The 288,358-nt window shown below is 46.0% G+C and overlaps 1 protein-coding gene and 1 pseudogene across 3 annotated transcripts; one reads left to right on the top strand and one right to left on the bottom strand.

The window, feature by feature from the left end:
* Positions 1-8,359: 8,359 nt before the first annotated feature.
* LOC147706310 (ammonium transporter Rh type C pseudogene) lies at positions 8,360-14,870 on the top strand (annotated as a pseudogene). The gene has a single exon (XR_015297630.1). The product of XR_015297630.1 is annotated as an ammonium transporter Rh type C pseudogene (transcript).
* A 147,152-nt stretch (positions 14,871-162,022) lies between these two features.
* Positions 162,023-279,912, bottom strand: C7H20orf204 (chromosome 7 C20orf204 homolog). 2 transcript variants are annotated; one of them, XM_086929061.1, is made up of 5 exons: positions 279,785-279,912; positions 229,096-229,236; positions 209,082-209,159; positions 182,964-183,116; positions 162,023-163,298 (listed from the first exon to the last, which is right to left on the bottom strand). In XM_086929061.1, exons 1-5 carry the CDS (start codon positions 279,785-279,787, stop codon positions 163,101-163,103), a joined length of 573 nt encoding a protein of 190 aa, XP_086785187.1. In that variant the 5' UTR covers positions 279,788-279,912; the 3' UTR covers positions 162,023-163,100. The 2 variants fall into 2 exon arrangements, with proteins under 2 accessions (XP_086785187.1, XP_086785188.1); XM_086929062.1 differs by lacking the exon at positions 279,785-279,912 and adding an exon at positions 235,252-235,354.
* Positions 279,913-288,358: the final 8,446 nt, after the last annotated feature.

Genomic DNA, 288,358 nt, shown 5'->3' with positions numbered 1-288,358 from the left:
GAGCTGCCCAATATCTGAGTACCTTTGACCTCACTTCAGGGTACTGGCAGATCTCCTTGACAGATGGAGCAAGGGAAAGGTCAGCCTTCTCCACGCCTGAGGGACACTTCCAGTTCTGTGTGATGCCCTTTGGGCTCAAGAACGCCCCTGCCACATTTCAGCGGTTGGTGAACCAGGTCCTTTCTGGAATCGAGAGTTTCTCTGCTGCTTACCTGGATGACATTGCTGTCTTCAGTAGCAGTTGGGAGGACCATCTGCAGCATTTGCAAGCAGTTCTCCAGGCCCTGAGACAAGCTGGATTGACAATCAAGGCCAGCAAATGCCAGATTGGGCAGAGGTCGGTTGTGTACCTTGGACACTTGGTGGGTAGGGGGACTGTGCAGCCCCTGCAGGCGAAGATTGAGGCAATCATGGCCTGGGAACCCCCCAAGACACAGACTGAGGTCCGAGCTTTCCTGGGCCTCACAGGCTACTACCGTCGCTTTGTGAAGGGGTATGGCACTATTGTAGCGCCCCTCACAGAGCTCACCTCCAAGAAACAACCTCGACGGGTAGTTTGGACGGGAGCTTGTCAGCAAGCTTTTGAGAAATTGAAGCAGGCGATGTGTGCGGCACCGGTCCTGAAGGCCCCGGACTTCTCCAAGGAGTTCATTGTCCAAACAGATGCATCAGAACATGGCATTGGGGCAGTGTTATCGCAACTAAACGAAGAGGGCCTGGATCAACCTGTAGTCTTCTTATCCAGGAGACTGCTTCCCCGGGAACAGAAGTGGAGTGCCATTGAGAGGGAAGCTTTTGCGGTGGTGTGGGCTCTGAAGAAGCTGCGGCCATACCTCTTTGGCTCGCACTTCCTGGTTCAGACTGACCACCGACCCCTTCGTTGGCTGATGCAAATGAAGGGGGAAAATCCCAAGCTGTTGAGGTGGTCCATCTCCCTACAGGGAATGGACTTCCGGGTGGAACATCGACCTGGAGTGGACCACGCCAATGCAGACGGTCTCTCCAGGTATTTCCGCCTTAGTGATGAGGACTCCCAAGGGGTTGGGTAGTTCTCCCCACTTTCAGCTGGGGGGGACGCGTGTTAGACCTGTCTGGCTTTTTGGCGTAGTCCCTCCTATTTTTTTATTTATTTTGTCCCCTTTTTGCCCCTCATACCCTTGATAATTTTTGTCCACTGACTTTTTATAGGTGTTGGCCAGTGGGATAGGTGTTCTTTTGTCCCTCATGATTTTTCACCTAGGCCCAGAGGCCTGTTCTGACAGGAAAAGTTGGAACCACACAAAATGGTGGCCACCAACTGCCCTAACTGTCACACTCAGAACTTGGCCATAGCCTAGCATAGGGCGTTCTAGAACCTTCTGGTCCATTCTGGACCACTGAGGGTCAGCCTATATAAGGTGTAATGCGGGGCAGCCATTTTGTCTACCTGAGAGAGTCAGCTGGAGGACAGGCTGTAGCTAAGGGTGGGAAGAGGTTAGACTTAGGGTTGACTTCCTGGATAGGGAAGCTGCCTTAGTGAATCACCTCATTATCCCCTTTTGGGTTACTTGTCCTGACCCCGCTGTTAAGGGTTACTGGAGACCCTGGGCGCCTAGCTTGCCCCTTGTCTAAACCATACAGGGGAAGTCTTGAGGAGAAGGAGACTGCAGCGCTGCGGAGTGCAGTCCGCTGCCCAGTGAAAGGAATTCTGGAGTGTTTCCCTCTAGTAGAGGAGGGTTAAGTCCTGTGGCCCTCACCCCTTGTATGTAGCCTTCTACACCATCCTGCCCTGGTTCTAGAGACTGACCCCTAGCCAATTACCCCACAGAGTCATCACTCACCGGCTGTGGAGTAAAGTCGGCGCCTGGTGAGCTGTCCTAGCTCAGTGGTTGAGCGCTATCTGGGAGGGGCAGTAGGCGCCGAAGTAGCAGGGGCCAGGAGAGATCGGCGCCGGATTGCGACTGAGGAGGCGCCTGGGAAGTGAAGGGTGCCGGTTTTATTGGAGCGGCGCTGTTCTCGCCGTCTGTAGGACCCCGGGGGCACCGGCCGCGTCATTGTGAACAACCCCAAGGTTTTGAGTAAGGGAGCGCTACCGCGCATGCCTCAGGCGTTTCCACTTCTTTGGACAGGAGGGGCCTAAGATCGAGCAGGTCCGGAGGAAGCGGCGTCTTGACTGCGGAGCCTGCGCAGAGAAAGGTGGGAGCGGAGGCGGGCTGAGAGGCAGAGTATCCGAGGAGCTTCGCGCATGCCCAGGTGATCAGCGCGACCCTCGGCCTCAGCGCGGAGAATCTGTGGAGAAGCGCCGGGAGTTCCCCTGGCAGCGGAGGCAAGCGGGAATACCTCTCCCCGGCTCGAGCGCCCCACTGTGAGGCTGGCGCGAGCGGGAGGGGGTACGGAGGAGCCCGGCAGCCGGTCGTCATCTGAGATCTCTCTTCCCCGCTTGAGCGCTACCAGTGAAGCCGGCGCGAGCGGGAGAGAAGAGAAAGGTGCACCGGGAGGCTGGTGAGCTTTGTCGGCACTGAGTCCTCCCCTGTCCCTGTTAAGCGGATTCTCTCACTGACACCACAAAAAAACCTGTCTACAAGTAAGGAGTGTTACACGAGGGGAGGGGAGCAAGACTACACGAAGAAGGGAATAAAGAGTCCCTTCCAGAGGGTGGAGCTACCTTGGTTAATTCCTGAGAAGTAACAGTTATAAAATAACATTGAAGGTGGAGGGAACTTACAGATGTAAACTGTTAAATCTAATTCAGATCATTCTAATGGTAGTCTTAGTAGATAATTCAACTGCCAGGAATTAGAAGTGAGGGAGGTCGGTGCTGTGGGAGACCAGTATTGTGCACCGTATAGTAACCATTTAAAGCTGATTCTGGAGTCTGATGAAATGCACAATTAATGTTGGTCATTGAGTTTAGATAGCAAGTGTTATTATTAATTTATTGACAAGTGTACTGTATTATTGAAACAGGTTAACATCTCTGGAAGTGGAATTTCTGATTTGAAGACAACTAAATGTAATGTACTGAAGAAGCTAATTGAAATTGCTTAGTAGTTTAAAAGGTATAATTGCTGATTCTAAAGTATCTTGAAATGGCCTAAGCTGTATATTTTGAAAACAAAGAGAATATTATTTTTATAAAGCAGTACTTATTTTTCCACATTTTGATGTAGCGTTTTATTTTTGTGTGCTATTGCGTGGCTTTACTGTTGGGTGGTCTGCAACCTTTACACCGTGCCTCTGAAATGTATGTCTTGCCCTAGGCCAGGCTACCCCAGGTTCTAACACTTCAGAATCCATGGGTGTAGTGTGGGAAAACCCACTGCAACACTCATGGAACAGTGTTTTGCGTGAAAGGGCACATATTTACAAGGACATGAAAAGACCATGAAAAGCCATGCAAAGTGGCTTTGCCTGGCCTTGTAAATATGCTACTGCATATTGAGCCTCGGGAGCATCAAAAAAGTGAAACTTCGGCGGCGCAAAAGTGCAGCTAGGACCTCGTAAAATGAGGCCTATACTCTTTAATGTGCAATGCTTGTTCTGTTCACGGTGACTGTCTGACCATGCCTTGGTTTGTCATTTCTGAATGAAGCAGCCTCACAAAAGGCTACGACACATACATTAAGTGGCATGTGAGCTCTATAAAGAACAGTGGACCAAACAAACTGAGTGCTTCAAGCCCCACCTTCCTACGTTTTTTAACTCCTAGCTGCAGATTAATTAAAAGATAGTGCAACTGAGATCAGGAACCAAAGCTGCTGCATTGTGTTGCACTAGGCGGAGACAGCAGCGCAGAGCCATATCTAGAAAGATATGACACTGCTGCTGCTGCCTTCCCATGCAAGGGCACTGAAACAGACGGCCTAGTGCCACATACATGCAATAGTGGAAGGGTATGCAAGATGTCAATCACAGGCTTTGTACTGGAAAGCTATCCGTCGAGTACAAAATACATACTAACTTTAACTTTTTTCGCACACTGAATAAGGGTTGTTCAGTACAGCGCATGTGTGATTTGTGAAAAGTTAGGAGAAATGAAACCATTACTCGTTGTTAACGCCTGCCTCAAGGGGATCTTATCTTTGGTACAAAGCCGTATCTACGAAATGTAGGGCCTCATCTACAAGAAAAAGACGCAGTGTGGCGCTGCGAGACATTTAGCTGCACCGTGCTGCTTCATTTTCAAAGCATAGGGATGCGTTGTATCAACAACAATACGACGCATGCCTGTGCTTTCTCCTGCGATGGGTCACAATTGGCTACCATGCGCTAGCACAGGAACCCTTGTGGCATTTTGCAAGGGTGCCTGTGCTGCGGGGTTGATTGTTTTTGTGCAAGAAGGGACATCTTCCTGCACAAAAACAATCATTAATGGCACTTTTCACCTTGTTGCTCCTCCTTCCACCTACCATTGGGAAGCATTGGAAGCTGACGCATTCCCAGTTTCACAAAATGATGTAAATCTAGGATAGCGTCAAGTTCCATGGATGTTGTGTGGGAACACCCATAGCAATACCGATGGAATTTCCCTTTCACGCAGAATAATACGTGAAAGGGGCCCATATTTACAAGGTCAGGACAAGTCATGCAGGCTGGCTGTACGTGGCCTGGTAAATATGGGCAGGCACACTGCGCCGCTGGTGTCACGAACCGTGACGCACCGGCAGCACATTGGACTTGTAAATAAGCCCCTCATTAGATAAAGCTTTGCGTCAAAAACTATGACTGGTAGGGTGGGAACAACCATGTGCCACTTACGAGACCCCCTGATGCAAAGTAACATTAGGAAGAGGAAAGCAGTATTTTGTATTACTTGTTAAGCAAAGGATTTGTGCTGAAAAGTAAATACTTTATCAAGATTTTGCACCATTGGCATCACCTTGTGTGACTTTGCACCTGCTCAAAGGCCTAATAAATCTGCCCCCTGGTTTTACTGGGATATTTGATGTTTCTGATCAATTGACGCTCCTAATGAAGTGTTGAGGGTAAAACACACGCTTTACACGAGCACGCCCAAACGTGAAATGTGTGAACAAGCCCAGAGCTTCACGGAGATCGTTGCAGGCACCTGCTTCACAGCACAAACACAGATGGGCACAGCAGTGTACTTGCCAGCAACACACGCCCTAAAAAAGGCCTTCTTTCTACAGTAAAGAGAGCACCTGAACGTCAAAATTACAATTTGCCTTGGTCTCACAAAATCCTTCCACCTGAGTTGTGTTTGTGTCATGCGGCTAGTTCAACAACACCGTTTGAATACGTGAAGATTTGACATTGCTATTGTGCACAGTGTAGGGTGACCAGAATTTTGAAGCAAAAACACGGGAAATTTCACAAAAATAGAAGGACTATAATTTTACGTCAAGCGAGCGCACAGAATGACAGTGCTCCTCCGCAGAGAATTACAGAACAGGCAGTTAGAACATACATAAGATGCAATTTTTAAACCCAGTATCTTCCCTGTGAATTAAATTGCTTTCTTGGAACAACTGCTAACAATCCCTGCTCTGTAAATCATTAAAAAAAAACTCCCCCTCTCCAAAAACCGGGACATGAGCTAAATTTCTCCAAATCTGCCCGGACAGCTGGTGAAAAACAGGGACCGTCCCAGCACATCCGGGACGCCTTGTCACCCTAACGCAGTGGCCTTGTGGTGAATCAACAAGACCCTTTCTGAGGCTCAGACAAGGAACAGATTGTGGCAAAACAGAGGACCAAAGCGTCCTCTTGACTGACGGGCCAATCGCAGGTAGGATCAGGGGGCAGAGTCCTGCCCATTGCTCTGACGTCATTTCATGGAAACCCTGACATCGCAGATGGGGCCTATTGGTTGCTCGGCAGGGTAAAGAGTGGTGGCAGGCCGGCAGTACGAGTATCAGGATTGGAAAGGGAAAAGAGGTTTTAAGATTTAAGGACCTTTCAGCAGTATTATACCTGTCTTCAAAATGCAGAAATAATATTTTCTTAAACTAAACTTGCTGAGGTGTGACACATTCTCTTTTGCAAATCTCATATCACTCAGCCAAAGAGGGTATCACGCATTTCAGTTCTAACAGACCCAGCTAGGCCCAGATTGACGCCGCTGTTAGCTGGAGTCATAGCAACGCTAATCGACGCAGAAAAGCATCAACCTCAGCATGCAAATGGACTTTTGTGCTGAAGGTTGACATAAGCGCAGAGCTGAATGGCACTATATCATGTAGCGCTTAGATAACGCAGACAAAGTGGGCAAGAGCAATGCTGGCACGCACCCGTACGACCCTACACAAGTCAGATCAAATAGAGGCATGGAAATGAAAACAGACACAAGCATTGCGCAAAGGGTAATCATGTGATATTTCCAAGTGTAACGTGTAATTGTGTGAAAATGACACATACTACTCAATTAACGCATGGGTGGTCACCTGCATAAAGAAAATTGTACTGAAGGCTATGCCATGATGAGCACAGATCTCATTTGCTGTGGCCCAATACTAAATAATGTTTAGCCTCATACAAACATGTAATCATTGGGGTTTTTGTGGCCGAAGACAACATTGGTACACAGTGTGGTGTGAATATGATGCAGCCAATTTTTTTGCCTTTGGTGCAAAGCAACACTTCAAATTCTACCACAACCCACAAATAACGTGGTAGTTAGGTGCAATGGCTAACATGTTCCATATTGGACTTACCATGACATCTAATTCCATCCTATGTCAAAACAACCATTTTAAGTAACCCTTGCCAGGATGGTGTCCAAACGTGTGGATGGAGTCCACAATGCAGAAAAATGGTGCAGCACAGAACACATTACCACGGGGGATTGCTAATTCTAAATTTATGATTTTGGACTTCCCATCTTCTTCAGTGGTTGAGTTTACTATCCACAGAAGTCAAAAAGCCAGAAAACTATAAATTGATTCCTTGGATTACCTGCAGAGTTGGGCTGGTCAGTATGGAAACTGGAAGAATTGGCAACAGGCTGATGCATTTGAAAGACCAGGGAAGCTAGGGCTGTGTCATTTCTGTGACCTCATAGTAAAAAGACCTAGTTGAATTTAAAAGGAACCTCAGCACTGCTTGAAACAGCTATATCAGGTCTCACATATTTTCTAGAAGGGAATCAACATCGAGAATCAGTTAATAAATCATTCTCCTGATGAAGATCCTTAAACCTTTTCCACTTGAGCGAAACATGCAACATTTTCTAAAGTGATAATATTTTTATAGGAAACAGGTGGTGCTCTAATATTACAATTTTGGGATTATTGACAATCTTTGTGTTTCTTCCACACTTTTGAGCCCTAATTATCATAATTTTTATATTTGTCTCCCACAGAGGGTCAGCTGCACAAAGCCGATTGCAGTCACAACCGCATAATGAGTTAAAGAACCTTCCATGTTGGCAATGCAAATACAAGGAAAGCGGTCAGCTGTGGCTTGCAGGTCTCTCCGTCCCTGTTTGGTAGCCAATAACATGGGGTTAATACAGTGATGTAAATAATTAATATTCACTAAGCATGTTGTTCTGCGGAATTTCGCGACTGGAGATTTTGTGACGCAGACTACTGGTGCATAGGTAATATCACAAAGTCAAGGTGCAAAAAGTGAGCGCCCAAATTGTGACCACTTTTTGCGACTGAACGCTTTTTAAATCCGGTCCTTACTTTGGACTGATGGGTACATTTTATATTGCGATCTGGCGTGCACGAGAAGTGAAATTACTAACTCATTCTTTAGTGTATAAATCAGACAGGTTGCCTGAGATGTGACTGGCACTGCCCCAGCCCAGCATTATTTTCACAGGTACAGGGTGGCAGCTCTGGGCCTCAGTTAAACACAGGTGCGCAATCCAGGCTTTTTCCACAGCCTTCCCCCAGTTTTTTGGTGTAGTTTTATATAGCGCGAACTCGACCAGAAGGTATTGGAGTGCTTTACACGAGCACCGGTTATATTACACAAGGACACTTTCATTTTTGGTAGGCAGTGATTTGCCGAAAATCACAGGCTGTTAAGCCGACGCCGAGATTGGAACCTGGTGTTCCAGCGCCAAAGTCTGCAGCTCTGGCCGTTACGCCACATCCTCTCGCTTGAGAGTTCTTCCACGACCCCTAGATTTTAGATCACCTCTGCCCCCGCCTAACAGCGCCTCAGGCCCCTCATTTGCATATTTATTGAGGCAAGGCAGGGAAGTTGTAGCTTTCCAGCGCTCTGACGGAAGGAGGAGTGCCTCGGCTCACCAGTCCATTACATTGCCCGGGTCGGAGCATGTTTCCTCTCTAACGAGGGCAATAAAAGGTAATATGTAACCCTTCCTCGCAAGTGTCTGCGGTCAGAGTTCACGCTCATTGATGAGGCCTGATAATTGCAGCAATTACACGGCTGGCCTGCTCCAGCCAATGGCGGGGCGGCCCCCGGCTTGGAACTCGGTATAAGTTGCTGCGCCGGACGGGGTCTCGCGCTCTTGCGTCCCAGTCTCGCGCCGCGGAGCGTCTTCCGCTTCCGTCAGGATGTCCAAGGTGTTCTCCACCAACCTGCGGTGCCGCCTGCCCGCCCTGCTTCTGCTGCTGCAGGGGGCGCTGCTGGCAATGTTCATTGTGTTTGTGGTCTACGATGAACACGCCGATGCCACTGCCCGGACCAACGCCACCAGACCGATGGACAACAGCCTGTACGCCGTCTTCCCGCTCTTCAAGGACATCCACGCCATGCTGTTCGTGGGCCTGGGCCTCCTGCTGGCCTTCATGAAACTTTACGGCTTCAGCGCCATGGCCTTCAACTTTCTGGTGGGCAACTTCGGCATCCAGTGGGCGCTGCTGGTCCAAGGGTTTTTCCACCACTACTGGGACGGGAAGATCCACCTGGGAATGGAGAACGTCCTCAATGCTGAGTTTGCTTCAGTCGTGGTCTTGATCTCCGCTGGGGCGGTGCTGGGCAAGACCAGCCCTGTCCAGCTGCTTCTGATGGCTATCCTTGAGATCCCACTGTTTGTGGTCAACGAGTGGCTCCTTACCACGTATCTCAAGGTGGTGGACGTGAGCGGGACCATCGCCATCCATGTCTTTGCTTGTTACTTTGGACTTGGCGTCACTCAGATCCTCTACAGGCCGCGCCTCAAGAGTGGTCACCCCAAGGAGGCCACCACTTCCTTGTCTGATCTCCTCTCACTCTTGGGAACCTTCTTTCTCTGGATTTACTGGCCAAGCTTCAATGCGGTGCTCGCGCGCCCTGGAGATGCTCAGCACCGGGCAGTCCTCAACACCTTTATCGCCCTGAGCTCCTGCACCCTGACCACATTTGCCCTGTCAAGCTTGATGGACAAGAAGGGGAAGCTTGACTTGGTACATGTGCAGAACGCCACTCTGGCTGGAGGGGTGGCTGTGGGTGCCGCGGCAGACCTGATGATTACGCCAGCGGGGGCCTTTGGACTGGGTTGCCTGGGGGCCATGGTCTGTGTCTTTGGTTTTCGCTACCTGACTCCCTTTCTGTCCCAGAAGCTCCACTTGCAGGATCAGTGCGGAATTCACAACCTACATGGCCTACCGGGCATCGTGGGCACTGTGGGGAGCATTGTGGCCATACTATGCTCTTCGGAGGCAAGTTACGGACCTAGCCTCTACGAGATCTTCCCAGACAGGGCAGCAGAGCACGCTATACCGGCAATGACCTCAACCGAGGTAGCAGAGACTGGACGCAGTCCCACCGACCAGGCCCTCTACCAAGCCGCTGGATTTGGGGTAACGTTTGCAGTCTCCCTTGTTGGGGGCTACATCACTGGGCTACTGCTGAAGATGCCCTTCCTCGGCCAGCCACCCGATGAGTTCTGCTTTGACGACAAACCCTACTTCAAGGTTCCAGAGTCCAAGGAGGTTATGTGGTACCCAGGAGTCGAAGAGAAGGGGGAGGCCGGCCTACCACTGAAGGATATATGAATGTGCTCAAGTGACACAATGGCCACTGGTGGAACTTCCTGTCAATCTTAAACCACAGCGCGTCAAGGGAGCCAGTCGACTTGTGCTTGACTCTAGAACTTTGCACTGTATAGGAAGTGAGTGGTGCATGCAACCTAGTTGACCTGCAACATATGTCTGCAACATTCTCTCTCCATCCTGGGAGTTTTGCATGCATTGATGTTCTGACACAGGACTAATGTTCATGGGGATAAGAGCTGTGCTTTAAGTGGGCAGGTACTGAGTATCTGCAGCGCCCTGATTTTAAAGGGAGCGTGTCTGCACTTTTCAGCAGAGGTCTAATGGAAGAGTACCAGCACTTCTCAGCAGCAAACAATCATCCTGGGATAGTCAGTGCTTCTATAAGAGATAGGAGCGGTCTGTCCAGCTACCAGCTTGTTTCAGACGCACTGTATGAGGGGAAGCCTCAGCTTCTAAGTTCTAAACTGGCAGTGCCTTAAAGACTATCTCGGTTGGCATTAGGAGCTATGTGAATGCAGTCACTGGTTCGGTGCTACTTTTAAACAGTGACATTTTGCTGATTACTGGTTCACAGAACTATAAACAGCCAATCACAGGTTGTTTCACACACTCTCCGGAGCGGTAACCTGGTCCTAGGATGTTTCAGGAATAAATGGTGTGTATTGCTATTATATTTTCCCTACAGCGCCCTGGCAATCTGTCAGCACTTGTTTGCAAAAAGACGTGTATAAAATACAGAATAAATATCTAAATACAAGCCTTGCACTGAAAACTTTGACGTGCCTTACACATTTGAATGTTAAAGCGGTGTGTGGGCAAATAACATTTTCCTAAAAAGAAGTGACCCCTAATCTGTGACATATTGTCTCCAAATACTCCACTTTGGAAAGCAGCCGAGGTAGTCACATGATTAATTCTTCAAGCCCTTCCTCGCGAGCCCCCTCGCCACCCCATGTCTTTCTCTCAAAGTACATTTCCCCTTAGGGTGCCTACAAGAACCAATGGAAAGAAAGCTCAGTGGGCTTGCGTGCCTACAGCAAGGTCTTTTGTGCAATAGGCGGGTTAAAGTTCAGAGGTCCGGATACTCCGTTTTTCATTTTGCGAAGTTGATAAAAACAGCACGACTAAATAGGGTTATAATACCATCTGTTACTGGCCCTTTATAGTGCAGATAGTGAGTTTTATACAGCTCTTAAATCTTAATCTACGTTTTGAAGCACTGTAAATGATATGTTGAACTATTGACTAAATTTACCGACCTTGGAAGGATTAAATGCTGGATCTTCAATGCCGTGTTGTAAGCGTACCTAGAAGTCTTGAATCACCTTATAAAGGCCCCCCATAAAAAAATTTGACAAGCAATTCTGTAGTCAGAGCTCTTTAGGGCCAAGAAAATGACGTCACTTGTCACCTGGATTGTATTATAACAGATGACGAGTAACATGGCGATGAGTGACGTCATAAAAGCAGATAGGCACAGTCTGCCGTCTCTCAGTAGAGTTCAATGAAAAGTGTCGCTCCCATGGCTACCACCCCCCAGAGACTGCAAGTAAGAGAGAGGCAATCTTGACCCTCTCATCCGAAGTCACACTGTCTCAAGCGGGGCCACACAGCAGCCAGCTAGTGTTTGACAGTTTTGGACTCTCAGCCCTTGTTCTACAACAGGCCGAGAGGTGGCGCTGCTGGTGAGAGAGGTCGCTGTTTGTCCTCTGCACCGTGGGCAGGGTCTGACTGCAAATGCCATTGAACCCAGGGCCTCATTTACAATATTTTGACACATGGCAGTGCAGCAAGCCTTTCTGCTGCGCCGCCGTGCGTCAAAATAAAAGGGCGGGAAGGTGCGTATCTACAAGGTACGGCGCATTCCTGTCCGTCCTCACCTGCGCCGGCGCACAAACTGCAGCTGTGCGCCAGCGCAGGCACCCTTGCGCCATTTTGCAGCGGTGCCTGTGCTGAAGGGATGATTGTTTTTGTGCAGGAAAGGACACTTTCCTGCACAAAAACAATAGTTAAAGGCATTTTACTCTTTCTGTGTGTGCATAGAAATAGGAAAAAAACGAGAAGAAATAAAAGTGTTTCTCCTCATTGCGCCTCCTTGCGCTGGGGTAGGCGTAGGATTCTGATGAATTCCCAGGTTTACAAAATGTTGCAAATCTGGAAATGCGCCAAGTTCCATGGATGTTAAGTGGGAACACGCACAGCAACACCCATGGAACGCCCCTTTCACGCACAGTTATGGGTGAAATGGAAACATATTCACAGCGCCATGAAATGTCATGCAGGGTGACTTTACATGGCCTTGTAAATATAGGAATGTCCATTGCTTTGCAGGTGCGTCAATAAAAGTGACCACAGCGGCTGCGCAATGGGCTTCTAAATTAGCTTGAGTGTGTCCAATGGCCACAATACATGAAACAAAGGTCTTGTTATGTCTAAAAAAGAAAAAGCACACATTTAGAAAGATTCAGTTAACTTTACTGGTAAATGCTTACATTTAATAGTCATTCTATCATAGAAGCCAACATTTCGAAACAGTAAAGAGTAGTATCAGTAAAAAATGGGGGGAATTTATTTTCCCCATTGACTTACATTGAAACAGAGGCAATTTTAGGCAGTAGTGTCCAGTCTGAATTGAGTCTGTTTGTATTTGTATTTGTATTTGTAGGTATACTTGTAGAGCGCGATCCTGTCACCCAGAGGGCATCCTGGCGCTTGAAGTTCGGTCAACAACACTTATCGCTGCTCAGACATTTCTAGGAAAGAGATACGTTTTTAGGGCTTTCCTGAACGGATAGTAGTCCCTATGGCTTCTCAAAGAGAGTGGCAGGGAGTTCCAAAGTTTGGCCGCTGCAACACTGAACGAGCGGCCACCCATCCTAACTCTCTGGAACCTTGGGACCACAAGCAGTTGTGCCGAGGAAGAGCGGAGAAGCCGCGGGGCAGAGTACCAGGCAAACATATTCTGCAGTGGCACTGGGCCCTGTCGGTGTACTGCCTTAAACACCAGGCACGCCGCTTTATACAGTACACGCAGGTGCACCGGCAGCCAGTGTAGGTGCCTTAACGCTAGGGTGGAAGAGCTGAAGTTAGGGCGAGAAAGAGCCAACTTGGCGGCCATATTCTGCACCCGTTGTAACTTCCCCAGCAGGTTTTTTGGGGCCTCCAGAAGCAGCGCGTTGCAATAGTCTAAACGACTCAGTATGGTCCCACGAACTACTTCCGGCCTGGCCTGGGCGGGGAGGAGGGGCAGGACTTTACGCAGCCTGCGTAGGAGCATCATGCACGAAGAGATGGTCTTGTTGGCATGCATGTGTTATAAGCAGGACCACTGGAATTATATGGGAGGAAAGGACCAAATTATGTGGCAGGGTTGACTTAATTATGCAGCAATTAAAGGCAAATTATGCCGAGTAGTAGGGCCCATTCCGTGATAATATTACTTCATTATTTTTGCACATGGTAGCACATTCTGACACTGTCTGGGCAAATATTTTACATTATTGGTACCAGTTTAACACCCAAATACATCAATAAGCAATTGAAAGATGACCAGTCAACCAGAGGAGGTAAACGCAGTGGGGTGGGGCAGGAGTCAACAGACAAAGGAATAGGTATAATTAAATAAATAAATTATACCTATTCCGTTGTCTGTCCGCTTCCCCCTGCCACGCTTCACGGCGCCTACCTGTGCCTGCCGCCGCTAAAGTCCACTTTTCAAATGGCCTTCCACTGCGCAGGAAAATGTGTAACACATTTTTACACATTTTTGATCTGAAAACAACATTATTTGTTAAAATCCACAGACTTTGCAGCAGAGGAAAGATCATTAGATGATTCATAATTATGCATAAAACGCCAAGTCCTTAGAATCTCATAATTTCGGTGACTTTGGTTATAAGCACAGCAGAACAACAACAACAACAACACCAACACACACACATGTGCAATGAACACAGGGAAACAACTCTCCTATAATCAGGAGGGCTCTTCGATGTGATTTTACCTTATTGCAAAAATGTAACCCCTTACTTTCATGTTTTGGTAAAATAACTTTTGTTGGAAAAAACACACACAAAAGAATGCCATGGCATAAACCATATATGTAGATACGCTAAATATTATCATTGTAGAGGGAGGAAGGGGCATCATAAGCCACTCAAGGCTTGGCCTCTCATGAGCCTGGTCTCTCCCGACACTCAACAATGGTTACAAATAGCAAGTTACACTGTATGAGTCTGTGTGTGTGTGTATATATATATATATATATATCTAGAGAGAGAGAGAGCGAGAGAGAGAGGATATATAATGGGTATCCATGTAACATGGTCTACTGTGAACCTGTGCTGTGCATTTCTGATGACATCATAAACCACGGTGCCAAAGACAAAGTCATTTGTAAATTTCACCAGACCCCTGAGTTAGCATAATAAGACCATATAACACAATACTTTTTATGTATTTTAAATTACATGTTTATTACGGGGTACTTAAATTGAAAAAGCAATTTTTTTCAAACTGAATTGAACAATGGGTAATATTTGGAATTAGAAAGTTTAGCTTCATCTATGAATAAATTGTTGCTAAAACAATGGACAATTATGAGGGTCATTGGATTTATGAGATTCTGAAGCAGCACTGTTTACCTCATAAGTATGGATCTACCACATTTGCCAAATTTTTTGCATGATTTTCAAATTTCACAAAATTTAGTTTCTAGCCCAAATGGATGAAAATAATACTGCCAGAGAATCTTCTGCATAATTTGGCCATTTTGCCACACAATTTAAATAACCTTGCTGTATCATCCCAGTGACCCTGACAGTGATAAAGCTTTACAGAGTGGTTAGGAAGCTGTTATAATGATGAAGCCAGTAGTTCACTGATAACCATATAATAGTTCCCACCTTTCATGTTTTCCTTTTCAAATATGGGTTTATATCGCTGCATCTTGATCAATAAAAGCACCAAGACATGTAATATATGTGGATGTGTGTATGCTGTTCTTTGTCAGCACTGTGTTCACAGGCTTCAAAATGAGCAAACGTGCATTTGTGTTCAGACTGAATGTAATATATGTGCACATTGAGCGCTTTGATATTTTGATTGTGCTAAATGTTTTGTTGTTACCTGCATGCATGGTATATGAAGGAATTGTGTATTACACGGGTCGAATGAGCCACAAACGTAAATAATAAGCATATTGCAAGTCCTAGTCATCGTGAGGTTCAATTACTTCGTAAAAGTCATTTGGCCTTTGACTTCATCCATCTCTACTGTCTCTGAAAACCCTGGTGACTTCCAATATTCTAATTACAAGTAGCAGGGGATATTTTATCCCATATATTGCATGGACTACTGACATATGCTTTGAATTGTTATACAATAATGTTGTTACATTAGCCTACTTGTGACATGAGAAGTAAATATTAAACTGTGGTACAGGCCAGGTCTGAGTCAAAAGTATCCTATAAAAGTTTATAAATCTGAAATCTGAGTTATGAAGGCACAATGTGTGCAGTCAGTAGCAGACAGTCTTAAAAAATTTACCAAGAACAGCTGCAACTTCCAAGTAAACATTTAATGATGACGGCTCTAATTTCAGATTACTTGTATGAGGTATTTTTTCCAGGCAGTTTACAGTCAATAGCTGATAAGGAAGTCTCCATTGACCTTTGCTCACTGCTAGAGCTCAGGCGAACAGAAATACGCACGTTCCCATGCACTTAAAAACAGACAGCAGACTTTGAAAGTGCTTTGAAGTAGCTACTGTAAATATTGGCTTGCCACAAGTCACAGGCTGCACATTGATTTGATTCCTGCCCCATGGCTTTTACATATGCTTTCTCTGTCTACACCCAGGCTATATTTTGACTCCAAAGAAGCCTGACAAGAAGTCTTGAAGTGGAGGGAAAAAAGTGAGAAGACACTACAAGGAACAAAGTGCATTTAACTGTACTGAAAAAAAGATGTTGCAAGTCACCCCAGAGTTCAGTGACCTTAAACTTGAGGTCTTTCTTCGAAGTTGTTGCTCTGTTTATGTCCACAATGGGCAAGAAGTGCTATATTAAATCCATAAAGGAATACAATGCAATAAGGCATATGGTTAATAATACACTGGGACACTGGAATAATGCAGATCATAGGCTGTAGTGTTTGCTGTATAATTAAAGATTTTTGTCATGTGATCCACACGTGCCCAGTGGTATGGTGCTCTGTTGTCACGCTATTCCAACCAGTATTGTGTGTCAGATTCTGTTCCTGTTAGGTGAAGTTCCCAGGCATCATCACTGCAGGTTAGCTTAGGCGCTTTTAAATCGAGCCTACCGGACCGAGCAAGCTGTCTGGTTGTGATAGACATATTATAGCCTTACCAAGAATATACAGGAATTTGCAGCCTGATCATCGCTTACCATTGGTTGGTTTTGCTATCTTATTTGCTTGCTTTCTATTCAATAGCTTCACTTGTTTCCGCAAGTCTGCCTGTACTTGCAGCCTCTTTACCATCGCTCTGATTGGCTGGAGTAGGCCTCTATCCTTCCACTGCTCACTGTTAAGGAACTACTTTTTTCTTTTTAAGCACTCCAGAGAGTACGTGTTTTACAGCTCTCTCCTCTCCTCCATGTGCTCCCCACAAATGCTACCCCACCAACATTCTGTATTTTCTCTCGAATACTTCTCCCTCTGTAAACCCATGGCTCACGGTGTTGTTAACTGGTCTTGCCCCAAATTTCCCCCCACCTCCGATTGTAAAAAAAACACACACATTTACTGACTGATGCAGAACAATATCTGATGTCCACCAGTGTGAAAATAAAACTCCAGAACACCTTTGAGCAGCACACAATTTTAAAAGATACATTACTTTTTCCTTCAAAATGCTCAAGGGCATATTTATGACATTTTCCCGCAAGCAACACAGCAAGCCACCTTGCTCTGCTGCGTGAAAGGGAGAGGGCAGGAACGCGCCTTATTTAACCCCGCCCCTGCTGATGACGGAACCGCTCCGTCATCAGCTGCGGTGGCGCTGTGCTGATGACGGAGCGGTACCATCATGGCCCTGCCGCCGCGCCTGCGCGGCGCGTTCTATTGAGCGGGCGGGGCCGTGACGGAACCGCTCCGTCATGAGCACGGTACAAAAGGGGGTGGTGATGGACGGAGCATCTGAATAAATCAAATACTCACACCCAGTCAAAAGATCTGGGTTTAATCCATCACCATTCTTTAGCCCACTCTGCCACCCCAGTTCAGACATGGCCATATGCAAATCAGTCTGACCCTGTGCCTCATGGGAACAGTCCAGCCCGAACTGCCAAGCCATGTCTTCCCTGGACCGGAAACAAGCTTCCGAGGACGGGTTTCTGGCATTCCAGCCGCCTTCAGCCCGGCTTGCTTGAATCCAGTGGCAAAGTGAGCAAGGGACTCACGTCTGAGCATACCCTGCCACAGTTGTGGCGGCCAAAAGCGGTACAAAAGGGGGTGGCGATGGACGGTCATGAGCACAGCGCAACCGACGCTGGTGACGGAGCGGTTCCGTCACCAGCATGCGCCCGCCGCTCTGCCGCCCTCAGCACTGCGGCGGAATAGCCGCCGCAGTGAAGGGGTTAACATTATATTGTGCGTTCCTGCTCTGTGCCTGCGCTGGTGTGCAATGTTCTGCCTAGCACCATCGCAGGCATCCCACCCACCTTAGTGCAAGGGTACCTGCTATGTAGATAGGATTGTGTGGATACCTTCCTGCACAAAAACAATCCTCAGAGGCATTTTACTCTTTCTATGTGTGCTATATTCTGCAGCACACATCCAAAGGGGAAACAATGAGGTGAAATAAAGACATTTCTCCCCATTATGCCTCCTCCAAGGAAGAATAGCATTTTGACACATTCCCAGGTATACCACTAATGGTAGATCCAGGAGCATGTAAAAATAAATGGGTGGATACATGGGAACACCCACGCACTGCCCATTTAACCCCTCCCTAGGGCAGAGTAACGCCTGGCAGCGACTTGCGTTGCTTGATAAAGCGCATTCAAGGTTTTGCGTCGCCCTTGCGCTCCCTTGTGTGGCACAAGGGCGCTGCAAACCCATGGTAAATATGAGCCTCAAAGACTTATCACAGACACTGCATTTCAATGCTCCACTGGTATGTACATCTTGGTGAAATTCTGCTTTTTCACCACTTTCTTTATAAGCTGCAAGTTTCTGTGACCCTGATGCTCTTGCAGAAAACGACCAAAGGGCATAAGAGCACCACTACAGCTTCTTGCAAGATTCCTTTTGATGTGTAAACAGCTGATAAGCAATGTTTCCCTGTCTTTTTGTCTCATAAACCAGCTGAAGACAAAGCTGTAAATCACTGCAGTTAATATGTAATGAAATTGGCCTCACAGCAAGAACTCCTCAAAATTTAAATGGATTCAATTACATCCTCGATGTTCAGTCCTAAACTATATACTGCCCACATCAGTGCATGCATCTTATGACAGGACTTCACTTCTCTTTACATAGGCATTTTCACCCTTTGATATCATTATCAACCTCTCAAATGCTGAAGCTCCATGTGATCCTGGGTAGAGGGATAGACCAATGCTCGCTGATATATTTTCCATTTTTAATTCCCATCTGATATCCTTTCTATATTTAACTCTGTGCCACAGCAGCGCACTGCAATTATTGCCTCTGAGCTGTCAGATGAAGAATTGTTGGGGTTCACAACTTTTCCAAGAATGCTCACTGCTCATAATTGGAAACAGAAGACTCTTTCAATGTTAAAGTGAATTAATGTGTGCTTCAGTAACAACTGCATCCACGCCGCGAACCTCTTTCAGCCTAAAATCAGCTGCTGTGAAGCAAACAAGAAACTGTGTTCTTAGGTCTGGCTTAGAGACAGCTTTATTTTTTGCCAGCCTAATGTTTAAAAAAAATCAAATAAAAATACATACAGTTTCATACAGGAGCTTTCATTCAGCTCTTTTAGTTCACTGGTCTACTTAAGTGGCACTGGCTTTTACAGTTTGCTTCTGCCCAAACAATATACAGGATGTCCAGTATTTGTAAAGCGCAAACAATTACCCGAAGGTGTCAAGGCGCTGGGGGCCGTTGGGAAGATTAAGTTAGCTATTGCCCAGAGTCACATTGTGCTGGGCAGACCCCTGCCGCCAGAGCTGGGGATTGAACCGTGATCCCCAGCGTCCAGTGTCAGTAGCCCTGGCAGCTACGCCACACCTCAGCAATTGGCTGTCTTCCCTGTGTGACATAATTTTGGTTGAGCACATATGGACATCCATCTTAACAATTAGCCTTTGATTTTTTATTGTGATGGGTCATTTTTTTACTTTTTTTGCAACATATACTCACCACCTTTAGACCATGGCACTATCTTACTTTTAATGTCTACTGCATATTTCTTTTACAACATATCCTCCTTTCACACCCAGCTCAAACTCTATTTTATCATTTCCTCCATGAGTTCCCACAGTGCCCCCCCCCCACAACCCCTTACTGACTTCTCTCTCTTTTTTAGAAGGCCCAGCAACTGCCATTTGTTGATCGGTTGCTCCTTATTACAAAAAGAAAATCATTTTAGAGCTTGTTAGATTTGGGGGTCTCTAGTTGGCACAGGTAGGTATTTGTGACAAGTAGGGACCCTCTCCTCTAGTCAGGATAAGGGGAATACGCTCCTAAAATAACCCCTGCTCACCCTCTAGGTAGCGTGGCGCGAGCAGTCAAGGCTTATTTCAGAGGCGTTGTAAGTTAAGCAGTTGTGACCACATACAGTAACCCAGTGAAAACACTACAAATGGACACCACACAGGTTTTATATAAAAAATAAGTAGAGTTTATATAGAGTTACCATAAGACCATAAACAATAAAAATACACACTATGATTACTTTAAGATGGTAGATTTAAGCTTAGTTCAGTTCAGTTCTTAGATGCGTCAATGTACCTTAGGTTGCGTTGCGCTTCCACGACAAGCAATGTCGCAGCGATGGGAAATGCGTCAAAGTTCAGGTGCAAAGAAATAAAGAAGTAAAGATCTTCCAGATGCGGCACGCTTCTCGGGGATGCGAGAAGTTCTCAGTTTGATGCGTGGACTACAGCGGCGACATCTAAGATGCGACGGCAGCAGCTCCAGCGGCGACGCTCTTCTCCCACGGTGGGTGAAGCTTCTGCTCAATGCGACAACTACAGTGGCGACATACAAGATGCGACGGCAGCAGCTCCGACGGCGCAAGCTTCTCGGGGATGCGAGGTGCTCTTGGTCGATGTGGTGCAATGCCACAGTTCCAGCTGCGACACCCTCCTTCTTCGGAGTTGCGATGGCAGGCACAGCGACGGTGACACGCTCCAACCTCGTTGCGATATTCTTCTCCTGATGCGGTGCAGTGCGACAGCTACAGAGGCGACACCCTCCTTCTTCGGAGTTGCGACGGCAGGCACAGCGACGGCGACACGCTTCTTCTGGTTGAGTAGCGCTTCCAGCTCCTTGCGACACGCAGTTCCTCAGAAGGCCCAAAACAGCAGCAGGCACTTTCACAAGAACTCTGGGGAGCTGGGGGGTGAAGTCTGTTGTCCCTGAGACTTCAGCAGGAGGCAAGCTCTTTTCCAAGCCCTTGGAGATCCTTCACAAGTTGAAAGCAAAGTACAGAAAGTTCATTTCTCCTTCCTTTGCCAGTAAGGCAACAACTGCAGGCCAATCCCCCAAGCAGCACTTCAGCTTGGGAATAGTCTCTCCTCAGTTTCTTCAGGTTCCTCTCCTCAGTTTCTTCTTGTAGTCCAAAGTGATCTAACTTCATGGGATCAGGGTCCCAATATTTATACCCCAAAATCCTTTGTTCTCTGAGGGGAGAGGGGCCTTTGCCCAGTCCAAACCAGTTCTGAAGCACTCTGTTTACCAGACTTCTTTCCTTTCACAGTGCAGGGCAGAAACATCAGACACCCCACAGGAGGTGGAGCCAGCATTGTGGAAGGCAAGTACAGTCCTGGAGCACTTTGTTTACAGGACTACTTCTCTTCTTTCAGTGTGCAAGGCAGAGACATCAGCTGCTCCCTAGGGGATGGAGCCAGCATTATGGAAGGCAGGCACAGCCCTATTCAAGGTTCAGGTGCAACTCCTCCCTCCCATCTAGATGCAGATCTCTCTATTCACCACTGGTTGACTCAGCCTTTCTCTTGGAATCTCCCAGCCCTGTCACTCACAAACCAGACAAAGGAATACACAATCTAGCAAAGGCAGGTTTGAATGGTACGACAAGCAAATACCCACTTTCTAAAAGTGGTATTTGCAAACACGGAATATTAAAATAAACTTCACTAAAAGATGTATTTTATTATTCCGAGTCCAGGCATACTAAACTCGAATTTCTACCATGTTCTCTGAGTCTGTTAGGATTATAAAATGGAATAACTCTAACAGCCCATTCGGGCCTATGGAGAACAGGTAGGCTTGCAATAGTGAAAAACGAAAATGGCTGTAATTCACTATTAGGACATGCCACACACATCAGGGCTTGTCCTACCTTATACTTACAATGCACCCTGCCCTTGGGTCTACCATAGGGGTGACTGATATGAAGAAAGGGGAAGGTTTAGGGACAGGCAAGTGGGTGCACTTGCCCAGTCAGCATGACAGTACCAGATTGCATGCAGGCTCTGCAATGGCAGACCTTAGACAAATTTTACAAGGCTGCTTCTGTGGGTGGCACAACCAGTGCTGCAGGCCCACCAGCAGCATTTGGATTACACGCCCTGGCACACGTAGTGCACTAGATTAGGTTCTGACAAGAAAACCAAAATAGCCAAACATGGAATCACTAATCCATACATCAATTTACAACAGGGAGCACTTGCACTGTGGCACTGGATAGCAGTGGCACAGTGCCCAAAGCATCTAACACCAGCAAAAATACATGAGGCAACAGCAAAAAATGGAAGGGAGACCCACGCCAATGGTGCCAGGTCTAACAGAGCTAAAAATATATATATTTTTTCCCCAATTCAAGTGGTGTCCGCCATCTTGGATCTGTAAATAAAAAGCAAAGAAAATATGCCTGAGTCATGAAGCATTCATGGGCAAATATCATTACGCATTTGCAGGCATGTGGAATGACAGTGGCTGGGTCATTGGTGTTATTTCATTTTTGTTCCCTGAGGCCAAACAGCATCAACAGAAGGCATTTTGCTTTTTACTGATGATGCACAGCATTTGTAAAAAACAGCTACAAAGCTAATACGTCCAAATTACAAGACCTATTGGCTTTGCCAGTGCTTGTTCATTGTATGGAGAACATCTCAGCCTGAATGAAGAACAACTGCCTGAATCTCAACACGGGTAATACTGATGTACTGATCTGCGGCAAACACACCTCCCTATGGAACGACTGCTGGAGACCATTGGAACTCGTACTCACCCCCAAGGCGAAAGACCACGCACACAACCTTTGCTTCATACTGGACAGCAAACTCTCCATGAAACTTCAGGTCAATGCTGTCTCCTCATCCTTCTTCCAAACTCTCTGCATGCTCCACACAGTCTTCAGGTGGCTCTCCATCAACTCCAGGAGGACAGTGACACAGGCCCTATATGGTGCTGTTCTGTTGTCTCCCTCACACACCGCAGTGCCAACTTTGATTGCCAAGGTTTCTGTCATTGCTCAGAGGATTGTCAGATGCCGTTAACAATGACTTTTTAACTGCTCGGGAGGTGACAGAATACTAAGAGCTTCTGTGGCTTCATTTGTGTGAAAGCTGGATAGAGCATAATAAGGGGTGTAGCTTCGGGGGTTGTTTGCGGTATGCCACTCCCAAATAAATGCATTCTTGGCCTGGTGGTTGGTCAGGGGGCCCTGAGTCAGTTTGGCTTTGTCTGTGTCAGATTGTTGGCCTAGAATAAAAGACAAAACAGTGACAGTGACCTTTGATGTAAAACGGGAGAGAGACATCTGGTGGCTGAATTTCAAAATGTGAAACCAGATAACCTGGAATCATTATGGGCTGCCCTGCTTGTTCAAATCGTGTGATTCTAGGCAAACATGTTATTTCACAGAGGCTCCCTTTCCTGTATTATCAAATGTGAGAGCACTAGAACTACAAAGTTGCTCCATCTACAGTAACAATCACTGCAACATTTAGGGTTTACAGGTCTACTGACTTGCCTCTTTACTGATTACATTGTCGGGGGAAGAGAGCCATTAATGTTTCTTAAAGTTCATGTTTGGAAACCATCACTTTTAATAAATGTCTGTCTATGCAGTGATATAATCTGATAAACTAAGGTGAAATGCTTTTGCATGTTAAATGAAAACACTTTTTTGAATTTTGATGAGGCTGTATCATATTTTTACATTATGTTTGTTGCACAATATACATGTCAAACTTTTTCATGGCTTGACTCAGGCAAGTACTCTTCGAGCCAAGCCAGACCCATGGCACTGCGCTTGCTCGGCTCACCTCTTTTTTTTAATCCTCATGAGTCTCTAAAACACCATTCTTTTTGCACCCGTAAATGGAGGTACCATGCCCATCTGTGCATATGTTCTGGGAGCAAAGGAAGGGAGAGAGAGGAGACATCGGCTTCAAGACCATTCCACCCTAGTTTACATGAAGCAACAACCACCAACCTCCACCACCTCGCTATCACTCCATTGCATTCCCCCATGAGCCACAGCCCAGATTGGGAAGCACAAAAGGAGAAAAACCAGGATAGCTAGACGAGGCATAGCAGGCATAATCATTAGATATCAAGATTTGTTTGTCGCTCACACCACTCCAAAACGGGAGACCAAAAATGATGGTTCTTAAAAGCCTTCATATCCAGACTAGCCACATATTTAATAGAGGACAACCAATCAAAAAACCTAGGAGGGGATGCAGATATCCACTGCTTGCAGTTTTCTTTGCGTGCCAACAGCATAGAATAAAAAACAGCTTTGCTTTGTTCCCTGTACTCCCTTCAGGGGAGTTGATGTTGATGCCCAGAATCTTGGACAATACGTGCGCTCTATAAAATACACAAATAAATAAATATTAATACTCACATCATTCCAAAATGACTGGATCTCAGGACAATCCAAAAACATGTGCACGTCATCTTCTTTAGGACTGCCGCACTTGGGGCAAACCACATCTCCCCTTCCTCGAAACTTAGATAACTTCTGGGGCGCCCAATAGGCTCTGTGGATGGAGAAGAGGTGATTTCTTCTTAGGTGCGCAGATTTAACTGTTGTAAAAACCATAGACATTGATACTTGCCACTTATTTTCCAACGAAGACGCTGGCAAGCATCTTCTCCATAACTCTGTTGGCAAGGTAAAGGCTCCATCCTCCAACTCGATCATCAGCCAGTAGATCGTCACAAGCTCTTTTTTGATGGGTGTCGCTACCATAAGTCTGTCTTCCAGATCATTCGATCTTCCTTTCACCGTGATCGGATCCTGGAGCCAGCTTTGCATTTGGATATACTTAAATGTGGATATTTGTTGATTCGACAACTGATAACAGATTTCCCAGCTTAATAATTGGTCATCCAGTGAAATGTGGTTCCATTTAATGAGGCCGGCCTCTCTCAATGGTCTAGCTAATACATCTTTTGTCCAACCCGGAGAACCTAGTGAATCCTAGATAGGAGCCATAGAGCAATAGTATGGAATCTTTAGAGCCTTTCTGACCCTATACCAAGTCTCTGCCAGGCCTCTCAGAACCTTCAACCTGACTTTCTTAAAATATTTGGGGTCTCCGTATTTAAACATAAAACCCTGACTTCCTCCATGCTCCTGTCTTGACATGACATATAGTAATTGCCCAGTTTACGAAGATGTGAGAGTATTAAACAACATTTTTCCATTTTTTAATAAGAATGCCCATGAATAAAATAACAGGTCCGGCAGGGCTAAGCCCCCTTTCTCCACCCTCCGTCTTAATTTCTTTCAGGCTATCCTTGGACCTCTGCTAGCCCAAATAAAACTGCTTATTTTTCCTTGTAGTTTCTTAAAAGCTATGCTTTCAAAAGGAAGGGGGATGGTATCAAACAGAAAGGTTAGCTTCGGAAGAATCATCATTTTTATCAGGTTCACTCGACCTAGGAGAGTAAGTTGGAGGTGTGCCCAGATTTTAAGGAGCCCGGTAATCTCTTTCTTTACTTTCTCAATATTTATTTTTGTTAATTTAGAAATGTCTTGCGAAATCTGAATTCCCAAATATCTCATTACTTCCTTTTTAACACCTGCCTCAGCGTCTAGATTCCAAGACATGATTTCGGTCTTACTTCTGTTTATATCATATCCCGACACTTTCTCAAAATCCGTTATTAGTACATTAATACGACCTAAGGTATTATGCAGATTAGTTGTATAGATGAGGATATAATCTGCATAAAGGCCCTATTTCTTGTTCCAACCCTGGAACTGAAAAGGTACGATCTCACAGTCTTCCCTAATCCTTCTAGCCAAAGGTTCTATGTACAAAGTGGCGACAAAGGAGTCGGACAACCCTGCCTCGTCCCTCTACTGATAAGAACGGGGTCCGTCAGAGAGCCATTAATAAGTAGTCTAGCTTTTGGCGACCTGTATATGGCCTCCAATGTTCTGCAAAAGTTACAACCAAGATTTACAGATCTTGTCACTGACTGTAGGAAGTCCCGAAGGCTTTAGTGGCATCTTGAGCTATTACCGCCAAGGGAAGCTTATAGGTAGATGCCAAATCTATCAAGCCTATCAGTGAGTAAGTTAACTCCTTTAGGTGCCTTCCACGGATAAAACCATTTTGATCAGTATGGATCAATTCTGTCATAGGTCCATTCAGTCTATCGGCCAATATCTTTGCGAAGATCTTATAATCGCAGTTTAATAAAGATATTGGTCAATATGAGTCACAGTTTGTTGGACTTTTACTTGGCATCAAAATGAGTGAGATGTTTGCCTCATTCCACGAGGCTGGTATTTCGGATCCATTCATAAAGAGATCATTAAAAATTTCTAAAAGAATGGGTATTAGTGTATTTGCCAAAGCTTTATAAACCTCGGGGGGGAGACCGTCAGGGCCTTGGGCTTTAGCCTTCTTTCCTTGTCTCTTGCTTGGCTCACCTTATCAATTTGCTGGAACACCCACCTCTATTTGCAATTCAGACTTAGTACATGAGGCTGTCAGAAACTTGATAAATGTTTCTGTGAAAAGCGAGGACTGGAAACATAGCAAACATGAGCAAAAATGGGGAATAAATCAGCCTTTTATCATCTAGGTTCCAAGCGGTTGGGTATTTCTCAGTTTTACATTGTGTTATATGCTCTCCACAAGGGCATTTCCCTAATTAGGAATAGATTCGTAACCTAAACAATAGTGCTAGAATTGGGGTTAACCCTTGTTATATGAACAACTCGGTAAAGCGGGCCATGATCAATGAGGAGGGAAGCTGTACTTGCTCTTTAGGGTCCAAATGTGATATGCTGCATATCTTATTTGATTGTCTGAAGTTTTTGGACTTGCGTATCAAATTTTTAAAACCAATTCTTATGAAATATGAGATTAAAACTAAGACCCAGGCTGTGACACTGAAGACAGAAATGTCCCACTTAGATATTGCTGTGGCAATGGGGAAATATATGCAAAAAGTGAAGGCAGTTTTATATCTTTTAAACGAGTTTTAATAATTAGTATTTTTAAAATATGTTTTTAGGGTGTCTGTGTGTAATGAAATGTTTTATTTAACTTTTTGGATGAACTTTTTATCGATATGTATTGTTTGTGGACCTACGGTCCAAATAAACGTGAAATAAACTTGACTACTGAATAGTGCAGTAAATATATAATATCTAGAACTTAACCCATAATCTCCTAGCTAATTAAATCAATGTTATTTTTTGTATTGCTCTACGGTAGCACATTTCTTAGAATGGTGCTTAATAGATAATACATACCCCTGCTTGATTTACAGCTAATGATAGACAGATCTTCCTCATCACTGGAATAAGAATGAATAAGGGTATTTAAAGAAGTCAAAGTTTGTAATAGCCAATTTTTGGAAATCCCATGTGTGAATATACCCGTTTTATATCAAACTATCACTGACTTATTCAGATTTAAAGAGGTCATATCCATTAATAATCTTTTGTGCGATTAGCCCAGACTCTCCCTTCCTACTCACTAATAAAAGGTTACCTCTAATGCCTATAGTGCCTTGCTACTTCTTCATTACCCCCCTCCATTCCATCTCTGTTCCCTTTAATAGTTATCATATACTATTCCATTACCATCTACCATTGGTTTGGAGTAGGGAGTTTTCCACTTTGGTTTTAAATATCCTTATGCTTAGTTACTTTACAACTGCTCAAATATATATATATATTAGTTCTGTACTTTGTTTGGCAATTATTATATTGCCACAGCAAATAGGGAAGGTGTTTCACTTAGGAATCTGTTTGCCATTAGTTTGATAATTTTTACTGTATTTTCTGATAAATGTTCTGAAAGGGTTATGTTATAGACACAAGAAATGTTTGATATGGTGCCTTAGATGACGACGAATTTTTTATGAAATTGATTATGTTTTCATTTTTTATTTTCAATGTATACTTTGCAGACAGAATTTGTGGCTCCTGAAGAAGGCGTCCTTGTAACGCCGAAACGCGCATCGGAAAGCATTGATTGCCACTTTATGGTCCTTTTAATACATTATTAATTTTTGTAAATATTGTATAATTTGTGTGCTTATGCTATTTGTTGGATTTTATGTAATATTATTATTGATGTATGTTTGTTTTTAATATGAATATTGATTAAATGAATAAGTGTCCTTTTTTACAATTAAGTATTTTTGTGGTTCCTTTTTGCATTTGTTCCTTCCCTTCTGCTTGTTATTATGCTATGATACACACACAGTTTATTTCCCTGTCTTAAGGAATCATCAATTCCGAACAGGGGGTCCTTGCTGTTTACATTATACTACGCAAATTCCGCCCACCCCTACTGCAAAGTTACTACTTTTTGGAATTCACAAACCTTGGCAGCAGTAGACTTGGAAAGCTGTGCCAGTCTTTTCAAGGCATACTATTGGCAATGAAACACCCAAAAGGTGATGGGATGAATGTTTGCTAATAGTCTAACCAGAGGCAATTGCTCTGGGTAGCAATCCAATCCATTGTTTTCCACCCACTGTGCCACTCTAGACAGAGGCTCACCTAATACAAATTTGTATTGACCCTGTTCCACTTATCTTATCTTATCTTATCTTAAGAGGGACTTGTATAGCGCTCTGTCACCATAGGTTTCCTGGTGCTGGGTGGTACTGAGAGATGTAGAGAGGGGGAGCTAGCCAGACTGTAAAAAGATTGGTTTTAAGAAGTTTTCTGAATTCCAGCAGAGACATGGAGGATTTGAAAGATAACGGCAACTGGTTCCAGAGTTTGGGAGCCAGATGAGCAAATCTGCAACCACCATATTTTTTGAGTTTGATTGGGACTGCGGTCAGAAGTTGATGGTGGGAGGACCGAAGGTTGCGTGCCGGACGGTAAGGAGTCACTAGGGACTTCAGAAAGACGGGGGACGTACCAGTCACAGCTTTGTAGGTCAGGCAACCGATCTTAAATGCAGCTCTCTGTTCGACCGGCAACCAGTGGAGTTTACAGAGTAGTGGTTTTGCAGACTGCCACTTCGGGGTCTTAAAGGCTAGTCGGGCCGCCTGATTCTACACGACTTGCAGCCTATGTAGCAGGTATTTCGGTAGGCCATGATACAAGGAGTTGGAAAAATCCAGGCGGGAGAGCACAAGGGCGATTAAAACTTGTATCAGGGCTTCAGGCGAGAGTAGGTGGGAAACTTTCCTGATTCTCCGAAGCTGAAACATACACAAGGATACGACTGCACCAACCTGAGGCTTGAGGGAGAGCTCTGAGTCTATGATAACCCCCAGGCTCTTTGCCGATTTAGCCGGGATGGGCGGGGAGCCCAGCTCTGTAGGCCAAAACTGTGGGCCCCAGTGAGTGGAGCTACTGCCAGGGAGAATTAGCTCAGTCTTCCCTGGGTTCAGCTTGAGCTGATTAAGGTTCATCCATTGCTGGATATGTAACATGACCGCCTGACAGTCGAGAGCTGCGTTAGGGGTGTTAAGAGGGAAGATGATTTGCAGGTCATCTGCATAATTGAAGACGGTAATGTCCCAGCTCTTCAGGGAATGGATGAGCGGGCGAAGATAAAGATTAACACCTTGGCTGCTAGGTGTTTTCCCTTCCTGTGCTGGAAACTGCACTTTGGCTTTATTCATGACGAGCTCAGCTCGTCATCAGCACAGCTCAACTGTGCATCATGACGAGCTGAGCTCGTCATGAGCATCGAAAGGGTTAAAAAGCAGGGGAGACAGAGAGGAACCCTGAGGCACTCCACAGATGAATGGTTCCTTAGTAGCCGTGAAAGGACCCAGGTGAACAGCTGGGTTCTGCCTGTCAAGAAGGATTTAATCCAGACCAGAGCCGAGCCCCAGATACCGGCTTGCTCGACACGGTGGAGAAGGATGTTATGGTCCACCGTGTCGAACGCTGCCGACAAGTCCAGAAGGATCAGGGCCTGAGGAGACCCTTTGTCGGCGTTGCTCCTGAGAGAGTCCATAACCGCTAAGATCACAGCCTCAGTAGAGTGGGCAGGTCTGAAGCCAGCTTGGTTAGGCTCAAGGTAGCCGGAGGACTCGATGAACTGAGAGAGGCAGCAGCTGACATGTGCCTCCAAGATCTTAGAAAAATAAGGCAGGAGAGAAATAGGCCGATAGTTGGCAAGGTCCTCTAGGTCGGCTCCGGGTTTTTTCAGCAATGGTACCAAGGCAGCTTCCTTGAAGGAGTTGGGTACGATGCCGGCCTCAAGAGAGGTGTTTAGTAGAGGCAAGATGCAGTTGGGCAGAGCCAAGCAGATGTCCCTGAAGACAGAGGGAGGGCAGCAATCATTGGGGGAGCCAGATTTGACTCGGGAGGCAAGTTTGGCGAGGGAAGGAGAGTCGAGGAGGGGAAAGTGTGACAGTGAACATGGGTTACCAAGGGAGGGGACAAGTGGAGCAGCAGGGGGGGGCGGGGGGATAGTGTTCTTGATCTTAATGATCTTTTCAGTGAAAAAGCTATTTAGAGCATCACAGGATTGTTGGGTGGGGACCTGGGAGGGGAGAGTTCTGGCATCAGACGTCAACTCGCCCATAATTCTGAATATTTCCTTGGACTTATTGGGGGCGACAGAGATTCTTTCGGAGAAGTATGAAGATTTCGCAGCTATAATTGCACTTTTGTATATTTTTCGTGCCTCAACGTAAGCCTCTCTGTCGAGTGGTAAGTAGAAACGCCTCCACCTGCGTTCCATCTGACGCAGTTTGAGCTGCTGGGATTTCAGGGAGGTATTGAACCACCTGTGTGAATTGCTGTGGCGAGAACGGGGAAATTTAGAGAGGGGGGCAAAAAGATCACTTAGATACAGTCCATATATCCCAAACCATGGTCATCTCACTCCTACACCCTGCAGCCCACTGCTTTTTAGTTAGGAAATTTGACATTCCGACCCCATGAATCTCACTGATTAAGTTACACTCCTGAGCATACCGACTAACATGTTTTATCAATGGAAAATGATGTATGTGTGTGTGAATGCACGCCAAAGTCAAAAGCTGGCTGAAGCGATAGGTGTACCCAGTAACCAGCCAAGGCCACCTGAAAGCTATCAACTAGCAACTCGCTCACTACCTCAACACACACCAACTCCTAGATACCACGCAATCAGGTTTCCGGCCCACCCACAGCACTGAGGCAGCAATCATTGCAGCAAAAGATGACATCAGGGTGATCCTTGACAGTGGAGAAATAGCAGGCTTCATACTACCTGATCTCTCAGCTGTCATTTGACACAGTCTCCCACTCCACCCTAATCATTAGACTACATGAAACAGGCATCCAAATATCCGCTCTCCAGCAGATCTGCTATTTCCTCAAAAGAAGAACACAAATAGTCAGCCTGCCAGCTCACACATCGGAAGCCAAGAACCTCATCTGTGGAGTCCCCCAAGGATCTTCTCTCAGTACAACATCATTCATGTGCAATCAGAGTATTGTAGTTATGTACTATTCTGTGCACACGTCATAGCCAGTGATCATGTGCTGCAGGTCAGTAGTGAAGTGTGTAGGAGAGTAGGATCTGCAATCCTATGGTCACCCCAGATTTTTGCTTTTTGCTTCACTGGTTTACGACTTTCCCTGGCTGTGGGCCTGCTAATCAGACCCACAGCCTAGCTGTTCTCTCTCTAAATTGACATCCATGTACTTTAGGTGCATTTACCAATTGGTATTGGGTCACTCTTGTAAGTTCTTGTACAGTGTACCATAGGTACCCAGGGCATAAGTACACCCAAGGCCTACCAGGGGCTGCAACATGTATTGTGCCACCCCTGGCTGGCCATCTAAATAGACACAACTGGCTGGTAACACAGCTGGGGCAAGGTGGTGTTTGCTTTAGATATAGTATACCTATATCTAAACCTAAAATGGACACATATACTCCTATAAGTCACTCCTATGGCAGGCCTTAACCATCCTGGAGGCAGAGTGCTTGGAATTATGTGAGATAGTGCTCTAGCATGAGCTGAGCCTGTCTGCAGCTTTCGGAACCAAGTCCTTTAGCTGTTTCCATGATAACGCTATACCATCTACTCCTAAGTGCATTATAATCCTCGCGGTTATTGCTAGCTTTGGCATAGCATTATCAAAACATGTCGAGTAAGGTGTCATACGAATTGGAATACTACCCCCTCCCCAATTCTGGCAACGGGGGTAGCATTCCACCCTTTTAGAGGGACACAACATGTATGTAACTGTGAACCCCGGTTAAAGCTAACTCGAGTCTCAGCATCACAAAATGGATGCTGCCACCACTGACACAAGTCTGACCTCCTACTGCTGGGAGTTCTTCCAGCAAGAGAGGCTTGGACAAAGGGTTTCCTGCCTTGGGAGGTGCTAGCACCACCCCAGACAGGATTTTGTGTATTGAGGTAGGACAGACTGAAAGGAATGAGACATGCCTGGGGCACACAAGGTGTCCCTGTGAATACCCCGGTTCAAACCAGTTGCTGGGGCACTCCAGCCCCAGCTCTGGCACGAAAACCGGACAAAGGATAGGCGGTGTAACCACCCCCCTTCCTGGTCCTACCCATAGGAGGGACCTAGTCAAAGTACAGCCCCCTGTAGGAGAATAAAGGTAGGAGCTGGTTTCATTCCAAATTAGATTAATCCTGATTTGAAACTACAAAGAAGAAACTCTGGACTTCGACGTTCTGCTCCACAGATGACTGAAGAAATCTCCCTTGTGGCCAAGGAGTGACCACCCTGCACAAGCAGGCACCATCAAGCGTCCTAGTGGTTCACTTTGTCGTCCTTCCTGCCAGAACCAGACTTCGGAGCCCGACGAGATCCAGACTTCCAGACCTCTCCGACCTCTACCTACATCTGCAGCACAGCTGAGATCCGTGGGTGCGTCGAGACACGTGGGACCGGCCATCTTGAAGAAACTGCACTTCGCTTCCAGCACGACTTCAGAGGCATCCTCGAGGAAGTGCTTTGGGGATTGAGAAGCCACAGCCACGAGCAGCTCCTGCACAGAAGATCAGCCCTCCAGCATCCACGAGATCTGTGTGGGGCCCTTTTGCTTGATTGCTGCTCGACGCGTTGTCTGGTCATTTGCCGGCTGGCTAGTGGCCTCCTAGACGATGATCCTTGAAATCTACACTGCTGGTCTGGTTGCTCCAGACTAGCCCTTGCTTCCCTGCAAAGGAGAAGCACCCCGGACCCTCCTGGTCCGTACCAGACGCATTTTCCACTCACCACGTGGGTTGCCTTTGCCAAGCCCTGTTGACGCTGAATCCGGAACCAACACCGCCGACAGCGAGAGCCTGCGTGGGACAGCTCGTGCCTCCATCCTGGTCGTCAAAGACACCACCTGGTCCACGTGGCTGCAGAGTCAAGCGTCCACTCTTCATCTGATCGCGACAACAGCATCTGGTTCCTTCCTGGTTCCACTCCGGTCACTGGCTAGTGACTGTGAACATTGTCCCCTCTGCTTTCAGGTCTTCATCTTCCTCGGTCCACCCTTGGATCGCTCCGGACATCTTCCTTCTGGTCGCCTGCAGCATCTTTTCTTCAAGGCTCCATAGACTTCAACGCAGAAACCCGACACACTTTCACACCTATGCACCTGCAGCCCATGGGTGAGGTAACGAGAGCATATCGGTGCTCAAGGGTAGATTGACTCTCCTAGTGTCCTGTTATCCTGTTGTTTTAGTCCTAACTTGACGGAACTGTCTATTACTTACCTTTTCGTAATTTGTACTGTCCATTGACGTTGTCCGGCATCTCGCGTGTGAGTTCACACTCTGCACACGCGTCCCGTGGGCCTCCTGCTCCTTACCTAAGGTTAGGGTAGTGTAGTCCCAGCGATCCTACAGCCTCTGGACAGCTCCATTCCTTCTATCGATTTCCTTATACCATTTACTTAGTATATGGTTTGTCGTCCCCCTAGGGCACCATTGTAATTTGTGCAACGTATCGTATTTTTCTTAAGAGTCTTGTCATGTGCTTAGCCCTGTGATCTCATAAAGAGTTCAGAGGTGTTTGTTAGTAATACATATATTGGTTTTTTTCATAACAACCTGTGTGGTGTCCTTTCATCTAGTATTCAAGGGGTTATATGTGGTAAAACAGCTGGCTTCACATGCAAAAAGAGTTTAGCCTAAGACTGCTTTGTCCATGCTACCATTAGGATAGCTGGTCTATAAGGTTGACTTACAACCAATCACCATAAGGGTTGTTTGGACTGATACAAGGTGATCACTAGAACTAGTGAGCATCATATATCAGGCCAACTACTCACATTGGTGTGCAGCGGTTGGGATTTGAGCCTGCTGTTGTTTTTACCAAATATAATCTTGAGATATCATTTGAAAGATCACATAGGTACCATAGGTACATATAACAAAGCTTAGAAATACTCTGAGTTCTACTGAACCAGCTGTTGTAGTAGAAAGGGAGTAGAACACCCTGACTACAACACTTAGCAAGGGATCAGTAGGAAAACCCAAAGTGTAGGTAAGTGCACCACTTACACCTCACTAGAAAACATGTCTACCACAGGAGAGAACGCAGTGGCTCCCCCTGTGATTAATGACCCTCCACAGGCCGTTTCCAGATATGCAGCCCTCAGCTTCCAGGAGATTAGACAATTGTGTACCTCCAGGAAACTGAAACAGGGTTCTAACCCTACCCTTCCTTTTCTGTTAGGTCTCTTAGAGACATATGATGCTAGAAGGGCTTCTAACCCAGGCCCCTCTGATCCTACAGATGGAAGCATACCCCCTTAGAAGATGACTCTAACCTCCCTGAAACAGAAGATGTAGATGGTAGGGAAGATGGGTACTCCTCTGAGGGAGAGGTAGAAACTGGTCCAGTTATAGTCAGTAGACTTACCAGGGCCAACTTAAGCCTACATGGGGATGGAGCTGGGGGAGCCCCAGACCTATCCACAAGCAGGCCTAACCTTGGGAATAGACGAGTTAGGTCTCACTCCAGAGGCTCTAACAGATCTATTCACTCCCATGTCTCTCAGGCATCTTCTCAGAGAGGGGTGCCTTCCCCTCAGAGAAGAGAACATGAAGCGAAGTGAAGGAAGTTAATCTGAGGATCCAAAGGGAAGAACTTGCCCTTGCCAAAGAGAAACTTGCCTTTGCCAGAGAGCAGAAATTGAGTGGGTTAGAACCCACTGGTGGCAGCATTATCCCTAGAGATAAAGACAGGAGTTTTGATAATAGACACCTTAGTAAAATAGTGCCCCCTATAAGGTAGGGGATGACATCCACAAATGGATGACTGCTCTGGAGAGGGCCTGCACAGTACAGCAGGTACCCCAGAGTCAGTGGGCAGCTATCTTGTGGCTCTCCTTTGAAGGTAAAGGTAGAGATAAGCTCCTCACTGTTAGAGCTGAGGATGCTAATGATTACCAAGTCCTGAAAATGCACTGATTGATGGGTTTGGCTTAACAACTGAACAGTACAGGTTGATGTTCAGAGACACCCAGAAAACTCAGTCTCAGGATTGGACTGACTTTGTTGATTGTGCCACTAAGGCTTTGGAAGGCTGGTTACTGGGAAGTAAAGTTACTGATTACACAGGATTGTATAATCTAATTATGAGAGAGCAAATCTTAAATAATTGTCAGAACCAGTTGTTGCATCAGCACGTAATTGACTCAGATCTGACCTCTCCCCAAGAATTGGGAAAGAAGGCAGACAGATGGGTCAGGACAAGGATCAAGCAGCAGAACCAGAACCAGGGTGGTGGTCAGAAGAAAGCAGACCAAAAGGGTAATCAGAATCAGCAAAATGAACAGAAGTCTTCAACAGGGCCCCAACAATCTAAGGAGGGTGGGTCCCAGAATTCCCAAAAGAAGAAGACTGATGTTCCAAGAATACCATGGTGCCAATACTGTAAAAGTAAGACTCACTGGTTTAGTGAGTGCACCAAGAAAGGCACAGTTCCTACCACTACTGCCCCTAAAGCACCTGCACCCCCTAGTACAGTTAGTAGTGGTAGTGCACCCCCCCCAAGGCTATAGTTGGGTTAACCCTGAGAAATGAGGTGGGTTATGACTTAGTCAGAATACCTACTCAGGCTGTTCTTGTTTGTAGTGGGGACATGGATATGACCCCTACTGTAAACCCCAGTACTCGGGGCAAATACAGGCAAACGCCTTTAATCAATGGAAAAATGGCTCAGGCCTACAGGGACACATGTGCCAGTGTCACTATGGTGACACCAAACTTTGTGGACCCTGATCAGGTAATACTAGGTTCAGAATACCTAGTGACCAATGCTAGCAATGTCTCTACCAATCACAGTATGGCAGTTGTTAACTTCTCCTGGGGAGGGGTAACTGGCCTCAAAAGGGTTGTAGTTAGTTCAGACCTCCCAGTGGACTGTCTTTTGGGCAATGATTTGGAATCCTCCCTATGGTCAGAAGTGGAGTATAGGACTCATGTGGAAATGTTAGGTTTGTCAACACATGTCCTTGCTGTGACCAGGTCACAGGCCAAGAAATGCCCAGCTGAGCAAGTGCTGGATCCTGGAACAATGGACCAGACACTACCCAAGAGAAAGCGCAGTAGTTCGCCCCTGCCTCAAGGTGAGGATCAGCCCACTCAGGAGGCTGACCCAAAGACCCCAGAAAGAACTGTCCTAAAAGAGCTTGAACCTGAACAGGTTGAGTTTCTTGGGACAGGGGGACCTTCCAGGGCAGACTTGAGGCAGGCACGTTTAGACTGTTCCTCTCTTGAACCCCTCAGACAGCAGGCTGCTGCTGAGGCTGCAGGGAATGCTACAGGTACCCACAAGGTGTACTGGGATGATGGACTCCTATACTCTGAGGCAAGAGACCCCAAGCCTGGTGCTACCAGGAGGCTGCTCATCCCCTTATCTCTGAGAGGTTTCCTTCTTACCTTAGCCCATGTGATTCCCCTTGCAGGTCACCTAGGCCAGAACAAGACTTGGGACAGGCTTGTCCCTCACGTTCACTGGCCTCATATGTCTGAAGACACCAAAGAGTTTTGTCGCTCATGTGTCACCTGCCAAGCCAGTGGCAAATCAGGTGGCACAACAAAGGCCCCCTTATACCACTACCTGTGGTGGGGGTACCCTTTGAAAGAGTGGGGATAGACATTGTTGGACCAATGGACCCCCCAACAGCATCTGGGCACAGATTTATACTGGTGGCAGTGGATCATGCCACCAGGTATCCAGAAGCTATTCCCCTTAGGACCACTACAGCTCCTGTTGTGGCCAGGGCCCTACTTAGAGTTTTCTCCAGAGTGGGGTTTCCTAAGGAGATTGTCTCTGACAGAGGTGCAAGCTTCATGTCAGGATACTTGACTGCAATGTGGAAGGAGTATGGTGTAAATTACAAATTCACCACCCCCTATCATCCACAGTGCAATGGGCTTGTGGAGAGATTCAACAAGACCCTAAAAGGGATGATAAAAGGGTTACCTGAAAAGCTTAGGCGAAGATGGGACATCCTTTTACCCTGGCTTCAGTTTGCTTACAGAGAGGTCCCACAGAAGGGGGTTGGTTACAGCCCTTTTGAGCTTCGATTTGGGCATCCTGTAAGAGGACCCCTTATGTCTGGTGAAGGAAGGATGGGAGTTACCTCTCAAAAAGCCTAAGCTTGACATAGTGGACTATGTACTTGGTCTCCGCTCAAGGATGGCAGAGTACATGGAGAAGGCATCCAAAAACCTTGAGGCCAGCCAAGAACTTCAAAAAGCTTGGCATGACCAAAAGCTGTCCTAACTGTTTACCAGCCAGGACAGAAGGTGTGGGTGTTGGAGCCAGTGGCCCCAGCAGCTCTCTAAGACAAATGGTCTAGACCCCATACCATCATTAAACAGAAGGGAGAGGTCACCTACCTGGTGTACCTTGGAACTCCCAGGAGCCCTCACAGAGTACTTCATGTGAACAGGCTCAAGGCATTTGTTGACAGGGAGCAAATGGGCTTGCTCATGGCCACAGATGAAGGACAGGAGGAAGAGAGTGACCCTCTCCCAGACCTACTCACTCAGAACCCTGATGATGGGTCAGTAGGTGGTGTGGTCTTTTCTGACAGCCTCTCTGAACATCAGCAAAATGATTGCAAACAAGTTCTTCAATCCTTTAGACAAATGTTCTCTCTGACCCCCAGTCAGACAAACTGGTGCACCCATGAGGTGGACACTGGTGACAGTCTGCCTATATAGAGTAAAATCTACAGGCAACCTGACCACGTCAGAGACTGCATAAAGAAAGAAGTACAAAAGATGTTGGAATTGTGAGTCATTAAACCCTCAGAAAGCCCTTGGGCTAGTCCTGTAGTTCTAGTGCCAAAACCTCACACCCAGGATGGTAAGAGAGAGATGAGGTTTTGTGTAAACTACAGGGGTCTCAATGCTGTCACTAAGACAGATGCCCATCCAATACATAAGGGCAGATGAACTCATAGATAAATTGGCTTCTGCCAAATTCTTGAGTACATCTGACCTGACGGCTGGTTATTGGCAAATCAGGTTAGCTGAGGATGCCAAGGCCAAAACAGCATTTTCTACCCCAGGAAGTCATTACCAATTTGTGGTGATGCCCTTTGGTTTGAAAAATGCACCTGCCACTTTTCAAAGGTTGGTAAACCAAGTTCTCACTAGGTTGGATGACTTTTGTGCAACATATCTAGATGATATTGCTGTCTTCAGCTCCACCTGGGAGGATCACCTGATCCTCCTGAGGAAAGTTTTAGAGGCCCTGCAAAAGGCAGGACTCACTATCAAGGCCACCAAGTGCCAGATAGGGCAGAGTCAGGTTGTGTACCTGGGCCACCCTGTAGGTGGAGGCCAGGTTCAACCATTGGAGAGCAAGATACAGGCCGTAAAGGACTGAGCTCCTCCAACCACCCAGACACAGGTCAGAGCTTTCTTGGTGCTATCTGGTTACTATAGGAAATTTTTCAGAAATTATGGGACCATTGTGACCCCACTTAATGACCTGACGAGCAAGAAAATGACAAAGAAAGTTCAGTGGACAGTTAGCTGTCAAAAGGCATTCAATGACCTGAAGCAGGCCATGTGTACTGTACCTATTCTCAAGAGTCCAGACTACTCCAAAACTTTCATTGTCTAAACAGATGCTTCTGAGTTGGGTGTGGGAGCTGTTCTATCTCAACTAAAAAATGATGGTCATGACCAGGCCATTGCTTTTATAGGCAGAAGGCTGACCCCTAGAGAGAAACGTTGGTCAGATATTGAGAGGGAGGCCTTTGCTGTGGTTTGGGCCCTGAAGAAGTTGAGACCATACTTGTTTGGAACTCACTTCAAGATTCAAACAGACCATAAGCCCCTATTGTGGCTAAATCAAATGAAGGGTGAAAACCCCAAACTGGTCCATTTCCCTACAGGGGATGGACTTTACAGTGGAGCACAGACCAGGGACTGACCATGGCAATGCAGATGGTCTCTCCAGGTATTTCCACTTAGAACAAGAAGACTCACCTGGTCAAGGTTAGTTTAATGTCCCTAAGTTTTGGGGGGGGGGGGTTATGTAGGAGAGTAGGATCTGCAATCCTATGGTCACCCCAGATTTGTGCTTTTTGCTTCACTGGTTTACGACTTTACCTGGCTGTGGGCCAGCTAATCTGACCCACAGCCTAGCTGTTCTCTCTCTAAATTGACATCCATGTATTTTAGGTGCATTTACCAATTGGTATTGGGTCAATCTGGTAAGGCCTTGTACAGTGTACCATAGGTACCCAGGGCATAAGTGCACCCAAGGCCTACTAGGGGCTGCAGCATGTATTGTGCCACCCCTGGCTGGACAACTAAACACACACAACTGGCTGGTAACACAGCTGGGGCAAGGAGGTGTAATCACCCTTTACTTTAGATATAGTATACCTATATCTAAACCTAAAATGGACACATATACTCCTATAAGTCACTCCTATGGCAGGCCTTAAGAATCCTGGAGGCAGAGTGCTTGGACTTATGTGAGATGGTGCTCTAGCATGAGCTGAGCCTGTCTGCAGCTTTCGGAACCAAGTCCTTTAGCTGTTTCCATGATAACGCTATACCATATACTCTTAAGTGCATTATAATCCTCGCGGTTATTGCTAGCTTTGGCATAGCATTATCAAAACATGTTGAGTAAGGTGTCATACGAATTGGAATACTACCCCCTCACCAATTCTGGCGACGGGGGTAGCATTCCACCCTTTTAGAGGGACATGACATGTATGAAACTGTGAACCCCGGTTAAAGTTAACTCGAGTCTCAGCATCACAAAATAGATGCTGCCACCACAGACACAAGTCTGACCTCCTGCTGCTGGGAGTCCTTCCAGCGAGGGAGGCTTGGACAAAGGGTTTCCTGCCTTGGGAGGTGCTAGCACCACCCCAGACAGGATTTTGTGTATTGAGGTAGGACAGACTGAAAGGAATGAGGCATGCCTGGGGCACACAAGGTGTCCCTGTGCATACCCCGGTTCAAACCAGTTGCTGGGGCACTCCAGCCCCAGCTCTGGCGCTAAAACCGGACAAAGGATAGAGGGTGTAACCACCCCCCTTCCTGGTCCCACCCATAGGAGGGACCTAATCATAGTACTGCCCCCTTTAGGAGAATAAAGGTAGGAGCTGGTCCCATTCCAAATTAGATTAATCCTGATTTGAAACTACAAAGAAGAAACTCTGGACTTCGACGTTCTGCTCCACAGAAGCCTGAAGGATTCTCCCTTGTGGCCAAGGAGTGACCACCCTGCACAAGCAGGCACCATCAAGCGTCCTTGCAGTTTCAATTTGTCGTCCTTCCTGCCGGAACCAGACTTCAGAGCCCGACGAGATCCAGACTTCCAAACCTCTCCGACCTCTACCTACATCTGCAGCACAGCTGAGATCCGTGGGTGCGACGAGACACGTGGGACCGGCCATCTTGAAGAAACTGCACTTCGCTTCCAGCACGACTTCAGAGGCATCTTCGAGAAAGTGCTTTGGGTATTGAGAAGCCCCAGCCCCGAGCAGCTCCTGCACAGAAGATCAGCCCTCCAGCATCCACGAGATCTGCGTGGGGCCATTTTGCTTGATTGCTGCTTGACGCGTTGTCTGGTCACTTGCCGGCTGGCTAGTGGCCCCCTAGACGACGATCCTTGAAATCTACACTGCTGGTCTGGTTGCTATAGACTGGCCCTTGCTTCCCTGCAAAGGAGAAGCACCCCTGACCCTCCTGGTCCGCACCAGACACCTTTCCCACTCACCGTGTGGGTTGCCTTTGCCAAGGCCTGTTGACGCCGAATCCGGAACCAACACCGCCGACAGCGAGAGCCTGCGTGGGACAGCTCGTGCCTCCATCCTGGTCGTCGAAGACACCACCTGGTCCACGTGGCTGCAGAGTCAAGCGTCCACTCTTCACCTGATCGCGACGACAGCATCTGGTTCCTTCCTGGTTCCACTCCAGTCACTGGCTAGTGACTGTGAACATTGTCCCCTCTGCTTTCAGGTCTTCATCTTCCTCGATCCACCCTTGGATCGCTCCGGACATCTTCCTTCTGGTCGCCTGCAGCATCTTTTCTTCAAGGCTCCATAGACTTCAACGCGGAAACCCGACACACTTTCACACCTATGCACCCGCAGCCCGTGGGTGAGGTACGAGAGCATATCGGTGCTCAAGGGTAGATTGACTCTCCTAGTGTCCAGTTATCCTGTCGTTTTAGTCCTAACTAGTCGGAACTGTCTATTACTTACCTTTTTGTAATTTGTACTGTCCATTGACGTTTTCCCGCATCTCGTGTGTGAGTTCACACACTGCACACGCGTCCCGTGGGCCTCCTGCTCCTTACCTAAGGTTAGGGTAGTGTAGTCCCAGCGATCCTACAGCCTCTGGACAGCTCCATTCCTTCTATCGATTTCCTTATACCATTTACTTAGTATATGGTTTGTCGTCCCCCTAGGGCACCATTGTAATTTGTGCAACGTATCGTATTTTTCTTAAGAGTCTTGTCATGTGCTTAGCCCTGTGATCTCATAAAGAGTTCAGAGGTGTTTGTTAGTAATAAATATATTGTTTATTTTCATAACAACCTGTGTGGTGTCCTTTCATCTGGTATTCAAGGGGTTATATGCGGTAAAACAGCTGGCTTCACATGCCAAAAGAGTTTAGCCTAAGACTGCTTTGTCCATGCTACCATTAGGATAGCTGGTCTATAAGGTTGACTTACAACCAATCACCATAAGGGTTGTTTGGACATGGCTTGGTAGTTCGGACTGGACTGTTCCCATGAGGCACAGGGTCAGAGCTGATTTGCATATAGCCAGTGTCTAACCCAGGGTGGTGTGGAGTGCAAAAAAACTATGGATTTAGGCCCAGATCCTTGTACTGGGGTGAATGTATGACATTGTTCTACATTCTGTCCATCAACTGTGTTTTTTGCAATATGTGGTAAAACAGCTGGCTTCACATGCCAAAAGAGTTTAGCCTAAGACTGCTTTGTCCATGCTACCATTAGGATAGCTGGTCTATGGGTTGACTTACAACCAATCACCATAAGGGTTGTTTGGACTGATACAAGGTGATCACTAGAACTAGTGAGCATCATATATCAGGCCAACTTCTCACAAAGTGGACATGGTGAACTTTTTTGTGGAACTCGTTGTTGCCAAGCTACTCCAGGGCATGTGTGACAAATTCAGCCAGTACTCACTTGTTCGACAATTAAAATTGTGCAGTAACATTACATTGTGTTAGACATTTTGCATGCATAGTTGCACACTCTAACTTGATTCTAGCATTTTCTTTATGACGCATATATTGGTGCCTCCAATTACATAATAATGAATAAAGACTGTCTCAATCCTGCCATGGGTACATATAAAAGTCATACCAACAGGCCTACATGCGTAGTGTATTGTACACATCAATACATATGTCCACTAAAAATGCCCATTAATAATAATTCTAACTCCACAAAAAGCACAAATACCAAAATAAATTAAAAATGCATTTTCAAGCTTTCAATGTAGTTACAATAAAAGCAACATTACCTAGAAATACAAGAAAAGATTTACCATTTACCAGGAAAGCTAACCCTATAAAGTATACCAATTTTTACTGGAAGAGCTAAAAATATCAATATATGAATTCCAGGTTGGCCAATTTTAGGCTAATCAAGTGTGAAAATATAACTACATTTATACCATCGGACGTACCATAGACCATCTATGGTATAACCATCTGACGTGCTGTGGTACGACCGGGCTTAGTGGCAATCGGCACAGATTTTGGTGCTTATATTGGGGTTGATGGACCTCACTGTCTATTAATTTGTAATAATTTGGAACTGCTTAGAGCGAACAAGCTCATCACTTCTGTTTCACCTTTTGTCCGCATATGCAGCATTACAAGCCCAGTTGACTGGTTTCTGTGTATATACGACCCACATGATGTGTCAGGACAATAGATTGATTTGTCTTTTGGAAAAGTGAACCGAAAGGACCTCAGCATATATATTGTTGGGAGTTTTGCCCTGAAGAAGTCCAATGTTTTGGATGAAATGTGTTGGCTGTTTTTATGATGTACATACTTGTTATATACAATCAATAACAGAATAAAAGAAGATTTATACACACTTTTTGAGAAATCATTCTGGACTGTTTGGTTATTTTTAAGGAAATGACTGAATAATCATATGGTGCACCCTTGTATTAGAATTTAATTTGTATAGTCCTGTACTTGGACTGAACCTTGGCAACAGGTGACCCATTGAGAGCACATATCCTATACATGAGTTTATTGTAACAAATTGGGATGATAAGTCAGGTGCGGCATCCATTAGAGGTCCTGCTGTTGTGCCTTTTGTTCAATCTCATATTTTGTCATCTTTTTCCAGAGAAACCCTACTCGGGTAAACCGTCATTTTAGCCTCCAATAATTAGTCTACCTTACTGTACCTTAAATCCTAAAATGGGTCTCTTTAGCGGGCCCATTTTGGACTATACATCCTTGTCAACGCTAGAGTTCGGTTTGCAATCGATTTGTAATATCTAGAAATCTCCGCTCCTGCCACACTCCCAGAAAGGTCATTGTCTGGAACATCACCCTTGGGGCGCCGAATGTTTTCTGTAGTTGTTTCTTTGCCACCCTCCAGAAATACTGTATTTTGGGGCAAAATATATGATATAATGTACTTTCCTGTCCATAACTCAGCAAATATTCCAATGTAGCACTATACCCAAATGCATTTGCAGATTTTTTTTAATATTATTTTTTTTTAGATTATCAACACAATATAGCTGACTCATTTTGTCTGTTCCATATGTCATATACACTCCCTAGTGCAATCATCCTCATATGTTATAATATTATAGACATTGTAATGGCATGGCAACCCCCATTAGCTACAAGATGAAACATTTAGTGGTCCATTAGGATGGCGGCGGATTCCGCCCGCCATCCTTCCCTGTATACCCCCCCCGCCAAATTAGTATGGCGGGGGGACCACGGCGGAAGAAAACACTGCCGCCACTTTTCCGCCCCGGTCGCCTTGCGTCCGGGGCGGAAAATGTTTAATATGGTGGCGGTGTCTATCACACCGCCAGCCATATTACGATGGCAAGAGTGCAATGCCTTTCCGTGGCGGCAATGCCGCCATGGAAAGGCAGTCGGTCTTCACTCTCGGGGCCCCCTGCGGGCCCCAGAGTGAAGGTGAGTAGAGGGGTGCACACGGAGGGGTACCTGTGGTACCCCCCTTCATCATCATTTCCAAAGCGGCAGGCACCGCGCAGTGCCTGCCAATTTGCAAATTAAAATGCTGTGATGTATTGTCAGCATTGTGGCGGGCGGTGAGGAGAGCACCGCCCGCCACAATGCTGAGAATACAGGATATGCCCGCCACTGTGACAGGCACATCCAAATGGCACCCCCGAGACCCTTTCCGATAGGGTGGCCTAATGAGGCCCTAAGACCGCACAAACAGACACAGTGCATCCATCGCCATTGTACATAAAGAATCAATCACCTCCCATCATAACAACCCTTACTCCGCCTAGCCCAAAACCAACAATCGCAGAATCAACCACTCCAGGGAAAGGCGCAAGGCGCTTTAAAGCAACGCGTGTCAACGCAAGGTCGCTGATAAAAAACGCACTGGCCTTCTCTGAATTTATATAATCTCAGGAGTTGAACCTGGTTTTTGTCACATAAACCTGGGCAGACACCAGGTCTGACTCAGACCTCATCATGGCCACACCCCCTGGCTTTGTCATCTCTAGATTATACCGTCCTCTAAAAAGGGTGGAGGGCTAGCAATTATCTCCCAGGAACATCTGGAAGTCTCTTTCGAGCCCCTACAAGCTGTCCATAACTGTGAAGCACTGGTGTTAGACCTGACACCCTTGGCGCAGTTTTCCCCTATCTTTTTGCCTCTGCCTCCTGTATTTTTGATGCTGTGCTGGATTTCGTTTTTGCTGGTTTAGATGCTTTGGACACTCTGCCACTGCTGATCAGTGCCAGGGTGTAAGTGCTCCCTATGGAAATTATCATTGAATGGATGTACCTGATTGGCATATTTGTATCACCACGAAGTCCCTAGTAAAGTGCACTGGATGTGCTAGGGCTGGTGATGACAGATGCTACTAGTGGGCCTGCAGCACTGACTGTGCCACCCACATGAGTAGCCCTAAAATGGTGTCGCAGGCCTACCACCGCAATGCCTGTGTGCAGTCAGTGAACTGCCATGTCCTCCTGGCCAGTGTCCCCACTGGCTGGGCCTAACCCTTCCTTTTATGTACACATTGGTCACCCCTATGGAAGGCTCAAGGTACCCCCCTGGGCAGGGTGCAGTGTATAGGAAAGGTAGAGCATGTACTTGTGCAGGTAACATGCTCTGGTAGTTAACAGCAGCCATTTTGTGTGCTCACTGCTGCAAGGTTATCTTGCTCCATAGACTAACATGGGGGAGGCTGGTCCCAATGGATACCAGCCTATCTTCCCACAGGAACAAGATGGGACATAAGTGATTGATAACCCTGAACTCAGAATTTAATAACACATCTTTTAGGAAAGGTTGTTTTTAAATTCTGTGTTTGAGAACAGTACTTTTAGAAAGTGGCTGTTCTCTTGTCTAACCTTTCTGTGTGCCTGGGCCTGCTTGTGGATTGACTGTCTGGTTTGAGGGTGACAGGGGCTGGGGAGCCCCAGGAGGTTGTCTGAGTCAGCCCGTGGTTGAATGACTGCATCTGCAACTAGAGTGGTGGGAGGAGATAGCACCTGGGGGTGAATAGGGCTGTGCCTGCCTGCCACAATGCTGGCTCCACCTCCTGCTGGGCAGCTGTCGCCTCTGCCCCTCACACTGAAAGGAAGGAAGAAGCCAGGAAGCCCAAGTGCTCCAGCAACACCCAGAACTGGTTTAGACCGAGCTCAGGGCCCACTTGCACAAAGACTTCAAAGACTTTTAGGGGTATAAGAGAAGGATCCCTGACAACAGATTTTCAGATTCTACAATCAAGAGGAACCTCTGCCAGAAGAAGAACCGCTGGAGAAATTAAGGAAGACTGCCCTTGCTGTGTGCTCTGGGGGCTGACCTGTTTTGCTGTTCACCTGAAGGAGAGAAGAAGGGGACTTTGCTGTGTGCTGTGACCCCTGCCTGCTTGACCTACAAGACTTTGCTGTGTGCTGTATCTTCAAAAGAATCTCCAAGGGCCTGAGAAGAGCTGGCCTCCAGTTTTGCAACTCAGGGACAGAAAAGTTGCCAAAGACTGCGAGAAACTGCTTTGCCTCCTGAAGCTGCGGTATACTACTGAGATCGTGGGCTGCTTGTGTGCCCCTAGGACAGAGCCTCTGCTGTTTGACCCGTGTGGAGCGCTGGCTGCTCTCTAACCAGACCGAGAGTGCCGCGTTCATAATTGCCGCCAGCCCGGGGAACCTGACGAGGGCCGAGATCTCTCTCACTGGCCACCGACTCTAAGATTCAGCCTGCAACCACCCCTCTCAGCCGTACCTCGAGCTGCACGCCCGAGGCCGGGATCCCAGAAGCGTACGGCCGGCCAGACCTCTTCACCGGCATCACCGCCGCGGCTCAAGGGCTCCGCTTCAGCATCGAAGGAGCTGCGCCCGGATTGGCCGACGGAGACGAGCCACCTCAGCATCACCGAGGCTGGGCCCGTCAGAGCCGCGCTGAGATTGGTCCGCAGGCCGGCGCGTCATCGGCCATCTGGCACGCTGATTGGAGCCCGCAGCGCCGCGTCATAGTTAGCTCGCGCCCTGATAGGCTGCTGGGCTGAATTGTGCCCCGATTGGCTGGTGCAGAGTGAGCCCCCACGAAGGATCGTCGGAGCGGGACAGCGGAAGGAGACCAACCCCTGACTGACCGGAGGCCGGATTGCGGAGACCTACTCTAGAAAATACCTGCGAGCTGCTGCCCCGAGTATCTCAAGGTAAAAGCGCGCGCTCAAGCCACGGGGGTGATACCAGCTTGGCAGTGAGATAGCCGATAGCTTCTGTGACCGGCGAGGGAGTTAGGGACTGCCCCTGCATTTTGCTTCGCAGTCTCCATGGTGCTCACTCCTCGCTCGCGCTCTCAAGGGAAATAGGCAGCTAAGACCCTGTGGGAAGCAGAAACCTAGTGACTGTTGTACAAAGAGAGACTTGTTGCCATAAAGAGCGGATCCCAAGCTAAAGAGACCCTTCCAGACTTCGTGTTGATTTGGCATCTGGAGAACCCCCCCTTTTACCTGTGGATTTATCCCTCTTGTTCTGCTGTATGTGGGCTTTACCGTTTTGATTGCTAAACTACCTAAACTAGATAAAGTTATATTTTTATATATACTTACCTGTGTGGTCTCAGTTTGTGGTGTACTTTGGGGTCATTGTGGATGTTGAATGCAAATACTACACACATCGCCTTGGGGATAAGCCTGCCTGCTCGTGCCAAGCTACCTAGGGGGTGAGCAGGGGTTATCTACAGTGTGCGTCCCTTTACCCTGACTAGAAGCAAGGGTCCCTATTTGGACAAAGGTACTTACCTCTGCCAACTAGAGACCCCCAGATCTAACAACTGGTCTTTAAAATTACCTTGCCCAGCCGGTATTCCTTTAATAGATTACTACTTTTCAAACTGCCAGGCCCTAGTGCAACCTTTCTATACAACAGCAGTCAACTGCTGGACATTAAAGTCCTTTTTACTGATTTTACCATCTTAGGAAACTTTAACCTTCAACTCGAAAATAAGCATCTAAAGACGCTGTTTCGTTCACCGACCGTATGGGAAGTATGGGCCTTCTACAACTAGTGAATAGCCCTACCCATAAGGCTGGCCATGCTTTCGATGGCATTTTTTAAGACAACCCATGTCTTAACTTCTCTATCATCCCTTTAACATGGTCTGACCACTCAGCCGTGATGTTCAGCATTTGCCCAGAAGCGGCAGCTGAGCTGGTAACCGTTCCCCTGTCCAAACCGCTGAAACGTCCTTGGCACAAAAACACCCTAGAAATTTTCAAGACCCACCTGCACCACTCCAAATCGGGTCTCCCAATGGACCTGTGAGGCCACTAATACCTACCATAACTGGGTTACCGGTAATCTAGACACCATAGCACCTTTAAAAGCTACAACCAATAAAGGGACCTCTCCCTCCGAGCCATGTATTGACGATAGCCTGAGACAACAGAAGCAAGACTGTTGAAGGCTGGAAAGGAAATGGTGCATGCATTATGATCCAGACGACAACATCGGTTATAAAAAAGCCATTGTAGAATATAAAACAAAATTTTTAACCAAAATATCACTATTATTCCTATAAAATTGGCGCCTCCCTTAATTCCACCAAGAACTCTTTTCCTGAGTAAACTCCCTGTACAGAAAAATAAAGTTGTAGATCAAGAATTTTATATCTGCTAGCAGACTCCTTCCTGGCAAAAGTTAAAGCAGTCTTGGACTCTTTTTTCTCCACCCATCGGGTGGTGGGAGGGTGACCTAAGGGACCCTCCCCCACTACAACAGCGATCTCAAGCTGTGCAAGCATCCCAGCAGTTATCATCCCTAGCTTTAACAAGTTTAAACCCATCTCAGATGCATGTGACATGATGATGCTTAGTCAGACAAGATCAGGATCATCCTGGGATCCCTGCCCCCCCCCCAAAAAAATTCTCCACTTGGCCCCTGCTGTTACAGCCAACTACCTTAAAGATATCTTCAATTGTATGTTCTCCAATGGATATTTTCTAATACCTTGGAAGAGGGCATCTATTCTCCTGCTGCTGAAAAAAACTAACTTGGATAATAAAGATCTGAACAGCTACAGGCTTATCTCTTGACTACCTTTCCCAGCCAAGATCGTAGAGAAGCTTTGTTGCAGGCACAGCCAGATTGTGGAACTCTCACCACTGGCACTTAAGGCAGAAAACAATCTTTTGGTGTTTCGTAAACTTAAAAAAACCCAGCTTATTAACAACTAGCCCGATCACACCAATCTAACACCCCATGCTGGTTAGTCGATTCTGTAGAGCTGATGCGCCTGGACACCCCCGTGTATCAGCGTAAATAACAAATTTAAAATTCATTTCATTTCATTTCACCTGCACAATCACCAATGACGACATCATGCCAATTAAGGAAAACATCAAAGGAACCCTCTGATACAGACCGCCAGGTCCATGAACTTGCAAACAAAACAGGTGATGGACCGAATGTGGATCAATGTCACACATTCACCCCAGTCCAAAGATCTGGGCCCAAATCCATCGTTTTTTTGCACTCCACACCACCCTGGGTTAGACAATGGCGATAAGCAAATCAGCTCTGACCCTGTGCCCCATGGGAACAGTCCAGTCCGAACTACAAAAGCCATGTCCTTCCCAGAACGGAATCAAGCATCCGAGGACCGGACCGGTTTCGAGGTAACACCTCTCATCAGCCCGGCTAGCTTGACTCCAGTGGTGTGGAGTGCCTGGGACCCACGTCTGAGCATCCCCAGCGCACTTATGGCGGAATTTGCAAACAAAACAGGTGATGGACCGAATGTGGATCAATGTCACACATTCACCCCAGTCCAAAGATCTGGGCCCAAATCCATCGTTTTTATGCACTCCACACCACCCTGGGTTAGACAATGGCGATATGCAAATCAGCTCTGACCCTGTGCCCCATGGGAACAGTCCAGTCCGAACTACAAAAGCCATGTCCTTCCCAGAACGGAATCAAGCATCCGAGGACCGGACCGGTTTCAAGGTAACACCTCTCATCAGCCCGGCTAGCTTGACTCCAGTGGTGTGGAGTGCCTGGGACCCACGTCTGAGCATCCCCAGCGCACTTATGGCGGAATTTGCAAACAAAACAGGTGATGGACCGAATGTGGATCAATGTCACACATTCACCCCAGTCCAAAGATCTGGGCCCAAATCCATCGTTTTTTTGCACTCCACACCACCCTGGGTTAGACAATGGTGATATGCAAATCAGCTCTGACCCTGTGCCCCATGGGAACAGTCCAGTCCGAACTACAAAAGCCATGTCCTTCCCAGAACGGAATCAAGCATCCGAGGACCGGACCGGATTCGAGGTAACACCTCTCCTCAGCCCGGCTAGCTTGATTCCAGTGGTGTGGAGTGCCTGGGACCCACGTCTGAGCATCCCCAGCGCACTTATGGCGGAATTTGCAAACAAAACAGGTATGGACCGAATGTGGATCAATGTCAAACATTCACCCCAGTCTAAAGATCTGGGCCCAAATCCATCGTTTTTTTGCACTCCACACCACCCTGGGTTAGACAATGGCGATATGCAAATCAGCTCTGACCCTGTGCCCCATGGGAACAGTCCAGTCCGAACTACAAAAGCCATGTCCTTCCCATAGCCGGGCTGATGAGAGGTGTTACCTCGAAACCGGGCCGGTCCTCGGATGCTTGATTCCGTTCTGGGAAGGACATGGCTTTTGTAGTTCGGACTGGACTGTTCCCATGGGGCACAGGGTCAGAGCTGATTTGCATTTCGCCATTGTCTAACCCAGGGTGGTGTGGAGTGCAAAAAAACGATGGATTTGGGCCCAGATCTTTGGACTGGGGTGAATGTGTGACATTGATCCACATTCGGTCCATCACCTGTTTTGTTTGCAAATTCCGCCATAAGTGCGCTGGGGATGCTCAGACGTGGGTCCCAGGCACTCCACACCACTGGAGTCAAGCTAGCCGGGCTGATGAGAGGTGTTACCTCGAAACCGGTCCGGTCCTCGGATGCTTGATTCCGTTCTGGGAAGGACATGGCTTTTGTAGTTCGGACTGGACTGTTCCCATGGGGCACAGGGTCAGAGCTGATTTGCATATCGCCATTGTCTAACCCAGGGTGGTGTGGAGTGCAAAAAAACAATGGATTTGGGCCCAGATCTTTGGACTGGGGTGAATGTGTGACATTGATCCACATTCGGTCCATCACCTGTTTTGTTTGCAAATTCCGCCATAAGTGCGCTGGGGATGCTCAGACGTGGGTCCCAGGCACTCCACACCACTGGAGTCAAGCTAGCCGGGCTGATGAGAGGTGTTACCTCGAAACCGGTCCGGTCCTCGGATGCTTGATTCCGTTCTGGGAAGGACATGGCTTTTGTAGTTCGGACTGGACTGTTCCCATGGGGCACAGGGTCAGAGCTGATTTGCATATCGCCATTGTCTAACCCAGGGTGGTGTGGAGTGCAAAAAAACGATGGATTTGGGCCCAGATCTTTAGACTGGGGTGAATGTTTGACATTGATCCACATTCGGTCCATCACCTGTTTTGTTTGCAAATTCCGCCATAAGTGCGCTGGGGATGCTCAGACGTGGGTCCCAGGCACTCCACACCACTGGAGTCAAGCTAGCCGGGCTGATGAGAGGTGTTACCTCGAAACCGGTCCGGTCCTCGGATGCTTGATTCCGTTCTGGGAAGGACATGGCTTTTGTAGTTCGGACTGGACTGTTCCCATGGGGCACAGGGTCAGAGCTGATTTGCATATCGCCATTGTCTAACCCAGGGTGGTGTGGAGTGCAAAAAAACGATGGATTTGGGCCCAGATCTTTGGACTGGGGTGAATGTGTGACATTGATCCACATTCGGTCCATCACCTGTTTTGTTTGCAAATTCCGCCATAAGTGCGCTGGGGATGCTCAGACGTGGGTCCCAGGCACTCCACACCACTGGAGTCAAGCTAGCCGGGCTGATGACAGGTGTTACCTCGAAACCGGTCCGGTCCTCGGATGCTTGATTCCGTTCTGGGAAGGACATGGCTTTTGTAGTTCGGACTGGACTGTTCCCATGGGGCACAGGGTCAGAGCTGATTTGCATATCGCCATTGTCTAACCCAGGGTGGTGTGGAGTGCAAAAAAACAATGGATTTGGGCCCAGATCTTTGGACTGGGGTGAATGTGTGACATTGATCCACATTCGGTCCATCACCTGTTTTGTTTGCAAATTCCGCCATAAGTGCGCTGGGGATGCTCAGACGTGGGTCCCAGGCACTCCACACCACTGGAGTCATGCTAGCCGGGCTGATGAGAGGTGTTACCTCGAAACCGGTCCGGTCCTCGGATGCTTGATTCCGTTCTGGGAAGGACATGGCTTTTGTAGTTCGGACTGGACTGTTCCCATGGGGCACAGGGTCAGAGCTGATTTGCATATCGCCATTGTCTAACCCAGGGTGGTGTGGAGTGCAAAAAAACGATGGATTTGGGCCCAGATCTTTGGACTGGGGTGAATGTGTGACATTGATCCACATTCGGTCCATCACCTGTTTTGTTTGCAAATTCCGCCATAAGTGCGCTGGGGATGCTCAGACGTGGGTCCCAGGCACTCCACACCACTGGAGTCAAGCTAGCCGGGCTGATGAGAGGTGTTACCTCGAAACCGGTCCGGTCCTCGGATGCTTGATTCCGTTCTGGGAAGGACATGGCTTTTGTAGTTCGGACTGGACTGTTCCCATGGGGCACAGGGTCAGAGCTGATTTGCATATCGCCATTGTCTAACCCAGGGTGGTGTGGAGTGCAAAAAAACGATGGATTTGGGCCCAGATCTTTGGATTGGGGTGAATGTGTGACACTGATCCACATTCGGTCCATCACCTGTTTTGTTTGCAAGGACCATGAACTGGCATCGGCTACGCCATCGCCGAATTGATCACCCCCCTCGCTGTCTAATCCAATCACTACATCTTCCTGGGAGACCAACTTTCACCGACCCCAGCACTACCGACCTCCTTGAAAGACTAGACCACATCGGTCTCATGCAGACTGTCACCGACCGCACACACAGGGCAGGACACACTCTGGACTCCATCTTCAAGTCCAGCAACAGAATCAGATACAGCCACACATCGGAGCTCACCTGCACCTACCACTCCATCATACACTTCACCCTCACTGGTCAGCCAAGCACCACCCCCAACCGACACAGCGCTTCGCCTACCACTGCTGGACCAAGGTAACTCAATAGCAATGGATCAACGTCCTCAACACAGCATAGCACGACATCACCACCAACTTCAAAAAGACTGACAAACCAAACCCAACTGCCTGAAATCTCTTTCTACCCTAAAGCGACAAAGTCTTGATAAAAAGTGGAGGGGAATGCGTCACCTCCTCACTCACAGGCATACACAGAGTGCAGAGGAAGGGCAATAGTATATGACTACGAGATAAGTATTGTTTCATTTTATTTAGAATATATATCCTAAATTTACAGTGCTAAATATAAACCGCACTCATACAATCACTCATTCAAACACATAGAGAGGACGGGAACAAGAGACAAGACTTGTTCCCGTCCTGTCTATGTGTTTGAATGAGGGATTTTTTGAGAGCGGTTCACATTTTATCATATGACTGGGGATTTTTATGTACAACATTTATGGTCTGCCTGTCTGGGAGGGTGATTTTTGTTAGTATTTGTCTATATATATTTGTCTTTGTATCTGTTTTATGAACTATTTATGACCAATTTATGCATGTTGTCATATTATCTATTTACACTGTAAATTTAGTATATATGATCCAAATAAAATGAAACACTGTGCATGCGCCGAAGTGAGGAGGTGATGCATTTCCCTTCACTTTTTATCAAGGCGTTGTCGCTTTAGGTTAGAAAGAGATTTCAGGCAGTTGGGTTTGGTTTGTCGATCTGTTTTTGGTTTCCCCTGTACCCCTGCCTAGATATCAGTTCAGGGGCCACCTTCAGTGTGACTTTTTATAGTATCACCACCAACCTGAACCAGACGGTAGAGAATTTCAACCCCTGGATCACTAGCGCTGCCAACCAAGTCACCCCAACAACCTGCCAAAATGCACAGTCCAACCAAACAAACCAGCTGGTACATGCCAGAACTCACAGCATCAAAACGTGGGTGCAAACAACTGGAACAAAGTTAGCAAACCAGTAGGAACGACACCGACCGAGCGGCCTACAAAACAGCCCTCAACAACTACAACCAGCAGATCAAAGCCACAAAAAAGGAAGCCCTGACACACCCATACCGTGTGAGAAGTTGGCCTGGTATATGCTGTCTACTAATCGAAATTTGCATAGCTAGTGGGACGGTAAGTTTCAATTCTATTAAGGACACGGAGGCGAGGATTATGCTTTTCTTTCTCCGCTATTTATTAAAACACAAAACGCATAGCAGCCCAGAAAAGCTCTTATTGTATTGGAATATCATCATCGGTTACAATAAAGGAAGAAAAACATAAAAATAAGCAACATAGTGCAAATGTCTCAGACTTTCACTTCAAGTCCCAGCACTCCAACTTGGAAGATCCGAGGTTAGTCCTTTCACAGTGTCCATTATCCTTATATAAGCAAACCCCTCATTCCATTCTTCCTCTTTCTTCGCGAATTACGCAACATCTTCACTGGTCCTGTTTGGCACCATCATTACCTAGTGACAAAACACAACCACGTGAGAGTTGTACAACCAGACGCATGTCAGCAAAACCAGATAGACAGCAACAGTCATGAAATAACAGCGTCGACTGGAAACCTACGTACTTACTGGCATACGGGTGGGACGTCACGCGGACGATCTGGGCGGGATAATCCTCGCCTCCGTGTCCTTAATAGAATTGAAACTTACCGTCACACTAGCTAGGCAAATTTCGATTCTATGGCAGGACCGGAGGCTCAGATTATGCTAGTTTAAAGCTTACTCACCACCAAACTGGCAATGTCCACCACTGGTTTGAAGTAAAACTTCTTGAACGTGGACTCTGAAGACCAGTCCGCAGCACGCATCAAGTCTTCCAAGCGTGCACCTACTGCAAACGCCTTAGAGGCCATGGCCCCTCTGGCAGAATGAGCCCCAAAACGTTTAGTATCGATACCTGCCTCTTGCATGACCCAGCGCACCCACCTGGCAATAGTGGGGGAAGAGACTGCATGGTGTGGCTTACGCAAGGCAATCAACAACTGACGTTCGCCCGGAGGGTGAAGATCCCAAGTCATATCCTCATATGCTTTCAAACAGTTCACAACACATAACTTAGGAACATCCACAAACGCAGGATACGTAATGGATCTAGAGCCAGACTTGGTACGGCGGCCAACCGTAAAGGTGACGCCATCAGGCGAAAACATCCGAGCGGATACATCAAGAGCGCGAACATCAGACACTCTGCGACAAGACACCAAGCATAACAGCATGGCCAATTTGGCCGAAATCTCCTTCAGAGACAAATACCTATTAGCCTGCCAAGAGAGGAACAGATTCAAAACCACATTCACGTCCCAAAGGACGGAGTACCGAGGCTCCGGCGGCAAAGCCAACCGGACACCACGTAAGAGCCTGCACACAAAAGGATGTTCCCCCACTGGGGACCCGTTCACCGGCAGGTGCGCAGCAGAAATCGCTGACCGCATGGCATTGATAGTGCGATACGCCAAACCCGCCGTAGCCAATTCCGTCAGGAAGTTTAAGATGGGAACCACTCCCGCGACCAAGGGATCCAGGTCATGTCGAAGACACCAACGTACCCATTTAGTCCAAGCGGACTTGTAGCGTTTCGACGTACTGGGAGCCCAGGCCTTGGACAAGAGTCCTTCAGCCGGTCGCGAAAGGCCTGGGAGCGACCAGCGTCCCCTGAAAGCCTCCATACCATGAGGCGGAGAGAACCCTGCATGAGGAGGTGATGAGGCTCCTGATCCGGGTTGAGAAGCAGGTGAGGAAACTGGGGGAGTAGGATTGGAAAATCCCAGGAAAGTTCCAGAAGAACTGGAAACCACACTTGCGACCTCCAGAACGGAGTTACCAGGACCAGCTCCCCCGACTGTCGGCGCAGCTGAGCCCCTGTTCTCGTTATCATGGAGAAGGGAGGAAACGCATATGACGACTCCCGACTCCAGTCCTGAAGAAACGCGTCCGTGGCTTCCGCCACTGGATCCGGCCTCCAGCTGAAGAACCTCGGAAGTTGATGATCCAACCGCGAGGCAAAGAGGTCGATCGAAAAAGGACCCCAGAGGCCGTTCAGCCATCGAAAAACCGACACATCCAGTTTCCATTGACTGAAGTCCCGTAGATACCTGGAATGCCAATCCGCTACTTGATTGGACTGACCCGGCAGGTATTCCGCCTGCACCGACACTTGATTGTCCAGGCAATAGGCCCAAAACTCCTTCGCCAGATTCGCTAGCGCACGGGACCGCGAACCACCGAGATGGTTCACATACCGAACGGCTGAGACGTTGTCCATCTTCAATAGGACACACGACTGCACTTTGTCCTTGGTCCAGCACCGAACCGCAAAGGACCCCGCCAGGAGTTCCAGACAGTTGATATGCAACCTCTGCTCCTCCGGCGACCAGGCACCGCGTGTGGAAAATTCTCCGCAGCGAGCGCCCCAGCCTGCCCTGCTGGCATCGGACTCAATCACTAAATCCGGGGCCGACCCAAAGATCGCTCGCCCATTCCAGGCTTCCATGTGAGAAAGCCACCACGTCATCTCCTCCTGCACCTCCTCCGAGAGAGGAACCAACTGATCGTACGATAAACCCCTGCGCAAATGAAATGCTTTGAGGCGCTGAAGGGCCCTGTAATGCAGTGGCCCCGAGAAAATTGCTTGGATGGAGGAAGACAAAAGGCCCACTATCCTGGCAATCTGCCTCAGTGAGGTGTGGGACCTCCCCACCGTCTGCCGCAGCATATGACGGATCTTCGACAACTTGCGTGCCGGAAGACTGAGGACGGACTCGACACAGTCTATGACAAAACCCAGGAACTCTATTCGCTGAGAGGGAACCAGAACCGACTTGGACTTGTTTATGACAAACCCCAAGCTTTGCAAAAGCGACACCGCCATCTGCAGGTGTTCGCACAGCTTCCGAGGACACTGGTCCAGCAGCAAAATGTCGTCCAAGTAGACGATAAGCCTGACGCCCTGACCGTGCAAAAATTCTATCACCGGGTGCAGGACCTTGGTGAAGCACCACGGAGCGGAAGACAGACTGAAAGGAAGGGCTGTGAACTCGTAGACCTGGCCCTTCCAGAGGAACTGCAGGAAACGGCGGTGCGGTTGATGAATTGGAACCACCAAATAGGCGTCCTTCAGATCCAGCCGCACCAGCCAGTCCCGCGATAGGAGAATGTCGCGCAACAGATGGATGCCTTCCATCTTGAAATGGCGATACACCAACCACCCATTGAACTCCTTGAGGTTGATAACAGGGCGACGCCCGCCGCCGGGCTTGTCCACAAGAAAAAGGTTGCTGATGAACCCTGAGGGATGCCGAGTTGAACGACGAACGGCCCTTTTGCGGAGCAGGTCCGTGACCTCCTTGTCGATCAACAGCGCATCGGCCTCTGAGAACACCATCGGAGAAGGGACACTCACCTGAATGGGTTGGTCATAAAACTCTATGTGGAAACCGCGGACGGTTTGTAAAACCCATGCGTCCGCGGTGAGGCGTGCCCATTCTCCCCAAAAGGCCGCTAACCGGCCGCCAACACATACTTGATCTGCAGGAAGTACACTCACCGGAATTGGAGTTGTTTCCTGCTCCTTTCTTGAATCCGCGACCACCAAAGCGTTGACCCCTGGTGGGGTAGAAGTTGGTGTAGTTGGCCGAGGTGTTGTACTGCCCTCGACCGGAGCCTTGCCCTCTGTTACCGGCATTTTGACCAGCACGGCCGGTCGCACGGCCCCTGTTGCGACCATGCCCGGCGGAAAAACGTTGGTGGAAGACACGCTTGATGCTGGACTGGGCCCTGTCCAGCGAAGTAAAGGTGGAGACAAACTTCCCCAACTCCTTGATGAAAGGCTCGCCGAAGAGGCCCCCCTGGGCCACGGCCCCCGCCTCCGAAGAGGCCAGATCTCCCAGTTTCGTGTCCAACTTAATCAGAAAGGACCGGCGGCGCTCTGTTGAAAGGGCGCAGTTGGCGTTGCCCAGGAAAATGATCACCCGTTGTGCCCAGTTAGACAGCACCTCAGGGTCGATGGCTGTTACGGAGACCTTCGCTTCCTCCGCCATGTCTAAAATCTTCGTGATCGGACCCACCGCGTCCAACAGTTTATCCTGGCAGGACCGCCAGGAACGGTCGATGCCCTTGCGGGGGTCCTTCATAAACTTGGCCAGGAACATCGCCATCTTGCCATCCAGGTCCGGAGTCATGGCAACCTTGCCCTCCAAAGAAGGTCTGGGGCATTCCCCTCTCAGACACCCTCTGGCCTCCTTCTCCAGAGGTTTGCGCAGCCTGCTAGCCACGAACTTGGCCACCTTGTCGCCCGGGGCCCAAGCCGCAGACCGCGGGTGAATAATTTCATCCGGGTCCAACATGCCGGAGCTGTCCCGAGGCAACTCCGTCGCCGAGCTCGAAGGCCGCCAGGACCGCTCCGACTCGTCGTCGTCGTCAGTATTTGGGGAATCCCTATCTGGGGAAGAAGGTGCAACCTCCGAAGGCGCCACCGGGACCGGGGCGGCGGGCTGCTCCGTGGGGGGCGCGGTCGCCTTGGCTAAGAAAGCGTCCCGAAGACGCTCAAAGGCGCCCTTGTCCACCCCATGGGCGTGCTCCGACGGCCCTCCCCTGCAAGGCTTCTTCGATGCTGGAGGACCCTCCCCCGAAGGGCCTGGAGGATCAGCATGCGCCAACTTGGCGCACTCCTCGACGATACGAGCTGAAAGGCGGTCCTCCATAGGACCGACTACCTCCGTCACGCACCTATAGATGGAACTATCCACCGCCTGATAGAACTCCTCGTCGTTCAAGTAGGAATGGGGCTCCTCATAGTACTCATCCTCCATGATGGGAGCAACCAGACAGGCGACCACGCCAAACTCAGACCCTCAACGGTCACCACAAGTCAGCCCCAGTTCAGGGGGTACAAGGAATTCCAACAGCCCGGAGGACCGTACAGTTTTTGGGCGGCAGGAACTGACCGCAGTCGGGGCGCACTCAGACCCAATACAGCGCGCCGACCCACCACAAGGGACCAGGCCTGCCCCCCCACAGCGCGCTATCACACCAGGGGCTAAAGAGTGCACAAACCGGTAACACCGGCAGCAACGCGGTAATCCGCAATACAGACCCTCAACAGGGCGTAAAGTGACGGAGTCACTGAAATGGGGCTACAGACCCGGCAACACCGAGCGTCACTAAGGGGGCACGAGGGCAAGGCTCCGCGTCCGTCGGGATCCTCAGCGCGGCTCCTCCGAAGAGAAAACCGCGCGAAGACCAACGAGACGTAGCAGTGCCCTCTAGCGGCTGATACACGCCGCGGAACCACAACGGGACAAGGGCGCGTAAGGGGCGGAAAACCCGCCCCCGTGACCCGATCGGGACTCTGTGGAGAAATAGCACAATGCTTACACAGAACCCGAAACACAATCAAGAAAACCCCAAAGTGAGGTAACCACAATAACCAAGAGCAAAAGGAAAACACTTAACTGGGTGCGGGAGCAGCGAAGAAAGAGGAAGAATGGAATGAGGGGTTTGCTTATATAAGGATAATGGACACTGTGAAAGGACTAACCTCGGATCTTCCAAGTTGGAGTGCTGGGACTTGAAGTGAAAGTCTGAGACATTTGCACTATGTTGCTTGTTTTGATGTTTTTCTTCCTTTATTGTAACCGATGATGATGTTCCAATACAATAAGAGCTTTTCTGGGCTGCTATGCGTTTTGTGTTTTAATAAATAGCGGAGAAAGAAAAGCATAATCTGAGCCTCCGGTCCTGCCATAGAATTGAAGTGGGCACCTTGCACCAGTCCAAACAATCCTTATGGTGATTTAAGAGGTCAAAGATAACCTTAGAAAGCTATCCAGGTGGTAGCTGTGGAGAGCAGCCTTCAGGCTTAGTCTTGAAGGAATGTTAAGCAGCTTGTTTTACCAGAAGACAACCTTAATGTATTGGTTAAATGACGGGTGAACCACACAGTAGTTATAAAAATATATATTTATTGTTATAACACACCATAAATACCTCACAGTACCTGCTACACACAAATAAACACACAGCACACAATACTGTAGCACAGAAACAAACGTAAGTATCACTAATACACTGTGGGCTCCAAAACCATATACTAAAATAGTGGTATAAGAACCACGACTCGAGTCAAGACAGTGTCTAGAGGGTATAGAATTGCTGGGACCCCAAGGAACAACCCAAGGTGAGTAAGTAGGGACCCAACGGAGGAATGGCGCAAAGTGAGAACACGACCGCGTACTATGTAAATTCAGTTTCAGTTTTAGTATTTAAGGACCCTTTCCAGTGGATTACGAGGAAACCCTTTGGAACATAAAAGGTTAGGGAGAGCCATCCCACCCGTGGATATCGAAGTACCAAAATTACCTATGCCAGGTAAGCCGGGTGCATAGGGTCGAAGTGGCTTCGGAAACCGTTGTTCTCAATGGGAGACTTCAAAGAAATGTTACTGCTGGAAAGAAGAAAAGTGTCAGGTGGAACCCACATGTGGATTCTTGAAGGAAGAAACCTGAAGGTAGAGGGGACAGAATCTAGGTCACTCAGGAGTGACCAGGGGCTCGGTAAACGAATGCCCACCGATTTCGGCTGCTTTAGGTGCGAAGGAGAAGATCTTGACTCTGCAGCCACAGGGACCAGGAGACGTCAAGACGACCAGGAGCCGGATTTGAGCAGTCCCACTAAGGATGTCGACTGCTGAGGGGTCGGTATTCAGCGGGAGCACCAACAAGCCTTGGCAGCGGCAACCCACAAAGAAGGTCGAGAAAGGTCAGGGTCTGGCCCAGCAAGGACCAGGAGACTCACCACAGCAAGGAGAGTCAGGGGAGGCCTGGAACAACCAGGGGAGCCCAAGAAAATCAGTGTTGTCCCTAAAATGGACCCACAGGTCGAAGGGACCTCTAGCAGTTTCACAAAGTAACTGCTTGCAGGGCACAGAGTGCTAGGAGGCAGAGGTCCTTTGTAAGAAATGTGCGCAGAGGTTGGGGCTATCAATAGCCCAATGCACTTAGTTGGGGAACGCCAATAAGCAAAACCAGTTGCAAAAGTACATGGTGCACAGGGGTTCGTTCGGGTTATGCAGTCCCCACAAGGGATACTGGCCTCAAACTCTGTAAGAGGGCAGTTCGACCTCAAGGAACATATGAACCCACCTCCTGTGTTGCTGGAGCCTCCAGAGTTGCAGGAGCTCAGGATCAGCAGATCGGGCAGTTGCGTTAAAGTGCCTGCGAATGCAGGGGAGTGACTCCTTCATCCCAAGGAAGATACTTCAGATGTCCTTGATGCTCCACAGGTCCTACACAGAGCCTGTATGGTGCACAGGCACAGACAATGCTTTGGACAGAGAGGGAGACTATGTCGGGCCCAGTCGAAGTCCAGAGTGTCCGGACAGTCAAAGTTCAGTGGTTTCTTGATCAGCATCTTGTCCACATCTAATCTAGGGCCCTACAACCAGGTAAGCCCTTTTTTACCCAAAGGAGAGGGTTGGACAGATTCAGGGGACCCTCAGGGGAGGGTCAGGACAGTGGGGAGGTTAACCCTATGTCCTTTGTCCAGTTTCACGCGAGAGCGGGAGCCATCGGCTCCCAGGACTGGTTTGAACTGGACTATGCACAGGGACACCAAGCGTGCCCCAGATACAGACTTTCAGGAAGTGCACCCACCCAGCCCCAATACACTAAATTCTGTCTTGGAGCTGGACACACCTCCCTGTGACAGGATGCTTATTGTCCTGCATTACCCTGCTCGAGCTTAGCTCAGCAGCAGGAGGTCAGAAATGTGTCTCTGGTCCCAGCAACCATCTTGTGCTGCCCGGGTCAAGAAGGCTGGTACTTAAAAAGATCAGTGACCACCACGAAGCTCGCTTCAGAAGGGTAGAATCATACCTCCCACACCGGTTACCGGTGTGGAGGTATAATTCCAAGGTGTTTGATACCAAACACAACATGTTTTGTTGCAGTCGTTTTTGGGATAGCATTTTACGCAAGCATATAATGCACCTCTAACTATGTCTGGCTGCGTCACCGACAACCCGGGACAATAGTCTCCGAAGGCTGCAGAGGGGCTCTGCTCATGCAGGGGCACCCTCTCATGTAAAACCAAGCACCCTGCCTTCAGGATTGTCAAGGGCTGCTATGGGGTGACTTATAGGTTTTAAGTGTAGTGACCTATAGATATAGTAGGGAGAGAACGCTGTAGTTCCAGTTGCACCAACCCACATTGGCAACCCAACCAGCTCAACTTCCAACTCGAATATGGGCAAAAGGCAAAAAGGTACCCTTCAAAATGTATCCACTCAGAGCAAGGACTCTAATTCCACCCTGGGAAGAAAAGGGGGACAAAGCTGTAATCTACCTGCACTAGTACAAAAGCCTATCCCAGTTGCAAATGGAGACACCAACCTTCCCCATATTAACTTACCGCCTGAATGCCTGCCCTATGTAGTTGTGCTCACCGGGGTCCCTCAGCGGAAGGCTGGCAAACAAGAACCGTACGACGAGCTTAAAAACAAAACCATGTTTTGGTTAAACGAGAATAGACCTCTCCCAAGCCATCTTGACGGTCAGCTTCTTCACGTTAGAAGGGTCAGTTAGGTGGGTAATAGGACTAAGGGCACTACGGAAGATTGTATTCTGGTTAATTTCAGGGACGCCAGGGTAGCAAGGTATATCTGCAACCAATATTATGGCCATAGTAGTACAGGAATTGGCACATACGATCTAAGTCACTTCCACCTACAACCAGCATACTCCCTGAACGTCTGTCACCAGCCCTGGGGTGGGAGGGTAAGAGGATCACATCCTAACGACTATTATACCCACTTGGCCCCTGTTCCAAACGCAGGCCTAGACGTCTATGGGATGGGTCGTGGCTGTTGACATGGTGCTCACACCCTTGTTAAAAGTTTAACATTTGCAGCGGCCACGTCTGGGAGTAGAGAGTTGAGCAAGCTTAGTGTACCACCGGGGCCCCCACACATTCCTGACAGTTTTTTCCCTCCTATTACTCTTAGACTCCCAACTATGCCAGCTCCTGATATTTTTCCAACAGAGTCCAGCCATATGCTTACTGAGCTGGAGGGCACGCCAATGGAGTCCGTAAGTAGGCCCAGCAGGCTTGATATACAGCCCCCCTTGAGCCAGCTGTAGCGGACACCGGAATTAGGATTCTCAGCTGGAATACAGCGGGCATTTCTAGAAAGTTAGATCTCCCAGAATGGAATACTCTTATTGAGTCTTTTGCGATTTGTGTTTTCCAAGAGACCTGGAGTATAGAGCCCCGTAACAAGGTTGGCTATGCAACCTATTTTGTACCAGCAATTCCCCCTCCTACAGGGAGAGGTCGCCCCTCAGGAGGCCTTCTCATATGGGTTAGTATCTTCCTGGGCTGTCATATCAGGCAAATAGAAACCAATTCCCCAGACATATTAAGAATCACAGTTAGGGGGCCCCAGAGAGGGCGTACTTTGGAGATATTTAATATCTACGCTAGGGGTACTAAAGGTGGTTCCGCATCCCCAATCATTTCCATGGTTGAGGATGAACTTAGACAGTGTAGAGATAGCAAGTATGTCCTGGTCGCAGGGAACTTCAATTGTACATTCGAGCCCCTTGCGGCAGAGGACATCCTGGACATTTCCGAGGAGGACGCCAGGAGGGGTATCCCATCATTAACAATTCTGCCTATAAAGAGATGGTCCCAACGGGCCATTCAGCTTAACACCTTGACAATGGAATTTGGTTTAAGGGCAGCAAATGGCAGGACAACATCAGACCCTTTGGGAGCCCATACGTTTAATAGGGTAGTCCATTCCTCAAGGATAGACTATATCCTCCTGGATCTCAAGCTCTGGAGATTCATGAATGATTGGAAGTCTTACCAACAGTGGACAGCGACCACAATCCGCTCTCCTTGATCTTGCACTCTTTGTGGGCGTATAAAAACGACTCGCTGGTACCACCTAAATCACTGTCAACCTCTGAAGTCTGCCCATCAAACTGTGGGAGGCGTCTCAAATGGTGCAAGGTTGTCATGGATGAGGGGAAAGTCCAGACCATAGGGGCACTTATGGCAACGGCTCAGACCAAGCTGGACACTATTACCTTGGATCCCTCAGAAGTATCTGTACTTTTTTGTGATACTGTTGATGCTTTGGGCAACTTATTTATAACACATAGTAGGGGTCCTCCGGCTAGGGAGTGTCAGAGATCTAGGGGTAAACCGGGTTGGTATTCCCAAAAATCCCGGCAGATGAAATCTGCACTCATAAAAGCAGTCAAACTGAAGGTCCCTGAGTTGATCCGGCTGGGCCGGAATGACTATAAGCTGTCCATTAAGGAAGCTAGGAAAGATTGGGAGGATCAGTTTTGGCATGACTTAAAGGAAGCCAGGGCAGTGAGGGATTCTAGTGGTTTTTGGAATTTAGTAAGGGCTAGGAATAGGCCAGACAACACACTTTTTACGTGTAACATCACTGGCCAAATGTGGTTTGATAATTTTTCGCTTCTATACACCGCCCCCTGGGTGACAGGCAGGGGCCGATCATACCTTCCCCCATGGACCTCATTGGGGAGAGTGAAGCCCACTCCTTTACAGCCAAGGAAGTGGAAAATGTGATAAAATCGTTAGTGCCGCACAAAGCAGCAGGTCCCGATGGGATACCGGGTGATTTGCTCCGTCTCAATTACATCGAATGGGGGAGGCCTATTTTAACTTTACTTAATGCCATCCATCACGGCGCGGCAGTTCCAGAATCATGGAAGGGGGCTGAGGTCGTCCCGATCTTCAAAAAGGGGCGGCGGGACGACCCCACTAATTACTGCCCAATTAGCCTAATCGATTCCACACAAAAGGTCACTGGAAAGGTGGTTCTAGGGCGAGTGCTGCAGTGGGTTGATGATAACAAAATCCTTTCAGGCTATCAAGCAGGTTTCAGGATGGGCACAGGGACTATTGAGCAGGCATTTATATTACTGCTCATATATTGGAAGGTGGTTGTACTAGGCAGAGGCAGTCTTTATCTCGCTTTTATCGACCTAAAGACTGCCTTTGACCTGGTGCCTCAGGACCGTCTGTGGGGAACGGGGATGCTGTGATACTAACATGTCGCTATCCATTTATTTGGTTTAGTATTGACTTTTTCCCCAAATAACACAGAAAACCAGAAAATTGGTCATTTACTCGTAAGATCTATCATGGTCTCCATGTAGCATTGCCTGTACTTGTTACATATAATAAAATACCATGATACAAACATCGTGATGCAGAAATATTGTTGTCAAGAATACTGTTTTTAGGTAAGTAATATCGTTGTTAAGAACTTTGGTCTTTTTAACATAATTTTCAATAATATAGTTGTTAAAAATACCGTTTTTTATTACTATAATGTCTTTTAGTGCATATATTAATTTTGTGTTATTGTTTGTATAATTGTTATGCATTTTTTTTAATATAGTTTATGATTTTAAGTGATTTCGATTATTTTAATTTAAATGCTAATAAAAATGTATAGTTTCATAGTGGGTTGTTGGGTTTGTACGGGGATAGAGGGGATGTTAATTAAGTAATAAATAATTAATAATTAATTAATAATTTTTAAGTAAGTATGTGAAAGATATACAATTTGTACATTATGTCATTTTAATTTATTTTAATTTTCTTTTAGGTGCAATTGGTAGGTTTGTAGGTGTATAGGGTTTGAAATCCATCAAGTAATTATTAAATATAATTAGTTAATAATTTGTATTCATATTTTCAATGATTATTAGTTCTGTATATTGTGTAATCATTATATATTTTAGTTATATTTAGGTGTAGGCTGCTGGTTTTTTAGGGGTATAGGGTAAGAAGCTTATTAAGTAATAATTAATTAACAATTAACTATGAATTGTAAATTGATTATTAATTATGTAAAGTGGGGTATACTTATTGGTTTTAGTTAAATTTTAGGTGTGGGCTGCTAGGTTTGTAGAGGTATAGGGTGGGAAGTTAATTAAATATTATTGAAATATTTGTTGTAATAGATAATTATTAAATTGTATATCAATTATGTACATCGTTTTTATTAATCCATATATGTGTTATGTAATTTAATATTATTCATATTAAGTGTTTTATAATGTTGTTATAAATTATTAGGGTTATTCAAATATGTAATGTGTTTGAAGGGAAGTACTTTCGCTATTGTTGCACAGACTGGAGTGGGAGTAGTAAATTTAACCATTCCGAAGTGTGCATGGATACCCAGTTCCAACACGGCATGGACTTCACAGTGCATGCCATGCTGTAACTTCACTTGATATTCCCAGTGTGGTGTCCTAATTTATAGGCACCTCCGCTGGAACGGCAAGTGAGCCTGCCATGATACAGCGGGAGATTCTCCGTGGGTTTAACGGTGCGGCAGCGCAGCAATCAACTCATAAACAGGCCAATAGAAGGGTCTATTAGGGACACCTTATGGGCAAAAAATTGCCCAATTCCTTTTTTTCCAATCTGCGGACCCACCAGTGAGTCTCAGTGCAGCCCCTGTGTAAATTCTCAAATCCACAAAAAAAAGATTTTCAGAGCCAGTAAAAAAAAGAAAACACCCACTGCATCCAACCCCATGCTGCGCACAGTCTTTGGCTTACGTTTGGGCGTATGCAGCAGGGTTGCCATAGGGCCTGGCTGTCGGCCAGGCCCTACGGCCAAACCCCTGCCGCGTATGGCCGAAGGCCGTGCGTGGCACTGGTTGTATTAAGGTACGTGCTAAAAAGCATTGAAATTCACTGAAAATAACAAAGGTTAAAGGGACGTTATAGTTGGGTTTTTGAATTTACTCGCACAAAACCATAGAAATTCAGCAGTTATAGTTATACTTATTGTTAAACTTATCTGAAGAAACTATACCTCATGCCATTAAGTAACTTTACATGTGTTATTCAACATAGTATAACATGGTGACTCTGTAATAACGTCTGTGGAGATACGCTTACACTGGGGGTGTGTTTTCAGCACTTTAAAAATGGCTGACAATGTTTGTATGACGAGCGTGAGCAAGCCATATCGGCGAAACGCGTCGCATTTTTCTGCTGCCATTAAATATTCTGCAACGAACTCTGTGTGTCCTGGCTTCCTTCTCAACCTTGGAGGTAACTGGTAGATACATTATAGGCCTGTCGGTGGCCTAACCGGGACCGCGCCGCGACAGCCCTGCATGCACATACCGGCACTGGAGGAGAGTGAATATATATATATATATATATATATATATATATATATATATATATATATATATATGTGTATGTGTGTGTGTGTGTGTGTGTGTGTTTTCTTTTCACAGTAACACATTTTATATATTTTAAGAAATCTATACAATGTTGTCCTGACTGTTAACCACTTTGCCAAGGTCAGGCACCACTTCAGCAAACTATCTGTATTCTAGGGGCCCCATTACGATCTCGCTAGGAAAGCCCTCCGTACAACTCTGATTCGGAGGGCTTTATGAGCGAATCATGCTCATGGAGTCCGAACGAGCGAGTACGGTGCATCCGTTTGCTTACGGACTCGGTTCGCTCGTACTCCCATTGAACTCGATTGGAGCCTGTATACTGTACGCGTACACAGACTCCCATAGTAAAAAGGGTGGGAGGGTGGGGAAAAGCATACAGGCTGTGGAAGGCACCCCATGGTTCCCACCGCACTGTGCATGCTTGGATCGGGGGAACCCATGGGCACACCGCCGTGACTAATTTGGAGGGCCCTGGGTGAAGGGGGCCTGCTATGGCCCCCAAAGTACAATTCCAAAAGCCGTTTTGTCTCGCTGAGACCGAGTCGATGCTGCTGTCTCAATCATGCATTGTACTCGCTCAGTCAGAATCCGGCTCCATTGCGCGGCATGATTCGGCTATGAACTAGTCGTCCGGATAGAATCGGGTTGGTAAACGATTCGGTCGACGCGTACGCGATCTTTGCATCCAACTTGATCCTTCGGACCCGTGTACGATTTGGTCGTAAAAAAGGGCTACGAATCGGATCCGGAAAAGCCAAATCCAATTTAGAGGCCTTACTAACGACATCGTAATCAGGCCCCAAGTCTTTTTCCTCAGCCCGACCAAAAGTACGTAAAACCCTTAAGGCAGACAGCCTTATTTCTAGGCCCAGGTGAAATTTAAATTATGCTGGCTTCATTTTCATAATTTCGGGAAATTCATGTTACGCTTGTTACACAAAATTCCTGAAATTGTGCTGTTACACCACATTGCGTAATTATGCACAATTCACAGAAAAAGTTTACTGCAAGAGCTTGAAGATGATATGAACAGCCAGAATGTGAGCAGCTGTTGCTTTTGCAACTTGGATTTTTCAAGCTATTCTTTTACCACGTAATGCATCATTGCATCAAAAACTGACACAAGGTTGCTTTTTGTACTAAATTATAACAAGCATCTAAAGGACAGATTTGTATTTTCCATAATCACACAAACTTTTGCAGTTTTTTTCAAAATGTTGCCGAAATTACCCAAAAGCAAATTATTTGCATTTTCCCACACCCTTATATCTTGTGATATAAAGGCTTTAATGTGTATTTATCAAATGTGTATGAGCGTCATTTCTGGTTGGTCATCTATATTCCTCCTGTTTCACAGTAAGTCGTTCCTGTGGCGTGACCTGTTTGCCTCCACAGATGCCTAATTAAAGTTGAAATGATTCTGATTTAAGTTCTCTTACTTTCCTACCAGCTTCTTTCTTATTTCCAAAAACTACTGCAAAAATCTATCCTCTTACTACTGTTATATATGTTGGATTATGCGGTATGCAAATAACTAACCCCCTGATTCATCAAAGTAACGTTTGCGAGTCCTTCTTAGCGAATTTTAAGGATTCGCTATTAAAGACTCGCAAAACGGGATGCATGTAGAAATCGCAATATTTTTTGCGATTTCTACTGCTTCCTTATTTGCGATTCGCTAATTGCTAATCGCAAACAAGGAATGGCTTTCCCATGCATTCCTATAGGCCTAAAGGCCCATAGGAATGAATGGGGAGTCATTCCTTATTTGCGATTTGCAATTAGCGAATCGCAAATAAGGAAGCAATTTCAAGGGTGCCAGGGTGTCCAAAGGACACCCTGTAGCACCCCTGAAATGGTAATGTACACTGGTGTTGCGCACACACATGTCCAAAGGACATGTGTGTGTGTAACAAGTTTTTGCTATTTACCACGTAGTTAGACTTCGCTGTAAATAGCGGCCCGATTGCGAATTTGCAATTTTAAATTGGTTCATGAATTGCGTTTAAGGAATCTCACATTGAGATTCCTTAAATGCAATTAATCGCAATTTAGCGATTTCTAGAATTGCGATTTTTGCATTTGGTATGATGAATCCCAAATGCAAAAATAGCGCTCGCAAAGGTCCAGATTCTCAGAATCTGGCCCCTTGCGAGCCGATTTCGGCTTGATGAATCTACCTGAAAGTGGCATAATATAGAAAATCGCAAGGAGATGCAGAGATGTCACAGTGGAAAACCTCCATTTCACAGAGATAAAGTGAGGGCCCTAGATTCGGGTGGGGGTGATGTTTGTGGTGTTACTCCCCCCCCCCCAATAAATGTATTTTCAGGTAAATAATTGGGTACAGGTGCTTTCAGTTGGGTATGGTGAGGTGTTCACACAGACAAAAATGCACACACACTTTCGCTCTGTTTGAAAGTCTTCAAAAATGTCGGGTACTTTTTCGAAAATATTGTGGTTTCTCTCACTTAGGACCACTAGCAATCCTCATTCATCTCTCTTTCCACTGGCCCTTTGGCCGCTCTCATGCACCCAGCTTATCCTATAATGTAGTTTAGCATTTTATGATAGTGTTATTGTTGGAAGTTCACACCCACCACCCAATTTTAATGACCAGGCTACGCTCCTGGGTAGAGGCATTAAACGGACCAAAACTTTCCTATCAGGTTTAAACGTAAAACACATGGGAGGTCTCTTTCCCAGTTATTTTCCATAAAATAAGAAGGTAAATATTAACAGGCCATGCCACCGGTAATCTGCCTGTAAATCTTGCATTTCAGCACTTTTACGATAATGCTGAGTTCACTTCAGCGTGAAGAGGGCACAGTAGGATTACATATCTCAGGTCAATCTTGTAAAGCACAGGGTTCACTTATGTCAGGGGCAGGAGGAGTGTTAATGCAAAAAAATTGATCTGACCTTGGGTAATGTAATCTGGTGTTCATGTAAAGCGCTTTGATGCCCTTGGGTTCAGGTTGCGCTCTATAAAAACAGCAAAAAATGCTGTTCATGGAATTGTGCACACTCTGAACAAGGTGCACAAAAAACACACGCATCTCGAAACCGTGTTTTAATGCCTAGTTTGTATATTTTAGGGGGCAAGAAGATTGTTGTAACACTTAGCAAAGCAAAATGCCCGATACATTTCTGAAAAGTGGCCTCTTTTGTGACCCGTCTGCACCAGGCACCTTCGACCTTTGGCAGCAGGATGGTTGTTTTCAGACAGATGTGTGCTGCAGCAGGCAATTGTCATAGAAGTCTCAACGAGTGTACAGCTGTGCTGGCTATGTCAATGGGAAAGTTTCCAACTTTGCTGAAGATTTACAAATTTCACACGTAGAGCCGGATTAAACCCTGTGTAAGCCCCTAGGCAGTCGAAACTTCGCCCTCCCCCCTCGCAAATTATCTCCTAATATGTTTTTAATGAAATCAATTTTATAACACAAAACTATTTATTAACACATATTAATGTTATTAAACAAAAAACAGTTTTGTAATTTTAATAAACCAACAACACTTTAAATACTTATTTTTTCAATTTGTTTGTGGCAGTCTTGCAGTTTTATACCAGTGTTAATATAAGATATCATTACCCAACTCGGTTGCAGTTATTGTATTCATCATAGAAAACTGAAAGGCTAAATTGCCCACAACAGGATTTCAACCTTATATTGCCACAGACAAAACATTAACAACTGAGCTATCCTATCAGCTACAACTGCTGAACAGGTATATCTTCTAGTAAGATGGGGTGGGGGTTGTCAAGGCACCTATATCAGAGATGTATGTGTATGCTGCGGTTCTCTGGGCACCACACACACAGAACAATTTGCGTGGATAACTTAATAAGTTCAACTTATCCATGCAGATGTCTTGATATATGAGTGCAAATTTGCTTTTGCGATTCAGTTGAATTTACACTTGTAAATCTATTTTCTCCATATGACTCAAGTATGATGGGCTATTAAGTGGAAGAAAATCGGGTCCCATGGGTAGAGAATGGTTGTTCCAGGACAAGGATGCCCTAAAAAGTTTGGGCATAAACACGTGGGTTTGGGGTTGTGGGTATCCACAAATATTTTTGGCCTACTACCAGTGCTTAATTTGCACACAAAAAAAGTACCAGTCCCTTGTCAAGAGGCCACAGCAGCTTGCACCACCCATTGTCTGGGTCAGTGCGGCAAAAATACAGTACCAACAAAACTACTGACCATCACGCTCCTGCAAGTGGGACAAGTCAGACTATTCCAGCCCCCTAAAGCTTCAAGAATTGCTAGGGCAGCAGGTATAAGTTATTTGTAATATATATTGAATTCATAAACGCCTATTGCCTGCTCCTCTCTGAATCACACAAACAGCCCCACCATGTGGCAGACTATTATAAGTGCCGATGTTGACAATTAAATGCTGGTGACACAAAATATGTTAGAAGATTAATGTACTGTGTCGTGTCCTATATCAATCATACACGGACACCGACTTAGGTATATCTTAACTCTTTATTGACACGTCTAGTCAGGTCCCCGTCCCTACTCTAACTGGCCCCTTCCTGTCCTGTCCCCACCTCTTCCCCTCTGCCCACCTAGCTCCGCCCACCCCAACTACTGGACTGCTAACTCCGTTACATCTCCCCCTTTCTTAACAAAATAGCAATGGGAATAGAAATTAGTCCATTTCTTCGATTAGTCTCTTTGGAGGCTGCACATGACGTCTAGGTCTCGCTGGTGCGGACACAATGTTCTCAGCTACTGGTTCTCGCACCAATGAGGGTTCAGAGTTGGGTGCGCCGGACTCCGGGTTGTCTTGACCCTCAGGTGTGGAGGCTGTGGGTAGGCAGACATGTTTTTCAGGAGGGCATTTCTTGAAGTGAGATGCATGCCGGGTGACTCGCCGACTTTCTGATTCTGCGGTCACCATGGTGCCCTTTTGTTGCACAATTGTGAGAGGCTCATCCTTGAAGCGACAGTCAGTCTTTTGGCGTTGTTCTTGCTTGACGAAGAATTTGTCGCCTTCTTTGAGGGAGGGTGACCGAGCCCTCCGTTTGTGGTCAGCATATCCTTTCATCTTCTCTTTGCGGCACTGATCAGTTGCGGCCATGTCTCTGAGTTGCTGATCCGAGAGAGACTTCTTCAGTGCTCCGTCCCATGTTGGGATCCGGTTTCTCATTGTCCTCCCAAGCATGAGAGTGGCAGGGCATTGGCCTGTCGTGGAGTGTGGAGTGGTCCTATAAGCGCAGAGGACTTCGTTCAGTGCTGACTGCAGGTCTTTCTTCTCAGCCGTGGCTTGTTGGAAGGTTCTCTTGATGGTGGACATGAACCTTTCTACGGTGCCGTTGGCTTGTGGCCAGAGTGGTGTGACCTTGCGGTGCTGGAAGTCCATTTGTTTCGCAAAGTCGCTGAATTCGTGCCCGTTAAATGGGGGCCCGTTATCCGTTTTGATGACTTTGGGGACACCCCAGGTCGCGAAGACTTCCTCAAGCACCTTGAGGGTGCAGGTGGCACTAGTGGATGAGACGAACTGGGCCACTGGGAACCTGGAGTATTCATCCATGATGACGATTATGTATTTCCCTGATTGTAGGGGTCCATAAAAGTCCATGGCGACTTCCTGCCACACCCCATCGGGTAACGGGGTCATCTGTAGGGGTGCGGGCGGGTTATTGTGACTGGTCAGTTGACAAGGGTGACAGTCTTTCAAAGTGTCCTCGACCATCTGGTCGAGGGCCGGAAACCAGACACGCTCTCTCAGTGCTCTTTTGGTGGACACGACCCCTCGATGGCCCTTGTGAGCTAGGTCGATTACTCCTTGTCTCAGGGTTGCTGGGATGACTATTCTGTGATCTCTCAGGAGGAGGCCATCCTCAGTTACTGAGAGTTCGTCAGAGACATGCCGGAAGACTTGGAGCTCTTTCTTGGTGTCGGGATCTTCTTCTTCTTCCTGTGGGTGGTACCTCCACCTGTTGGATTGTATGCGCTTCAGTACGGTCTGTAGGGTGGTGTCTTGGTTGGTTGCCTCCCTGATGGTGTGCATGGGTATGGCTGGTGGACGAGCATGACTGGTCACAAAGTGGATGTATTCTTCTGCGATGGAAGGTGCTGTCTCTGCGGATACCCGGGGGTGGCGGGACATGTAATCGGCTGGATTCTCCCCCTTCCCCGGTTTGTGGACAATTGAGAACGTGTACTCCTGTAGTCGTAGGCCCCACCTTTCGATCCTGGGGGGCATCTTGCACTTGGTATTGCCATAGATCGTGACGAGCGCTTGGTGATCGGTTATGAGTGTGAAATGTTTCCCATATATGAAGATGTGGAAGTGTTCGCACGCCCACATGACGGCCAGGCTCTCCTTCTCAGGCTGGGAATATTTCTTTTCAGGTTCTGTGAGGCTCCGACTGGCGTAGGCGATGATCCGCCGCTGTTCCGATTCGTCGTCGTATTGAGCCAGGATCGCTCCCAAACCCACTGGGCTGGCGTCTACAGTGATCTCAGTTTTCCTCCTGGGATTGAAGTACGAGAGGCAGTCGGACGATTCCACGGCGTGTTTGATGTCTCTGAAGGCACGCTCGCATTCCGGGGTCCAATCAAAAGGCTGGCCAGTTTTTGTGAGGAGCCTCAGTGGGTGGCTTACTGTGGCATAGTCACGAATGTAGCGGGCGCAGTAGCTCGCCATTCCAAGAAAGGAGCGCAGATCGTTGACGTCGGCTGGACTCTTGGTGTTGTTGAGCATGGCTACCTTGTCGGGGTCTGGTTTCATGCCATTGGATGAGAAGATGTGACCGAAGAATTTCAAGGTTGACTGATGAAATTCGCATTTACTTTTGTTGAGAGTCAAGTTTGCGTCCATTAGAGCATGGCAGACGCGGTCAAGGGCGATGTCGTGCTCCTGCATGTCCGCGCCGTACACTAAAATGTCATCGCTGTAGTTGAGGGAGTTCGGTATGTGTTGGATGATCAGACGTATCGCCTCTTGGAAAATTTCAGCGGCTGATGAGACACCAAAGCTGAGCCGTTTGTAGCGGAAGAGACCAAGGTGCGTGGCGAAGGTGGTGATGGAACGAGAGCGGTCGTCCAGTTCGAGCTGATGGTAGCCCTTGTTAAGGTCCAGTTTAGAAAACACCGTAGCCCCATTGAGTGCCGTGATCATATCGCTCAAGTGTGGGCCGGGGTGTCTCTCCCTTTCGATAGCCGTGTTCGGCAGGCGCATGTCCACACAGAGACGGACTTTGTCGGGGGTCCCTTTTTTGGGTACAATGACCACCGGGGACACCCAGGGAGTGGGCCCCTCGGTGCGTTCGATGATGTCAGCGTCCAAGAGGTCCTGCAGTTCGTTTTCAACTGCGGATTGCAGGTGAAAAGGCACTCGTCGTGGATGTTGGGCTACAGGCTTGACTCGTTCATTGATGTGCAGACGAACTTGCCGGCCTTTCAGTTTACCCAGGCCCTGGAACAGAGATGGAAATTTCATGGCATAGTTTGAACTGTCATTTACATTGAAAAGGATATGCACCAGGCGCAGGCGTTCAGCAGTGGGGAGGCTCAACAGACAGTCGGCATCAGGCCCTTTAATGACGTGGTGACTGCCGGGACAGAGATGTCGCCATGCGTGAGGGTGGTGTCGAACTTGCCTAGGCACGGGAGTGGTTTCCTCGACATCCAGGTGTACACACGGACGGGCGCAAAACGCAAGCGAGGTTTTGGAATCATGCGTTCGTGCTCGGCAACTGAGATGTAGTTGAGCGACGCGCCACTGTCCATCACGAATTTCGCTGCATGATTTCCCACCATGATGTTGAGCCGTGGGTAGCGTTTGAGCTGATCGTTGTCAGCGATGTTGATGTACTCTGTAGTGTATGAAGACCGCCTGGATGAGGAAGATCTTGAGTCTCTTGATGGAGAGTGACGATCCCATTTGGAGCGTCTAGACTCGTGGCTGGAGTGAGAAGACGCTGGAGACCGAGCAGGTTCATCCTGAACGGCTCTGACGTGGTACCGTTTGGTTTCAGATCTCGAGGGCCTCTGCCGGCTGGCTCGTCTGTCATTGTCACTGCGTTTTTCTCTGTGGTAATCGCTGCACATGGCCTCAAAGTGATTGGACCGTCCACATTTTCTGCAGCGTTGGCCCATGGCGGGGCAAGAGTTGATGTGAGGGTAGTCGTACCCGCATCTGAAACACTGCCTCGTGCGTTCGGGTCGCCGATCTCTCCTCTCAGGATCTTTCGTTCTGTGGTCCGGGCGACGTCTGGGTGAAAATCTGGATCGGCGTGACCTGTCACGCGGGTTGCCTCGATATTCCTGTCTTCCATGTCGTCGGTCAGAGACACGGTTGGCATGTTCGCGGCTAGTGCTGAGCCTGATCTCGATGTACGCCGCGTTTTCTTCGGCCTGGTCATACAGCCGGGAATTTTCTTCAATCTCTGCGAGTTCTTGCGGTTTTCTCAGCAGTCGTCGTCTCAGCGACTCCGAGTGACACCCAGAGATTATTTGGGACTTGATGGCCGCATCGGGCGAGAAATTTGTAAAGTCACAGTATTGGGACTGACGTCGCAGTCGATGTATGAAGGAGTTCAGTGGCTCTTCTTTGTCCTGGCGCTGTTGGTGGAACTTGTGTCGCTCGTAATCAACATTCCTTTTGTGCAGAAAGCGGTTATTCAACACTTCTCTCACTTTGACATAGGTGTCGCTGTCATCAGTTGGGATCTCTCGTACTATCTTGCTGATCTCGCGCCCTCCTAGGTTGCGAAGGGCTATTATCTTGTCTTTGTCTGGCTCAATTTTGGACCCTTCAATATAGTCCTCAAAGTCCTCTAGCCATTCTTGCCATTTCAGGCCCATGCTACTTCCTGTTGTGACTGTTAAGGGCTCCGGTGCTCGCAGGTGTGTGCCTCCCTTGACTTCCTTTTGCGCTGGAGCGTTTTGCGCGGGAGGGTTGGACATCTTGGCGGTGGGCCTTCAGTGCTTGTACTTGACTCTGGTTTCAGTGACTGGTGTGCGTTTCCAAGAATGTTCTGTTTTAGCTACCAATGCTTGTTTGTTTCTTACTGCCGTTAGCTACCAATGCTTGTTTGTTTCTTACTGCCGTTATTTGCTCCCATAGATTCACTGGGTCCTCTGCTGCAGCCGTATAATTTCACCACTGGCGCTTATGTTAGTTCTTGCCTGACTCAAAGATGGCCGCCGTCTATTTAGATGGGTTTTGTCTTCCACGTGGCCTGACCTTAAGATGGCCGCCCCCTCTGCAGTGCACGAGGTTCTCTCCCTCGCTCCAGACACACACACGCTGGGCTATTGGACTTGCAGATGCAGGCGGTTGCAGGCTCCTGCTTCTCAGGTAGGGTTTGGGGGCTTTCCGCTGCTCGGCGCGGTCTTCTGATCGCGCGCGCCGACCTGGTGCTAAATCTCACGCATCAGGCGGCAAAACGCTTCCCTCGCCTGTGCGGTGACTTGCAGAGTGATGGGACAATGTCGGAGTGGGCTCCCGACTTTCACTCACGGTTTTGGCGGGTCTCGCGCGTCCAGCGCGACCGGCTCCTTCCCTCTGGCGCTTTCACTCGGCGCTCTTTCTTCGTTCTTGGCGGGTCTCGCGCGTCCAGCGCGACCGGCTCCTTCTCTCTGGCGCCTTCACTCAGCGCTCTTTCTTCTTCTCTCGGCTCTCTCCGAGGGCTGCTGGGTCACTCCTGGGGCCTCTCCTTTGGCGCTGCAGGATTGTAGTTGCAGCGGAGCTCTGGACGCTCCACGCTGCGGGACGGGGCTTGTTCGGTGGGTTTGCTGCTGGATCCCACCCTCGTCGCCAGCTGTCGTGTCCTATATCAATCATACACGGACACCGACTTAGGTATATCTTAACTCTTTATTGACACGTCTAGTCAGGTCCCCGTCCCTACTCTAACTGGCCCCTTCCTGTCCTGTCCCCACCTCTTCCCCTCTGCCCACCTAGCTCCGCCCACCCCAACTACTGGACTGCTAACTCCGTTACATACTGTTTCAGAGCTCTTTGTCTTCTCATCATATGTGCAAACCATACTAAGAGATTGCAGTGATTCCAGCACTTCTTGAAGAAATCCTTGTGTCACTAGCAAGTCACAAGAGCCAACCTTGGAAATATTTCAGCAGGTTTTGGTCTGGTTGTGAATGTCTGCACTGAACCAGATAGGCATGAGCTTGAATCTTCCACTTATTCAACTTTTCATCCGGTCCATTTTTAGAAAAGTGTGTTGGATAAGCTTGTTATTCTTCTTGCCTGTATTGAAGGCAGGATGCAACATGTCTCCAGCCCAGCAATTGCTGCCGTCCCTCTTTGGTACCTTCGCTGTAGAAATCAGTTTCAATATTTCCAAACCACCACATAGCCCCTGTGTTCCTCGCTTTTGTCACGGTCCCTACAAAAGTGAATCATGTCCAGGAAACACAGAGCCATACTAGTCATATACAATTAACAGTAAGATTCAGCTGCTCCCACTAGCCATGAGACCAAAACACCTGATCCCTAACCTAGAATTCCTGTTAGCCTGTTACCCTGAGGGACGCTCTTCACTAGAGGCTGCTCTGTCTTCTTGATTATTTCACTTTCTTTCATATTTTTTCTTTATTTCACATTTTTCCTTTGTTTGGGAACTTTCATACGGAGGGTTGGTTTCTAAGTTCTCATTTGTTTATATCCAAACCAGTCAAGTTTATTTACTCTTAGCTAAACAGGATGCACATAGTCCTGCAGGTGATATCCGGAGGCCTGGCATTCCATTGGCATGGTTACTGTAACAGAAAGTGTCTGCTGCACCTCAAGCTTTGCAGATTGGGGATGGCTAACACAAGATGATGGATGGAGTGCTGAAACTTTTGAACCACTCACCCCCAGTCAAGAGATCTGAGTTGAATCCATTGTTCTTTTGCTCGCCACACCACCCCAGTTTGGACCAAGCCATATGCAAATCAGTCTTGACCCTGCTCCTCATAGGAAGAGTCTAGCCAGAACTGCCAGGCCAGGTCCTCCCTGCAGTGGAAATTAAGCATCCTAGGACTGGTTTTGGGGTATCACCCCTTCATCAGCCAGGCTAGCTTGAATCCAGTGGCACAGCGAGTAAGGGACCCACATCTGGGCATACCCTTGGCCACTTAGGGCAAACATAACAAACACAACAAGATGATGGACGAAATGCTGAAACTTTTCAACCTCTCACCCCCAGTCAAGAGATCTGGGTTGAATCTATTGTTCTTCTGCTCACTAATCCACCCCAGATGGCTGTCAATCATTTCCTTTTTTGTGTGAGATAAGAAATTTAAAGATGTTTATATGTGTATCCATTTATTAACTTTTATGAAGATATGTAACATTCACCGCCAACACAATAATTGTACTGTGTGTCCAATCAAGAAGTGATTACATGTTATAACTCAACACAGATCCACCCATTCACATCCTCTTGGTTGCTTCAGAGATCATCCATAATATGTTCACAAAAAGTGCCAACTCTCAATTTTCAGGGGTTCCCCATGAAAGGGACAGATGTTGCCTCAAAGTGTTCCTTAGTCTGGGGTTCCGGTGCTTTTTCTTGCCTTAACCACAATCACTTTGTCAGAGAATATAGACCAGCTGGATTGCAGATTTGTTCTGTGTTGCTGTCCTTGGGCAATGATTACCGAAAAGCAGTAACGGAGTTGAGTTTTGATGTTTTGTGGTTACTTTGTAACATATTTTTTGCTTTGCTGTGCTGGGTCTCTCAGGCTTTTTGGCTCCTTTGGAGTTCTCCGTCTTTTTTGACTTTTTGATGCGACTTGATCTCGGCTAGTAAGACATTGGTTGACTTCTTGAACACAGTTGATTAAAGTGCTTATACCCTTCATTGAAAGGTCTACCTCCTGCTCAATGGATATAGTTTGTGCATTGTCACGTCTGAAAATTGCAGAGGTACATGTCTGTTGGTGAATGCCAGTGCTTACTTTGATTTTTAAAAATAAATAAAAAACAAGTGCAGGAGGCCAATGTTTATGTTTTTTGTCAGAAATCCGTTTCCAGCATTGCTGAATGCCATGGTTTCAGGACACCAGAGCTTCCTATTTTTCATTTCACCTCAAGTCTTTATCTTCCACCACTCTACACTTCCTGCCTGTTCATCACACACCTGCAAGTTTTCTTCGACCATGTTTTCTACCTTGTCACTGTTTTCCTACCCGTCTCTTCCTTTGTTTGTTTTTTTCCTTTTTCTGCTTTTCTCTCTCTTGCCCTGGTTCAATAAACTGATGATGAAAAATAAATTGCTGTGTCCCAAAATATGTACTGTACCCACTACCATACATGTCAATATTGTACAACTGGAAACTGGTAGATTTAAATTTTAAAAAATTAAAAAAATCAGGTGAAATGTATTTTCCCCACTGACATATATGACATCAGAGACATTTTAGGCAGGAAAAAACTAAAACAAAGACATTTTGGCTTAAACAATCGAGTCTAACACGGAATATGTTGCTGTATGTTGGCATGTATGCAGTACTTGTCATCACCAACACAAATTAAGCAGAGAAACAGATTTTCAAAAACACCACGCAATGCAGCGGAGCCCCCAAAGAGGCTGTGCTGCCTTGCGTGACAGGGAGGGAGCAGGAGAACGCCATATCTTCAGAGATATGGTTCTCTCCTCCCCTTTCCCTAGTGCTGATTTCAGCTGCTGTGCACCACGCACACACCTTAGCGCTAAGGTGCGTGCCTGTATCGAGCATAGATTTTGTACAGGAACAATACCCTTCCTGTACAAAATACTATGCCTAGACAAGTTTAAAACCGGTTATAACTTTGTGTGTGTGCTGCACAGTGCATTATGTATGAAAAGTTGGAAAAACGGTGATATGAAAACATTTCATCTGTTAGTGCATACTTTGAAATGGCTCTACCAATAGCGGGGGGACAAGTCCAGAGGCCAGAAACAGGAAGCAAAGGGTCAATTCAAGAAGTCCTTTCGGGGGGGCCGAGGCGGGGGCCGGAAGCAGGGGACAAGGACTGTGTATAATGGGACCTGCAGGTTATTCAATGCAGGGTCAGTTCCTGGGGGAAAGACTACAGGTTCTCCCAATTTGTAGCAAGTGTGGGGGCACACATCCAGCCTCTTCCTGCAATAAGCGAGACGGTCCCTAGACGTTGCTAGGAAGGCAGGACAAGTAGGCCGGGACACACATTCCTGCCCCCAAATACCCAACCCTCCACTCCCTTTCCCACCCAGTAGGGATGTCCCTAGCTTGCCCTCTGGGGGCTGGCCTCCTTCGGAACTCTTGGCTAAAGGTCCGTCACCTATTATCACCTCCAACCTCCTCCCTCTGATCCATGAGTATCCCAACCCCAAGGATAGACTGCTCCTAGCGGAGGGGTTTGTGGAAGGTTTCAGAATACCGTACCAGGGCCCACTAGTGAGCAGGGACGCTGAAAACCTCAAATCAGCCAGGGACGAGCCTGAAGTCGTGCTGGCAAAGATCAATTAGGAAGTGGCCCTGGGGAGGGTGACGGGCCCCTTCCACCGGCCACCTCTTGCTCATTTTGTTATCTCCCCGCTGGGGGTAGTACCCAAGAAAGAGCCAGGGGCCTTTAGGTTGATCCAGCATCTGTCTTATCCGCAAGGGGATTCAGTGAACTCCTGGTTAGATGAGGGCACGTGCTCGGTGTCGTACTGCTCCCTGGACTTAGGAGTGGATATGGTCAGGAGGGCTGGGAAGGGAGCATGGTTGGCTAAGTCAGACATTGAGTCTGCTTTCCGCCTGCTCCCGGTCCACCCGGACAGCCAACAGCTCCTGGGTTTCAAGTGGCAGGGTGAGGTTTTCTTTGATAGGTGTATGCCCATGGGATGCTCTGTGTCTTGTGCCTTCTTAGAAGCGTTCAGCTCTTTTCTTCAGTGGGTGCTGGCTAGGGTGTTCAAGGTCAAAGGGGTAACCCACTAATTGGACAACTTCCTTTTCATCATAGGGCCAGATACACAGGAGTGCAGTAGAGGTTTACAGTGCTTTCAGGACATGGCTAGGCATCTAGGTGTTCCGTTGGCACCCGGCAAGACTGAAGGTCCGGCGCAAGTCCTTACTTTTTTAGGCATCGAGCTGGACACGATCAAGGGTGAGTCCAGACTCCCTGCAGACAAGGTACGGGCACTGCATCAGGACATTCAGGCATTGCTGGGGAAAGACAAAGCAACACTGAGTGACATCCAATGTCTCTTGGGCAAACTTAACTTTGCTGCCAAGGTGATGCCCGTGGGGAGGGTTTTGCCAGAAGACTGGCAAGGGCAACTGCAAAGGTTAAGAAGAAGCACCATTGGGTCCGTTTGGGGTCAGGCTTGAAGAAGGACCTCTCTATGTGGTGTGACTTTCTGACGCAGTTCAATGGGTCAGTGCTCTGAAGGGCACCCTGGGCTGACAGTCCGGAGCTCTGCCTCTTCACGGATGCATCAGGTATAGAGGGCTTTGGGGCAATCTTGGGTGCTGAGTGGTGTGCCCAGGAGTGGCCCAACGCCTGGCGCAGGCGAAACATCATGGCAAACATCACTGCCTTCGAATTGTTCCCGATTGTCATTGCGTTACATCTATGGCCTAAGACTCTATCAGAAAGAAAGGTCCTATTCTGGTCGGATAACATGGCGGTAGTGCAGGCCATCAATGGGCAGACTGCTAAATGCCCGTTGGTTCTCTGCCTGCTCAGAGAGTTGGTCAGGGCTTGCTTGCGCTGTAATGATGAATTCAGGGCAAGGCATATTGAGGGGGTCAACAATGTGACAGCTGATGCTCTTTCTCGTTTTCAGTGGCTCCGCTTCCGGGAGGCCTGGCCACGGGCAAGAGCAGAGATGACCCCTTTCCCAGCACACCTCTGGAGGATCTTGCAGAAAACCAACGATTGAGAGCAATGGGGGAATGTTCGCTGGCGCCAGGTACTAGAAAGTGTTATAGGGCACACCTGGCCACCTTCATGACAGTGTTACAGTCACTGGGACTTTCTTCTCTACCAATTGAGGGTAGAGTGCAGGCATTTGTGGTATGGGCTAAGGAACAGGGGAGGAGCCACTCCTGGGTGTGTGGCCACCTGGGGGCAGTGAGCCACGATACCAGGCTGATGGGTGAGGCCGACCCTACTAAATCATGTGTCATCCGTGCGACCCTCAAAGTTTGGGCCAGAGAGGAGCCCAGGCTCCTCGACGGCAGGGCTCACATTGATTTTGACATTCTCAAGGGGATGCTGGATGTGTTAGAGGAGGTCACCTACTCGAAGTTTGAGGCGACACTCTTTGCAGCAGCCTTCTATTTGGCGCTTTTCGCATTAGTGAACTGGTGGCAAGATCTAAGTCCGATAATTCAGGGGATGCCTTAAGCATCCAAGATGTGGCCCTTGCAGACACACTCTCAATCCGCCTTAGGAAGTCCAAAACAGATCAGGCAGGACGGGGTTTGATGTGGTGCTCAGGCCGTTGGGGGACCTTAGATATTGCTCAGTCACCAAGGTCAGGCAGTACTTTGCTTGCCGTCCCAACGCCCCTGGTTACCTATTAATCCATACTGACCAGACCACCCTTACTAGGTACCAGATGGAATGGCTGATGAGGGCGAGCTTAGCTAGGGCAGGCTTGTCTCAGCCAGATAAGAGATACTCTAGCCACTCCTTCAGGATAGGGGCGGCATCGGCTGCTTTCAAGGCAGGAATGCAGCCAGAGGGCGCAAAGAAGGTGGGTGGTGGGATTCCGAATGCTACAAACGCTACGTCCGCCCATTATGTACCTTGTGTATTATTAGTGTGCAGTGAATTGCAGTGTACTTAAAAATGTCTATTGTTTATTATGCGTGCTATGGACAATCATTAAAAGAGTAGAGTGTGTAATCGTGCCTCTTCCTTTACTAGGGCCCCAGGTATGGGTGATCAGGCATTCATGCATCCACAGGGTGGCTCAGTGGGCAGCGCACCGGAATTGGATACGGGGATTCCCACAGACACAGTTTGAGTGGATGGGTTTCCACAGCATGAGCTGGAGCAGCCTCAGGAACAGATTGGAGGAGAGACTTGTGGCACAGGGAGCTCCCCCTCAAATTTTAGTGCTACGCCTGGGGGGGAACGACCTCATTGACATGGGTAGGAGGTTACTCTTGCAGGTCATGAAAAGTGATTTGGGTGAAATCAGCAAGTGCATGGGTCAATGTGAGGTGTACTGGTCAGCAATGATTCCACGTAGATTGTGGCGTGGGGCAAAATCTGGGGAGGCAGTCGAACATTCCCGTAGGCGAGTTAACGGGGCAATGCGCAAGTTTACTGAACTGAGAGGTCTGGGATTCATCTGTCACGAGATGATTCAAGAAAAGGTGAAAGGGTACTTTGAGGCTAATGGGGTCTACTTATCGCCAGTGGGCATGGACCTTTTTCTTTTAGACTTAAGTGAGATGCTAGAGAGGAGAGTGCGCAGGTAAGACCGAAGCTGTAGTGGGGGGTTCTTTAGGACGGTGGCCGCCTCCAGAGCTGTGGCGGAGTTACAGGGCGATCTGGAAGAAGGCCTGTACCAAGGGTACTTCTGCGTGGCACCATAGGGGGTGCCAGAGCCAAATCCAAGGAGCCTCACGGGAGGGTCCTGGTAACCGTGTCGGAGCCCTGCTAGTCCTTCAGGCGGTTGTGGGCCTGAACAACTGGGGGGTTTGCTACGCGAAGCTACGCCCTGAAAGGGGCGTGAGTAATGTAACAAAGGTCATGTGATCCTGAAGAGGATCACTAGTAAGGGCAGCATAGGCGGGGTTCGCCCAAGTGCTGCCTGGCTCATCAGGCGGCCCAGTTGGTTGCCTGCCCTTGGATCGCCCGTAAGATAACCCACCTATTACATAACAGTGTTTGTAATAAACCTTCAGCCACTTTACCCAAACCAGAATGTGTTGTGTGCTTATTCATGGGAAATGTATATTATATTGGGGTGGTGGTAAAGGATGCCAATGACGATACTATGAGTCCTACCCTCAAAGCCATAGGTTCCCGTGCGTCATCCCTTTCTAGCCTGTGTATGGGCTGTCCTTGAAAATCCTGCATTAAAAACAGAATCAATGGGGTGAAGGGTCACTTGTTTATGTCATTTTACCAAAGGGGTAGGGGTACAATATCTGTAGAGCTGAAAGGGTTTTACAAGTCAGTTGACTCACTCTACCCACGTTCCACTTACAGCCCCTATGTTTACCCAATTATTTTCTCTCCTTCCTTACCTTTCTTCTCTCCAAATAGGCCCTTACGTCACAGGTGTTGCCGTCATATTTCCCCCATTTGCCTTGGAACTATTTTTACCTTGTTTTAGCCCTGCTGCTTCGGCTGTCCGTCACTTCCTCCCGCCCGCCCCTCACTTCCGTTCCGCTCTCTCGGGTTTCCTCTTGTCCTGCCTCTGTTTGTCATCACTCTGCCGACTCGTGACGCACTCCGGCGCGCTTCTTCCAAGCATGATAACTGATGCCTTGATCCTGTTTTCGGCCTTCCTCGTAGTTCGTTGGAGGTGATGAGTGTGGGCGTGAAATGGGAGAGGTTATGAGCGGGGGGACCATTACCGCGTCCCCTTATGTTAGGTTGCCCCCCTGCAGTCTAGTGGCAGGTGATTAACAGATTAAAGAGCAGCACAGTTCCGTATTAATAAATCTTTGAAAAGCCAGCGGGGCTGGGGAAGAATCACACAAACATGGACGCACGTTTCCACTAGCATCATGCGTTAATGGTGACTTTCAGCAAATATTTGTAGACGTGTGAATGAAGGAAATGTGACACACACAGCACCTCCCAGAATGCAAAGTAGAGAAAAAACAGGACTCGACAAAAATCCCCCTCTTCTTGACCACTGGCTAGGGGACAGCTTTGCCTCACGCACTTATGCACGTGCAGTGCTTTATGCAGGGGATAGGCAGCGTAACGCATCCACCGTTCGCACGCGGAGTCGTGCAATTATACCTGCATTTGTGAGCTCTCTCACTCACAGGTGCCACGACTTGCAGCATTAGCATTAGCCTAGGTAAGGCGCACAAGGACAGAGTGCCTGACATTTTTAAAAACAGTAATATGTTGAGGCCCAAGTCTGCTTATGCGACGCCTAATAGGAATCATATGCACTCGCGCTCCGTGCATTTCCTGGGATCTCGGCCAAACCATAATGAAAACAAGCACCCCATTCCCAAGCATTATGGAAAATTCTGCGCTCGAGCCCAATGCGGGGACACCTTCCCACCGCCCCGCCCTCTCACCACAGCCTCTGGCTAGGTGTGGCAGGGTGTTTGAGGGGAAGGGTGATCCTTTCAGGGTATGATCCGCCCCCCCATCGAGAGCAGGGGCCTCCTTAGTGACTGGAGACACAAAGTGCCAGTATTGTTTTTTATTGTTCACTGAGACTGCAGCTGTTCTTTTTACTCAAATATTATCCAACTCAATGGCACTGGACTGGGAAGCTGTGATCTACAGGTAACACACATCCGCTTAGATTTACCAGATTTAGGAATAGTACTGCTTGAAAATCTCCTGCGCTGCGTTATGGTGAGGGTAAAAAAAATTATGCAGAGTCTTGTTTACAATGAGCCACTCGCCGATGATGTCATTAACAGCGGCCATTTTTGTATTGCTCTAACCATGACTCCACTGAACAAAGCGAGCAATTAGTGTCTTCTTGGCTTGGATTTGTACTTGAGGGACACCCTCCAGGAGAAATTTGATACATGTAAGAGTAAATATTGAGTTTCATTGAAATGACATTAATAATGTGCAGCAAAATAAACTGATTTTCTTTTTGCCATTTTTTGGGCCTTCTTATATTTGGTGATAGCGGATTTCATATACAACAAGTTACGCTGTTGGTTAGATCAGGCTTTGCACGGAATCTTCTGGTGTTTGCTCTGTTGCTGCCCAGTTATGTCCCTATGCATACATTAATAGGGATTTGATTCTACAAGATACCCAGCAGTTGTGTAGCAAGCTTGTGTCAGCTTTTCAGTGAGAACATATTTTAACTGCGAAGATTAAGTCATGCCGTTTGCTTAAATTTTTACTGTGCAGCACTTTTTAGTCGCAGATGCGCTGGCACACAAGAATAGTCAATCTGGGCTAAGGAGCCGAACAGGTGCTCAGCCAATGTTGAATTCTAGTTCCTTAAGTGCAATATGCAGGGCTTTAAGTGGGGACAAAAACCTAGAAGTGCTCTAAAAGGGGCAGGGCAAACCTCTTAAAGGGGTGTGGCCTATCCAAGTAGGGGTGTGGTCTAAATAAAGATATGTATGGATAACGCCAAACAGCCTCCCAAGACTCGCAAGTAGAGCCAAATTTCGAGGGGGGGCTAAGATAACATTTCGGGGCGGGGGCTACTTCTTCAAGCAATAGGCAGAGTGGAGCTGCAGACCTGTGAAGTACTCGGGTGCAGCTGTGTGTGTTTGGAGGCTGGTTGCAGGATCGCAATCTTACGCTTACCAAAAATAAGGCACTAACCCCCAGATTCATGAAACCCATTTTCTGCGAATTCTAAATTGCGAGAAATACCAAATCGCAATTTAGAATTAGCATAATGGGATTCATGAAATTCTGCGAAAAAAAATAGTGATTCGCATTCGGCCGCAAAAGCTGATTGCGATTTTCCCTAAATCGCAGAATAATCGCTAAATCGGACAATTTCCGTGTTGAAATTGCGATCTCGCAATTAGCAAAAACAGGAAGTCGCATTTCGAGCACAGCGATGACATCACAACCAGGAAGCAGGCAGTTCCCTCCCTCATTCTGAATACTGAGGCTGATTTGGAAGCAGCACTGCCCAGAGCTCCACTCTAAACCACCTCCAGCTTTGAATCAGGATACACCCCACTGCAGCAATGTCACAGGAAGCAGCAGGGACCAGTTCCACATGGAGAAAGAAAAATTAAATTCTCCGAACAGGAGCTTGAACATCTGATTGAGGGAGTCAGTAGAGATCATGACAGACTGTTCGGGAAGGACTCCAGGAGGGTGCCAGAGGCCGACAAACGGCGAATTTGGTTGCGCATCCACGCAAAAGTCAATTCAGTTGGAGTCACCCAGCGATCAATCGATGATCTCAAGAAGAGGTGGTACGACCTCCGAGGTCGTGCCAAGGAGAGGATCGCCGAGAGGCTGGGTGAGCGTGTTGCAACAGGAGGGGGAGAGCCAACAGTCCCTCCCAACACCCCATTGGAGGACCTCGTTGAGGACACCTTGCAACCTGAGGCATGCGTGGGGGTAACCCGGCTGGACTCCTCCCGACCCACCCAAGAAAGCCAAGGTAAGTGCCATGCGACTGCGACCCTGTCCCCTAACAATGGCCATGACCCTAGAGCTACCCATTAGAAACCCCAGTCATGCAGCCCATGCACACCAGAAAATCCCTATTGCATGGTGGGACATGTAGTCTGACCACAATTTACATTCAGCCCCATACAGCCAGATATGTCCTAATAGAGTCAATCCAACAGCCAGTCAGGGAATGCTAGCCTGCATGCATGTAGCAACCTTCCATGTGCAAGATACATGTTATTAATCAACGTCCACTTTACATCACAGGTGGCGCTAGAGATACCAGCAGCGACAGTGAGGGGCTGCAAATTGACGAGAATCCTGAGGATTCTGAGGGTGACGCACATCCATCCACACAAGCAGGTCCATCAGGGCGAGCACCAGCGCCAGCAGCCTTACCACCACCTGCAAAGCCAGCGACAACAGGCGCACTACAACCGCCAACTGTGAGACCCATGCCAGTTGCATCGGCAGCACCAGCAGCCGCCAGGCCACCAACACAACGCACACCTACTGTGCCCACCCAGTCCAGCGGACAGGTCAGGTAGCGGTGCCAAACTACACCACGCGCCGGCAGGAGGGGGGTGACTGTGCGTGTGCCGGGTCTTTCAATCGAGCGTCGCATGCTGCGCGTCCACCAACAACAGGCACGACACCTTGCAGCAATACATCTGCAGCTGCACAATACAGCCAGGAATGTTGGCCAGCTGTCCGACCGGATGGAGCGAATGACCACAGCAGTGGAGGCAAACACTGAGGCCATGCTGACCCAGCGGGACCTCACCCGTCGCCGCAACCGCCAGCTCCTAACACGCCTCTCGGCGTACACGCGCTCCAATTATATAATTGGCAATGCAACATCCCAGCTGTCCCGAAGATCATTGGCCATGCAAATCCAGATGGTCCAATGCTGCCAGGACGTGGCACTGGCACTTGAGCAGGCAACCACTGCAGTTCAGGCTCTGCAGGCAACTGTATATACAAAGGTTGTCGTGTTGTTCCTCATGAAAGAGAAAGGTATAGATACAGTCTGTAGTGCAAACAGATTAGAACAGGGTAGCCTGATGGTCACCCTGGAAATCCATTTTGTTGGATTTAATGCCCTCACACACCCTTTCAGGTGTCATGCTTCATCATTTGGGCCTGCGCCTCGTTGGGTCGGCGGTGCAATACCCAACGGGCAACACCTCATAGAGGGGCTCTTTAGCGGAGATCTTTTTCCAACTGCCGTATGGATGAAGTGCGAGTATGGGGCCAGGATTCAGGGTAGACGTGATTCTGTAAACTAAAATAAAGCTAGTGGTACCAGGAACGCTTTATTCAGAAGGGCCACTGCTTTAGTTAAAAACGATTTCCTAGAGGAGAGTAGTGGAAAGTAATGTTTCCCGCTCTCATCTGGAATGTGTTAGAGTCCGGTCAACATGTTTCTCGCTACTCTAAAGTTTATTGAGCGATTCTTCAGGACCAGGGGGACTAGTTAGCAAGTATCTAGGAATGTATGTAACTGTCTACACTGTTACCACGCAGTATGGTGTATGTAAGCTCGTTTGGCTACCATACTAGTGGGTGTGGGGAGAACAATATTATATTACCCTTCTTCAGGTTGTGATTGTTAATACCTGTTGGAGGAAAAGGGGAGAGCATATAACACGTTGCATCAATGACTGTAGTACTTGTGTGTTTCGCATGCTAATGTGAGTCACGCAGGCAACTGGCCACGGCCAGGCAGGAGGGGATGACGCTAGTGAGGTAACATCTAGCCACAGCAGCCTTTCTTTGCCACCGGTTAGAGTTCCCCGCCGCAGCAGCAGGCCCACTGCGGCATCACGTGCGAATCCGGAGGAAGAGGTGGAGAGGCGACTCGGAGCTTCGGGCCGGAGGCGCCATTGACATTTTTGCTCATCATGCAGGGACATGCTGATGAGAAAAGCATGCCCTCTAACAAATCAGATGTATGATGCAATACACCTCAAATGTATCTTTTGAAAATAATGCAATATTATTGTGAAAACAACAATAATATTTATTCAATAACAGTACATCAGACTCATGTCATTATTTCAATTGTCATGCATGAGTGAAGTGTTGGGTGAGGGGAGTGGGTGCACTAGAAACAGTTAATTGTGATTTGGTTGCGGCGTCTGTGTCCTTCAGCTGGATTTTCCCCGCGTGCATGACGCGCATGTGCAGGTGGGCGGTTGTCCCCTTCCAACTCTCTGCCAGATATCTCTACAGGTATCCTGCGCTTGGTAGCAATGTTGTGGATTATTGCACACACAGCCACGATGCGGCAGCAGACCTCAGGCTCGTATTTGAGGGCCCATCCAGTCTTGTGCAGTATGCAGAAGCAGCTCTTCAAAAGGCCAAATGTCCTCTCAGTGCAATTTCTAGTGTGGATGTGTGCAGCATTGTAACGCTGTTGCTGTGGTGTGGCAGGGTTGATGTATGGGGTGAGGAGGTACTCATGGAGACCGTAGGCGCTGTCACCTGAATGAAAGGAGCAGAGGGTGAGTGCCTGTTATGCGCAGCAACATGGTGACAATGTACCATTTAGTGGCATGTGTACTTACCTAGAAGGTGTCCTTCGCCAAAGTCTCCCCTGGCCAGTCGTGTGTGCATGCCGCTGTGCCGGAATATGAATGAGTCATGTGTGCACCAAGGGTATTGTGCCACTATGTCCGTGATGATTGTCTTAGCGTTGCACACCATCTGGATATTCAGGGAGTGGTTCCGGTACATGTATTCTGTTTGTGTAGGTGGGCAGATGTGGATGTGGGTACAGTCTATGCATCCAATTACATGGGGAATTGTGCAATGTTGTAGAAATCCAGCTTGGTTTGATTCAAGTCCTGTTGGGTGGTTGGGAATGTGATGTAATTGGTTTAGCCGGGTCAGCATTGCCTCCAGGAAACTCCTTAGGCAGCGGGACATGGTGCTCTGGGAGATCCCCCCTGCAACGGCAACCACCCCCTGGAAGCTTCGGAAGCCAGGAGGTGCAGGCTGCACAAGACCTGTACATGGGTGGGCATGGCATTGGTCCTCCTTGTTGGGTGCTGCATCAGGGGGTCTAGGTCCTGGATCAGTTTAGTGATCATTGATCCATTCAGGCGGTACTTGGAGTAGATTTGCTCCGCAGTTTGGCCCAGTAGGGTGATCCGCTGGCAAAATATGCGCTCCTGTATCCTGCGTCTGTTCCGTGCTGCTCGCTGAAGCCTTCGCCGCCTGACCACCATGTAGAGTCCTGGCCTTGTGAGAGTCCTCATGCTCCAGCTGCGTATCCTTAAGTGTGTTTGGTCAGGCCTGCACCTGTGGATAGTTTGTTAAAGTTTTTTTTTTTCCTTAATGGTTACCACCTGGTTTGGGTTCTCCTTAAATTGCGTGTCGCTAATAGCGGTTTTCGGGTTTTTCGCATTTTGCGACTTTTCTTGAATAGCGATTGCGATTATTTAGCGATTTCGCAAATTAATTCGCAGAATCCATGGTTTCTCGCAATTTCCGATTCGCTAAAGGGCTTCTTCCAGGATTCTGCGAATTACTTTGCGAACTCGCAATTTTTCTTTAGCGAATTCGCAATTTAAAATTTTTCACTATCATGAATTCCTTTTCTTCAAATTGCGATCGCAATTGCTGATTCGCAGCTATTGCGATCGCAATTTTGCTTCATGAATCTGGCTAATAATCTATGAAATTACATGTTTTTTGATTATCCGTAGTTCTAGGTAACTTACCCAACAAACAAAGCCTACTCAGAATGACTCTGAGATAGGTGCCTGAAAAGTCATTAATTAAAGAGAGGACTTTCTGTTCTAAACTGTGATTCTTCCCCATAGTCCCGCATCATATGATAAAAATCTGCATGAAATGATCTACAATGTGCACAAAGGTCAGCGGCCTCAGGATCTAGCCTGGCAATTCCAGCTAGAGCAAAAAAAGTTTGCAAGAAAAAAAAAAGAAAACGGACTACCTCTGCGAGGTCCAAAAATCGAGCCAGATAGAGACCTGTTTTGAGGTCCCCTGAAAATAACTGCCGGTGCTCATACCCCGACAGACCCGGCCCACTTAAAGCCCTGGCAATATGATAATGGTGACACTTCTTGTACGTTCCATTACAGGCCTTTGCTTCATATTTATCTAATTTAGTACTAACTCAAAGTGCCTCATTTAGAGAGACAGGTAAAGACCCCAAATATGTCCTCCCTGGTGCGAGAAAATTTACAGCCCATCAGGTGCAATAGGTTTTTTTCCTCATAAATATATCTCTGCTTTGGTGGTCCGTCTTTGGCAGTAAAAAGTACTGATACATGGGTGTATACTGTGCCACTGGAGCCAAGCAATGTCCAGTTGATGAGCTTTAATAAAAGCAAAACAGGTCCTTGGATGCTTATGTTCTGGTTTAAGGAGGACCTGGCCTGGCAGTTTGGAATGGATTGTTTCCATGGAAGCAGGGTCAAAACTGATTTGCCTATGGTTGGGTCCAAACTGAGGTGGCATGGGGAGCATGCTGCATACTTCAGTGTCCCCCCCTACTGCATGGCAAACCTATTTTATTTTCCAAAAGTGCATCTCGTCATGGAGGCACTTCGATGAAGATAGAAAACGAACAAAAATTTTGATTTCCACTTACTGAGACAACTTTTAAATCAGCCTACAGTAATGAATACTGCAGTGAGCAGCAATAAAGGGGAATTCCTAACAACTTTCATGGAGTTGACCGATTCTCTACAGATCATCTTCCTTTAGGTCCCAGAGTGGTAGCCTTTTCAACCATAGAAGGTCCAGTGTCACACTACATTCTCATTGGCCCCTTCCTTTACCCCAATCTCTTTATGCTATTGCACAGGCTGCAAGTTTCACTTCCTTTAACATCCTGGCTGCTTACATTTTATCTGTAGGACAGATTTTATAAGTGGCCAGCACATGTTTTTCTGTAATCTGCACTTCAAAGATAACCTTAGAGTTCATCCCAACGCAAACTTAAAAAAATATTATACATGCGTCTATTACCCCTAGACCTGAATATGCAAGTGCTTTGTCTATGGGTCTACCCAGCTGCCAGCTTGATTGCCTGAAAGTCATTCAAAATGCCGCCACAAGGTTGATCCTTGAGTTTCCAAAATCTCAATCAGTAGAATAACATCTTAAAGAACTTAATTGGATCCCTATCAAGAAACACATTATTTTTAAAGCTTTGGTCATTGCTTTCTGCTCTTTTTATAAAGGTGCCCATAAATGGCTTTGTTAGAGGCTTCATCAATATGTGCCAAACCGTCTTCTTAGATCAGAGAAGGCCAAACTCCTGAAGACCCAGATGTTTCCTCTTAAGACAGAGTGAGGCTGCTCTTTCACCCTCCTGACTTCCAAACCTTGTAACAAGATTCCTCTCTCCCTTCGTCAAATTTTGTTCAGCGAATAATTTTTCTCTCTCTGGTGGGTTCTCTTCTACGACCGGGACACCTAGATTGCAGCTGTGCGTTTTATAACTATGATTGCTTGAATGAGAAAGCACCCATCATCAACCTTCGTTCTGCTTAGCTTCAACCTCAATGAGGTGAGGTGAGGTGTGAATCTATCTCTCAGCACAAATGATAGTGAATTCGGACTGTTGTAGCAATTTCTAGCCATGCACAACAGTGAACAGTGAAATGTGAATGTTGCTGGCTGGTAGGTATCATGCTGCCCTTCTGTATTTTTGCATTTGTCGCCTTAAGTGGGACAGACATGCCCAGACACGGGTCCCGTGCTCTCCATGCCACTGGAGTCAAGCTAGCCTGGCTGATGAGGGATGATACCCCGAAACCGGTCCCAGGATGCTTGTTTCCGGTTATGGCAGGACCTGCCCTGCATTTGGGCTGGACTGTTCCTATGGGGAGCAGGGTCAAGACTGATTTGCATATGACTGGGTGTTAACTAGAATGGCATGGAAGGCAAAGAAACAATGCATTTTGGCCCAGATCTCAGTACTAAGGCTGAATATTTGACATTGTTCAGTATTCCGTCCATCATTTGTTGCCCCTCTGTATTTAAACACTACCAGAGCATATTGTGATTTGGTAAGGTGATGGTGTGAGTAGGGAACATCAATAGGATCAGGATCCAGAAGTATTTTAGAAGAACCCCCCTCCCCCCACACAGAATGGCAAAGCATGGAATTGAATCTTTGTACTGTAGAAATAAATGACCACATCTCCGTTTATTACTATGAGACAACTTGGCTCAGCACACAACTATGATCAAATACAGTTTAGGAATATACAGTGATATATCATAATCAATGATTGAAAATCGATAAAGTGTCTCCCAAATGAATCAAATAAGTCTTTGGATTGCTAGAATAAAATATCCTTCCTTTATTCTTTTAAACTTTTTTGTTCCTCTGATTTCATTTGTTAAAAGCACAACACAAGATTCATAGCAGAGGCAGGGCGTTTTGTCCCAACGGGACTTCTTCAAGGCTGTTTGTGTTTTTATGTGGTCCATACGAGCGAATCACAACATTTCATGTCAGATTGAAGTACCTTAGCAAAGAAAATTTCTAAAGGACGAGATCCTTTCGACTTTGACTTCGGTCAACGCCGCCACGCTACATCGTATCAATTTCAGATCACCATACCCCTCTGCACATCAGCATCCGCTACTCACAGTAGTTGTGTGCTTTTCTTTACTTACAAAGAAAATTGCTTTGCTAAGGTACTTCAATGTGACATGAAATGAAGTTGTGATTCGCTCATATGGACCACATAAAAACACAAAAAGCCTTGAAAATGTCCCGTTGGGACGAAACACGCAGCGTCGGCTATGAATCTTGTGTTGTGCTTTTAACAAATGAAATCAGAGGAACAAAAGTATAAAATAATAAAGGAAGGATATTTTTTTTAGTAACCCAAAGATGTATTTGATTCATTTGGTAGACACTTTGTCGATTTTCATTCATTGATTATGATGTATCACTGTATATTCCTAAACTGTATTTGATTATAGTTGTGTGCTGAGCCAACTTGTCTCTTATGTTTTGGCTTTTCCAATTAGTGGGGACGTAGGAAGGTCACGTTCCCGGCTCTTTGCACCACACTTTTGCTCCAACTTTCGTGAACTAGACTGACTGGTGCAGGCTCTGAGTGCCCTGACCCTCTGTTTCTTGCTTTATCCGTTTATTACTATACTTCCACCAATTAACATATTTTATTGGGCCATATTATCTTTGACTGGTATGACATAAGAATGTTGGTGCAGACAGCTTTGCTATAAATATATAAATGCCTTGGCGGTAAAACTCAGGGATTCATATACAAGAAAATGAAGCAGCACTGCAAGCCATTTATCTGCGTCGTGCTGCATCCTTTTCAAAGCACAGCGATGTATTGTATTAACAACAATACAAAGCATCCCTGTGCAGCGCACAATTAGCTGCCATGCGGTACCCTGGCGTCATTTTGGAAAGGTGCCTGCGCTGCGGGGATGATTTTTTTAGTGCAGGAAGGTACACCTTCCTGCACAAAAACAATAATCAATGGCATTTTTCTCTTTCTATGCATGCTGCAGAATGCAGCATGCATAGAAAGCGGAGAAATACAAGTATTTCTCCTCGTTGCGCCATTCCTATGCCTTCCCTGGGGAGTCGTAGGATTCTGGCGCATTCCCAGTTTCACAAAATGTTGTAAATCTGGGAATGCGTCAAGTTCCATTAATGTTGCGTGGGAACAGGCACAGCAACACCCACGGAACACCTCTTTTACAGAGAGTAATGTGCGAAAGAGGTCCATATTTACAAGCCCATGAAAAGTCACGCGGGGTGCATTTACATAACCTTGTAAATATGGGCAGGCCCAATGTGACACTGGTATGTCAAATAAAGTGACACACCGGTGGCTTGTAAATAAGCCCCTAAGTGTGGCCCATTAGAACATGTTATTTAAAGCATTGTACTAATAAATACACGTTCACTCCCTTATGTTTTCAGGACAAAGGTCACACTCCATATTATTGCGACAGTACATAGAAACTGACATTAGAAATTCAAGGGCATATTTACAAGAGTTTATCGCCACAGGAACGTCACTTTTTATTACGTTCCAGTGGCGATAAACCATTGAGCTTATTTACAAGCCGGCGTTAAGCCACTTAACTTGGCTTAACGGCGCCTTGTGAATAAGGTACCCTTTCAAGCAGCACTTAGCGTGAAAGGGGCAGGCAATGGGTGTTGTGGGAGGCATTCCGCTGCAACACCCATTGCTTTTTTATGCTGCCCCTATTTACAAGGGTGGCGTAACTATGGGGCAACGCCAAAATTAAGACACAAAAAACCTGGTCTTAACATGGCGAAACAAGGAGAAATTATTAATTTCTAATTTCTCCTCATTTTTGGTGTTTCTATGAGTTATGCATTGTACAACACACAGAAATAGCAAATCGCTATGGATGATTGTTTATGTGCAGGAAGATGTCCCTTCCTGTACATAAACAATCATTGAAAAAAAAGACTATTTACAACTTCTAGTGTGCTGCACAATGCAGCACCCATAGGAGTTACAAATCACCATTAGTGATTGTTTATGTGCAGGAAGGGAGACTTTCTTGCACATAAGCAATTATTCCCTCAATGCAGGCAACCTTGCACTATGGTGCAAGGCTGCCTGCATTGGCGTTATACAGCTGACTTTAGCGCCAGCGCTAGGGCAAATGCAGGGGTGCACCTTATCATTGTAAATACTATGCATCCCTGTGCTTTCAGAATGGCAGAGCGCTGGTTTAGTAATTATGGTTTTACGCCACGCTATGCCATTCTCTTGTAAATATGCCCCTCAGTTTGTTGTTTGCTTCATGTGAGGTATAGTATCAACCTTACCTTTGTGATCTGAGTCCATTTTTTGCTGAATGTGGCGGGGAGGAGCTTCAAAAATCTCTGATTTCTACAGTAACAATTTGCTTTTTAACACAGTAAAACACGTTTAGACTAAACCCCCATGGTCTGAACCACCGAAACTATTTTCTTTTCTTACTACAGACTACCTCTCAGTATTGTCCAGAATTTATATCACTGTTTTGCAATAAACATTTCTGGTTTTAAAAAGTACCCTTGCACTTTGGCATCACCATACAAAAGCTCTTTTGAGTCTGATTGGCCAGCAGTACTACAAAGTAGTTTTCGGTGTGATTTAGGTGTGACATACCCATGTTCTTGCCCATATTTTCACCTTGTGCCACTCATCATCTAGTACTTTTCCCCATTTTTTGATCTCCCATCTACATTGACATTTATGCCTGAGTAGTACATTTTAGGTCTCAGCCTGCCAATGCGCTTGCACATTGCTGGTGGAGATTATAGTAAGGGCAAAAGAACAGTCTACCAACGACGGATTATACACAGTTCATGTGAGACAGGCGCGTGCACGAGGCCAGCCACGTCACACACCACCATTTGTCTTTGCCTCACATCAGACTTCAAAGGCTGCCACTCACCCCCAATCACACTTCAAAGGCTGCCGCTCCCCACCCCCGCGTGCACATCGCACACCACCACTCTCCTACTTCCCCTCCCACCTCCCACGGCCGCTCTTCCCATTCACGCGCTCTGCAGGTCACCATTTGCCAGCATGCGGCCGCTAGCACTCTCATCCCGATCACCCCCCTCTCCTACTTTCCCTCCCACCTCCCAAACAGCATCCAGCCGCGAAGACTTGTTGTACCACAAAATTTTTTATTTACAGGGCAGGTTAGTTTGCTAATTAAATGAGTACTTTACTCAGCCTAGTCTAGAAGTATCTTGATTTAGTTCATTGAAGACCCGTGACACAGCATTCTCTGTTCATGACTCAACCCTTTGGAACACTTGACGCAGAGATCAGCAACCGACGATCACCCCGACTTCCAAAAACATGGTGAAGATTAGTTTCTCAGTCAGATGTAACCTACATCTCGTCCCTTGCATGGCTTTCCATCAGTCAGTGCCAAAAGGCCTCATGGGGCACACAAGCAACTTACAATACTGGGATACAGAGGGCGAATCTCAAAAGCAACTATCAACTTGGTAGGCCGTGTGATCAACTCACACTCAAACTGCAGGCCCAGCTAACAATGTACCATTTAGAAGGGCTCTGCTAGAATCACATGCAAATCAGAGCCTATGAAGAACTTCGGGACAGATCTGTTGAGGCGTGCTCAGGAGCACAAGCTTAAGAGGTAGGAAACATGACTTAAGTGTCAACAACCTGCTGCACAGACATTTTCTCCCGCTAGTGCATCTTGCTGGCTCTGCAATCAGCATGCAGTGCAGATTACTTGAATCCCTCCAACAATGCAAATCCAGGAGTCCTCCAAAAGAGTGGACGACTTATATGGCCACTCCACTGCTTAACACTTGAGGGATGTGGACCAGACCATTGCTACCCATCATCTCTGTAGGGCAGCTCCCTTCTCCAGTGCATGCCTTTGTCAAACTCCACAATGTACCCAGGCACATACAAATACCTACTATGTGCCACAGCAATTTCATTCATATCCGCACAAATATGTTACCCTGCACATACCTAACCCTAGTGATTTCCTTTAACTCATATTCATCAACACAAGCAGAAATCATGAAGAGGCCTCAGATATGGCAGACCTCATCCGATAACGACCAAAACATCCTCTTCATCAAAGAAACATGGCTCACATACTTCAGCCCTCATCATTGACAAACTCCTCTCTTATAACCAAATCACTTACCAGCTACACACTCACAAACTGGTGGCATCTTACAGTCAGACACAAAACCATTCTACAACTTACAACACTTTTAGCACCATTCACCTCTTTCAAATGCTTCTCCACCATACTAATATTCACACCCCTCTAGCCCACTACACTGCAACGTAAACTGTGCACTAGGCTTTGGAAATGTAATCATACGCTTTTCACAGTTCTAAGCACCAGCCACCACTGCTAATACCAGCAATGCCTAACTCGAAAATGTTAAATCTCAGGGGATCACCTAAACAAAAGCATTGAGATTATGTGGATTTTGTCACAATAAAACTCACATCACTACCTCCACACCCTCTACATAGAAGAATCTAAAACGGGTCAGCTTTACCCCTCAACCGATCGCCTGCATGAAAGCAACCCCCATAGACTAGCCTAAAATAGAAATGCAATCCATTTTTAACGAACAACTCACAAGCCTGGTCCCCACAAAGGTGAGGAAAACTCACAGTAACAACTAAAAACGCAATGTAATAAAAATATTTTAACAAAAAAACATCTAAAAACAGTTGGATCCCCTTAGACAAAACCCCAGCTCTCTCTCTTACACATTCCTCTGACAAGGGCCTCGATCTTCACTTTCAACACTATTCTCCAAGTCATAATAACACTTTGCGCCCTTTATGCATGAAAAACGTCAAATCAAATAACCTCTGCCCCTGGTACATCAAATATAGTGAACGCCCCAAAAAAATTACTTATCCACAAGACTAAAAAAAAGGTATAAAACTCAAATCTCGCCTGAATTCATCACTGTAAAAGCAGAACAAAAATTCGAAGAACATCATCACTTCTAAACCCAGCTACATCTTTGAGGCCAACAGCAAAAGAAATACCCTAGCTAAAGGTGCGTACAACTATACTCCTCTCCACTCTCGAACTCCACCCTCCAACTCCAACTCCACCCTCCAACTCCACACTCCAACTCCACACTCCAACTCCACCCTCCAACTCCTCCCTCCAACTCCTCCCTCCAACTCCACCCTCCAACTCCACCCTCCAACTCCACCCTTCAACTCCACCCTCCAACTCCACACTCCAACTGCACCCTCCAACTCCACCCTCCAACTTCCAACTCCACCGTCCAACTCCACCGTCCACCCTCCAACTCCACCCTTCAACTCCAAACTCCAACTTCCAACTCCACCCTCCAACTCCACCCTCCATCACTCAGGGGCACCACCACATCACTCGGGGACACCACCACATCACTCGGGGACAACACCAACACATCACTCGGGAACACTACCACATCGCTCGGGGACAACACCACATCACTCGTGGACACCACCACATCACTCGTGGACACCACCACATCACTCGGGGGCACCACCACATCACTCAAGAACACCACCACATCACTCAGGGGCACCACCACATCACTCAGCCCAACTACATCATTACTCAGCACCACAACAGCACTGTCCTTGCTTGCCACCAACAAGCATTGCCATAACCAATAGGACTCGCATTAGGAAAGTGTAAGCTATTGGCTTTGTGAATAACAATGCTATTATTTATTTTTTTACCAGCTGGCTCAGTGGTCACCAGGTGCAGATGTAAAAAGTGTGGTTTTCCAGGGTGTGGGAGTGGCTTCTAAGCGAGTCAGCCAGCCAGAGGTCTCTTGTTTCTGGGTTCTCGTGGCTGCATTTTGATGCACCCTGGCTGACCTCAGCTCTTGGCTTCTCTCACAGAAATCTGGTTCTTCCGTAAAATGTTACCCACTCGAGGCTTAGGTCATGAGCAGTTTCACTTCTATCCAATGGCTAGCCAACCACTTTCCGCACACAGCATTCATGCTTCCCAGTGTTTCTGCAAAACATTCACGGAATACATACATTGGAAGAAATTCTCATAAGTCTCCCCCAAGGGTTCCCACCAGTCGTTAATTTGTGGTGGCGGTGGGCACCGGCACTCATATTTTAGGTTCAGGATTTAAGTTCTCATTACATTTTTACCTAGAGCAAGAGAGAGAGGCAGAAAATGAAGAAGGAAGGATGAAACGAAAGATAGAAAAACAGGACAAAGGTAGGAAGCATGTATGAAAAACATCCTGCAAGAATTAGCTAAATTGACAGGAAGTGTAGGATGGGGGAAGTAAGGCAGGAGTTTGAAGTAATTATGCAACCTTTGTTTTCACAACCCTGGCATTCGGCAGCATTGGTGGGGGGTGAGAGAGGGGGGGGTATTTGCATTTATTTATTTTGCAAATTAGACACAGAATGGGCTTACAGGGGATCAAGAGGTACAATGCCTTTTGAAACCAAACCCTCTCTTCTGTGTCGGTCATAAGACCGGACTGGCTGTACCGGGCATTGGCCATTTCCCCAGGAGGCTGTAAGAGTTGGGGGAGGGGGGGAACGCCTTTGTTACTGGGGGCCAGTTTTGCAACAGTGCAGCAGTTTTTAAAGCACTGCAGAGTTCCTTGTATATCCAACAGTTTTGAAACAACAATAAAAGTGCCACGATAACTGGTGATTAATGTACCTGCTGGAGAGAGATCAAGTTTTATCTGGAGGCAGTTTTGACTCATCTCAGGTAGTGCAAAGGGTTAGTATGCCTGCTGCAAAGCACATGTACCATGCATATCAAAAAACAATATTTTATGTGCACTGCTTAGTAGGTTACTGTTTCTGTCACAGTGATTATTTTTATGCTATGCTAGCCCATAAATTAAAATCGTAATCTAGGTGAGAAAGTTATGATTTTTGCCCCAATCTTTCATTATCCTAATTTTGCTCAAAAGGGTTTGTTTGGTTAGAAATACATTCTTATTAGTAAGGTCAACCTTAACCACAGTGTTACGTTACAAATCTTGAGTTTCTGCTTTCTCAGACCAATTGCTCTGAATCTTTTTTTTACCAGAATGGATGACATGTGAATCCTACACCTTATAGTCCCCTTTGCCATATGTAATATTTGTATACACTGATTTACACATGTATTATTCATTGTCTCTGTATATGTTTGTTATGTAAATTTTTCCGACACCCTACAGTTGCATTAGAGGTGCTATAAAGCAAATTAAATACATGTGAGGGTTGTGCTATGGAGAGACAGAAAGGCACTGTAGGAGGGTGATGGTGAGGACATCATTGAAGAGCCCCAATACAGATTGTAGTGTCCTGGTGCAAAGTAAGGTCATCGTTTATTAAGCTTTAAAATAAATACATTTGAAAATATAATTAAAAATGTGTTGTAGAATGCACCATTTTCACCAAATGTTCTTTGGGGGGAGGGGGCAGGAGAACCCACCAAGCCTCCTTGTAGTGGTCAGGCTCGCTCGCTGCCCTCAGTCGCCATGCACCATATGGGGGCTGGTCTGACAAAATTTGCCAGGACTGCTTTGGGTCCCAGGCTGGCCCTGGTCTGTCGGACAAAGGAGTGGGAAATAAGCTTAAAAGATCAGAGAAACTGCTTGGGTAATTTAGTTAAGACCTACCAGGAGGAGTTATGTGTCAGAATTCAATTCAGAGTGTGTGTATGATTATGATGAAAAACCGTGGCAAATACAAATAATTCTGGTGGAGTTTCTTACCTATATGTTGCGCCCCATAAAGCAGACTAATCCCAACAACATGCTATGGGCAAAATTATGCTTGGATCAAAATATGGGATTATTTTGAAAATGCATTTTGTTTGTGATAAATTTGATGATGATGCATGTTCAAGGACTTGAGATTGAGGGCCTTGTTTGAAGGCTACAAAATGTTGTGTTTCCAGCAGGAGAGGTGCCTTTAGGCAGATTAGCAAAGATTGAATATTGTGACCTATGAAACTTTGCCTTAAAAGGGACCACAGATATAGGCGTTGAGAGAATCCTTATGTGCACCATCTTGCTTGCTCTCTGACACCACTTATGGACGCTCTGTTGGGAAGTAAGTTCAGTACTACCAATCACAAATCCACTTGAAATGACTTGGAATTGTAATTCCGTCAATCATTCCATGTTTGCTAACTGTTTGTTCAGTTTTCAGCTCCTGTTATAGCTGTTACTCTTCCTCCTCAGGGACCGATATGGTTGGTCATGAGGGGTGGTCATAATTCAGTTGAATATTGTTCTCTCCAGAAGATGACCCTGGAAAAGGATTCAGTTGGCAGATGTGTGATATTTGTATGTTTCCAGTGTGCACAAGTGTGACATTAGCACACCTCGTGTATGACACTTTATCATAAACAGTTGACAAAAAAAACTGCTAAGGTCTCCAGGTCTGTTCTTTCTTTGAGTCCAAGTGAACGTTGTACTCAGTTTATAATGGAAACAACAAAACTACAAGGACCAGAATGCAATAGAAATAATGTACCCAGATGTACTACCCACATGTGAAGTTTCCCTATATGAGGTGTCAGCCAGCTTTTCTTTTTGTGAGTTAGTCTTTACGTCTCTGAAAATGTATTAGTTTCCGAAAACAGTCCCTTCGTCTATTTTAGTACACAGATCTCAACTTGTTCCGTGCGAGCTGCGTGTTGTAGAACGAGAGACTAAAATGCTGATTTTTCACAGCCCGTCTGAGAGGAAGCCTAACAGACTCATAGAGGAGAGGGGCCATCGCAAGCGACCACAGCATCTCAAAACATTTTGTTTGTCCGAGTCCGTCTCTCCAAAACCCTATACGACTACATGTTTACCGATGCTGCGGTTTTGAAAGGAGGGTCGCTCAAGGTCAATTCTATTGCCGTTGAAGATACTTGTTTGTAATATGTTGCTGCCATCTAACGGTGATAGCTGTTGTTGCAAGCAGTTTAAGAGGTCGTTTTTCAGCGCTATTTAAGGCGCAGCTGTAGAATTGTAATATTTGAAGTTGATCGTCACGACTCACGAGTTCTTACCTACTCAGTGCAGAAAACTCTATATACAGAATAATTACGAAAACGTCACTGCGACTACAAATGGGTGTTTGTATTGTACAATAACAAATCTTTAATCAAGCCGGTAAACGTATGTGGGTAGGTCTTTGCGAGGCTTCTACCCTAGGCTGATGTGGGTACCGAGGCAAATCTTTTGTGTGACGTCATAGGACTGATGGACTTCTAAAAGATGGTCACAATCCTCAGATAAAAGCATATATTCTTTACACAGTTTGTTCCAATCGTATTTATAAAGAAATAATAAAGAGAAGAAAATAACCACATACAATATTGGTTGTTCTTCATTATGAAAGAGAGGCTTGGGTTCCGGTGATTCGTATTTCTGACGTCAATGATAATTTAATAAAAAGTGAAAATAATAGTACAGCAGTGGTCTCCTGCGGCCAGGGATGGAGCAGACGGAGCTCACAGAGCGAGAGAGCAAGAGAAACAAGACACATGCTGTCTCATAAGAGTGCTGAAAGAAAGGGAAAAAGTAGTTCCCTGAATGTGAGAAGTGGAAGGATACAAATCATCCAATCAAAAGGATGGAAAATAAACTATGCACTAGGGGAGGGACAAACACAAGAAGAGGAAGGAAAGCCACTGAATAAAAGACAAGCATATGAGTGTGACAAGAAAGCCAATTAATAGTAAGCATGGGTGGGCTCTCCCAGTTAAACAATTAGCATTAAAGTGTTAGTAAATCTGCGCCTAAATGTCCATCCAAGGAATTCAATCGAGTTATCCTACTTTACCTAGCTTACAACATTAATCAATAAAAACCAGGGTCTAGTAATTTTTGGAATAAGAGTCTCAAATTCCAAATTCAATGGAAAATTATCAGACTGAATTAAAGAGGATCAGCGTCATAGTATTCTACTGTCACTATGAAATAATGTAACTTTCTTGTTTAAAAGAGTAAACCTTCAGATTCTCCCCACGATGTGTTCCTTGCGCGCATGTTATTTTATGTTATGAAGATTTGTCGAGCGCAGTATCATCTGGGCGGGTATGCTGGTGATGAGCAGGTGTGAGTCCAGCCACACGAAGGACCCAGTGGAACTACGCGAAAAGCCAGGTCTTCTGCTTCTTGTGGGATTGAAGAAGTGGGGAGGAGACACATATATGCAGTGGCAGGTCGTTCCTCGCTTTAGGAGCTTTAAGGCTCAACTGGCAGATTTCGTTTTCCGAATGCGTGGGATGTGTGCAAGTAGGAATCCGGAAAAGCGGAGGTGTCTGGCAGGTTTGTGAAAGAATATGTGGTTGTTGAGGTATGCTGTGCCAGTGTTATGCGGCGGGATGCCTGGCTTTCACCTTGGGGATGCCCTGTAGGGGCTATCTCACAGGGAAAAAGCCAGGACGGGTTCCCAAGGCAAGCGCTTAGAGACCCCTGGGTGATAAGCGCTATATAAATCCAATATACAATACAATTATGTAGTGCTTCAAAAGTGTGGGTGAGGAGTTTAAATTGTGCTCGTTTGTGAATGGGGAGCCAGTGGAATTCCTGCAGGTGTGGTGTGATGTGAGTGTGCTGTGGAAGGTTGAGAGTGATTCTGGCCTCCGAGTTCTGAATGGTCTGCAGCCTTCTGGTAAGATTTTTGATTATACCGGCGTAGAGGGTGTTCCAGTAGTCCAGGTTGCTTGAGAAACAAGCATGAGTGACAGTTCTCTTGGTCCTGATTGGGAGCCATTTGAAGTCTTGCTCAGCATCTTCAGAGTATGGAAGCATGAGGTGGTGCCAGCATTGGCTTAGGCGGTCATGTCGAGTTTGCTGTTGATGATCCAGAGGTTCTTGGTGTGGGTGTCGGTCCTAGCTCTGTTGCCTGTCAAGTGGAGTTCCATAGTGATGTGTTCTTCCCGAAGATCATGATTTCGGTCTTGTCTGAGTTTGGCTTTAGACACTTGGTCTTCATACAGTGTGTGATTTCACTCATGCAAGCATTGAAGTTGATCCGGGTACTGGGCATCATGTCCATGAGATAAAGAATTAGATGCCTGTCATTGGCGAAGGAGAGGACATTGATGTCATGAGAGCAGAAAATGCTAGCTAGAGAGATCATGTATGGATGAAGAGAGTTAGGCTCAGGGAGGATCCTAGTGGAACTCTACAGATGAGGTCATGGTTGTCATTGGTGTAAAGTAGAAGACCCATCGGAGTGCATGTCCTTGGATTCCGATGTCATTTAGACATTGGATGAGGAAGGGTCGGGAGACTGTGTCAAATGCTGTGGAGAGGTCTAGGAGGATGAAGACAGTCGTGTCTCTGTCCATAGTCATGAGAATGTTATCCGTGGCAGCGATGTGGGCAGTTTCTGTGCTGTGGTTGGGTCTGAAACCAGATTGAGTTATGTCAAGGAGTTGGTGGTCTTTGAGGTATTCAGTTGGGTGTCTGTTGATGATTTTTTTTAAGACCTTGGCTGGGGATGGTAGCAGGGAGATAAGTCTGTAGTTGGTGAGCAGCATTGAGGGCTCGGCAGAGGGTTGCTTCAGCAATGGGAGGGTAGTTGCGTGTTTACAAGCATATGGGAAGGTCGCAGATGAGGTGGAGGCATTCAGAATGGGTGTGATGATGGAGCTGACAGGTTGCAGTCCTCTGGAGTAGGTGTGGTGTGGCCGCATAACTTCTGGAATTTCCACATATGCCACATAATGCAACATCCACTGCTTAGTTGTAGGAAGCTGGCTCTTTAGATACTATACCAAAGTAGGGTATAATGTGCACAGAGTCCAATGGCTCCCCTGAGGCTTACAGAGACTTAAGTAGATAATACCAAAATCTCTATTTGTGGAAATGTGTTCAAGCTGTTAGGCTTATAAGAGGGCTGTCTTAAGCATTTATTGTACACACTCAGGTAAGAAATGATAACACACGACCAGAGACTGAATCCAAGACCAATTGTTTTGTATAAAAGGTTATTACTTTGTTACTTTATTTTAGAATCAAGAGGAACTCAGTTGCAGGAAAGTAAGTTTCAAGAAAAGCAAATACAGTAGGTATTGTGTTGTAAAGGCATAGAAGTACATTACAGAAGTATTAAAATACTTTGGTTGTGTTAATCAAACAGTAGCAAACAGCAAATGTAAGAGATAGACAATTAGTTCAATAGGCAGAAATGCAATGCAATCCTATGGAAGGAAACCAGTTATGTACATTTACTGGTAAGTACTTGACTTACACATCCAGTCTTCAGGGGTTTAGACCAATACTGAGCAAGGGTCAGATCAAGGTAGGTACTGTACCACCAGCGGCACTGGGGCTGCCGGATGCAGAGGTCACTGAGCCCAATGTCAGTCAATGGAGGCTGGAGGCACCCACAAGAGGTGCTGGTTGCAGGTAAGTACTTGCAGTTTCAGGGCACGGGCCCTTGGGGCAGCAAGCACAGGGGGGCCACAAGACAGCACCAACCGCACATCAACAGCAGAACAGGGGCGGATGGGGACAGGGTGCAAATCAGCGTTGGGCGCTTAATGCAAGTAAAGGGGAATATCGGTCGCACGAAGAGGCTGTAGGCTCGGACCAGGAGGCTGTCCGAAGGTGAACTACAGCCAGGCAGGTAAGTAGAGGTGCTGGTGGACTCCTAGGCACCATCGGCAGGGCTCCCCAAAGTCGGGGCAGAGGATGCAGGGGTGCCATTTAAGTGTCGGATTTTCTTTCCTGGAGCCAGTCGCGGTCAGGGGGACCCTTCATGATGAGACTGCAGGCATCTTCGTGGAGTCCAGGAGAGTCCCGCCACCAATGGTGTTGAGGTACGGATCATTGGGGAGACTTCACTGGACAGGTGAGCCACTCAGACTATGGACGTGGGCGTCTGGTGCACAGTGTGGGGAGGAGCTGTGGTTCCAGCTAGATCCGGATTCCTTGTAGTTGGATTCTTCGGGGCAGGGCCGCTGTCCAAGGGAGATCTGGCAGTCTTTCTCAGGGTTCTGGAAGTCGTTGGCTACAGGACAGGTGTCATCGTTCTTTGCAGGGGCTTTAATGCTGGAGGCAGGCCGGTAGGGCTGGTGCCAAGTCAGTAGGCGTCTTCAGGCTTTGCTGCATGGTGTCTTCTTCGTAGGTTTCAGGAATATGAATTCCTTGGTTCAGGGATGCCCCTAAAGAACTAAACTTTAGCGACATTAGCAGGAGTTAGAGGTAGTAGCCAATGGACTACTTGCCTTTAGGGTGACTATACCCTCTATGTGTTTAATCCCTTTGGAGAGTGAACACATCCCTAACCCTATTGGCTAAAATCCTTCCATCCATTATGGAGGATTTTAAAAGGAGGGGGTCACTTCAGCTCAGGACACCTTAGGAGTGGTCCTGGCTGGGAGGGGACACACCTCTCCTGACCACTAATTTTCTCATCGACCTTGCTGCTAAAAGTGGAACTTGGTCAGGAGGGGGGCCTCTCCACTAGCTAGAGAGGCCCTGGCTAGTATAACAAAAGACAGGAATCCTTTGAAGCTCACCACGCTGAATGCCCTTCCTGCTTGGGGGTAGGAGTGAAGCACCTCCACCCAGAGCAGGCTTTGTTTCTGACCCATTAGAGAGCACAAGACTCCCACCTCAGGGGGTCAGAAACATGTCTGCAAGTGGCAGAATGGTGCAGACCAGTCAGCTGCACACCAGAGAGTTGGTCGTTTTTCAGGGGGCATCTCTAAGAAGTCCTCTGAGTGCATTTTTACAATAAATCCCATTCTAGCATCAGTCTAGGTTTATTATGCTGAGAAGTTTGATACCAAACTTCTTACTGTTCAGTAAAGCCATCATGGAGCTGTGGAGTTTAGAATAACAAGCTTCCATGTACTCAATATGGCTTCACTGCACTTACAATGTCCAAGTATAGACTTAGGTAAGGAACAATGTGGACGGACCCCCTCAGGAATCCACATACAGGGATAACTCAATGTCATACACTGGAATGTAGAAATAAATAATGTATTTTATTTTAAAAAGAACCCTCGCCCACCAACCTAGTTGGTGGCATGCTTCATCATTGGGTTTCCAGCTGGGCCGCCGAATGCAACCCAGCTGTGCTACGACTCCTGAATTACAGCGGAGCAGGTTGGTTTTTGTTGGGTGAGGGGGTGCTCAAAAGTGTGATTTAAAAATGCCTCTGGGATCCTTTAATGATCACTTTTATTCCTGGGGTCCTAGGGCACGGTTTAAAAACAAAGCGGGGATATTGTGAAGATGAGATTGGTCTTCGTTATCCCCATTAAATGGTCGACATGTTTCAGTCTCGACTAAAATTATGAGGCTTTCTTCAGGACCAAAGAGGTAAAGTGTGGCAAGAAGGGGTGTGGCCACGTGATTTTTTTCAGCACATTTGCTAAGGTGTGCAATGCGTGCAGTGGTGTAGCTGTACTTACGGTTCCCAAAGTCTGGTTAAAATCTGGAAAAACAAAGCACAACATAAAGGAAAAACAAAACATGCACATTAAAATGGAAGTGACAGCAACTGTGCAGTCACCCAGTCCGGTTTGTGATGCAGTGCTAACAACTATATTCGAGTGCAGACAGTTAGTCAGACTATGGATCCAATAAGAACAAAATTTCACACATGGACATGCAAAATACACAGTGTATGCAAAATGCGCACACTGTGGTTAGTGCAGGCAAACATGTCTCATAGTGAAGGGGACACACGCGATGGTCTCTGACCTGTGAGTGATGGTGAAGCCCAAGTAGCAAGTAGCCACCTGTTGCTACTGCTAGAATACATGTAGAAGTGGTAGGCCACCTACCAAACAGAGATGACTACCAAGCTGAAGGCAGGCGCCTACTCAGTGATGAAAAAAACTATAGACGTCTGGAACAGAACCTGAGCGAAATATTAAAAGCCAAAATTCAAATTCTAGTAGAGGATGCAGAAACCAGGGGCAAAATCAGTAAACAGGAGGCCTAGTTCGTAACAACAAGTGGAGCAAGGATCCCATATTTCTACACGCTTCCAAAAATACATAAAAACAGGACCCCCCCTCCAGTCAGGCCGATAGTGTCGGTCATTAACTCACTACTAGAACCACTTCCGCGTTTGCGATTTTTTTTCTTGCAACATTTATTTCAAGCAACAACGACCTACCTTAAGGACACTAAAGACTTAAAATGGCAACTAAACGCTCTCACCTTTGATCCTGACACCTCCTTCCTGGTTAGCCTGTACATCGAGAGCTTGTATACAAATCTCCCTCAAGATGACGCACCGACGTAGTAAAAATATCACTCGAGGCAACAACCTGGGATTACAAGACCCCTAGGTCATTCGTATTACAATGTGCAGAACTAGCTCTAAAAGATTATTACTTTGAGTTTGAAGGAGACTTGTTTTTACAGACCTACGCCACCTCGATGAGCAATACCTTTGCCCCTTGTGTGGCAAAGGTGTACGTCTTTAATTTTGAAAAGAAGTCCATCCTCAATTCAGATATGCCTTTCAAGGGTAACACCAAATTCTACAAAATATACATTGATGATTTCTTCCTTATTAGGGAAGGCTTGAAAGAGACCTCGCAGTCCTTTCTCACTTGGACCAACGAACGTGACCAGAATTTAAAATGTACCCATAGCGTGGATAAGAAGACCATTACATTCCTGGAACAGGATATTACAGCTGAGAGAGGCCAGTTAGGGACCAAAACCCACTTAAAACCCACAGCCAGGAATTCCCTTCTCCGTTTCGACAGCTTCCATCCAAGGCCATTATGAGAAAATGTACCTTTTGGCCTGTATTTCAGACTGCGAAAGAATTGCATTAACATTACCGATTGCAAAGAGCAAGCTTCATCACTCCCTGCAAAACTAAAGGAGCGTGGATATCCTGATGAAGTCATTTGCACTGCAAAAAAATGGATAGAAATCAACACCGTGAAAGGTTACTTGAAGAGACACAGCGTATGCTCACAACTACACCACTCACACGTGTGACTACCTACAACACCATCTCGAACCGAGTATCCAGGATCATACAGAAGCACTGGAAGATCCTTGGAATAGGAAAACTTAAAAGGGAGAAACACATGTTCTCCTACAGAAGGGTACGGAGCCTCAAGGAAAGTCTGGTTGCAACCGCCCACAAACCCACGAAAACCCAACCCGCACTGTTCTTAATGCATGAGTCCTTCCCAGTGTGACTGGCCATTTCCCCTGCGGGAACTGCAGTGTGTGTCACCTAACCAAATCGGTCACATTTTTAAACCTGGAACCAGGAAAAACATGGCACATTACAAAACACACAAACTGCAACTCTTGCAATGTGATCTACCTGATCACTTGCCCTTGCGGTCTCCGCTATGTCGGTATGACCTGTCGTAAAATCAAAGTCCGCATCTGCGAACACTGCAGCAACATCAGATGTAAGCGGAATGATACCAGGATGACAGACCATTTCCTGGAGGTGGGGCACACAACCAACGACATAAGCTGGGTAATCATTGAACAACTGGATAAAAATGTCACTAATTTACATTTACAGCTTTTTGAAAAAGAACAGCGGGGTTCTACCGTTTGTCAACAAACAAAAATGGACTCAATGACAACATCACATGGAACTCACTGAATAACCCATGGCATTTGATGATCTCTGCCCTTCTACTAGTCCTGCATTTGGGGGCACTGTCCCTACCATTTCGAAAGTAAACAGGCATGAAACAGTAAGCGTTTAGATTTTTATATTTCTAAAACTTTACCCACTCCTCATATTACATGATCCTCTTGGTGAAGTGGTCCTTACTAAATGACATGGTGGAGTACTATTCACCTCCACACACCTGACCGACCACCAAGCATAGCCCAAAAGGCTGTGGTGTCCGGTGACCTGGTCACTGCCCTTATGACCCACAGGGTCCTAGTGCACTCCTGTCAGGTCACCCTATCTGTCAGGTCACTACATCTCCCCCCTTGTCGCAAACAAATGTTCATGGCACATTTTCACTAGTCATTGTCACTTCTATTGCACTTTCGGCATGTCTGACCAAATGCTGGGCACGCATCTCGGTGTGAAAACTCCAGCCAACATCTGTAGCACTGTGAGCCTTGTTGTTTCTTCGTCAGTTGTTCACTTGACCATTTTTTCCAGTAGCTTGATCGACTATTGTCTGTCATTCTGTGGGCCTGTTCAAGCCTTCTTTCCATTTGTCTCGAATGTGCCATCGCTCTTGCTTCTGCTCTTGCCAGTTCCAAAATCTTTTCTAGGGTCGTCGGCTACTTTAATATTCTCGTGCGGAAATCAGTGTCTCGACATCCTTCTATTATTCTTAGTCGGATGGCTTGCTCATTGTCATATTTCTAGAACTCACAGTGAGTTACGAGTTTTCTTAGCCTGGTTGCGAAATTATCTAGTGACTCGTCGGGTTGTTGAAATGCTATGTTTAAACTGTATGTTTCAAAATCAATATTTCTCTGGGGGTCAAATTTGTTCGTTAGACACTTGATCAGTCCTATGTACGTGCGTGTCTCGCTTGTTGGTAGAGTTACTAGCAGGTCATCTACCTCGTCTCCTACCAGGTTTAGGAACAGTCCTAGTTTTTTCGCTTCTACCACGTCGGTGGCGTCCATGTACCTTTCAAACTTAGTGATCCACTTCTCCCATCTTATTCCTACTTATGGCTCTGATACGCTAAATGGCAGTGGCCTGCGATATTGTGCGCTTTGTTTGGTCTCTGTCATGTTTCTTTCCTTGATTTATTCTCTTTGACTCTTTGCTGTGCGCTCTTCCTTACTCCTTTCCTTGTTTTGTGTGTTTTATTTCTGTTTTATTTCTTTGTTTTCTTGTTTTCTTTCCTCTTTTGTTTATTCCTTTCTTTTTCCTTTTTTTTGATCTTTGTCCCTTTTATTTCTTCTTTTTCTTCCTCTTTTTAACTTTATTAGCCTCTTCTGGGCTTTCCTAGTCTTTTTCCTCTTTTTCCTCTTCTTTTCTTCCTTTGCCTGGCCTTAATATGGCAGCTCTGTTGTTTTTAATGCACTTTTTGTCAATGTCCTCTATCTAAAATGGCCGCCGTTCTTCTCACGAGATTTTGCGATCTAAATCTCGCTCTCGCCTGACTTTAAAATGGCCACTTCCCCAGATCTCGCCTCTGATTGGCCCAACCGCCTGATCTTAAAATGGCCGCAGAGACTCTCAGACTCTCGCGAGAGCTCGCGCTCCTATTTTCCAAGTTCGCGCTTCACTTTGCGCTTACTGCACTTGTCTTGATATTTCTTCAGAGGCGGTCGGGCGGGCTCCGATGTCGCTTGTTTCTTCTTTGTTTCTTCGTTGCCAGCACATCCAGGCTGGGCACCTGGTTACTCCTGATGGCGCGCTCGACGGACACGCGTCGATTTATGCGTCGGTTCGTTTCCCTTCGTCGCCAGTTGGAGTGTTTACACTGGTAGGCAGGCGGTACATCAAACACGGGACGCAGGTCAGTTGGCAATGCTTCTTTATTTACTTCTCTTGCAGCTGGTCACATGTATGTTCGTCTTACTTCTCGTCCTGTCCCTAAACCGGATGTGGTGTCCGGTGACCTGGTCACTGCCCTCATGACCCACAGGGTCCTAGTGCCCTCCTGTCAGGTCGCCCTATCTGTCAGGTCACTACATTAACCTTAGACATCCAGTTGACACAGTCCCAAAAGAAGCTCCATGATTTTGGAACACGCTTCTGTGCTCCAGGTATAATATCCCTGAAAGAACTTAGAAGACATGTCCTTGTTTTTGGTACTGTGGCCCCCAATGAGAGCCTTGCTCTCCTCACTTTTCTCTTAGGAGTCAGATATTTACATGTCCATAAATATTACCATGAGATGGTATTTGCTCCCCATTCTGTACCTGTGCTCTCTTCACTTTTCTCTTTTGAGTTGGATATTAATATGTCCATATATATTACCAATAGATAGTATTTGTTCCAGCTTCTGTGCCTTTACTGGGCAATCACACGTGTTTGCAGGTGACATCCACTCCACTTCCGCATTCCCTCCAGGGAAACTGTATGCGCTCTAGTATTCTGAACCAGCGTGGCACACGTCATCGACGTGTGGTACACGCCCGCGTCATCTGACTTCGACACACCCTCTGCTCATAATGGCCTGCTTTTAAGCGTGGACACCGCTGCCAGCAGATACCGTTGTAAGGACCGAAGCAGGTATCGCAGGCGGGGGGATAGCCTTGATGAAGTAAGTCTGTTTCTTTCGGAGCAGGACGGGCTGAGGCACACCCGGCCCACATTTCTCTGGCGCTTTTTCCACACTCATGGTCTCATCCTCTGCCATGTATTTTCTCTTCGAAGTGTGTGACTACAGGAGTCCCTCTTCGGGATCCATATTAGCTACCTAATTTATGTAGCTGGTGTAAGACCTTCCTCTTTTTTTTCTTGCCATTTTCTTGTGCCATATATAGTGTGCATTTCCCACTTAAGTATTGTTTCAATTTATGCACACAAATTAGGATTTTGTTTGCCTCGACCAGTACTTCTGGGTCTAGTACATCTACGCCTGCCTTGCTAATAGGCGATAGCGACTGCTTTCAGTCGCTAACAGGTTGGGTACGCCCACTTTGCATGTCATAAGCAATAAATATCGCTGACATGCAAAGCATGCTCCAAACCGCTCGCTATCGCCTAAAAGCTGTCGCTAACATCAGTTAGCGACAGCTTGCTAATAGAGCAATAGAATTATCGCCGCTTAGCGGCCGAAAACGGCCACTAAACCTGCCCCCCTTGGTAATATGCCCATAGGTGACTGCCCAGTTGCTGTCTCTTCCATTTTAATGTACATTAATGTACATGTTTTGTATGTCCTTTATGATGTGCTTTGTTTTTCCAGATTCTAACCAGGCAGTGGGAACCATAAGTATGGCTACACCACTGCATGCACTGCACACCTTACAAGTGTGCTGAAAAAAATCACGAGTCCACACACCTTCTTGCCACACTTCACCTCTCTTTGGTCCTGAAGAAAGCCTCATAATTTTGGTTGAGGCTGAAACATGTTGACCATTTAATGGGGGTAACGAAGACCAATCTTATCTTCACAATATCCCCACTTTGTTTTTAAAGCGTGCCCTAGGATCCCGTAAATAAAAGTGATCATTGAAGGATCCCAGAGGCATTTTAAAATCACACTTTTGAGCACCCTCCTACCCAACAAAAATCAACCCGCTCCGCTGCAATTCAGGTGTTGTAGCACAGCTGGGTTGCATTCGGCAGCCCAGCTAGGGAACATGCCACCAACTAGGTTGGTGGGTGAGGGTTTTTCTTAAAAATCCATTGTTTTTTTCTATATTCCAGTGTATGACATTGCGTCATCCCTGTATGTGGAGTCCTGAGTGGGTCCGTCCACGTTGTTCATTATCTACAAATCTAGGGGAAAAGAACGTAACCCTCTTTTTCTTATTACTTCCTCGCTCTCTCCTTGTTGTTCCTAAAAATAGACTTAGGAACAACACTGTAGGGGCATATTGCTCATGCAGCTATGCCCTCCCCTGTGGTATAGTGCGTCCTGCCTTAGGGCTGTGAGACCTTCTAGAGGGGTGACTTACAAATGCCACAGGCAGGGATTTGTAGGCATAGCACAAAGGGATGTGTGCCATGTTGAGTCTTCAATTTTAGCTACACCTAAACACACAGTCTGCAATGGCAGTGTGTGTGATAGGAGAGGGGTCTTTTATGGTGGCAAAATATGTGATGCAGCCCTTAGAGACCCTCTCTAGTCGCAATGCCCTTGGTACCACTGGTACTTTTTACAAGGGACTTATATGTGATCCAGAGGTGTGCCAATTGTGGAAACAATGGTACAGTTTAGGGAAAAGTACACAAGTACTGGGACCTGGTTAGCAGGGACCCGGTACACCCTCAGTCAAAATTGCATCAGATACAAGGCAAATAGTGGGGGGATGGGTACAGCAACAGAACCCCATTTTCCTGCAATAATTTACAGATTTTGCTCCAAAAAAGTTTTGTTTCTAAGTCAAAAGGCTCACAGGTTACTAAAAATGCAGGGACACATGTTGCAGCACGGGGATTCCTGCTATTGTCCTGAAAAAGAATAGCTTAAGAACTCCATTTAAAATTTGAGTCCCACACTGTGGCACTGTCCTACTCTGACGTGGGGACGCCACAGAGGAAGAATCATGCCACAATTAGTTGTGGGTGGGGCAAACTCTCACATTTCTGGTTTGACCCCTTCAGGTGACTTCTCTAGTAAATTGTAGTAGGGGCGGTTTCACTATGTTCCACAGTCACCAAAACAGCTGTGTGAGGACACCTATTTATTCCATCTTCTGTTAATCCTGGGGAACAGTCATAGAGAGACTGGGGAGAAAATTAGGAACCACAACTTTAATAAATAAGCGTCTTCAAAATGGTAGCTGGACAATGATGGGGAAGGTTTTGTTAAAAAAAATATCAACTTGTTTTTTGTACAATGCTTCATAGCACACGTTTAACATCTGTAGGCACTTTAAATAACAACCATTATTATTATTACCCATTTTAATAGTACTCAATTTACCAGCCCTAAAGGAAGAGAAAAGACAGTTCTCTTTACCCAGTCCTCATCACTAAACCCACAAAAAATAAGCATTCTGGAATGCGGCTTTGTTTGACGACATCTGCTTGGGATTTGAGACATATTATAGCCTTATAGCCCGCCGTAGAGGGCTATACTGGCTATTAAAGGCCCTCTCCAGCGTTAAAGGGCGAGGGCCTTTAACAAGGGAGAGGGACTTTAATAGCGGTATAGCCCATCTACGAAGGGCTATAAGGCTATTAGAACATTCTGTCACTAGAGGCCAGAATGTTCTAACAAAAAAAACAAAGCCTTTGGGAGAGTGAGGGGATTGAAATCCCCTCAGGCTCCCTGAAGCCTTTGTTCACAACCAGAGCTGTGAACAAAGAAACATTGGAATGTTGGAGCTCCAGGCTTATACCAGCCATTATAAGCCCAGAGCACTCCGTTGTTTTCAATGGAGCTCCCAACATTCCAATGTTCTAATATAACATCCTTCACCAAATGACCCCTTTAAAAGGATGAAAGGCTGAGTTTTCCATGCCAGGATTCAAATGTGTGCTCTACAGCTCACTGCAGATGTCAGAAGCCAGTGTTAACTCGCTGAGCAATCTTACACACATAAAGAGAGGCGGAATAAAGAATGAACGTGAGAGGAGATGGAGCCAATAAAAGAAAGCGAGAGAAAAAGGCTAAATAATAGCAGAATGAGAGAAGGGGAGAAGAGGGCTTCCTTAAGAACAGAACAGAGAGATGGAAAGTTAAGGACCAAAGAGATACTGACCAAATAATGAAAAAGAGAAGTAGAAGAAAACAAGCATTGGAAATGCAATAGGTCTCGCATTAGGAAAGTTTGAGCTATTGGTATTGTAAATGACACTTTTTTTATTTATGTGTTGGTTTTGAAAGTAGCAAAATTAATAGCTTTGTCAGTTACAATGTCAATAGTTTTAACTTTTGCAAATGTGACACCTATAGCATTTGTAATGCAATGTGTGTTGTATTTACGTGTCTTAGATGTATTGATATTACAAATAACAATGGCTTTTAATTTTGTAAATAATAATACTTAAATAAAAGTTATTGAAATTTATAATGGGAATAGCTTAAACGTTTGTAAATAACTTTTGTGAAGATTATGTTCAGTGTATTTTATTGTGACGAAAATCCAAGAACATTGCATTTGCACCTACACACACACAGAGCCACACACATATAGATGTGGTGGTGGTGGATCTGGGGGATATGGTGGTGGTGGATGTGGTGGTGGTGGTGATGGTGGATGTGGTGGTGATGGTGGTGGATGTGGGGGTGGATGTGGTGGTGGATGTGGTGGTGATGTGGTGGATGTGGTGGTGGTGGATGTAGTGGTGGTGGGGGTGGTGGTGGTGGTGGATGTGGTGGATGCGGTGGTGGTGGATTTGGTGGATGTGGTGGTGGTGGATGTCATGGTGGATGTGGAGGTGATGGTGGATGTGGTGGTGGATGTGATGGTGGAGATTTGGAGCCCTTTCCAGTCACAAAACCATCAATTTGGAGCTGCAAACCTCTCGGAATGCGAGCAAACAGCACCGCATCATCTGCATACAGCAGAACCTTAACCACCTGATTACCTATCATGGGGCTATCTGCCTGTATCAAGCTCCTCAGTGCGGAGACAAGAGCATTAATATATAAAGTACAAGCATTGGAAATGCAATAGGTCTCGCATTAGGAAATTTTGAGCTATTGGTATTGTAAATGACACTTTTTTTATTTATGTGTTGGTTTTGAAAGTAGCAAAATTAATAGCTTTGTCAGTTACAATGTCAATAGTTTTAACTTTTGCAAATGTGACACCTATAGCATTTGTAATGCAATGTGTGTTGTATTTACGTGTCTTAGATGTATTGATATTACAAATAACAATGGCTTTTAATTTTGTAAATAATTAATACTTAAATAAAAGTTATTGTAATTTATAATGGGAATACCTTAAACGTTTGTAAATAACTTTTGTGAAGATTATGTTCAGTGTATTTTATTGTGACGAAAATCCAAGAACATTGCATTTGCACCTACACACACACAGAGCCACACACATATAGATGTGGTGGTGGTGGATCTGGGGGATATGGTGGTGGTGGATGTGGTGGTGGTGGTGATGGTGGATGTGGGGGTGGATGTGGTGGTGGTGGAGGTGGTGGATGTGGTGGTGATGTGGTGGATGTGGTGGTGGTGGATGTAGTGGTGGTGGGGGTGGTGGTGGTGGTGGATGCGGTGGTGGTGGATTTGGTGGATGTGGTGGTGGTGGATGCCATGGTGGATATGGAGGTGATGGTGGATGTGGTGGTGGTGGATGTGATGGTGGATGCGGTGGTGGTGGATGCGGTGGATGTGGTGATGGTGGATGCGGTGGTGGATGTGGTGGTGGTGGTGGATGGGGTGGTGGTTGTGGTGGATGTGGTGGTGGATGTAGTGGTGGTGGGTGTGGTGGTGGTGGTGGTGGATGCGGTGGTGGCGGATGCGGTGGTGGTGGATGTGGTGGATGTGGTGGTGGTGGATGTCATGGTGGATGTGGAGGTGATGGTGGATGTGGTGGTGATGGTGGAGGTGATGGTGGATGTGGTGGTAGTGGTGGATGTGATGGTGGATGCGGTGGTGGTGGTGGTGGATGTGGTGGTGGTGGTGGATGCGGTGGTGGTGGATGGGGTGGTGGTTGTGGTGGATGTGGTGGTGGATGTGGTGGTGGTGGGGGTGTTGGTGGTGGAAGTGGTGGTGTATGTGGTGCTGGTGGATGCGGTGGAAGTGGTGGTGGATGTGGCGGTGGTGGATGTGGTGGTGGATGTGGCGGTGGCTGTCATGGTGGATGTGGAGGTGATGGTGGATGTGGTGGTGGATGTGGTGGTGGTGGTGGATGTGATGGTGGATGTGGTGGTGGATGCGGTGGATGTGGTGGATGCGGTGGTGGTGGTAGTGGTGGTAGTGGTGGTGGTTGTAGTGGATGTGGTGGTGGATATAGTGGTGGTGGGTGTGGTGGTGGTGGTGGATGCGGTGGTGGTGGATGCGGTGGATGTCATGTTTTTGTAGGCTCACAGCCAATTGATGAATATATCTACTCGGCAATAACTGCTTTAAATGGGTCTTGCACTCTTTTCTCATTAAAGAGAAAAATGATTCTTCCCATCACACCGCATTAAATAAAAATTAGCAACTGGAAAAATGTGGTATTCTTCAGGATATGAGACACGACCAGAAAGCTTAAAAAAAATACTGGACTCAGGTAAAAAAAAATTAAAATAAACTTCAAAGCAGCAGATGTACTTTATCGAAAGTTAATACTAAAAGTTAGTATCTGCTCGGTTCCTGGAACTTATACCCAACTACGGCCTGGAAACGTAAATATAAATAAATATTTCCTAACGGCATAAAAAAAACCACTTGCAGAAATAATGCAAATTCATTTTCAGTGGCTGTGCATACAGTAAAACACTGAATTTAAAAGACCGACAATGAAACGTGTATGCCTAATTTAATGCATGTAGCCAACCGCTACCACACTAACAATTATTACTAACTTGTTACATCCCTGCTTTCTTCATCGCTGTTTTTCCGTCATTCTTCCCCCCATTAAAAAAAAAAAATTGTACTCTCTTGGTCAAAATCTGATGAGGAAAAGTAAGTACCAATCCTCAAAATATGAGCGTCGGTGGGCCCCACCTGCAACAACCGTCTTAAATGAAGTACTGATTGGTTACTGCTGCTGCATCACCGCGCTTTGCAAGAAAAGAAATACATTTCTCGCTTCAATCATCTTCTTTAAGTTTCTACTACTTCTTCTTGTTACACACAAGCACGCCCTGTAGATGGCAGCACTGCACCGCGTACGGAGGTGTTCTCGCATTTCCCGTGTATGTATTTATTTATTCGTATTTATATAGCGTGGACATTAGTCAAAGGTACTAGAGCGCTTTACAGAGGAATTATTTCGTTACGTTGAAGTTACAGGTGCTTTAATGCAGCTACAAGTAATTGCAACGTTGAAAGTGTACGGTTTCTCTTGTTAATTGATGACGACGTAAGCCTACGCTTTAACTATGATTTTTAATGCATGTAAAAGTAAAGTAAACAAGTAATTGCAACGTTGAAAGTGTACGGTTTCTCTTGTTAATTGATGACGACGTAAGCCTACGCTTTAACTATGATTTTTAATGCATGTAAAAGTAAAGTAAAAAAAAGAAGGAGAAACACGAGAGACGGCCTGTGGCCGTCAAAGTGAAAGTACGAGGAGAAATGCGACACGGCGGGCAGGGGAGGGGGCGGAGCGGGGAGAGCGGCATGAGGGTGTGAAGCAGCAGGGGCCTGAGACGCGGCCGCCTTTGATGTGGTAATGCAAGGCAAGCGGCTGGTGGCATTGTGCATGCGCTTTCACATGCACTGGAAGAAATCGCCTGGGAATCGCCTGATCTCGGTAAGTTCTGTTTAAGCGCCTATATATCGAGCTCCCGCTCAATGCGCATGCGCATTGAGATAGGTCGCTCGACCTAAAAAGGGAGCGATGGAAAGCAGTGAATGAAATGAGAGAAAAAGAGCTAAAACCATACGTACAATTTGAACAAACAAATGTAGACCAAAGAGAGATGTTGGCCAGTTAATGGAACGGAGAAAATGAGGCAAAAAAAGAAAGTGAGAGATGGAGACCAGTGAGTTGAATTGAGAGGACAAAAGGCAAAGAACGGAAGCGTGAAGGGGAGGGGCTTAAAGGAGACCAAAGCACTAAAGAGAGATGTTGGCCAGGTAATGGAAAATATATATGGGCCAAACAGTAAAGTGAGAGACGAAGACCAAAGAATGAAAGTGAGAGATGGAGACCATGAGAGGGAAGAGAGAATAGGAGGACTATGAACACATGCATGAGATAGAGGAACGGTGAATAGTAAATCAGAGAGATGGAGACCTGAGAACTGAAGGGAGCTGCCTGCTGAAGAATAAAAAGAGAGAGATGAGGCCAAACATCTAGGGGCAGATTTACAAGCCCCTTACACCACTTTGGCGTCACTTTTCCCATGTTAAAAATGGCGCAAAAGTGGCGCAAGGGTCTTGTAAATCAGCCCCCTAAAGTGTGCAATAGAAGCTGTCAGAATAGTGGGGCACAGGGCAAAGAGCAGAAGAGAAATATTTGTGAGAAGCAGGGGAATGGAAAGAACTGAATTCAAGGTACAAGACAGCTACAATAGAAAAAGATGGAAGTCGGCACAAACGGGCGTGCATTAGAGGTAGGATTTGGACCAATCATGAGCAGTCCTGAAAGGCACTCTCAGACATCGATCGGGTGGGAGAATTATATATCAGATTTTTTTGTACACATTAGTTGCCGTTTTGGGTCCAAGTATTCAAGAGGCATAATGTTTCAGGAATGTGCAGCCTGATTCATCAATCTCCCGTTTTGCGAGCCCCTAATAGCGATTCATAAGGAATCGCTATTAAGGACTTGCAAAACGGGATTCATGTAGGAATTGCTCAATAAATAGCGATTCCTACACAATCCTTATTTGCGAGTAGCAAATTGCTAATCGCAAATAAGGAATAACTCCCCATTCATTCCTAAGGGCCAAAAGGCCCATAGGAATGAATGGGGAGTATTCCTTATTTGCGATTAGCAATTTGCTACTCGCAAATAAGATAGCGATTTAAAGGGTGCCAGGGGTGTCCAAAGGACACCCTGTAGCACCCCTTAAATGCAAATTGAAACAGGTGTTGCGCACACACATGTCCAAAGGACATGTGTGTGTGCAACATGCAACTTAGAAAAATGCTTTTAAAAGCATTTTTCTAAGTTTTTGCTATTTACCGAGAGGTCTGACCTCTCGGTAAATAGCGGCCCGAAATTGCGAATTAGCAATTTAAAAATGGTTGATGAATTGCATTTAAAGAATCTCAAATAGAGATTCCTTAAATGTAATTCCTCGCAATTTAGCGAATTAGCAATTACCGATTTTTGCATTTGGGATGATGAATCCCAAATGCAAAAATAGCGCTCGCAAAGGGCCAGATTCTCAGAATCTGACCCTTTGCGAGCCGATTTCGGCTTGTTGAATCAGGCTGGTGATGACTTGCGAGCATTTAGAAATCTGAGAAACTGTTATTGCACACATTAACTCCAACCTGATTCAAAATGGCTGTCCCCTCTGGTAATGCTGGAAGCTGTTTAAATAAGTTAGTAGCAGAGGGGATAAATGAATTTGACAATGTGGAGAGTCGTAACCTGGAAATGACAACTTTACCACACATAAATAGTGACAAACGGTGTGAAAAGCAGCAAGTAAAAATATTTAAAAAATAATAATTTTTCAATAGATATCTTAGAAGAAAATTTAGCTACCGATGTGTTTTATAGGACTCCAATTCAGAAAAGCATCTGAGAAGAGAATTATGTGTTATCCTGGTCCTCAGTCATGGCTTGGGCTTAGTTTGTCATCACAGCAGCCTCCTTCCTCAGACAATGGTCTCGACCAGACCACATTCTTGCTTTGTCTTGGTTCCCCCCCCCCTGACATACCTCCTCTGGCGTTTCTCTTCTGTGCACAAGCTATGGCCCGATCAGCACAACAGCAATGTTCATGACGGCTCCACCTGGCACATAGGGTTGCCAATTTGGTACATCAAACAGGCTTAGGCCTGATCAGCAAGGCAGCAATCTTCATGACGACCCCACCTGGCATACATGATTGCTGACTTGATACTGGACAGGCCCGGACTGGCTGTTGCGGGCACCGGGTAATCCCCCGGTGGGCCGCATGGGTGGGGGCCGGTTTGAGGGCCCTGGGGGCCGTTTTTGTTACAGGGCCGTTTTTGCAGCATAGCTTCAAAAACGGCTCTGTAACAAAATCGGCCAAAAACCGGCCCTGGCAAAGAGCGCGGCCGGCCCCCCCTCCACCCGGGTGGAGGGGAGGGGGGCCGGTCGAGCACTTTGCCAGGGCCAGTTTTAGTTCCCAGTCCGGCCCTGATACTGGACAGGGCTACGGCCTGATCAGCGTGGCAGCAATCTTCATAGCGGCCCCACCTGGCATATGGGGTGTCCTACTTGATACAGCAGAGGGACTCCACCCCATTTGGCACTGCAGCAGTCTTCACGGTGGGCCAGCCTAGCATGCAGTGTTGCCGACATGGTACTGCAGACAGCGATAACCTGTTCAATGCAGCAATGGTCACAGCTTTCTTCATGGCTGCCCTACTTTGGCACACAGGCAACAACCCAATAGTGAAGCAGTCATTCCCTCACAACTTGCTACAGGGATTCACTTGCCAGAATCACACCCCCTCCCCACTGGACCTCCCCCCGCCATCACTCTTCTCTCCCTCACATAGCAGACTGGTCTTGGCAATCGGATAGGCGCTGGAGCTCAGAGTTCAAGGGCGGGTGATATTGGATTCCCTGGGTAATGTCCCCTCACCCAGCTAGGAGACTAGCTTGCCTTGGCCCTCAGTCCTTGTCACAGGCAGAAGTCTTCTTCAGCCCAACTGGCTGTTTGACAGCAGACAATTTTTGGGGTCTCAATCTCCTCTTCTTATATTCCATTTCCAGACATCAAATGTTATTTAGTGTCAGAGTCTTTGAAGTTTATTTTGGGGCTGTGCTTCTTTTTGAAGTATCCTCTCCTATGCTCTTTTTTGTTTTTGTTGCAGTTTTATATAGCGCAAACTCGACCCGAAGGTAACGGAGCTCTTTACATGAGCACCTGTTGCATTACAGACGACACATTCATTTTTAGGCACGGGGAGATTAAGTGATTTGCCCAGAATCATAGGATGTTTGAGCCTCCTGCCAGACTCGGACCTGGTTCCCCAGCTTCTAGGTCCGCTGCTCTAGCCCTTAAGCCTCATCCTCTCCCCTCCAGAATGTTGTCTGTCACAACAGGAGCGCCTCAAAACTGGCCATGGGACTGACTAGAGGTTCACACCTGGATGTCAGCCACAGTGATATGTGTATCAAACAAGGGTGGCTCCTCTGTTGGAACAGTGGAGCGTCGCACCACTTAAAATCCCCCCTAAAGTCCCAGAGATGAAAAATAAAATGGTAGTTCATTACCATTTTATTTTTCATCCCCTGTCTCAGGCCGAGTGTTAGGACAGGGGCGGGCCAATGCTGACTGACAGCATCAGGGAGGAGGGTGGGCTGTCTAATGCACTGTTTAGAGTACGTGTGTCTTTATGGCCAGTTGTATTGCAATGGCCAGCCACACATGCAGGCCTCCAGAGCGCTGTGGAGCGTTGAGTGAGGCTGCTCCCTGCAATCAGGGCACTGCTCACATGCAGCATGTGAGCAGTGCCAGCATCCGATTCCAGGCCTTGCAAAGATGAGGTCCTGAGCGAGGACGTCACGTTAGATACGATTAAAATAAATATATATATATATATGTGTGTGTATATAGATATATATTTGTGGACGCGCACTCCCACCCCCAGTAGATGACAGCCGCCACTGGTATCAAAAGGTTACCTCCAGGGCCTCGGCCCTGCTTTTTATGTTCTCTTATCAGCTTTATCTCCTTCTTGAGGTGTGCCCAGGCTTTTTCCCAGTGATCTCTCTCTGAATCAAAGAGCACCCTTTCAAGAGTACTGAAGAGCCTGGTTCTCCTTTCCTACTGTGTGTCCTACCCAGCTTACATGGATGCAGCAATATATATGTCTGTCTGGGGGATTCCTCAGCCTCCTCACATCATGCTTCTCCAGTCAGGGGGCGTGGCTTGGACGCCGATGGCGATGGTCGCCTGAGAGCTCGGCTCCGGGACTGAGCCAGTTTTTATCCTGCAGATCGGGGACCGTGGGGCACCCCGACCCCCACAAACTGAAGATCGGGTTGGAGTGGTCCTGCTGTGACACCCGGAGACACTCGAAAACCAGTTGTTCCGCCAAAAATGCGAAATTGCGAGGAACACGGAGCGGAGCCCAAGATGGCGCCTGGACCTTCTCGATGGCTTCGCCGAGACCCCAGACCCGTGGACGCCTAGCAGATCTACATGCATCTTCTCCACATCCTATCTTTCAGAGAAGCGACCGTCCGGTGTATGGTTTGGAAGGGTCTGGGCACCGTGGTCATCCCTGAAGGGATTGTTAATCGAATTTTCGGCGCAGGCTGGTCATGAATGGCTGGAGGCCCTGGGCGAAACGACAATACCACGAGACACGCCCGGCTGCCTCTCACTGCGTACCTGAACTCACCGGAGCCCTGGCACTTGATGGGCAGCACGGCGATCTGGCGCCATAAAGTCTCCGGCAGCACTGGTGAATCTCATTCGAGGTCTTCCTCAGCCCGACGGGCCTACCCAGATTGGCGCCGATCGCCCCCGCCTCCCCCTTGTTGGACACGGCAGTGGCACATCCCGAAGAGTCGGAGGAGTGGTAGCCCTTGGCGAAGACGATCGGAGGCCCTCTTCACAAAGACCACGTACCAGGAGAGCCATAGTCGACGCCCACACTTGGTAGTGACTCTGCCGAATTTTCCCCCACGTGACTCATCCGCCATGGGGAAACCAAGGGGGCCCAAAGGGACCACCCCGGCCGCGTCGGACACGGAGGCGCCGGATAAGGACGATCGGGTTGACCTGGAGAGCTCTGGTGGTCCCCACCTACAACAACAGTTCGACCGGGTCCTGGAGGCGATCGCAAACACGCGATCAGCCCTGCAGCAAGACATCTATTTCTGACTGAGACGTGGTTGGGGGCGGGCTCCGAACCGGACATTGCCTGTGCCCTGCCTTCTAACTATGCCATCTTAAGGAAAGACAGAGTTGGGGGAGAGGTGGTGGAGTGGCCTTGATAGTAGACAAGGCCTTGGGGTGTTCGTCCTTCCCGGTGGACAATATCGCAGGATGTGAAGCCCTTGGCTTCAATCTCCATCTTTCGGCCACACAGACGTGTACAGGGATTCTGATGTAAATGAAGTAGGAGGCTGGTAAAAGGATAAAAGGCATTTATTATGCACTACAGAGAATAACTGGTGTTCCCATCAGAAAGCAGGGAGCTAACTGACCAAGCAGAACACAGTAGGAAAATGACATCAGGAAAATGGAATGTCAGACTTAAAGAGATAAAGCAAACATAAGTACAGAGAATACAACATATCCTCTTCCCTTCGTATGGAAGAAGCAAATGAAAAGGAAGAAAAAAAAAAAAATACAAGCACATGCTCTTCGTTACAGAGAGAGACCTTATTTGCAAACAAAATCATGTAAGTAACCTGGAGGTCTTCTCACTCTCTGAACTCTACCAACATTAATTTCCTTAGAAGGAACATCACGGCAGCACTCAGCCTTTTTGTACAGTGCCACACGCCTCAAGTTCCAACTTTCACCGTTGAATAGAGTTACAAACCTTTTGTGAACAGACCTGACCTTGAATGGTCCCCTGAACTTTGTCAACCCAACCCCAACTCGACCAGGCTTGACTTTCACCCAGTCATTCACCGCAATCTTACAACTTCCATCCGGTTCATCCACAACGCTAGGACTGTCAGGACCAACATTTATCAACTCTTTCATCCAGGAAGAAACCAGCTTGGTGCCAGCTGAACGCCCCCTCATAATGTTAAAAGGAACCGTTCCAGTCACACCATTTTCAGTGGTTCTGTAGGCCCAAACCAGGTCATTAACCAAGTCTCTCACATCTGTCCTGGACGAAATTGCCATCTGAATTGCACCTTTAACCATCCGGTTCGCCCTCTCGACTATTCCATTCCCCTGGGGATTGTAAAGTGAGGTCCTTGAATGTGCAATACCGCACCTTCTCAAGAAATTAGCCATCTCCAGGGAAGTCAATTGTGTCCCATTATCGGTGATAATCCTAGTTGGAAAACCTTCCTCTCTAAAAATGTCACCCAACACAGTAATAGTGTTGTTGGTAGTGATCTCTTTCATGAATTTAACCACTAACCACTTTGAGGAAATGTCTACTACCACCAACCCAAACCTCATATCTTGACTCAACTGGTAAAACGGGCCAATGAAATCAAGACATATAGTGTGCCAAGGACACCCTGGGTCACCTATTGAGCCACAACCAGCATGGCTACCAACCTTAAGCCTCTTCTCACTCTCCAAGCAGTCTGTACATTTTTCCACCCACTGAGAGATTTCTGAGTCCATGCCGGGCCACCAAAAATTCTCCCTAAGTCTCCTCTTGGTGAGGGACTGGCCCAGATGGCCTTCGTGGGCTAACTTAAATAAAGTAAACCTCACATCCTGTGGAGGAACAAACTTATCTTCCATTAAGATCAAGAAACCATCTTTGTCCAAGACAGATAGCTGTTCAAGGACCTTCAAATATGGGCGGAGTGCTGGGGATAGGCAACTCTCTCTCCTTGGACCCTTCGTGATCAAGTCCTTGACTTCCCTCAATACCACATCCTTAGCCATGGAGGTATTCCACAGACTCTTGCTAATTGCCCCGGCACAGATATCCACTACCTCATCCACAGCAGCCACAGACCCTTCGGAATTGGATGATTCTACTCCCAACTTGTCTACTATCTCCCAAGGTAGTGGTAGTCTAGAGAGTCCATCGGCTTGGCAATTCCTCCAACCTGGGATGTATTCAACGGAATACAGATACTCTTGAATCCTAGCAGCGAGTCTAGCTAACCTCGCAGAACCCTTGCCGGCTCCACCAGGTGACAGGATTTTAACTAAGGGTTTGTGGTTTGTCAACAGCGTAAACTTGAACCCCCACAAATACATCCTGTAATACTCACAACCCCACGCTGCGGCTAAAGCCTCCCGCTCGATTATAGAGTAATTCATCTCAGCCGTTGTGAGCGTCCTTGAAGCAAAAGCCACAGTCTTGACCCCAGACTCATGTACCTGAGCCAATACCGCACCAACACCCACGGCACTGGCATCCACAGTCAAGACTGACCTACGGTTGGTATCAAATGGTGTTAAGATGCCCGCATCACAAATTTCAACTTTGATTTTTTTGAAACACTCCTCTTGCTCCACACCCCACACAAACTTGCATCCTTTCCTCAACAACACCTTAATCTTTTCCGTCTTCTCTGCAAAATCTCTTACAAACTTAGCATAGTACTCAATGAGGCCGAGGAACGACCTCAACTGATCTTTGTCGCTCGGAGCTGGTGCATTCCTGATAGAGTCTAATAAATCTCGCTTGGGTTTCACACCATCGACAGATAGAGTATATCCAAGGTATTCAACTTCCTCCACTGCAAATTTACATTTCTCTTTTTTAAGAGTTAATCCAGCTTGTTCCATCCTTTCCAAAACAGTTTTTAAAATCAGATTGTGTTCTTCAACAGTCTCACCAAATATCAGAACGTCGTCTTGGAAATACACAACGTTGTTCACTCCCTTCAGTACAGCCCCCATCATTCTTTGAAACACCCCAGCTGCGGAGGCAAGTCAGAAAGGCATACGTGTGAATTGATAAATCCCCTCAGTTGTTATAAAAGCTGTCAACGCCTTGGAGTCCTGATGTAACTTTATTTGATGATAAGCGCTGCGGAGGTCCAGCTTAGAGAAGAACTTTCCCCCTTTCAGTGACAGAACTAACTCGTTGATGTTTGGTAACGGGAAGTTATCTACTACAATGTTCTGGTTCAAGGTGCGAAGGTCCACACAAAAACGGAATTTTCCGTCCGATTTGGTTGTGATAACTACGGGAGAAATCCAGGGTGATGTTTCTATCTGTTCTATCACTCCCTGATCCAGCATTTCCTTCAATATCTTCTTCACTTCCTCACGTGCAATAAATGGAACCTTCCTCACCCTGTGTTGCATAGGCATAGCATCGTCACGCAATACAATCTTATGCACATAGCCTCTCAACTCTCCAATGTGTTCATCAAACAAGCCATTCATCCCTTCAACAATTGAATCCGTGGTTATACTATCTACAACCATCACCTGCTGTGCTGCCCTGGGATTAATGATTATACCAAAGTCGTACTGTTGCCCCCATCCCAAATCGCTGGGCCTGATCTGGCTACATAAACTTTCCCTTTAACGGAACGATCCTTAAATGATATCACACATACCATAAACCCAATTACATCTATACTCTCACCTTGATAACCACAAGGACTAATATCGCTAGGCAATAATTGCACATCTTTCCAATTTTCTAAGTACAAGTCCTTGGGAATGATAGTCCACAATGACCCTGGATCGACCATCAGCTGGGTCTCTATTTCATCAATAAGAAATTGAGCTTTGGGCCTGAACCTTCTACCGGGCTCACCTTCACTGACACCATCCTCACCCAAACACAATATTTTGTTGGCACCCTCAACACCAACAATGTCTCTCACTATTTCCCTGTTTTCCATGACAGCTACTTTATCCGCATTTCCTCCCCTACACATCTTGGAGAAATGTCCCTTCCTCCCACACTTCCTACAGACTTTATCAATAGCAAAACATCTCCTAAAATCTGAGTTATGGAAAGTGCTGCCGCACCTACTGCACATTCTTCCTTGAAATCTGTTCCTGTCACTACTTGAAAACCCATTGTTGAATCTCCTGGGACCTCTTTCACTCAAATCTGCACCTTTCTTGTTCACAGCCGCAACTTCATCTTGTTCCACACACGAAACACCATTCCCTTGTACACTTTCCTTTCCATTATCCCTCTTTTCCATCTCTCTCATACATGCGTTCGATTCCTCAACTACTTTCGCTATATCGATGGCCATTTGTAGAGTAGGATTTTTTGCAGCCCAGAGTTTTTCCTGCATCTTTTTATTGCGACATTGTACTATCAACTGATCTCGTATCATTTCGTCTCTTATCTCTCCGAAACTACATTTAATGGATAGTTCACGTAGCCTAGCCACGAATTGGTCCACTGATTCCTCATTCCTTTGGGGTTGAGTGTAAAATTTATGTCTGGCCATAACAATATTTACTTCCTTTGCATACTGCTTTTTCATGCGAGCTTTTGCTTCTGTGTATACATTGGTTATTGCTCTACCATCTTGGTTTAGTCCTACTGGAAGATATTTAAAGGAACGTTGACCTTCCTTGCCTAGAGCACTTAACAACAGGGCTTTTTTTCTAGTTGCACTAAAATCCTTCCCATCGAGTGCTTCTATATAATTCTCAAAAATGTCTATCCATTCATCCCACTCAATGGGTGGATCTCCAGTTGTTTGTAAGAACATGGGAGGTACAATGACGTTAAGATTTTCCATCTTTCTTTTATAATAAAAAAAAAATAGTGTAAATACTTGCACTAGTATGTACTGTATTGTGGACGCTCCTTTAAATAAATACTTGCACTTGTATGTACTGTATTGTGGACGCTCCTTTAAAATAAAAGTTGATCTACTGGTATGCTCTTTACAATGTCCCAATTCTTTTTTACTTCAAATAAACAGTGTAATTTTTTTTTTATTTGTTGCAAAATACATTAGATAGATGAGAAATAGATAAAAGTTCGCTGTTAGCTTGTACAAGGTACCTCTTCCTATTGTATACACTTTCCTTGAAAATTATCCCGATTATTTAATTTCACAAGACAGTGCTTAACGTCTTACCGTGTTTGTCTCTTTTTTTTTTTAAACGAAAACAACCTGTGCCGAAAACTGCTCCTCCATAGGTCTCATCACCGATATGTGGTTAAGGCAACACGTAACGTTGGCAACACGCAATGATAAGTTAACACTCAATATCTCCTTGGAAGTGCGTTGTTCAGAAGCGTGTTACCGAGCGTGTTACTGGGGTTGCCTAGTAACTAGAGTTAAGCTTAAGATGGTGTCTGATGTCTGCGTGACGTCGTTGCGTCATCTCCGCTACTTCATGTCCGCCTGACACTGCCTGACGCTTGTTCACTGTCTCCCTTCGAGTGTGACGGAGACTCCGTTCGGACACAGAACTAAGACGTTCTGAAGTAAGTCTCTTTGCTTTTTGCTCGTGTTGTTCAGCTCGTGCAGGATTTTAAAAAATGCGAGGCGATTTTAAATGTAGCAGCGAGGCGATTTTAAATGTAGCAGGTTAACAAATCTTCTCTTCTTCAAATTAAACAAATGCACGTCAACCAAACTGAAGTCTCAAAATCCATTCGACTGGTTATTTTAAACGAGAATATAATCACTAAATAGTCATTCACCCTTTTTCATGGGTATTTCATTGAGTTAGCTATGAGATAAAAATGAAAAGGTCTCATAAACTCACCGCATGTTTGAGTAAGGTGAAGATTTCTTTGTCTTTTCTTGAGTTGAGTCGATTTACACTTTTAGCTGTGATTCCTGGATTTACACACGGAGCTGTGGTTCTTTGTTTCACGCTCTGAGATGTTGACAGTTGCTGATTACTTTGTTCTTCATTAGATTTGTATCAAAATGATAGATTTTCGCAGACGCTTCTTTGACAATTTTCTTCACTTGTGAATTTCTTCTTGAATAGAATTTCTTCTTCAATTCGAATTTTCTTTTGAAAAGTACAGTCCACAATATAATTATTCGCGTGGTTCTTTCTCACCAGTGGAGTTTCTCTCCCTCTGTAGTTGTTTAGCTTCCTCTGCTGATCGTCGCCATGTGATGTAAATGAAGTAGGAGGCTGGTAAAAGGATAAAAGGCATTTATTATGCACTACAGAGAATAACTGGTGTTCCCATCAGAAAGCAGGGAGCTAACTGACCAAGCAGAACACAGTAGGAAAATGACATCAGGAAAATGGAATGTCAGACTTAAAGAGATAAAGCAAACATAAGTACAGAGAATACAACAGATTCTCATCTATAGACCACCGGGCCCCATTGGCTCTTTTTTTGAGGACCTGCAGTCTGCTTTAGCTACACCCTGCATGCGAGTAGAGCACTGCATGTTGTTGGGCGATTTAAACTTGCACATGGATTCAATAACAGACGCTGAAGCGTCCAAATTGCGGGACATTACTACATTGCTGGGCCTCGCCCCTTTCATAGATAGTCCCACCCATGTCAAAGGCCACACGCTTGACTTAATTTTTTCTACGGTGCCTATCGAGGTGTCCCCGCCGCTCCCTGTTCTCTGGTCAGACCATTTTTTAATAAATTTTGTTATAATACATGAGTCTAGGACCAGCCAAAGAACACAGAGGGAGAAGACTCGACAGTCTAGAGCATTTCACTTAGTGACAGCTGACATGCTCTCCGATGCGCTATATCAACACCCGTGTCAACTGACAGGGCACCTAGAAGCTGATGTAACTTTGGTGCAGAACTGGTTACAAACAAGATTTGAGAAGTTAGCCCCTTTGAAGGCAGCTAGAATAGCCCCTTGCCATGACTCCGCTCCTTGGTTTACCCCCACACTACGTACAATGCGCCAAGATTGTAAAAAGGCGGAAAGACTCTGGCGCCGTATGTACGATCCTGTGGAGAAGACCAAGTATCGCGATGTTATGAAACTGTATCACAAACAGATTGCAGTAGCCAAAAAGGACTACCTCGAGCATAGAATAGACCAAGCTGATAACACGAGCAGGGAACTGTTCAGAATTGTGAAGGAGTTTGTAGCTGCAGGCGCCCTCTCACACTCTCACACGGAAGACTGGATTAGGCAGCTTGCTGACTTTTTTGTCACAAAAATCATAAAGATTCAGGACTCTTTTTCCCCTGTGGCTCTTTCTGTGGATGCCGCTGCCCCAGTTTCCAACTGGAGGTCGGCTTCTACCTCAGAGGTAGAGCCGGGGCCCACACTATCAGTTTTTCCCCAGTTGTCCTGTGAAGCCTCACTTGAGCTACTATCCCGGCTTCAATCCGGTTCACCTTTGGATGCTTGTCCAGCTAAGTGTCTGGCCAAGGTGGCTTCGGCAGTGAACAGCTTGCTGAATCCCTTGCTCAATTTGTCACTGAGCTCCGGGGTGGTACCTCGAGAATGGAAACATGCACTCATTCTGCCGCTGATCAAAAAACCTCTGTTAGATCCCCTGCAGCTGGCTAACTATAGACCGATCTCCCTCCTCCCTGCTCTGGCGAAGGTGGTTGAGAAACATGTTCAACTCACTCTTACCACCTTTATTGAGAATAACAACCTGCTCCACGATTCCCAATCTGGATTCCGGGCTAATTACAGCACGGAGACAGCCCTCGTGGAGGTGACCAACGCCATCAGGGAGACGCTCGATCTGGGGGGAAAGGCTATGTTAGTCATGCTCGACCTGTCAGCGGCGTTCGACACCGTCCCCCATGTAGGCCTCCTTTTAAGACTCAGGGAGATAGGACTGAGGGGGACGGTGCTGGACTGGTTCCAATCCTTCCTAGCCGACCGTCGGCAGGTGATCTGGGCTGCACCGTTCTCCGCGGAAATGCCATCGCTAGAGGTGGGGGTGCCTCAAGGGTCCATTCTGAGCCCCACCATCTTTAATATCTATATGGCCCCTCTGGCGAGGGTAGCGGAGGCTTATGGGGCCCGGGTCATCTCATACGCTGATGACACTCAGCTCCTGTTTACATGCAGGAAGGGAGAGGTGTTTGACGGCGACAGAATTAAAGACTGTTTGAGTGCAGTTTTCAAGTGGTTTCAGCGGCACAGCCTGAAATGCAACTCAGATAAGTCTGAGCTGCTATTTTTTGGCTGTGCCCCTGATCCTGGGTGGAAGTCGTGGTGGCCCCAGGATATGTTTCCTCCTGAGACGTCATCTTCCCAAGTGAAAAACCTTGGAGTTGTATTCGATGACGATCTCTCTTTTCGACCCCACATTTTGGGGCTAGCGGGGAAATGCTTCGGCATCCTTAAGATGCTCAGGAAATTCCTTCCACTGTTTTCCCTACAATACCGTAAGACCGTAGTCCAGGCGCTTGTGGGATCTAGATTAGATTACGCTAATGCGCTCTTTGCAGGTCTGCCAAAGTACCTCTTGTCCAGACTGCAAATCGTCCAAAACTCGGCGGCTAGAGCCATATTTGGCTTGCCAAGGAGAGCCAGCGCCTCAGTGCTGCTTAAAAGGCTGCACTGGCTACCTATTTCGAGTAGAATTAGGTTCAAAATCCTCACGTTGGCATTTAAAGCCCTTCATTCTATTGGCCCCGGCTACATTAGGAAGCGCATTGCTCCCTATGTTCCGCGGAGTATGTTGCGGTCTGCCGATTTGGCAAAAATGGTAGTTCCTGCTGTGAAACGAGTCCGGATGGGAGGCCGGTCCTTCCAATATGTGGCGGCTCGTTTTTGGAATGAGCTCCCTCTCTCCCTCCGCAAAGCCAATAATCTTTTGGCTTTCAGGAAGGAGCTGAAGACCGTGCTTTTCTCTACATGATCTCCGTGACTGCTGCGTTTCTGCTTTGTGTTTTCTGAGTTTTTTCAGGTCTCTTTGCTAAAGCGCCGGGACACCCCTCGGGGTAGCCGTGCGCTCTAAAAGTACGGCTATAACATAACATAACATAACATCGCCCAGGTTGCAGCGAGTTTGGGCCTCCTCAGAGCGGACCACGGCAAGCTCTCGGACAGAGTTAAGGAGATAGAGAGCTCAGTGAAGGTTCTGGAGCCAGCGCAGAAGACTCTGGCCGCGACGATGAAAGATGCCCTGTCCCGGATCGATGCTTTGGAGAAACGGGCGGAAGACGCTGAAGGGCGTAACAGACGGAACAATATTCGGGTGGTTGGCCTGCCGGAAAAGATCGAAGATGGCGACATGGTGGCCTACCTAGAAGCTTGGCTCCGAGACAAGGTGGCTCCGGAGGGTCTGTCCTCCTTCTATACCCTGGAACGAGCGCATAGGGTGCCAGCGAGGCCGCCGCAACAAGGTCGATCCCCACGCCCGGTGGTGGCGCGTTTATTACATTTTCGGGACAGGGACCTGCTCCTCAACGCTGCCAGACACAATGGCCCTTATCAGGTGGAGAATAGCCAGGTGAACATTTTCCCAGACTATACGTATGAGACCCAACGAAAACGGACTTCTTTCCTGGCGGTCAAGCGAGAGCTCCGGAGCGAGGGTATCCAGTACTCGCTCCTCTTCCCTGCAAAGCTCCGTATTATCCTGGACGACAAGACCCAGTTCTTTGATACCCCGGAGGAAGTCTGTAATTGGCTCGAACTATATAGGGCTGGCAAAGATGGTTTCGGCTCATCATCCCAGTTGACTTCGGAACCCGGACAACAACGCCGTTCCAAGAGACTCCGAAGCCACCGCGGCAAGCCAGGCAAACCTTCGACCGAGGAGGCTATGGTGGAGCGGCGGGGAGTACTGGAAATGGTCTCCAATCTGTCTGGTTCACAAGGCGGCCCCATTGTTGAAGAATCTGAACTCGGCGGCGAGGGGGCTCATACGGACACGGAGGAGTCAGAGACAGATAGTGTTCACTTGCCAGTGGTTACTCCAAACTCGGTTGAGGACATGCTGGACGGGCAGGGATGATTGGGTGAGCTAATTCCATTTGGGCGGGGGTTCGCGGCGGGGGGTTGTGGAGGATGCGATTAATGCCATGATCCGCTGATGGGGTTGGGGGGCCCCGTTCGGGCTGACGCCTTTTGACTCGGGGCTCTAATTAGTCTCGGTGGTCCGAGACTCGAAGGCCCATTACTGGCGCCCGGCCCGCACCTAGCCCTTAAGGCATCCCTGCGGTGGCGACCGCAGGATTAGTCGGGGATCAGGGGGTTGCTGGGGACACGGTTTGGATGGGAACTAGATGGAGCTATTTGGGTCCTGTTCTGGGGTGGGTGGGATGGGGATCGTTTCAGAGGGGTTTTGGGCTTTTGTTGGGGAAGATGGCCGCCATAAGTGTTGACTTGACTGTTGCTTATTTTTTGTTTGAGCATTGGTGGGAATGCCCGGGACGGTCAATGTGGGACAATGGCTGAGATCGCTAATGTAAAATGCATCACTTGGAATGTGCGGGGGCTTCACACTATGTCCAGGCGACACAAGGTCCACGCTTATCTAGTGCGTAGAGGGGTGCAGACAGCGCTGCTGCAGGAGACACATCTCACCAAGGCGGAAGGGGCGGCGCTGCAGCGTAGGTGGAGAGGGCAGGTCTACTGCACTACATACTCAGCTTATGCGAGGGGGGCGCTAATATGGATAAGGGCTGGGGTTCCCATGCAGGTCACAAAATCGGTGGTGGATCCGGAGGGTCGCTATGTAGCTATCTCAGGCACATTGGGGGGTAGGGACCTGAACATTTGTTGTGTTTATGCACCTAATGTAGACCAGATTGCCTTCCTCTCCGGGTTATCGGGCTCATTGGCCCATTTTCTTTCGGGAACCCTCTTACTGGGTGGTGATTTTAACTCGGTGGCGGACGTGGAGACCGACCGTTCACACTCCCCCTCCCGGACTCTCCAGTCCGGCGAGTGGCTAGAGGGAGGAAGGAATGGCAGACGCACTGGGGACTCACGGACATCTGGCGAGCGCAACACCCCGCCTCTAGAGACTATTCCTACTTTTCTGGCCTACACGAATTGCACGTGCGGTTAGATGGGTTTCTGGGATCGCCGGAGTTGGTGTCCGCAGCGGTGCGCACTGAATATTTGACTAGGACCATCTCGGACCACAACCCCCTCCTAGCGGACTTCCGTTGGTTTCCCGGGACCCCTAGCGTACCCACCTGGAAATTGCGCCCGGAGATCTTAGAGGACATAGTCTTTAGGGCGGGCCTAGAGGAAAGAATTTCTGATTATTTTGCGAACAACGGGGGCACCGCTGGATCGGGAGCATCAGAATGGGACGCGTTTAAGGTAGTAGTAAGGGGCTATTGTATTTCTAAGAAGGTGGGTATGAGGCGTGTCATCCTTGATGACCTGACCGCGGCTGACCAGAAGCTCCGCGAGATGGAACTTCGCCGCCCTGGCCATCCTGAACTCCAGGAGCGCACGGCTGTGGCGAGAGAGGCGGTGGCAGCGGAAGTCGAAAGACTGCGCTGCTTTGATTATAAGGCCTACACTACTAGGTCGCTCACGGAGGGGGACAAATCGGGCGCGCTGCTAGCGTGGTAGCCAATCCTACCCGCCGGACCTCTCTGACGACGTCCATGCGTACAGCGGAGGGGCTTGAGGTGCACACCAACCGGAGATATTAGGTTGCTACCAGCGCTACTACGAACGGCTATATCGCAGTAACCCGACCAGAGACCCCGTCCTGATTGACGATTATTTGCAACCCTTGGAGATGCCAGTGCTGGAGCCCGATGTGGCGAAGGCCCTGGGCTCCGACATCGAACTGGGGGAAATCCGTAGCGCCATTAAGGGGATGGCGAGGAATAAGACCCCGGGCCTTGACGGACTTCCGGTCGAATTCTACTCCACCTACGTAGACCTATTAGCGCCCCGACTGTTGATAGTCTACAGAGAGGCGAAGCGTTTGGGACGTCTCCCCGGCTCGATGTGTGAGGCCTTAGTAGTTCCCCTCCTCAAACCTGGTAGGGAGCCAACTGACCCGGCGTCTTACCGACCGTTATCAATGTTAACGGTCGATTACAAAATCCTAAGCAGCATATTGGCATCGAGGCTGCTAGGACACATGCGCTCTTTAGTGCATGAGGACCAGGCAGGATTCATACCCAAACGTAACACGACCATGAATATTCGCAGGTTGTTTCGCTTGTTAGGAGAACCACACACGGAGGCCCCATGCCCGATGGTCCTTTCGGACGATCTGGAAAAGGCCTTCGATAGTCTGGAATGGGATTACCTGCGCAGAGTGTTGCTGCGCTTTGGCCTAGGGGAGGGCTTTGTCAGGTGGACCTCGGTGCTTTATGCCTCGGCGTCGGCCAGGGTGAGAGCAGGCCCGCTGATCTCCCAGCAATATCCAGTAGAACGAGGCACGAGGCAGGGATGCTCGCTGTCCCCATTGCTCTTCGCGTTAGCGGTGGAGCCACTGGCGCTCTCAATCCGGTCCGGAGTATCTTTCGGAGGTTTGCAGACTCTATCTGGCCAGCATTATATCTCGCTATATGCTGATGACCTGCTGCTCTTCCTCGAGGATTCGGATACTGCTTTGACTGGGGCTGCTGAGGCGCTGACGTCTTTCGGGGAGATCTCTGGCCTTCGGGTGAATTGGTCCAAGACTTGTTTATTCCCGGTTCGCAGGGGAACGCCCAGACCCGACACCAGCAGAGAGATTAGGTGGGAACCTAGCTGCCTCAAGTACCTGGGGGTATACATACACCATGACCCCACAGACCTCCTGGACGGCAATATAGCCCGCTGTACTCGCGCGTTGCGTGGAAGTATGGAATTTTGGGCTACTCTGCCGCTTTCGGTGGCAGGGAGGATCGCACTGTTGAAAATGGTGGCACTTCCCCGGCTGCTATACTATTTTCGAGCGCTTCCGATTTGGATCCCGCCGGCCACCTTTCGGCTATTGCGCTCCATGGTGGTGGGGTTCCTCTGGGGATCGGGCCGCCGAAGAGTGGCCCTCAAGATGCTGATGAGACCAAAGTCAGAAGGAGGCCTTGCGGTGCCAGATTTTGAGAAATATTATCTGGCAGCTCAGCTGCAGACCTTCACCCAGGAAGTCGCGAGGGAGTTTCGTGGCCCGGAGATTGGGAGGGGTACGGGAATGCCTAGGCATGTTATTTCCTTCATCGCACTGCGCCAGTGCCTGGCCCTGCAGGACCTGACGCTCGAGCAAAAGACTATTAGGTTATGCTGGAATCGCGCCCACGCCCGGGGACAGCTGAGGCTTCCATATGCGCCAGAAATACCGCTGGGGATACTGACGGCTCTGCCTCACGGGGGAGATTGGTCGCGCCTGGGACAGTGGGAAGACGCGGGATTGCAATTGGTGGGGGACCTTTATGAGGACGGAGTGTTACTGCCCTTCCAAGAGATTCTGGACCGTTTCGATGTTCCCCGGGGCGACTTCCTCCTGCACACGGCTCTGGTTAGAGCGATTCAGACGTACTGGAAAAGTGGGCTAGAGGAACCGCCTACGTCTCCGGTGTGCCAATACGTTATGATGTCCGCGGGGGCGGTCAAGGCAGTCACGTGCCTGTATAACAGATTGATTAACGAGGGTTTACCCCCCCTCACCACACTGCGGAATCGTTGGGAGGCCGACATAGGAAAAGAGATTCCGGAGACGACCTGGTCACAACTCATGCGCCGAGCCTGGAAGGGAACACGCCATGCCCGGTTTCAACTGGTTCATTTTTACATACTCCACAGGGCTTACTTGACCCCGGCGAAGATTCAGCAATACTTCGCCACGGATTCAGAGGATTGCCCTAGGTGCCGAGAGCCTGAGGCAGACCTCATTCATATGTTGTGGTCCTGCCCGACGCTGTCTTCGTACTGGCTTTTGGTCGAAGATACGCTAAATAGGATTACGGGGAGAACGTTGTCGGTCGACGCGGCGGTGGGGCTCTTACACTGGTTCCCGCATACCCCTAAAAATAAAATATCGAGCAAATTTATCGACTTAGGGCTCGTCCTCGCTAAACGGGAGATAACCAGGAATTGGAAGGCAAGAGTTGGTCCGACGGGAGCTAAATGGCACAACGAACTTCTGAAGTGGGCTGCGGGGGAGAGCACTCTGCGATACCAACTGGCGAGGCGGCAGCACAACGAGAGGGCGCTAGAATCAGCACTGGAATGGGAGACGATGGTGCAGGCCCTTAGAGATTACTGCGCTTCCAACGATTCCGAGGGTGATGATGCAGCACAACCTGAGTCCCGCTAGGAGTCCACGATACCGATTTTATTACAGTCATCTGGGTTTTTTTTCCCATAAGCTCTTTCTATACATACCACTACACACTGATGGCGGGGTTGGGTGGGGGGAGGGAGTTGAATCTTGATACTGTTGGGGGGGAGTTTTTTCTGTTAGGTTGATCTAGAAAAGCAGATGAAGCCCGTGAGATTCTCCGGATCAGCTTCGACGTTCTACCAGATCCCCACCTATGTTCTATATAAGAAGGCGCCGCCCGACCCTTGGGTTGTGGGCTGAATGGCTGTGTACCCACGTTGTTTCCTCACGGGGGATCTGATGAATCAACCCTTCTATTCCTGCAAATGTGTTGCTGATCTGACATGTAACTTTGGCTAATTCCTGCAATAAAAATATATTTAAAAAAAAAATAAAAAATCATGCTTCTCCAGTCAGCTCTGGGTGTCCCCAAATAGAACCCGGAGTCTTCCAAGTATCATACCGTTCATAGGCACAAATGCAACCAGCACATTCATATAGCATACACACAGTGCACAGCACTACATCCTTTATGTATCGTACCATTCACAGACACACATACACCCAGCATGTGCATACAGAAAGCTTGCACTGCACAGCAATACATTTATTATGTATTAAACTATTCACAGGCACATAAGCACCTGGCACATGCATAAAGCATATACATACTGCACAACATTACACCCTTTATGTATTGTACTATTTGCAGGCACACATGAACCCACTACATGCATACAATATACACACTCTGCACAATTGTACCCTTCAAAGGTTCTCATACACACAGCACATTTTTACCACACAAGCACTGTGCAGGCCTACGCACCAAACTGATGTATGCCAAGGGTGAGTTAAGCACACAGCAGCAGAAATTTTAAATGACTGAACCTGTAGGCCTTACTCCAGAGACACAGGTTGAAAAGGACCTGTCTACTCCTACCCTTCTCTACACAGTATACTGCCACCATCACCCTTATGCTGCTTAACTCCTGGCAACTGCACTAGCCTTTCACCACTATAAGGGTAGCATTTTGGGATTCTCTCGGTCCAAAAAGACTGCAATCCAGGAGACAGGCCTATATTATGGCGCACATAAATCGTAAATCATACGTTCTTATATAGCGCCTTTCACCGTAAGGTCTCAGGTGCTTGCTTTGGGAACCCGTCCTGGCCTTTCCCTGCAAGATTACCTTTACTGGGCATCCCCAAGGTGAAGACCAGGCATCCCATCGCGGTGGGGCCGTAGTGGAGATTAAGCAAGCTATTGCCCAGAGTTGCAGAGTGTGAACCCACGATTCGAGTAGGTACCGAGGGGAGAATTTAGAGTCCGTGGACATTTTGAGCTCAAGGCCCTGCTGCGTCGGGGATTGAACCCTGGTCCCGGGTCTGACCTCTGCATCAGGGACTGCCTCCTCTAACCGGTGAGCCACACTTCTCCACATGCATGATATATGTTTGCCTATGACAACACAAATCAGCATTAAGGATCCAGATGCCATTGCAGTTGGTGCACGAAGGACAGGGATGTACGTCCAGCATTATTTGAGGGTCTTTTCCTTCCCAAGAAAGATAATCCGTTTTTTCATGTTTTTTAACAGATCTTTTAAAAAAGTATGTTGTGGTGCAGTTAACAAGATACACGTGGAAAGAACAGAAAGAAAGTCACAAAGAAATAACCAAGGCAGAGATTATTGAATAAACTGTGCAGTCTAATTCAACACTGCAAGTTTTTTGGTGGGCAGCCTTTAGGTGGTCAGCATATACCATATGTTTCGGCCGTTGATATCTAATCTTTGGGCTTTCATCAGGACCAACAGATTAAAAAATAAAATATATCTCAAGGCAAACAGCATCTTTCATCTTTTTTGTGATTTCTTGTGCATCCATACATGGATCTAACTGTACATAACTCATGTTTACCAATATCATACTATTACACAGGATACAATTTTCTTCTGAATCGATGCTTGAAGTTGAATGTAGCTGAAGACATTGGAAAAACATGAACATGTATGACAATGTACCCTGAGTTACTGACTGGAATCTTTAGATGTGTGACCCAAACACTGGTGGGTGTTTTGAGTTACCCTTGTTTGTCTAGTTTCTATGTACAGCAAGCTCTTTCTCCCATTATCCAGAAGCCAAAGAGAAGCCTCCAAAAGAGGCTCTTTTATGCTTATTGTTATCAGTGTCAGATAAAACAATATCTGTGCTCGCTAAAGGGTAGTTAAAACACTCAAAAAGAGGGCCCTACAAGATTTAAACTGAAGCTTACACGCAGACAGTGATATTTTTCTGTATAGATTCTACACTTTTTTGCTCATTTATAAACTGACATACAGATTCATTTCAGAAAATTAAATAATGTATGTACATCATGACAAACATCTAGAGAGGGTTCAACAGGATACTGGGATACCTTGAACAACCTTGTTGAAGAACTGCAAGACTTTGTCGTCTCTAGGCTGAGGCACGATAGAAGGGTTCAGGGTGGGCACAATCATTGTCCCTGGCATCAACAGTATGTCAGCCATTGCCTCGCCAGAGTGAAAAGTGTCACAGTCTTGCTTTAACCCCTCAGGGTTATTAAAATACTTCTGGGGTTGCAGAACAAACCAATTTGCATTTAAAATATGGGCTCCCTCCATTCAGATTGGCACCTGTTCACATCAGCTAGACAGTGGCGGCTCCTCCACTAAGGCAAAGGAGCATCGCTCCACTGAGAAATTAAAAATGGAATAATAAAATGATAAAAACCTAATGTTATTATCATTTTATTTAAGCGTACTAGCTCAGTTGGTTGGGGGGCACCGCTGGGCTGTTTAGAGGCTGGGGGAGCAGTGGTAGGCTCTTCCTAAGTTCGCATGACATTTTGGCAGGCCGTCTCACGCCGGCCAAAATGTCATGTGCAATTTACATGTTCTCCACCCAGCTGTATTACAGCCTGAGTGGAAACCATGCACAGCCCCTGTCTGAGCGCCGAACTACGGCGCTCAGACCAATCACAACGCTGCTGTAAGGCACACCCCACACCCATTTGGTAGCACCCGCTACTGCAGCCAGGTATGCCAAGACTTACAAAGTTGAATGTCCAGCACTGGGTGCATTTCCATATGATGCTGAGGCCTTCCATTGCTGGAGACATAGACCAATCAAGTCAAAGGCACTTTGAGGCACACTGATTGGCTCGAGCATCAAACCTTTATTAACATAGTTAACAACAAAGTTTCCAACACATTACAAAACTAGACAAAAAAGGGTAATCTATTGCAAGATAGTCCCATATTGGATTCTTTCCTTTATGCAAAGTCCTAATCAGGGTTCAATATAATGCCAATGCGGATAAATAGACATGCAAAGAAGCACATGATATGGGGCAATAAAAAACAGCGCTCTTTACCCAGTCATGCATTACTAAAATCAAAACAATAAGCAGTGTAGAATGTTGCTTTGTTTGATAACGTCTGCTTGGGTTTGAGACATATTGTGACATCCTTCACCAAATGGAAACAATAATAGGGCAACCCAATATTCCCAAGGAACTGGGTATCATCAATAACACAAAAATAATTGTTCCTGAAGGAATTATTACAAATTCTTTGCCATTTTTTTTTAAGTCACAACAGTAAACAAAATTTCAAAATACTCAAGAGACTATTGCATAGTAACCAATTTGTTTTTACTTTTCGTAAGATATATAAAAACATCTCCTCTTCATTCCGCATAGGTACAAATCCATATGACAATTCATGAATGGCAGCTCAAATACAAACTGCTACCCAGTTTCATTCACATGAGCAGTGGTTAAATGACACTTTTTACAGGTTATATGGTCAATATTTACAAATTTGCCATATATACATTATTCAGCATTTATGTACAATATTATAATACAGTGATTGTTGATAATATTCACACAAATGTGTCTTGTCGTCGACGTTTCGGTCTCACGTATTGTAATTCATCAAGACCATCATCAGGACATGTGTTGCACCATGAATAGTGTTGACCATAAATTCAGAGCCAGAACGACTAGTCCTGTAGACCATAAATTCAGAGCCAGAACGACTGATCCGTCAGTCTCTTTTATCTCTATTTTCTACGGGGGTCTATATGTGAAAGGCCCTTTAATTAGCCCACATGGAGTTTTGAGGAGAATGAATCCACCTCGTACAATTGTTTTTGTGTTATCCTTCACCAAATGGCCCCTTTAAAGTAATGGAAGGCTGAGTTGTCTATGAAAGGATTTAAAGATGTCAGCCGCCGGATTTATTAGTATTTATCTTCCCAAAAAGATACAACCTACCTAATAGACAATGGACCTTCACAAATCATACCAAGGAAATGGGCGTGTGGCAAAATATTTATACTATGTTGAAGGAAGGAGAATCGGGTTTTCAGCACAGTAGAAGTCTTTCATGAATTCCTGGTAAACCCAGTATGACGGACAAGAAAGCAGCTTATATTAAGATAAGCTAAAGGTCCCCTTTTGAGAGTTCATCAGCTGCCTCCTGCCAGCCAAAGCCCCGGGCTGTTAAAGGACACTGTTCTTATCACTTCAGTAAGACTGTGCTGCCCAGCGAGGAGCAGGAGAAGGCTGATTGGTCTTTTAGCCTTGCTGGGTACAACAGCATATCTGAAAGGAAATATCTAAAGATGACATAGGAGATGCAGAGAGACAACTGTCTTAGCAGCAGTGAAACAGGAACTTTGGAAGACGTGGCTCTTATGGTTGGATCTATTACTACATGAGGAATACTTAAGAGGCAACATAGAACACACAGAAATACAAACAAAGTAACATGAGAAAGGTGAGTTTAACTCAGGAATGAATATCCAAGCGAAGTGGAATGGTGGAAAGCAATTTTTTTTAATGGGATGCATTTGATTGATTTCTTGAAACTCAAGGATTCTCTCGTCCGGTGACAGCTTATACCACGACTGCCGAACATTGCATTGCCTTCTCAACGCGGGCGAAACAACAAATGCATCGAACCACACATTCCATTTACAACATAAGTTGTTACGACATGCGTTAGGCAATGCGGCATTGGACTTTAAAGACCAATGCTTTCTCTACTGTTGGGGGGTCTGGAGTTGAAATAGTAAGTTATACTATTTCAAATTCCGGCGCCCCTCTAAGCAACGCTGTAAATGGAATGCCTGGTTCAGACGCTTTCGTTGTTCAGCCCGCGTTAAGGCACATGTGGGAAAGGAAAGCGTGGTTGTGTCATACAACGGTCCAGAGGTCGCGTTTCTACTCCCTATCTCCGTTAGAGTGTTGCTCAAGGCCATCTTGTGATATTCATCCAAAATAGGTCTGTCTCCAGGAGAGCAGTATGAATTAGAGATCAAATGTTCTTGTAGTGAGTTATGATGTGCTTGTGAAATAATGTATCATATTTCTGTTGAAAAGATGAATAGTTGTCATGAAGTAAACCAAAGTAGAGGTTTATTGGTAAGTTACAGGATGGTAGTTACAAGTAGATAGGTTGTTACAAGCTGATTCATGGCCCCACCAGGGGGGCATCTTTGCTGCTCAGCCCACCATCTCTAACTGTCATTCCTCCAGTCCACCAGGTGCACCAACATTCTACTCAGTCATCAGGCACTCCAACATTACACACACACACACTCATGCATACAGGTTGAGCAGCAGTAAATCTAAGTACAACATATCCTCTTCCCTTGAGAAAACAATGAAGCAAAAAAATAGTTACAACATTGTGAATGTAGACACTACTATGCAGAAAGATTATTATAACATTGCATTCCGGTGGATATAAATTTGGTGAAGGAGAGTATGCAGTAAATGAGAACAATGGAAAAGCATAAAAGTAAGTGCAAGAAGCATAAAGGTAAGTGCAAATTCAAGACAAACAGAGGGTAGAAGAATGAGTGAAGAAGAACAACCTGGAAAATGGTGCAAAAATAGGAAATCAGGATATAGCACATCCCCTTCCCTTAGAAACATAATGAAGAAAAATAAAGAAACTGGAAGGTGCAAGAGGTAACAAAGGTGCGCAAAAAGTAATGATAAGAACGAGAAGAAACTGCGAATATGAGACAGAGAGGAAAAAAATGCAAGAGAAAACAAATGAGGATAGGAGAGTTATCCTCTTTACAACAATTTTAAATTCAAGTACAGCATGGTAATTATAAGTAGGGTTGAAAGAAAAGTGGACACCAAGAAGGTGTAAAATCCCAAAATTCTACACACCATGCACTAATGAGGGAATTGTGCAGGACTGGGAGAATGTAGGACACCCACGTAGTGTAAACTATAAGCAATTCGCCCCCTTCTGCACGCCTCATACACTGATTGTGTAGGGTACAAGACCCATTGTGCATTACTACTTAAAAAGTGGGTACACAGCCCATTGCACATTACAAAATAACATGAGGGTACAGAGCCCATTTGCTCATTGTAAACTACAAAATGGGAACACAGCCCGTTGTGCACTAAACATTTTAAGAATACGGTACACTGCCCATTGTGCATTGTCAATTACAAAATGGGAACACAGCCCATTGCGCACTAAACATTTTAAGAATACGGTACACTGCCCATTGCGCATTGTCAACTACAAAATGGGAACACAGCCCATTGCGCACTAAACATTTTAAGAATATGGTACACTGCCCGTTGCACACAAAACATTTTAGGAATAGGGTCCACTGCCCATTGTGCATGTAAAAATAAATAAGTATAAAGGAAAACAACCCACACTGCTCTTTAAACCAATATACAGGAAATACAAGTGTAAAGGGTAAACAACCTACACTGCTAGGCACATAGACAATATAAGGTATAACCAGTGTAAAGGGTGTGCACAACCCACACTGACAGAAAAGCAAAAGTGTGGAGACCAGCTCCTACACACAAATAGCCTATAGAGAAGGCCTAATAATACCTTTAAAGAATCTAGAGCAGAAAAGTCGGTGAGACATATGTAGTTTCACGCTCCCAAATAACGCGATTATGTGGAGTAACAAAAACAACTCTTGGGCATACCAAATTTTTTTAAGACAAAACTTGACTCTCAGTAAGGGGGGAGTAATGCAAATACATGGATACTGTAGCACCAAACAACATACTTAACAAAGCAAAGACAACATACTCAGAAAGGCATGAGCATGAAATATACCTGTGATGACGTCAAAAGATGTATTATAATACAAGGCATCAAGACAGCAAGTGCATAAAAATGCATGACAGACAGTAATTGATTGAAACAAAGCAGGCAATAAAATAATAAGTAAAAGAAAATGCTTCACTGTAACACCATCCTCACTTGACTGCACAGCGTCCAAAAAATAAAGGTTGCAGTTTATGAAGATTGTAGTTTCATATCAGCAAGTGAGTTGTAGAGGCTGCGCTGCTAATCCTCAAAGTGACTTGTGTCAGGAAATCGAGTTGAACACATGTCAAAGCCAGAATACGCGGTTCATCAAAAACGCTGCCAAGAGATCACAGTAATGAATTTGTTCCGAACAGCTTGGCAGAGAAATTGACTAGAAACTGAATTGCCCTTTGAAGTTCCATGAGAGCACGGTTGAATTTGGTTTAACAAAGATGGAAGCACCAGGGAAATTAACTTAATTATGCCACCTCCGCACTAGCAAGGGAACAGAGGCTAGTGTCACAGAAATGCAGAGCTGCAGAGAAAAATCGAAATGGCGGCACATTTTTAGGTTTCGCTGGGGGGCGGAGCCGTTAGGCTCCTCCTCCAGAGAAATCTATTGAGTACAGTAAGCACTATGGAACACGCCCCCCCGTCCCATTGGCTAGCTCCATAAATGGAGCCTAGCCATTGGACGAGGGGCCTGTCCATCAATGCCGGACCAGACACGGGGGCGTTCCCGAGATTCTTTGGCTTTGGCGACGTCACGCGACGCCGGGAACGCCCCCGAGTCTGGTCCGGCCGGGCCGTGCTTGCTGCTGTCCTGCCTTGTGTCCCTCCTCCCGCCGTCCCCACGTTTCCCGCCTCCCTCCCGACGTCCGTGTCCTTTCCCGCCCCCCTCGTCCTCTCCCGCCCGCCCCCCGTGTCCTCTCCCGCCCCCCCCGTGTCCTCACGCTGTCCTGCCTTGTGTCCCTCCCTCTGGTACTCCAGGTACAGGAAGAATCGAGTGGGGGGGAGAAGGAAGGCGTCGCGCAGAATGAGTGAGCGCCGAAGCTCTCGGCCTCGGCTTCAGTGAGCATGAGATCGGCGCGGTTCTAACTGCGCTCCTGCATGGTGCCTCGTGCCAGTCAGCGCTACTTCCTGGTCCTTAGTGGCGCTCTGCTTGCACGGCGGCATTACTCGCCATGCGTGCACTCTGTGATACTGCCGAGACACTCCGCGGCCCGAACCTCTGGTACTCTAGCGATACATTCTCGTACTCTGCAATACTGAGACAATCCTCCGTTCTTTGGAATTCACTTTGGTTTTTACAGTACTGTGGTGTACTCCCTGGTACCCGTTGCCTACTTGTAATACTCCTTGCCACCATTACGGGAGCTGCTGCGCCGCAGTGAGAGGCGGAGGCGGGGGACAGCGAGCGAGGCCAGCCGGGGAGAGCGCCAGGGGAGCCGCGGGGAGACGCCGACCCCCCTCCCGGACACCGCCCGACGGACATGATGTTTCCACAAAGCCGGCACTCGGGCTCGTCTCACCTGCCACAGCAGCTGAAGTTCACCACCTCCGACTCCTGCGACCGGATAAAAGATGAGTTCCAACTTCTCCAAGCACAATATCACAGCTTGAAGTTGGAGTGTGATAAACTGGCCAGCGAGAAGTCCGAAATGCAGCGTCACTATGTTATGTACTATGAGATGTCCTACGGGCTAAACATTGAAATGCACAAGCAGGCTGAAATCGTTAAGCGATTAAATGGAATCTGCGCACAGGTGTTGCCATACCTTTCACAAGAGCACCAGCAGCAGGTTTTGGGAGCCATTGAACGAGCCAAGCAAGTGACTGCGCCCGAGTTGAACTCCATCATCCGTGTACGTGAGATGCCTATAGGAACACCTTTGCTCTAATGAAGTGTGCAGGCGGGGTATGGAAGGGCTGATGGGCCGGTGGGGAACATGACCGATTCTCACAGCTGCAACAAGAGATGCAGGGGTAGCTCTCGAACACACCTGACGCTCTTATTGCTTGATGTTTACCTGTTTGGTTGTTGCATCAGCAATCCTGTCTCTCTGGACTGGCACATGATATTGTGGGTACGGCATATCCGCAGCGGCTTGCAGCTGCCATTTTCAACTACGCCAATGACCCTAATGCAGGAAGCGCAGCAGGCAGGGGTTAGTGGTCTGAAAGCAGGAATGAGGCTTTGAACTGGGAAGGATTTCCATCTAGCTGGGGAAAAAGTGGATTTCTTGCAAGGCTGGGGTTCAAAGCTCGAGTCAAATAAATAAAAAAAGAAGTGAAGGGGGCGGGACACAGTCGGGTGCCGGGGTTGCTGAATACAAATACCCAGTTGCGTGTCACTCCCTCCTCCCGCCGTCACCCCTCCCCCCTCCCCTCGCTGTCCTGTGCACGTTTCCCGCCTCCCTCCCGCCCCCTCGTCCTCTCCCGCCCCCCCTCCCCCCCCGTGTCCTGGACACCCTCCCCCCCCAAAAAAAAGATAAGTCACCGTCAGAGTGAAGCGCGAGGGGATCTGATGGAAGCGCTTTTAACAAATCACAGCTGTGCGAACGGTGAGTGGTATGCACTTTTTTGGGGGGTGCGGTATGGGTTGAACCCGGAATGATGCACTAAATAGGGGTAAGTAGTGGAGGGGGTGAGCACTAGAACCGGAAGCACAGGTTTTGTGGAACGAAAAGTCTGCCTCGTTGGGTATGTGGGATAAGTACAGGCAAGGCGAATCACCGGGAATTAGGTCCCACTATCCCCCGCAAACGTCTGCGTCGTTTAGGAGACAGTGCGAGTACAGACACTGGGGCAGGTGTTGGAAGAAGGAAATAAGCCTGGTTCCGGGAAGAGCTTTGGGTAAGACCCACCTGTGCGAGGGGGCAGGTTATGAGAGCAAGGCATCTTATGTGTAGGTACTGTTCGTGGGGGGTGGTTAGTTGTGGCGCTCCCGCCTGTCACGCATTACCTCTGCGTGTTTCCTGGGCTGTGAGTTGTTTTGTTCTCTGCCTCAACATTGCCTGTCCATGGGGCATCTGCTGGCCGCACCGCCCGTTCTCGGAGGGCGCGGGAGTCTGCGTGCTACAAGTTGTTTGTGTCCTGTTTCTCAATGTTCCAATCCAAATCATTGCCTTTTTAGAATACTACACCCCGCCCCCTTTCAACGCTCTCACACTTATTGTAGAGTTGGAAGGAATGTATCGGTAGTACAGTAGGTGCAGTGGCACCGGCGAACGCCAAGAGGGCCCATTACAGCCCAGACACGGGGGCGTACCTTCCACGGGTGCCGTACTTACCAGGGGTCCCAGAGACCCACTGAACCCCGGTTATTGCTCCCATGTTATAACCCAGACTGCAGCCATGGGTAGGCTGACCACCAGGCGTCCCGGATTTGCTCGGACAGTCCCGTTTTTTTCGCCAGCTGTCCTGGCAGATTTCAAGAAAATAAGTTCAGTCCCAGTTTGTAGAGAGGGTCGGCTGAAGTGGGAGGTATATTTTTGTTTTGCAAAGCAGGGATGGTTAGCAGCTGTTATAAAAAAGTAATTTAATTAACAGGCCTGCTACTGGCTTTACAAATTGCATTTTATGTGTGTTCTTACTGCCTCTTCTGTAATTTTCTGCTAAGGGGCACTGTCACTGTGTGCCCAGGTTGAAGTAAAAGTGTAAACCACCTATTTTTGGAAAATGTCCCGGTTTTTGGCTTTAAAAATCTGGTCACCCTAGCCAGGGGCCCATTTCTTTCCTTGCTCCAAGGCGCACAATACACGAACTATATATTTCGGCCCAGATATAGCTGTTTTTGCATGCAAACTTGGGACACACGGTCCACTTCCCTTGCTTGCATTAAGGCCCATGGCACCTTTGGTACGAACCTGGGGTGGGAACGTGCGTCTCTCCCTCTGGAGTTAACTATGTGCATGGACTGGAGTGACCGTCGGTACTTGAGTACATTTGGGGCGTTGCCAGAAGCTCTGGGTGACGAGTGGTGTGTTTGTGTGTGCTCTTCTGATGGCCAGGGTGGTGTTTGAGTTCCCTGCTGTGGTATTTGATGACTTCCGGCCATGTCTCCACCTCTTGCGCCCCTCTTTGTTTAGAGCCATCCAGATGTTTGCCCGTGAAGGCCCCGGTGCTGGGGGCGAGGGAGGGGCTTCTATTATAATGTAGAATTGGGAGGGAAGCGGTCATCACAAAAGAGCCAGAGGGCACGCGGAAGACCCGATAGGTGGTTGGGTCAGAATGGCCGACTGCATACCTCGTTCGCAAATTAAGAGGTGCAGTCAATGGAACGAATACGTGTAGGGAGGGTGGGGAGCTGCCAACTCCCTCCAGGTGTACCTGACTGGGGCTTCGAGAACTGAGGTTTGGCCCTGGAGAGGGGAGTCTCCAGCAGCCCGAGTAACTTCACTAGGGGCGAGGGTGGAGGCAAACGGGGTTTCCCCTGGTACAAAAGGATGTGTGGAAGCAGGGGCGGGCTCTTGTTATGCACGCCCATCGAAGATGGGGCGAGAAAAGCCATTTAGAGTGCCCGGTGCGTTGGCCCCTGCAGCGCGCACCGGGCCTGCTTGTTCAGCTGAGGGCTAGGTCTGCGCGACTTTGCCTTCATCTACGTGACGTCTGTGATTCCTGCAGCTTGGGGCGGGGACTTTTTCTCACACACAATTAGGTTTGTTCGACAATAAGTACCCTTCACGGGGTGGTGATTGTTTTAGCTCACTGGCTTGTGGCAGGTGTGCCTGGCTCAGGGCTCATCGCCCTCCGGTGTGTGCGTTGCAGTGCGTGGTCTTATCACAGAGCTGTGACTTTGTTCTAGCTCGGGTACCTTTGTTCTACCTCGGGTACCTTGTTGTAGCTCTAGGGCGTTATTTGACGGTTGGTTTGTGTGGCTCTGAGTAGAATATTGAACAGCAGTGTGGTATGTTCTGAGGCACTGAATCCGTCGGGATTGAATGTCAGTGGGCAGAGATGGAGTGGCTGCATTATTGGTGCACGTGCCCAGCATCATTAGCAGAGTGCACCACCAGACCGTACTATTGAGACCAGTGGCTATTGGTTCTCCTCCTGCCCGCTCAGCAGGGCCACCGTCGTCCCCCTGTTTCCTTGGCTCTTTTCAGCTCTGACATATTTCAAGATTCAATCATATCACCAGTTCTCCCAAATCTCTAGTTCACAACCGACTGGACCTCACGGAGTTCTTCAACGGTACCTGCTGCAAGGACGCATGCATAATTCAGATGGTGACATAGGGTGGATATGGACTTCTCGGGGCCTGACCATTTCCTCCGAGCTGTCAGTCGGTGGATTCAGACCAACTTAACTCTTCCAAAACGTGCATCCCAACCACTAGAGAACAGGAGAATTACAAACCAAAAATAACCTGGCATCAGGGGTTTGACCCACTGCCATCAGTATGAACTTAAGTACGAAATCTGGGAGTAATTATGGACTCCAGTCTTTCCCTGATCTCTGAAGTGAATAAAACCCCAAAAAAGTCTTTCTAAGTGGCATCTATTGTTTGATAGGTTATCCCTTCCTTAAGTTTCTGACAAGTTATAGCCCACCATCACCCTTGTTGTGTCGATGCAAATGGTCTCCAGCTCCTCCCAGCTCTGACAACTGCAAAGGATCTGGCCTTTGGATGCAGGCCAGCTCCTGGTGCATTGGAATGCTTCACACCAGTCCTTCAAGCGCTTCTCTAACTCCTAATGGCCAAAGGCCTTCAAGGCACTCTGCATTGTTTACAGATCCACCCAAACTGCGGGCTTATGCTCCATACAAGCACATTTCTTAAGCCTCTTGCATGAAATTACTCGGCTACATTTTGTTTGTGTTCAGTAGCAAGAACATAATGTTTGTTCTTGTTCCAAAGCAGCCGCTCAGTGAAAGGATGGCGGTTTTATTGATTTTAACCACGTGGCAATAGTTATAACCTTGTATTTGTCCTCCGTGCGCCCTGGTTAGGGGCAGTGATCTAGTTCTAACTCCGAGTTGGCAGCGTTGCAACCCAGGCAATAGATGCGTTCTCTACCTTGAGCAGCAGCTTTGCAAAAGGCGAGGATCTGTTCCGCTGCAAGATTAGAAAAGTACTATTGATGTGAGACTACTGAATCGATCGCTCTTAGGAATGTTGGATGCATGCCGCTTACATTTATACATGTGCCTATGAGCATTTCTGTCTACTAGATACACACATGTCTACCAAATGACACAGCTTTAGGCGTCAAGTTTTTTCTTTTCAACTCTTTAACATAAGACTTGGGCATTTACATTTGCCCAGTCATCCTGCAGGTCATATTGTAGGAATATGACAAGGCCCTAACATTTACATAGAACTCAAGAACTCATGATCATTTCTCTTATGTTAGTGATTTTATAAAGTGCAACATATACACCAGATGCCCGGACAATAGAAGAACTAACAAAATGTGCTGCTGCTTGAGAGAGAGAGCCCGAACCTCCTGATGACCAGGTGCCATGGGATTAAACGCATCGTTTTCATCATTGCTGGCCCCAAGGCAGACTTTGAGCATGAAGGGTATGCTTGTGTCTTGCTCTTGCTGATACCAGTATACAGTAAGCAATTGCAAAGACACTTCTCCATAGGATGCAGACCCATTAATAGTTTGAGGAGGGCGATCACATGGAGCCTAAATTATAAAGCCCTGGTGGAGGCTAGTTATCCTTGGACTTGACTATCCAAACATCATATTGTTAGCATCTCTTCTTAACGATACACACGAGGTAGACGTCATGTAAAGGGTGAGCTCCGGGTTCTTTTTAAGAAAGCATTTGATTCCTCTTTGTATTGCATTGGTCGTGGATAATACCTGCTGCATGTGCTTTCCTGTGGTTTCTCTTATTGCTGCTCTCCTGTTCAATATGTTCCAGCCTAACATCAAGTATCAAAGCCACTTTTTCCCAGGACAGTGGCACTCCCTGCAGCTTAAAAGTCCCAAATTCAACAGGCCAGATCAATGAAGAGGGAGCTTGGATGATTTATTAGGGCTGATGCTAATATATGCGAGATTAAGATATTTCTTTCTTATTTTCTACACAGTTTCTTCTTTCTTCTTTATTTCTATATCGCTTTAACTGCTGCTCTTCTCTTTGCCGTTTTTCCAAAATACTTGACTGTGCCTCTTAAAAGTGTTCAAATCTTATGGATGCATCTCGTTACATATGGTACCCACAATCACTTAAAGTACGTATGTTGTGATCGGTAGTCTCTGTCACCTGCTATACATTCCACCATACAGTTTAAGATTCTTTTTTTTGTATTTGTATTCATCCATTTACACCCTTTTACGTTAAAATAGCTATAGCTTTACTGTATAGTTGCTATAAAAGCTTATAATATGGTATAGTGTGCACTTAAAAAAAAATCACTCCACTGCAAACAAAAAAGCATGAATAAAAAACATTGCCATTTACAATGCCAGTAGCTCCAACTCCAACAAATGTGAGACCTATTGCAATGTAAATAACAATGCCATTTATTTATAAGTAAAAAAAAAAAAAATGTCATGAGCAATGCCAATAGCTCTAACTTTTCCAAAGGCGAAACCATTGCATTGTAAATGCTTGTTTTACGTGGTGCCGTGTGGCTCGCTGTTGCTTGCAGGCGTCACTAGTCAGTTAGGGGACGAAGGACGTCATGCCGATTTCACCCTGCCTCCACCCGACACTAGCAGAATGGTAAGGTGCACATGTTTTTTTTTTAATTCAAACAAACCACTTCAGTTTGCCATGGTGCGGAGCCGAAAGATGCCAAAACTAATATAGTAAAATACTCAGTGTTTCTTCAAGGAAAAATGCCCAAGTTCACAAGATAACAAATGTGAATGAGCAACCCAATATACTCTTGAGGGTTTGGGCAAACCATATGGAAGGGTAAGAGTACCTTCAAGGGATTTTCTTAGAATTATTTTGAGCTAAAAGCTTGTGATGCTAGATGATAACCAACCACAATTTAGGACAAAAGTGCAGACATGCAACAACAATAGTTCATTTACTTTAAAGCAGTCACAGTAAGTGAACGGAGAGAAAATATAGCAGAGGTGCAGGGTGTACATGGAAAAACGTATTTAATACTCTAAAATTGATTAAAAACAGGGTACAAAATCAATGTCAACAATGTTACAAGAAGTAAGTGGTAGACAATCAAATGAACACTTCTTTGGAACAATTGTTTGCGCTTTCCTGCCTACTTACAAGCAATCAATTAATCCAGGTAAGAAAAGCGCGAGTCGAGGTTTCGGTCTCCTATATATTCATTGTTGGGACCATCTTCACTCCTCCATCCACTCTTCTACACATCGATCCATTCACTCATCCATCCAACCATTTACTCTTTCACCCATCCATCCATCCTTTCACTTTCTCATCCATCCACCCAGTCACTCATCTGTCCACTTATTAAACCTTTCACTCCATCCTTTCTTCAAGCTCTTCACCCTCCCTTTCACTCATGTGTGCATTCTTTCACTCATCCATCTTTACATTCTTCTTTTCACTCATCCATGCACCCATTCGCCCATCCATTCAGGCCAAACATTCACCAATGCATTTTCTCATCCATCCATCCATTCTCCCATTCTCTCTCATTCACCTTTCACTTAGCCATCCATCCTTCCATCCACCCTTCACCCATCCACACACTCACCCATTTATTCATACACTCATGAATCCATCCATTGACCCCATCACACATCCATCCTTTCACTCATCCATCCATCCTTTCTCTCATCCATCCTCCTTTTCAATCATCTATCCATCCTTTTGTCTATCTACCCTCCTTTTTACTCACTCATCCATCCTTATAACCACCCTTCACTCCTCCATCCATCCTTTCACTTATCAATTCATCAATCCATCCATCATTTCTCTCAACCATCCACTCGCCCATCATCCATCCTTTCAATCATCCATCCAGCCTTTCACTGATCCATCTACCCTTCCACCCATACATCCATCTATATACCCCCATCCATCCTTCCACTCACTCACTCATCCATCCATCCTCTCATTATCCATCCATTCTCCCTTTCACTCATTCATTCATCCTTTCACTAATCCATCCACCTATTTACCAATTCCTTGACTTACTCACCCACCTTTTCACATTAATTATGAGCTGAGACTTTGTCTGCAGAGTTGCAGGCAGAAGAGGCCCATCAAGAACTTCACCCCTGCTGTAGTTCCTAAAGCAGGAGGTGCGGTGGGATGGGGGTTAACAGTTAATTATTAATCCAATATTCATTAAAAACGGCTATTACCTGCAGCTCAAGCCATTCTTATAACTTTGGGGGACTAAAATATCCAAATTCTCACAGTTGTAGGAGTGTGATGGGTATTAAATGCATTGTATTATCACCGGCAGCATGGCAGGGGCAATGTGGGGTGTAAGCTGCAGACGCCTCCTGAAGAGAGCACTGGCACTCATTTTTTTTTTTACAAATTGAGAACTTGTAGGTTTCATTTACTTAATGGTTTAAATGCGCTTTTAAAGCCTCAGATTTCTCATTTTCATAAGCAGGCCAAGTTCCGAGAGTGCGAGAGGGGCAGGAGAGCCTTCAAGCCCACTCACGGTCCTTTCAGAAGTGCAAATGCCTCTGTTTGTTTCTTTCTAAATGCTTCAAATGGGCCAGCAGCCCCACTCTCTGCTTAACTTTTTTTTGGCTATTAACTATGCTGCATTTTTAATTTTAGATTTGCAAAAGGTCTCTCGATAGTTTACACAGAAACACTTTTTCGAATGTAGGTGTCACCTTATCACTTACTGTGTCATTAAAATTAACATTACTGCATACAGATTTGTATTAAACACCATCTATGCTTATGGAAAAGAAAACACATTTAGGCTTTGGTAGACTTTGAGATCCCGTGGACAGCTTTGTACTCAGCAGGATAGAGTGGCAGGAGATGTTAGCAGCCCAAACGGCCTCATTGTCACTCTGTATGTGGTTATCAGCCCCACACAGAATGACAATGGGCGGGTGGGGCTGCACTTGTGCTGGAGCATAGGTGCGAGGCGCCCCATCAGGGAGCTGAGGCCTCCCACAGGGAACAGCTCTGTTCCCTGCAAGGCCAAAATTACGAACACAAGGTGTCCGTAAAAAGGATCGGCCCAATTTACGGACGGTCCATGAAATTTACGGACGGTTGGTCACCCTACCAGACACCCATACATCCCTGCCACTGTTGTGCTTTACAAGTTCCCTTCATCACCTTTTTCATAATGTTCATCATGAGAGGTCGGGTTTAGCTCAGTCGGTTGGGGGTCCGCTAGGGAGATCTGTGATGTGTGCATACAGGACAAGGAACAGGTTTGAGACCAGGCAGGTGGCATGCAAAACGTATCCTCCCTAGCTGATAAAACCAGCAGTATTTTACTGAATGATAATGTTGTCGTGTTAATTAAATTGTTGAAGAGAACATGCACCATACATAGTTTCTTGATGTTAGAATTCTAAAGTAACTACTACCCACCACAAATCCCTCTAAACACAGCAAAAAGCCTACGTTTCATAAACTTTAGAATATTTTTTTGGGTGGTAATGTAGTGAAGGAAACATTGCTAATGAACTAAACCGGATTATTGGGATTCAATGAGTTTGAATCTTTAGATGATCACTTTCTCTTTTGATGGCTCGAGGCGTGGCTCTCTGATTCTTAGCTGCTTGTATCGCAAATGCTCTTCCATCTGTTTTCAAGTGCTTGAATTTGGGAATGGCAAACACAATCAGTAGTTGATGTTCGATTGCTTTTAGGAACATATTGTTAGCATTCGCTGCAAAAGAATCCAGGTGCGTTTCAATAAATTTTATGTACAATGCACTTTGAATTGAACAGCACTCTTTTGCATACCAATGGAGACAATTCTACACCGCCAAAACATGGTCTCTTTTAAACCAATCAACATAGCAGATGCTGTTTAATTAAGCTGCAATCTCTACATTCTGCTCATTCTGAAGTGTTCCCGCAGTCAAGTCTCGATTGGATAAAGAAGTGGTTCGCGGGTGTTCAATGAGGAGGAGTTGGGCAAAGACAAGAGTACAATGAGGGCACGAAGATAAAAAACAACTGGTCTTCAAAAGATGGGTAATTTGAATCCTCGGAGTAAGAGGAGCCTCCTACATTAGTAAGGGATGTCCTTCTAACTTAGTTGGGGTGGCTCTGGACAAGGGTCCATTGGGGCAGCTAAAGACATAATGACCCTAAGGGAGAATCCTTTTTCCACTGTGACCACAGTTGTATTAGTATTAGCAACGTCACGATACCTACCTCCTTAACATTAATGAACAAAGGCAGATAGAGGTGGCGTTGTGCCATTTGTGGCTTCCTTTATGCAAATTAGACCCTATCCATCGTCGGGGTTTCTAACTCTGCAGAAATGTTGCTGATTGCTGCACAGAATAGTGAAAAAGTGTAGTGAGGATACAGAATGCTGATGCGTTTCCCTGATTATTGATACAGGAGAGTTTTGGAAGGTGGTAGAGTTCCCCTCTATGTACAGTTAATCAAGAAGAACTTAATTGAATTCAGAGTCTTTCCGGGAACACCAGTGTGGGCTTTGTGAGCAAGAAGGAAGCGATGATCGACTGTGCTGAGTGCTACCAAGATCGAGCAATATAAAAACACCAACAACACTGTCATCTACTTGATCCTCAAGTCATCTATCATTCCATGGACAACCAATATAGTGCTGGTTACATCCGATACCATTCTGGCAATGGGTTGTTTTACTCCATTGTATCTATATATGCTTGTGGCACCTTCTAAAAGCTTGATAGGGTAGGAGAACCGGGTATATCCTAAACAATTTCTAAATTATTTCCGTTGTTAGTTTTTTACGAGGCTTTATTGTCCAGCGTGTCGGGAAGAATAAGAATAGCAAATAAGCAGTAACCTAAGCAGTGGTCAGGAACCCACTGCAACAGCATATGTTTTGCTGAACATCCATCTTTCATAGGGTCTGAGGGGCAGCTGGATACATCAATGCAGTGAATGAGTCAAAACATGGCAGGTTCTCAATCCTTATGCTAACCTTGAGATGAAAAGGTGGATCAATCTGATCTTCAACAATGGCACAACAAATATCTTGAAAATATTGCAAAGTCCAAAATCCAGTTACAGTGGTTATAAAGACGTCTTATTATTTGAGTGCCTAGAGTCTATTATTTGTGAATACCATCACAATATAACATGTTCTGTACTTAACTGGGAAACTAAGGGTGCTCTTCAATAAGACTTGAGGAATCGGTCTAGGGCTTATATTCAGCAGATACGGGCTACAGCATGTCTGGTTCTGCAGAACTGTATAGTGTTGTGCAGATTTTAATATCTGAATGGTCCAGATAGTTGGAAACCAGAGATACACCTATGACCACGAGGTTCTTACACCGACCATTTAGCACTGAAACTGCCATATATTGTTGTTGAACACATCAGGGTTAACACGGTAATGTTTGTGTGCTGAAATAATTAAAATCCTTGAGAACTGTTTCTCAATCCAGGTCTGCTAGGACAATTCAAACAGGAATCTTGTAAGAGTGAATGATGTCTCTATCTGCACTCAAGCAAAGAGCACTTGAAGATGTCCAATGCCAAACCAGGACACTCGGACTACCGTGACTTGAAAATGGCCCTTTGTATATACTTATAGACACTGTCAAGGGCTACACCACATGTTGTGAGCCCTGAACCCGAGTTAAATGACCAGCTGCAGGGAGATGACCTTTAACAACTGGTGTAGCACAAGGCAGACGTATAAGGCTATTAGAACATTCCATTTATTGAGGATAGCATGTTCTAAAGTAAAAAGAGAGAAAAAGAAGTACAAAAAGTAATATGTTGATGCAGTAAGCCTATACCTGCCATGATTGGCCTTTAGCAACTTCTTTGTCTTCAGTGGAGCTCTCAACATTCTACATACAACAATGTTCTAATAAAAATACATTTACCTTATGTCATGACCAAATCACCAGCCTTTCAGTCTGGTAGTGCAGTAAATGGTAGATCTCAGGGTGAGTTTACTCTTTTGAAGTCCCTAGTCTCCTCCTCTTGTAGTCATTCTCATTCCAGGGAAATAATTTAGCTTTTCTGCTTAGATATCAGAGTATCTGTTTGAATACCAAAATTTCACATGCACTCCATCCTTGATACAGAAGGCTACTATAGAATACCTTGACCTCTATCGCTCATTTGCATTTGCTTGCTATGAACATCTGCTAAATGGAAAACCCAATAAGGTTTATAAGCACCCTGTATGGAATGCTGAGAATGGCTCAGCCAACCAGAACGCAGCTATATAAGAGCAGACTAGGACATGTGGCCTTTTTTGTCTACATGTATTAGTGCAGGTTAGGAAGAAGGAAGCTAAAAGCATGGTCCCCCATATTCTACTAGACTGGTAATTGTCCATCACCTCACTAAACACCATCAGTGTAGAATCAAGGATATTACTACACCGTGGGAAATTAACCACAGTTAACAACTTCTGCACATGGCGTTAACTGCTATTAACACCACAAGCAGTTGGTTGAGGCTTAAATAAAAGCCTTATTGCCACAAAGCCTCCAAGAAAACATATTTGTGCTACAGCCCTGTTTGGCAACTCCGGAGTCTCTGTTGTGCAAAACAATTATTTGGCGCTTGGTTTAGAAAATAAGCTGTCACCAGGAAAGAATGATAAAGAACTAGAGAATCCATTATTTGTTGAACCACAAAGGGGTGAAGCGGGGTCCCAATGCAGGAGGGCCTCTTAACACCCAGAGACCAGTCAACCTTGGAAGAAGAAAGGGGTGAACAAGTTATGTTAAACTCAGAGTTGAAGATGCCTCTTCTGACCTTGGCTGGTACCTCCTTTCTGGAGCCTAGGAGACTTGTATCCCCCTTTCCCTTAAAACATGAATGAAAAGAAGGACGTAGGTCCACAGCCAGTGACACTTAAAGAAATACACATCTTTGTGAGGCAAGCCTACAATTGCAGCCATGAGGCACATAACACAGCAGACACCAGCAAGCATGTTCTTATACAGCAATAACCCAAACTGCAGCATCAATTCTTCAGTTCTCTCCGTCAAATAAAATCAGACACGGGTGTAGCTATCAATGGCGCAGCAGGTGCAGTCGCACCAACCCCCGTACCTGTGAGGAGCCTTTGCACTACAGTTATGGATGGTTTTACTACAAAACAGCAGAATACAGGAGATGGCCTTTTCGAAGCTTGCAACAGGATCCAGAGCCCCCGCCACTGTACCTCTCTGGGCGACCTATAGTTGCCAATAGGCGAATACTTGACTTCTTCCAGCAGGCATGAGCAATGTGTTATGTGGTACAGTCACCACAGAAAAAGGGACCAACTGGCGAAAGAAAACACTCCCGACTCCATGTGCATGCCACACTGCCCCTTGAACATGCCACCGTCTGGACACGGCATTATATTCTTTGGACCCGCTCCACGTCACCTTCAGCCTTTTGAATGTTGAGTGCTAATGCCAAATAGTCTAAGCTCTGTGAAAACCAATGCAGTCATCCTGTGCATGCTGCCCTCCAACACCATAAGGGCTGACCGAAGAGCTGGTGAGTGTCCTTGGAAAATTCTATTCCCTTGCATTTGCAGTCCCAATCCCTTTGGTACATAGTGTAGCCTGGTCCCATCAAAAACTATGGGCAGTAGGAGCATTTTGCTCTTTCACTAGCTCACGATCCATCAATAACTTCTGCTGAACATGCAAGCACGACAGAATTCTTCCTTCAGTCTACAGGGAGGGTGGCTTGGAGTGAGATATCCATCGTCAACCTACGGTGTGTGGCGCAGCATGTAGAGCTCCAGGGGAGCACTGACAGATGGAGAAGACTGGGATGGGGGATGCGATGGGAACACAGGGCAGAGTGGGCCTCAATGATGGTCTTTTCTACTGGGGAACAGATTCATGGTACCGACCCATAGCTGCACTCCTGGAGGTCTATCGTTATGCATGTTGATACATGAGGAAATGTGGGAATGAAGACTGGGCTACCGCGCCTTGCACAGCAGTTTTCTTGTTGCGCATCATTTTGACCATCGTCTCGTTAGCTCTTCCCGTTCCTGTTAGCACTGTGACGCTGCTGTCGTAGGTGTGGGTGGGTGGGCTTCGAAATCCTCCGGCGCTGCTCCCCCAGCTCCCTGATCGAAAGGTGAGCTGCCCAGGGGGAGCGTCGCCTTATATCCCCTTCCTCTCTTCCCTTTGTCCTTGGAAGGGGGGAGTGCGCAGGCCTCGGTGCGTTTCGCCGGGCAGCGCAAACCAGCACCAACTGGATTCGCTCCCTAGGGGCCCTGGCGGCCGTTATGGCACCGGCTTTCGAGGTCCCCTTAAACGTAACAAAAAGATTTGAAAAAAAGAACATATCCATCGTTTTTTGAAGATGAACAAAGCCGTGGCCACAATACCAAGCCCTTACTGTAAAAATAAGGCAGATTCTGATACTGGTACAAAAAGCATGTCACCACAGCGAAAAAGAATTCGCTGGCGCTTGTACAATAACCCATGTACATTTAATGCCTGGACGTAGATAAAGGCTGGCTCTGGTCGGAGGTCACACTGTATAGACATACGCAGTGTCGACTGAGTCCTGGGTTACCAAGCATAGGGATACAAAAAGACAAACTAGCATGAGCCTTGGGAACTTATGCATAGACATACACAAAGGCACCTTCTCTTGTTACGTGGGTTATTTATACACTCAGACGAGGCCCAGGATAAATATGCATAGACGTACATGGGGGCTCAGTCACATGAATCAAGGATTACTTTTTCCACAGGTCTACACAGATGCACAATTGGGTGAGTCTGGGTTTGTATACATATATATGCAGAGGGGCATACTCAAGTGAGATGGGTTTCTTAAGCATAGGCAAACATACATATACATTGAGACATACTTGCATGAGGCTGAGGTCACTCACGTACAGAGAGTCAGAAACAGTCTCATGAATCTGGGATAACACATGTATAAACATATCTGGCTGCAAGTTTGAGGGAGTGTGTGAAAACATATGGATAGAAGTACAGAGGCACAACAATCTGATAAGTCCAGGGATACTTACACGTGATCACAGACAGTGTGCATAGTCAGTGGCACACATGGGTGAGTTCTAGTTTAATTACACAAAGAAATACATTGAAGCCTACTTTGGTGAATCCAGGATAACACGTATAGAAACACAAGCATAAATAGTTGGATACATGGGTTATATGGACGGCTATTATAAGCAGACATACATGAAGGAGCACTCTGATGAGTGTGGGTTTACTTATGCATAGACATGCACAAAGGCCCACTTTGGTAAGTTCAGTCCAATTTGAGCGTAGGCAAACACGCAAGCACATGGGTGAGTCTGGGTTAACTTATATGTGGAAATGCATGGAGGCACACTCAAATGAAACCCGGAGTACTAATGAAAAGATAAGCACAGAGACATGCTTGGGTGAGTCTCGAGTTGCTTATGTGTGTGCATGCTAGAAGAGACACTCGGGTGAGTTTGGGGTTGCTTATGCATGATTCTACACTCAGGCACAATCAGTTGAGTCTGGAGTTACATGTATATTTAAATATTTGGATGAGGTTAGAACTGGGAATATTTTATTACCCATGATTAGGTGTACATGAAGGTTTACATGCATAGGTCAACAGGGTCATTATGCACAGACATACAAGGACGAACACTTGATGATTCCAGGGTTACATATCCATAGATATACTTGGAGGCACACTGGGGTGTTTCTAGAACACCATATATATAGATATTCACAGAGGTCCATTCAAGTGAGTTTCAGATAGTTTAGGCGTAGACATACTCGTGGACATCCTCCGATGAGTCGGGGGTTACACTGCATTGGAGACCAGCGTGTTGAGTGGAGGGCTTTGAGCAGGAAAGACGAAGGACCAGTTGCACTAAGAGCTTTGCTTCATGCAGTCCATACAATGAAGAAAGTACAGCTTTTCCCAGCAGTCTGTAATGTTCTCAACTATCTGTGCGACCCTCCTCTGCTGTCGTTTCGTATACTTCCTCCTCGAGCTGGTGGTCACCGTCAATGCGCTTGGGTTTACTTCACTTGTTTTACACCCTGATGTCTTTTCTTTCCTGTGTGGCTGAAAAAATGTACAACAAACAAAATGTGAAGAGGACTGTTTTGATAAACGAAACACTTGTCTATCTTTGATGTGCCTACAATCCACTCAGCTTTGTGGCCATCCCTCTAGCTCAATCTGCTGTTAACTCTCCCCAAAAATAGTTTGCAGAATTTTGATAATCGTGATCCGTTTTCTAGATTGAAGGTTCTTAACCCTTTTACTCCTTGTAATCCCCATTTGATCATTTATGGGATCTTGGGAAACCCACTGAATCATTATTGTAATCCACAGACACCCAACTGATACATAACTGGAAGACAGGGACTCTGGCTTAAGAAGTTTGGATGATTATAAACCTAAAACTATTACTCAAAAATACAAAAACAAGCATTCAACATACAAATACACAGATGATGAAATATTTTTTTTAATTCACAAATATAAAAAAAATCGAACATTTAATTTTAATGGGAAGGGTGGAGCTATTCAAAATGTAATTGAGGCCAGTCTTTGTCCATACTAAATTCTGTTTGATGCATTTGCACTGCTCCCAGGAATCAATCTGAGGATGGTGACTAATCTGCTAATATTATTCAATTATCTAACCAATCACCGACGCTTTAAGTAAGCACCATGGACCCCCAGGGGTCCACAAATTACATGTTAAGAGCCACTGCTAAATCACTGGAAGATTGTCAGGGAAATTGAAGAGAGATTTATCTGGCACAGGGGCTGAACATCAGCTTCCCAGTCCGATGCATCCTGTCTCAGCATCTGATACATGGATTCCTCATCACAGATGCATGGGTTTGAATATGTATCCACTGAGGGAGGCAGAAACCGACTGTGGCCTACTTTTTCATAGAAGTCTGAAAAAAGATGTGCCCTTGGAGTGCTGTTTGGAGCCAAACGACTTTCCAAATAATAGGTAAATTTACTGTCCTTTTCCAAGGTGAGCACAGCACAGTCAGTCTGTAACATTTCATGATTTGGACCATGGCTTTTATTCAAAAGGAGATTGGGTGTGGGTCCAAAATTCCTTTTAAAATGCATCCCAGGCAACATCGACCCAAATCAACTTTGAGAAACGTTTTCTATTAGGGTAGCGCTGCGTAACCCTTTACGTATACTAACTTGCCTAATCAAAATTATTTTTTTGTTTAACATATCTTTTTATTAAACAAACATCGGTGAATGGTACATTACAGAGGACCAGGTAGTTTACTTTTCACAAATCGCATGATCGGAAGGATATATAGACAGTACATATGAAAGAAACATTACGGAGAAATAGGGTCATCATGATCTACATTTTGAGGTGGTGTACAGATTTCTCCTCTATAAATATTCCAAGGGCTCCAGATACGGGACCACTTCTTAGGGCACCCCCTTGCGATAAACACTGTCTTTTCTTTGAAGATGCACCAGTCTAGGTTTCTTTCCCAGGCTTCCAATGTGGGCGGATGAGCTGCCCCCCAGAGTTGAGCGATGTTTCTTTTTGCTAACATGAACCCCAGAGTGGTCCATTGCGTCTGAGAAGTGTTTAAGTCTGTGGGCTCCCAGATATTTAGGAGGCATCTTCTCGTCTCAAGGCGGAGGGAAACATGCAATACTTCGTTAATCGTGTCGTGCACTTGGCGCCAATAAGAGCCGATATGCGCGCATTCCTAGATAATGTGCATAAACGTTCCGGTAAGGCCGCATCGTCTTTTGCATTCCCCTGTGTCAGACCACCCCATGTGTACTAATCTGGGTCCCGTTATGTAGATCCTATGAAGGATCTTAAACTGAACAAGTTTCAGGCGTGCCGGGATAGGCACCACTTTGGAGGAGGACACTGCTGCCTGACAATCCTTGGCGTCTAGCTCTATCCCATAATGTACCCACTTATCTCGCAATGTCTGGAGGGGGTTTGTCATGTGATTAATTAGCTTTTTGTATATTAATGATATCGTTTTGCCAGGGAGGTGACCATCTAAGATTCTATCCTCCAGAGGGGAAGCCTTCGGGGATCAGCTCCTCTAGGCAATAACGACTGGAGTGAGTGCCGGACCTGCATAGAACAAAATAATTCTGTGTCTTCCAATTCATATTAACTCTGGAGCGTGCTGAAGGACTTGATCTCCGATTTCCCCCAAATATCTGTAATAACTGAGATCCCAATAAGGTCCCTCTTGTCGAAACCCCTTGTTTTCCACAGGTCCCCCAACTTCTCTGTATTCCAAAGATGGGTGGCCAGTGTTAGTCTGTGCCTCCAACCAAGAAAATTAGTGGCATTGTGCCAAATGTGAACTGAGTGTTTCGTGGGGCCTGTTAGTTTGAATCGTTTAGGACGGGAGTACAACGCCCTACCATATGTGCCACCCGGAAGGAGCCATCTGTCAACCTAATCAAAATTCTTAACACTGATCTTACCATGGATCGAGGAAGGTTACCATCATTTTGAGAATTTCAAGTGCGAAAGAAATGTTAGAAACTTCATTTTAGAAACATCAGAAACACTCAAAAAAAGAGACTGTTTTGATTTTAAGGGGCCATTCAGTGTAAAGGATGTCTAATGTTTTGAAATCTGTTGTGACAGCTTTCACCGGATGGTGCCTTTAAGAACTTTCAGGCCGGGTGATCCAATCGTCTAACCTAAGAACAACATAGAGTGAATCAATGAACATCTTTTTGAATTTAAGTTAAATACGTATTTCGTTCTGGAGATACAATTTTAAATCGAGAAATATGGGTCGGCCAATCAAATTATCACAGTTAAAACGTTTCTGAAAACCAAGGAACAGATATATATATTTGTGAGATTGACCACAGACTAATTGATAAATATATTTAATGTTATTATATATTTATTACATATATCAATCAGCACTGTCAAGAGATATTCTTTACTTGAATACTCTTAATTTGACAACAATAAATGTGTGCTCCTTAAAAATAAACAAATGTAGTTTCCTTTTAGCCGTACTTAAGGGACTGTCCCTATCACTGTCCCGGGTTAGCTGAAGACTCTTGCACCGAAACCTGGATTAGTGACTCTTCCAAACTTCCTGTAGGGCCAGTTTTACCCTTTATTGTTGGTAAGAGCGTTTATCAGTGAAGTGAAATCTAGTTATCAGACTCAATAAGCAAACCATAAATAGGCAGTCGGCCAGGAGGACATGGATACACAATATTACAAGTGGTTCACATTTAAGAAATGTAGGTTTAATTCACTTGCCAACATATATAGGGAGGGCACATATCATCGAATGATGAGAGATGCTCTATATAGATAATTGCGAACCAGTGACGTAACGAAACTTGAGGGGGCCCCCGTGCAAAGTACACGGAGGCCCCACTTCCACCAAACCCAGTCAGGAGCTCACAAGCCAATGGCCCATCGCCTGTGCACAGTACCAGATGGGGTCCCCGCACCACAGGGGATAATGATAGGCGACTGCTGCAAGCATCATTTGTGGGGAACTACTTACTGCACACATTTGATCACCACATCCTTGTTATTTTCTGTGGATGATACACCTTAAGTTGACATTGAGACTATGCAGTTAGAGTTGATAAACAATAGTTGTTATTATGTAATGGTAAAATTCAAAATATTTTTACTGCATCCACAGATATTTGAAGACGATCATGGCTCACGGATCACACATGTAAGTAACATTTTGCCTGATTTACATTTAGCAACCAAAATTAATAAAAACTATGTTCAGTATCGTTATTTCGGGGGTCTGAACTTTGGTTGAAGTTAAAGGTTCACCAACAATGCCATTTTTCAGGTAATTTGGAACTTCAGTCAACTTGTTGAACTACACTGATTGGAGCCATCTTCATTCTTATACCACACATGAGGTATGGGTAAAAACTGAACTTCTAAAATGCTGATGGTGATGGTTTGAAATAATGCCTTAATTGTGCTGAAGAAGAAGGTACCCACACTTCCAATTGTTTAATTTAAACTTATTTAGAGCAAGAAATGAACCAAATCTATTATGTTCATCTCGGCAATTATTTGAGCCTTTTATTAATGAGTTTTACAAAAGAGCAATATTTTTAGAAAGAGAAAAAGGAGTTCTCCACAAAAATAACCACACGTTTTCGTGAATAATTTCTACAAAACATATGTGCAAGAATAAAACAGCAAACAGTCAATACATTTCATTTCATGATATGACGTGAATTTAAAACAAACAGGTGGAAAAATGAAATCAAATAAGATGTCAAACTTATTAATCAATAGACATCAATGCATCCATGCATTCATTTCAAAATTACTAGAATGCCAACGATATTTTAAATCGATAAGGTTCAGTCCCCCTATGTCAACAACAAACTTCTTCAACAATTTTAGGTTCTAATCCTTTATATCAAACTTATGGGTTTGAGTCCTTTATGTCTTTATTTCAAACTTATGGGGTTGAGTCCTTTGTGCCGACGCGTTTCAAGTGTGGGTATCCTGTGCCCACACTCTCATCAGGGCTGAGTGAATCTTTTTCCTTATCCTAATGATAAAAAACATATATGCTTATTAGAACCCCTTCCTTGGGTTTTTAGTTTCTTTAGAATTAGTGAAAAACAAGGCGCCTTACCTCTGGGTTGTAGAGGTGAAGGTCACACTTGAATCTTTGATTAGAGCTGTGTGCAATATTGTTTGTTATTTTCCTTCTATCTTAGGGTTACACAGAATCACTCTTCTCACGCATTTCTGTGAAAATAAGTGACCAAAATGCCATTATGGTTTCTGTTTGTGTTAAAAAATGGAGCGCTAAAAGAGCATTATTTTAAGTCGCTCTGGCTAGTGAGCCGCTAAGCCACTCACCGCGTTTCTTCTGACGCTTTAGAAGTTGTCTTTGTTCCTTCGTGTCATTGAATACCCGTGCAGTTTTCTTTAAATCTGCAACATGAAAGGAACATTTCAAGGGCGCTGTACTAGGAGTTGGGATTCTAAAACTAGTTTAAGCGTTCTGGGGATATTCGCTTACCTATCCCTTTGCTTACATCTCCTCTCGCATCAATCCTTGGTCTGATTCTTCAGTGTTGTTTAGACCGGCTGTTTCCAGTCGGGTTCTTAAAACTTTTTGGACCAATAGGAGAAGAGTGTTGCGAGAGGACCAGAAAGAAGCATTCTGGGAGTTGTAGTGAATTCAGGCAATGTTCATAGTCTATTCAACTCACTCATCGAGTTTAAGCCTTTGTTAATGCTGTCAAACTTCATGATGAGGTATGCTTCTTTGCGTAACAGCGCTCGCTCGACATCAGGCGACCTGTGTTTAGGGTCAATGCTTGATAGCACTGTCCAAGTGAAATCGGTCTCCTTATGATTATGGGACGCAAAATGGTCAACCATTGGGGCATTTGGAACTCTTTTCTTCAGTCTTGATCGGTGTTGTGTAATTCTGGCATTCACTTGTTGGCAAGTTTTTCCAATATATACTTTATTGCAAGCACACATTATTGCATAAACAACGTTCTTACTTTTACAGTTTGTATGCATCTCATGTCTCCATTTGATGCCACTATGAATGAATTCATTTCCTTCTACGGTGTTACTGCAGGAGACACACGTACCGCATTTGTGGTGTCCGGTTATAGGTTTTAATTTCCACTGTGATATGAGATCACTTTTTGGCTTGGCGACATAGCTGTCCGCCCTGATGATTTGTTGGCCAATACTTTGATTTTTTCGCATAGCGAAAATTGGTTTTTCCAGGGGGTTTTCCAAACCCTCAAGTAAGTGCCAATTCCGCAGTATTATTTGTCTGAATTTATTGGTGTGGGTCCCATATGTGGTGACACAGACCAATTTGTTCAGCTCCTTTCTTGGTTTTATTTGCAGGAGCTCTTCCCTAGGGGTATATCTCGCTCTTTTCGCTGAGTGCTTTAGCAGTTTTTTTGGGTAACCTCTCTGACTCATTTCGTCGCAGAATGTAGCTGCATGTGTCTCAAAATTGGTTATTTCAGAACAGTTTCGTCGAATCCTTAGTAATTGGCCATACGGTAAGTTTTGTTTAAGACCTTGGGGGTGCGCACTGTTATAATGTAGAATGGTGTTTTTGTCTGTCTGTTTTTTAAACAATGAGGTTGAGAACCTATCCCCTTCAATGCCTACTTCCACATCCAGAAAGGTCATTTTTTTCTTGCTAGAGTCAATTGAAAATTTTATGTCTGGGTGTCTCGCATTCACCCATTGATGGAATTCATCCAGCTCCATCTGGCTACCCTGCCACAGTAGCCAGATGTCATCAATGTACCTTGCCCATTGTTTGATGTTATTACTGTAGGGGTTATTCTGATAAATGAATTTTTCTTCGTACTGCGCCATGTACAGTACCGCCATTTCCGGCGCATAAGGACAACCCATGGCTGTCCCTTTGATCTGAATAAAAAATTCATTTTCGAATTTGAAGTAGTTGCTTCTCAGAGAAATTTCTGCCAATGAAATGATGAAGGTGGTAGGGACCCTATGAGGTCTCTCACGTTGCTCAAGGTAATATTCCATGACTTCAAGCGCCTCATCTTGAGGAATCTGTGTATACAGTGAATTGACGTCCATTGTGGCCATCAATTCATTTTCGCCGTCTACTACAGTGTCTTGTAATTTGTTAATGAAATCAATCGTATCCCTCAGGTAAGATTTAACCTGAGGAAGGAAAGGCTTTAAAAAGAAATCAATGTACTTGGAAATAGGTTCCAATACTGAATCGCAGCCTGAAACAATTGGCCTTCCGGGGGGTGTCTGTTGGTTTTTATGGATCTTTGGCAAGAAGTAAAGTATCGGTGTTCGTGGTGACTTTTTGTTTAAATACTCGAACTCCTTTGGGCCCAGGAACCCATTTTCCAACCCTTCTTTTGTGAGTTTGCTGATCTTGTTTTGAATCTCAAACACTGGGTCCTCTTTGACTGGTCTATACCATTCTCTGTTGTTCACATGTGCTTTACCCTCAGATAGATACATCGTGCGAGGCCAAATTACCACCGCACCCCCCTTATCCGCTTGTTTAATCACAATCGAAGTGTCTGTTTTTAAATCATTAATGGCCTTCAATTGATTCTTGCTGATGTTGTGACGAATGAAGCTTTTGCTTTTTTCCAATTTTGTGAGTGATGATAAAATCGCCTGTTCAAAGGCGTAGACCTGTTTTGGTATATTTGTCATAGGCAGAAATTTAGATTTCACCCTTAACCCAGTGGTTTCCCTCTCTGGGGTGGGTTCGGCACCGGCAAAGAAGGTTCTCAACCTGATCTTTCGGCAAAATTCGATTGCCTCCAGCTTAAGTTTGGTGAAGTCTGTTCTACGGCTGGGCACAAACTTTAAGCCCCTACTTAGAATCAGTTTTTCATCTGGCGTTAAAATTTTTTCTGAAAGATTAACGATGGTAGACGTATCTAATTGTTGTAGTATCTGTTCCTCGTGCGCATCTCCCATGGTTGTTTGAAGCGGACCGGTTGTTGTCCGCCTCTCGCTAAAAAAGGTTGATTTGCACCCCTTTTATTCTGACCCCCTTGTCTATCTTGGCGTAAATCAGGAGAAGACCCCGATGAAGAGGTGGAAGAAAAGGTTGAAAATCTTGTTTTTGATCTTCCTTGAAAAGTATTCAAGGCCCTCCTGGACTCTACCGTTGTGTAGTAGTCCTCCTTTAAGAAGGGATATACTTGATCAAGTTTAAATGACTTAGAATCTCTTTCAAATTGAGAAGTTTTAGTACTAATCGTGATGTCTTTAAAGGTTTGTATTTCCTTTTCAATCTTCTCAAGTAGGGCTTTAGCCTCAGTTTCAGTTTTATTATCTGCAATAGCCTTTATCAGATCTGCAATTTCCTGTTCTTCCTGTTTGCATAGACGTTGGGCCGTCTCTATTGTGTGGACCATCAGGTCTCTGCTACATTTTGTGTTGATGTAGCTGAAGCCTTTTTTATATTCAACGTCCTCAACAAAGATTACAGGAATGTTCTTGACCTGTAATCCCCACGGTATGGTGCCAGCCTGGAGGTGCCGTAGAAGGAAGTGACCGTGTAGCTCGGTTCTTATATGTTTCTTTTGAAGCCTAGTTAGTTTGTCAGCCTCATTTTGATTTTTTGCAGTGGTGCTTAATGACAGGCCTGGGAAGGGGTTGGAAGCTATTAGATTTTTGATGTGGCTTTCTGTGAAGGACAATGTCTCATTCTCTGACATGCTTTTACAGGAGATTTTCTCCTGATTTGAATAAATCAAATGATCTGGGAAAGTGACCGTGAAGGTCAAAGTCCAGACCCGCTCGGGTAACAACCCGCTCAAATACTTCGGGAACTGGGGGGTATGGCCCTGTGGACTGAAGTGGGGTTGGGCCCAATTATGTTAAAGAAGAAGGTACCCACACTTCCAATTGTTTAATTTAAACTTATTTAGAGCAAGAAATGAACCAAATCTATTATGTTCATCTCGGCAATTATTTGAGCCTTTTATTAATGAGTTTTACAAAAGAGCAATATTTTTAGAAAGAGAAAAAGGAGTTCTCCACAAAAATAACCACACGTTTTCGTGAATAATTTCTACAAAACATATGTGCAAGAATAAAACAGCAAACAGTCAATACATTTCATTTCATGATATGACGTGAATTTAAAACAAACAGGTGGAAAAATGAAATCAAATAAGATGTCAAACTTATTAATCAATAGACATCAATGCATCCATGCATTCATTTCAAAATTACTAGAATGCCAACGATATTTTAAATCGATAAGGTTCAGTCCCCCTATGTCAACAACAAACTTCTTCAACAATTTTAGGTTCTAATCCTTTATATCAAACTTATGGGTTTGAGTCCTTTATGTCTTTATTTCAAACTTATGGGGTTGAGTCCTTTGTGCCGACGCGTTTCAAGTGTGGGACCCACACCAATAAATTCAGACAAATAATACTGCGGAATTGGCACTTACTTGAGGGTTTGGAAAACCTCCTGGAAAAACCAATTTTCGCTATGCGAAAAAATCAAAGTATTGGCCAACAAATCATCAGGGCGGACAGCTATGTCGCCAAGCCAAAAAGTGATCTCATATCACAGTGGAAATTAAAACCTATAACCGGACACCACAAATGCGGTACGTGTGCCTCCTGCAGTAACACCGTAGAAGGAAATGAATTCATTCATAGTGGCATCAAATGGAGACATGAGATGCATACAAACTGTAAAAGTAAGAACGTTGTTTATGCAATAATGTGTGCTTGCAATAAAGTATATATTGGAAAAACTTGCCAACAAGTGAATGCCAGAATTACACAACACCGATCAAGACTGAAGAAAAGAGTTCCAAATGCCCCAATGGTTGACCATTTTGCGTCCCATAATCATAAGGAGACCGATTTCACTTGGACAGTGCTATCAAGCATTGACCCTAAACACAGGTCGCCTGATGTCGAGCGAGCGCTGTTACGCAAAGAAGCATACCTCATCATGAAGTTTGACAGCATTAACAAAGGCTTAAACTCGATGAGTGAGTTGAATAGACTATGAACATTGCCTGAATTCACTACAACTCCCAGAATGCTTCTTTCTGGTCCTCTCGCAACACTCTTCTCCTATTGGTCCAAAAAGTTTTAAGAACCCGACTGGAAACAGCCGGTCTAAACAACACTGAAGAATCAGACCAAGGATTGATGCGAGAGGAGATGTAAGCAAAGGGATAGGTAAGCGAATATCCCCAGAACGCTTAAACTAGTTTTAGAATCCCAACTCCTAGTACAGCGCCCTTGAAATGTTCCTTTCATGTTGCAGATTTAAAGAAAACTGCACGGGTATTCAATGACACGAAGGAACAAAGACAACTTCTAAAGCGTCAGAAGAAACGCGGTGAGTGGCTTAGCGGCTCACTAGCCAGAGCGACTTAAAATAATGCTCTTTTAGCGCTCCATTTTTTAACACAAACAGAAACCATAATGGCATTTTGGTCACTTATTTTCACAGAAATGCGTGAGAAGAGTGATTCTGTGTAACCCTAAGATAGAAGGAAAATAACAAACAATATTGCACACAGCTCTAATCAAAGATTCAAGTGTGACCTTCACCTCTACAACCCAGAGGTAAGGCGCCTTGTTTTTCACTAATTCTAAAGAAACTAAAAACCCAAGGAAGGGGTTCTAATAAGCATATATGTTTTTTATCATTAGGATAAGGAAAAAGATTCACTCAGCCCTGATGAGAGTGTGGGCACAGGATACCCACACTTGAAACGCGTCGGCACAAAGGACTCAACCCCATAAGTTTGAAATAAAGACATAAAGGACTCAAACCCATAAGTTTGATATAAAGGATTAGAACCTAAAATTGTTGAAGAAGTTTGTTGTTGACATAGGGGGACTGAACCTTATCGATTTAAAATATCGTTGGCATTCTAGTAATTTTGAAATGAATGCATGGATGCATTGATGTCTATTGATTAATAAGTTTGACATCTTATTTGATTTCATTTTTCCACCTGTTTGTTTTAAATTCACGTCATATCATGAAATGAAATGTATTGACTGTTTGCTGTTTTATTCTTGCACATATGTTTTGTAGAAATTATTCACGAAAACGTGTGGTTATTTTTGTGGAGAACTCCTTTTTCTCTTTCTAAAAATATTGCTCTTTTGTAAAACTCATTAATAAAAGGCTCAAATAATTGCCGAGATGAACATAATAGATTTGGTTCATTTCTTGCTCTAAATAAGTTTAAATTAAACAATTGGAAGTGTGGGTACCTTCTTCTTTAACATAATTGGGCCCAACCCCACTTCAGTCCACAGGGCCATACCCCCCAGTTCCCGAAGTATTTGAGCGGGTTGTTACCCGAGCGGGTCTGGACTTTGACCTTCACGGTCACTTTCCCAGATCATTTGATTTATTCAAATCAGGAGAAAATCTCCTGTAAAAGCATGTCAGAGAATGAGACGTTGTCCTTCACAGAAAGCCACATCAAAAATCTAATAGCTTCCAACCCCTTCCCAGGCCTGTCATTAAGCACCACTGCAAAAAATCAAAATGAGGCTGACAAACTAACTAGGCTTCAAAAGAAACATATAAGAACCGAGCTACACGGTCACTTCCTTCTACGGCACCTCCAGGCTGGCACCATACCGTGGGGATTACAGGTCAAGAACATTCCTGTAATCTTTGTTGAGGACGTTGAATATAAAAAAGGCTTCAGCTACATCAACACAAAATGTAGCAGAGACCTGATGGTCCACACAATAGAGACGGCCCAACGTCTATGCAAACAGGAAGAACAGGAAATTGCAGATCTGATAAAGGCTATTGCAGATAATAAAACTGAAACTGAGGCTAAAGCCCTACTTGAGAAGATTGAAAAGGAAATACAAACCTTTAAAGACATCACGATTAGTACTAAAACTTCTCAATTTGAAAGAGATTCTAAGTCATTTAAACTTGATCAAGTATATCCCTTCTTAAAGGAGGACTACTACACAACGGTAGAGTCCAGGAGGGCCTTGAATACTTTTCAAGGAAGATCAAAAACAAGATTTTCAACCTTTTCTTCCACCTCTTCATCGGGGTCTTCTCCTGATTTACGCCAAGATAGACAAGGGGGTCAGAATAAAAGGGGTGCAAATCAACCTTTTTTAGCGAGAGGCGGACAACAACCGGTCCGCTTCAAACAACCATGGGAGATGCGCACGAGGAACAGATACTACAACAATTAGATACGTCTACCATCGTTAATCTTTCAGAAAAAATTTTAACGCCAGATGAAAAACTGATTCTAAGTAGGGGCTTAAAGTTTGTGCCCAGCCGTAGAACAGACTTCACCAAACTTAAGCTGGAGGCAATCGAATTTTGCCGAAAGATCAGGTTGAGAACCTTCTTTGCCGGTGCCGAACCCACCCCAGAGAGGGAAACCACTGGGTTAAGGGTGAAATCTAAATTTCTGCCTATGACAAATATACCAAAACAGGTCTACGCCTTTGAACAGGCGATTTTATCATCACTCACAAAATTGGAAAAAAGCAAAAGCTTCATTCGTCACAACATCAGCAAGAATCAATTGAAGGCCATTAATGATTTAAAAACAGACACTTCGATTGTGATTAAACAAGCGGATAAGGGGGGTGCGGTGGTAATTTGGCCTCGCACGATGTATCTATCTGAGGGTAAAGCACATGTGAACAACAGAGAATGGTATAGACCAGTCAAAGAGGACCCAGTGTTTGAGATTCAAAACAAGATCAGCAAACTCACAAAAGAAGGGTTGGAAAATGGGTTCCTGGGCCCAAAGGAGTTCGAGTATTTAAACAAAAAGTCACCACGAACACCGATACTTTACTTCTTGCCAAAGATCCATAAAAACCAACAGACACCCCCCGGAAGGCCAATTGTTTCAGGCTGCGATTCAGTATTGGAACCTATTTCCAAGTACATTGATTTCTTTTTAAAGCCTTTCCTTCCTCAGGTTAAATCTTACCTGAGGGATACGATTGATTTCATTAACAAATTACAAGACACTGTAGTAGACGGCGAAAATGAATTGATGGCCACAATGGACGTCAATTCACTGTATACACAGATTCCTCAAGATGAGGCGCTTGAAGTCATGGAATATTACCTTGAGCAACGTGAGAGACCTCATAGGGTCCCTACCACCTTCATCATTTCATTGGCAGAAATTTCTCTGAGAAGCAACTACTTCAAATTCGAAAATGAATTTTTTATTCAGATCAAAGGGACAGCCATGGGTTGTCCTTATGCGCCGGAAATGGCGGTACTGTACATGGCGCAGTACGAAGAAAAATTCATTTATCAGAATAACCCCTACAGTAATAACATCAAACAATGGGCAAGGTACATTGATGACATCTGGCTACTGTGGCAGGGTAGCCAGATGGAGCTGGATGAATTCCATCAATGGGTGAATGCGAGACACCCAGACATAAAATTTTCAATTGACTCTAGCAAGAAAAAAATGACCTTTCTGGATGTGGAAGTAGGCATTGAAGGGGATAGGTTCTCAACCTCATTGTTTAAAAAACAGACAGACAAAAACACCATTCTACATTATAACAGTGCGCACCCCCAAGGTCTTAAACAAAACTTACCGTATGGCCAATTACTAAGGATTCGACGAAACTGTTCTGAAATAACCAATTTTGAGACACATGCAGCTACATTCTGCGACGAAATGAGTCAGAGAGGTTACCCAAAAAAACTGCTAAAGCACTCAGCGAAAAGAGCGAGATATACCCCTAGGGAAGAGCTCCTGCAAATAAAACCAAGAAAGGAGCTGAACACATTGGTCTGTGTCACCACATATGGGACCCACACCAATAAATTCAGACAAATAATACTGCGGAATTGGCACTTACTTGAGGGTTTGGAAACCCCCTGGAAAAACCAATTTTCGCTATGCGAAAAAATCAAAGTATTGGCCAACAAATCATCAGGGCGGACAGCTATGTCGCCAAGCCAAAAAGTGATCTCATATCACAGTGGAAATTAAAACCTATAACCGGACACCACAAATGCGGTACGTGTGCCTCCTGCAGTAACACCGTAGAAGGAAATGAATTCATTCATAGTGGCATCAAATGGAGACATGAGATGCATACAAACTGTAAAAGTAAGAACGTTGTTTATGCAATAATGTGTGCTTGCAATAAAGTATATATTGGAAAAACTTGCCAACAAGTGAATGCCAGAATTACACAACACCGATCAAGACTGAAGAAAAGAGTTACAAATGCCCCAATGGTTGACCATTTTGCGTCCCATAATCATAAGGAGACCGATTTCACTTGGACAGTGCTATCAAGCATTGACCCTAAACACAGGTCGCCTGATGTCGAGCGAGCGCTGTTACGCAAAGAAGCATACCTCATCATGAAGTTTGACAGCATTAACAAAGGCTTAAACTCGATGAGTGAGTTGAATAGACTATGAACATTGCCTGAATTCACTACAACTCCCAGAATGCTTCTTTCTGGTCCTCTCGCAACACTCTTCTCCTATTGGTCCAAAAAGTTTTAAGAACCCGACTGGAAACAGCCGGTCTAAACAACACTGAAGAATCAGACCAAGGATTGATGCGAGAGGAGATGTAAGCAAAGGGATAGGTAAGCGAATATCCCCAGAACGCTTAAACTAGTTTTAGAATCCCAACTCCTAGTACAGCGCCCTTGAAATGTTCCTTTCATGTTGCAGATTTAAAGAAAACTGCACGGGTATTCAATGACACGAAGGAACAAAGACAACTTCTAAAGCGTCAGAAGAAACGCGGTGAGTGGCTTAGCGGCTCACTAGCCAGAGCGACTTAAAATAATGCTCTTTTAGCGCTCCATTTTTTAACACAAACAGAAACCATAATGGCATTTTGGTCACTTATTTTCACAGAAATGCGTGAGAAGAGTGATTCTGTGTAACCCTAAGATAGAAGGAAAATAACAAACAATATTGCACACAGCTCTAATCAAAGATTCAAGTGTGACCTTCACCTCTACAACCCAGAGGTAAGGCGCCTTGTTTTTCACTAATTCTAAAGAAACTAAAAACCCAAGGAAGGGGTTCTAATAAGCATATATGTTTTTTATCATTAGGATAAGGAAAAAGATTCACTCAGCCCTGATGAGAGTGTGGGCACAGGATACCCACACTTGAAACGCGTCGGCACAAAGGACTCAACCCCATAAGTTTGAAATAAAGACATAAAGGACTCAAACCCATAAGTTTGATATAAAGGATTAGAACCTAAAATTGTTGAAGAAGTTTGTTGTTGACATAGGGGGACTGAACCTTATCGATTTAAAATATCGTTGGCATTCTAGTAATTTTGAAATGAATGCATGGATGCATTGATGTCTATTGATTAATAAGTTTGACATCTTATTTGATTTCATTTTTCCACCTGTTTGTTTTAAATTCACGTCATATCATGAAATGAAATGTATTGACTGTTTGCTGTTTTATTCTTGCACATATGTTTTGTAGAAATTATTCACGAAAACGTGTGGTTATTTTTGTGGAGAACTCCTTTTTCTCTTTCTAAAAATATTGCTCTTTTGTAAAACTCATTAATAAAAGGCTCAAATAATTGCCGAGATGAACATAATAGATTTGGTTCATTTCTTGCTCTAAATAAGTTTAAATTAAACAATTGGAAGTGTGGGTACCTTCTTCTTTAACATAATTGGGCCCAACCCCACTTCAGTCCACAGGGCCATACCCCCCAGTTCCCGAAGAAATTAATTGTGCTGAAGCATAAGTAATAAACATGACACAGACAAATAGATCTGATTAAGGATGGGTGGTGTTCTCGCCGAAACAAGTTGATACTAAAATACCGCAAACACAAGGAGATGATGGACGGAGCGCTGAAACTTTTCAGACACTCACCCCAGTCAAAGGTCTGGGTTGATTCCATCATCGTTCTTCAGCTCACTTCGCCACCCCAGAGTGAAAAAACCTCCATAGGGATGGAAACATGAAAGGACATTTCTTAAACCTAAGTTTTAAAACCATAGTATTTGTTTTTTGAATTATTGCATCACCAAACAGATCCGTGTATGTATTTGTATCAAATAATATTTATTTTGCAAATGTTTGGAATTCTGCTTTCATTTTGAATCACAGAAGTTTGATCCAAGAAAACTGCTAAATTGCTTTCCAGGCATAAATTTAAAATTGGATTGATTTATCACACGAAAAATGCTTTCGGTGAGCTTAGCGAGTATTGTTGTCTTAATCATTCTGTGCATGTTGCAGATAGTTACCCTGCTAAGGACTGTTTGACAAACATTGCTGCCATGAGTGGTGCTTGGCGTTATTGACTGTAGCAGAGTCTTCAAGACAGAGAAACATAGCTCTCTATCATCCGCAACATCCCTAAGAGTCCGTCCGAGTATCTCAAACACAGAAGCAGTTACTCTTAGAATGGCCTTATCGGAGTCCTTGTTGTTACCTCACACAGTGGCTACAACACAGTACACACAATCACTGAATAAACCTCGTGCAGAAAGGACGCACTGCTATGATGTGGAGAAGAGATACAGCAGTGCACCTTGAAACAGCAACAGAGCTGCCACATGTGAGTGGTCAGAGCAGGCAGAGGCGTGCAGCCAGGAGACTATCCCAAACCGGCAGCCACACAGCAGTCAAAATGACATCAAATTAAACAAAATACAGGGCTAGTGAAAGTGGTACCATGTGCCCTATGACCTCCTGACATCTGTACAAGATATTTGCCCTTGGTTAGACTACATGAAGTGTATTCATGTGATCTTCGATAACATTACTCAAAATGTTTTGGGAGGCAAAGAAGGGCACATCAGGTGAGTTTTTTTTAAACGAGGCGCAATAAACTGAGGATGGATATGTTTAAAATGACAAAATCTTTGCACAAATTCAACTGGTGATTCACGATTCAGATTCACCAAATTATGTCATTTGTATGCATTTGATTTTCCTCTCTGCAGTTTTTATCTTTTTTTAGGTCTTGCCTAGTAGACAGTGCATGTGCTGTCTGTTGTGATACATATTAGCTTATGTTGGGCTTAGTGCCTGCCCATGGTTTACCGGTATGGTTGGCTTCATTTTCACTCTCATTTGCTTGCCTCCTATTTATCAGCTGTATGGGCTTTACTTCCTCTTACTGTGTTCATCCCGGCCCTGGAGCATGGATGCATTACATTATTATGTCCTTTCAATGCTTGCTTATTCAGGCGCAAATTTTTTCTTTTTGTTTAAGCACTCTACAAGACTACAAGAGTGCATGTGTTTTTCCACTGTTTCCCTCGTGTGCTTCTCTCCACTGCTCCTCTAAGCTCTGTGTTCCCCTCTCTCTCTCTTGCACTGTGTTCTCTCCTCACAATTCCTTCCCGGCCTTGTGCTTTCTTTCTGTCGCTTGACTTTGCTGTCTTTCACTCGTTTGAACCCCCACCTGCGCCCACCCGATCTTTCTTCCACCCCATATGTTGCCTTCCCATACTCACTTTAAAAAAATGCTTTTGCACCGATCTGTAGTTGTGCCTTGGATGCTGGAGACGTGACATTGTTGCACTCTCCTTTCTCCCCCTTATCTCAGGGGTCATTGAACGAACAAGGAAACAGGTCTTGTTGAGCCTTGTTTACTTTCTGTTTGTCTTTGCCCTTCTTTTAGGTCCTCAGTAGTAAGAAAGGAGGCTGTTGAGAGGCATGGGGTGGCACAATCACAAACCCAGGTTTGCATTTAGCTTCTGCTACTCTTGGTAACTTGTATTGTCATCCATATTTCCTGGCACCAAGAGCTGCATTGTTACTTAAGTCATGCTGCACCGTTGAGGTGGATGAAAGAGGTCAGGTGGGACTGGGAGTCCATTCAGAACATTTGTCTAACTACCCTACAGGTTTCCATCCCCCTTCGCCCCCTTTTAACCATTTGCTTTCTTTGATCAGCCTCTTTCAGCCATTGGCTAGAGATTTTGTCAATCAAGTCTTGAATCATCCCAGTGCGGGAAACATCCATTACAACGCAGTCATTACAACGACCTACCTTTACAAAGCAACTCTTACAACGCAACTGCCTTTACATCGCATGTCATTACAATGCATGCAATTACAATGCATGCCATTACAAAGCATACCATTACAATCCATGCCATTAAAACCATTATAAGGTAAGTAATGGAGATTTTTTTAGTATAAGGGTGGGTATGGGTTTTGGGGTACAAGGGAATAGTAATTTAGGGCCCGATGTAGGTCGGTCGGTAACGGCCGAAAATCGGTATTTTCGGCTGTTACCGATCGGTAAATAGGCGAATGGTATGTAGGGGGGCATTATTTTACCGAATCGGTAAAATTACCGATTCGGTAATTTTACCGATTCGGTAAAATAAGTAATCGGTAAATTTACCGATTCGGAGCCACCTATATGTAGGTGGGACTCTTCAGAGTCCCAGGAGCCTTAACAAATCGGTATTTTACCATCAAATCCAATTTGATAGTAAAATACCGATTCCGGTGTGCATGCACATGTGTGCATGCACACCTATGCCATGTGACAGGCAGACCTGCCCTTAGGGCAGGTCTGCCTGTCACATGGCACCCGTGCCTGTTTTGGGGGTGTCAAAGTGACACCCCCTGCACCCTTGTGTGAATCGGTATTTACCGATTCGGTAAATACCGAATCGGTAATGCCCATTCATTCCTATGGGCTTCAAAGCCCATAGGAATGAATGGGCATTACCGATTCGGTATTTACCGAATCGGTAAATACCGAATTCATCCGATTCGGTATTCCAGCACATCTGGAATACCTACATGTCGGACCCATAGATTTACCGATTTTAAATTACCGAATCGGTAAAATTCGGTAATTTAGAATCGGTAAATCTTTCCTACCTACATCTAGCCCTTAGTTCCCCCTAAACTATCCAACATTTTCCCTACAGTTGCACTCACTGGAGTGGGAATAGTAATTTTTACCCCTACACTATCCAACACTTACTCTACTGTTGCCCTAAAAGTATAATGCGTTGCAATGGTATGCATTGTTATGGAATGCGTTGTAATGGTAGTTTTAAAAAATGTGTTGTAATGGCATGCGCTCTAAAATCAGGCAATGTAATGGTAGTTGCGATGTAAAGACTGCGTTGTAAAATCATGCGTTGTAATTGCATGCGTTGTAACATCATTTATTCTCCCAGTGCACTATACGTCTCTGATCTAATGCTATCTGCTATTTGCGAGTATTCTTCCACCTCAATATGATTGTTTGCATTAAGTGCGTGAGGGTTTACTTTACAACTCTGTCGGCTCCTACTGGCTGCCTCTCATGTGCCTCTTTCTAATTTGCTAATGCTGTATGCTTTAGAAAATTCAACCCAGGCCTACTGACGTTGCCAATGCTTGCTACGTCTTGAGACCGATTATATATATTGCATCGGTGGAGGAATTTGCTCTGGCGAACAAGTAGTTTAGAGTCGGCATTGCGCTGACTGACCAGTACAAAGTTCATTTGCAACAATTAAAAATACAATTTTCCACTAGTTGGAAGGAGCAGATGGTGCCATAGCACACAATTCCAGAATCGTTACTACAATAATGCTCTCCATTGTTTTACTGGATGATCTGAAGAGGGGATTTAAGGTGAAGAACAACATAATTTAAATTAACTTAAGCATGCGTTATATAAAATAAAAACCCATCATGTAAAATATATTGGCTATTGTAGCCCTCTTTAAAAAAAACTCCCTTCAGAAATGCTATTCGTTTCTTATTCCCCAAGAGATATTTTTACTTCTAACTTTTTATTAGAGGGTAAACTAAGCCGATTTCAAAACCCTATCTGAATCACTAGGCTGGATGCCACCACTCATGAACGGTCAGTAGGGCTGGGGAAGAGTCAGTTTCATGACAAACCATTATTTTTGAAAGGCATATTGGACCGCCTCACAGCCACTCTCTTGTCACAATACGGCATCTGAAAAGCTGGTAGGGCTGCAGCAGTATCAGTCACTTTCAGGCCTGCCAAATGACTGCTACTTTCCCAGACCTTCCGGTTATCACGAGGCACCAGCTTGTTTGTGTATCAACTCAATTTTCAACAGGCATTTAGACTTGTACTAATATGACCCAGGCAGAAATACACCAGGATCCTATCCTTTAGAGGTCGACATAGCGCCTTGAGGAAGGCTTTATGCTAAAGCTAGAGTGTTACAAAGAACGGAACAGTGTTTGCTGACCTGCTCTGTCCTCTGGCAATTATGGAAGAGCAAGGAGTCTAGGCTGTTGGCCACCAGCTTCACTGCATCCTCCAGTCTGGAAGGCTTAATGCTCTTCCCCTCACAGGCCAGGGCACCACTCAGGGACTTTATGGAGTGCAGGATCCGCAGCTCCTAGAAGAGAGGCAGCAGATTAGCTATGGAGGAAATGAGAGAGCAACATTCTGCCATTTTCAAATGTAGGTCTATGTAATAATGTAAGTACGTATGGTTGTAAAGTGCAAACCAAGCCAAGAAGCAGCAAACAGCAATAAATGGTAAGAGAAAAAACAGGGCTTAATTTGTGCCAGTGAATTCCAGTGCTCAGCAACAGTACTTATTTCTAAACACCAGCATGTAGTGATGGGATTACAATACAAGGTGGCGCTGTGTGCCTATTTTATAGCTGCATTTATCAGTGCAGTGTTTATTTAAAAATGATAAACCAAGCACATAGGTATTGCTGGTACTAGTAATCGGAAGCTGTGGCAGGGCTGTTGGCGGTGCGAGCTGTAGGGGACTCCTATAAAATGCCCTTGGCCCTGGCGCTTATTTTTTTACAAACTAAGCAGTGGGAAGAGAAACTTTTGGTTCAAGCAAGTTCTTTAGTCACATGCCATTATTTAGACCTCCTGTAGCAAGAGGTGCAAGGGAGGTCTGAGAGGCCTCGAGTAGGCAAGCGGATTACCCTTGGACATTGTGAACCTCAGCTTTTCAAGAGTGCCTATGAGAGGGCCAGCCAGGGTACAAGTCTTAAAAAAAGAAGTGGGGGGACGCTGTCACCGGAAGTGACATCACGACAGGAAGTGATGTCACGAAAGGTGGCTTGCACCATCAGGATCATTGCCTCCCCTCGCTCACCCCTTAGATGCGATTGCATCTGTGAAGTCAGCGCGTGAGCAGCGTTCAGAATGAGCTCCGATCTCGCCCCAGAGAGGCCAAAGAGGGAAGTCCAGCTGTTTGACAGGGGGGACGGCGTCCACCCGGTAAAATAAGTGGGGGGACACCGTCCACACGCGTGGTACCCTGATTCGAGCCCTGGGGCCAGCATTAGGTAACTGGGAGAAACGCGTACCAGCACAGAAGGCGGCGTACTGCACAGGATCTTTAGGAATACAATTGTAGGTCCACCCTCATACTTTTGTCACAAATCATAATAAATATACATACAGCTATTATACTGTGGCAGTCGCCACTGTGTAGTTATGGTTCAGTGTTTTCATTGAAAAAGGATTTTTTAATTTGTTTTAATTTTTGACCCCCTTTTAAGATTGGTATGAAACTTGGCAGGCAATCTACTCACTCAGTCAGTTATATTTCGGCCTGCGGGTTTTGTGAAGATATGTCTATTGGAAAAAATTTAAGGAGCCGTGAAAAAATAAGTGTTTTCCCATTTTTGCTCCCATAGGAAATCTTACTGTATATGCAGCTGGACCAGCTTTATACCAGACTTTGCATAAACACAGATCTTTACTCAGATTTTCCTTGGCTCTGGTGTAAATCTGTTTAATTGTTTTTGAGCTATACGTGTTTTTAAAAAGTTACTGAGTGGGCTTTAAAGAAGTAGCACTTTTGTTTATCTAGACCATTTGGGATTCATGAATAATTTGCAAGTCAGGCATTTAAAAAAAAAGGGGGATCCGATTAGAATTGGGGACATCTTGTTCATGTAGTCTCTTTGTAGAGCCAGAGCAGGATTTGTGGCTCCAAGATACCAGATACCAGATAGGGTGCTGCAAAAGAAAATGTACTCTTGTGGCAGTTCCTTCAGGTCAATGGGCACAGTTCCTGTATCCTTAAAAGAAAAAAAGCCTCATTAAAGGGGCATGCTAAGGACACCTTGACAATGCCATGGCACAGGTTTTTGAGTGAATTAAATAAAGCAAAAAAAACTCCTGTCACGGGATTCGGAAGTCACCCCTAACTCGTGAGTTGCAGGCACCAGTTTTGGTACTGCGATTCCCGGCTACTATTTTAGGGGTTTGAGAATCACAAGTTGATTGACTCATGAGTCAAGGGAAACTTTAGGGGGTGAGGCTTGCACAAGATTCACAAATGATTTACAAGTCTAGTGAAAATATATTTAAAAAAAGAAGGACCTGGCTAAAGGCCAAGCAATAAGGGCCAACCCTAGGCAATGAAATTGCGACAGGCCCTCGGCTCACCCCTTGCTCTACATGGAATTAGGCTCTGCCTTCCGAGCTTTGTGTGTTCGACACCTGATGTGCACGGCTGAAGACTGTGCTCACTAGGGGTTGGTTGCAGGGGCTGGCCACATGACAACCTCTGTCCCAATTCATTGCTGTGCACCGCTAAAGGTTGTGCACAGTGGGCATTATGCATCCGCACCAGGTTGGGTGAAGCAATAGGGCATGCTCGGTGACCAACCCTCAGCAATGGGTACTGGCTGCAAACTGTGCATTGGGAGCAGGGCCTGGCCAACAGCTAGCCAACTTGACATTAGTCACATTAAGTTAATGATCAGCTTACCCCTTCTGAGGTCCACTGCATAGCGCAGCAATGTGGCTGCCGGCGTCTCACACAGGTAGACATGGTAGGCAGGCAGTAGCGTAGTGCTGCATTGTCATTCCAGAAGCCCCTCCATGTACCTAGCAGGGGGGGGGGCAGGAGCGGGGGCTCTAGTTTCATTTCACCAGTGCTCATGGCGAAACTTCGTCCACCCTCTTTTGTTTATCAGATCTATGTTCATCACATCCCTGTGAGATTGTGCACTCCTGGGGCATTCAGATATACCTGTTCATACATGTGTATAAGTGCACACTGCCAAGAACCGTGCATCTGGTTTTAAGATTTGATAGCAAACACAAAAAGAAGATAGGCAGGCTGCAGAAACTTTTCAACGACTCTCCCCTAGTCAAGAGTTCTGGGTTTAATCCATTGTTCTTTTGCTCACTATTCCACCCCAGTTTGGACCCAGCCATATGCAAATCAATCTTGACCTTTGAACAGTCTAGCCCGAACTGCCAGGCCAGGTCCTCCCTGGACCGGAAACATGCATCTAGGGATCAGATTTCAGGATATCACCCCTCATCCGCCAGGCTAGCTTTGATTTAGGTGCAAGAAAGTGGTAATCGAAGTATCATATTTGACATTAGAATGTCACTCATACCCCAACTGAAAGCATAGAATGTCACACATAAGCAATATGAATACTGGGCTGTGTAAGTAAATATGTAAGTGCACATGTTCATGCACCTTTTTCTTGTTTACTTGTTTGTACACATAAACGTTTGCATATTACATTTTTATTTCGAGAGTAGGGGAGCGTGTTCTTGTAAACTGCTGGATTTATTTACATAGCTCACATATTGCTCTCTGAGGGACTGAAAAACTTGATGAAAGGAGCTGCTACGTTTCTGAGTGCTCTCGAGAGAACAAATTACGTGGTGCCTACACACTGTGCATGTGGTGGGATGCCATAATCCTACCTATGTGCAAGTCAAAATTTTAGAGAAAGAAAGTCGGAGAATTTGAAAAATATAATTGGGGAAATGATTTTCCCCCATTGACTTCTACTGAAGCAGAGGCAATCTTAAGGGAAAGACAGCCACAATTTAGCAATTTTTGGCTCCAAAAATATAGTCTGCCGTCTGAATTGTGTCTATTACCATGTATGGTGCTCTTCACTTTGTGGCAACTGTTTAATAAGCATATCAGGCCCGGTGTTTGTGTGCATGCTGCAGAAGCTGTCAATTCGGGACACTTTTCCGTAGCGTGTCGGTGTGTCTGTCGTTGTGTGTTCAGGGTTGGACAGGACCAGAAAATAGGCCCAGCCACCAAAACACGTGTGCCACCATTGGAAAAGCAGAGAGCTAAAAAGTGGTGCAGATTTGGAAATCGCAGCATTTTGAACTAACAAAGACAGGGACTATAAGTGTTTGGCAAGGTATGAGAGAGGCTGCAAACATACGTGCTTGCTGCAGGCAATGTTTGAGGTAATATCAGGGAAATTACAGTAAAACGGGCCATCAAACAGGCCAACAAACAGCCAAGAATAGGCCCATATACTGACCTGTCGGACCAACCCTTCGGGAATTGTAAGTTTGTCCCGTCAGACTAAACCTTCCTTCGAACACTGTTAGCTTTTCTGCGTGCAGTAAACGTGAAGGGAGCGGTTTGTTATCGCTCGATGGCCGACGCGAAATTTGCATAAACAACGTCAGTCGCGTAGAGAGAAACCAATGCAGTTGTTAATGTGCTGCGAGGTACGTACGTGGACGTAAGACGTAAGACGCGCCGTCAAAGGTCTGCGCACATGGTGGTGGCTGGGGCACGGGATATCAATCTGGAGGAATGGACGGGAGTGTTGTACTCACGTTGAGGACTAGGCCTCAGGTTCAATGGGGGAAAAGTAAGTTTTAATACAATTTTCTAGATACATCGAATCTAACAGTCCGACTCTAAAATACATCGAACTTACAACAGGCAAATCAATTGAATATATTTGGTTTTTATTTCATCTTTAACCTTCACCTTATTTTAGATTAAATTAATTACTGACCTAAACACAACCCTTACACCCACTGTTATACCATTGGTTGATTTAAATGAATTAATCACCTGTTGTGGCTGTCCATCTATCCACACTACATCACCCCAATCAAATATTAATACTAAACCCAACCGTTTCCCTCTTTAAAACATATTTTAACTTATTTCAATTTAAAGTAACCGTTACCAAACCCTAAGGTCTACTGAAATCATGTTCCAAACGTAATATAAACTAATTAAATTTAAAGTACATAACAATAAACTTTAATAATTTTTTACTTTAATTGTAAATATATTAAAATATGAAACCTATCCATTAATTAATTTATTTTAATTAAATTTCACCCAAAACTTAATGTGAACATTCATTCTTACAGTTAAATAAAATTCCTTGCTGTAATATGCTTTGTAATGTAAATGAAATTAAATACAATTAAACTAAATACTTTTATCCTTAATTACTTTAGGTTAAATAAGTAACCCTAACTTTTATTAATTTTAAGTTATACAAATTTGAATTAACCCTTAATTAAATTAAAGTACCTTTACATTTAATTAAATGCTATGTGCCTGCATTCACTGTAGTGGTAACATCGATGTAAGCGTCAATGTGTGATCCCTTGATGGAGTGCCATTAATGTGGGGGCACACCCACATCTGCAACAGGTATAATAGCCAGGTTGGGGAATTTCAGTGCGCTGTGGTGAGATGAAGGTAGTTGAAGGTCTCTTGTGCAGGGCCGGACTGGGAACCACAACCAGCCCTGGCAAAGTGCTCGGCCGACGGCCCTGTAACAAAAACGGCCCCCAGGGACCCAAAACCGGCCCCCACTTGTGCGGTGCACCGGGGGATTGCCCAGTGCTCGCTACGGCCAGTCTGGCCCTGCTCTTGTGCTATTTTCTTTCTCCGTTTGTAGTCCTATAGTAAACCTAGTTTAGAAACTGTTATTATACCAATTTCCTGCTGTTACGTAACATAATTATCAAAAGTATGTCTAGAAATTTAATTCTTTGCCCAAATCCCCTCACCTTTATTTTTGGTCTAGCCAGTTTGTTCTTCTGGACCCCGTGTTGGTGACACACACTGAGGAGTTTGGTTCCACTACACGTTTGTGGCAGCGCATTTATTCATTACTGTGTAGTTGTTTGTACTACTTGCACTGATATCCATTCTGTATAGATGTACTATGCGGATGAATGGTCTAGAGGAGAGTCAAGACATATTCCAATTCCCCGCTATGCTTGCCCACCTCTAGTTGCTGGCATGCACAAATTCATACACTGTTGTATCAGGTTCTTTGTGCAATAGTTTCTGTGAGACAGCACTGGGTCTGATTGGCTTTGCCCTCGTGACACCATGGGGCAGTTTTATCAAGAATTCATGCAACACAAGCAGCCACCTTGCTGCTCTGTGTGCCTTGGTGCAAGGGTGCCTGCATTGTAGGCAGGATTCTTTTTGTGCACGAAGGGGCACCTTCCTGGACAAAAACAATCCTCAGAGGCATTTTCCTCTTTTCTATGTGTGCTGCAGAATGAAGCACACATAGAAAGAGGAAACAGTGAGGAGAAATAAACATATTTCTCCTCGTTGCACCACACCTGGGGAGGCACAGCATTTTTAAGCATTCACAGGTCTAGTAATGTGGGTTTTTTTGAAGACCGAACTTCAAGTCCGTTGGAAATGTTAAAGGAAGGCGATAAGCATCTACATATACCCCCTCATTATTAAAGATGCTGTCACAAAAACCCTTGGTGTACCTCAATCAAGAGACGTTGGATTTAATAATTTTAAGTACCAAGGAGGATTATTTTTCCTTGGATTTGAACCAAACATGGGAATTTGAATTGATCTTACATGTGTGATCCCTCCATCTGTGTCTCTTGATCTTAAAAAGAAATGAGATTCAGTTCTTACTGGATTCCAATATTGAGATACGAGTCCATTTTAGGACCTTCTCACCACAGCTATTGGTCTTTGATTGATTTCTATTCTGAGCTCTTGTTTAAGACCGTATTTGTGTTTAGTCCTGAAGAAGGTGGCAACTATCTACTTGTTCCATTGAAACGTGTCTACGTATTCTGTGTACTAAATCTTTCCAACATCATTAAACGGTAGATGATAGGTGATGCTGCCTGCGCGAAGCGCTAAGCCCACAATGCTTTAAAAATTTTTTTTATTGAATTTGAAAGTCACTATTTTTAGTTACGACATGATGCACTAAATTGTAAAAACTCTAACTCACTCACCGTGCCAAAACCCGCCGCCTTCCAGCTCGACTCTCTTCCTGGTAGAAGCCACCACCCGAGGGCCAATCAGAGAGGAGGGGGAGGGGCTGAGGCTGCCGAGGGATATAAATGTCAGGTTATAACACAGCGCGCCTACCTGAACTACAACTCCCAGGTGCAACGGGCCTTAGACTACGTCTCCCATGAGCCTCTGCTTACGGGCGGAATATAGCCGGTTCCGGCAGGGAGGCGAGTGTACTTGATTGCGTGGAGTCCTTGCGGGAGCGGCTGGCTCTCAATTTAGGGAGTTCCTTGAGGCGGTGTCGGGTAAGATCAGGCGTCTGTTGATGTAAGACGTTCTGCTTTGTACCTTGTACCGCGTTTCTGCTTTGGCGTTTGTTTTGGAACTTTTACGAAGAGCGGTTCGCTCTTGAACCTTGGCGGGTGTTTCAGTTGTCTCGCTTGTTTTGTGATTACTGAAGGCGTTCCTCCTTTCTGGGTGAAAGTGAACTTGGTGGGACGCTGGTGTTTTCGGAAGTTGAGTTGGTCGTTCAAGTGGCGGAATGCAGGGGGGGCTCCTCCGCATTGCCGTCATGAACACATGACATTTGGATTGAACATTCTGGTGGATTACAAATACCGAAGCGGAAGGCGGTGGTGTTTGAACTACGCCCTACCTTGTTTGGTTGTATTTGAACTTGGAGAATTACACATTTGCTTCCAATCTGTTTTGATGAAGGAATCGATACCGGTTGCACAGGTACAGACTTGGATACCTCTTTTGTTTTGCAATACTTTAATTCCAATTTACAAGAACGCTGGATTGTAGTCAAGAACAGTGACTACTCATTATTGGCGTTTATATGTATGAATTCTAAACTCCACAAGGGTATGTACTTGCTTAGCATTCCCTACATTGGACTAAGTCTCGAAGTGACGATAGTGTATTCTAACTGTGGGCTTTGTGTTGTTTTAAGGAAGTAAGGCGATGGGAGTATGTCACTGCATGGATGCTCAGAAGCATAAACAGTTCAGGTGATAACCCATCCTATTAGCGAGAATTTAATGAGAGTAGGTTTGATGAAATGTACTAACCTGTTGTGTATTTGTTTTACAGCTTCCATTTCCCTGCTGTCCCTTTCCTTTCCCGTTTGTTTCCCCTTTGGGTTTTTTTCCCTCACCGTATCGCCTGAACACCCTGTGTTTACATATCGGGGTGTTTGGGAGGTCCGGAGGTGGAGCTTTGTTACGGCGAACGGATCCTGTTACGGCGAACGGATCCTGCAGAGTGCCAATCCTGACAGAATCAAGTACCCAAGACTTACACTCTGCCCGGTCCGTTCGTGGTAATAATGGCGTCCATGGAGGATGTGTTACAAAATCCCTTTAACGCCTCCTCCACTGCATCTTCCATACAGGTGACGGTGCCTCCACCCATTCCTTAGGCCAATCCTGAAAGATTCTCAGGCGATCCTCGTAAGATACAGGCTTTTCTAACCCAGATATTGCTGCATTTTTCGTGCAAACCAGCTTCGTTCCCTACCAACCACTCAAGGGTAGCTCTCGCCATTTCCTACTTAGTGGGAGATGCGGCCAATTGGGCTGTGCCTTTAGTTAAAAATAATGATGCCATCTTGTCAGACTGGTCTGCTTTTAGGACAGAATTCAAAAGGGTTTTCGACCGCAGGGCTACGTCCTTTAGTGCAGACAAGGAACTCCTAGAACTAAGGCAAGGAAAAGGCGAGTTGATTACATATTTGACCGCTTTCAACAGACTGGTGGCTGAGGCTGAATGGCCTGAAGAGAAAAGGATGTCCCTTTTCTATCAGGGGTTGAAGGAGGACCTAAAAGATATGGTGGCTCAAATTGATCCACAGCCAAGAACATGCATGGACATGATTAATCTGGCATTAAGATTAGATAGTCGGATGACAGAGAGGGGGGGTCTAGGAGAAGATGGGGAAAAAGGATCATTCAGTTTTGATCGCTCCCCTCGTAAGGCACCTGGAGGGATGGAAAACAGCCCCGAACCTATGGACTTAGGAGCCCTCAGAGCCCGTTGTCTAGAGAAGAGAGAGAAGTCAGGAGAACGCAGGGTTTATGTATGTACTACGAGAAGAAGGGGCATTACGTCAGAGAATGCCCCTCCAAGCCCAAGACATCTAGTGCTACTAGATTTAAGAAAGTAGCTGTTTCGTCCACAGTGTCTGAGACAGAGCAAATGGAGAATAAGAGACCAGGGGTGGAGGGAGAGCTGGAGTGGAAACTCACTTCTCTATCCACTGTTGGAATAGGTGTAACAGAATCACATCTTGTCATAGGCATGACGCTTGAATGTGAGCAAGAGCTCCATCAGGTTTTGGTAATGTTAGACTCCGGAGCAACAGGTAATTTCATTGACGATGGTCTGGTGTCTCGCCTGGTCCTACCACGTATCCCGAGAGAAAACCCCGAGGAAGTCTTAGCGGTAGACAGGCAGCCGTTGAAATCAGGACACATAACAGATAGGCCTACCTCGCTGGTTCTATCTGTTAGGATGCAAGGGAACATACACTCTGAGCTGTTATCCCTGAATATCATAACTGCTCCGCAGTATGAGGTAATCCTAGGCATGCCCTGGTTAAGTCATCACAATCCTGTTGTGGATTGGAAGACTAAGACGTTTAAGTTCTTGCCCGAGTTTTGCCAGGATTATATGGTGCCTAGTCCCTCTGCTCATGTGGCTGTTCTGACCACCCCATACTTGGCGGCTACAGCGGTGGAAACGAACGTTCAACTCCCCGAAGAATACAGTCTCTACAGAGATGTATTCAGTGAGACTAAAGCTGAAACATTACCCCCCCATAGGGAGTACGATTGTCGCATTGATCTGGTGGAAGGGGCCACGATACCTACTTGCAGGGTATACGCTTTGTCTGTGTCGGAAACCACACACTTAAAGGAGTATATAGATCACTACCTTCGCTTGGGGTTTATCAGGCCTTCCCCCTCCCCTGCGGCCTCCCCTCTTTTCATTTTTGCGAAAGCCAATGGGGACCTACGGGCTTGTGTGGACTATCGCGTCTTGAACAAAAACACCGTACGCAACCGTTACCCTCTCCCCCTCATTTCTGTTTTGCTCAACCAGGTGAGAGAAGCCAGGATCTACACCCGTTTGGACTTACGGGGGGCTTATCACCTGGTCAGAGTACGCGAGGGGGATGAGTGGAAGACGGCGTTCAAGACGCGATATGGTCTATACGAGTATTTGGTGATGCCCTTTGGGCTTTGTAATGCCCCGGCGGCGTTCCAATTTTTTTATAAATGATGTCTTGAAGGATTATGTGGACCACTTCGTGGTGGTGTATATCGATGATATACTGATATACTCCCAGGATGTATCTTGCCATACGGATCAAGTAATAAAAGTATTGGAGAAGTTGCGAGAACATCGCTTGTTTGTGAAACTGAGTTAGTGTGAGTTTGGTGTTCACTAGGTGGAGTTCTTGGGAGTGAATCTCAGTCCTACAGGTTTACAGATGTCGGAAAGGAAGGTCCAGGCGGTTCAGGAATGGCCAGCCCCAAAAAACGTGCGGGAAGTACAACGTTTTTTGGGGTTCGCCAATTATTACCGCTGTTTCATTGTGCAATTCTCACAAACAGCTGTACCCATAACTAGATTGTTGAGGAAAGGGGCAACGTTTGTATGGACCAGAGAGGCAGATGAAGCTTTCAAGACCCTGAAAAGAGCCTTTATTACGGCTCCTGTGTTGGCACACCCTGTAGTTGAACAACCTTTTGTGGTAGAAGCCGACGCTTAGGATGAAGCGATAGGGGCTGTATTGTCTCAGAGAGATCCACTTACTGGACAGCTCCATCCTGTAGCGTACCTTTCCAAAAAGCTGAGCCCTGCGGAGACCAACTGGAACTCCCTGCCTCTGGAAATCAGATCCAGCACTGACCTCATGAGTTTCCACAGACTCCTGAAGACTTGGCTTTTCAAACTGACATACTAATAACACCTTAGTACAATTCCCTTAGAGTAGCGCCAAGAAACAACCTGGTGTATGTGCGCTCTACAAATAATTTTAACAACATAACAACAACAACATTATTACTTTTAACATCATATAACTTGTACAATGATTATAACAGATTAGTTACCTTGGAAAAGACATGTGTTGTGTAGGAGAGTAGGGTCTTCTTCCTATGGTTACCCCCACTTTTTGCTGCGTTTCACTGGTTTTTCGACTTTAGTCTGGCTGTGGCCCTGCTAATCAGGACCACAGCCTAGCTGTTCTCTCTCTAAATTGATAGCATGTACTTTAGGTACATCCCAGATTGGTTACTGGGTTACCCTTGTGAGTCCCTGTATATGGTACCTTAGGTACCCAGGGCATAGGTACCCCAGAGGCCTACCAGGGGCTGAAGCATGTATTATGCCACCCCTGGTTAGCTTTCCACTTGCAGGCTGGGTAAGGTGGTGTAAGCACCCCTTACTTAGATATAGTATACCTATATCTACCTTTACATTTAGACACATAGGGCCAGATGTAGGTATCCAAATACCGGTCGGTAACGGCCGAAAATACCAATTTTCGGCCGTTACCGACCGGTATTTGGATACTGAGATGTAGGGCCACCTAAAATACAGATTCGGTAATTTTACCAAATCGGTAATTTTACCAAATCTGTATTTTGCGATGTAGGTAGCACTGTAATCAGTGCTACAGGGCTTTAAGAATTCGTTATTTACCACTAACTAGAAGTTGGTGGTAAATAATGAAAAGCCTTGGAAAATAATTTTTTTTGCTTTTCAATTGCTGCCATGATGCAGACTTACATGCACCCATACACGATTGAGGGGTGCAACAGGGTGTCAAAGTGACACCCTGCCACCCTTCAATGTTTCCCCCAATTAACGAATCGGTATTTACCGAGTTGGTAATTGACATTCATTCCTATGGGCCTACAGGCCCATAGGAATGAATGGCAATACCGAATTGGTAAATACTGATTCTGTAATTACCGAATCTTACCGATTTGAAAAAGAGAAATTACCTACATCCTATTTACCTACTCTTGAATACCGAATCGGTATGATTCGGTATTTAAGAGTAGGTAAATCGAGATTACCTACATCTGGCCCATAGTAACCTATAAGTCACTCCTATGGCAGGCCTTGACAATCCTGAAGGCAGAGTGCTTGGTTTTATGTGAGAGGGTGCCCTAGCATGAGCTGAGCCCCTCTGCAGCTTTCTGAACCATCTTCTTATAGCTGTTCTATGATATAGCCATACCATATACTCTTAAGTGCAATATAATCCTCGCGGTTAATATTAACTTTGGTTTGGCTTTATCGAAACATGTCGTGTTTGGTGTCAAACACTTTGGAATACTAACCCCCCGCCAGTTCTTGCGACGGGGGTAGCATTCCACCTTTCTAGAGGGAGAAGACATGTACACACTGGCATACACGATTAAAGTTAAACAGAGCCCCAGCATCACAGAATGGATGCTGCTGCCACAGACACGAGTCTGCCCTCCTGCTGCTGGACGAAACTCCGGCAGGGGAGGCCTGGACAATAGGTTTCCCAGACAGGCTTTAGTGTATTGGGGTAGGGTGGGTTACATTCAGTGAATGATTTTCAGACATAGCCTGGGGCCGCAAGGTCCTCCATGGATTTCCCAGTTCAAACCAGTTGCTGGGGCACTGAGCCCCAGCTCTGGTGCGAAACTGGACAAAGGGGAAGGGATGTAACCACCCCCTCCCCAGGTCCTCTCATAGGTGGGACCTTAGAGTTAGTCCAACCCCTAAACTTACTATAAGAATAGGAGCCAAGTCCCTAGGACTTTAGATTACCCTGGACGAATCTCTGCAACATATATCTTGGACCTTCGACATTCCATATCGACTGGAAGACGGAAGAAATCTCCCTTGTGGTCAAGGATTGACCACCCTGTTCAAACAGGCACCAAAAGCATCTTTGCCGCTCTGCATTTTCGAGGCTCCCGCCGGATCCCGAAGAATCTGCAACACAGGACATGGACTTCCAGACATCTCTGAGGCTGACCCGAGGTCCCAGCAAAGCTGAGACCCGTAGCTGACACGAGAGACGTGGGACCGGAACTCCTGGACATCCTGCATTTTTGCAACTGCACCTACTTCCCGAGGTATCCCGAAGTTGTGCATTGGGGTATTTGAAGCCCCTGCCCTGAGCACCTTTTGCACCGAAGCTCAGAGGCCTACACTACACGAGTGTTCCGGGGGCCCACTTTGTGCATTTCCGCTCAAGGCTCCTTCAAGGTTCCTAGACCGTTGGCTAGTGAGCCCCAACGAAGGCCAAGCCTTGATTTCTTGAGCTTTCTTGATTGCTCCAGATATGTTCTGACTCCCCTCCAAAGGAGGAGTCCCCCAGACCTTGCTGGTCTGAACCGAAGCCAATCTTGTCATCTTGCGTGGGTTGCTGTTGCCAAGGCTTGTTTGGTCCAATCCGGATTCCGACGCTGCAGCACTCGACATCCTTCGTGGGACAGCTCGAATCCAGCTGCTGGTTGTTGTCGACGCCTCCTAGTCCTCGTGGCTGAAGAGTCAAGCTTCACCGCTTTCACCTGAAATCACCCGACATCGGCCGGCATCTTCTCCTCGCCATCCTGGTCACTAGCTAGTGACCCAGACTCTGTCCCTTCTGCTTTCAGGTTCTTCACATCTCTGATTCAACCTTGGATCCACCCGGACACTTTTCCTCTGGTCGCCTACAGCATTTCTTTGCAGCTCTCCATTGGAATCGACGAGGAAACCCGACACCAAAAGACACCTATGCACCCGGCTTCCCTGGGTGAGGTAACATGAGTACTCCGGTGCTCCCGTGGGTCTTGACTCTCGAAGTGACCTAGTCTAAAAGGGTTCCATCGTAGTTCACCTCTAAGTGCCCTTATTTTTTAAAATTGTAACTTGTTCGTTCTCCATAGAAAGTCAATGGTGATCCGCGGCTGTGTTTAGACACTGTACGCGTCCCCGGGGGGGCCTCCTGCGTCCCTACCTTGGGTGGTTCCTGGTTGCCTCAGCGGTTCTACAGGCCCTAGGCCTGCTTTCTATCCCTCATGTGGTTCTTATACCACTATTTTAGTATATGGTTTGAGGGGCCCCTAGGGCATAACGTATACTGTGCAACTTATCGTATGCTAATTAAGTTCTTTGTATTGTACTTTTACCTCTGACCTCATAAAGAGTCCAGAGGGGTTGTGTTTCGAATAAATACATATATATTTGATATATACCTTGTGTGGTGTGCTTTCATTTGATCATTCAAGAGATTATAACTGGTAAAACAATTTGCTTAAATCGCCTCTAAGTCTTAGCCTGAAGGCTGCTCTCCACAGCTACCACTTGGATAGATTTCTACAAGGTTGACTTTACAACCTACCATCATTAAGGGTCGTTTGGACTGGTGCAAGGTGCCCACTAGAATAGTGGACATCATATGCCAGGCCAACTTCTCACATGTTGTGTCTTAAGTGTCTCTGCCCTTTCTGTTGTTTTAAACATTTGTTTTTAGTTTTCTATCTTATTATTTTCTTTGTGTCATATTGTGGGGTTATTATTTTTAACATTTTTTGAAATTATGCCAAACTAAGTGTTTTTAACTTTCTCTATGACAATAGGATTATCGATGTAATGCTGATATAGAGTTTATATGTGTGATTTATAAATCTGGTACAATGCTGGCACACACGTCCTTCATGCTCGGTACATTCTGACACTTATGTGGTACAAGTTTTGCTTGCAGACACAGAGTAGGGCTGCAAGCCTGCTATAGTAAGTGTTTGAGGTATACATGAGTGTGTATCATTGACTTCCCAAGGGGAGATTTCATTTTACTGTTTAAAACGGTGCTCCGTCCCCTTAGTTTGTGGGGCCCCTCTCTCTCTTGTTTCAATATTTCAATAAATATGGGAACGTGCCAAAATCCATAGGTGAATGTGTGGGAACACCATGCTCCACCCATGGAATGCCTCCCTGGGGCAGTAATGCAGGATAGCAATTTGCGCTGCCTTGTTTTTGCTGTAGAGTATGCTTTAAGGAGTTAAGCAAGTACTAAAAAATAAAAATCTTTGCTCATATCATATTAATGGTGTTAAAATATATAAATAAAGAAACCATTTATTGCTACCGAAAGTTTCACTATCAGACGCGTTATTTGATCAAAATGTGAGCATTTGTGGACAGTTGCCATGTTAAGACAAACCCTGTTTGTTTGCAGCAGTGTTAGCCTTAACAGTGACCTTTTGGCAAGACGTCTAATAAAGATTTAGTAATATGATTTCAATGTGTTTTTGGATGATAGTAGCTACTCAAATACGTCAGTGAGACTTCTCATGAAGGTTTAAATCAGATTTAAATGTGTTAATGGAAGATAGCAGCTGCTCAAATACGGCGATGAGGAAGGAACATGTAGGTGAATTTGCCAGCATTATCCCTTGATAAAATATCGGTGAACTGGTCAAAATGACAAGGAACGAAAGTGTGCTACCTCGATATTTGATACACCCGCTTTGGACTCTTGGGTGGGGGGGAGGGGGAGACACTGAGGACTCGGTCCCCCACAAACCTGCCTGCTAGGAGGTGGGGCCACTGCTACAGCACTGACTGAGCACCATAAAACATATCGCATCAGCCTGGGATGCCGATTATGGACTCTCACTTCTGTTTTGTACTGCTTTGGCTCCCTCAAGTGGGCAATCGGTGCAACAAATATGAAAACTCTGTGATACTGGGTTTAAACCGGGCCAGCTAATTTTCAACCGGTAGGGTGCTGTCGGGCACAATCAGGTTTAACCGATTTCCAGACAGCCTAATTATTTTGTTCATGACCTCATAAGAGAGTTGCAGAAAAATCTAAATTATTATAACTATCATAAATTTTTTTTAATTAGAATTCAATACAAGGGTAAAAACAATTTAAGTTAAAATACAATAACAACCTGCCTTGGTCGAAGGAGCCATAATGCAAGAACCTCTGCTCGACATTTCTATAAGACATGTGATGGGTCATGGAGGTATACAATGTTCAATATTCAAAACTTCTTACTTCCCAATAACAAAATTCAAGACGCGGGCTCCCAGTCCTGAGTTGGAAACTCAAGTCATTAAGCTCCGTTATACATTCTTTAGGTTTATTAAGGCAGGCTGCTTCCATTAAGCTGAATGCTGGTTGGCCAGTGTATTGCAGGCTCTGCGCTTTAAGTCACTGACTTCCCATACAAGTGAGGGGAACATGCCTGCATTCCTCTGTTCCTGTTCATTCCAGTGGTGGAGGCACAGGGGGACAGCGCAGATGTGAGAAGCAGCACTTACTTCACTAATATGTGCAGGAGGTGGGTAGTCTGACATAGTCGACCAGCAGAGGAGGTGTGGTATCCATGGGGTGAGTAACCTGACATTCTGTTGTTTGTAGGTAGAGATGAGGATAGCTAGTAGAGTATGCATGCTTGCGTGTGTACATGCTATTTGAGTGTATGTTTGCAAAATTATATTCCAATTGCCTGTGAGAGTATTTATATGCTATTGGTGGTCGTTCCCTTACATTTGATGTCCAGTTCCTATTGCCATCTGCTGACCACTGCCATATGCATCTTTTGACCACTTCGTCCCCATACAGTCATCTGGTTGACATGTTTTATATAGGCAGTCTACATATTGTGGTGGCATCCTGCTCGGGATGGCTCCCCTTGGAATGTTGTTGGCATTTTAGACATAATGCTGACCCACTTGCCATATTATGAACATGTTATCCCTGAGCTTTAGACTCCCTCCACCAAACAGTTACCAGTCAGGCCATCCGATGGCCATCTTGGCATAAGGTGGATATTGCTAACATTTGGTGGCTTCCATAGCGAATGATGGACAATACAGATAGATGATTGTGGTACATAGTCATGTGAGAGAAGTTATTTCCTTATGAGACAGTAGTGCATGTGAATATGTAACAAAAGTTATTAGTGGAGGGCTACAGTCATAGATTTACAACATGAAAAGTTGTTATGTAGAGGATGATAATAGTACTTTTGTAAAATAACAAGCTTTTGTTAAGGAAAATTGATCCAACTTGAAAAGGAAGTATTTTGAAGCAAAATCTGCGTATTTCCAGAAATCCTCAAACCAGGATTTTGGGGGGGGGGGGGGGGGGGCAAATGAGTGCTTTTCAGTAATATATTTAAAGCTTGGGTGATCATTCAAGCTGGATTGAGGTACACCTTCTGCTGATGTTATTTCCTTAGTGCAAGAGAGCACTGGCTGCTATGGAATATGGAGACATGTCATCATTTATATTATTGAAGATTTTAAAGAGATTATCATCAACACTACTGTTGAAGGCCAACGTTTGTAAGACCAGTCGGAGCATGTGAAGTCTGTCTTCTCTACATCATAGCTCCGCTGTCTGTTTTAAAATATTATAGGTAGCTATGTCAAATTTCTTACATAGATATTTGACCTGTCTGTGAAATCCTTGGCTTTTTACTCTTTTTTGCGAGATGTTAGACTAAAAAATGCACAATTCTGCCTTCATTTGTACCAGACAATCTTAGGGGTGAAGAAGCCCACCTCATCCACAGCTCTCCTTGAAGGGATCATACTCCTATACCATACCCTGACTGGACTATTTTATGAGTGTCCCATCTGAACCAACTACACCATTATTGCTTTTTAGCTAGCATATTAGTGTAGTTGGAATGTCTAGTGCAAAATGTACTATTGTGCTAAATCTTTCGCATTTTCTTTTAGTGAAGACTTTCCCACGGTCCCCATACAGAGGTTTGGGTAGAGGCTCAAATGTTGTGCATGTCAGCTGTTGCAGCTTGGGACTGACCAACAGGGTTGCAATACTTGAGTTTTTCACTTTTAAGAACAATCTCACTTTCCATACATTGCGCTGGTGACTTGTGACCTTTAGAGCTCGCTTCAGGATAACTGCCATGTAGCTGTGCAAGGTTCTGACTTTTGGCATCTGCAACCCTGTTGACTCATAGGAGCAATTCATGGAGTTGTCTGAGAGCCACAGACGAAGTCCACCTCCCCTAGCCAGGGTTGCCTCCTGGCTGGTTTTATATCAGCATGACCAGCATTTTAAAATCCCTGCTGGTACAAAAATGAGGAAAATCAACTAAAGCAGGTATTTTTCCTCTTATCAGTACGTACTTTCAACAGTAAATATAAAAATAAATCACACTAAAATGTATTCTAGAGCCTCAATGCCCTTTCTATTTTTTTATTTTTTAAAACCTTTATTTGAAAATGCACACAGCTATTCAGCCTGACATCCCGGAGGCAAGGCAGCATGGTGGATCAGGAGAGCAATAGTGCAAAAACATTCGTTACAGTACAGTGCAGGTTGTTTTTATATTTTATATAGGAAGAAACGTAGAACAAAGAAAGTAGAAACGCCAAACGGCGCTAAAGAGTGGCAATGGAGTAGAGGAATCTATCGAGGAGTTGGTAGCGGATAGGAGAGAGCAAGCATTGAATCGCTGATACAGGAGAATGAAGCAGGATAGTAGAGGGGAGGAGGAAAAACAGGATCAGACAGTACAACGTATCACAGTTGGTGTCACAGGCTATGGTGACATATGATCATCTATGGAAACAGACTCCGGCGGCAGGCAAATATCTCCCCGGTAGGCATTCCAGTCCCCCCACACTTTTGTCCATTTCTGGGGCCTACCCCTGGCAACATAGACCGTCTTTTCCCTGAACATGCACCAATCCATGTTGGCCTTCCACTGTACCACCAGGGGAGCCATGGCAGCGCCCCACTTTTGTGCAATGTCCCGTTTAGCCACCATGTTGCCCAGGGTCACCCATTGGGTCTGTGCTACATTGTGATCGGACGGTTCCCAGATGTTGAGGAGACACCTCCGAGCCTCTGCATTCGCCACCACCCCAGTTACTTCGCTCATAATCCTGTGTACACGTCTCCAGTAGGAGGCAATGATTGGGCATTCCCATATAATGTGCAGAAAGGTCGCAAGGGCACCACAGCCACGACGACAGAGCCCGTCGGGCGAGTATCCCATACGCACAAGCCGGGGGCCAGTCACATACACTCTGTGTAGGATCTTGAATTGTACCAGCCGAAAACGAGAGGAGATGGCAACTTCCTTAGGGGAGGACACAGCGCTCTGCCAGTCCTCATCGTCAATCTCCAGGCCGTCACCCAACCACTGATCACGCACTCCAAGGAGAAGGTCGGTGCGGACATTGATTAGTTTTTTATACGACAGTGACATAGCACTATCGGGCATATGGCCATCCAACACTCGGTCTTCCAAGGGGGAGCTCTCTGGAATCGCCCCCTCTGCCGGTTTGGCAGAGAGCAGCGCGTGCCGCAGCTGAGCATAGCGGAAGGACTCCAAGCCGCCCAACTGGTATTCAGCCTGTAGTTGAAGAAAGGTCTTAATCTCACCCCTAGAGATCATGTCGTCAACCCTTGAGATACCTATGAGGTCCCATTTGTCAAAGCCCTTGGTGTGCCATAACCTGCCCAAGATATCAGAGTCATACAGAGGGGTGAATCTGGTCAGCCTGCCCTGCGCCTTTGTGATCGTTCGCCAGATGTGGACCGCCGTCTTCGTTGGACCCGACATCCGCCCATCAAAAGATCTCGAGTACAGTGCCCGGTAATAGTTGCCACCACCCAGGAGCCATCTATCCATTGCATAGCCGGGGCTGTTCACCGGGCCGTACAAACCATGGTTAATAGCCGCCAGTTGGGAGGCCCAATAATACCTACGCACATCCGGCAGTGCAACGCCTCCGTCGTACCACGGAAGCGTGAGCTTCGTGATAGCGACGCGGGGACGGCCATCCCAGAGTAAGGCACGTTGAAGGCTCTCAATCTCCTTAAAATAGCGGGCCGGGACTGGATCTTGGGTGTTCTGCAATGCGTAAAGGAATCGGGGTAAAGACATCATCTTGAATAATGCCGCACGGCCCAGCAGGGAGAGCGGCAGCTTGCGCCAGCTCTCCACATCACCCCGGAGACGCAGGAGAGGAGGGAGCAAGTTATAGTCATATCTCGCCTTCGAGCTCCCGGAGATGTAAATCCCCAAGTACTTAAAACCTTGAGTGGCCAACTGTATGTTGCAGCCTCTGGGGAGGCGCGGTGTGTCCCCCTTTAGGACATACATAGAGGACTTGGCCCAGTTGATAACGAGGCCAGAGTGCCGTCCAAAAAGTCTTAGTACAGCACATGCCACAATGAGTGACTTGCAGGGGGAGGTTAAATAGAGCAGAATATCATCGGCATAGAGGGAGATTCTGTCCTCGAAACCGGGGGCCCAGGTGATGCCATGCAGATCAGGGTGTGTGCGCAGCATGGCCGCAAGCGGCTCAAGAGCAAGGGCAAACAGCAGAGGTGACAAAGGGCAGCCCTGTCTGGTGCCCCTGTGAAGGGCAAAAGACGCCGATAGACGGCCATTAACTGCCACGTTGGCCAGCGGATCGGCGTAGAGAAGTTTTACCCAACCCACAAACACCGGGCCAAAACCGAGCTTCGTCAACACCGCCCAGAGGTAACTCCACTCAAGAGAATCAAAGGCCATTGTGGCGTCAAGGGAAGCGAGGACTGCCGGTTCCTCAAGAGTATGGGCCCTAGCCATGGCGCCGTGGAGTCAACGCAAATTAAGAGCGGTGTTGCGGTGAGGAATAAAGCCCGACTGGTCCGGATGCACTAAGTCACCAATAACTCCAATCAGTCGATTGGCGAGTAGCTTGGCGAGGATCTTAGGCTCAACATTCAGGAGAGAAATGGGACGATAAGAACGACACAGGTCTCTCGGCTTCCCTTCCTTATGGATGACCACAATGGTGGCCAACCTCTGGTCAAGGGGAAGAAGGCCGGCGTCTCGCGCCTCCAAAAACATAGTGCGCAAGTGTGACGAAACCACGTCCGGCCGAATCTTATACAACTCGACCGGGATGCCATTGGGGCCAGGTGCCTTACCCGACCGCAACGAACGGATCGCAAGAGCGATCTCATCTGCAGATATATCTCTGTCCAAATCGTCGCGGTCTTCATCAGAGAGACAGGGAAGGTCAACGGCCGAGAGAAGCGCTGTCGAGTCAGCCTCGGAGCGGTCCGAAGTAGAGGTGTAGACTCCCCGGAAATAATCAGCAAAAGACTCGGCAATGGCTCTGGGGTCAGAGACGCTCACACCGTCGTCGCCCATAATCTCGGGCACGACTCGGCTAGCCATATCCCTCCTGTCCAGCCAGGCGAACAACTTCCCTGCCTTGTCACCAACGTCGTAGATACGACCCTGCTGTTCCTTAGCCAAAGCCAGGGCAGCATTCGTGGCAAGATCGCAATATTCAGACTGTTTGAGGGAAAGGGTGTGTAGGAGAGCTGGGTCGGGCTCGGTCTCCAACTGGGAGTCAAGGCCCATAATCTCCTCCTCGATGCGCACCAAGTCGGCATCTCTGACTCTTCGGGCTTCCGCTATAAGAGCGAAGGCCTCGCCTCTCAAAACAGTCTTAAACGCCTCCCACAGGGTCGCGGCCGAGCCAACCGAACCCTCATTTTCAGATCGATGGCCTTGGCTAGGAGAGCGCGAGTTTTAGGATTGCGGAAATACCAGGGGTTAATCGCCACCGGCCGGTCCGTCAGGATGATGTCAAAGTCAAATGAGACCCATAACGGGGAATGATCCGAAATACCCGCGCCAAAAATCGGGCCTCAGACACGGCAGGCGCATGTGCTGCTAGGGTGAGAACATAATCTATACGAGAAAGACTACCATGCGCGCCGGAATGGAAGGAAAAGTGGCAGAGCGAAGGATGTAAAAGCCGCCAGCTATCCACTAATCCCATGGTCTCAAGGAAGGATGGCAACCACAATTGGGAACCCCGGAGGTCCCTGGGTGGGTGGCGGTCCAAGGAGCCAGGACAAACAGAATTGAAATCACCCCCCACAACCAATAAACCAGCAGGCAAAGTTAAAATGGCACCACCAAGGTCTTGAAAAGTACTAGATTGTAGGCCTGGGGGAACGTAAACCGAAAGTAACGTCAGGGCACGCCCTTCCCATCTTCCCGCCACTGCGGCGTACCGCCCTCGCTCATCAATCAGAGTGACGTCTATCTCAAGTGGAAGGGACGTACGTACAAGGACACCCGCCCCCCGAGAACCCGAAGAGAACCCTGAATGGGCCACCATTTTGTATCCCTTACGATTGAGTGCTTTGCACGTGTTCCCAACCAAGTGCGTCTCCTGCAGAAGGACAACATCAGGCATGTGGCGTTTAAGCAGTTGAATCACAACCCCTCTCTTGATACGGTCACCCAGCCCATTAACATTCCAACTGAGTACTCGCAACTTCCTACCCCCCATCATCATGCCACCCGTCCCATCCACCCCAAACAATCCTCAACAGCAAGTGAAACTTAACATTGTATACGACCCATTGCCTAAGAAAGAAAAGAAAGAAAGAGCAATCAAACGAGAAAACTTGCCCAACTCCACCCCCCACCCTGCACCCCTGCAGCAGACTAAAAAGCCCCCCCAACCAGCAGTGTGCCTGTCGCCCCATAAACTAGACTACGAGAAGCCCCCAGAGGAGTAAGGAATCTCCACGAACACCTCCCGCCACCCTCCATGTAAACGACAGGAGAATTGGCAAAGTCAACGCAACATCAGTATCAACAGTCACATGCAGCCGGGCCACCAACCGCCAAAATCTATGAAGTAGAGCCAAGTCCTATTGATCGGAACCACCAGTCGCGCCTCCATCGTGTTCATCTTGGCCATCTCGACGTTGTGGCAGAGTGTCCAACCAGTCGCTCACATTCTCTGGAACATCAAAAAACAGAGCATGACCATCGTGTTCAATCCGGAGTTTGGCAGGGAACAACATAGAATACTTAAAGCCCATGTCCCTCAGACGCCGTTTCACTCCCGCATAGCTCTGGCGCTGCCTCTGTACAGTCCTGGTGAAGTCCGGATAAAAGTGTATTTCAGAATTCTGGAACTTAAGCGGTCCATGTCTCCTGGATGCCTGTAGGATCGCATCTCGGTCCCGAAAATTGAGGAGCCGTGCAATGATGGGTCTAGGCGCCACGCCCGACTTCGGCGGGCCGCCCGGAACCCGGTGGGCGCGCTCCACTGAAAAGAAATTACTCTGGCCAGAAGGCGCCAGATGTGTCTGCACCAGTTCCTCCACAAAAAGGTCCACTGCCGCTTCCTCCGAGCCTTCCGGGACACCAATGATGCGGACATTCTGCCGCCTGGCACGTCCCTCAAAATCTTCCAGCCTCCTGGAGAAGTGATCGGTGGTCAATCGCAAATTCCGGACCTCAGTCTGTAGGTCCGAGACATCGTTGGTTAGGCTAGAGGTCTTGATATCAAGCGACTTCACACGGTCGTTTGTCTTACCCAGGTCGGCCCTGATAAGAGTGAGATCCACTGCCAAAGTGTCCACCTTGTGGGTCAAGACCTCATGCTGTTTTTGCATTTCGGACCGAATGCCCGCGATGGCCCCCATAACGTCGCCAAGGGTAGGTTCGGACCCACCGGGCGAGCCCGCCTGAGGAGGGTCTCTAGTGGAGGCCACCACATTGGGTGGCGTCCGTGGCTGGACATACCGCTCAATCCTATTCTGTTGTGTCTGGGTCTTGCCCCGGACGCCTTTGTTCGACGTCTTGTCGGGGTCTCCTCTGCCCGCCATGACCGGTCCGATGAGAACAAAGGGTCACACCGCCCAAGCTAGAGCCAAGTGTACCGAACCAGGATCGAAGTCGATATTCAGACCAGGCCGATGATAGATGGCGCCTCGATCACAAGCACTCCACCAGATGGGACCTCGAGCAGCCACTTCGCATTCCAGTCGTGCGGAGTGGCGGAGATCCAGGAGACAATGGCACGTCACTGGCACGAACTTTCACTCGACGTATCTCAGCGTAGGAACCACCGATTTAGAGGCGGAAAGCGGCTCCCACGTCAGTGACCATTCACGAAGTAATATCCACCAACGTGGATCAGGATTTCGAACAGGATATTTGCGGAGGATTGGAGGGTCCGCGGAGCTCCGAGCTTACGCGGCCATCTTGGTTGCCCGCGAAGCTCCTCCCCCTCAATGCCCTTTCTTGATAATTAAAGTAAACCAAGACAGAAATGCTAGTTTTAAAATGAATACAGATTATTTCATATAAAGTTCTACTTAAGAATCAGGTCTGGGCCGTTGCAGAATCTTAAAATATGAAAGGATAGACTGTATTGTTCTCTGGGAAAGGTGGAAACCCTACTTGTGCCAGAAGGTTCTGCATTCTACCTTCAGACATTGTGGTGTGACGCTGGTGGGGTGTGTCTGTGCGTGTCTCAAGATAAACATGTAAATAAGTGCTGGTCAGAGAATGTGCAGGGTATTTTTTCAAATTGACTATGTGCATGTGGTGTTGGAGCAACACAAAAAGATGATGGACGGGATGCTGAACATTGTCAAGCATTCACCCCCAGTCACAGATCTGGGTTAAATCCATTGTTCTTTTGCTTGCCACACCACCCCAGTTTGGACCCAATCATATGCAAATCAGTCTTGACCCTGCTCCCCATGGCAATAGCCCAGCCGGAACTGTCAGACCAGGTCCTCCCTAGACTGGGAAAAAAGCATCCTGGGAGCGTTTTCTGGGTATCACCCCATATCAGCCAGGCTAGCTTGAATCCAGTGGCATAGCGAGCATGGTATCCTCGTCTGGGCATACCCCTCCCTTAAGGGCGACATATGCCAATACAAAAAGATGATGGATGGAATGCTGAAAATTGTCAAGCATTCATCCCCAATTACATATCTGGGTTAAATCCATCGTTCTTTTTCTCACCATGCCACCCCAATTTGGACGCAGCCATAAGCAAATCAGTCTTGACCCTGCTCCCCGTGGGAACAGTCCAGCCCAAACTGCCAGGCCAGGTCCTCCCTGGACCGGAAAACAAGCATCCTGGGATCACTTTTGGGTTAGGACTGTTCCGATGGGGAGCAGCGTCAAGACTGATTTGCATATGGCTGGAGCCAAACTGGAATGGCATGATAAGCAAAAAAAACTATCCATTTAGGCCCAGGTCTCTGTACCTGAGGTGAATGTTTGACATTGTTCAGTATTCTGTCCATCAATTGTTCTTTTTATGTTTGTCGCCCTAAGTGGTACAGGTATGCCCAGACGTTGGTCCCCTGCTCTCCATGCCACTGGAGTCAAGCTAGCCTGGCTAATGAGGGGTGATAACCTAAAACCGGTCCCAGGAAGCTGGTTTCCTGTCCAGGGAGGACCTGGCCTGGCACTTCAAGCTGTACTGTTCCCATGGGGAGCAGGGTCAAGACTGATTTGCATATGGCTGGGTCCAAACTGGAATAGCATGGTGAGCACAAAAAAACCCGATGGATTTAGGCCCAGATTTCTGTACTGGGAGTAAATATTTGACATTGTTCAGCATTCCGTCCACTGATTGTTCTTTTTGCATTTGTCGCCCTAGTGGGATGGGTATGCCCAGACCTGGGTCCCGTGCTCTTCATGCCACTGAAGTCAAGCTAGCCTGGCTGTTGAGGGATGATACCCCAAAACCGGTCCCAGGTTACTTTTTTCTGGTCCGGGGAGGAACTGGCCTGGCAGTGTGGACTGGAATGGCATGGTGAGCCAAAAACGATGGGTTTAGGCCCTGATCTCTGTGCTGGGGGTGACTGTTTGGGGGTGACCATTTGGCATTGTTCAGTATTTTGTCCATCAATTGTTCTTTTTGCATGTGTTGTTGTAAACATGTGGAAAGCGTGTACTAGAGTAAAAAAGATCTGCTGCAAACAACATTTACCATGCAGATCACATAATTGTATTTTATATAAATAGCCCAGTGGGTTACAGCTTTTGTCACAGAGATCCTTCTTTTACTTGCACTTCATAAGGTACAAACCTAATATAGCACACTGAGCTATAAGCTGCCATCATGGAGATGCATACAAACTGCAAGACATAAGTTAGAATTTTGGTTTTCTTCCCAGTCCTTCATCATCCTAAGGTTGCTAAAAAGGGTTCATTTGGGGAGAAATAAATTCTTATTAGTAATACCAACCCTAACCACATGTTTTACGTTTCAAATATTGAGTTAATGCTTCTCCAGCCCAAGCATTCTTAAATTATATGCCTGCCAGTATGGAAGACATGTGACTGCTACACCTTGTAGTGAGAGATGTGCTATGGAGAAATAAGGGGCACTGTTGGAGGGTGGTAGTGAGGGAATCCATGGAGATGGAGGTCACTGGGGAGTGCCAACAAAGACTGTGGCATCGGGCGACACTAGCGCTAAAGCCGGCCCTGCGTGTGAGTGTTTGTGTGAGAGACACTGTACCTTCTGCGCCCAGCAGGGTTGGCTAACTTTTCTTCTTCTCGATTGGCCTCTGCTTTTCACAGCTCCATTCAGATTTTTCTGTTAATAAAACAAATTGTTTTTATATGAAATCTGTGCCATTTGTATTCTTCTTACCCACAGAGTTTGCTTTCATAGTTCTTACTGTTTCTCTTTTGCTTAGTTTCTAAAATGAAATAAAATAAATAAGTAAAACATAGGTACAGGGATCAATCTCTATTTTCTTCTAATTCAATATTTATTTATAAAATGTTCTCGAGTCATATTGTGCAATAGGAATGCCTAGTAGTTCTTATTTTGCAAAAAAAATGTGACCCCTAAGTTTTACTATTGGTGCCTACGTAGATTCCACCTCACACCACTTTCTTCCACCAACCTTCACTTCCTGTCTCTTTACATCATTCTGCGGGGTCTTTTTGATTCCAGTTTTCTCCTTATGTCACTATTTTCCTATCTTTCCCAGTCTCCTTCTCTCTCCCTTTTGCTTTCTGCCTTATTATCTTGTTATGGTTCAAAGTGTGATAAGAAAAAAATACATCCCAGTATCCCAAAGATTAGTGCTGGTTCCCACCACCTGCACCCATAGGCACAAAGTGAGCATTCTATACCCCACATTTCAATGCCATAACATTCTGATTATGTGTATGTGAAATTCGTGTGGTGTGCTTTTGTGTAGATGCAGCATTTTTACAACCAGGTTACATTTTTATTACGAATGGCCCATTCACAGTATATTTTAACCCTGAGTGGCACATAATTATGCACCGTGGATAATGATGTCATTTCGAGGATTTCACGTAACAAACATAACACGAAATCCCCCAAATTATGCTAATTATGCCAGCATAATTTAAATTTCACCCAAGCCTAATTCTGATATTCAACTCCTCATCACTCTTCTGTTGACACTTTTAGAGATCATCAACTGTTCTTTTTTTGGGGGTACAGGAGCATAATTTGTGGGGTCAATTATCACCCATTATGTCTGTGTGTGTGTGTGTGAATGTTCCTACAGGGTCTCTGCCTCCTTGCTCAGCCTCCTGGCAGAAGGTGCGGCACCCAAGCCTGAAGGTGAGGTATGCATGTTTGACGTAAATTACCCAGCAAACAGAAATGCAGTGTCAAACTTATGTGAAACTATTCGAGTTCTTCTGAAGCCAATCGAAGTGCTCATAGCTGCCTCCAAATTCATTAGTCCCCACATAATGCAGTGGTGCCCTAAGTACTGCAGAGAACTTTTTTTTAAATATTGTGTTACAAAGAAGAACATTTTGACAAAATTCTACGAAATTATTTTCCACCTACCGCATAAGAACAAAAGGCCCACAAACTGGTAATTGAAATGTTCAGGCTTTTGAGTGGTGCTTATTAATGAAATGAGGTCCATTGAGAGGAGGCAGAAGAGAAACAGAACCAGAAGAAGGAGCGCCATCAGGAGGACCGCGGCCACCAGGATGACATTGACCAAGCAAAGAAAGATCTACAGGACTAGGACCACAACCAACCACAAGATCAAGAGTCAGACCACAATGATGAGAAGGAAGAGGAGAAGGGGGAGGAGTTGAACAACAACCTGGCGGAAGATAAAGAGGAGAACCAGGTGCAGGAGATTTGCCAGGTGCTCCAGGAACATCCTACCGTGCACAAATCGCCCCAGAAAATGTCATTGGTCTCCAGCAGGAGCCAGATTGATGTGGCATGTCGTTTTGAAAACTGAAAGATTACCCCCGTTGATGTTCCATTTTAGAATAGAGCAAATGGTAATTTTACTCATTGAGTTGAATTTTACTCATCAATGTTGATATTGTCAGTGCCAATCGCTCTGAGGGGCGTCTTTGTGGTATTGAATTTAGTGGTTATGTCTTTGGTGGTATTCGCATGGGCAACTGAAGGTTTTTGTGCAGGGCAAGGACTCTGGGCATGTCAGCAGAAAATTGAGAGTAACCATTAAAGCCAGTGAAAAATCTATTGCCTGAACTAAACAACTTACAGAACGTACTGTAACCACGCGGGCGGAATGTAGTGCACTAGTGAAAAATCATGTTCAATCATTCAGGTCTAGTTGAATAAATCTGAAGTATTGTCATGCTTGTTTTTGCTAAGTTAAGACCATCCTGATTCGTCACGTTAGCCGCCTCCTCTGTCTTCTGCTCAGGAGGGTCCCCACCTCCAGCCTCCGCTATCTGGCTGGGATTGGGCACCAGCCCAGCATCAATGTTGTTTTCTTCTGCCACTTTCTGTGTATCTGCCTCTGATTGTTGCCTTCTTCAGGCAACTGTGCTCCTTTCACGCTTTTTAAATCAGTTGTGAACTATGCACAATGCACATGTATTTTTCGAAATGGCCCTAGTGTTTTAGTAGATATGAGTGACTCCTGTTGCCGATTTGGAAAGATGATCACCTGTTTAGTGGCTGAAATTACTAATGTAATTTTAAATGCATTTATATAGTGCTTACAACGCACAACGAGGCATTGAAGCATTTTTTTGGCAGATAGCACGCATTTTCATTAGTAGGTTAGTAACATTTCTTTTCTCGTGAATTGGTTGTGTTAGACTTGTGCTCCTGATTTCATGCGTTTTTAGTAGAGTTTGGAGTCGGGGCAGAATGATAGGGATGGATTTGAAAAGAGGGTATTTGGAGTAGGCATAGAATATTAGAAATTGATTTATACAGGTGAAGTCGTTTTTTTGCAAGTAGTGGTCGTGTGTGTTTGTTAGTTGGGTAGGACAACAAAGGAGAGGTGAAAGTTTGAGAAGGATGTTTGTGAGTTTATAGTAGTCAGAAAGGTTTGAGAGGTGACAGAATGGGGATGGTTATGAAAGGTTGGAAGGGTATTTTTTAATAGGAAGGTATAAATAATTTATAGATATATATATGGCACTTGTATAATGACAGCTCTTTTCCTTTACTGTGAGAAGTATAGTTTGTCATTTTTGAGTATACTGTTGTGGAATATTGATATTCTTTTCCTTTTTTTAACTCTTTTTTTTTATTGAAGTTACCATTACTGCTGGCATCAATCTACATAACAGCTCAAATCAATAAATCAACTTTGTGTCTCATTTCCAGTTAGGGTAAATAATGAATGTGGGAGGGTAGCTGCACTCTATTAGATGAATTTCAAAGCGTTTATTCGGTATGTGTGCTGTGCTGGTATATAGCCTGCAAACTATGAAGTATAAAATGTTTTTGGCCTGGTAATGAACCAGGACACCAGTACGCACTACTCAGTTTAAATTGAACATTAGTACATTTCTTTAATTTTTACAAGGGATCAACAAAAATCATCATTACATTCATATTCATGTTTCATTTGTTACGATGCGAGTTCTTTGTCAACATATAAAATGCTATCTGCACGCATAATTCATACAACTCAATATCAATACATTGAGTTGTATGAATTATGCGTGCAGATAGCATTTTATATGTTGACAAAGAACTCGCATCGTAACAAATGAAACATGAATATGAATGTAATGATGATTTTTGTTGATCCCTTGTAAAAATTAAAGAAATGTACTAATGTTCAATTTAAACTGAGTAGTGCGTACTGGTGTCCTGGTTCATTACCAGGCCAAATACATTTCATTTCCAGTTAGGCATATATTTAGCTCCCAATCACCCCTCCCTGCACGTCATTGGTTACATCTGCAAAATGTCCTGACTTTAATGATACCCTCCCTTGGATGGAGCGGGAGACACATATCACCACTATGTGTGTTCCATTTTCCCCATACCCGATCCCACTTCTGAGGGCACCCCCTGGTTTTATATACCGCCTTTTCTGCGATATGCACCAGTCCATGTCTCTCTCCCACTCTTCCAAGGTTGGTGACTTGGACACCCCCCACCTCCGCGCGATGTTTTGTTAAGCAGTTGTAAAACCCATAGTGATCTAGAGTTGATCCATTCGAGTCATGTCAGTGGCCTCCCATATATGAAGTAAACACAATTTAGGTGACAGCAGTAGGGCACCGCCACTGACCTCTCTCATGCTTGCAATTACAGTATACCAGTATCACCGAATAACCGGGCAATCCTAGAGTTTAAGACAAAAGGTGCCACCCCTCCACACATCCTTCTACACTCTCTGTCAACACTCTTCTCATCTTAACCAGCAATGTACATGAGATATATGTTCTATGCAGAATCTTTAGTTGGATTAGCCTCAACCGTGATGATATGGCGACCTCCTGATGGGGAGGATAGCGTGTCGCGCCCGTCCTCCCCCTCTAGGTTTCCCAAGTCTGCCTGCCAGCATTCTTGATGGGGCTGAAATGGGTCAGGAGAGTTCTTAATTATCTTCTGGTAGGTAAGTGCAATTAACCGATGGTCTATGTGTTCCGTCAGCAGTCTATCTTCGAGTTGTGAGGCCTCTGGTATTTCACTATCTACCCGGAGCACTGCCATCAGAGTGATATGTATTTGCAAGATCTAAATGCTTCCCCCTTGGACAACTCGTAATCTCGTTGTAAATCAGCAAATTAGATTATTTTCCCCTTTTTAACGAGGTCCCCCACTTATGATATACCAATGGTGTCCCATTTGTCTAATCCCCGGTATCTACTTAGCTTGCCCAATATCTCGCCGTGCCACATGGGCGTATTCAGCGTCACTTTTTATTATTCCAGCCTAGTTTTCTCATGATATTGTGCCATAGGGCCACAGTTAGGGCCAGTTAGGGCCAGTGAGCTGCTGTCTATTCAGCTTTGTATATAGGGCCCCCCTGAATCCCCCCTTTCCCATTATCCATGCAGTAGGCCGGTTCCTCATGTGTGTCATCTATCCATTTATTGATGATCGATAGTTGAGCTGCCCAATATTACACTCGGAAATTTGGTTGAGCTATTCCCCCATCGTACCATCCCCTGACCAACTTATGGGCTGCTATGCGGGGTGGTTTTCCATCCCAGAGAAGGGTTCTAACTTCCCCCTCTATCGATTTGAAGTACGTTTCATGGACACTGTATGGCGTATTTTGAAGGGCATACTGGAAATGGGGCAGTGCCATCATTTTGAACAATAGCGCTAGCTCCAATAGGGACAGCAGTAGTGATCTCCAGTGGCGGGCATCGCCTTGCAGCAGTGTTAAGGGCCCTTGAAGATCCTGCTCATAGAAAAGTGCTGGATTAGCCGTAACAAATATTCCTAAATACTGAAAGCCTTCTGTCACTATATTTGCTTCGCATTATGCCGGCAGGACTGGGGGTGGCCCATGTAGTCGGTATATTACAGATTTGGACCAGTTAATGGTATATCCTAAGTATCTTCCAAAGTTGGAGCAGATCTGAAGGACCCTATTAATCGAGGATAGAGGAGGCGCCACATATAGCAGGATGTTGTCGGCTTAGAGAGAGATTCTATCTTCCGACCCATCCGTCCGCTTCAGCCCTCAGATCAAAGGATCTCCACGTATCCAGCTCGCCAGGAGCTCAAGAATCACTGCAAATATAATCGGTGACTGAGGGTAACCCTGTCTTGTCCCTCGGTTTAGGGCAAAGATCTTTGATGTATGCCCATTCACCACCAGCTGCACGAGTGGTTTCGCATATAAGGAATATTGATATTCTTGAGTTGTATAGTCGTAGTGGGTAAGAGCCAGCTCTTGACTAATCTTCTGAAGTGGAGATGGTTGTCTGTGGATCTTATGTTTGTAGGTAGGGAATTATATAGTTTGGCTGTTTGAACAGAAAAAGGTGTCCCACCCATGTTTTATTTCTTATATGTAGGAATTATGAGGCGGGGAGCCATTCTTGAGTGTAGGTTCCTTTGTTGTATGTATTTGTTGTTTTTTTCCTGACAAAGAGTGGTCCTGTGCCATGTATTGCTTTGTGTGTGATACAAAGCAGCTTGAAAGAAGATCTTCTTGCAATCAGTAACCAGTGTAGCGCCGTAAAAGCAGGGGAGATGCTTGTGGCTTTACATGTAGGAGGGGTCTAGCTGCAGCATTCTGAATTCATTGTAGTCTTCTCCTAATGGACAAGGTTGAGCGATGATAAAGGGTTGTATGACGGAGGCACGCATGGCAAAACCATGCGTGCCTCTACAACGCTGCCCGAAGTACAAATGCGTCAGGACAACACATTCCTTTACCACGTATGCATTTACCACGTCATTTCGTGGTAAAGGCATGACTGGTAAAGGGTTGTGTGGGAAAGATCACATTCCTGCCCCCCACCCTCAGCTTTAAAAACGATCTGGACTCCCCCTGAGCCTTAAAAACAATCCTGATCCCCCGAGCCCTAAACACTACCCTGACACCCCTGAGCTCTAAAAACTACCCTGACCCCCCCTGAATCCTAAATACTACTCTGACACCCCCTGAACACTAAACACTACCCGAGCCCTAAACATTACCCCAACCCAGAGCCCAAAAAACAACCCGACCCCTCCATGAGTCCTAAAAACGATCCCAACCCTTAATAACTACCCCCATGCCCGAAAACCCAGCCCCAGCTCCACTTACCAGACCGTGTCCTCTCCGATCCTTCCTCTTCCTGTGCCCGCCCATCCCAGCACCTAGACCACGCACTGCCTTAACCACTCATATGCATGGTTAAGGCATATGCGTGGTTAAGGCAAGCACAGTTCCGCTTGTGGGAAAACAGCATGCGTGGCTCAGCTTGTTTTATAAAGGCATTTTCCCATGATACAGACTAGTAGCATAGTTCAGTTTTGGTAGTACAGGAGCTTGGACCTTGTGTAGGAATCCTAGGTGCGGAAGATCCGTTGCTGTGCTTTCATCATGATAAAGATTGATTTGGCTACCTTATCCACTTGTGGATTCATTGACAGTTTGGTGCCATGTTAATTCCAAGGCTTTTTTGTACCTCATTGGATATTTTGGGAGGTGGTCCTAGATCATCAGGCTATGTGGAGAGATGGTCCTAGGTTTTCCATTCACCCCTGTCTTGTATATCAGTTTTGGGGGCATTCAATTTGAGTTGGCTCCATGTCATCCATTTGTCAACAGACTGGAGGCATTCGATGAGTTTTGATGTTTTATTAACCATTGGGCTTTCCAATTTGAGGCATTTGTGCATGTCCTCTGTGTAGTTATATCAGGTTATGCCAACCCCCTTGATCAGATCTAATATGGATTTCAGATTGAGGTTGAAATGCATGGGTGAGATAATTCAGCCTTGGGGGACTCCTGCTTTAATGTATAGTTTAAATGAGAATTGGGGGGGGGGGTATGTATGATATGCGTTATGTTGGGTAGGTAGGATGTGATCCAAATGACAGCTGTGCCCTCTATTCTGGGTTCCATAAGTCTTTGGATGAGTGCATAATGATCCACTGTGTCAAAGGCTGCTTAAAAGTCAAATAAAAGAAGGACAACAACTCTATTCTGGTCCACTGTGGTTTTAAGGTCATCCCAGATAAAAATGAGGACTGATTCAGTGCCTCTTCCTGGACGGAATCCTGTTTTCAAGTCGGAAAGTATTGAATTGTTTTGAATGAATTGTGACATCTGGGTGAAAGCTGTTTCTGCTATACATTTGCCAGGAATGGCCTGTTTATTATGGATCTCTATTTGTTGGGGTCTTAATTGTCCAGATTATGACTTTTTTTTAAAGGGGTGCATGTATTTCTTTTTAAGGTCTTCTTGGAAAACTCCTGTTGTTAAGGAGTTGTTGACGAGAGTTCGTCCTGGGATGCTGCCAAAGTTGATAGTAGAATGTTTTAAAGAGTTGAGGTGGACAAGGATCAGAGGGGCAGCAGACTGGCTTGCTTGCTTTGATAAGATCTAGAAATTCAGTTGGTAATAGTTCTTTGAACAAGCATAGTTGCTGTGTTTACCGTTAACTGGAGGATATTGTGGGAAACTGGTTGGGGCTGTTGTCTAAGTAGGTATCCAGCATCATTACCTTCGATAGGTAATGGTTAGCCAGTTTGGCACTAAAACCTTGAGTAATGGGCTTGGTAGCGTCTGTGCATTTTGACACTTTTTTTTGCTTCTTTGATTGTTGATGTGTACATGTTGTGTCTGTGTAGGTATGTCATTAGGATTGCTTGGTTTGAGCCAGTTGTGTTGAAGCATAGCATTTTGTTGCTGTATCTTTTTTAACACGGCATTTATCCAAGGCGCGTGTTTTCGTTTGTTAAGTTTGGATGTCTTCAGAGGAATCATTTATAGAATGTTTGCACAGGCGTGATGGTGACTAGATTTGTGTTGGAGGTAAGCAGCTTTTTTTAGTTCGTCCAAATTCAGCTTGCTGCATGGTCGGTATGTGGTTGGGGATAGGCAGGTTTTAGTTGTGGTGTGTTTTGGTGTCTTGTGTTGGAAGACAACAAGGAAATGGTCTAACTAAGTACAGGAGTAATTCTTTTGAGTCTTACTATCTTTGGGTTGGCAAAAATGATATCTGTTTGTGTGAGTTTAGGAATGATTTACTGTAGGCTGTGTGTGTCTAGACCAATAAAGATGGTTCTGGGGTGTGGCATATTAGGCTTGTCAAATCATACCTTGATGTCACCAAGGATGCTTAGGTTTAAGCATATTGTAAGAAAGTTAGAGATTGTGTGCCTATGGCTTGCTCACAGTGCAAATGCAGTTAGAGTGAGCCCTAACATTTGGCAAGCGAGAATTGGCGTCCCCTCATGTGATTTTTTCACGCTAGGACGGCACCTGGCTAGATTTTCTCAACATGGACTACCGTCACTGTTTATGGTGATAAAGCTGCCACTCGAGTAGAAAATCTACTTGAGCAGCAGCAAAGATGCAGAACCCTCTGGCGCACCGCATGGTGCGGTTCGTGCTGATTTTGCAGCATGGAGCAAGCTCCTTGCTCTAAAAATGACCCAATGTGCCAATTATGCCCGCTCGTGGAACTTCGTGGAATCTCACAGAGTTTTCTTGTAACACTGCGGAATTCCGTGTAGTGAAACTCTGCGAGTTCCTCCCACCCTTAAAAAAAATAACAGTTTTAAGGTTAAAACTGCACTGCACAAAGTGTGTACTCTTACCACCTTTCCTTTGGCTTACTCTCTGGCGGTTCAAGCTCCACAGAAGAAAATGTAGGTGGCTACCTTGTGATTCTTTCCACAAACTTAAGTGGGTGTGTCAGGTGTGAGGAGAGGGTGGAGGCCTGCTCAGGTGGCTGTGGGCTAATCAGTAAAGCAAAAACTGGTATACAGAGGGGGGGGGGACATGCTCTGCAGCTTATAATCTCATTGGATACAGAAAGGACAATTACACGCTTTCCATTTCCTGTTCAACAGTATAGGTAGGGGCTGCTATTAAAACTCACATTTGTGTATTTTAATCTAAGAAACATTATATGAGTTAATGTTTACTGCCGGAAAACAATTCTCGAGGAAACAAGCTGCAGCCATTAGAAGATGACCAGCATGTCTAGTAACAGAGAAGCTGCACTTTTTGTTCAATGATTTCAGATACTCCAACACTTTTTTTTAATCTCTTAGACCCCATTGAATCTGACAAAATATTGACTACAAAAATATCGCAACAAAAATATCGGGAAAAAAATATTGAATGTCAAAAATATTGTTTTTTTTTAAAATATCGTTTTTTTAATTTAAAAAAATGTAATATTAACAAAATAATACTTATAAATGTAATCAACATAGTTGAAAATATATAATATATAATAATATTTAAAATTAATAAATTATGTAATAAAAACACATAATAATGATAAAGATATAATACATAGTATATACTTCATTAATATTAACTCTAAAAAATTATTGTAATAACTTATAAGTAAATGAAAATATAATAAATTACAAATACATTTATATACATAAAATAATAATATAAATAACAATTAATAAAAATGTTAAAAAGTAAGTAAATGTTGGATAGCGTATGGGTAAAAATTACTATTCCAACTCCAGAGAGTGCAACAGTAGGGAAAATGTTGGATAGCGTAGGGGTAACAATTACTATTACAACTCCAGAGAGTGCAACAGTAGGGAAAGTGTTGGATAGCGTAGGGGTAACAATAACATACTTATAATTTTTTTAAAAATTGGAAGTAATACATTTTTTTACTATTAAATAAATATAAACCATTTACAAATACCAATACATAAGTATTAAAACATGATTAGCAATAAATAATTAACTAAAAATAAAATAAAATACCATTTAATAATATTAATTACCAATTAATAATTAATTAACAATTATATAATTAACAAAACAATTAATTAAAACACATTATTACTTAATTACATTTAAATTACTTCCCACCCTACTCTCCTAATAACCCACAACCCGCTAAAGAACATAATTATCAATTAATCAATTAATATAAATGAATTACCATTTAATTAAAATTAATTAAAATTAATTTATAATTCCTACTAATTAATAATTAATTTAGTATAATTAAATTACTTCCCACCCTATTCCCCAATAAACCCACAACCCGCTACAGAAAATAATTATCAATTAATCAAAAGTAATTACCAATTAATTAAAATGAATTTATAATTCCTACTAATTAATAATTAATATAATATAATTAAATGATAATATAATTAAATTACTTCCCACCCTATTCCCCTATAAACCCACAACCTGCTACAGTACTAAAATACACAATTTAATTAAATTATATAAAAATAAATTAAATACATAATAATATACATTAAAATACTATAAAAATCGATTTTAGTAACATCGAAATTATTAACATCGATATTACTAACATCGATATTACTAATATCGATATTAAAATCTATCGACATTACTTACCTTCAATATTATGTCCCTTCGATATTTAAACATCGATATTATTGTATATCGATATTTAAATTTTGATATTTTGTCTGAATACCACCCGATTGACTGCCTCAATAGAAGAGCACACATTGAGGTTATAAGAATACTTTATCCCCATAAGATGTATTACAATGACATTAGTCGCCTTAAAGTTTCCCACTGGGACCGGTAACAGTCATGTTTCACCAGCAAATTTTGACAGCTTTCAGTTAAACACTAGGGAAGGTACTGAGTGAATCGGATCAAGAATGACTGATTTCCTGATAGTGTCAAATTTCTTAGGGGATTTTCTAGGTCCAACCTGTAATCTCTGTTGATTCTGCAACCTCTGAGTTACCGGAACCCCCCCTATCACTGACACTCAAATTGCAGAATCCCACTAAGGAACTTATAAGGAGGCCCAAAGCCTGTAAAAAGCACCTGGCTTGTGGACCCTTTCTTTATGTGGCACAAAACCCCATGATGATTTGTTATATCTTTGTAATTGATAGTCTGGGGTGCATTATTCCATTATATTATGAATGAGCGTATCAGTACCTTATTATTTAACTCAGCCAAAAACTGCAGTTGACCCTACTAATGTCAGGGATTTGGGGAAAGAGTCACTTTTTTTGCGAGTAATTTTTATGCTGCAAGCTCTGAGCCCACAACTCCGGTTTGTGCCAAATGCTGGGCTTGGTGGAGAAGTAATGCCTATAAAAGGCACAACAAGTTCAGAGTCACATTTGGAGTTCTGGTGAGAGGCAAGACTCTTCTGAGAATGCAACAGAATTTAAAGAGCATCTCTCTCTCATGGCCCAGGCCCCCATTCCCTGGCTGGGCACCGATCCTCGGCGCTCAGACCAATAACAACCCTGCATTGTGATTGGCTTAGGGGAGGAACCCTTGCTGCTTCCTATTCCAGCCCCAGAGAGGAGAGACTAAGACGACCTACGGGAGAGCGGCGAGAAGGTAAGTCTTTTTTACTTTTTTTTTTACATCATCACCCCTCAACCCCCTTCGACGCGCCACTCGCGATCCGTGCCTGCTGCTTCTGGTGAGGGGAACCTAAGTCTGCTCTTAAACAAATCTCTCTCTCACGAAAATGAGGATGCAAAGAAAGAGAAGCTGTTACACAAAACAACCTTCCTATGAAATGCGCTTCTTAGTGAATGTGCTTTGTCAAAATGTTACAAAATGAAGAAAACGATCCACATAGTTTATTTACATTTAATGGGCCACAGGAATGAGAATAACCTTGAAAAAGAGGAAGAAATCGTCACAAACGCCTTATCAAACGCCAGGCCTAGACGATCATTGTGTGTTTTTTTTTTTTTAACAGTGCAGCCATAAAATATATAACAAGCATTGGCAAAACCAATATCTTTCTCTTGTGCAAGAGCTATTGGTAATAATGTCTTTTACCCGTGTTGTAAAGCAGCGTTTCTGTGCAACATGGCTAAAAGTTCGAAAAAGAGCTCCATGACACAGCCAGGGCGTGCCACGTCATATCACTTTTTCCTTATGGCGATTGGTGGGACAGCCATATGGACAGTAGGAGGGAAGAAAGGAGGGAACAAGCAACTCGTGCAAAGGGAGGGTGGAAGTTAAGAATTAACTAGGACAATAGGAGGGTAGAAAAGTATCTAGTACACGGCCAACTCTGTCCTAGTGTTTCATGTTCTTCTGAGGTGTGAAGCAAGACAGACAATGGGAGGGCGGGAGTGAACAAGCACAATGACAATGGGAGGGTGGCAGGTTGGAGGGAAGAATCAAAATGAACAAGGGGAGGATGGGAGGGAAGAAGCAGTAAGAAATACGTGATGGTGGGAATTGGGAGAGAAGAAGCAACATGGACAACAGGAGGCTTGGACGAAAGAAACAACACAGACAACAGAAGGGTGGGAGGGAAGAAGCAACACAGACATCAGAAGGGTGGAAGGGAAGAAGCAACACAGACAACAGAAGGGTGGGAGGGAAGAAGCAACACAGACATCAGAAGGGTGGAAGGGAAGAAGCAACACAGACAACAGAAGGGCAGAAGGGAAGAAGCAGCACAGACAACAGAAGGGTGGAATGCAAGAAGCAACACTGCCAACAGAAGGGGGAAGGGAAGAAGCACCACAAGCAACAGAAGGGTGGAAGGAAAGAAGCACCACACGCAACAGAAGGGTGGAAGGGAAGAGGTAACACAGACAACTGAAGGGTGGGAGATAAAAAGCAACACAGATAACTACTAGAGTGAAAGAGTAAAGAAAAGATAGTATGTCTGTCACAGGACGACCCGCGGAAGGACGCTAAATGAAATGCAGAAATCAGTACTTGGCACATGCTCCGAAAGAAAGAAGAGGAAGTGAAACCATCACACACTGGCCATTTAGGAGGCAGCAAATAAGAGTGACCGTGAAGCCAATGAATGGTAAACAATGGGCAGGCTCTAAGCTCCTTTTGTTAAATAAAATGTCTTCCAAGCGACAGAGCATGCCCTGTCTCAGGCAAAACCTAACAAATGAGATCCAAGAAAATCAAAAGTAAAAAGAGTTTGGAGCACTGTAAAATGGTGGATGAAAAAGGATTTGTGTAGATAAAACAAAACACAGGCCTGGTAGGGACAAGAGGTGCTCTTTAAATAAAAAAAAAAACAAGAGTAGAGGTTAAAAGGGAAATGGTGGATAGTAAATGGAAGATAAAGAAAAAGGAAGGTGAGCATTGGAGCTGGTGGGTTTTAGGACACTTCCCCACATACCCATGCTGGAAAATGGCGAATAAAACAAGCAATGGCAAGGCCAGTATGTCTGATTTACATTTTCATTTATAAGCCATACCTGTTGTCTCTGTCAGTGTTTCTGGATGTGCTGAATTTGTATTTCACAAGTGACCTTGTAGCAGAACGTGGAGAGCTGCTGGGTGAACTCAATCGCATCAACAACCTGGCGGCTTAATGAGGTTGTTAGAGATGCCAGAGGGTTGTTCCTTTAATAGTAGCAATGTATGTATGTATGTATGTGTTTTCTTATATAGCGCTCGACTTATCCTAAGGCATCTCGGCGCTTGCATTGGGAACCCGTTCTGGTTTTTCCCTATGAGATAACCCGTACTGGGCATCCCCAAGGTGAAAGCCTGGCATCCCGCCGCGAGGGGGCCGTTGTGGAGATTAAGCAAGCTTAATGCCCAGAGCTGCATAGTGTGAACTCGTGCTTAGAGTGGGCACCGAAGCGAGAATTATCGAGTCCGTGGACAATTGGGCTCAAGACCCTGCCGTGTCAGGAATTGAACCCTGGTCCCGGGTCTGACCTCTGCTTCAGGGTATGCCTCCTCTAACCAGTGAGCCACACTTCTCCACAATAACCGTACTTGACCTATGACTTCCCAGCAGTTCATTAATTAGCCAATGTGTCTTGCAGTGAAAAAAAGTAACAAAAAAGGAATGATTCAGGTACATGATGTATATATGAGATGTGAGATAATCAAATATGACAAACCGGAATAGGTGTACTTTTAAGATGTAAATTATTCCCTCATACATTCCTTCATGGATATACTTCGGAGGAGGCAGAATGGCGCACCAAACAGCCAGTAGGAGGAGGTGAGAGATGCAGCCTACTATGGCCTAATTTAAGATGTGAAAAACAATGTCTCAGACAGTGTCAGAAGACTTCTGGCTCAAACAAGCTCATGGTCAAAGCCCTAAGTCCAATTTATGTATATAGTAAACCATAGGTGTTGCAGATTGTATTGTTACACTGGACCTAAAATAAGTTGAAGGGTGGAGGAGGCGGAGCCTATATTTTAAAAGTGGGAGGAGTAGGGTGATTCTGCCCCCCCTGAAAAAGGTAAACAAGTTTAAGTGAAACAGAGGATACAATCTTAGCAGGGTAGGCGAGCAGGGTCACATTGGTAAGGCAAGCGATGGGCAGGTATCGGAGTTGCAGCTGTGGGCCGCGTTTTTGAGTGTCACAAGTCATTCTGAAAGGATCATAATCATAATTACGATACGGGTAAAACATCACGGTTGACAGGTCACACATCAATCTCTGCCATTCATAAATCATTTTGACAGGATCATGAAACTTTGCTGCGTGACAGGTCATAAATCATCAACGGTTGACATGACTTAAATCATCTCTGCCATATATCAATCAAGTCCTTGTCATTTGCTGGTCATAATTCTGACACCTTTTGTTGTTGAGGCCATCCTCCATGCCACTTTTTTGGTTCCCTGGGCCGGCCCTTTAATGTATGCAGATTGAGAAGGGGCAGGGGCCTGAGCAGAAGTGGCCTCACTTATATTCAGGTGTGGTTCACCAGTGTAAGCTAATCTGTCGACAAAGAACCCTGCCAACATTTGCATTTATTTATCTCAGAGAAGTTAAGAAAACATGCCTCTTTTAGTGAACCCCCCTCTTTTTTTCATAATAGTAAAAATACTGAAGCAGCTTTTCACAAAAAGGCGAAATCCGCAAATGTGAGCCACTATTTTTTAGAATGCCCAGGCTTACTTTTGATCCTAATCCAACCCTGTAGGCGAGGCTGTATAAAAACACAAGGGAACGAAGAACCCATGTGGTGCTTGCAGAAAAACAACTTTTTAAATACAATTTCAAAATAAAATGCATTTGCCAAATTGGATTGGAAAGTTTGATAAGTGCCATTTATCTTGTGATAATTTTGAAGATTGCATACAAACATGTTTTCAGCCAGGTTCACCTGGTTAAAAAAGAGACTGACTCCACCACTGGTCACACCTATTCTGCTAGCCTATTATGAAGTGATGAAAGAAACCAGGCCTCCTCCACCCTATGTCCTGTCAGTAAATGTACATTGCTGTGACAGCCCTAGGGACGATCTATACAAATGTTTTTAAAGGTATTTTCAAACACCTGAAATATACACCTGAAATATCCATTTTGTACACCAACTGGTGTGTGATCTGAAAATATTTTTGGTCTGTGACTGATGTGCTAATCCCATATTCACAAAAGTAAATATGTCCCTGACAGACCGTGATGGTATGTCATCAAAGCGTTTGGCGTTTTGACCTCAACTGCATTTGCAAAACATTGAAACATTTCTTGTGATTTGTGAGTAGGGGACACACCCCTTCCATGGTCCTCTCTTTTAGAATTGAAAGGAGTTACAATGTATGTATTTTAAGTCACAAAAACAATTTGTGGCTTGTAATATACCTTTTGTACATTAAAACTTAAGTTTTTGCAGTTTCAAAGAATTCAATTTTGCAAATCACAGGCTTTGTGACCACAAAATCCCTTAATACAATAAGTCCATGCTGTGAAAACTACACTGGAAAACGCAGCCGGAACCCAGGCCTGACACAGTGACCTGGAGAGAACTGGGGAAGATGGGCAGCTGCATCTAGCTCAGAAAAGGGCCGGAGAGTGTTGGACAGACAAGGGGCACCTGGTATGGTATTTCTGGTTGTATTTACAGGGAACTTGAAGACTAAGGTGATGGGATCTCCCCCCTCACAAAGCGCTTTAAGGGAAGACATGCCCTTCTAGGGCGTTTCAAAGAAGAACAACTGATCTAATGGGAACTAAACAGATTTCGAGACAGGCCAGTGATTCCTAGCTTGACATTTAAGACCCTTTCTCCAAGCTCCACAGGCCTTTCAGAGACACCTCATGTCAGGAAACATCAAAAATTCCCAAACTGACTGTCCACTGCTACTGAAACAAAACAGGAATGGGTGTCTCCATTAGTAAGTTCTGTGCAACAATCATCCTCCATGAATATTTATGAATCCTGCACTCCCCAAGGAGTGATTTGGATGAAGTCACAAACTTATTCCAAGGACCCAGAGACGCAAATCCTATGTATAAGGAGATCTTCGAGAATGGAGAACCTGCCAGACCACATAGTCCTTGGTGAAACTCAGTCATAGAGGGACAGCTACACGTATATAAGACTGAAGCAGCCACCCATGAAAATACCATACTAGACCTCCTTTTAATAACCCATTTATATATTGCACCCAACATAGCAAACTTTCTCTATGCACCAAAGACATATTACTGTGGCTTCCTGATTTAATCATCACGCCTCAATCTTGCCTGTCCGAGATTTAAATTTCAAAATTAACACCCAACTTATCCTTTCCTGTTTTTCTTCCACCTTCTTAAACCTCCAGCAGTGTCGCCATTTGGAAACTTCAACTGCCAAGACTGGAGGGGTTTGAGAGGAACAGGACTTCATCCACCATTGATGGGCATGAACTAGATGGTATTTTAGGTAGGGGAACATAGGCAAAAGGTGTTTTGAGAGTGGTAACTGGGAAGAGTCTAGGATATGAACCAACTCCAGAACTTTACAAGACTTTTAGACTCTCTCCAACATAAAACATAGCATTTTACACAAGATCTGCTCTACGTGTTTATTTTTTATCCTCTTTTACTTGCAGACCTTTTTTATCGTTTGCGTCATCGCATATTTAATTCCCGAAAATCTCATTATGTTCTATTTGCTGTATTGGATTATTCTTGTGCTGGTATTTTACTTTCTTTTTTCTAGTACCATTGAGATATTCTTTTCTCCTCTTTTACCCATGTGATATGTTAACTAACTATGTTTTCGAGCTGCTCAACAAAACTTCTTTTTTGCTGTTTTGAGTTATCTATGTAGTATTGTGTTCCTCCATGTGTTGGGTTACCCAGGTAATGTTTTATTTTCACCTGTTTTGAGTTACCCATAAATGGTATCTTGTTCCTCCCGAAAGTTACTCAAGAAATGTCTATTTGCTATTTCAGGTTATTTTCTGAATTGGTTTACTAATTGAAATGTTCCTTTATTACTATTTTGGGAGACTTGTTTAATATTGTTTTAGCCTTTTCACTCCGAGGATATTTTTCCTGTTTTGAATACCAATGTACTATTATTTTCCTTCTGTTTGAGTCACTGATGTAAAATTATGTTGTGCTGTTTGAACTTATGTTTGCCATTTTGTTGTATTTACTGTTTTGTTACCCATAATCTTGTGAATTTCTTTACAATGTGATTTTTTACTGTTTTTGAATTACCTCTGTGTTATTCTTTTCTTGTTGTTGTGGGTTGCCCATACAGTTGTATTTGCTGTACTGGAGTCTTTAGTAATTAGGTTTCATTTAAAATGTTTCTTTCATGTATATAAGATTTTTCCTCATTTGTATTTACATCATTCTCTGCTTCTTAATTTGTTAACCATTTCATTTTCTAATATTTGTTGTTAGTTGTCCCCTTCTCTACTTTATCCAGGTGTCATAACTGTTGCTATTTTTTGTGAGCCACCTACCTTTTTATTTGTTATTTTGAGGTTCCATGTCATTATTTTTTGTATATCACCCAACCTGTTTGGCTTTGTAGTATTATTTTCATTTTGTTTTGGGTGACCCATGAAATTTTATTATATTTGTTAATTAGCTTTTCTACGTTCTCTGTGTGTGAAGAGCCAGGAAAAGGCAAAGGAGAAGGAGAATCGGACCAGGGAGCAGACCAAGGAGCATCATGGAGCTCAAAGCGGAACCCGAACCAGAGACTATGATTGAGGAACATGGCTGGAGATGGCAAAAACTTGAGCGGTACCAAACACATCACGGCGAAAGGTTTAGAGCTTACTTCAATGAGGGATCCACAGCACTCTGGTTTCCACTGCCCCCCATTATTACAGGAATGACAAGGTGAAGGTGCAGGGAGACTCCAATATTGAAGAAGTGCGATGGGCTGAACGATAAAGGAGGAGGAGGAGGAGGAGGAGGAGGAGGAGGAGGAGATGGATTGAGTTGGGTAACAGTAAACATCTTTTATTCAGCGCCAGTATACCCTTATGGGTGAAAATTAGCTTAATAAATACATCTTATGTTATGTGCTCTGAATCCTGCCTGTGGCTAGGCAGTGTTTAGAAGAGGTCTCAGAAGACATGAGTGGTTGATACAGAAGGATGTCAAGTTGATCCCTTGAGAGAACAAAGCCTTAACATTTCCGAGGTCTCTCAGTGAGGGGGCATGGGAAGGAGGAACATATGACCAATGAGCATTCAGAATTAAAAAAGATTGCTGACACCCCCCGTTCTTTGCCACTCACACCACAGGAAGAGCAGAGGGAGGGAATTAGGCTCAGCTGAGAGGATGGTGACATAATAAAACAGCACGGCCTCATCAAACATCTCCTGGCATATTAACCAGTGATAATGCCTTAAAAAACAAGAAATCAAAGAAGGACTAAAACTAACTTAAATAACACTGTATGGCAACAATCATCCTAAAGTGTTACATTATGCCTGGATGTTGTATCTTAAAACAAACACCATTACCTGTTCTTTTGGCATTAAATCCTACACTTTATGATAAAGTAAAGTTATTTTCATTATATACTTACTGGCACATGAATCAACGTAGGCTTTTGCGATTCCTTAATTGCGATTATTAAGGAATCGCAATTAAGGAATCGCAAAAGCCTATGCATGTAGGAATAGCGATTCCGAGACATTCCTTAATTGCGACTCGCAAGTTGCGAGTCGCAATTAAGGAATGCCGTCTCATTCATTCCTATGGGCCTCCAGGCAATAGGAATGAATTGGAGATTGCATGAGCAATTTGCGAGTACCAGCGGGTACTCGCAAATTGCTCATGCAATTTCAAGGGTGCCAGGGTGTCAAAATGACACTCTGTTGCACCCCTGAAATTGATCTGTGCACATGTGTTGCATACGTGTGTGCACAACACGAACATTTGAAAAATGCACAAAAGTGCATTTTTCAAAGTTTTTGCAAATTACCAGGAAGTTCAACTTCATGGTAATTTGCACCCCTATTAGCGAAATCGCAAATTTTTTTACTTTAATGCATTGCATTTAAGGAATCTCAATTTGGGATTCCTTAAATGCAATCGCAATTTAAGTAATCGCAAATTAGAGATTCCTTAAATTGCGATTTTTGCATTTGGGATGATGCATTCCAAATGCAAAAATACAGGTCGCAAAGGGGCAGATTCTGAGAAGCAGCCCGTTTGCGACCGGTTTTTGCTTTGATGCATGTGGGCCTTAGTGTCTTAAAGTCCTACATCCCTCCCACAAGATATATGCCATGAAATATTCTTTCTTCCCCTTCAACCAAGGTGATATTCCATTTTCTTTTTTGGGTTATCCATAATGTTACGTTGGTGTTTTAGAACACACCTGCATTCGCATGTCTAACTTCATAAATCAACCCTGCCTGTTCCCTTCTACCGCCAGGCCCACAACGCACGATCATCCCTGACCACTCACCAGATTCTGGAGCTCCACATTCACCACCTCCTTATATTGCTGCACGATCATGGAAATGTTGCACCCTTTCTTCTTCTCGCTCAGCATCGAGACCACCAGCATCCCAAGCATGATCGCCCTCAAGAAGACCCTGGGGAGAGTCTGAAGGAAGACAGCAGAAACCACTGAAGCATGTTGTGCAAAGGCCATGGGACTATAGAGCTAAACCGACTACCCCACAGCCAGGAAGCTTTGATCTGCCCTCCTTTTTCTAGGTAATGACTCTCCTGAGAGAGGATGAATGGACTCCGTATCCAACCACAGTTCCACCTACTTCTAGAAACATAATACCGCTGGAGCTGCTCGCACATTTTTGGGGAAGTTGCTAGGGGCTTAGCATGGTCAGTATGATTTGGGGGGATGTGAGCTCCAGATTTCAGTGTGCTACTGGATTCAAGTTAGCATGGTTGATGGCGGGTGATACCCTGAAACCGGTCCTAGGATGCTTGTTTTCAGTGCAGGGAAGACCTGGCCTTGCAGTTCGGGCTGGGTGAAGACTGATTTACATATGGCTGGGTCCAAACTGGGGTGGCATGGTGAGCAAAAGAACAATGGATTCAACCCAGATCTCTTGACTGGGGGTGAGTGTTTGAAAAGTTTCAGCACTCCATCCATCATCTTGTTGTGTTTGCTAGCTTCAGATTTCCTAACAGTCATGCTAGGACATTTGTTAAAATACATTCTATGAGAAGCAGGACATGAGGGGTTCCTAATGGGCAGTGGAAAGAGAGAAGTGGGAATTGTTAGAGGTACTTAACACGCAATATTTTTCTAACTAATCAACATTGTTTAAGTCCTTCTAAACATAGACAAGAGAGAGTGTGTGTTTTTGTCAGTGTGGGCATGTAAAAATACCAGGTGAAATCCTATAGACGCTTCACATTACCCGACTGAAAGCAATTGCACCCAACTATTTCCTACAGAATACAGGTTTAGGGGGGTGTAACACCCCAAACACCCCTCAAGTAGCTACGCCCTTGTAAGACGTATAATTACACTTTATGATCTGTAGGTTTGAGTCAAGACCTAAATGTATAAACTTCAAATCCTCCAAGCACTTTTCAGCTTAAATGCATCATACATTTTTAGTAACTGCTGATCTGGAATATATCTTCCCTTCTTCCAACAGCAAAGAAAGCGAAGACATCCTTACAAAGTCAGAACTGTTGTTAAAAGCAGTCTGTAAAAACCCTACAACAGACACAGGATTATTGAAACAAAACTTGATTAATTTTTGTCGAGGCACTACAAGTATGCAGGCTAATAAACAGAGAGCATATCCTGAAAGCATGCATCATACTCCAAATAAAGGGAGAACCTTCAAAGAGCCTTGGATTGCACTGCGGATTAAACAGACTCGAGCAAAATAGTCAAAGATAAAAGAGCCTTGAAACCAAATGTGTTAGGAACGCCTCAGTAATTTGCTACTCATAAATAGGATGTCTCTTTAGGATAAAGTAATTTAGACTGCTTTATAGGGAAATAGAGTTCTGGCCTCAAAACATATGTCCTAAACAAAGTACAACCTTTTTTTTAGCAGCAAGTTCATCTAATGTCTGTTTCATTTTATCCAAGTCAATCCTTTTAACACTTTTGAGCCCATTCTGTGCCCTGTCTATGATACCCTGGAATGAGATGGAATTTCTATTAAAGATTCTCAGATAGAAGTGTGTGCTACACAGGAGGGCCTTGTGGAGGGAACAGTTTCTATTAACTAATTCAAAACAGCCTCTTCTGCTTCCTCAAGCATCGACATTTGAGGGATACTTGTATACCCTGCGCCTGGATACCCTCATGGGTGACATGTAGCGCTCTACAAACCTACTGATTGATTGATCGCGATCCACTAAACACCCTACCGCAGCCTGTCTCCTCTCCTTTGTCCCTTTCCACTTCAGACCAATCACCCAAGTTCATTCATGACCATCACCTTTGGTCATTTATTAAATAAAATCATGATTTAGATATTTTTCCTGAAATGAAAGTAAGGTTCATGACTCGTGTCCAGAGGCACAAAGGAAGTTGAATCTACGATGAGGCGCTTTCCTCTAGTACCTTGCTTTTCAAACATTTTAGAACCATAAACGTTTGTGACCCGCCTACTTTTAATGGACATGAGGTGGGCTTTTTTATGTGACTAAAGCACCATGTGGTAACACACTCATTTACAGACAGCATTTTTTCCATTGAAATAGCCACTATATTTGCACAGACATGCAGTTTTACTGATGAAACTATATAGCAAACAAATGATAATGTATGGAAATCAGGTTTCAGTGAATAAGGTTTCAGTGAATATCTATCATTTGCATATCACCAAGTAAAGTGTTTTGATTTGTTTCGTTGCTTTTAAAATATTTATTTGCATCTCACTTCAGAATAACAAAAAAATGTGCTTTTTTTTTCTTTCCTAACTGCTGAATGCATAAAGTTAATTTACAGGTATTTACATTTTCTTGGGCGTTACAAACAAATGACATATTACAGCCTTTCCTTTCACACTCCCTGTACCCCAGCAAGATTGTCATATAACTCACTTTACTTATCTTTCTCTGACTGCTAAGTAAGAGGAGTATGTAAACACCAATCCCCACGTATCAAAAAACATAAGCACCAATTTGTCAGAAGGCATAGCCTGACATTTGACCTCTATCTTTGAAGCGCAGAAAATGTGACACGATAAATACAGATTTTGAATGCATTTTCATTTATTGCTTGGCCTTTCGCGACCCACCAAGAATCGGCTCACGACCCACAGTTTGGTAAACACTGTTCTAGTATTTGGTATAAAGTGTACCCAGGGCTAGTAAGTTATATGCCACTAGTCAACTGCAGCACTTATTGTTCCATCACTACAGTGACAAGTAAAGCATAGCTCTAGGTCTGCCAATGCAGCCTAGTTGGGCCCCTGTTAAACTGCCAACCCTCAATGGCAAAATAAACCCTTTTGCTTTTCAAAACCTTTCTTTTTAATATTTATAAGTCACTGCTAGGAAAAGCCTCAGTATAACAAGGCATGGTGTTCAATATTAAATAGCGGTACATGTTTATTTTATACTTTACATGTCCTGACTGTTAAACTCAAATTTGTAGCAAGGCCAGTGGCCTTATTGCCTAACGTAGAGCTAACTTCCTTTTAGGACCACCCAATTTAGTACTCCAAGGTATCAAATTAATTGTTACATAAATCTGAAGTAATGCTGATGTCAGCTTTAAGGTAACTTTTATTACCAAGGTGACTTCAAAGTTCACCACTTTCTTGCCCCAAACATCTAGTCGCCGCTTCTGATTAATTGCAGCAGTTGTCACCCATGACAGTTTAAGAGGTGTGAAGTGCTCCTAGGAAGGGGAACTAAGATTCTGCTGGAAGGAGGAGATGTGACTCCTCCTTTCAGATTGGTCTATTGAAGGTGGCTAAAGATGGCCCAGCTTCAAAAGAGCTACAGCCTCTGCAAAGCAAATGTGTCACACCCTAGCTTGCCCGCTCCGCTTTGTAGGTAGGCAGCTGGCCTCTCCTCCAGAAAGGAAAAAAACTGAAGCAGAACCAGAGGGGTGGCCCAATATACTGGACACACATTAGGGGTGTGCTCATGGCTTTGTCCCAGGGAAAAAATGGTTCCAAGATCTTGGATTTGGGCTGAGAGAAACTGTTGGATTGTTGTGTTCCACCTCCCATCAAATAATGTAAGCGTGGGTAAGGTTGCCCCCTAGAAATTGTAACCTCTTTGGCTAGTGAGTTCTTCGCACATACAAAATGGAAATTGGCATAAAAGTTACACACCTGGCCTTCAGCCTCAGAACACTGCTGAACTCTGAAAGAACAGTAGAAGGACTGCACTTATCAGACCTGTGGACTCCAGAAAGAAAGGCTGCGCCAAAGGAAGACTGCACCATCTGCATCTACTGGTCAAGACAGGACTTCAGAAAGAGAAAGGGCTGCTCCTGCTGTGGAAAGAGAGATCCCAAAGGTTGGATCTGCTCCCGCTTAGGCAAAGCACTAGTGAGTGGACTCTATGGCTAATTGGCTAGCCTCCTGCTAAGCTTCAGGGACACAAAAAATAAAGAAGCCCTACACCTGCAGAGTGCCCAGCTGAGCAGTTTGCCCTGGACTCCACTGTTGTAGTCGAGAGATGGAGTCCTAACCTCCAGGAGGTCCCTCACACATCCTGGACCCTTGGCTAGTTGTAGAGTGCACTCTTTCTCTCAATAGGACTGCAACTTGTGAGCCACTTTAACATCTTTTGAACAGAATCTGAGGCTATTCGACTACAGCTACTTGGAGGTTTGTGGGAAGCCTCGAACGCCATTGAGAACCAAGGCTTTTACCAAACCCCTGGACTTCACTTATCAGTTAATGTCTACGCTAAGACTGGACTTTAGCTGCAGAGAATGCAACCCACCTTACCGTCGACATAAAACAGAGCCTGAAAAGGTTCTAAGTTTGAAGTTAATATCTTTACCGGGATCAACTCAGAGGCCTCTTCCAACCCAGACTTAAGTAGCGATCAGCCTGAAACTTGTCTTTGTCTTGGATCCTTGTGTTCGGCGCTCATAGACTATCACTAAGAGTGAAAAGCAGTGATTTGCACTCTTTTCCAAACATTTTGGCGTGGGAAGCAGTGATTTATGAAAATCTTAAAAAAATTATATTTCAAGCTCCCTTCATCTGATTTATGTCATTTTAGTGTCTACTTAAATGAAATACTATATTTTATTTTTTTAATTGGAGTAGGATTTCTATTGGGTCGTGTTTCTTATTTATTCCGTTTTTTGGGGTTGATAAATACTTTAAACTTGTTTTCCTTGGAGTTAAGCCTGACTGCTCTGTGCCACAACACCAAGGACTGAGCCAAGGTTTGATTTAAAGAAACGGATTAGTGATAATATTACTTGGTGAGGTCACCCTACCACTCCAACTTATTAACCACCTTTTTCACACCTTGGTAGCATTTTGTAAATTAGGCCCCCTTAGTCTATGCCTTACAAAATTATAAAAGACCATTACAGAGTTATCAGATTTTAGTGCATGACCAGAAACAGTGGAAAAGTGTCCTCTCTTTGGGCCACAATGATGCATTCCAGTGAAGTGCTGGGGCACCAGTCATCTTTAGTAATCCTTTGTGTACTTTCTATATCTTTGGATCTCAGAACATCTCACCTAATCTTGCATTGAAGCCATGCCAGGACTTTTTTCTTGAGAGCCTCTCTAAATTCACTCCTAAATCTTTTTATATATTTTGCTAGGATAAAGTTTTATTTGTCCTTAATCATCTCACTGAAAGGAATAATCCATTGAGACAAAAAAACAGTTCTCTTTACCAAACTATACATCGCTAACAATCACCATCAAAAGATACTCCAGAATGTTCCTTTTATGATGTCTGCATGGGTTTCCAGACCTATTGTGACTTATTTCACTAGTTGGCCCCTTTAAGTGGCAGTTTATCAACACAGAGAATGGGTTACTATGGGTTTGCCTCTCTTTGTTGTTCCCTCTGTTCATAATGTTAAATGTTTTGCATTTGTCTTGTGGGTTGGGTATAAGTGGGAACAAGTACACTGCCTGGGCAGTCTGAGGCATAACTGGTTCCTATGGCAGGTAGGGTTGTATAGTCTGCCTCTTGATACCTGAGGTTACTCTAGCCGCAACTACTTTTCTGCAGTCACTGACCAATCAAAGGACAGAGGGCATATTTACAATAAATTGGGGAGCGCTGTGTAGCTACACCTAGCCCAATGTCAATACATCATCGTTCCAGTCCTGAATATGGACTTTGTTATTCTTTAACATCAACTATGATTCTAATTCATTCAAATGAAGCAACCCATGACTACAACTTCCAGAATGCACTGCGTTGTCAAATGAAAGCCCTGGACTGGAAACATGATGCCCTCATGACATGGAGCTAATGGCAGCCCTAGTCTAAAGCATGGTGCAAAACTCTGGGTAGGGCCCAGGATGTGCATACAACTTCTCACCACTCTGCACTGACATCTGAGAGCACAGCTAAACTACATGCTATCAAATATCTCCTTTATACTGAGCTGTTCAAACAAGCCCTCTAAAGACTGGTAACGCGGGACGCAGCGGCCGACCAATGATGGAAAAGGGCTCACCTTGCAATCTGGCTGGATTCCCACTACCCTCGATCTGCAGCCTGGCCCTCTCCAATGAGCTGCTCTTCAGCCATGACCAGTATTTAATTTGTAAAAAAAAAAACAGGGTTGTACAATATCAAGTTACTTAGTATTGATTCCATCTCACGCCTCTTTTTCCCACCACTCCACACTTCCTGTCTCTTCATCTCATTCTTGAGGACTCCTTTTCCACCTCCCTTTTCCCTTTGTCGCTGTTCATTCAAGCACTGAGGCCACTCAGCCAGAAACCACAAACCTGCATTCCTTGAAAAATTACAAAAGCAGTTGCTTGTTTGAGTTCAACTTGTCACTGTTTATCTACATAGCCTGTTGGCAGGCGGGGCAAATAAATTCCAATATTTATTATGCAACTTTTGTAGAAAACTTGCCTATAACCCATCATTAAGGATCAGGATGTTGAAGGATCTTTGAGTTGTTTCTGGGGGTAGCCGCAGTGCCAGAATTTAGGCTTCACTTGATACTTTTGTTACATCTTGGCTGGTCATGACCAGTATTTAATTTGTGAGAAAAATAAGTGTATGGACCTAAAATTTGTCTTAGAGGACTACTGCCGGCAATGTCGAGATTCAGGGTTGTACAATACCAAGTATGCTTAGTATTGATTCCATCTCACGCCTCTTTTTCCCACCACTCCACACTTCCGGTCTCTTCATCTTATTCTTGTAGACTCCTTTTCCAACTCTCCTTTCCCTTTGTCACTGTTAATTCAAGCACTGAGGCCACTCAGCCAGAAACCAAGAACCTGCATTCCTTGAAAAATACCAAAACCAGTCACTTATTTGAGTTCAACTGGTCGCTGTTTATTTACATCGCCCGTTAGCAGACGGAGCACATAAATTCCAATATTTATTATGCTACTTTTGTAGCAAACTTGGCTACACTCCGTCATCAGGGACCAGGAAGTGGAACGATCCTTGAGTTGTTTAGTCTCTGGGGGTAGCCGCAGTGCCAGGAGTTAGGCTTCACTTGTTACCTTTGTTACATCTTGGTTGGTAATTAGCTACCACCAGGCCTTGAGCTGTGTCTTGCCCTGCAGTTTGGTATCGCCAGGCCTACTGTTACCCTTCTCCACCTGACCCTCTTTCTGACTGAAGGGGTGACACCATCATCATGATCGTGAGGTTACGCGCTCATGTGACTGTTTACTGTTACGATTTACCTTTAACTGGGTTCCTTCCTTTCAGGCGCGGGTGGGTAAAAGTTGCCCGCCACTGATGTTTCCTTTTGTTAAAGCGGCCTATTCAAGTGCATGGGCCAATTAGTGTGACTCGCCGTTCGTTTGAATTCTATGTCAGGAAGCGGAGGCGAGGATTATGCATACCTTTCTTCACCAGCAAGTTCAAAGGTTATAGAAAAAACATATGTCCTTGAACTACAACTCCTATAAACCTCGGGAGTAACCATGGCCACCAACAGTCCAATCATAGTCCACAACATTAGGCCATATAACACTGTTGTTGCCGTAGTCCTTCCTCTTTCTTCACTGCTGACCCGTCGGTTAAGTCCCTTCTCTCCTTCACTGTGACTGTTTGAAGTTAGCTGATCGGGTTGTGGTTGCTGATTCTAAATTTTCCTGTGATAGTTTTGCATCTGCTGTCACTTTTCGCGAGTGCCTTCTTTAGCGGGTCCTCCCGCTCCTTTGGTCTGCGCAGTAGGCTTCTGGCTCGAGTGCGTCTTTCGTTTACAGCTCGGGTGCGCTAGGTGGCGCTGTTTCGCGCCGTCACCGCATCCATCGCTCCACAGTGCCCTTCGCGCCGCCAGTGGATGATCTTGCGCTGAGGGATAGGAGCGTTTGCTCGTGCCTTTATTCCCTCGTCTCCTCGCCTGACACCGCCGCAGCGGTAAACTAGACAGGCTTAGCCCTTAATTTGCATTTTTCAGCCGATCAGGGCTCCTGCCTGTCACCACCTCGGGTGGCTGCGCCTCAGGGCACTGGCGAGGGAGCGGCCCCCCTTAACGTTATTGGGGCGTTTTTTCCACAATTTGGTGCCCTTCCCTCCTTGAGAATGCAATCCCAACAGGAGCATGATTATTTACCCTCTGTATCCTCTGTGAAAGAACAGGTTCCCCAATCACGCATTCCTCCAGAGGTGGACAGACTCCTCTCTTCGGCCATTGCCCAGTCGCTGGCCCCTCTCCAGGAAAGTGTGAATAAACTGTTCGCCCAGTTCTTCAAAGGCACGGGGATCCTGGGGTACGGGGGAGCCGGGCCTAGCGGTGTGCTACCTGCTCATCAGGGTAAGGCTCTTAAGTGTGACGCGGGGCAACTGGCGAGTTTCAGTCGCCCTACTGAAGCCTTCCATAAGAGTGTGCGCACGCTTTGAGACGCACCCTACTGGGAGTACGACTTACCCGGAGTTACCGGTGACGATGTCACCATGGAGTTTGACCCCGATGAGGGGTTCCCCGATGTGGGGGAGGGTGATGGCGAGGAGGAAGAGGATTCTTCTGACGACCTTCAGGAGTCCAGCAGGTCATGGCGTCCGCAATCTTCCGCCTCAGATGCGGGGAAGGGGAGGCTTCCGCAGCAGATATGTTTGACCCAACATGCATTTTCAGGCCCAGGTCCGCAGAATGGTTCCCTAACAAGCAGGTGGCCGACTATGTCGCCCACAAGATTAGAACCCCCCTTGACAATGAGATTAGGGCGAGGCTTCGGTCGGATGCCCTAGGCCATCCCTCCCCAAAAGAGTCACATTAACACCGGATATAGACCCCAAATTATGTATTTTTCTCTCGAAATACATGAAAGACCCTAAGAAGGGGATAGATAGACCATGGAGAGCCTGCCAAGACAAGCTCTTGGACGTGGTAAGGCCGCTGACCAAGATCATCGAATTGGCAGAGAGGGCCAGGGAGTCTGGCTAACCCCTTCCCACGGACGACGTGGCGGGATGGGCAGGGATGGGCACAGAGGGCTATGTGCCTTCTTGGCAATGCCAACTGTGCCCTCTCGGCCGAGCAACGTTGGTCCCTGTTGCTTAAGATCGATCCCAAACTTGGGGAGCTCTCTTCTTCGGAGGCTGGCCCGATAGCTCAGGGCTCCTTATTAGGTGACCCTTATGTCAAGGAGCTGGTGAAATTTGTGTCTACCTTCTCGGCATTGGATAAGGCGCACGCTTCAATGAAGATCTTCCCCGGGAAGGTTTTCGGCTGGGCCAGAAGAGGCAGGGGTCACTCCTCCGGCGGCCACTCCTCCCAAGGCCCTAACAGACAGCAAGCCAAGAGGATTAACGGGTGGCACGATGGCAGTCAGGGAAAATTCTATCCCTCTCGAGGCGGTAGAGGGAAGAACAACCGAGGGCGTGGAGGAATGCAGAACAACTCCGGTGGATACAACGGCGTTACTCTGTTGTATCCTGTTAGAGTGGGGGGAAGAATTGCCCAGTTCTTTCACGAGTGGGCAGGGCTCACCTCAGATCCGTGGGTGCTAGAGACCCTCAGAGGGTTCCATATAGAGTTCTACGGGACCCCAGTACAGGCTTCCTGTCCTCGCCCGCTAGTGTTCTCCTCATAGGACAAGGCCCTTATAGATCAGGAGGTACACAAACTTTTGTCCAAAGGGGCTAATGGTCATGCAGATCTCCACCCCAGAGGGTTCTTGAGCAACATCTTTCTAGTAGAAAAGAAGGAAAAAGGCTTCCGCCCACCCATCAACCTCCGAGCTTTCAACGAGTGGCTGGTTTACCGCCACTTCAAGATGGAGGGGATCCACCTCCTCAGGGATCTCCTTCTTCAGGACGATTGGTTGGCTTGGCTAGCCCTCAAAGACGTTTTCCTATCGGTCCCCATTGTTCCCCCGCACTGCTGGTTCCTCCAATTCCAGTGGAGAGATCAGGTTTTCGAGTTCCAGACCCTGCCCTTCGGTCTGTCGTCAGCACCTTGGTGCTTTACGAAGCTCCTCAAGCCGGTGGTGGAACACCTCCGGACGTTGGGCATCCGGTTGATCATTTATCTGGACGATATTCTTTTGATGGAACAGTCCAGGAAGCAACTGCTAGCTCATTTGGAGACCACCATCTCTCTCGTCCAAAATCTGGGATTTACCATCAACAGTCAGAAGTCTGACCTAATCTTGCAACAGAGCATGGTGTTTTTGGGGTTCCGGATAGACTCCAGGGCAGCGACCCTGAACCTCCTGGAGCAGAAGATTTGCAATATCAAGAAAGAGTTACGGAAGGTTCTCCGGCGGGACAGGATCTCCTTACGCCAGTTGGCCAGGATTGTTGGTTTATTGTTGTCTTCAATACAGGCTATCTTTCCGGGACCACTACATTACTGAGCCCTTCAGAGGCTGAAGGCGTCCCATCTGCGGAGGGGACTTACATACTCCAAACTGGTCTCTCTGACCCAGGAGGCCAGGACGGAACTCCAGTGGTGGATCGATCACATGGAGGCGTGGAACAGTCGGGCGATCTTTGGCTCCCAACCGGATCTGGTGATAGAGTCCGATGCCAGCCAGCTGGGCTGGGGTGCCAGATGCGGACCGGTCTCCTTGGGAGGCAGATGGATGGAGGAGGAGCTGTCCCTGCAAACCAACTGCCTGGAGCTCCTGGCGGGCTCTTTTGCTATTCGGTCCTTCACGAGAGACAAAGCATCTTGCTGTGTTCTTCTCCGCATGGACAACACAACGGCGGTGCAATACATCAACCACCTGGGTGGCACTCGCTCCAGGGCTTTAGCGGAGCTGGCCAAGGACTTTTGGCACTACTGCCTCCAGCGCCAGATATCAGTCACGGCCGAGTATCTACCGGGAACGCAGAACTCGGTGGCGGATTGGAGCTCCAGGCACTTCCGGGATGCCAGCGACTGGAGGTTGGACCCAGCAGTCTTCCAGGTTCTGACGGATACATGGGTCCCTGCCAAGTAGATCTGTTTTCCTCCAGATGAACGCCCAGGTTCTCCGGTACTTCAGCTGGAGGCCGGATCCCGGGGCGGAGGCAGTGGATGCTTTCCTTCAGGACTGGTCAGCAATTCAAGCCTACGCATTTCCCCCCTTCCTGTTTATTCAGAGGGTGGCGGCACAAGCGCACCGACAGAGAGCTTCCCTTATCTTGGTTACGCCGATCTGGCAATCTCAAGCGTGGTTCCCTTTGCTCCTGGAATTGTCCTGGGACTCACTGATCCGCCTGCCGCTATACAACAAGGCTATCTTCATCTTATGGCATGGAGGATTTCAGGCGACTTTGGATGGACAACACACTTTCGCAGGACGCTCAATTCCTCATCCAGCAGGCGTGGGCCCCAGGGACCACCAAGAGATACAGATCTGCATGGAGGCGATGGGTACGGTGGTGTATGGCGAAACACCTGGATCCCGTGGGCGCCAGCGTTCCTGATATAGTGGATTTCCTAGCTGAACTGTTTCAGGAAGGGTTGGCATATTGTACCATCAATTCCTTCAGATCTGCCATCTCAGCAGGCCATATTCCTGTCGACAGGGCTCCAGTGGGGGAGCACCCCTGGGTGAGTAAGCTCCTCAAAGGCATCAGGATTTCTCGACCTCCCGAGCCCTGATACGCAGGCCTTTGGGACGTCAACCTGGTTTTCCACTTGTTGTTATCCTGGCAAGATAACCACTATCTATCCAGAAAGGAGATCTCAGCGAAACTGGCAATGCTACTCGGCCTTATCTCTTGTAAGAGGGCTTCGGATGTAAGGGCCCTCAACATTACGGTAAGGGTTTTTACCACCGAAGGGGTTACTTTTACCATCTCCAGGAGAACAAAGACGAGTACAAGGTCAGTAACTTATCCTGCTTTCCCTGATTCTCGGAAAATTGTGTGTGGTTAGATGCCTAAAGACCTATGAGGACATGACATTGGAGGTACGACCTCCGGGGGAACGGCAACTCCTGATTGCCATTAAATAACCTTTCAAAGCAGTGTCTTCTCCGCTCCGACCATTGTTCGATGGGTCAGATGGATAATGTCAGAGGCTGGCATCGATTCTAGGCAATTTGGTGCACATTCTACCAGTGGGGCTATGGCTTCCAAGGCTATCCAGGTTGGAGGTAGGTTGGAAGCTATTATGAATGCGGCGGATTGGTCCTCTGAGTCAACTTTTAAGAAGTTTTACTTCAAACCTATCCATGAAGCGGCAGCATTGGTGGTAAGTAAGCTTTAAAAATGCATAATCCTCGCCTCCGCTTCCTGACATAGAATGAGAAATTTCCTAGTTGGCATGAAGGAAAGTTTCAATTCTATTAAGGACGCGGAGGCGAGGATTATCCCCCTCGGGCCGGTTATACCTTTGCCTCCCACCCTCAAGGAAGGGATACTATGCTTACGAGGGAGTGCAAGGTCCAGGTTCCGTCTTATCAGGGAAGTGCTGTGCTTTGATTTCTACGGGGTTCTTGTTGTTTCATGAAGATGATGGTGTTATGATTGTTTGTATTGCTCAATTGCTAAGCTCTGTGGTTTTATGGATGGATAAGGTGATACGTGTATCGCACCAGTCATGCTTTATCCTTGGTTACAGATTCAATTTTGATGACCATGGTTGTTTGATGGAATTTTGTCCTTGATTGTTGTGACCAAGAGAGTTCTCAATATCTTCCCAATATCCTCCTAGGTTCAGACTCCAGGACGGAATAAGTTTCGGAGAGCTTAACTTCCTGCAGCAGAGAAAGAGCAAGGACTACGGCAACGACAGTGTTATATGGCCTAATGTTGTGGACTATGATTGGACTGTTGGTGGCCATGGTTATTCCCGAGGTTCATGGGAGTTGTAGTTCAAGGAAATATGTTTTACTATAACCTTTGAACTTGCTGTTGAATAAAGAGTGAATTGAATTGAAACTTTCCTTCATGCTAACTAGGAAATTTCTCATTTTGCTTTCTAACTTTACTGGCTTCAAGGAGAAGTCCACTCAGGCCCAGTTTTAGCAATGGGTCTTGGTGGGCCAGACCCAATTAAACTTGACCTTTGACCCTGCCAGTCATGGCAGAAGAGACCATCGAGAACGCACCTGTAAAGTACTTCCTCCATGTCGACAAAAGTTGTGATGTTTTATCACTTTGTCACTTTAATTATAATATAACTAGAACACATTTTGGAGTCTACTTTTAGTGATTACAGTTTTAAGCATGTATATAAGGAGGAAAAGATACCTGCTTTAATTGATTTTCCCAATTTTTGTACTGATTTGGACATTAAATACTTATCTTGTGGTTAAAGAAAACACAGCCAGGGGCTCAGCTTGTGCCTAAGTCAAGCTGCAGTTGGGCCATGTGAGGTTGGCGGAGTGGGGATAGGGGTTTACTTGCCAATGATGCATTAAGTGCCGTGACCCCAGGGCCCAGGGCCCAGGGCCCAGGGCTCAGGGCTCAGGGCTATGAGCAGCCTTCTGCACCTCAATTTTGCCTGTTTGTCTGTGGGAGTTTTGAGAGAGTGTATGTATTTTACCATGTGTATGGTGTGCACATTAATATAGTGTAGGATGCAGCATGCATCATACCATTCAGAGAGTGGCAATACATGCCTGTATGGATGAGCAGCCACGAGGGAATCATAAATGTATGCTCATTACCTAAGAATAAATGTGGAATTACATTGCCTACTAGAGTGTGTATGTGTGTGTCTGTTGACTGCCATATGTTGTGACAAACAAATTTAAAAAGTGTTATCTCAAGTAAGATATTGCGCGGGCTGGATTTCTTCTCACCAGTACGGCAAGGTTACAAATGTGAGCATTTCATATTTTGATATCTTGTTACAGTACGTTGCACATTGCCTGGTTTCAGTCAGAGCCACTAGGTTTATGCAATTTTGCGTCTGTAGCGTTTGTTTGCCTGATAATTATGGATTTTCTACTTGATCCAATATATGCTGCATAATCTGTTTGTATGAAAAAAAAGTGTTTCTAGATCAAACAGATCAAAAGTTACTAAAAATGTTGCAAAATGGTTGCAGCGCAGATGAATGCCCTTCGCAAAGGTTGACTGGTCACCCTTCTGTTGCTTATAGTGATACTTGGGTGTTAAACCTGTACTAATGAGATGCAACCTATGCCCTGCAAGTATCTACAAGTGTAAAAACAAAAGCCAAAATAATAAAGTAATAATATATCAAAATGTGCTGGATTACGCAGCATAATATGCATTGATTGCTGCACAATTTAGTCGACCCTGCTGCATAAGTTCAGTGGCCCTGGTTATAATGATCTTACTCTTTGTCTAATCACATCTACTCACAATGGGATTGATAATAATTCAGTTAAATAAAGGGCTACCATGGGTTATGCAATGTGGCATAATATACACGTGGTGATAATTATGCTAATTATCTAAACTTACGTCAGAACTAAATAATTAATTGCACAGATATATTTTAAATTTACTTTTCTGACGATTTGCCACAAACAAAATATTATTTTCTGTAAAATGTTTAGTATCTGCGTACAACAAAACAAATACTTTATACAGCTATATTAAAAACAAAATATATACAATTTGTAAGACAAAATGTAATCTGTTCTATTTGGTCACATTCCCTAAATATCATTTGTTTACATTTTACATGTCTTGGTTTGATAAGGCCCGCGATTACAGTCAGAGTTCACACAGCTGATAATCCATCCACAGAAACTGTAGAGTTTGTGGTCCCTGGTCCTTCAGGGCCCTAATCTGCATCATATACACATTCAGAAAATACATGCTTCTGCTCGCCTCAAATAACTTATTGTGTTATTTTGCACACGAGAAAGAGTTCACAGCAAACCTCTATACTGATGACTTTGTAAGGCAATTTTCAAGGAACAAGAGGGCCTGTATTACAGATAGGGTACACTGTCCTAGTTTGCACCACAGCGCACCTTAAAACAGATGTGTCCACCAAAACAGGGACAGTTCACCCTATTACAATGAATGCCCTGCCCTGAGTGCCCTCAGGACAGCCGGGGGTAGTATAGTCTATGAAATATGGAGCAGCCGTTTGCAAGAATAGACATACATGTTTTATAATGGGGATGGCTGGCTGCCTTCCTTTTAAAGAGGGTAGAGAGATCCTCTTGCAGGCAGTTGGATTGAGTGACTGTACCTGGCTGCAGGGGGATATATGGGGGGGGGGGGCATAGGACCCCTTTCCTCCCGGAGGGCTAGCTTAAGGTGGCACACGGACAGTGCGCCTTCTTTTTAGGTTTTGACTAGCGATGCATGCGTACGAAGTACGCATGCGCTAGGAAAAATCTTATGATCTGTGTGTGGAGTCGGGTCTACGCCCCCTCCTCTCATTGGCTAGCTCCATAAATGGAGGCTAACCATTGGGAGTTGGCTCTGTCCGTCAATGCCGGACCAGATTCGGGGGCGTTCCCGAGAATTTTTGGCTTTTGGCTACGTCAGCCGAAAGCCTGTCCTCGGGAACGCCCCCGAATCTGGTCCGGCATTGACGGCACCCAGAAGATGTCCATTGCTTTTCGTTTTAGGGCTGACTTCTGTGCAGTATTGTTTTTGTGACCTGTGCCCTTCTAAATTCTCTTTCGCCTGATCAACACCGCGGCCCGGGGGCCAGAAGCACCCTGCAAAGATCATTCGCCCTGATCGGAGGCTGCCGCGGTGAAGATCGAGCCGCTGCGCTCCCATTGGCTGAGAGAGCCGAGCCCCCTCACCAACGCCGCGACGGGATAGGCCCGTGCGGCGCAGCGTCATTGCCGTTGTCGTGCCGTGATTGGCTGCAGAGCGGAGCGTCATCGTAGGCCTGACCCGGGAGCCGCACTGCCATTGGCTGACTCCCGGGTGAACAAAGAGGCTCGTCGCAAGTGCTGTAACGTGATAGGCTGGTCCATCGGGACCTCCGTAGGAGCCGCCGAGAGCCGGGATGGAAGTGCACCTCGGCGAGGAGAGAGTGAGCTGACCCCGCCGAGGGATCTTGCGTGAAGGATCTCTGCCCCCCCTGGCCTGAGTCCCCGCGCTGGAGCGCCAAGTCAGCTCCCCGCCGCTCCATGAGGACCTGGCATTGCCGGCACCCTTCCTGCTTGTGACGCGCTACTCACTTATTCAGGTAAGTGCGGTTAGTTTTGAATGTGTATATTTTTTCTTTTTATGTTCTATGTTAATCTTTCCTCTCTCTCCACCGTGAGCCCGTTCTCGCCTCCCCTCCCGCTGCCGAGCTTCGACCGAGGAGGGGCGGCGGCAGAAAGGAAGGAGGGCTGCAGGCAGAGCAGAATTCAATCTCTATCGCACTTTTTTTATTACGTCTCTTATTCTCCCAGAATAGCGCACATTCTTCTTTCACTTTCTCAAGGGAAATCATGGCAAAAACGCGTTTGAATGTGATTTATTCATGTCAACTGAAAAAAATGCAATGGAAAACATCCACTGGTATATCCGTCCGCGACCCAACCCCCGCCGCCTCTTCGTTAAATGAGGTCTGCTGCATCTTACTCAGGAAAGTATTCTGTTTCCCTCTCAACTCCCACAAAATACAGGTAACGCTCTCTCCCTCCAGAACGTGCTGCACTACCTCTGACCCATGCCCTTGCTCGCTTTGTTTTCATGTCATGTCTTTTTATCCATCCTTCCCTTCCTCGTTTTGCTCTTTTCAGACCCTCTTTTCTTTCTACTGTCTGTTTTTTATTTACTTAATTGTTTAGGTCGTGTCTACCAGACAGTACAAGCTCTCTGGTTGCGAAATAAATACTGTGCGTTTACCAAGAATATACATAGGTTTGGAGCCCCACCATTGCTTAGCATTCGTTGGCTTTACTGACGCTTTCATTTGACTGCTTATTTTATGGGCTTTGTTGTTAATCTTGTGTTTGTCCCCCCACTGCATATTGCTTTGTAAGTACTCCATGCTAGTGCAGGAAAGCGTGAACTAATATGTGCACTGGAAGACTGAAGCTCTGTATAAAAATTATATATTCATATAGTCTGCTGCATCTTACTCAGGAAAGTATTCTGTTTCCCTCTCAACTCCCACAAAATACAGGTAACGCTCTCTCCCTCCAGGACGTGCTGCACTACCTCTGACCCATGCCCTTGCTCGCTTTGTTTTCATGTCATGTCTTTTTATCCATCCTTCCCTTCCTCGTTTTGCTCTTTTCAGACCCTCTTTTCTTTCTACTGTCTGTTTTTTATTTACTTAATTGTTTAGGTCGTGTCTACCAGACAGTACAAGCTCTCTGGTTGCGAAATAAATACTGTGCGTTTACCAAGAATATACATAGGTTTGGAGCCCCACCATTGCTTAGCATTCGTTGGCTTTACTGACGCTTTCATTTGAATGCTTATTTTATGGGCTTTGTTGTTAATCTTGTGTTTGTCCCCCCACTACGTATTGCTTTGTAAGTACTCCATGCTAGTGCAGAAAAGCGTGAACTAATATGTGCACTGGAAGACTGAAGCTCTGTATAAAAATTATATATTCATATAACTAAATAATGTGCAAATCGATGGGGTTTCTATAATAGATGATACATAAAACAGGCAACTGTGAAGCATGGTCCTGTATTGCCATCGAAGGGTTCTAGTGACGTCTGCAATCAAGAGGGCAAAGTCTGTGTGGTTTGAAAATGTGCCCATAATTCCGGAAGAGACCAGAAATGCCTCAACGTACCATTTATTTATCTAAGGCGTATGTTTAGAGCTGTTCTAGGAGCACTACAGGATGCTTTTGGTCTATTCTGTCAGTTGGGTGCCCAGTCCATCCATATTTCTGTCACCGCTCTCGACGACCACCAAAGAGTATTAACCATGTTCTGCGGCATAATGAAACTTGAGGGGGTCGCCCTTTAAAGTACATGGACTCAGTGCAGCCCCTAGGACACACAGGCAACAGTCCCCTCTGCTGACACAGACCAAAGGCTGCATGTAATACCGATAACTGAGCACCGTACACTCTGAGGCCAGTCCTAAAAGGCCAAGCCCGGCCTCTCTCCTGCAATAATCAGCAAAGCAACACTAATGACCCCTAGCCCCATCTCAACCTGGCCCGAGTCTTGCTTGGCACCGGTGTGCTGAACACTGCGGATGTGAATGGGGTTAAGATGGACTGAGAAGGAGCAAGTGGGTTCTGGTGGATATGAATGGAGTTCGTTTTATTGGCTGTGTGGTGTTTGAATGCACTGGGTAAGGCAGGTTGGTTCATATTGGGAATGGGGTTCTAGTGTACTGGGTAGAGCCAGGCTGAATTTGCTTTTAAGAAAGCGTCACTCATAGTCGTTGAAATGTACTCATAATTGCACTGAAATTTTGAAAATGTCACACATAGCTATCTGACACCTTGCCAGCTATGTGTAGTCCCTTTTCTGTTTGTGTAAAATATCCTGCTTTTTGGCTTTAAAATTCTGGTCACCCTACCTATCAACAAAAGGCACGCAACTCAACAAGCCTAGCAGCACAATGTGTGCTTTCACAATCCCTAACATATATTAGGGATTGTGAAAGCACACATCGTGCTGTTATGTATCAACCAATATCCTCATTGTATTTATTCCTTCGAGAGGGCAGCAGTGATTACTGCCTCTAGGCTTGATATATTCAGGGATCCTCTCTACTTTATCACACAGAATGAAAACATGTTACATAGAGTGAACACCATTTAGCAAGCTGAAGATTAGATATTAAAACTTTAATTCTATGCTGCGCTTTGTCACCAATAATGAAGGCATTCTTGCTGTGGTTGACAAAATGCACCAGCCAGTATCCTAATTGGTGCCTGCCTCCTAAATCACCAAAAAGGATTATAGATACTCCCAAAATGTTATGTACTTCTGATCAATGCAATTAATTTCTCTTTTTTCACTCAATATATTGACATGTTTTGCACTGCTGGTGGTGCCCACTCCCAGCCTGCCCACTCCCAGCCTGCCCTCTCCCGGCCTGCCCTCTCCCGGCCTGCCCTCTCCCGGCCTGCCCTCTCCCGGCCTGCCCACTCCCGGCCTGCCCACTCCCGGCCTGCCCACTCCCAGCCTGTTTTCTCCCAGCCTGCCCTTTCCTCAGCCTGTCCCCAGCCTGTCCTCTCCCAGCCTGTCCACTTCCAGCCTGTCCCCTCCATGCCCTTTCCCAGCCATTCCTCTCCCAGCCTGTCCACTTCCAGCCTGCCCTCTCCCAGCCTGTCCCCTCCCTGCCCTCTCCCAGCCTGCCCTCTCCCAGCCTGTCCCCTCCCTGCCCTCTCCCAGCCTGTCCTCTCCCTGCCTGTTGTCGTGTCCCGGCGGCAGCAGGCAGGAGCGTGCACTGCGTCCCCGAAGTAACAGCCCTAAAGCAAGCAAGCAAGAAGTACGCCCCCCTCCCACCAATCCCTGTTAGGTAGTGGAAACTGTCCAAACTGGGGTGCAGACAGCCCCTCTCACCTTTCGGCCTGGTACCACTGCACCAGCCGCACTACTTCCCTACTGACCATTCTACACTTAAGCCCCGTCTAAATTACAATTCCTGCTTGTGACCCTTTTGCCTGCTTGTGCTTGTTTTCATGGCCCTGTTGCCTGCTTGTGCCTCCGTGTGCCCCTGTTGCCTGCTTGTGCCTCCGTTTTCGTGCCCCTGTCGCCTGCTTGTGCCTCAGTTTTCGTGCCCCTCTTGCCTGCTTGTGCCTCAGTTTTCGTGACCCTGTTGCCTGCTTGTGCCTCCGTGTGCCCCTGTTGCCTGCTTGTGCCTCCGTGTGCCCCTGTTGCCTGCTTGTGCCTCCGTGTGCCCCTGTTGCCTGCTTGTGCCCCTGTTGCCTGCTTGTGCTGTGTGGGTGTGTGGAGGGCTCTGTGTGGCTGTGTGTGTGGGAAGCTTTGTGTGGCTGTGTGTGTGGCAAGCTTTGTGTGGCTGTGTGTGTGGGAAGCTTTGTGTGGCTGTGTGTGTGGGGGGCTCTGTGTGGCTGTGTGTGTGGGGGGGCTCTGTGTGGCTGTGTGTGTGGGGCTCTGTGTGGGTGTGTGTGGGGGGGGATCTGTGTGTGTTTGTGTGTGTCATTTGCAAGAGATAAAGCTAGTGGCAATGACAATGCCATTTATTTATGTTAAAAAAAACATAAATAAAAATAATGTCAAGAGCAATGCCAATAGCTCTAACTTTAACAAAGGCAAAACCATTGCATTGTAAATGCTTGTTGTGACATACTGTCAGTGCGCATCCTAAGGGCGATTTGCTTCTGTGCCAGGATCCATAACATGGGATTGGCATAGAGGCAACGTGATTCCCTCACTCGCATGGTGAAACACCCGCTGAAGATAGCGCTGGCTTGACATGTGTGCCAGTGCTATCAGTATCACAGACAAGGCTGCACCTGCAGCCTCTTTCATAATACCATAGTGCTCCGGGGGAGGACAAAGCGGGTCCATATGCCTGTTGTGTCTAATATGGCCCCAGAATGTACCTTTTTTAATGCAATTTCCAGTTTTGAAATTGTTAGGCATGAAAACTGGTCCCAAATGTGAAGAATACTGCTTTCTATTTTTCCAATTGTGTTGCTGTTTTTAAACTATTTTTTAATCAATGAAAGTACACTGAAGAATGGCATGAGAATTAACAGTTTTAAAGTTTATAGTGTGCCACAAAATACTTGCTAGGTAAATTACAAGGAATAAATAGCCAGTGTTCCTAGTGCAAAGATGGCAAGGCCTGGGTGTGATGCAGTGCTTAATTTGAGTCAGTGGTTTCTGGTGCTCTGCACCAGCACTTAATCATCAACATCGCCGCTTGAGCACCAGCGAGATTAAGTGATTCGTCCAGAATTACAGGCTGTTGAGCCAACGCCGGAACTCGAACCTAGGTCCCCAGCTCTGAAGTCTGCAGCTCTGGCCATTACACCACAACCTCTCCCTGCTTGTATGGTGTTAGGCAGCACTAGCAGGAGAAATGGGCTGGTCGAAGCTGCCACCGGGTGAGAGCCCAACACTTATTTTTTTACAAATTAACTGCTGGTGTGATGGCAAGGACCTCCTGAAGCTTGAACTACTATTACAATCTGCTTGGTTTCTAGATGCTTGTGTTGTAGTCTGGCCTACAAGAAATCCTGAGGGATGGCACTGCACAAACATCAGTTCTTAAACTCAAATAACTGTCTATATTCTCTGTACGCCTCTTTAGAAGAAGATGTGATGTAAATCTATGGCTTGTGGGTTACCTTCAGAATAGACTAAGATTGGACCCATATTGACCCACCCGAACACACTTTGGCCCATCCAGATACAATTTCCTGGAACAAGGCGTGTCCCCCAACTCCACTTCTGATGAGACAACCTTCTTCATTGCAGTGGCTCCTTCCATTCTTTTTCCTTTGTTGCATATCTGTGAGCAACCTCTGGGTAATTGGGCCCACGGTTGAGTTAACGTTCTGGCCTATGAGATGAGGCTTCCTATGTGGGGAGGCCTTCGTCATTTCCTATGTGTAAAGAACGTTATGAATAAATAATATGCAGGGAAACCATGGTCAATTTAAAATTCCTCCCAATCTACCAGTAACCACACTGCTCATGAAAATCATGGTAACGCACCTGTGGCCCGCCGAATCACAGGACGCTAGAAAATAATCTCCATTAAAGTGCCCCATAATGGGGCCTGTTGGGTTTTGCACCAAGCACTCAACATGGAACATGACCCAATGAAGCATGACAGCTCTGTGGGTGAGGGCCTGTGCATCCTAAAAGGGACATCTCTTGTGGCCTGAAGGGCCAACGTGAAGAATATTTTAGCCATGTACCTCTTATACCTTCAGAACGTCACACCATCTATATTTATAGCTACATTAAGGGAGGACGTATGACAGACTGTTAATTTATCTTGTCCCCTCCCAATCCACACTTTTCCCATCCAACTACATACATGTTCAACATCGGGTGGCCAGTTCTGGAAGGTAGGATGTGTGGGCCTCGGTTTCCCAGAGAGACTCCACTAGCCTTCCCAAAGACAATTGACAGCTGGACAAACCTCTCTCTTTATTTTTTTATAACTCTTTTTATTGCAATGGAAAAGAACATGACCGTGTTAGCCATTACTCTCCCAATAAAAATAGCATACTACACTGTGTTGATCATAAAACATGGACATCACCACAGCAGTGTCAAGCTAGTATTGCTTACCATGTGATCCCGCGGGTCGAAAAACTCCATCTATGTGTTCAGTCTTTGAACCTGTCTTTTTATTGTGTTTTCTTGGGGATTCATTCTGCTTTCCCTGCACAGGTGCTTTATTTGGATGGCAACCAGAAACATATTAGTTTACTTGGCAATATCTAGCAATATGTGTGAACCGTGCAGGGCAGGGATAAAAGCTGCTCTTTTCACTTCCCTAACCTAGTACACAGAAAACGCTGTGTACCATGCACCCTACCAATTTAAAACAAAAGTTAGTCTGCAAAACCCCATCACAGGGTGTTAGACCTGGTTTAATTGGCGTGAGTCTCCCTTCCATTTGTTACTGATTGCCTCCTCTGTTTTTGATCTGTTTTGCTGGTCAGGTGCTTTGGGCACTGTGCCACTGCTATTCAGTGCCACAGTGCAAGTGCTCCCTATGTTAAATTGATGTATTTATTAGTGACTCCATGATTGGGTTATTTGATTTACTTGTCAGACCCTAGTACAGTGCACCATGTGTGCCCAGGGTTTGTAAGTCAAATGTTGCTGGTGGGCTTGCAGCACTGGTTGTGCCACCCACAGAAACAGCTTGTAAAGTGTGTCTCAGGCCTGCCTCAGCAGAGCCGGTGTGCAGTCTAGTACTGCCATGTCAACTTGGTAAGTGCACCCACTTGGCAGTCCTTAAAGCTTCCCTTTTCTTCATATCAGACACCCCTAAGGTAGGCCCAAGGGCAGGGTGCATTGTAAGTATACGGTAGGACATGCCATGGTGTTTGTGTGGCATGTCCTATAGAGAATTACAGCCATTTTCGTTTTTCACTATTGCAAGGTTACCAGTCCCCATAGGCCAGAATGGGCAGTTTGATTATAACATCTTATAATCCTAACTGACCCAGGGAACATGGTAGAAATTCGAATTCAGTATGCCTGAACTCAGAATGATAAAATACATATTTTAGAGAAGTTAGGGGCATATTATCAAGCCTGTGCGCTAAAATTATCGCCGCTTTATCGGCCGAAAACGGCCGATAAAGCGGCGATAATGGGCTTGATAATATGCTCTGTGGAATTCCAATCGAAGCCCATGTTAGATGTCTTCACATCTAACATGTGCTTCGATTGGAATTCCATAGAGTATATTATCAAGCCCATTATCGCCGCTTTATCGGCCGTTTTCGGCCGATAAAGCGGCGATAATTTTAGCGCACAGGCTTGATAATATGCCCCTTGGTTTTAACATTCTGCATTTGAAAATACCACTTTTAGAAAGTAAGTATTTTCTTGCCTAGCCATCCAGCCTGCCTCTGCTAGCTTGTGTATTGTGTGTCGGGTTTGTGAGTGACAGGGGCTGGGGGATTCCAGGAGACAGAGTGAGTCAGTACAAGGATGAATAGACCGATCTGCATGCAGATGGGTGGGAGGAGTAGCACCTGGGTCTGAATAGGGCTGAATAGACCTATCTGAATGCAAATGGGTGGGCGGAGTAGCACCTGGGTCTGAATAGGTCTGTGCCTGCCTTCCACAATGCTAGCCCCACCTCATGCGGCGTGTCTGATTACCCTAGCCCACCCTGCCAAGGGAAAACAGGAGTCCTGTAAACAAAGTGCTCCAGGACTGCACAGAACTAGTTTAGACTGGGTACAGGACCTTCTGCCTTCAGAGAACAAAGGATTTGCTAGTATAAATATGGGGACACAGACCCCAAGACTTTAGATCACTTCTGGAACAACAAGACGAACCTTTGCCAAGGAGAAGAACCAAGGAAGCTGTAGGAGTTGTCATGCCCCCCTGCCAGTGTGCTGTGTTGCTGGGTTGGCCTTCAGTGGTGTCATCAGTGCCAAGGAGAGGAGAAGGAACTTTCAAAGAACTTTCATCATCTTGCAGAATATTACTCCAAGGGCTTGAACGTGTGCTTGCCTCCTTCTGAAGTCTCAGGGACAAAAGACTTCACCACCAGCTCCCCTCTGAATTTCCTTGCTGGGAATATTGTCTGCAAAAGCCGGTGTGTCACTGGAAGCTGGAAGCGCAACGCATTGAGAAGAAGCTTGTCGCAGCTGTTACCCAATGCATCACCGGAGAATCGTGTCGCAGGGCCTGTCGCCGTTCCAAAGTTACAGAGTTTGCCGCAGGGCGTGCAGTCGTGCACGCATCGTCTGCACGTCGTCGCATCAAGGGCGCCATCTTATCTCATCGCACCGGATTGTTGCATCGTATCGAGGTGCCATCTTGCCGCATTGTAACCAGGCCGCAGTACGAGAATCTACGCATCACCTCCTCTCCGGTAAGGACCAAGACGCATCCACTACTCTGCGCAAGCAATGAGGCGCGACGCATCATCTCCTACGAAGCAAGGAACCGATGCATTTCAAACTCTGTGAGCTTTTTGTTTGTTTTGTGTTACGCATCCAGGTACTTTTGTGAGAACTGTGTCGCATTTACCATCAACTTGAACTAAGTGACTCCTACCATCTTTAAGTCTATTATAAGAACAGTTTTGTGAATTTTTGTCGTTTGTGGTTTTGTGGTAAGTCTATATAAAGAATACTTATTTTTATTAAACCTGCGTAGTGTCCATCTGTAGTGTTTTCACTGTATTACTGTGTGTGTTCACAAATGCTTAACACACTGCCCATGAGATAAGCCTGTCTGCTCGTGCCAAGCTACCAAGGGGGTGAGCAGGGGTTTTGCAGTAGTGTAATCCCCTTTCTCTGACTTAGAAGCAAGGGTCCCTATTTGGTCAAAGGTGTATACCATTGCCAACTAGAGACCCCAAGTTCTAACACAGGGCATGAAGAGAATGAGTGGGTGATATGACAAACAGCCCCTTTGAGAAGGTTTTTTACTGTCCAGTACAAAAAGAAAGAAGCATTTGCAAAGCCAGAAGTCTCGTCTGTGTCTTTAAACCATGCTGTATAACAATGCAGCTGCTGTGCAACATAGCTTATAAAAGAAAAAGCTGCGACGATGCATCCACCTCATTTCGTGTGTGCATGCAATGAACATGGTGTGCCGACCAAAAAACCAAAGCATTTTTTTCAGATTAATAAATAAAAACAAAAAAATACCACAAATGTGCTTTTTTTAATTGCAGTGTAAAAGGAGTAAGTTGGGGCTGAAGCATTATGCAAAGGAGGGAACAAGCAACAAAATGGATAGGGCTTAGGGCAAACGGGGAAGCACATGGGTAAGAGAGTGCAACGTAGAGCACATAGGAAGCATATGGGCAAGATAGAGCAACACGAAAGCGGGTCGGAAGAGAAGCACTTGGGTTATAGAGGGCAACATGAGAAGGAGAAAAGTACATGCGGGAGAAAGCTTGAAAACACAAGCTCTGTTTGAGTGCTTAAACAAAAAGAAAAAAGTAGCTCCCTAAAAGTGAGCAGTCAATGTATAGATGCCAGCCAATAGGAGTGCTGGAAAAGAGGCTATGCTCCATGGGAGAGCAAAGCATGGCATACACGCCAGGACACAAAGGCATGGAATAATAAGCAGGCAAACAAGAATGAAAGTTAAGCAAACCAATAGTAGGCAATTGGCAGGTTGCCAGCCTTTGTATGTACTTGGTAAGCCTAAAATCTGTCTTTTACAACCAAACTACTAGGCTGAACTTAAAAAAGCAATAAAGTAGTATATATATATATATATATATATTGTCAAAAAAAGGCTCCTTCTGACAACCCCTCGCCTTCAGCTGGGGTGGCTCGTTCCGGTGGAGCCACCGGCTTACAATATCCTTTTAGAAACGGCGTTCCTTGCGAGCACTCGGGCGTCGTTAAACAAAACCACAGTCCACGTACCAGTCCACAAAAGTTGAATTTATTGCTCCATAAATCAACGTGACGCCTTTCGCACTCCACAGAGCGCTTGATCACACAAGTTGCTGTCATCAGAACAAACTATTTTAAGTTAACTCGATCATCAACATAGAAAGCAGACAAGCATTTTTTGGTGCCGCCATGTTGGAACTGTCAAATGTACATGCATATAAAACTTTACATTTTCGTCATAATGTACTTGTTATTTCATAATTATATATTTATCTCAATTTAATTTATAATATTGTCATTTAGATAGTAATAAAGGTAAATCTATTTTTTCATGTACTTTTCAGTTCATTTCAAAACAAATTGTTAGAATTGTACCGGACTTTAACACCGAGCTATAGGGATAAAAGCCATGCTATTTAGATGTTCTGACGGTTCGTATAAAGGTCAGAAAGCGCTACCTCGTGTCCCTTGTGATATGTTTGATGGGGGCGTGTTTACGCGGAGGTTTCCATGGTGCCCGTTGGGCGTCGTGAATATCATAGTATGTGAAGAATTGCTTTCACATACTCCAAACAATTGGTCTAGTTTGTAAGGGGACTGTGTTCGAATTAATTCCTTGTTAGTGGAATAGATAGTCATTCGGAAACTGGCTGGTTTTATCCCATATAGTTGGTTAGGTATGTTTGGCCATATCCTTGTGCATAATTATAACAGCTTACATCATCAGTTACATTCCCACTGCTTAATACAGTTAATTTGTATACATTTTAGATAGTCCATATATGTAACAGGGAATGCAACTTCGGCCAATGATAGTTTGGAACCAGGTGACAACCACAAAACAGTGCAAATTGAGCAAACATGAATTCAAATTAAAATTTAAATACTTTCGTTTCCGATGGAGGAAGATGACCACAGTGAAAGGATTAGGGTACTTGTATCGTGGATCTCAAGACATCATCCCTCCCTTTACATCTGTGGGAAAGAAGAGATGAGAAGCATATAATTAGAGCAGGTTTAGAAAAAGAGGAAACATACAATGCTAATCAGATTTTACACATTTCTCACATTTCACTAGCAGTACTGCACATTGTTATTCTTGAAGATATACATTGTATTCTTCATCAATGTTATGGCCTTTTGGGTAACGGGTACATAAGCCTATGATATATCTAGACTCTTTTTGTCTCAGCTTCATCAGCCGGTTACCCCCTCTAGGACCTAGATTGACCTGTTCTAGAACATAGTATGCTAGTTTTTTGGGGTCTGAAAAGTGATGGCTTTCAAATGACGTGATATAGGATATTGTTGGTCCAAATTACTTATAGCACGAGTGTGTGTAGTCATTGTTATTCTACTTCATTCTCTCTGATGTTACTAGTGAGGATGATGTTTCTATCCTCACTAGTAACATCAGTGAGAATGAAGTAGAATATCTGGATACAAAAATCCAAATTAAACAGAACATAAAAAACTAGCATACTATGCTCCAGAACAGGTCAATCTAGGTCCTAGAGGGGGTAACCGGCTGATGAAGCTGAGACAAAAAGAGTCTAGATATATCATAGGCTTATGTACCGTTACCCAAAAGGCCATAACATTGATGAAGAATACAATGTACATCTTCAAGAATAACAATGTGCAGTACTGCTAGTGAAATGTGAGAAATGTGTAAAATCTGATTAGCATTGTATGTTTCCTCTTTTTCTAAACCTGCTCTAATTATATGCTTCTCATCTCTTCTTTCCCACAGATGTAAAGGGAGGGATGGTGTCTTGAGATCCACGACACAAGTACCCTAATCCTTTCACTGTGGTCATCTTCCTCCATCGGAAACGAAAGTATTTAAATTTTAATTTTAATTCATGTTTGCACAATTTGCACTGTTTTGTGGTTGTCACCTGGTTCTAAACTATGATTGGCCGAAGTTGCATTCCCTGTTACATATATGGACTATCTCAAATTTATACAAATTAACTGTATTAAGCAGTGGGAATGTAACTGATGATGTAAGCTGTTATAATTATGCACAAGGATATGGCCAAACATACCTAACCAACTATATGGGATAAAACCAGCCAGTTTCCGAATGACTATCTATTCCACTAACAAGGAATTAATTCGAACACAGTCCCCTTACAAACTAGACCAATTGTTTGGAGTATGTGAAAGCAATTCTTCACATACTATGATATTCACGACGCCCAACGGGCACCATGGAAACCTCCGCGTAAACACGCCCCCATCAAACATGTCACAAGGGACACGAGGTAGCGCTTTCTGACCTTTATACTAACCGTCAGAACATCTAAATAGCATAGCTTTTATCCCTATAGCTCGGTGTTAAAGTCCGGTACAATTCTAACAATTTGTTTTGAAATGAACTGAAAAGTACATGAAAAAATATTTACATTTATTACTATCTAAATGACAATATTATAATTTAAATCGAGATAAATATATAATTATGAAATAACAAGTACATTATGACGAAAATGTAAAGTTTTATATGCATGTACATTTGACAGTTCCAACATGGCGGCACCAAAAAATTCTTGTCTGCTTTCTATGTTGATGACCGAGTTAACTTAAAATAGTTTGTTCTGATGACAGCAACTTGTGTGATCAAGCGCTCTGTGGAATGCGAAACGCGTCACGTTGATTTATGGAGCAATAAATTCAACTTTTGTGGACTGGTACGTGGACTGTGGTTTTGTTTAACGACGCCCGAATGCTCGCAAGGAACGCCGTTTCTAAAAGGATATATATATATATATATATTTGAAAAAAACAAATATTACAGGGACATTATAGCTAGGCTCAGATTTTACTCGTACAAAAAACTGTGAATTTCTGCTGTTTTTTCAATTTTGTTTCCTAACTATAATGTCCCTGTACCCTTTGTTTTTTTGGGGATATATATATATATATGCACAGTCTTTTTGCACTTTAAATTCTATTGCTGCTTTGCTAGGTTTTGCACATGTTATTTGTAGACATAAAACATTACTTCGTACATCTATGAGATCTTTGCAAGTATCCAGTATGAATTTGCTAGATTGAGGTGAAATTCTTGTATTTAAACAGTTAGTGTGATAGTATCACCAATCTAAGTATTAATAGGCCTTGCCATTTATTCAAAAAATAATTATTTGAATATAAAGTAATAAATTGGCTTTTTTATTTTGGAATCGATAATTTTAATATTTTGATTTTACTATTACTTGCTTACAACAACTGGGATTTATCCTGTCATTTTAATATGATAACTTTGTTGTGATAAAATGTTGTAGTATGTCTTCACTGTTTACAGTCACGTGATCACTGATGTCACCAGTAATGGGTGTATACACTTTAAGCATATACAAAACGCAATTGAATTGACTAACGTTGCAGTGTGAACAAGGGCCATCTGGCCTGAAACGCGTAGCTGTTCTCTGTCTGATCGCAATAAACATCTTGCTGTGCCTGGTGGTCCATTACCCTCGTTTGCCGGCGTATGCTTTCGCTTGTCTGCTGCTGTGGGACATTGTGAGACGCTGTGAGAGCCGAGAGGAGTCTAACGTTTATATATATATATATATATATATATATATATATATCTGAGTGGGTCTGTACGTGAGTGGATCTGTGACTGGGTGCACAAGCCTCTAAGTGGTCCTGTGAGTTGGTGCACGAGTGCCTGAGAGGATATGTGAGTGGGTGCATGAGTATGAATTTGTCTGAGTGGTTGCGTGAATCTCTGAGTCAGTGCATGGGTCTCTGGGTTGGTCTGCGAGTTGGTGTGACCGAGTATGAGTGGTTCTGTAAGTGGGTGCATGAGTGTCTGAGTGGGTGTACATGTCTGAGTGGGTTCATGAGTGGGTTTGTGAGTGTCTGAGTGCACCTGTGACTTGGTGCATGAGAATGTGTGTGTGTGTGTGTGTGAGTGTCCGAGTGGGTGTATCAGTGTGAATGGGTCTGCCATTAGGTGCGTGAACGCCTTAGTATGAGTGGCTGTCTGTGTGGGTGTATCAGTAGCTGTTTGAATGACTGGGCCTCAAAAGAACCCCTCCTGCCCCTTTATCCAACAAAAGTCCACAGTTTTGCACAAAATATCTACCCAATGGAGTCATTTCTACTAGTTGAATACTAATTGCTTCCTCCTTGGGTAAATGTTCTGATGTCTACATCACTACAGCTGGGTAATGGAGCACGAAGAAAGGTCACCAGTGAACTTACTTGTGTTTTGGCAATGTGATTGTTCCTGGTGCATCTTTATCCAGAAATATGTGATAACATGAATCCTACTATAGTGCAGAAAACAAGAATACAAAGAGATAAATCTCCTCCAAACAAGGGTCTTTCTTCTCTTAACTATACTTGTTTGTTTTGTGGAGACTTCCTCATATTCCTCGACATTAAGAATGCCTCCCCAAAATCGGCAGGAAACGCGATGGGGGGCTACTTGTTAAGCTGTCCATCATCCTAGCAAAAGGCAAGAACACCTTTTCCTATTACTTAGATGGGTGGGGCCAAACGGAAAAGCTTCCAAGTGATTTGTACATACAAATACTTGTAGCAATTTAATGGGAGAACCATGGACTCTGCCCTAACCAGGTAAGGACATTAAAGAACCCACTCGTCACAGTCACTACAGATTGAGCTCCCATAGATCAATGATGCATTCACCTCAACAAAGTATTTCAGATTACCTTTCAATATGGAATTGCCGATAAAGCACACTCGCTTTGCCTTTGGTAAGTCCAGGAGTTAAGATCATTAGTCCTTTACAGGAGTGGAGCTTCAGCTGGGGCACCTGCTATGTTCATATTTGTAAATGCTGTGAGAAGTTGGCCTGATATGCAGTGCTCACTATTCTAGTGATCACTATGCATCAGTCCAAATGACCCTTATGGTGATTGCTTGTAAGTCAACCTTAGACCAGCTATCCTAGTAGCGTGGATACGAGCAGTCTTCGGGCTAAACTCTAGAGGGCGTGTTAAGCCAGCTGTTATACCATCACATATACCCCTTGAACACCAAGTGAAAGGACACCACACAAGCGTTATGAAAATAAACAGTGTATTTATTAGAATCACAACAGCCCTGTACTCTTTATGAGGACAGGGTACTAAGCACACAACAAAACTCTTAGGAAAATACTTCAAGTGCACAATCTACACAAATGCCCGAGGGCACGGAAAGTTTTAGTGTTCTCGGGCGAACCCGATAAGGTAAGTCGGAAGCGACAGTGACTCTGGACCCTTAGATAATGAGGTATGCGGGCACCGAAATGCCGAAGTTACCTAGCCCAGGGGCTGCGGCTGCACAAGTCTTTACAGACGTTGGGAGTCCTCGCTGACGAACCAGGAGCCGGAAGGAAGGAGTTGCTGGCCGGCGACCAGTGGAGATAGTTCGTAGAGATCCAAGCCTGGATCAGAGATGGATGACACCTGAAAGCAGAGGGGACCAAGTTCGTAACTACTAGCCAGTAGTCAGAGGGTACCAGGAGGGCACCGGATGATCGTCACCTCGACTAGGTGAGTGGGCGACGCTAGGCTCTGCAGTCTCACGGACCAGGAGGCGTTGTCGGCGACCAGGATGGAGGTGCGAGCTGTCCCATGAAGGTTGATGCTGTCGGCGTCGCTGGGCCCAGGATTGGGGCAACAAGCCTTGGCAAATTCAGGGCCACGTGGTGGACCTAAAATGGCGTCTTGAGTGGACCAGGAGGGTCCGGGGTGCTCCTCTTTCAGAAGGGAGCAAAGGCCAGTCTGGAGCAACCAGACCAGCAGCGTTGTTGTCAGGCGTCGTCGAGAAGGCTACAAGCCAGCGGCTAGTAGCCAGACAACGTGATGAGCAGCAAAGAGCAGAAGGGCCCCACGCAGATCGTGGAGATACAGGGAGGCTGAACTTCGATGCTGGAGCTGCTCAGGGTCGGGGCTTCTCGGACCCCAAAGCACTCACCAGAGGATCCCTCGGCGGTCGTGCTGGTTTAGAAGTCGTGCAGGTTCTGATGATGGCCGGTGCCTCGAGGTCTCGTCGCACCCACAGATCTCAGCTGAGCTGACGATGTGGGTAGAGGTCAGAGGTGCCAGGGAAGCCGGTTCTCGTCGAGCTGGGCAGTCGGATTCCTGAGGAAGGACGTGCAGCAAACCGCAGAGTTCTTAGATGGTGCCTGCGGATGCAGGGTGACTACTCCTTAGCCACAAGGGAGAAATCTTGAGAAGAAGTCGAGAGTTCCTTTCGTAGAAAGTAGTTTCTTGATTCAAAGATGATCTAATTTGGAAGGGTCCCCGCTCCTGCCTTTATCCTAAAGAAAGGGGTGGGTACGCGACTAGGTCCTGCCCTAGGGGTGGGACCAGGAAGGGGGGTGGTTACACCCCTCTCCCATGCCGGACTTTCCCCAGGTCAGGGGCCGGGGTGCCCCTGGAACTGGTTCTGGCCAGCAGATGCGTAGTGAGCACCGGGGTGCCACTCCGCAGTCACCTTCCTGTAAAGCCCTGCCTACCCAGGATACACAAAACCCTGTCTGGGATGGTGCGAGCACCGCCCCGGACAGGAAACCCTTTGTCCAAGCTCTCCTCGCTGGAAGGACTCCCAGCAGCAGGAGGTCAGACTCGTGTCTGTGGTGGCAGCATCCATTTTGTGGAGCTGAGGCTTCAGTTAACTTTAACCGGGGTTCACAGTTACGTACATGTCGTGTCCCTCTAGAAGGGTGGAAGGCTAACCCCGTCGCCAGCATTGGTGAGGGGTCAGTATCCCCATTCGTATGACACCTTACTCGACATGTCTTGATAACGCGATACCGAAGTTAGCGATATGTGGTACGCGTTATCATGGAACAGCCATTGGGTCTTGGTTCCGCAAGCTGCAACCGGGCTCGGCTCATGCCAGAGCGCCAATTCACACGATTCCACGCACTCTACCTTCAGGATTGTCAAGGCCTGCCATAGGAGTGACTGATAGGAATTCGGGTGTCCATTTCAGGGTTAGATATAGGTATGCTATATCTAAAGCGAAGGGCGAGTACGCCACCTTGCCCCAGCTGTCGTGCAGCCAGTTGTGTCAGATTTAGATGGCCATCCAGGGGTGGCATAATACATGCTGCCGCCCCTGGTAGGCCCTGGGTACACCTATGCCCTGAGTTACAGGGTCTGATAAGGTGGTCCAGTACCAATTGGAAAGGTACCTAAGGTACATGGAATCCATTTTAGAGAGAGAGCAGTAGGCCTGGGGTCCTAATTGGCAGGGCCCCAGGTCAACTAAGTCGGAAAACCAGCAAAACACCAGGCAAAAAGTTGGGGGCAACCATAGTCAGGTATCCACCTTCCTACACAACCCCCCCCAAATGAAAGGAGATAAGGCTATCCTTGACCAGGTAAGCCTATATTGCCTGAGTGGCCATATGAGGTGGTACATGCACTGACATGGTTACCCCCTGTATCATGGTCCACTAAGCAACCCCTCACCCTAAGGGCATCTGAGGGTCTCCACCATAGGGAATCACTACCTGTGGTGTGCTTTGGCAAAGTAAAAGGCTGGTGTGGGAATGGAGTAATGGAGTGAGACTCCACTACTGTTGGGCTCAACTTCCTCCAATCACTATCCACCATATGTGCCTTTCTTTCCAGTACTGAGTTGCTATGAGCTCTCAGGGTCAACCTCTGGCTACCTAAAGCTGGAGGCTGAGTCCCTCTGTTTGGCTTACTGGAGGGACAGGTCAGGTTTGGGGTTTTTAGGCCCCAGGTTTGGCTGTGCCCAGCAGTGTCCAGCTGTGGGAGTTCCCTACCTAAGTTTACGGAGGATCCCTCAGGAGTTTGTTTTATTTTCACTTGGCTAGGACTACTAGCTTCAGTGATCCTAATCTGCTGATTGGGAAGTTCTTTTGGACAGGGGGCCCTTTGGGGTCCACCACTGGCCTCCCTGACCTCTACAGCCCTGGGCTGATGGAGGCAGGGTTGAGAGGGGCAGGTTACCTGCTCCAGACTGGGTCCCACCTGGGAAGGTTCCACTGTCATCAGGGGCTCTGCCAGGCTAGGCCTGACTACCTCTGGGGCAGTTCCTTCACCAGGGGTAGAGTCAGTTCCCTGAGGAGGCTGGCTCTCACCTAGTGTCTGGGAGGGGGAAGACTTTTCTTCCTCCTCAATGCTCTCAGTTTGAGTGGAGTGATCCATTGTTTCAGGTTTCACAACACTATTATCTGTCTGAGTTTGAGCTGTGGCCATCACAACTCCACCAACCTTTTCAGGAAGGGACTCAGTTTGGGTTTGGGCTGTGACCATCACAGCCTTGCCAACCTGTTCAGGAAAGGCATCTTTCTGGGATAGGGCTGTGACTGGCACAGCCCTCCTGACCTGTTCAGGGAGGACTTCTGGGACTGGGGCTGTGGCTATCACGGCCCCACTAACCTTACCATGGAGGTTTACCATTTTAAAATGGGTTTCTTGCTCTACCTCAGCCCAGGCTGAGGTCTCTAAATCATTCCCCAGTAGGCAATCTACAGGTAAGTTTGGTGACACTGCCACTCTTTTGTGACCAGTGACACCTCCCCAGCTGAGATTTACCACTGCTATGGGATGATCTCTCTGCACCCCATCAATGTTCACTACCTGGTATGTGGCACCAGGCATAAGTTGCCTTGAGGGGACTAGGCTCTCAGCCACCATGGTGATGCTAGCCCCTGTGTCTCTGTAGGCCTCAACTTTTGAACCATTGATGAGGGGCTCCAGTCTGTACCTGCCCAAAGTGTTGGGACAGGTTGTGAAGTTGGCAAACCCCATGCCAGTCTCACAGACAAGAGTATCTAAGTCAGGGGACCTGGCTAGGCCAGAGTCCCCAGGCACTCCCAAAGAAAATGCACCCAGATTCTTGGGGGCACTCCCACCACCTGGGGGATTACTACTAGTAGTAACAGGAGGCTGGGAAGCTTTATTTGGGGGTATGTTCTCCTTATTGTTGTTGGCCTTGGGACAACTGCTGTCAGTTTTGTAATGACCCACCAGTGAAGTAGTGTGGCTCACTGGTTAGAGGCGGCAGACCCGAGAGCAGAGGACGGCCCGGGACCAGGGTTCGATTCCCGGCACGGCAGGTTTCTGGACCAGAGTCAGCGGACTCGATAATTCTCTCGCCTCGGTGCCCACTCTGATCAGCGATCACACTCGGCAACTCTGGGCATTAGCTTGCCTCATCTTCACTAACGGCCCCACCAGACCGCCGGGGATGCCTGGTCTCACCCTGGAGATACCCATTAAGGGACCATCTCTCAGGGAAGCCAGGAAGGGTTTCGCAGCGGTCGAAGCGCCTTGGGACCCTACGGGTAAGTAGTGCGCTATATAAATGCCAATACACCTGTTTGCAGGTGTGACAATAAGGTTTCTTTTGGGTTTTGGGAGAAGTTGGGGACCCACCCTTTTCAGAGGAATTTTGAGGCCCTGTGGTTTGATCTGAAGATTTATTCCCACCCTTCTCTTGAGGCTTGGTTGATTCCTTCTTTTGGTCACCACCCTGGTTCTTCGGCCTGACCCTGGTTCTGACCCATTTGTCTGCCCTCTTACCCAATTCTTGTGGAGAGGTCAGATCAGAGTCTACCAGGTGCTGGTGTAATAACTGGTTCTGACAATTACTTAAAATTTGCTCTCTCATAATTAGATTATACAATCCTTTAAAATCAGTAACCTTACTTCCCAGTAGCCAGCCTTCAAAAGCCTTAGTGGCACAATCAACAAAGTCAGACCAGTCCTGAGACTGAGTTTTCTGGGTATCCCTGAACAGCAACCTGTACTGCTCAGTGGTTAGGCCGAACCCATCAATCAGTGTGTTCTTCAGGACCTGGTAATCGTTAGCGTCCTCAGCTCTAGTAGTGAGGAGCTTATCTCTACCTTTACCTTCAAAGGAGAGCCACAAGATAGCTGCCCACTGACTCTGGGGGACACACTGTACAGTGCAGGCCCTCTCCAAAGCAGTAATCCATTTGTGGATATCATCCCCTTGCTTAAAGGGGGGCACTATCTTACTCAGGTGTCTAGTGTCTAAACTCCTGTTTTCCCTTGGGGAAATGCTGCCACCAGTGGGGTTTTTCCCACTCAATTCTTGCTCTCTAGCAAAGGCGAGTCTCTCTTTGGCCAGGGCAAGTTCTTCCCTTTCGATCCTCAGATTGACTTCCCGCACTTTAGCTTCGTACACTCTCCTCTGAGGGGATGTCATCCCTCTTTGAGAAGAGCCTTGAGAGCTATTGGTTCGGACGGATCTATTAGAGCCTCTCGACAGAGACCTAACTCGTCCATTCCCAATGTTAAGCTGGCCTGAGAGAGGCCCCAGGGGTCTCCTAGTACCATTCTCATGCCTGCTTAAGTTGTCCTTAGTTAGCTGGCTAACTACTACTGGACCTTTGTCTGCCTCGTCCCCAGATGGCTCTGGATCCTCGTCCTCCTCTTCACCTTCTGCGGAGAGATGGATAAGGTCAGGGTCACCTAAGGTTCCCTCGAGGGGGGGCATATTCCCATCTGGATGAGAAGGGTCTGTGTTACCAGCCCTCCTAGCATCATAAGTCTCCAAGAGACCAATCAGAAACGGAATGGTAGGGTTTGCACCCTGTTTTAGCTTCCTGGATGTACAGATTTGTCGCATCTCTTGGAAGCTAAGTGCAGCATATCTGGAAGTGACCTGTGGAGGGTCGACTGACACAAGGGGAGACCCAGAGTTTCCTCCTCTGTCTGACATGCTGCTTCTAGTGTGGTGTAAGTGATGCACCTACCTACACTATATGTTTACCTACTGATCCCTTGCTAAGAGTTGCAGCCAAGGTGTGCTAAGCCTTGAGGAGCTACAACAGCTGGTTCAGTAGAACTCAGAATATTCTAAGCTAAGTTATATGTACCTGGAGTACTTATGCGATCTTTCACAAGATATTCTTAGGATACGCGTGGTAAAACAACAGCAAGCTCAAATCCCAACCGCTGCTCACCAATGTGAGAAGTTGGCCTGATATGCAGTGCTCACTATTCTAGTGATCACTATGCATCAGTCCAAACGACCCTTATGGTGATTGGTTGTAAGTCAACCTTAGACCAGCTATCCTACTAGCGTGGATACGAGCAGTCTTCGGGCTAAACTCTAGAGGGCGTGTTAAGCCAGCTGTTATACCATCACATATACCCCTTGAACACCAAGTGAAAGGACACCACACAAGCGTTATGAAAATAAACAGTGTATTTATTAGAATCACAACAGCCCTGTACTCTTTATGAGGACAGGGTACTAAGCACACAACAAAACTCTTAGGAAAATACTTCAAGTGCACAATCTACACAAATGCCCGAGGGCATGGAAAGTTTTAGTGTTCTCGGGCGAACCCGATAAGGTAAGTTGGAAGAGACAGTGACTCTGGACCCTTAGATAATGAGGTATGCGGGCACCGAAATGCCGAAGTTACATAGCCCAGGGGCTGCGGCTGCACAAGTCTTTACAGACGTCGGGAATCCTCGCTGACGAACCAGGAGCCGGAAAGGAAGGAGTTGCTGGCCGGCGACCAGTGGAGATAGTTCGTAGAGATCCAAGCCTGGATCACAGAAGGATGACACCTGAAAGCAGAGGGGACCAAGTTCGTAACTACTAGCCAGTAGTCAGAGGGTACCAGGAGGGCACCGGATGATCGTCACCTCGACTAGGTGAGTGGGCGACGCTAGGCTCTGCAGTCTCACGGACCAGGAGGCGTTGTCGGCGACCAGGATGGAGGTGCGAGCTGTCCCACGAAGGTTGATGCTGTCGGCGTCGCTGGGCCCAGGATCGGGGCAACAAGCCTTGGCAAATTCAGGGCCACGTGGTGGACCTAAAATGGCGTCTTGAGTGGACCAGGAGGGTCCGGGGTGCTCCTCTTTCAGAAGGGAGCAAAGGCCTGTCTGGAGCAACCAGACCAGCAGCGTTGTTGTCAGGCGTCGTCGAGAAGGCTACAAGCTAGCGGCTAGTAGCCAGACAACGTGATGAGCAGCAAAGAGCAGAAGGGCCCCACGCAGATCGTGGAGATTCAGGGAGGCTGAACTTCGATGCTGGAGCTGCTCAGGGTTGGGGCTTCTCGGACCCCAAAGCACTCACCAGAGGATCGCTCGTCGGTCGTGCTGGTTTAGAAGTCATGCAGGTTCTGATGATGGCCGGTCCCTCGAGGTCTCGTCGCACCCACAGATCTCAGCTGAGCTGACGATGTGGGTAGAGGTCAGAGGTGCCAGGGAAGCCGGTTCTCGTCGAGCTGGGCAGTCGGATTCCTGAGGAAGGACGTGCAGCAAACCGCAGAGTTCTTAGATGGTGCCTGCGGATGCAGGGTGACTACTCCTTAGCCACAAGGGAAAAATCTTGAGAAGAAGTCGAGAGTTCCTTTCGTAGAAAGTAGTTTCTTGATTCAAAGATGATCTAATTTGGAAGGTTCCCCGCTCCTGCCCTAGGGGTGGGACCAGGAAGGGGGGTGGTTACACCCCTCTCCCATGCCGGACTTTCCCCAGGTCAGAGGCCGGGGTGCCCCTGGAACTGGTTCTGGCCGGCAGATGCGTAGTAAGCACCGGGGTGCCACTCCGCAGTCACCTTCCTGTAAAGCCCTGCCTACCCAGGATACAAAAAACCCTGTCTGGGATAGTGCGAGCACCGCCCCGGACAGGAAACCCTTTGTCCAAGCTCTCCTCGCTGGAAGGACTCCCAGCAGCAGGAGGTCAGACTCGTGTCTGTGGTGGCAGCATCCATTTTGTGGAGCTGAGGCTTCAGTTAACTTTAACCGGGGTTCACAGTTACGTACATGTTGTGTCCCTCTAGAAGGGTGGAAGGCTAACCCGTTGCCAGCATTGGTGAGGGGTCAGTATCCCGATTCGTATGACACCGTAATCGACATGTCTTGATAACGCGATACCGAAGTTAGCGATATGTGGTACGCGTTATCATGGAACAGCCATTGGGTCTTGGTTCCGCAAGCTGCAACCGGGCTCGGCTCATGCCAGAGCGCCAATTCACACGATTCCACGCACTCTGCCTTCAGGATTGTCAAGGCCTGCCAAAGGAGTGACTGATAGGAATTCGGGTGTCCATTTGAGGGTTAGATATAGGTATGCTATATCTAAAGCGAAGGGCGAGTACGCCACCTTGCCCCAGCTGTCGTGCAGCCAGTTGTGTCAGATTTAGATGGCCATCCAGGGGTGGCATAATACATGCTGCAGCCCCTGGTAGGCCCTGGGTACACCTATGCCCTGAGTTACAGGGTCTGATAAGGTGGTCCAGTACCAATTGGAAAGGTACCTAAGGTACATGGAATCCATTTTAGAGAGAGAGCAGTAGGCCTGGGGTCCTGATTGGCAGGGCCCCAGGTCAACTAAGTCGGAAAACCAGCAAAACACCAGGCAAAAAGTTGGGCCGACCATAGTCAGGTAGCCACCTTCCTACAAATGCTTCCTGTTGAGATTAAATTTCTGTGAAATGAGTATTAAAACGAGAACGGCCCCAGGGACTCCATATCCCGGGGCCAGGCCAAAACTTATTGTGGGAGAGGGAGCTGCGCGGCCGCACTCCCCGGGCTGATTTTGGACCCGAAGACCCCATCCCCTGGTCAAAATTCAAAGGGGGCCACATGTCCCTCTCCCTCATTCAGATTTTGGTCCCAGGGTCCCCATCCCACGGGACCTGACCATAATCCAGTGGGGGAGGGAGTCCGAGCAACCCCCTCCCTGGGCCAATTTTGGACCCCCTAATTATCTAAGTAGAGCAGAGGAGGTGGTGGTGGTCCCTGGGCCATAAAATTGCCCTGGGGAGGGGCCATGTGCCATTAAATTATACACTCTGCATGCTTCCAGGACCTGGCCCACCCAGGAGCTACAGTTAAAACAAGCGCAGGAGACTGAAGCCGAGCCCAAAGATGGCTGCCAAAACTTCCTGATTGAAGTGCTGGCAGCCAATCAGATCTCTGCACGAAATCAGGAGGGTACTCATCCTTAGAAATGAAAATTTGTGTTTCTTTTATTAGCTTTAAAACCATTCAACAGATTTACACCAAATAACAAAAAGCACTCTTTTTGGACCAAACGCTAGCTTTCTGTCAAATATAATGTAATTCCGTCCACCATTTTGGCTGTAGTTGTGTTCAAAATCTCTATGGAATTAACATGGGAGATGCTCTTTTTTTTTACCCCCACTGCTTTGTTCTCCTCCTGCTTGACAAATCACCCCAGAACTTTCCATGCCGTACTAGAATCACCGGCATTCTGCCCTCTCCTATTTATAGTGGGCGTCTCTTTTCACAGGGACCCTCCGTGATAAATGGCACATTCAAGGCTTCATTTCACTCACCCAACAGCCAACAGAGATGCACTCACAAGAGGGTGAATTTAAGATTGCTTTATTCGATATGCACACAGGCTAAACTCATGCATTTGGACGTTAGCTGTCTTGTTCACTGTAAAGCGTAGTCCTTTTTCTGTGTCATTGTATATCTTTTAACCTTTACCTGGTGATACACCCTACACATGTTTACAGAATGCTGGGAAATGTACACCCATCAAGTTAAAACAGTGGAGCAAAGTATTTCAAATACTTCAATACTGACACCTAAAAGAACAAATAATTAAAATATTCAAAATTTATTATTGAGCAACGTGTGTCCAGATTGTCAAACAAAAACATCAGTCAAGATAGTTACACCCATCATTGCTATTACTTGTGTCATAGGTTGTGTCATAGCATTGCGTTCCAATTTCTGGACTCCCTCATTGTTGTAATGTATTCAATTGATAAATTTAGTCTGGCTAGAAATTGACAAAACTGTGAATGGAGGTGCGCGAGTTATGGAACGTTTTGCTATGGGCACAATTTATAACTTTATGTTATAACTATAACTTTTCAATTCCTAAGGTATAGTTTAAGTTGGTTTTGTATAGAAATAATAAATTACGTTTTCCTAGCTATAAATAATCTTAAACCTTTGTTTTTTAATTGAAAAGAATAAATAAATATATATCTCGAACACACCCAGTAGTTCCTGTAGTGCCGCTATTGATTGCAGTTTGTGGTTGAACCAAGAATGTGCATCACTTATCACTATTCATTGCGCCCACCTCCGAAACTAAAAACCATGGGCCTTATTTATGAAGGCCTTGCGCCGCCGGTGCGTCACTTTTTCCCATGTTAAAAGTGACGCACCGGCGGCGCAAGGCCTTCATAAATAAGGCCCCATGTGCACCAGGGGCCTCATTTATGAAGGCCTTGCGCCACCAGTGCGTCACTTTTTCCCATTTTAAAAGTGACGCACCGGCGGCGCAAGACCTTCATAAATAAGGACCCAGGAATCTTGCAGCATTGATGATTTATTTGGCCCTGGCTGCTACCCAGACCGGTTCTCCAAGGGTTAAAAAAAATTAATTCATTTATTTATCAAAGAGTGATGCACAATACTGCAAAGACGACGTGTTTCTGCTGTACCCACAACCTTGCTCACGGTGGTCGCCAACTTTTTTAGATCGCATTAAATACAAACCTTTAGTCTCGACATCACACTCGGAAAAAGACTTCACCTCCTCACAATTCATTCCTAGTATTATGTATTATGTGATCTTGGCGGGCATCTTTGAATGTTCACCCTGTAATAACTGTTACTGCTTGGTGTCTATTTCTGTAAAATTTTACTTCATACCCAATCAAATTATTGATGCATTCAACAAACAAATATCAATATGTCAAAGGAATATAATTTAAAAATGACTTGATTATACAGAAATGTTTCACTCCATTCTGCAATAATTAACTTTCAATATTTCTACCGAACTTTTTCGCTCATTCAGTATTGGATTGACGTTTAGACTGTTCACCTGGCCAGTACAATTTATCAATTTAATTTTTACATTCCTCATTCTCCATAATCCCTGTAGATTACACTGTATATGGTTGTTTGTGATTTCATTGAAAAACGATTTTGTGGAACATCATAAGAGAGAAACCATTTCACCTAAACCATTTAATGAAAATTTGCAGGATGAATGGCTTTTACCGTTTCACAGAAACCAATTCAATTTTCATAGAATGCCTTTTTTCCAAATTGGCTTTTGCTTTCATATTTTTTAAGGTGTAAATACAACGGCTGCAGGTCGTAATTTCAGAAAATGTTTTGTCGTTTATATTTATTGCTTTATGTCAGAGTACATTACTTCAGATTTATATCTTTTACATTTTCAAACAATTACTTTGGATGCTTTTAATTCGCTGACCCCTCACCCCCCCTTGACATCACCAATCCCTGATCCCATCTCGACTCCTAAAAACCATCCATCCTTGTCCCCGAAAAAAACCCTCACCACGCCTAAACTCTGCCTATCTATGACCCTCAGACTCCACCCATCCCTGCACCCTAAAAACCCTTCATCACACTTGAACTACACCCATCCCTGAACCCAAAAAGTAATTTCTCCCCTTAAACTTCACCAATCTCTGCAGCCTAAAACACTCTCACAATCTATAATCCCCACCCATCCCTGACCCCTCAAAACTCTCACACCTAAATAGCACCCACACCAGATCCCTAAAAAACCCTTACTGCACCCAAACGCCATTCATTCCAGACCCCTAAAAACTCCTCATAGCCTCTAAACTTCACTCATTCCTGAACTCTAACCCTTTTTCTACCCATAGCCTTCAGTCATCCCATCCCTACCCCATAAAGTCCCTCACATCCCTAAACTCCACCAATTCCTGAACCATAAAATCCTTTTACCAGCCTTAAATGCTACCCATCAACGAACCTTCACCTTTTTAAAGAACATTACATCACAATGCATTAATCGTCAACAAATCAGCTTCCTTTCTTTTCATTCGTTGACTTTATGCTTGTCTTTCATCCTGTATAGCACTCTGCTGCAGTTTGGCTAGGCTCATGAGTAGGAAGCTGGCTCTGTATATTTCTATACCAAAGTGAGGTATAGTGTGCACAGAGTCCAATGGAACCCTAAGGTAGGCAGAGGTAAAAGTAGATAGCACCTTACTCTCTATTTGTGGTAGTGTGAGCGAGCAGTAAGCCTGTATCAGAGGGTAGTCTTAAGCATTTGGTGCACTCACTCACTCGGCAAATGATATCACACACTGGAAGACTGAACTTCAGACCAATTGGTTTTGTATAAAGATATTCTTTTAGTTATTTTATTTTCACGAACCAAGCAAGCCTTGCACCGGTAAGAAATAAATACTTTACAGTAGTAATGCAGTTTGCTAACAGTTTGATTTGCAATTGTATATGCACTTTGATATGATCACAGTAGAGGTACTTGTAATGCAATGCTTTTGAAATAGAGTACATATACTTTTTGGTAGAATGTCAAGTAGATTACTTTACAGATTATTTTTCTTACACAGTGCAGTATACCTGGAAACTGCACTGGGACATTTCCTGTAAACAGGCAAGTAAAAACGTTTTTGTTATTTAGCTACAGTTTTAAAGGGTTTTCTTGGATTTTCCAACTCCACACTTAGAAACTTTTCACAGAAAAAGTCAATGTTATCCTATCAAGGAAAATAGGGTTATCGCTTCAAATGTAATTATTCAGTTGTGGGAGTTGGTGTTCTGGGGGTAGACTCCGGGGTCTCCTAGGGTCAAGGATGCACTCTTGTTACACCCTCAGCTTTACTTGGGCGACCGGGTGCAGAGTGCTGAGGCCAAATATTATCCAATAGGGGATAGGGGGGCCTGCGGTTGGTGGTTGCTGACGAGCAGGCCACAAGGTTGTGGGAGCCAAGCTCCTGGTGTGGGGCTCAGGGAAAAGGGGGATCCGGTTTAGCACACAAAGTGCACCCACAGGGGCGGCTGGGTGCAGGGTGTTGTTGTTGCGTTGGGTGCCCTGTTGTTTTCAAAGGAGATGTTCGGTTTTTGTTTTTAGCTGCAGGCTCGGTCCAGGAAGACTTCCAGGAGGTACAACAGCTGGGGAGGTAAGTTGGAGGGCTCGGATATAGGTGCACCTCAGTTCTTTTCTCCAGGGCGCAAGGCTGCTGGATGTAGGGGTGTCTTTTGAGTTTGGATTTCACCTTACCGGGCCACTCGCGTTGGGGGGATCTCCGCACAGAGGCTGCGGATGATGTCGGGGAATCCTAGAGGGGTCGACCCATGCTGGACTCGGACTCTGGAGCGCTGGGGGACCTCCCTGGGACCTGTGGGCCGCTCAAACTCAGGCCGTAATCGACGGGTGCAATAGTGGTTCCAGGCATCGGGTATTGTTGTCCTCAGCAGGCTCATAGTCTGTCGTGAGAGTTTTCTTTTGAAGAGAGCTGCTGTTCACAGGAGATCTGGTCTTTGTTGAAAGCAGTCAGTACTCCCAGGGCTCTGGATATCGCTGGCTGGAGGACAAGGCGATTTTTGGCGCAGGATCTCTTGAAACTGCAGACGGACCAGTAGGGCTGTGGGCCAAGTCAGTTGCTCTCTGTAGTCTCCTCTGCTGGGCGTCTTCTTTTTCTTCATAGGTTGTGGGACTCTGTCTTCTTGGTTCAGGGCTGGCCCCTAAATACTGTATTTAGGGGCGTTTTAGGGGGCTCGAGGTTAGTAGCCAATGGGCTACTGACCTTAGGGTGACTACACCCTTTGTGTGCTCACCTCACGTGGGGCAGTGGGCACAATCCCTAGTTCTGATTGGAGAGTGCCTGCGATCTGCAAGATGGTGGGCACTAAAGAGTGGGCTTCACCTCGCCTCCCCTACCTTTAGGGGTGGCGTTGGCAGAGGTGGGCACACCTTCTGGGCTGTGCTCATATTTCCTGGCTCTCTTCCCGCCGAAAAGGAGGGGAGACAGGAAGGGGGCCTGCTCCTGATGGCAGGAAAGGCTGGGGGTCGCATTAGAAAGGTGCAAGGCCTTTGAAGCTCCCTGCCACAGACGGCTCTTCCTGGCCTGGGGGAGGTGTGAACACCTCCGGCCAGGAAAGGTTTAGTTTCTGGGTACAAGGAGCAAAGACTCCCACCCCAGGGGTCCAGAAACCTGTCTCCTGGTGGCAGGCTGGTGTGTACCAATCAGGGACCCACCAGAGGCTTGTCCTTTTTCAGGGGGGCATCTCTAAGATGCCCTCTGAGTGCATTTTTCATTAAATCCCACACTGGCATCAGTGTGAGTTTTAATGTGCTGAGAAGTTTGATACCATACTTCTCAGTTTTCAATGTAACCAATATGGTGCTGTGGAGTTCGTACTGACAAACCCCCAGCACCATATACTCTTATTGGCAGTACTGCACTTACAATGTCTAAGAATTAACTTAGACACTGTAGGGGTACAGGGCTCATGCACCTGTACCCTCACCATTGGTATAGTACACCCAGCTTGAGGGGTGGCTGATCTATGCCAGGACAGAGGGTTGTAGGCATGGCACACAAGAATGTGTGCATGTGGACTCTTTACTTTGTTCTGCACCAAAACACGCAGCCTGCAAAGGCAGTATGTGTGTAAAGGTACAGGGCCTCTAAAGGTGGCACAATAAGTGCTGCAGCCCTTAGAGGCCTTCCCTGTCACAGTGCCCTCGGTACCTGTGGTACCATTTACCAGGGGCTCTCTTGTGGCCAGAGAGTGCCAATTGGGGTACAAAATACCGTTTTTGGTAAGAACACAGGCCCCGGGAACCTGATTGGCAGGGACCCAGGGCACATCAAGTCAAAGTGCATCAGTAGTCTGGCAAAAAGTGGGGGGTTACTGCAACAGAAACCCAGCTTCCTACATCATGCTTTAAAAACACCACATACATGTATGACATACATATGTGCAGGTATACGATAAAAGTGACCAGCAGCTGAGACAATATAAATCAGCTGAAAGTGATGAAGTTGGCATGGTGCTAGCCAGCTATTTTCTTCCACTATCCCTGAAAAGTAGCTTACAATGGAATTGTCACCTTAGATTAGATTTCTAATTATGAACTTTACATGCAATCTCTTACATAGACTAGATTCATCAGGGGTTGACTAAAAATTTCACCAAATTGAAAGTGACACCATTGGTATAATTTGGAGAAATATTTAATGCTGTTGTGCTGATCTGTGGTAAACACTATGGGGCTTATTTATGAGCCCATTGCGCCATTTTTAGATCGCCTGTTAATCACTTTGTTGACGCACCAGTGGCGTAAATAATGTGCCACATTGCACCATATTTACAAAGTGACGCATCTAAGCAGATGCGTCACTTTGTTAACCCCTGCGCTACATTATACGTGCGTCAGGTATACTGTATGCAGGTTGGGAGTTCCCCCGCAAGAAAACCTTGCAGAAGGGGCGTAGTGAAATCTATCAGATGTCACTGCGCCACTTCTAGGACGCCACTGCGTCAAAAGCTTACAACTGCCTCGCAGCAGGTGTATGGGTGACGCAGGCCCTTTCACATGGGGCTTTCCCCATGTGAAACAACTTATTGTTGGAGTTGCGTCTGTTTTCAGACATACCCCAGCAATGCATCAATTGTTCGCGAACCAATATGTGAGGATTCCTACATATCTGTAAATCTTTGCGACATGGAGTCGCATGCAGTAAATCCGGCGCATCCAAGGTGTTGCAAGGAGTGCGCACTGAAAAGGTTTTGTGGTTGTATATTGATGGTATGTAATTTTGCTATAATTCAAATAAATTGTAGTTGTATTTTGCAGAATACCTTACAAATTTCAAAATGTTCTGATTGGCTCAATATCATTATTCACTGGAATAATGTAATTTCCGCAAATTATGGCAAACAGATAATTGATGAGTATTAAATGAATATTTAAAAATATGGGGTTTGAAAGTACACCTATTTGTGCAATAATTACTAATAAATAACTTTTAATATTTATAGTCTGAAAAAATACTTCATTTTGAGGGGTATTCCAATACAAAACCTAAAAATACTGGGCCTCATTTATGCCTTTTTTGCCGTAGGGTAGTACAGCAGGCCTTGCTGCTGCGTTTCCCTACGACAAAAAAAAAAAAGGCCAGGAATGTGCGGTATCTATTAGATACAGAGCATTCCAGTCCTTTTTCCCTGCACCAGTGCACAGTGGGCTGCCGTGCGCCAAAGCAGGCACCTTTGCACCCTGGTGCAAGGGTGCCTGCATTGCGAAGATGATTATTTTTGTGCAGGAAGGGATGTACTTTGGAGCAGACACACATCCATTTCCATTTCTGGTCCATCAGAGCGGCCAGATCACCCCATCTTAAGGGACACTGTTTACATTTATTTATAAAGCCACGATTTCTGGGAGCTGTAGTCTTTGTACTGTTCAGTTGAACCAATCTGAAAAATATATCTAAATACAACCTAAGAAAGGAAGCAACAGGACTGAGCAAGCGGTGCCTGTGAACATGGAATGATGTGCCAACCATACCCACCCTACAGCTCCCCTCGGTGCCCCTTTAAGAAGTGTTCACACTACTCACTGCAAGAAGCTGTGGAGAACAAATTCAGACTCCCAGGACACACACTATTTCCAAGAAAAAATGCGAGAGTCGGCGTCACTAAAGAGATAGGGGCAGATTTACAAGGCCCTTGCGCCACATTTCCGTCACTTTTCCTATGTTAACAATGACGCGAAAGTGGCGCAAGGGCCTTGTAAATAAGCCCCATACTTTTTAGCTAAAGACAGGAATTATTACAGACGATGGACAACAATTAGAGACAAGCGGGGCCTTCTCTGCAGATCATCGCAGTGACGTCATTGAAAGTCTTCAAGACATAAAGTTTAATGGAAGACCTGCAGTATTATTCTGATTAAAAAACAGGGGCAAAAATAAACTTCACTTGATCGTTCACACAGTACCCAGCTCCCTTCTGCCTCGTAAGCAGGGTGACTGGAATCAATGTTGCGTTTCTGCAGAATTATGGAGTTACCGCATGATTCAGAATTTGTTGCATAATCGCAGATTTCAATTTTTAAAAAATGTGCTTGTCCTTTGAAGAATCAAAAGTTAAATACTACAAACGCAGTAACACGTGTTGTTGCACAGTGGAAGGCCTTTTGCGAAGTTTAGCTGGTCACCTTTCTGTTATGTATTGCTATATGGGGGGTATTAAAATGGTACCAATGAGGTGCAACCTATGCCCAGACAGTGTAAAATGGCAAAATAATGTGGTAATACTATCACAAAATATACACCTCGCTCACCTCACTGTGGGAATATCCGACTGGTACCCCTGAAAGGTCAGTCGTGTTGGAACAGAGAGCCGTAGGTCTAACACCTCTGAAAGGCTTGTAGGGCTGGGACAGAGTGAGTCACGTGTCAGGACGGTACCTCGGAAAGGTCCGTAGGTTCGACCTATGTATGGCTGGTAGGGATGGCACAGTCAGAGACTTGACAGGCAGGCAGACATGAGAAAGGACTTTGGGGTTAGGGTAGTATTATCCACAGGTCTCTCTGAAAAGCCTGTAGGGCTGGGGCAGAGCGGCCATCGTCAGATCTCTATAAGATCCGTATGTATAGGGGGCAGGTCAGGGTCAACTCTGTTTGGCTGGTATGTATGCACGGGACAGTCATTGACATGACGCGCACGCGTGCTCCTCCTGACCTGACTCGCTTGACCCACCCTGCTATCTTTTTATTTATTTAAAGCGTTTTTATATAGCACGGACTTTACCGGAAGGCGTCAGAGCGCTTCACAATAGGATCAGTAGTGATACATGAGGAACAATTACACGTCAGCTTGTTACAAAAGCAAACGTTACGTTACACAAGGCAATAGTGACAATTGTGCATGTATCAAGACCAAACAAAATACAAGAGGTAGCAAACGATACGTTACAAAAGGAAAAAAAGTGACGTGTGTATGTTACAAAAGCGTACAAAGTCCAAGTAGAGGTATAATACTGCACCAAAAGGCAGACACTCAGAACACAAGAACAAACGTTACGTTATACGAGGCAATGGTGGCACTTGTTGGGGGGTTCAAAACTGAGTGATGGTGTGGCACACCTTTCTTTTACAGGTTGGATGTGTGGTAATGTGGTATAATGCAATAAGCTTTTTTTACGCTTTTTTGGGCGCCTCAAGAATGTTTCTCTCCCGGCCGGTGAGAGAACAAATTGGAGACAGTATCGTTGGGGGCGTGGGAACAACCCACGTCGAATCTTGAGGGGCGCCAATGGGCCTTGGCCTCTAGATAGTCAAACGTTAATCCAGTTCGAAGTAGAATATGTTTTTATTCCAATTACATCGACATTGTAGTATATTTGATAGTCATATAATCACTTGTAGATTAGTCATTGGAATCGACATTAGTTTTACAATCCTTTGAAAATCCCGTTGTTAATCCCAATGCATTTCGGGACGAGGAGTCCCTTCATCAGGGGATCTAGTAGGGAAATAAACATCGTATTAGGGTGGACATAAGGATAGGGCTCATCTTAACACCCGTGGGATTAAGGAACAAAGAATATGTGAATAGAATCCAGTCACTAGTGTGTAAAGTCCATTCAACATCAGGGAGATGTTAACATGCAAGTGGTTTGAAACTAGAAAAAGCCATGAAAGCCGAGGGTTACACTAGTCAGAAGTCGGGTGAAATTAAATAAAATGAAATAAAGTGAAAGTTTGACGGACAGAAAGGCTCCAGTGATGGTGAAAATAAACGCACAGTAACAAGTGAGGAGAGAGACCCAGTACACGAACTAGCTCTCATTCGGAATCGGTATCGTGAGTATAGTGGGAAAGCGGGGAGCGAAAAATTCTAGCGGGCCCTAGAGTTAAAGATATTATATTAGCTGGGACTCACCACAGTGTCGGGCGTGTAGATAGTATCCTAGCGTTTCCGCGTTCTGTGAAGCGCGATGGCGTGTTGTGGAGGTTAATGAAGTAAAAAACGGACTAGCGTGATATGAACTAACACGTTATGTGGGAACATAAAAAACGGACTAAGGAGGTAACGGAAGGTGAAAAGGGACCATGGGGGAAGGTTGGGATGCTGGACACAAACAAAGGACTACTTGTAGTCTAGTCCGTTTTTTACTTCATTAACCTCCACAACACGCCATCGCGCTTCACAGAACGCGGAAACGCTAGGATACTATCTACACGCCCGACACTGTGGTGAGTCCCAGCTAATATAATATCTTTAACTCTAGGGCCCGCTAGAATTTTTCGCTCCCCGCTTTCCCACTATACTCACGATACCGATTCCGAATGAGAGCTAGTTCGTGTACTGGGTCTCTCTCCTCACTTGTTACTGTGCGTTTATTTTCACCATCACTGGAGCCTTTCTGTCCGTCAAACTTTCACTTTATTTCATTTTATTTAATTTCACCCGACTTCTGACTAGTGTAACCCTCGGCTTTCATGGCTTTTTCTAGTTTCAAACCACTTGCATGTTAACATCTCCCTGATGTTGAATGGACTTTACACACTAGTGACTGGATTCTATTCACATATTCTTTGTTCCTTAATCCCACGGGTGTTAAGATGAGCCCTATCCTTATGTCCACCCTAATACGATGTTTATTTCCCTACTAGATCCCCTGATGAAGGGACTCCTCGTCCCGAAATGCATTGGGATTAACAACGGGATTTTCAAAGGATTGTAAAACTAATGTCGATTCCAATGACTAATCTACAAGTGATTATATGACTATCAAATATACTACAATGTCGATGTAATTGGAATAAAAACATATTCTACTTCGAACTGGATTAACGTTTGACTATCTAGAGGCCAAGGCCCATTGGCGCCCCTCAAGATTCGACGTGGGTTGTTCCCACGCCCCCAACGATACTTGTTGGGGGGTTGCCAGTCGGAGGGTATTCCTGCACTCACCATTGACGGCGGGGGGCCTCTTCCTGCAGTCGGGGCTCCGCATGGTCACTTCCATCTCGGCAGCAGCTGGGGGAGCAGGCGAATCCCGGCTGCAGGGCGAGTTCCTCGGAGGTCCGGAAGGGGGCGCTGCAACTCCACTGTTCGTCACGTTTCATCTTAGGGAAAGAGTGGGGCGACTTGCCCGGTGTTCACTGCCTTCTAAGCGCTTTGGCTAAGAACAAAACTAAAGTGGAGAATGACTCCGGACATGATGGGGGATGGAAGGGATTGGGGTGAGAAGAGGTGGACAGATGGGGCAGCGGTGGTTTAGGTGAAACTTGTGGTGTCAGTGGAAAGGATGGTGGTCTCTCCTGCAGTCCGTTTTTTGAGTGGGTGGGTGGGGGGGGGGGGGGGGGGGGAGGGAGGAAGGGTGGTAGCCACTGGTGGTCACTTTCTTTAAGGGGGTGGGCTGGGGGCCTCTGCTAGGAGATTCTCTCTTGTGGGTGGGTCCTTTACTCCTACCCTTCCACTAGACACCCCGCTGAGGGTTCGGCCGCATCTGTCCTCCCCCAGCCTCAGCGAGGCGAAGGGGTCCCTTATATCTTCATAACCTGCTGGCGGGGGAGGACGGGGGTTGTGGGAGGGCGGAGGCTACACTGACAGTCCCTGTCTCATCTAGCCTCTCTCGCGACTGCCTGATTCTCTACCAGGTGCTCTTTCTTGCCGTGGGGGGAGGAATCACCGCTTGACAGACTCTGACGGCTCGGTCCTCACCCCCTACCCACGCGCCTGTCACCAGTCTGTCCGTGCAGAAGGAACCATGCCCAGTTACTTTCACTTTCAGGCCCAGGGCAGGTGTGCTCCACGATCGCCTTGTTCCCTCTCTTCCTGGATTTACCGAGCGCCCCTTTCCCCTCTCAGGGAGAAGGGAGCGGCGCCGCTCTGTCCTCCTTGCAGGCAGAGACATTTCAAGGCATGGGCAAAGTGGGCTCTGGCACAGGGCCACAGTCTTTCAGGGCCCCTCTAATGGTTCCAGCTCTATTCTACAGTCATGTCCTGATGACCTTGTTGAATTCTTCAAAAAAATATGGTTTTGAATACCGTTTTCCTTTAATTTATTTTTAATGTGGGTGATTTGTGAGAATATATTTTGCAGAAAAATGTGTTTGTTTCATACAACATCAATAAACATTTTTTTAGACCAAAACAGGACCTCATCTATGAGAAATGGGAGGGTCAGATTATTCGCAGTCATTTTAGTGACCTGCTGATGTGTTGCAATACTTAAAACACACGCCACTGTCTCTGAATATTGGATGTAAACACATTAAGATTGTGTTCCTGTGCACTGCCCATGATCTGGACACAGAGGGCATGAAAGAGCTGAAACGGGATCATAAATTCGAAGCAGTTCCGAACAAGGGCCTCCAAAAATGTGTTTGGCCCAGGCCCCCAAAGTCCTTAAAATGTTCCCAAGGGCCAGGGAGAAAGAGGGCTGCCTTTAGTGCTTTATTTGTTAATAAAAAAAAAGTAGAAGTGCAGGGGTTCAAAGATTTTCCAGACACCAATGCCGTTTAGTCTTTACCGCCAGACTCTTAACACAACTCTACACCCTCCTATCTCGTATCTCTCCGTCTCCCTCTTAGCCTCCTGCTTGTCACTTTTTACTGTCTTTCTCTTCTTCCTTGTTTATTCCTTTTCTATCTTTCTTTCTCTTGCTCTCGGTGAAAGCCGTACGATGAAACAAGTCTCGAATAGGGTGACAAACAGTCTGTAAATTTCTCTAACTGCCCGTAATTGTCCATGAAGAATTTCATCCACGGACGCCTTTTGTCCGTAATTTCAGACATTGGCGCGAGCTGCCCCCTGCAAGCAGCCTGAGAGTTCTGCAACTCTCACTGCAGGGCCCGGCTGCACTCCTGCTGTGATCAGTGGCCTGCAGCAGCCCCTCCCCGACCTGGCACAGGCTGCTATCAGCCCATGATCATTCTGTATGTCCGTGAAATCTCCAATGGGGTTAACCCAGTATCCCTAAGAACCTGGGCAGTTAATCAATATTATAACAATTGGTTCCTTCGGGTGTACCACATTTCTTTTTACTCACTCATAGTTATATGTAGTGTATAAAGTAAAGTAAAGATCAGAATCCAACACCAATCATGTATTTATGCACTATTTTATGAATTATAGTCATTCATAAATACTCTTTGTAAATTTCAAGAAAGGCTGTACAATAAGTGAAAAAAGTGCAATTTTGTGACATTTAGTGCTCAGTGCTGGCGGCGCAAAAGTGAACAAAGAACTATACAATACTTATATACAAGGAAATGTACAGTAATTCAACTTTGGTCTGCACAATCTCACATATACCACTGTATACTACATAAGTCAGTTTTCAGCACAGGGTATTGATAAGGCAGATCCAACTATTCGTCGACGTTTCGACCCTCTAAATGCGCACATGTGGCATCAAACACGGGTCTTCATCAGGACTGGGAGGGAAAGGAACAGCCTTCAGATGAAATCAACTGTTTTGGTGGTGTAGCTTGAACAGCTTGAACTGCGTGTGTCTGTCAGTGGTGCGTGGAATGCTCCCCCGACGGTTATTCTTATTGTTGCGCTGTGCCCACTTTTATCCTAACTGGGTATTGGGATTAGTCTTGTACCCAGTCATGCTTCACCATATGATTTGAAGAGCCAGAGGATTCAACTTTAACTCTATGTCAAATGCTGGAGGAGAAACCTCTTCCTTCCTAGCGTGGTCCCAACTACATTAAATGTACCGGCGCGGCGCGTTCTATTAAGTGGGCAGGGCCGTGACGGAACTGTTCCGTCACAAGCACAGCCCACCTGAGGCTCGTGACGGAGCGGTTCCGTCACGAGTACGGGAGCGTGTGCGGCGCCACCCACCTTCCCCCCTAGCTCTGCGGCGGAATAGCAGCCGCAGCTAAGGGGTTAAACTGTCACACAAGCAGTGATAATGGTACAAATACAAAAATACAATTGTTCTTTATTGTTTATTTCTTTTTCTCCAATAGTGCAACGTTTCTGCACTTGTGCTGTGGCTCTGGTGTTTTTAGGTCTCGCCTACATTGTTTGTCGAGATTATAGTTAGGCTTTCAAAAGTCTACCCAAACTGCGGATTAGGTACAGTGCATGTGCGCCAGGCGCATGCACATCGCCAGCCACATCGCACATCGCACACCATTTGTCTGAGCCTCGGCATCAGACTTCAAAGGAATCCGCTCCCCCGCCCCCCAATGCCACTCACTCGCCTCAGCCACCCAATGCTGAGAGCTTGTTAATTATCATGTCCTACTGGTGCCTGCCTCCAGCCGGGATGGATGTGGCTTCATTGCCGAACGTGTTTCACGCATGCTCTCACGCCTGGGCTGCCCTGTATTGCTGGCTGCCTCTCAATGCTGGGGATTTGGGTGCTGTTATGTGGGGGTACTGCGGCTGGGAATTCCTTTTGGGCTGCGTGTGTGTGTTATATTTTATTTCCCCCGGAGCCCACGATGAGTCGAGGCTTGCATGCGATGCAGCGGGCTGCACGGTCGGAGGTCTGCGTGCTTTCCTCCAGCCAAGGACAATGTGGTGACCTTCGGTGTTGGCTGCCCAGCCGAGGTCCTGCTGTGCCTACATCTTGCTCGGATAGGCGTGGCTATTTACTGTTGATTGCCCGGCCGGGGTCTGCGGTGCATTCTCTCCGGCCGTTGTATGCTGTGCTTTACAGCAGCTCTCTTTGCAATTGGAATGCCTTCCAGGATCTTACGGGCATTAGCAGGCATTATGGACACTGCTGCTTGTGCTTCTGGCACCTCCTTGGCAGTATAATAGGAAGTGAGTAAGGTCCTGTTTTTGGGGTCTGCGTTCGGCATACAGAGCCTCTGGGGCTCTAGTTTCTTTTCTATAAAGCTCAGTGCAACACCTTCTTCAGGAACACAACACTTAGTTTTAAGTTTTGTTTTTTTATCTTTAAAGCGCAGCGCCCGCTTCAGGGACACAGCGCAATGTTTCTGCTTTTTTATTTTAACTTTAAAGAGAAGAGCAGCGCCCTCTACAGTGACACCGAGCTTTATTTTTTAACTCTTTTGCCTTTGCCAATCCTCTGGAATATTACCAAACTTGATTGACACGCCATTCACCTAATGCTTGAAGGGGGAAGCCAATGGCTTTTGTGTTGTTTTGCATGAGCGCCACCCAGTTGTAATTGATTTGTTAGAAAGACTGCAGTGGTTCCAGGGAGACGGCCGGTGAGTTTCGCTGTGCTAGTTTGCTGGATGCCCGAGCTCTCCGCCGTGGCTCATTTTTAAATATTACATCGCAGAGTTCTGCAGTTGGGTGTTTGAATAAATCTTAATGGCATTATTGCACAATTAAAAGAGTCAATTAACAGAAATCTGGAATTTTGCCAATGGTAGAAGCTTTTTCTGTTGCGGGTAGGTGAGGTTTAAAATGAAAATGGGACACACAGACTCGTGGTGGGGTTTTGGAAACAAAGAAACCTATTTATATACATAATCTCATCACAGTGTTCTTTTAAACGACGTTGGTACACCTCCCGCCCTGCTTGTTCCATCCTCTCCTCTGCCTTTCTCACAATCCACAGGTCCCCACAAACCGTTGTTCCGTCGGCGCTACCACCAGTCTGGCGGCGTTCTTTTAAAACTCCACAGATACCTTAATGAACTACCCTCATACCTTGAAGAATACTGTTCGCGCTAAGTTTCCCACAGTGATTTTAATACTTTGCTCAACTATCTAGCTGCGTATCTACAGCTCTTAAATATGGCAAGGGTGTTGCCTGAGGGCTCTTTCAGCAAATGTCAGTGCATAATTCCCACTCCCCCCCCCTCCCTCTGCCCCCAGCCTGCCCCCTCGTTTTTGGTTCTTTTAGTTGAGGCCCTGCCCTGCAGCTGCAAGACAAGTTCCTAGGAGCCATGTCTGACTACCCGAGGACATGCATAAAGTGCTTCTTGTTGCCCCCTGCCCTGCAGGCTCATGCTGCCCTCTTGCATTTTTGCTAGTGGTTTTGTTGCACATGGCGGGGTGTTGCCAACTTCACCGTTAGCAGCAGTGGTGCATACTGATGTACATTTTCACAAATGATGGCACTTAGTGAGCTCAGCTGATGGTCTCTGCCATCCTGGCACACTTTTCTTGTTTAAATATGTTTGTTCCTACTGACTTTTTTTTCTCAATTTTCCTATGCTTCCGTATTAGCACCGCGTCCGTCATGTTTAGACAGCATTTGTTGCATTTATATTATGCCCTCTTCATCTTTCCCTTCGTCGCTGCCTCTTTGTTTATATCCCCCTTCCTCCTCATGTTAGAACCCCCTCCACCCCACCCTCTCAACACAAAAGCAGCTGTAGGGTTTCTTAGTATATGGCAGAGAGCCGACGCCAGGACCTCGCACTGTGATCCCCCACCACCACCAGCAGCCCCCACCCGTTGCCTGCCTCTGTTTACTTGGGCTGAGGCATGTGCAAGTCCGTTAACCCTTTCCCCCTCTGTGGATACTTACCACAGAATACAGTCAAATGTGGAGTACTGCCGATTTAAATTTGCCCTGCACCTAGGTTACTGACACTGCTGTTTCCAGGCCCCCAGATGTTCGACAGACTAACAAAAAGTAAGAAAATGACAAATCCATGTATTTATTTCTCTTGCCGACAAGTACAAGGTAAAGACTAAAACTCAGGTTTGCGCACTGACTCTGTGAAGCCACAGAGACGTAGGTGAAATGCGGAGTTCCAACCCTTTCCCACCCAGACTCTTAGTCACTCTGATTCTATAGCACGAAGGGGACCACAAAACTGACCTTGATTGATAAATTCCAGAGACTTCACAAGAAGGAGACAAAAAGTTTATCCTGTGTTACTCCGAATTTAATTTACTAATGGATAACAACTCCGCTTTCCATTGGCGAACTTGCATAAGTTATCAGTTCTGTTTTTCTTGATCTTATCTCCCAGGTATCTGTTTACAGCTTTGAGTGGTGGGGAGAGTTTGGTGAGAACCGGAAGCCAGTCAAGTTACATAGTGTTTTATGCTTGAAGTGCCACTAAATAGTATGATGTATTGCTGGATGTTCTGATTTTAGTAAGATGGTGTGATGTGGCTGGAATGTTGGATTCTTTGAGATGATATTCTGTGGCTTTGTGTGGCACTGTTAGAAATGGGATCCCTGGCTGGCCAGGGCTTGCGCCAAAGTCAGTCAGAGACCACCACTCCCAAGTCAGGGCAAGGGAGTTACACGCCAAGATAACCCCTGCTCACCCTCTAGGTAACGTGGCGCGAGCAGCAAGGCTAAACTTGGAGGCGATGTGAGCTAAGTATTTGCGCACGCACCCCAGCAACAACACCCAAGGCCCACCACAAAGGAAACTCCACACAAGGTTATATATAAAAATAGCCTTTGTATTATAGTAAAAACACATTAGATAACACACAAACTTTACAATGTGCCAACAGGCACGGGCAGAATTTACAAGGGATTATGTACAGGACAGGGCCACGTGGACCACTGTCAGGGGTAGGCACTTGTTAGAAATAATACTTGTAGGTATAACACTTAGCACATAAACATATAATGACTAGCACCAAAATAGTACATGTAGCACACAACCAGTAATCACTGGTAAAGAGTAAATACCTCCTACGCCACCCTAAACACTGTAGGAAAATCACACAGGGAACTAGGACCTTATCATCAGGACCTATAGAAGGAAAACCATCACCTAAGCAGGTCACATTTAGCAAAGGTAATACATAAACAATCCTCTAAGCAGGTCACTCTTAGCAAAGGGGATAAAACATAAAATACCTAAGCAGGTCACTTTTAGCAAAGGTGATGGGACATAAACAAACCTCTAAGCAGGTCACTTTTAGCAAAGGGGATAAAACATAAAATACCTAAGCAGGTCACTTTTAGCAAAGGTAATGACATCAACACATTGCACATGAGGCATTAAAACATATTCAGAGATGGAGGTAGAACATTTGCGCAGGAATCACATACACAAGTAAATTACAATGCGCAGGGTGCACATAGCACAACACTAGAACTGTCCCTCAGGCCAACTGGCCTCGCAAGGGCTGAAATGCCCTGAGTCCAAATTGTCAGGGAAGGCTGCGCAGGCAGCACAGAACACAAAGCCTAAACGTAGCAACTTGTCCACTAAGTGCTGAACAGTTGTGAATCAGATGGCCAACGTTGGAGCCTCGTGGGCTCAAGAACACAGGTGGACACCACGTGGGAGCCTCGCAGGGCTCTGAACAAATGTGGGTGCTCAAGAGCCTTTCTGGGGCTCTAAAAGAAATAGGGGCGCTGTGAGCCCCTTCTCAGGCTCTAAGAACAAGTGCGGGCGATGAGCCTCGCAGGGGCTCGAAAACGGGAATTGGTACCCGAGCCTCGCCGGGCTCGTCAAGCAACTGCGGGCGGGTGGAGCCTCTCGTGGCCCAACAAACAAAATATGCCCCTCGGAGCCTCTCGGGGCTCAACAAACAAAATATGCCCCTCAGAGCCTCTCAGGGCTCGTCACCAGTGTGGGCGGAACGATGGAGTCCCTCACGGGGGACTCGGAACAAATAAATGCCCTCAGAGCCTCGGGCTCTAAATCGAAAGAAATGTTCCTGCCAGAGACACGACCCGGGGCACGCCCGCACTCACCAGATACCTCGGGAGGTGGCGTATCCTCGCGGCGTCGGCTCTTCCTCTGGGCAGACTCGTGGGTGCAGCGGGCGAGGCTCCTACACTCCGGGGCCTCGCTGCAGGCAGGACAGCTGCTCCACGCTCCTTCTCGCTCCGCGGCTGCGGGGCGGAACTTCCGGCTCGCCTCTCCCGAGCGGCGCTACCATTGGCCGGTCGGACCAGCACTTCCGGGTCGCACTAGGCAGCGGCCCGGCAACGGTTCTCGATGCTCCTGGGCTGCGGCGGTGATCACGGGCAATGCCGGGTGGGCACCGGCTTTTAAATAATAAACACCACGGGGCAATGCCGGGTAGGCACCGGCCTTTAAATAAAATATAAAGCAAGGTAGGCCCTCGCGATGCGCCGCAATTGCAAAAAGGCAGGCAGGGAAAAGCGCTCTCCAGCGCTATGGGCAAAAACAAAGCTCCAGCAGGGTCTGGAGGCAGGCAGGGGGGCAAGGCTGGGCCCAGAGCCAGCACACTTGGTCTCCAGGCAGGGAGACAGTCCAAGTGGCGGTCCTCCTGGCCCCAGCAACAGCAGCAGCCCCCTCTGGCAAGATCCTGGAAGAGAACAGATTGTATGTGGACACAGCCCCTTCTTATACTGTAAATTCCTTTGTCTGTAGGTGCAGGGTGGGGGAGAAACCAGTCACAGCTGGTTTTGAAGTACCCTTGATAGCTCAACCACCCATTTCATTCACTGGCAGGGCTAGGGTCATCAGTCGCACTACAGGGGGTGGAGCCAGCATTGTGTGGGGAAAGTCCAGCCCCATCAGGGACCAGGTGCACTCCTCCCAAGCCACCAACATGCTAATCTCACACTCACCACCGGGCAGACCCATCCAGCCTTCCTGGAGCCAGGCTTACCAGCCAGCTCCAGCCAATCACACGCCAGGC

The sequence above is a fragment of the Lissotriton vulgaris genome, chromosome 7 (genome assembly GCF_964263255.1).
Source record: "Lissotriton vulgaris chromosome 7, aLisVul1.2, whole genome shotgun sequence".
Lineage (NCBI taxonomy): Eukaryota > Metazoa > Chordata > Amphibia > Caudata > Salamandridae > Lissotriton > Lissotriton vulgaris.
This window is presented reverse-complemented; position numbering and strand designations above follow the sequence as displayed.

Bases quoted from the DNA above. Each gene is read 5' to 3' on its own strand.
- C7H20orf204 (XM_086929061.1), bottom strand. The intron at 209,160-229,095 runs GTGAGTGGTCAG...TTTTATTAACAG, and splicing joins ATGTGGAGCTCCAGAATCTG to AAAAATCTGAATGGAGCTGT. The intron at 183,117-209,081 runs GTACAGTGTCTC...CCTCTCTTCTAG, and splicing joins AACCCTGCTGGGCGCAGAAG to GAGCTGCGGATCCTGCACTC.